General features: G+C 45.9%; 2 protein-coding genes and 1 long non-coding RNA gene across 5 annotated transcripts; all 3 read right to left on the reverse strand.

Moving 5' to 3' along the window:
- Positions 1-30,755: 30,755 nt before the first annotated feature.
- On the reverse strand, positions 30,756-39,625 carry LOC120915975. The gene is made up of 4 exons (XR_005743925.1): positions 39,485-39,625; positions 36,302-36,459; positions 33,500-33,535; positions 30,756-30,928 (listed from the first exon to the last, which is right to left on the reverse strand). It is a non-coding gene; the product is annotated as an uncharacterized LOC120915975 (long non-coding RNA).
- Positions 39,626-56,804: 17,179 nt separating this feature from the next.
- LOC120916285 (zinc metalloprotease ZmpB-like) lies at positions 56,805-85,786 on the reverse strand. Of its 2 annotated transcripts, XM_040327165.1 has the most exons (8): positions 85,578-85,786; positions 78,499-78,573; positions 74,446-75,704; positions 72,655-72,867; positions 70,513-70,578; positions 64,238-64,498; positions 58,638-58,823; positions 56,805-56,936 (listed from the first exon to the last, which is right to left on the reverse strand). In XM_040327165.1, the coding sequence occupies exons 2-8, from the start codon at positions 78,519-78,521 to the stop codon at positions 56,905-56,907; spliced, it is 2,040 nt and encodes a 679-aa protein (XP_040183099.1). In that variant the 5' UTR covers positions 78,522-78,573; positions 85,578-85,786; the 3' UTR covers positions 56,805-56,904. The 2 variants fall into 2 exon arrangements, with proteins under 2 accessions (XP_040183099.1, XP_040183100.1); XM_040327166.1 differs by lacking the exon at positions 78,499-78,573.
- A 14,829-nt stretch (positions 85,787-100,615) lies between these two features.
- Positions 100,616-171,127, reverse strand: LOC120916286 (serine-rich adhesin for platelets-like). 2 transcript variants are annotated; one of them, XM_040327168.1, is made up of 8 exons: positions 170,853-171,127; positions 129,343-129,402; positions 121,585-123,596; positions 117,793-120,789; positions 116,101-116,163; positions 107,246-107,551; positions 104,697-104,922; positions 100,616-100,980 (listed from the first exon to the last, which is right to left on the reverse strand). In XM_040327168.1, exons 1-8 carry the CDS (start codon positions 171,095-171,097, stop codon positions 100,839-100,841), a joined length of 6,051 nt encoding a protein of 2,016 aa, XP_040183102.1. In that variant the 5' UTR covers positions 171,098-171,127; the 3' UTR covers positions 100,616-100,838. The 2 variants fall into 2 exon arrangements, with proteins under 2 accessions (XP_040183102.1, XP_040183101.1); XM_040327167.1 differs by having other exon boundaries at positions 117,793-123,596.
- Positions 171,128-257,500: the final 86,373 nt, after the last annotated feature.

Consider the following 257,500-nt stretch of genomic DNA (forward strand, 5'->3'; position numbering starts at 1 on the left):
GTTACGGTGGAAGCCACCGGCCATAACCCTGGCCGGGAATGCCTGGGGGAGCACAATCCCGCCCTCTGCTTGTGATTGGAGAAATCATAAATCCCGCCTCTTGTGTTCAATCACTGTGCTGTGATTCGTTGGAGCACAAGCAGATTTTTGGGAAGGGGGGGGGGGGTGGTGTCCCTGAATGGTAGTTTGGGATTGTGGTCACCCTAGTCACAGGTCCCAGATGATTGCCCGGCCAATCATGGTGGAGCCACAGCTGGGCAACCACAGTGACAATGCAGACGCCGCGGAGAGGAGGGGGAGACGAGTGGGTCTTCCTTCCTCCGCATCGCTGGACCCTGGGACAGGCAAGTGTCCGATAAATAAAAATCAGCAACTGCAGTATTTGTAGCCGCTGGCTTTTAATACTTTCACTGCCCGTTTCCTATTGCGTATGCGCGAGTCTCGTGGCGCTGTATGAATGTGCGGCTGCTCTCCGGGATTACACACAGATCCCAGAAAGCAGCGCGCCCCATTCCCTAGAAGACAACGCAAGGATGAAGACCAGCCGCGGACTTGGAAGAGGCAGATTAGGAAGATCCACATAGTAACCGCAATTTCTGGTAAGTAAAAGAAAAAAAAGGAAATATAATTAAATTTTTTTTTGTATTTGTAGAATTTGTGTAATTTTTTTAAAACATTTTTTTAGGGGTGGACCTCCACTTTAAAGTATCGCCGTTTGTCTTCATTCCACGAGTGTGCGCAATTTTAAAGTGTGACAAGTTAGGTATTTATTTACTCGGCATAACATCATCTTTCATATTATACAAAAAACAAAAAGGGGTTATATATTTTGTGGGGTTTTTTATTTTTATTTTTGCATTAAAATTCTGGAAAGTACATTTTTTTTTCCTCCAAAAAAAATATGTTTGAAGAAACTGCTGCGCAAATACCGTGCGATATAAAAAAATTGCAACAATCGCCATTTTATTTTCTAGGATCTCTGCTAAAAAAAAAAAAAAAAAAAAACCTTGATAATGTTTGGGGGTTCCAAGTAATTTTCTAGTCCAGGAAATGTCTGGACTGGAAACTCATCCTTTAAAGCAACAACAAACCTGAGCTACATAGTAGAAAAAAAAATGCATAAGCTAAAAAATCTTGACATGAAGAATGATTAAAACTAAACTCCTGTCAGATTCAGAGATTATAGATATAGAGAGATCTCTCTCTCTCTCTCTCTCTCTCTCTCTCTCTCTCTCTCTCTCTCTCTCTCTCTCTCTCTCTCTCTCTCTCTCTCTCTATATATATATATATATATATATATATATCTATCTATCTCTCTCTATATATATATATATCTATCTATCTCTCTCTCTCTCTATATATATATATATATATATATCTATCTATCTCTCACTCTCTCTATATATATATATCTATCTCTCACTATATATATATATCTCTATCTCTCTCTCATTATAGATAGATAGATAGATAGATAGATAGATAGATATAGAGACAATATTCTACACACACACACACTATATGTATTTTAATTGTGAAAAATAGCATAAATACCTGGACTTGACTTGATTTCAGCTTCTTTATTCCCCAAGAAAAGAAAACAAGTGACAATGCAGATGTAAGAGCCAATCACACCCGACTGGAGCATGAAGGAAAAGAAAAAAGGAGAGTAATGTATCCAAGACCAGATCTATTTATCTAAAAAGACGTTACTAAGATACCAGTCTATTTTTAAACTAGCCCCGACAAGTTTTCGCTGGCACATCTGTAACCTACACATAATACACAATAAAATAAAACAATATTCACAGCAGCTTGTGAAAAACAAAAATACACAAACTCAGAGGCCAAAGAAAACAAAAAATATAAGTAAAAAAAAACCAAAAAAAACAAACAAACAAACACACACACACAATTACATATATATATATATATATATATATATAAAAAATGTAATAAAATAAATACAACTCGGCTGAATGTAATGTTAAAAATTTATTTTTGGGTGAACCCCCGCTTTAAGTAAATTTGTAAAAAAAAATTTTTATATATACATACACACTATATATATATATATATATATATATATAAATAGTGTGTGAGTGTGTGTGTGTGTGTGTGTGTGTGTGTGTGTGTGTGTGTGTGTGTGTTATATATATATATATATATATATATATATATATATATAAAAAAAAAATACAAATTTACTTAAAGCGGGGGTTCACCCAAAAATACATTTTTAACATTACATTCAGCCGAGTTGTCCCAATGACAATCGGCTGTTTTTCCCCCCCCGTGCATACCGTATTTTCACCGGGTATGTCGTCTGCGGCACTGGGCATTCCTATCTGATTGACAGGCTTCCGACCGTCGCATACAGCGCGTCACGAGTTGCCGAAAGAAGCCGAACTTCGGTGCGGCTCTATACGGCGCCTGCACACCGACGCTCGGCTTCTTTCGGCAACTCGTGACGCGTACTATGCGACGGTCGGAAGCCTGTCAATCAGATAGGAACCCCCAGTCCCGCAGAAGACATACCCGGAAGCGGCGGTGAAAATACGGTATGTACGGGGGAAAAAAAACAGCCGATTGTCATTAGGACAACTCGGCTGAATGTAATGTTAAAAAAAATGTTTTTGGGTGAACTCCCCCGCTTTAAATCCCCCAGAACATTATACATATATTTTTCCAAAAGCAGAGGCCTTGTAGAATAATTGTTTTCTTTATGTCCCACAATCTTTGCGCAGCAGTTTATCCAACTCTTTTTTTTTTTTTTAGGAAAAAAATATACTAAAATTATTATAATACAGGATTTATATAGCGCCAATAAATGGACAAATTGCTTTGGACTATTCACTTTAACCAACAACACACACACAAAATCTACAGATTTGTGTTTTGCAGGCAGGGTTCCCTATATCACTAATAATATTGATGCCCCACCCATGGGGAACCCTGCCCACAAAACTATAGATCGTGGGGGAGTGGTTTAAGTAAATAGCCCAAAGCAATTGGTTCATTTGTAGGTAGGCCACAGCTATCGGTTCATTTTTAATGTCCACCTCCCCTCTCAAGGAGCACCCAGACCTCATCGTTCCACTGGCGGAAGGAAAGTCCTGAGTAAGTTCAGAGTCACTCAGGTGGTGGCTGTACAGGACTTTGTTTTCTTTGCCCCCCACCCAAGTGACAGCCATGGGCCAATCACTACACCCCAGCCCAGTTAAATGACAGGGAGCAAAGCCCCTACTTCAGCTGGAAGTAACAGGTATTTTTTCTTAGTCCTTTTTTTGAGGAAAGAGTGCCGCAGGGAAGAGGAAGGAAAGGTTACTCGGGGGCGGGGCAATAGATGCCCTGTTGCTTAGTCCTGTATGGACAAAGCTCAGGTTTGCTTTAAAGAGCCACCGTCACCTTGTTCACCCCAGCAAAGTCAAACTTGGAGAACCATGGTCCCTTCACCAAGAGTCTTCCCTGGGTAAGCTCCAATGTTGGAGCTTACCTGGGTGGATGGTGTCACTGCCCTTCCCCCCCCCCCCCCCACATGTGACAGTCAGACCTTACACCTTGGGTTTAGCCAAATCCCCATTAGTTTAAGAGAACTCTAGCAGAGAGGGGAGGTAGCAAAAGGAGTGAAGAGGTCAGGGAAGACGTAGGCGTGCCCTTTTCCCTGGTCGTGTTGCTCGTGCACGACCACAAACAAATGCACGTACATTGGCGCTAGGTGGGATATATAAACAGCACGGTCAGTGCCGCTCTTATCCGCTCTTAATCATCTGTTCCTGTATCCGATTCTCTGTTGCTGACCTCTGCTGAACCTGACGCTGCCTGTACCGACCCCTGGCTTGCCTCTGGACTATTCTTCTGCCTTCTCCCCAGGATTATCTGCCTTGCTGTTATCGACCCTGTTCTGGCTCCTGACTATCCCGCTGTCTGTATCTTGATCTGCTCCAACGTAGGCAACCTGGACTGTCTGGCCTTGGCTTGCATACCTGAATCTGCACCCGCTGACCCGTGCCCGTCTCTGGCCTGGTCCTTCCACCTGTGTGCATTTATCCAGCCTCCTTTGCACATTGCAATGCACATCTGCACCCGCTGACCCGTGCCCGTCTCCGGCCTGGTCCTTCCACCTGTGTGCATTTATCCAGCCTCCTTTGCACATTGCAATGCACATCTGCACCCGCTGACCCGTGCCCGTCTCCGGCCTGGTCCTTCCACCTGTGTGCATTTATCCAGCCTCCTTTGCACATTGCAATGCACCCGCTGACCCATGCCCGTCTCCGGCCTGGTCCTTCCACCCGCGTGCGTCTATCCGTGTGCCCCAGTGCTCCGGTGATTCCCTGTTACATTACCAGGGCCCCTGAGCCAGCGCTGTAAGAGAGACCTACCTCTGCACGTCAGACTCCATCGCCTGGTACTTTACAGCAGATTGGCGAATATAACTTGCTGGGGATGGTTGAGGAGGTGGCAAAATTTGCTTTTTTTAAATTTTATTTTAAATAATCAATTGCAAAGATTCAGCATGACGGCCTGGCAACCGACATTTTCAGAATGAGAAACCAGCGATGACAGCCCTGATCTCTCTCCTGGGAAAACATTAAGTGAATGGAGTAAACCGCTATAATGACAGTATACAGCAACGCTGGGATCGTCTTTCCTTTCCCTGGGGCAGCCAGTGGCGGAGATCACAGATATTACGGCTCATTTTTCTTTAGGCGTGACATTTGGCGTGTGTCAGACAAGAATGCGGTCGTACGAGGATAATTACACTTTTACCACGTCTGCTGACACAACGATTAGGGCAGAACGCATTTCATTGAAGATTTCAAGAATCCCCTTCAATGGACTTCACACAGAATGCTACATGAGGAAGGCACCATGCATGCGTGGCAATAGTGGGGAGCGAGTCCTACAAAACAATGTTTCTCAACCAGGTGCCATGGGCACGGAACCTAGTTTGTCCTGGACCATCATCATGTGTTGCTATGGTGTGGGCGGGCTGGCAGCATCATAGAAACCAATGTTGCTCTATGGCAAGGATGCATGGCATCATTCATTGCTATAGTGATAGCAGCCAGCTTGCCTGCATCATGCCAACGCATGATTTTCATCCATTCCCATCCTACAAACACGTGGCCTGCTCCACCCCCCCCCCCCCCACACAGTGCTCCATCCCCGCCCTACACACACACACACACACACCCACGAGGTGCTCCATCCCCGCCCTACACACACACACACACACACACACACCCACGAGGTGCTCCATCCCCGCCCTACACACACACACACACACACGAGGTGCTCCATCCCCGCCCTACACACACGAGGTGCTCCATCCCCGCCCTACACACACCCACCCACGAGGTGCTCCATCCCCGCCCTACACACACCCACCCACGAGGTGCTCCATCCCCGCCCTACACACACCCACCCACGAGGTGCTCCATCCCCGCCCTACACACACCCACCCACGAGGTGCTCCATCCCCGCCCTACACACACCCACGAGGTGCTCCATCCCCGCCCTACACACACCCACGAGGTGCTCCATCCCCGCCCTACACACACCCACAAGGTGCTCCATCCCCGCCCTACACACACCCACAAGGTGCTCCATCCCCGCCCTACACACACCCACAAGGTGCTCCATCCCCGCCCTACACACACCCACAAGGTGCTCCATCCCCGCCCTACACACACCCACAAGGTGCTCCATCCCCGCCCTACACACACCCACAAGGTGCTCCATCCCCGCCCTACACACACCCACAAGGTGCTCCATCCCCGCCCTACACACACCCACAAGGTGCTCCATCCCCGCCCTACACACACCCACAAGGTGCTCCATCCCCGCCCTACACACACCCACAAGGTGCTCCATCCCCGCCCTACACACCCACACTCACGAGGTGCTCCATCCCCGCCCTACACACCCACACTCACGAGGTGCTCCATCCCCGCCCTACACACACCCACCCACGAGGTGCTCCATCCCCACCCTACACACTCACGAGGTGCTCCATCCCCGCCCTACACACCCACACTCACGAGGTGCTCCATCACTGCCCTACACACATACATATACACACACACACACACACACACACACACACACACACGAGGTGCTCCATCACTGCCCTACACACACACACACACACACACACACACACACACACACGAGGTGCTCCATCCCCGCCCTACACACCCACCCACCCACCCACGAGGTGCTCCATCCCCACCCTACACACACCCACGAGGTGCTCCATCCCCGCCCTACACACCCACACTCACGAGGTGCTCCATCACTGCCCTACACACACACACCCACCCACCCACGAGGTGCTCCATCCCCGCCCTACACACCCACCCACGAGGTTCTCCATCCCCGCCCTACACACCCACACTCACGAGGTGCTCCATCACTGCCCTACACACCCACCCACGAGGTGCTCCATCCCCGCCCTACACACCCACACAAGGTGCTCCATCCCTGCCCTACACACACGAGGTGCTCAATCCCCGCCACACACACACGAGGTGCTCCATCCCCGCCCTACACATAAGGTGCTCCATCCCCACACTACACACATACACAACGTCCACTGTCACTCTGCTAGGGTGACCACGTGTCCCGGATTGCCCGGGACAGTCCCGCATTTTGCCTGTCCCGGGCACCTTCATTCCAGGACAATACAGTGTCCCGGAATGAAACTGACACAGCCACCCCCCGGGCCAATCTGATGCCCCCAAAAAAGGCCGCCACATCACCGCTTTACTAACTGACAGTACTTGTCCTGGCCGGGAATACCTGGAGGAGCACAGTCCCCGCCCCCTGCTTGTGATTGGAGAAATCCCGCCTCTTGTGTCCAATCACTGTGCTGTGATTCGTTACAGCACAAGCTGATTTTTGGGAAGGGGGGTGTCCCTGAATGGTAGTTTGGAAATGTGGTCACCCTAGACTCTGCCCCCACCACACACAGAGACTGGTCCATTCCTCTTCCCTTAGTCTTATATCCTTGGGTGCCCATGACTTAGCCCTATAATCTATAGGGATATAACCTCCCTAATCTAACCTCAGACAAGTCCATTGTGGAGCTAAAAATCAAAAGCTTTATTAAACCCAAAAATATTATATATTGCAGCTTAGTCCGTATGTGTGGTGGCTGCATTCATTTTCCATTTTCAGCCTTCTTACACCTGTTTTCACCTAGTGAATTGGCCAGTAACACATCTGTATTAGAGCGCCCCCCAACTCTGGAGGAAAGAGCACAGTGGGCAGCAGCATTATCGGGGGGGGGGTGTTAGTGTATTTAAATCTGCTAGTACATCTAACAAATTGAAGACAAACTCCAGCCCACACATTTTTTAAGTTGCAGAAAACCTTGTTTACCTTTTGGGATAAAAAGGTTTTACATAAATAGATAAAAGCTGATCATTGTAAGCACTCCTGTCAAGTGGTAAATGGTTCAACTTCCTAAGTGCCATTTTCAGCTTGGTCCATTTAAAGAATTTGAAAAATAATAGACTTAATGGCAGGATCACCAGATGAAAATTAACAACAAAAAAAGTACGCAGTTACCACATCTGATGATTAGTAAGCTGCAATTTAATACCTTTTTGGTTTTGGCTTGAACACCGCTTTAATAAATGTATGTATTGTTACATATATATATATATATATATATATATATATATATATAACAATACATACATCTGTTGGCGCTATATAATAATAGTTATCATAACAGTATTTCTAGCTATCAGCTTGTGCTAGCGCTCTTCTATCACTAGGTGGAGCCAACGCTGCATATACAGTATTGTGAACAACAAGCAGTGGCGGTTCGTCCATAGAGGGCGCTGGGGCGCCGCCCCCTCTGGCTCTCGCCGCCACTGAGTCTAATAACATAGATTAATGCATTGCATGAATGTATGTTATTGTCCCGCTGTTCTATTCAGATGGCCGGACATGAGGCGCCGACCATCTGAATAACGGCTCTGATAGGCTTTCCGAGTACAGCCCTCGGGTCCCCGGAAGCTTATCCTCGGAACGCACGCGGGTGGGGGGGGTCCTTGGAACGCACGGGGGGGAGGGGTGCGTTCCTTGGATAAGACTGACAGGCGTCGCAGCCAATCTGATTGGCTGAAGCGTCATCGAGGGCGGGAGAAGACATCGAGGACGTGGATGGCTGACTCCAGTAAAGGTAAAAGTGCCGGGCGGGGGGGGGGGGCGCACAGTGACATCATGGGCACAGTGGGGACAACGGGCACAGTGGCGACAACAGGCACAGTGGCGACAACAGGCACAGTGGCGACAACAGGCACAGTGGCGACAACAGGCACAGTGGCGACAACAGGCACAGTGGCGACAACAGGCACAGTGGCGACAACAGGCACAGTGGCGACAACAGGCACAGTGGCGACAACAGGCACAGTGGCGACAACAGGCACAGTGGCGACAACAGGCACAGTGGCGACAACAGGCACAGTGGCGACAACAGGCACAGTGGCGACAACAGGCACAGTGGCGACAACAGGCACAGTGGCGACAACAGGCACAGTGGCTGCGTTTGACGGCATGGCACAGTGGCTGCGTTTGACGGCATGGCACAGTGGCTGCGTTTGACGGCATGGCACAGTGGCTGCGTTTGACGGCATGGCACAGTGGCTGCGTTTGACGGCATGGCACAGTGGCTGCGTTTGACGGCATGGCACAGTGGCTGCGTTTGACGGCATGGCACAGTGGCTGCGTTTGACGGCATGGCACAGTGGCTGCGTTTGACGGCATGGCACAGTGGCTGCGTTTGACGGCATGGCACAGTGGCTGCGTTTGACGGCATGGCACAGTGGCTGCGTTTGACGGCATGGCACAGTGGCTGCGTTTGACGGCATGGCACAGTGGCTGCGTTTGACGGCATGGCACAGTGACTGCATTTGACGGCATGGCACAGTGACTGCATTTGATGGCACAGTGGCTGCGTTTGATGGCATGGCACAGTAACTGCATTTGATGGCATGGCACAGTAACTGCATTTGATGGCATGGCACAGTGACTGCATTTGATGGCATGGCACAGTGGTGACAATTCATGGCACAGTGGTGACAATTCATGGCACAGTGGCTGCGTTTGATGGCATGGCACAGTGGCTGCATTTGATGGCATGGCACAGTGGTGACAATTCATGGCATAGTGGCTGCATTTGATGGGCACAGTGAGGCTGGAATTTTTTTTTTTTTCTGTTTGCTCAAAAAAAATTGAGCACCAGCCGCCACTGATGACAAGATAACATAATAAAACATGAAAAGGATAAACTGTAATTAACCACAGAGATCATCCACAGGACAACGCTGAAAGAAATAGCTTGAAGAAATAAGAAGTCAATGATTACAGGTTACACAACGTATTAGTGGAGGAGGAGGAGGAGGTGAGAACTTACTGAAAGTACAGCTAAAGGCAAAAAACTTGTTTTTTTTTTTTTTAAGTCCTGGATGGAGTAGGAGAGGGACTGGTCCAGTTTTTATTGCTGTCCCGTGTCCCTGTTAACCACTTAACCCCCGGTCCATATTGCTGCCCAAAGACCAGAGCACTTTTTGCGATTCGGCACTGCGCCGCTTTAACTGACAATTGCGCGGTCGTGCGACGTGGCTCCCAAACAAAATTGGCGTCCTTTTTTCCCCCCCACAAATAGAGCTTTCTTTTGGTGGTATTTGATCACCTCTGCGGTTTTTATTTTTTGCGCTATAAACAAAAAGAGCGACAATTTCGAAAAAAATAAATAATAATTTTTACTTTTTGCTATAATAAATATCCCCCAAAAATATATAAAAAAACTATTTTTTCCCCCTCAGTTTAGGCCGATACGTATTCTTCTTTTTTTTTTTTTTATTCTTTATTTTATATATGTTTTTTTTCCTTCCATATACAGAAAAATAAATACAGCTATTTCAATATCTTCTGTATTATAACATTAATTTATATCATCAACTAAAACATCTCATAATCTCTATTTTATATTGCTACAGCCTGTTCCGTTTCTTGATCACCCTAATGCCTTATGCTGGCAAAGACACTACCTCCTTTGTGGCCCTACACCCCCCCACTCGCACCACCGGAGGAGTATCTTATCCCAAAGGGAGTGATATTTTCCCCACATTGCTCAGCCCCTCAAAAAAAAAAAAAAAAAAAAAAAAAAAAATCGCAATAAGCGTTTATTGATTGGTTTGCGCAAAAGTTATAGCGTTTACAAAATAGGGGGTATTTTTATGGCATTTTCATTAATATTTTTTTTTTACTACTATTGGCGGCGATCAGCGTTTTTTTTTCGGTACTGCGACATTATGGCGGACACTTCGGACACTTTTGACACATTTTTGGGACCATTGGCATTTTTATAGCGATCAGTGCTATAAAAATGCATTGGATTACTGTAAAAATGCCACTGGCAGGGAAGGGGTTAACACTAGGGGGCGGGGAAGGGGTTAAGTATGTTCCCTGGGTGTGTTCTAACTGTAGAGGGGGAGTGGCCTCACTAGGGGAAATCACTGATCTTCTGTTCATACATTTTTTGAGCAGAGGATCAGCGTTTCCCCCCCTGACAGGACGGGGTGCTGTGTGTTTACACACACAGCTCCCATTCCCCGCTCTGTAACGAGCGATCGCGGGTGCCCGGCGGCGATCGAGCCCGTCGGGGGGCGCACACGCGCCCCTAGTGGCCGCTCAAAGAGCCGCCGTATAGCTACGGGCTCTCGCCCAGGAGAGTTGACCCGCCTCCGTATAATGACGGTGCGCGGTCGGCAAGTAGTTAAGGAGGCTCACCCTCTATTTTTTTCCAAAATTTTGGGTTGTCACCAGAATAGGATGAGAGTGGAAATCTTCCAATGGGGACACTAGGCCTGGGTGACAACCTCTCACTTTGGGAGGCATTTCTTTTCACTTCCTGTTGTGGCTAATGGACAGACAGGAAGTAAAAAAGGAAAATCTTCCCAAATGCAAAAAAAAAATAAAAAAAAAAAATAGAAGGAGAAGAAAGAAAAGAAACAAAAGGAAGCCGACAAGCAGTTCCAGCACTGAATGTACAGTTCATAGATGAAGACAAAGAAATGCCGCGCCCGGCTGCAGCCTCACAGGTGGAAAAACAAACAGTCACCTGTGGAATCAGGAAAACACGAGGTCTAAATTTTATACCAAAAAAGGAATTACTGGTCCAGGATCTAAAAATAGCCCTACTACATACTGGACAGGTGTGCTCATAAGTTTGCATACCCTGCCAGAATTGATGATTTCTTGGCCATTTTTCAGAGAATATGAATGAGAACACAACATCTTTTCTTTCACTCATTATTAGCGTTTGGCTGAAGCCATTTATTATCAATCACCCGTGTTTTACACTTTTTATATCATAATGGCAACAGAAACGACCCTGATCAAAAGTTTACATACCCCAGTTCTTAACCACTTCCAGACCGCTTTACGACTTTATACGGCGGCACTTTAAAGATACATATCTCGGTAACGGCAGCAGCTGCTGCCACAACCGAGGTATCTATCTTTACTGCCATCGGTTCTGGTAACGATAACGGCGGTCTCCGCGGCAGATGCGCCGTGAGATCGCCGTTATCGGTGGCGGGAGAGGCCCCCCCCCCCTCCCGCCGCTCTCCCGCGCCCTCCGCCGCTTACCGCCGCAGTCGGTAGCGGCGGAGGAGATCGCGACCGTTCGGCAGCTGAGCGGGGACGAGACTGAAGGAAAAATCTCCTTCGCCCGTCCCCCATAGCTCGGCTGGGCGGAAGTGACGTCAAAACGTCAGTCCCGCCCAGCCTCTTAAAGAAACATTTTTTTTTTTTTGTCATTTGAAAAAATGACATTTTCCAATTTTTTTTTTTTTTTTTTGCATTTTAGTCTAAATATAAGATCTGACGTCTTTTTGACCCCAGATCTCATATTTAAGAGGACCTGTCATGCTTTTTTCTATTACAAGGGATGTTTACATTCCTTGTAATAGGAATAAAAGTGATCATTTTTTTTTTTTCCAGTGTAAAAAATAATAAAATATATAAAAATAAATAAGAAAAAAAAAAAAAAAATTTAAAGCGCCCCGTCCCGACGAGCTCGTGCGCAGAAGCGAACGCATACGCGAGTAGCGCCCGCATATGAAAACGGTGTTCAAACGACACAAGTGAGGTATCGCCGCGATCGTTAGAGCGAGAGCAATAATTCTAGCCCTAGGCCTACTCTGTAACTCAAAAAATGCAACCTATAGAATTTTTTAAACGTCGCCTATCGAGATTTTTAAGGGTAAAAGTTTGACGCCATGCCACGAGCGGGCGCAATTTGTAAGCGTGACATGTTGGGTACCATTTTACTCGGCGTAACATTATCTTTCACAATATATAAAAAAATTGGGCCAAATGTATTGCTGTCTTATTTTTTAATTCAAAAAAGTGATTTTTTTTCCAAAAAAAGTGCGCTTGTAGGACCGCTGCGCAAATATGGTGTGACAAAAAGTATTGCAATGATCGCCATTTTATTCTCTAGGGTATTAGAAAAAAAATATATATAATGTTTGTGGGTTTTAAGTAATTTTCTAGCAAAAAAAAAATGTTTTAGTCTTGTAAACGCCAAATCTGAAAAACACCCAAAGTAGAGAAGTGGTTAAAGCGGATGTGCCATGAAAAAAAAAATATTAAAAGCCAGTAGCTACAAATACTGCAGCTGCTGACTTTTAATTTTAGGACACTTACCTGTCCTGGAGTCCAGCGCCGATCACAGCAGAGGACTAACGATCGCTCGTCACCCTGCTGCTCCCCCCGCCATCCACGCTGAGGGAACCAGGAAGTGAAGCGCTGCGGCTTCACTGCCCGGTTCCCTACGGCGCATGCGCGAGTCGCGCCGCGCCCGCCGATTGGCTCCCGCTGTGTCCTGGGAGCCGAGTGTTCCCAGCACACAACGGGGGGGGGTGACGGGATGTGACGGAATGCCCGTCTTTTGCCCGTGAATGCCGGGCCGGAAGTGGGTGCAAATACCTGTCTTTAGACAGGTATCTGCACCCCCCTCCCCCCTGAAAGGTGTCAAATGTGACGCCGGAGGGGGGGAGGGTTCCGATCAGCGGGAGTTCCACTTTAGGGTGGAGAACCGCTTTAAAGTGGAACTCCAACCGTTTAAAATGTTTTTATTTATTTTTTAGGAATACCATTTTTTTTTATATATATATATAATCTTGTTTATGTTATACTCCTTTTTTACGGGAGGATCGCCGCTAGGTTGCTGATTTCACAAAGTAAAATAACGTATATTTTTCCCTGCTGGCATTTTTCATATTGCTTGTGGGCATGTGAATCTCACAAGCGCAGTCTTCTGGTATATAATTCAACCCCCCCCCCCTAACGGGGCTAAAAAATATATTATATATATATAAAAATAAATAAAAAATAATAATAATAATAATAATAATAAATAAAAACATTATAGAATAAAAATAGATAAAAACAAAAACTACTGACACCAATCTCTACCCTTGTTGTGACACTGTCATTATATATTACACACACACACACATATATATCTGTTTGAGCTTTGGGGTGCACATCTATGGGTGGAGCTATTAGGGGGGGGGGGGGCAGGCACAACCTGATTGGCTAAAGTCAAGAAGATCTCCTGCAGTCTATAGCTCTTGCTGTCAGAAGAGTGGAGAGGGGGGTCTACGTCCCCCCCCCTCTAAATCAGACGAGAGGGGGGGTCTACGTCCCCCCCCCTCTAAATCAGACGAGAGGGGGGGTCTACGTCCCCCCCCCCTCTAAATCAGACGAGAGGGGGGGGTCTACGTCCCCCCCCTCTAAATCAGACGAGAGGGGGGGGTCTACGTCCCCCCCCTCTAAATCAGACGAGAGGGGGGGTCTACGTCCCCCCCCCTCTAAATCAGAGAGGGTCTACGTCCCCCCCCCCCCCTAAATCAGACGAGAGGGGGGTCTACGCCCCCCCCTCTAAATCAGACGAGAGGGGGGGTCTACGTCCCCCCCCCTCTAAATCAGACGAGAGGGGGGGTCTACGTCCCCCCCCCTCTAAATCAGACGAGAGGGGGGGTCTACGCCCCCCCCTCTAAATCAGACGAGAGGGGGGGTCTACGTCCCCCCCCCTCTAAATCAGACGAGAGGGGGGGTCTACGTCCCCCCCCCCTCTAAATCAGACGAGAGGGGGGGTCTACGTCCCCCCCCCCTAAATCAGACGAGAGGGGGGTCTACGCCCCCCCCCCTCTAAATCAGACGAGAGGGGGGGTCTACGTCCCCCCCCTCTAAATCAGACGAGAGGGGGGGTCTACGCCCCCCCCCCCCTAAATCAGACGAGAGGGGGGGTCTACGCCCCCCCCCTCTAAATCAGACGAGAGGGGGGGTCTACGTCCCCCCCCTAAATCAGACGAGAGGGGGGGTCTACGTCCCCCCCCCCTAAATCAGACGAGAGGGGGGTCTACGCCCCCCCCCCTCTAAATCAGACGAGAGGGGGGGCCTACGTCCCCCCCCTCTAAATCAGACGAGAGGGGGGTCTACGCCCCCCCCCCCTCTAAATCAGACGAGAGGGGGGGTCTACGTCCCCCCCCTCTAAATCAGACGAGAGGGGGGGTCTACGCCCCCCCCTCTAAATCAGACGAGAGGGGGGGTCTACGTCCCCCCCCCTCTAAATCAGACGAGAGGGGGGGTCTACGTCCCCCCCCCTCTAAATCAGACGAGAGGGGGGGTCTACGTCCCCCCCCTCTAAATCAGACGAGAGGGGGGGTCTACGTCCCCCCCCTCTAAATCAGACGAGAGGGGGGGTCTACGCCCCCCCCTCTAAATCAGACGAGAGGGGGGGTCTACGCCCCCCCCCTCTAAATCAGACGAGAGGGGGGTCTACGTCCCCCCCCCCCCTAAATCAGACGAGAGGGGGGTCTACGTCCCCCCCCCCTAAATCAGAGAGGGTCTACGTCCCCCCCCCCTAAATCAGACGAGAGGGGGGTCTACGCCCCCCCCCCCTAAATCAGACGAGAGGGGGGGTCTACGTCCCCCCCCCTCTAAATCAGACGAGAGGGGGGTCTACGTCCCCCCCCCCTAAATCAGAGAGGGTCTACGTCCCCCCCCCCTAAATCAGACGAGAGGGGGGTCTACGCCCCCCCCCTAAATCAGACGAGAGGGGGGGTCTACGTCCCCCCCCCCTCTAAATCAGACGAGAGGGGGGGTCTACGCCCCCCCCTCTAAATCAGACGAGAGGGGGGGTCTACGTCCCCCCCCCTCTAAATCAGACGAGAGGGGGGGTCTACGTCCCCCCCCTCTAAATCAGACGAGAGGGGGGGTCTACGTCCCCCCCCCTCTAAATCAGACGAGAGGGGGGTCTACGTCCCCCCCCCCTCTAAATCAGACGAGAGGGGGGGTCTACGTCCCCCCCCCTCTAAATCAGACGAGAGGGGGGGGTCTACGTCCCCCCCCCTCTAAATCAGACGAGAGGGGGGGTCTACGTCCCCCCCCCTCTAAATCAGACGAGAGGGGGGGTCTACGTCCCCCCCCCCTCTAAATCAGACGAGAGGGGGGGTCTACGTCCCCCCCCCTCTAAATCAGACGAGAGGGGGGGTCTACGTCCCCCCCCTCTAAATCAGACGAGAGGGGGGGTCTACGTCCCCCCCTCTAAATCAGACGAGAGGGGGGGTCTACGTCCCCCCCTCTAAATCAGACGAGAGGGGGGTCTACGTCCCCCCCCCCTAAATCAGACGAGAGGGGGGTCTACGTCCCCCCCCCCTAAATCAGACGAGAGGGGGGTCTACGCCCCCCCCCCCTAAATCAGACGAGAGGGGGGTCTACGCCCCCCCCCTAAATCAGACGAGAGGGGGGTCTACGCCCCCCCCCCCCTAAATCAGACGAGAGGGGGGTCTACGCCCCCCCCCTAAATCAGACGAGAGGGGGGTCTACGCCCCCCCCCCCTAAATCAGACGAGAGGGGGGTCTACGCCCCCCCCCTAAATCAGACGAGAGGGGGGTCTACGCCCCCCCCCTCTAAATCAGACGAGAGGGGGGGTCTACGCCCCCCCCCTAAATCAGACGAGAGGGGGGGTCTACGCCCCCCCCCTCTAAATCAGACGAGAGGGGGGGTCTACGCCCCCCCCTCTAAATCAGACGAGAGGGGGGTCTACGTCCCCCCCCCCCCTAAATCAGACGAGAGGGGGGTCTACGTCCCCCCCCCCTAAATCAGACGAGAGGGGGTCTACGCCCCCCCCCCCCCCCTAAATCAGACGAGAGGGGGTCTACGCCCCCCCCCTAAATCAGACGAGAGGGGGTCTACGCCCCCCCCCTAAATCAGACGAGAGGGGGTCTACGCCCCCCCCCCCTAAATCAGACGAGAGGGGGTCTACGCCCCCCCCCCCCTAAATCAGACGAGAGGGGGGTCTACCCCCCCCCCCCTAAATCAGACGAGAGGGGGTCTACGCCCCCCCCCTAAATCAGACGAGAGGGGGGGTCTACGCCCCCCCCCCCTAAATCAGACGAGAGGGGTCTACATCCCCCCTAAATCAGAGTGGAGGTGAGGGATCTGCATCCCCCCCAATCAGAGTGGAGGTGAGGGATCTGCATCCCCCCCAATCAGAGTGGAGGTGAGGGGTCTGTGTGCCGCTGTCTATAATAGAGAAGGGAGGAGGCGGCGCCCCTGATCAGTGTATATCCCCCATTGGATTCCGGGGCCCCTCTGACAAGGGCACGCCAAATTCTCTCCAGTATCCGACCTCCAATACCCCCCTACAGTGAGCTCCGGGCCCCCCGGTCTCGTAATGTCAGTCACCCCCGGTGCCAAGAATCAGCACTCACCTCCCCAGTGTGTCTCGTGTCTCCTCTCTCCTCACTCCTCACTATTATCCTAGTCAAGTGTGCGGTGATGTCAATAAGCAAGCCAGCCAATTGGTGTTAACTTCCTTAATATTATGCACGTGCCCCTCGCGTCACCTAGCAACCAGATGTCACATTCGGCTCTCTATCACAGATTGCTCCGGAAGTGACGTTCGTCGCCGCCATCTTGCTACACCCCACACCATTGCACAGTAATAATAGAGTAAGAAGGGGGCAAGCGGACATCTTGTTACACCCACCGGAGTTTTAGATTTCACAGTTATTTTCAACACAAAACGGAGCTTATATGCTTAAATACAATGGGGTAGATTCAGGTTCCCTTTGCGCACTCCTTACGTAGGCGCAGCGTCCCGTTTTTGCCCTGCGCCTCCGCAAATTATTTGCGCTACGCTTCATTCACGAAGCAGTAGCCACGTAATTTGCGTGGGCGCTCCTCAAAAATGCCCGGCGTAAGGGCGCGTAATTTAAATGATCCCGTAGGGGGCGTGGATCATTTAAATTAGGCGCTTTCCAGCGCCGAACGTAGTGCGCATGATCCGTCGGCAAACTTTCCCTACGTGCATTGCGGTAAATGACGTCGCAAGGACGTCATTTGCTTCAACGTGAACGTAAATTGCGTCCAGCGCCATTCACGATTCACTTACGCAAACGACGTAAAATTTAAACTTCGCGACGCGGGAACGACGGGTATACGTAGCATTGGCTGCCCCTGCTATTAGAAGGAGCAGCCTTACGCGAAACCCGACGTACGCAAATGACGTAAACTGCGTACGCAGGGCGCGCATAGGGTTGTGAATCGGCGTGAGTATGCAATTTGCATACTCTACGCTGACCACTACGGGAACGCCACCTAGCGGCCATCGTAAGAATGCAGCCTATGATACAACGGCATAAGAGCCTTATGCCACGCATATCTTAGGCTGCAGTCGGCGTAACGAGCTTTCTAAATACAGAAAAGTCGTTACGCCGGCGCAACTAAGCAATTGCGCTGCGTAACTATGGATACGCAGACGCAATTGCTTGCTGAATCTACCCCAGTGTCTGGAAATTCGACGGACTGTTTACGTGTTAAATCTTTAAAGCAGCAGCAAACCAGGCTGACCTTACATGGTTGCTAATGTGACAGAACACCTCTAATTTTCACATTTAACATGTAAACAGTCAGTCGGATTTACAAATAATGGGGCAGATCCACGAAAGAATTACACCGGCGTATCTCTTGATACGCCGCGTAATTTCAAATTTTGCGCGTCGTATCTTTGTTTTGTATCTACAAAACAAGATACGACGGCATCTCGGATGGATCCGACAGGCGTACGTCTTCGTACGCCGTCGGATCTTAGGTGCAATTTTTCGGCGGCCGCTAGGTGGCGTTTCCGTCGAATTCCACGTCGAGTATGCAAGATAGCTAGTTACGGCGATCCACAAACGTACGTCTGGCCGGCGCATTTTTTTACGTCATTTGCGTTCGTCTTTTTCCGGCGTATAGATAAACCTGCTTATATGAGGCGTACTCAATGTTAAGTATGGCCGTCGTTCCCGCCTCGCATTTTGAATTTTTTACGTCGTTTGCATAAGTCGTTCGCGAATAGGGATTTGCGTAGAATGACTTCACCGTCTTAAACATTGGCTTTTTCCAGTTTCATCTCCAGCATGCGCACTGGGAAACCCCCACGGACGGCGCATGCGCAATTCAAAAAAAACTTTGTTTACGTCGGGTCACGACGTATTTACATAAAACACACCCCCATCACAGAGATTTGAATGCCGCGCCATTACGCCGCCAAAGATACACTACGCCGCCGTAACTTACGGCGCAAATTCTTTGTGGATTCGAAAAAAAAGATAAGTTACTGCGGCGTAGTGTATCTTAGATACGCTACGCCCGGCAGGTTAATGCGCCGATGTACGTGGATCTGCCCCACTGTATTGAAACATATAAGCTACGTTTTGTGTTAAAAATAACTGTGAAATCCGGAGCAATCTGTGATGGGGAGCCGAATGTGACTACCGTTGTCTCGTCACATTCGGCTCTCTATCACAGATTGCTCCGGAAGTGACGTTTCGTCGCCGCCATCTTGCTACACCCCACACTCCCCCACAATCAGAGGTGTTCTGTCACATTAGCAAACATGTAAGGTCAGCAGGTTTGCTACTGCTTTTAAAATTTAACATCTAAACAGTCTGTATGAAGGCATCTCAGATAACTCAGATCCCCATGCTCTGGGTACAGGGCCGCCATCAGGAATTATGGGGGCCCCTTACACAGCTTCAGGCATGGGCCCCCTGGAGCAGAGAACCGGGGGGGGGGGGGTGCTGCCGCCTGAAATTGAGAAGCGGGGGGGCTGCCCCGCGAATTGAGAAGCGGGGGGGGGGCCTTTTACAAAAAAAAGAAGAAATAAAGAAAAATATTTATAAAAAAAAGGGGGGGGTAGCCATCCGGGGCCTTGGGGACCTCTGGGCCCTTTAATAAAAAGAAAAAAAAAGACAGAAAAAATATATTAAAAAAAAAATATATATATATATATATATATATATTTTTTTTTTTTTTTAAAAAGGGGGGTTGCCATCTGGGGCCCTGGGGACCTCTGGACCCTATATATATACAAATTATTATTATTTTTTTATAAAAATAAATTACAAAAAAAGGGCCATGCAGAAGAGCATGGCTGGGCACAAGCACGTACCTGTACGTCGCCTTTAAGAGCCCAGACCTGGTCCTGTGCTCCGTGACCGACCGCGCCCGTGGGACCCGATCGCCGCTGGTGTCCCGCGATCGGGTCACAGAGCTGAAGGACAGGGAGAGGTGAGAGTAAATAAACCGTTCACCGTTCTTCCTAGTGAGACTGTCACTGATCGTCTGTTCCCTGTCATAGGGAACGATGATCAGTAATGTCACACGCCAAGCCACGCCCCCCACACAGTAGTAATTACTCCCTAGGAAACACTTAACCCCTTCAGCACCCCCTACAGGTTAACCCCTTCACTGCCGGTGTCATTTTCACAGGAATCAGTGTATCTTTATAGCACTGTTTGCTGTAAAAATTACAATGGTCCCAAAATAGCGTCAAAAGTGTCCGATGTGTCTGCCATAATGTCGCAGTCACGATAGAAATCGCTGATCGCCGCCATAACTAGTAAAAAAAAAAAAAATAATAATAAAAATGACATAAAACGATCCCCTATTTTGTAGATGGTATAACTTTTGCGCAAACCAATCAATAAACACTTATTGCGATTTTTTTTTTTACCAAAAATATGTAGAAGAATACGTATTGGTCGTAGTTTCAAAACAGCTGGAGGGCCGAGTTTGCCCTCGCCTGGTCTAAACTGAGAAAAAAAAAATGTTATATATATTTTTTGGCGATATTTATTTTAGCAAAAAGTAAAAAATATTGAATTTTTTAAAAAAACGGTCGCTCTGTTTTTGTTTATAGCGCAAAAAATAAAACCGCAGAGGTGATCAAATACCACCAAAAGAAAGCTCTATTTGTGGGGAAAAAAGGACGTTAATTTTGTTGGGAGCCACGTCGCACGACCGCGCAATTGTCAGTTAAAGTGGCGCAGTGCCGAATCGCAAAAAGGGGCCTGGTCCTTTAGCTACAAAATGGTCCGCCTGAAGTGGAGTAGAAGAAAGTGTCTCTGGAAGCAGGACTGTTTCCCGTTATTCACACCTGAATCTGATATTTCTATCTCTATTTGAATCTCTACTAGGGTTGTCCCGATTCCGAGTATTTGCGGGAGTACTCGTACTCCCGCAAATACCCCTGATACCGAAATAGAATACTTACCCCCCCCCCCCGCCGACGCATCCCGCTGCTACGCCGCATCCCGCCGCATCCCCGCTTGGTTAATACGGGCGGGGAACATTACAGCTTTCATTTGAATAGCTGTAGTGTTTCCCGCCGCGTGGCGTATAGACACTCCCCCTTGCTCGGGTGAACTGTCCAATCCCGAGCAAGGGGGAGTGTCTATACGCAGCGTGGCGCGAAAGACTACAGCTATTCAAAAGAAAGCTGTAATGTTCCCCGCCCGTATTAACCAAGCGGCAGCACGGCGCGGCAGCATGTACGGTAAGGGGGACATGGCTGGATATGGGCGGGACATGGCTGCATATGGGGGGGACATGGCTGGATATGGGGGGGGGGGACATGGCTGCATATATGGGGGGACATGGCTGCATATGGGGGGGACATGGCTGCATATGGGAGGACATGGCTGCATATGGGGGGACATGGCTGGATATGGGGGGACATGGCTGCATATGGGGGGACATGGCTGGATATGGGGGGGACATGGCTGGATATGGGGGGACATGGCTGGATATGGGGGGGACATACATGGCTGGATATGGGGGGACATGGCTGCATATGGGGGGGACATGGCTGGATATGGGGGGGACATGGCTGGATATGGGGGGACATGGCTGGATATGGGGGGGACATGGCTGGATATGGGGGGGACATGGCTGGATATAGGGGGGACATGGCTGCATCTGTGGGGGGACATGGCTGGATATGGGGGGGACATGGCTGGATATGGGGGGACATGGCTGGATATAGGGGGGACATGGCTGCATCTGTGGGGGGACATGGCTGGATATGGGGGGGGGACATGGCTGGATATGGGGGGGACATGGCTGCATCTGTGGGGGGACATGGCTGCATCTGTGGGGGGACATGGCTGCATTTGGGGACACATTAAAAAAAAAGTATCGGTATTCGGTATCGGCGAGTACTTGAAAAAAAGTATCGGTACTTGTACTCGGTCCTAAAAAAAGTGGTATCGGGACAACCCTAATCTCTACTCTTCACCCAAGTTTTATTGTTTTTACCCGGCTGGGTAATAAAGAGAACATTCCGTTACTACAACTTTCACCAAACACCCCTAAGACGGCGGAGGAACACGAGGTAACGTGCCACCCAAAACAAACCAGCAGCTCCTTCAGGGGCATTCTGCAAGTCTGTCCCGGGCACCTTCACACTGAGACAATACAGTGTCCCGGAATGAAACTGACACAGGTCCCAGCATGAACCCCTCAGAGCTTAAGATGTGACACCCCCAACTAGTGAAGAACTACAAGTCCCAGCATAGATCTTTACTTGGGGGGGGTGCGACCTTCCCAAAGTTAAGGACTACAGGACCCAGCATGACCCCCGCCCCCCAAAAGAGCTGAAGATGTGAGACCCCCCCGCCCCCCAAATACTTAAGAACTACAAGTCACAGCATAGATCTGTGAAATCTATGGGGTCACACCCTTAGATCTCAGGGGTTCATGCTGGGAGTTTCAAATTTGGGGGGGGGGGGTCACATATTTAGATATCAGGGGTTCATGCTGGGACTGGTAGTCCTTTACTTTGGGGGGGGGGGGGGGTGTGACCTTCCCAAAGTTAAGGACTACAGGACCCAGCATGACCCCCCCCAAAAGAGCTGAAGATGTGAGGCCCCCCCGCCCCCCAAATAGTGAAGAACTACAAGTCCCAGCATAAACCTGTGAAATCTATGGGGTCACACCCTTAGATCTCAGGGGTTCATGCTGGGACATAGGCGTCCACTGAAATTTTTTCAGTGGGGGGGGCGCTTCCGCAGCGGCGATACACATTCAAACGCTAGCAGGGGTTAAAAGCGCCCCGCTAGCGGCCGAATAGCGCAGCTAAAACGATGGTAAAGCGGCACTTTTTAGCGGCGCTTTACCGATAACGCGTCCAGTTGGCAGTGTGAAATAGCTCTTGAGATAATTCAGCTTCACTCCATGCCCATATAAATATAGCCTAGAGAATGTACAGACCCCCCCTTCAGCACAGACCCCCCTCCTTCAGCACAGACCACTTCATTCAGCACAGACCCCCCATTCTGCACAGACTCCTCCATTCAGCACAGATGGACCCCCCCTTCAGCACAGCCCCCCCCATTCCGCACAGACCCCTCCATTCAGCGCAGACCCCCCTTCAGCACAGACGGACCTCCCCTCACCCCATCCCATTCAGTACCTCAGATCAGCCATCAGCACGGCCGGGTCACAGCAGGTTCCCTCCCCCTGTGTACACATAAACACTGGAGGGGGAGGCGGCTTCACTCTGCTCGCTGTGTCTGTGTGACATCCGACCCGGGACCACTCAGACAGCCCGCGGCCGCGATATTTTACAGGGGGGGGGGTCAATTGCCCCCCCTTGCCCTATGGAGCGGACGCCCATGTGCTGAGTGTTGAAGTCCTTCAAATTTGGGGGGGGGGGGTCACATCTTTAGATATTAGTAGTTCATGCTGGGACTTGTAGTCCTTCACTTTTGGGGGGACGTGACCCCCAAAAGTGAAGGACTATAGGTCCCACCATGAACCCCTCAGAGTTAAAGATGTGACCCCCCCCCCCCCAACCAGTGAGAACTACAGGTCCCAGGATGAACCAGTGTAACCTATGGGGGGTCACAAACAAAGGTATAAAAAAACGATCTTTTTTTAGGAAGGGGGGGCAGTTTGGAAATGTGGTCACCCTAGTAGTGAAAGCTTCTGTTCCTGTGATATGCGAATCTTCTGTATGCTCTGCGAGGCTCTCTGCAACCGGTGAGGATTCATCTCATTTCCTGGAAACGATTCACTTATAGGAACATGACACTTACATTGTTACTCTCTTCATTCTATGTTTATGTTTATGTTCTCTGCAGGAAATACATGGGTGTCATAATGGATATCTGGGTATGTATTATGATACACACTCACCGGACACACAACTGAATGCACGAGTGGGTAACCACTTGCCGACCGCCGCATACAGATAAACGTCTACAACATGGCACGGGCAGGCAAATGGGCGTACCTGTATGTCCCTTTTAAATTTGCCGCCCAGCAGGCGTGCGCTCGCGGGTCCCGGGAACTTGGGGCCCGATCCACAAAAACCCGGCGTAACTTAATTTTTCCCGTTTAACTTACACCGCCGCAAAATCTCTACCTAAGTGCCCGATTCCACAAAGCACTTACCTAGAAATTTTGAGCGGTGTAACTTAAATCCGTCCGGCGCAAGGCGTTCCTAATCTAATGGGGCGAGTCCCATTTAAATTAGGCGCGCTCCCGCGCCGGACGTACTGCGCATGCTCCCGACGCGATTTTCCCGACGTGCATTGCGCGAAATTATGTTACGCCGAGTTTTGTGAAAAAAAAGAGATGCGGCGGGAAAAAAATAATTTAAAAACAAATTTGACAGCGTCGCGGGAAAGAAGGGTCTACTTTTACATGGTGTACTAACTTTACACTTTGTAAAAGCAGCCCTAATTTTGCGACGGCAAACTAACACTTACGGAGAAAAAACGAAGCGTAAAAGATTCGTGGATCTCCGTAAGTGCTAATTTGCATACCCGACGCTGGATTTCGACGAGAAATGCCCCCAGCGGCGGATGCGGTACTGCATCCTAAGATCCGGCAGTGTAAGTCCCTTACACATGTCGGATCTTCTGCCTATCTATTGGAAAACTGATTCTGTGGATCAGTTCCATAGATAGAAACAGGGATACGACGGCGTAACAGTAGATACGGTGGCGTATCCCTTTTGTGGATCAGGCCCTTGATGTTCCCGGGAGGCCCACAATTGCGGTCGGCAAAGGCAGAACAGGGGGGTGCCTTTGTAAACAAGGAATTCCCCTGTTCTGCATAGTGACACGTCACTAATGACTGTTCCCCGTGATCGGGAACGGTGATCAGTGACGTGTCACGTGTAGCCACACCCCCCTAACAGTTAGAATCACTCCCTAGTACTGACTTAACCCCTTCAGCGCCACCTAGTGGCTAACCCCTTCACTGCCAGTGTCATTTTTACAGTAACCAGTGCATTTTTATAGCACTGATCGCTGTAAAAATGACAATGGTCCCAAAAATGGTGTCAAAAGTGTCCGATGTGTCCGCCATAATGTCGCAGTCACGATAAAAATCGCTGATCGCCGCCATTACTAGTAAAAAAATAATAATAATAAAAATGGCATAAAACTATCCCCTATTTTGTAGACGCTATTACCTTTTGCGCAAACCAATCAATAAACGCTTATTGCGATTTTTTTTTTTACCAAAAATATGTAGAAGAATACGTATCGGCCTAAACTGAGGGGAAAAAAAGTTTTTTTAAAAAAAATTGTGATATTCATTAAATAAAAAAGTAAAAAATATTGTGTTTTTTTTTTTTTAAATTGTCGCTCTTCTTTTGTTTAATAGCGCAAAAAATAAAAACCGCAGAGGTGAATAAAAAATATGTTTTTTATGTATTTTTTTGGACATATTTAGTATAGCAAAATGTAAAAAATATGGCATTTTTTTCAAAATTGTCGCTCTATTTTTGTTTATAGCGCAAAAACTTAAAACCGCAGAGGTGATCAAATACCACCAAAAGAAAGCTCTATATGTGGGGAAAAAAAGGCGCCAGAGGCGTTCAGAGCTGTTCGGAAATTCTCAGTTCCCGAGCCTTTCCAAATGCAGCTGAACGGTCTCTGAGTATTTTTGAGTCTCTCCAGCACCCCCCCCACCCCTGGCCACATGTGGTATTGCATGCCATAGAAGTCAATGTGGAACAAATTATTTTAGTTTCTATTGACTTCTATGGGAAAACTCGCTTTGATATGCGACTGCTTTGGATTATTTTTGTTTATAGCGCAAAAAATAAAAACCGCAGCGGTGATCAAATACCACCAAAAGAAAGCTCTATTTGTGGGGGAACAAGGACACCAATTTTATTTGGGAGCCACGTCGCACGACCGCGCAATTGTCATTTAAAGCGACGCAGTGCCGAATCGCAAAAAGGGGACTGGTGGTCTTTGGCCAGCGAAATGGTCCGGAGCTGAAGCGGTTAAAATATTTTTATTTTATTTTTTATTTTTTTACTGCTCTTGATTTTTTTCTGTATGGCAGATATATGTATGAAGAAATGTTTTTTTTTTCCCTATGGCTTCCTGTTTTACTGTATAACGTCATCGGGCCTACTCGGCGAAATATCTGCCAAGCCTCATCAATGACGCGGCGTGTTATGAAAGTCTTTTGTTTCTGTTTTTTATATGGATGATTAATATACTGAATTTACATAGAAAAAATGTTTTTTTTTAGGTACAGTATGTAGAATTTATTTGTGCTATTACAAGAATGTTATTTATGATTATCATAAAATCTGATGATACTTAGCGCCCTCTAATGGCCAAATTTCCTTTTTTCGATATTTATGTAAAAGCATTCTATTTAGATCAGAACCCCCCGGGGGAAATAGCTGAAGGAAACGTTTTTGGCAGGCATCTTCTTTTGGAAAACCCTCAACAAACAAGAAAAGACAAAGAAAGCCGTCGCCCGCCTGTTTTCACTCGCCTAAAACTTTGCTGCTGATAAACGTACAGCCAATTCCAGGAAGAAGGTTTAATACACAGATGAAACTTTTCTGGGATTTGTATTTTTCTTCATCCAGCCTTCCAGATGTCTCTTTAACCACTTCAGCCCCGGACCATTTTGCTGGTCAATGACCGGGCCACTTTTTGCGATTCGGCACTGCGTCACTTTAACCACTTAAGAGCCGGACCAAAATGCAGCTAAAGGACCCAGACAGTTTTTGTGATTCGGCACTGCGTCGCTTTAAGGAGCCATTCACACCTCAGCGTAGGTGATCTGCCGCGTATTGCGGCGACATCAAATAGGCGTTGTGTCCCGCGATTTGCGGCGACAAAACGCAACGTTTTAAACATTGTTTTTTGCTGGAGGGGTGATTTTTTACATGGTCGGCTATGCCCGAACACCGAAGCCGCCCGAAAAAAAGGGTCCGGGACTTCTTTTGAGCTTCAGGCGTCTCGGCGTTCGGCGTTCGGCGTGGAGATGTGAATCATCTCCATAGCCGACCATGTAAAATCACCCCTTCAGCGTATTAGGGGCGGCTGCGGCGTCGCGCTTCAGGCGTATATACGCCTAGGTGTGAATGCAGCCTTACTGACAATTGCGCGGTCGTGCGACAGGGCTCCCAAACAAAAATGGCGTCCTTTTTTCCCCACAAATAGAGCTTTCTCTTTTGGTGGTATTTGATCACCTCTGCGGTTTTTACTTTTTGCGCTATAAACAAAAATAGAGCGACAATTTTGAAAAAAATGCAATATTTGTAACTTTTTGCTATAATAAATATCCCCCAAAAATATATAAAAAAAATATTTTTCCTCAGTTTAGGCCGATACGTTTTCTCCTACCTATTTTTGGTTAAAAAAAAATGCAATAAGCGTTTATCGGTTGGTTTGCGCAAAATGTATAGTGTTTACATAATAGGGGATAGTTTTATTGCATTTTTATATAAAAATTTTTTTTACTACTAATGGCGGCAATCAGCGTTTTTTTTCGTGACTGCGACATTATGGCGGACACTTCAGACAATTTTGACACATTTTTGAGACCATTGTCATTTTCACAGCAAAAAATGCATTTAAAATGCAGTGGCCCATATTCAAGAAGCACTTGCGCCCGTGTAACCATAGGTTACGCAGCGCAAGTGCTTACTTGCTCCGGTGTAACGAGTGCTCCTGATTCAGGAACCTCGTTACACCGACTGCAGGCTAAAATCTGTGCGGCATAAGGCTCTTATGCCTCGCAGATTTTAGGCTGCATTCTTGCAGGGGCCGCCAGGGGGCGCTCCCATTGTGTATCAGCGTGTGGTATGCAAATTGCATACTACCACTGATTCACAAGCTTGCGTGGGCCCCGCGCAAGCCAGGTACGGAGTTTCCGTATGGCTACTTTTAGCGCAAGGCTGCCCCTTCTAATAGTAGGGGCAGCCAATGCTAAAGTATAGCCGGCCTTCCCGCGCCGTGAAATTTGAATTTCACGGCGTTTGCATAAGTGATTCGTGAATGGCGCTGGACACCATTCACGTTCACTTAGAAGCAAATGACGTCCTTGCGACGTCATTTGCCGCAATGCACGTCGGGAAAGTTTCCCGACGGAGCATGCGCTGTACGCTCGGCGTGGGAGCGCGTCTAATTTAAATGATTCCCGCCCCCGGCGGGATCATTTAACTTGCGCGCGCTTACGCCGGGCAAATTTGCCGGCGCGCCCTCGCAATTCACAGAGCTACTGCTCCGTGAATCGAGGGCAGCGCAAAATATTTGCGGGGGCGCAGGGCAAAATCGTTGCCCTGCTCCCCCGCAAATATTGCGCAATTCTACTTGAATCTGGGCCATTGTTTATTGTAAAAATGACAATTGCAGTTTGGGAGTTAACCACAGGGGGGCGATGAAGGAGTTATGTTTCACCTAGTGTGTGTTTACAACTGTAGGGGGTGTGGCTGTAGGTCTGACGTCATCGATTGTGTCCCCCTATAAAAGGGATCACTCGATCGATGCCGCCGCCGCCACAGTGAAGAGCGGGGAAGCTGTGTTTACACACGGCTCTCCCCGTTCTTCAGCTCCGGGGACCGATCGCTGGACTCCAGCGGCGATCGGGTCCGCCGGTCCCGGTCACGGGGCTTCGGACCGGGTCGCGGGCGCGCGCCTGCGACCCACGGCTGGGTACTAGCACAGGACGTACCTGTACGTGCTTGTGCCCAGCCGTGCCATTCTGCCGACGTAAATGTGCAGCAGGCGGTCCTTAAGTGGTTAACTGACAATTGCGCGGTCGTGCGACGTGGCTCCCAAACAACATTGGCGTCCTTTTTTCCCCACAAATAGAGATTTCTTTTGGTGGTATTTGATCACCTCTGTGTTTTTTATTTTTTGCGCTATAAACAAAAATAGAGCGACAATTTTGAAAAAAAAAATGTTTTACTTTTTGCTGTAATAATAGTCAGTTCCCACTATAAATCGCTGATCAATGCCATTTAGGTGGAACCTTGGATTCTGAGCATAATCCGTTCCAGGAGAATGCTTGTAATCCAAAGCACTTGCATATCAAAGCGAGTTTTCCCATAGAAGTCAATGGAAACGAAAATAATTTGTTCCACATTGACTTCTATGGCATGCAATACCGCATGTGGCCAGAGGTGGGGGGGGGGCGCTGGAGAGACTCAAAAATACTCAGAGACCGTTCGGCTGCATTTGGAAAGGCTCGGGAACTGAGTATTTCCGACCAGTTCTGAACGGCTCTGGCGCCTCCGCACCTCTGGCCATATGTGGTACTGCACACCACAGAGGCTTGAATGAGACAACACTCGCAAACCGAGTCAGGATTTAAAAAAAAAAAAAATGCTCATATTGCAAAACGCTCGTTAACTGCGTTACTTGCATTTTAAGGTTTTACTGTACTAGTAAAAAAAAAACAACAAAAAAAAAAAAACAACAAAAAAAAAACATAGGCCCGGATTCACAAAGAACTTACGCCGACGTATCTCGAGATACGCCGCGTAAGTGTAAATATGCGCCGTCGTATCCATGCGCCGTGCCCACAAACTGAGATACGCCTAAAAACAGACTTCATCCGACCGACGTAACTTGCCTACGCCGGCGTATCGTGGGCGACATATTTACGCTGAACGCATCTGGCGCTCCCATCGATTTCCTATTCAATCATGTAAATGAGGGAGATACGTTGATTCACGAACGTAGTTGCACCCGGCGCATCATATACGCGGTTTGCGTAAGTCGTACATCCGGTGTAAAGTTATTCCCCATATAGGAGGCGCAACTCATGCAAAGGTATGGACCAGGGAACACAGCCGTCATATTTTACGTCGTTAAGTTGTACGTGAATAGGGCTGGGCGTTAGTTACGTTCACGCCGTAGGCAGTGATCTGTCGTATCTTAGGGAGTAGTTCCGATGTGATTCTGAGCATGCGCACTGGGATACGTCCACGGCATGCACCGTTCGTTATTCGTATCTATCTGGCGCTCAGCCCATCATTTGCATTGGGTCACGCCTCATTTGCATGGCTCACGCCCACTTCCACTTACGACGACTTACGCCTAAGAAACCCAGCGCAGATTTGGCAGCACTGGCTTTGTGAATCCAGTGCTTGCCTCTCCGCGCTGCGTCGGCGTAGCGTAAAAAAGATACACAACGGGAATCCAGGCCATAGTTTGTAAACGCGATAGTTTTTGCGCAAACCAATCAATATATACATATCATGGGTCAGATCCACAGAAGAATTACGCCGGCGTATCTCTTGATACGCCGCGTAATTTCAAATTTTGTGCGTCGTATCTTTGTTTTGTATCTACAAAACAAGATACGACTGCATCTCGGCTATATCCGACAGGCGTACGTCTTAGTACGCCGTCGGATCTTAGGCGGAATTTTTCGGCGGCCGCTAGGTGGCGTTTCCGTCGAGTTCTGCGTCGAGTATGCAAATTAGCTACTTACGGCAATCCACGAACGTACGTCCGGCCGGCGCATTTTTTTACCTCGTTTGCGTTCGGCTTTTTCCGGCGTATAGTTAAACCTGCTATTATGAGGCGTACTCAATGTTAAGTATGGCCGTCGTTCCCGCCTCGCATTTTTAATTTTTTACGTTGTTTGCGTAAGTCGTTCGAAAATAGGGATTTGCGTAGAATGACGTCACCGTCGTAAGCATTGGCTTGTTGCGGGTTAATTTCGAGCATGCGCACTGGGATACCCCCCACGGACGGCGCATGCGCAGTTAAAAAAAAAACGTTGTTTACGTCGGGTCACGACGTATTTACATAAAACACGCCCCCATCACAGAGATTTGAATGCCGCCATTACGCCGTCAAAGATACACTACGCCGCCGTAACTTACGGAGCGAATTCTTTGAGAATTCGAAAAAAAATAAGTTACGGCGGCGTAGTGTATCTAGATACGCTGCGCCCGGCGGATTAATACGCGGAGGTACGTGGATCTGCCCCTATGGTTTTTTTTTTTTAAACAAAAAAATATGTATTGAATACATTAGATTTATTTTTTATTTTTATTGGATGTGTTTCATAGGAGAATGTACAAAATATTATGTGTTTTTTTGTTTATAGTTTATAGTTCCAATTGAGATAAATTTGCATAGACGTCATTTTCCGGTGACTTTTTCTCCTCTTTCATAGAGACGAGTTCGGTGGAGCTCTCTTGCCTATCCAGAGGTTTTCTTGGAAACCGGCTTGATGTGGGGATGAAGCCGGCGGCAGAATCGGTGAATATATCTGAAGACTGATAAAAAAAAGACAAACTCATTACCAATGTGACGAGTCAGCTGACCACACATGGTCCAATCTGATCTCTTATAGATCTATGTAATGGGAAGGTCTGCCTGATTGGATATACAGTGGAACCTCGGATTGCGAGTGTTATACCTGAAGGGTTCCACATGTACTGTCACTTTAAGGCTGGCTCCACCCAGAAGTGATGACAACACAGAGGATATAACAGCGAGTAACGAGGTTTTCGCAATACGAGCGATGTATTTAAAAAAAAATCCTGACTCGGTTTGCGAGTGTTGTCTCGCGAAATGAGCAGGATTCAGGCCACAGCGATGTGCAGTACCGCGTTTGACCTGAAGTGGGGGGGGGGGGCGCTGGAGCCATTCGGAAATGCTCAAAAAATCTCGAAAAAAATACTCTGTTCGCGGGCCTTTCCGAGGTTTTTCCGAGTTCAGCCGAGCTGTCCTCTGGCCTTTCTGAGTTATTTTGAGGCTCTCCGGCACCCCCCGCCTGCATGCCATTGAAGCCAATGCGGAACCAATTATTTTCGTTTCCATTGACTTCTATGGGGAAACTCGCTTTAACCACTAGTTGACCAGCCGCGGTGGCAGGTCGGCTCGGCTGCGCGAAACGACGTAATATTACATCATTTCGCATTTCAGCCATTAGGGGCGCGTGCTCGCCCCTGGTGCCGATGCGCATGCCCGGCGGGCGCGATCACCGCCGGGCACCCGTGATCGCTCGTTACAGAACGAGAACCGTGTGTAAACACACATCTCCCGGTCCAGTCAGGGGGAGAAATGACTGATCGCATGTTCATACAATGTATGAACAGCGATCTGTCATTTCCCCTAGTCAGTCCCACCCCCCCTACAGTTAGAACACACCCCGGGTGCACAGCGGGAAGGAAGGGTCAGTACTAGGAGCCAATCAGGCTGTGTTTCATGCACATGTGCTTACAGGCAACATGCTGACAGGAGAAAAAGCTAAAGCTAAAGTGTGCACAGATGATGGCCTACCCCAGTGTTAGGGGTGGGTAGGTGACACCACTGTATTCCATAACTTTAACAGAGGAATCCGTACCACCCTCCAGTCGGGCAGAGGTGTACATACCACAGAAGTGGATGGACCGTTTGCATATCCTTTGGCAGATCACATGTGTATTTTTCAACTTTGTAATTAGCTGTTTGTCTGGAGTTCAGCTTTTAGATTGTGAGCTCTAAAGACCAGGACCTTCTGATAACTTTTGTATTGAAATGTATTGCAGCTATACCGTGTCCCTTTATTTTGTGCTGTGCATGCTGTTGGTGCTATACAAATAATAATAAAATACAATATAAATAAACCAATACAGTATTAAATATAGCTAAATATTATTTTTCTAATTTCTTGAATTGTCCATGATAATGTTGTCATTATATTAGTTAGGGCCTGTTTACAGTTAGAACCCAATGGGGTAAACAAAGATGTTACTATACTGCTTATGTATGCTTTATTTGATCATTTGTATGACTATCGTCCATTACTTTGATTGAGATTAGTATGTAAATGTTTTACTGCTATACCTGATTGTTATATACCAGAACCAGCTGCCTTTAATTTTTCTGTTATTTGTATGGATTTCAATAAAAATTCTTAGCTAAATATTATTATTATTGTTATTATTATTTATAATTAATAGTATTAATGTGTGTATATCTATATCTATCTATCTATATATATATATATATATATATATGGGGTGGTCTGTCCTGGTTCAGGCGTTTGCTTTGTACCTTCTGGGAGTTCTTTGTGGTTAAGTGGCAGTGCGGTCTATGATGGCGATAAGATACTTCCTTATATATATGGCATATTTCTCTAATAAGCTATATGTATGTCTTAATAAAAAAAAAAAAAAAAAGTTTTATATCTGTTTTCCCTACATTATCACCTAAAAATATAATAATTATATATATATATATATATATATATATATATATATATATATAGATAGATAGATAATATAGATATAGATATAGATATAAAAAAATATTTATTTGTATTAATGTATACATTTATTTAATTATATATATATTAGTTATAAATATATAATCATTATTATTAGTGATAATATCAACGATAATAATATATTTATACGTAATAATTTTTTAAATATATATACTGTGTGTATATATGTAAATATATATGTATATATTAATACAAAAAAATTGAAATCATAAATTTATAAATAATAAATTAATTAATATATAATTGTATTAATGTATACATTTATTTAATTATATATATTAGTTATAAATATATATACTGTGTGTGTATGTATATATATATATATATATATATATATATATATATATATATATATATATATATATATATATATATATATAAATGTATATATTAATACAAAAAAGAATTGAAATATTAATAATATATTTATAATTAATACATTTATTAATATATAATATTCTTGAGGGTGGAGTTACACATAAACGTTTGTGATTATTTGCAATGCATAATGGGGTGTTCTGAATTTATAATTCCCTTTACATTGTGAATATTTAAGAAGGTAAAAAGGACTCACCTCTTCCAAACAATTTGTTCAGCTTTTCTTCTCCTTCTGTAGCAAATAGCAAAAAGAACAATTGTTACAGTTTTGTTGGCTAAAGAATACATCTGAAAATACAAGAAATAACCACAAGGGGGCTTCTAAAACTGCAAAAACAGAAAACTGTGGCCCCCTGGGCCACTTATGACCCATTGGTTGACCCTTCAACCTGGCCTTATGGTCTTGGATGCTAATGAACCTGGGCACAACCCTGCCACCAGCATGTGGCATTTATTTACTCCCACATACCACCAATACATGGGCATTTTTCTTACTCCCACTGATGTAGGGGTATCTTTATTCCCATGGCCACTGACCTAGGGGTACCTTTACTCCTACAACCACTAGAGTAGGGACATTTTTGCTCCCATGGCCACTGACCTAGGGGCACCTTTACTCCTACAACCACTAGAGTAAGGACATCTTTGCTCCCATGACCACTGACCTAGGGGTACCTTTACTCCTACAACCACTAGAGTAGGGACATCTTTGCTCCCATGGCCACTGACCTAGGGGTACCTTTACTCCTTCAACCACTAGAGTAGGGACATCTTTGCTCCCATGGCCACTGACCTAGGGGTACCTTTACTCCTACAACCACTAGAGTAGGGACATCTTTGCTCCCATGGCCACTGACCTAGGGGTACCTTTACTCCTACAACCACTAGAGTAGGGACATCTTTGCTCCCATGGCCACTGACCTAGGGGTACCTTTACTCCTACAACCACTAGAGTAGGGACATCTTTGCTCCCATGGCCACTGACCTAGGGGTACCTTTACTCCTACAACCACTAGAGTAAGGACATCTTTGCTCCTATGGCCACTGACCTAGGGCTACCTTTACTCCTACAACCACTAGAGTAAGGACATCATTGCTCCCATGACCACTGATATAGGGGCATCCTTACTCCCATAACTATTGGTCTAGGGGGCATCTTTATTCCTTAAAGAACTGTGGAAGGGGCAATATTACTCCCACAGCTATTGACGAACTGTTATCTTTACTTCCATAAGTTTACTCCCACAACCACTGGGATAGGGGCATCCTTACTCCCGTGACCATTGGTGTAGTAGGCATATTTGTTTCTAAGACCACAGAGGAAGGGGTAATTCTACTCCCATGACCACTGATGTAGGGGCATCGTTACTCCCGTGACCATTGGTGTAGTAGGCATATTTGTTTCTAAGACCACAGAGGAAGGGGCAATTCTACTCCCATGACCACTGATGTAGGGGCATCCTTACTCCCATGACCATTGGTGTAGAGGGCATCTTTATTCCTAAGACCACTGAGGAAGGGGCAGTTTTACTCCCAGGAACATCTTTACTTCCACAGCCTCTAATATAATGGCATATTTACTTCCATAAGGGTATGGTCACTCCCATGACCACTGGTGTACTGCAGTGGTACCTTTACTCCCGTAGCCACTGACATAGGGGGTTTCTTTACTCCCAAGGACACTGACATGAGGGAAGTCTTTACTTTCACGACTATTAGTGTAGGGGACATCTTTATTCCTAAGACCACTGAGGAAAGGGGCATCTTTTCTCCCATGACTACTGACGTAATGGCATCTTTGCTTCCATAAGGGCAACTTTACTCCCATGACCACCGACATAATGGGCATCTCTGCTCCTACGACTACTGTAGTAGTGGCATATTTAATCCCAAGACCAATGATCTTGAGGCATCTTTACTCCTACGACTACTGCTGTAGGGGTATCTTTATTCCCACGACCATTGGCATAAGAGGCATCTTTTTTTTATTTTTGTTCCTAAGACCACTGAGGAAGGGGCATCCCTACTCTCACAACTCCTGACATAGGGGCATATTTTATACTTACTGGGGCAGATTCAGGTACCGCTGCGCACTTCTTACGGAGGCGCAGCGTCCCGTTTTTGCCCTGCGCCCCCGCAAATTATTTGCGCTACGCTTCATTCACGAAGCAGTAGCCACGTAATTTGCGTGGGCGCTCCTCAAAAATGCCCGGCGTAAGGGCGCGTAATTTAAATGATCCCGTAGGGGGCGTGGATCATTTAAATTAGGCGCGTTTCCGCGCCGTACGTAGTGCGCATGCTCCGTCGGGAAGCTTTCCCGACGTGCATTGCGGCAAATGACGTCGCAAGGACGTCATTTGCTTCAAAGTGAACGTGAATGGCGTCCAGCGCCATTCACGATTCACTTACGCAAGCGACGTAAAACTTCGCGACGCGGGAACGACGGGTATATGTAGCATTGGCTGCCCCTGCTATTAGCAGGAGCAGCCTTACGCGAAACCCGACGTACGCAAACAACGTAAACTGCATAAGCAGGGCTCGCGTAGGGTAGTGAATCGGCGTTAGTATGCAATTTGCATACAATACGCTGACCACTACGGAAACGCCCCCTAGCGGCCAGCGTAAGAATGCAGCCTAGATATGCGGGCATAAGAGCCTTATGCTAGTCATATCTTAGGCTGCAGTCGGCGTATCGAGGTTCCTGAATCAGGAGCATTCGAAACGCCGGCGCAAGTAAGCAATTGCGCTGCGTAACTATGGTTACGCAGATGCAATTGCTTCTTGAATCTGGGCCACTGATTTTGAGGCATTTATTACTCCCACTAAACTCCAACACCAGGGCAATTAAGTTTACTCCTATTGGTCACAGTGTGGCCCCCAACAGTGAAATGATTCCCTTTCTTTAAGGTTTGAGGGCCCCCTGCTCTAAACCTATTAAAAGGTCGTTGCTCAAGGTTGGCCTTTAACGTACACTGTATGGAGCTGGGTCTTTTCTTACCTGGTCTTAATACAGCAGTATATGCATATAATTATTAGGGCAAATACCACCACAATAGGTAGAATCATAAGCAGCCATATTAGGGGATCCCCATAACATGGCACTGCTTCCATTGAGCTGTTGCTCTTGTTTTGGATCAAAGTTCTCATTCCAACGATCTGAAATAAACACAAAGAGAAAGACAGTGCATTATTCAGTCTACCCAAAGGTGATATGTCTGTGCTTGATGGATGCTGGAGGGCGTAGGCGTGCGCAGGTGGTGTGCCTGGGCACACCCTAATCACCCTGTGCCGATTCCCTCTACTGTCCGGGCTTCCCCCCTTCCGCAGTGCTGCTGGGTTCCCTCCTCTCTTTTCCCCTCGACTATTGTGAGGGATGGAGGGCCGGCAGTAAGGGCTAGTCAATATGTCATTTACCGGCCCCCTTCCTTTTCTAAATAGCAGAATGTAAAGGGGGCTGCGTAATGTAAAAGGGGTCTGTGTAATGTAGGTGGGGCTGTGGAATGCAGGGGGGCTGTGGAATGTGCAGGGGGGCTGTGGAATGTAGGGGGGGGGGCTGTGGAATGCAGGGGGGCTGTGGAATGTGCAGGGGGGCTGTGGAATGTGCAGGGGGGCTGTGGAATGCAGGGGGGCTAAGGAATGTGCAGGGGGGCTGTGTATAGGATTTTTGTCAGTACAGGTACATTTCTTCAGGCCCAGGCCTGTTTGTTTTTATCTTTGTGGGCTGGGAGTGGCTCAGTGTAGGCTGGTGACTCACAGATAGCATCATCTTTTGGTTACATCCCTTCTGCTTCTAGAGGATTCTAGAAGGAAGGAGGATAGAGAGAGAGGTGGAGCTGTCTGGGGTGTTCTAAAGAGCCCTGACCAATCCCCAAACTGGACTGGCAGGGGGCAGGCCTCCTTAAATACCTAGAGTCAGCCCAGCTGGGGAGGAGTTGTCGGGTGGAAGAAGCTGGAGATGGAGCGCTAGGTAGGGTGACCACATTTCCAGACTACCATTCAGGGACACCCCCCCTTCCCAAAAATCAGCTTGTGCTGTAACGAATCACAGCACAGTAATTGGACACAAGAGGCGGGATTTACGATTTCTCCAATCACAAGCAGGGGGCGGGATTGTGCTCCTCCAGGCAATCCTGGCCAGGACAAGTACTGTCAATGAGTAAAGCGGTGATGTGGCGGCCTTTTTTGGGGGCATCAGATCGGCTCTGGGTTTGGCTGTGCCATTTTTTTTCCGGGACACTGTATTGTCCTGGAATGAATGTGCCCGGGACAGACCTGCAAAATGTGGGACAATCTGGGGCAATCCGGGACACGTGGTCACCCTAGCACTAGGTTGTCGGGGGGCCTTCGAGGCACTCCCCAGTCTGGAGGGGTTACCTTGGGCCCATGGGCAAACCTTTCTTCAAACACTAGCAGGAGTTAAAAGTGCCCCGCTAGCGGCCGAATAGCGCAGCTAAAACTAAGCAGCACTTTTTAGTGGCGCTTTACCAATAACGTGGCCAGTTGGCAGTGTGAAATAGCTCTTGAGATAATTCAGCTTCACTCCATGCCCATATACTGTAAATATAGCCTAGAGAATGTACAGACCCCCCTTCAGCACAGACCCACCCCCTTCAGCACAGACCCCCCCCTTCAGCACAGACCCCCTCCCTTCAGCCCAGACCCTCCATTCTGCACAGACCCTCCATTCTGTACAGACCCCTACATTCAGGACAGATGGACCTCCCTTCAGCACAGCCCCCCCTATCTGCACAGACCCCTCCATTCAGCACAGACCCCCCCTTCAGCACAGATGGACCACCATTCAGTACAAACCCCCCCTTCAGCACAGACGGACCTCCCTTCCCCCCATCCCATTCAGTACCCCAGATCAGCCATCAGCTCGGCCGGGTCACAGCAGGTTCCCTCCCCCTGTGTACACATAAACACTGGAGGGGGAGGCCGCTTCACTCTGCTCGCTGTGTCTGTGTGACATCCGGCACGGGATTTTCCAGGGGGGGTCAATTGCCCCCCCCCGCCCTATGAAGCGGACGCCCATGCTTGGGCCTGTGGAGTTTGGGTGCAAGTCAGAGCCTTGATGAGTAACAAAGGAGGGTCTGAACAGGAGACACAGAGAGGAACCGAGAAGGACAGCGGGAGCTAGTGTTGCCGGACAAGTCTCCAGGAGGGATCCACCGGAGTGCAGCCAGGAGGGCTGATGAGTGAGAGGCACACTGGGAGTGTGCAGTCTGAGATGGATGTAGAGCCAGCAAGAGAGACTATGGCCCAGATTCACAGGGAGCATGGCGCACATTATGCCGCCGTAGAGCACACACTGTACGCTACGCCAATGCAGCGCAGAGAGGCAAGCATTGCATTCAGCAAGCCAGTGCTCCCAACGCTGCGCCAGCGTGGCGTGGGTTTCGAAGGCGCACGTCAGCGTAGGTGGAAGTGGGCGTGAACCCATGCAATTGATGGGCCGAGCGCCAGACAGGTACGTATCACAAACTGGGCATGCGCTGTGACGTGGACGCACCCCTATGCGCCTGCTCACAACAACGCCGGCAAAACTGCCTAAGCTACGTCGGATCACTGCGTACGCCATGAACATAACGTACGCCCAGCCAGACACAAGTCCAACGCACAATACGCCGGCTTGTGTTCCCTGGTGCAGACCTGTGCATGTCTGTTGCCGGGTTGCACCTCCTTTATGGGGAATAACTTTACGCCGGACGTACAACTTACGCGCATCTCACGTAGCATGCGCCGGGCACACGCACGTTCGTGAATCGTCGTATTTCCCTCATTTGCATGTTTGAATGGCTAATCAATGGGAGCAGCACCATGCGCCCAGCCTAAATGTGCGCCCACTCTACGCCGGCATAAGCAAGATACGTCGGCGGGGTGTAGCCTGTTTTTAGGCGCATATTAGTTTGTGGGTCTGGCGCACACATACCCCGGTGCACATTTGCACTTATGTCGGGGTAACTTGTTATACGTCGGCGTAAGTGCTTTGTGCATCTGGGCCTATGATGGCACTGATAGAGTGGCCGCACTGCCCGGTGAGTGTCTATGTCTTCCTCGGAGCAGATGTTGAGCTGTTTACCAAAGTATCCCATCAGGTTTCTCTCTTTCTATGGTCGATGGTCTATTATTTCTTCTTCCAGTTTTATGTCAATCTGGGAAAGTTCATAAAAATACTCACCGAATGTCTTCTCTACGGATCCCGATCAGACGTCTTTATCTCCAATAACCCGGAGACAACGAGCTCCTCGTCCAGCCCTGACCGACCTTCTAAACACGATCAATGGGGTTGGGCAGGTGAACAGTTTCTACAGCCCTTCATAGGGGAATATTTTATGAATAACACAGGAAGAGCGTTCAGCAATAAAACTTTATACTACTCACTGGCAAAACAAATCAAACAGGACACCAGCTTAGGGCAAGGAATAAAACGTCATAATCAACAACCGAACAAAAAAATATTGCTATGTGCATCCTATAACATTTTGTATGGTAAAATAGTCCAATTTGCATAATATGCATGTTATGGACTGGATAGGAGTTATGCTGCGTACACACGATAGGTTAGTCTGAAGGACCGTTTTCATCAGACCAAACCAATCGTGTGTGGGCCCCATCGGTTATTTATCCATAGGTTAGAAAAATAGGAACTTGTTTTAAAATTATCTGATGGATAAAAAACCTATAGAAAAAAACGATCGTCTGTGGGTACATCCATCGGTTAAAAATCCACGCAGGCTCAGAATCAAGTCGACGCATGCTTGGAAGCATTGAACTTCCGTTTTTTTCAGCACGTCGTTGTGTTTTACGTCACTGCGTTCTGACACGATCGTTTTTTTAACTGATGGTGTGTAGGCGCGACGGATCATCAGTCAGCTTCATCGGATAACTGATGGAAAAATCCATCAGACCGTTTTCATCAGACTAACCTATCATGTGTACAGGGCATAAGGAATGGTGTCCAGTGAGAGTTTGAGGAATTCAGGTTGACAGCAGGCTGTTGCTGAGTAGGGATGAGCCGAACACTCCCCGGGTTCGGTTCGCAGCAGAACATGCAAACAGGCAAAGAATTTGTTCGAACATGCGAACACCGTTAAAGTCTATGGGACACGAACATGAAAAATCAAAAATGCTAATTTTAAAGATGAATATGCAAGATAGGCCTTGTACACACGGGCAAACATGTACGATGAAAACGGTCCGCCGGACCGCTTTCAGCGTACATGTCTGCCGGAGATTTCTGTATGATGGCTGTACACACCATCATACAGAAATCCTTGCGTACGATGACGCGGTGACGTGCGCGGCCCTGCCAGTTCAATGCTTCCACGCATGCGTCAAAGTCATTCGACGCATGTGAGGGATGGCGGGCGCTCGGACATGTACGGTAGGTCTGTACAGACGATCGAACATGTCCGACGGACAGGATTCCAGTGGGCATGTTTCTAAACATGTTTAGAAATATTTGCCAGCTCGAAAAAGGCCCGGCGGGCAAATGTACGCTGGAATCCTGTCCGCTCGGCTGTACAGACGACTGAACATGTCTGCTGAAACTGGTCCGCAGACCTGTTTCAGCATACATGTTCGGTCATCTGTACGGGGCCTTATTGTCATAAAAAGTGTTTGGGGACCCTGGTCCTGCCCCAGGGGACATGTATCAATGCAATTTCTTTTTTTAAATGGCCGTTTTTTCGGGAGCAGTGATTTTAACCATGCTTAAAGTGAAACAATAAAGGTGAAAGATTCCTTTAAATTTCATACCTGGGGGGTGTCTATAGTATGCCTGTAAAGTGGCAAATTTTTCCCATGTTTAGACAAAATGACATTTCCAAAGGAAAAAAAGTAATTTAAAAATACACACAGCTATAATGAATTGTCGGGTCCCGGCAATACAGATAAAAGTAATTTTAAAAAACGGCATGGGTCACCCCCCCTCCCCCAAGTCCATTACCTTTGGATCTGGTATGAATATTAAGGGGAACCATGCACAAAAAAAATGGCATGGGGTTCCCCCCCAAATTCCATACCAGGCCCTTCAGGTCTAGTATGGATATTAAGCGGAACCCTGCACCAAAAAAAATGGCATGTGGTTCCCCCCAAAAATCCATACCAGATCCTTATCTGAGCACGCAACCTGGCAGGCCACAGGAAAAAAAGGGGGGGACGAGAGAGCGCCCCCCCCCCCCCTGAACCGTACCAGGCCACATGCCCTCAACATGGGGAGGATGTCCCCATGTTGATGGGGACAAGGGCCTCATCCCCACAACCCTTGCCTGGTGGTTGTGGGGGTCTGCGGACGGGGGGCTTATCGGAATCTAGAAGCCCCCCTTTAACAAAGGGGACTCCCAGATCCCGCCCCCTCTATGTGAACTGGTAACGGGGTACAATACCCCTACCATTTCATAAAAAAAGTGTCGAAAATTGTAAAAAAACACACAGACACAGCTTGGGACAAGTCCTTTATTAAAAAAGAAAAAAAAATCCAGTGATGTAATTCTTCTTCGACCCGTGATACGGAAAAACACACCGCCCGATCCTATTCCACCTCCATGGGAGGCGCTGGCCGAATGACGCTAGACCCGCCGTGACAGCTCTTAAATAGCTGAGGGTGGGGCCACTGGTGAAGTACGTGGGTGACCCCACCTCCTCTGACGCAACGGGGAAACGCCACGGGGTTACCCAGTGACATGTACAGGTGACCCTGTACCCCTCTGGGGTTTCCCGTGGTGCCAGAGGGGATGGGGTCACCCGTGACGCCACGGGAAACCGCCGGAAACCCTGTTGCGTCAGAGGGCCTGCCCTCAGCTACTTTAGAGCGATCACGGCAGGTCTAGAGTCATTCGGTGGGCAGAATCGGATCAGTTTGGCGTGTTTTTCCGTATCCCGAGTCGAACAGGGATTACATCGCTGGAATTTTTTTTTTAATAAAGGATTTGTCCCAAGCTGTGTCTGTGTGTTTTTTTTTACCATTTTTGACATTTTTTTGTGAAATCGTAGGGGTATTGTACCCCGTTACCAATTCACATTGGGGGGAAGGATCTAGGGGTCCCCTTTGTTAAAAGGGGCTTCCAGATTCTGATAAGCCCTCTGCCCGCAGACCCCCACAACCACTGGGCAAGTGTTGTGGAGATGAGGCCCTTGTTCCCATCAACATGGGGACATCCTCCCCATGTTGAGGGCATGTTGCCTGGTACGGTTCGGGGGGGGCGCCCTCTTGTCCCCCCCTCTTTTCCTGTGGCCTGCCAGGTTGCGTGCTCGGATAAGGATCTGGTATGGATTTTGAGGGGACCCCTACGCCATTTTTTTTTATTTGCCGCAGGATTCCGCTAAATTTGGGGGGACCCCCACACATTTGTTTTTTTAAATTTTGGTTGGGTTTTTTTTTTATTTAGCGCAGGGTTTCCCTTAATATTCATACCAGACCCAAAGGGCCTGATAATGGACTAGGGGGGGACCCATGGCGTTTTTTTCGATGACTTTTATCTGTATTGCCAGGACCTGACAATTCATTACAGCCGCGAGTAGTTTTGAATGACTTTTTTTCCTTTAGAAATTTAATTGTGTGCAGGGACTTTTCTAAAAGTGGGAAAAATGTGCTTCTTTACAGGCATACTATAGACACCCCTCAGGTACAAAATATAAAGGAATATTTCACTTTTATTGTTTCACTTTAAGCATTATTAAAATCACTGCTCCCGAAACAACTGAAATTGTTAAAACTTTTTTTTTGCATTGATACATGTCCCCTGGGGCAAGACTCGGGTCCCCAAACACTTTTTATGACAATAACTTGCATAATAACTTTTAAAATTAGCACTTTTGATTTCTCCCATAGACTTTTAACGGGTGTTCTGCGGCTTTTGAATTTGCCGCAAACACCCCAAATTGTTCGCTATTCGGCGAACAGGCGAACACCCGATGTTTGAGTCGAACTTACTTTCAACTCAAACATCGGGCTCATCGCTATTGCTGAGACTGTGATCTGAGACTTATCAGAAGTGTCAGTCTAAATACAAAAGTATCGTATTAATAGAAAAGAGTAAAAGTATAGTATAAAAACTCAAACTCTTGCCAGCTGTTTAATCAGAATGAGTCACGGTTTTACTTACTGGAAGAATGTGACAGAAGCCACAAAATTCTCAAAGATATTAATAAAAAATAAACAGCTCTGATTCTAAGAATTCTGATGTAAATGGGGCAGGGGGAAGCGCAGGAGCACTTAGACCCCCTCCCCCACCCTCCCCAGTATCCTGTACAAACAATAAAACACACTTATAGTTTTGAAGGTAATATGCTGCAAGTGGGAAAACCGGAAAAACTGACTTCTTAAAAAAAAAAAAAAAATCAATTAAAAACAACCCCCAGTCTCTATGAATGCTAATAGACACAGATTTTGACATAAACAAACCTGTCCTCTTTATACATTCACCGGCGACTTTATTTTTCTTTAACCACCGGGCCTATTTTTCAAATTTGGTTAAAGTTAAAATAATATTTTTTTGTTAGAAAATTACTTAAAACCACCAAACATTTTATATATTTTTTTTAGGCACCCCAGAAAATAAAATGGTGGTTGTTGCAATACTTTATGTCACATCGTATTTGCGCAGCTGTCCTACAAGTGCAATTTTTTTGGGAAAAAATACACTGGCCCAGATTCAAGAAGCACTTGCGCCCGCGTAACCATAGGTTGCGCGGCGCAAGTGCTTACTTGCTCCGGTGTAACGAGTGCTCCTGATTCAGGAACCTCGTTACACCGACTGCAGCCTAGGATCTGACAGACATAAGCCTCCTTATGCCTTCACATCCCAGGCTGCATTCTTGCGTTGGCCGCTAGGGGGCACGGCCATTGTGATCGGCGTATAGTATGCAAATTGCATACTACCACCGATTCACAAAAGTTGCGCGGGCCCTGCGCACGCAAGGTACGGAGTTTCCGTACGGCGACTTTAGCGCAAGGTTGCTCCTGCTATAGCAGGGGCAACCTATGCTAAAGTATAGCTGCGCTTCCCGCTCGTGAAATTTTAATTTCACGTCGTTTACGTAAGTGATTCGTGAATGGCGCTGGACGCCATTCACGTTCACTTAGAAGCAAATGACGTCCTTGCGACGTCATTTGCCGCAATGCACGTCGGGAAAGTTTCCCGACGGAGCATGCGCTGTTCGCTCGGCGCGGGAGCGCGCCTAATTTAAATGATTCCCGCCCCCGGCGGGATCATTTACATTAGGCAGCCTTACGCCCGGCTGTTTAGCATATCGCCCGCGCAATTTACGGAGCTACTGCTCTGTGAATCGCTGGGCAAATCGAAATATTTGCGTGGGCGCAGAGAAAAATATTTGCTCTTTGCCCACGCAAATATTGCTCCAATCTACCTGAATCTGGGCCACTCTTTTTATTGAAAAAATAAGACAACATTAAAGTTAGCTAATTTTTTTTGTTTAGTTTTGGTGAAAGATAATGTTACGCCAAGTAAATTGATACCCAACATGTCACGCTTCAAAGTTGCGCCCACTTGTGGAATGGCGACAAACGTTAACCATTACAAATCTCCATAGCCGATGTTTAACATTTTCTACAGGTTACCAGTTTTGAGTTACAGAGGAGGTCTTTTGTTAGAATTATTGCTCTCGCTCTAACGATCGCAGCGATACCTCACTAGTGTGGTTTGAACACCGTTTACATGTGTGGGCGTGACTTACGTATGCGTTTGCTTCTGCGCGTGAGGGGGAGGGGAGAGAGAGAACAGCCTGCACCAAGTCCTGGCTCTCTCCTCCTCTTCTTGCTGCTTCCAGCGCTGGGCTGACAGTAGTAGTGATGCCGCTGTGACTACTCCTGTCAGCCTTCTAGTAGAAGGAACTTATGGCACCCCCATCCCTACAATACACGTGTAAAAAATAAAAATAAAAGGTAAAATAAATAGGAAAAAAAAAAATGAAACGTGCCCCGTCCCACCAAGCTTGTGTGCAGAAGCGAACGCATAAGTGAGTAGCGCCCGCATATGAAAACGGTGTTCAAACACATGTGAGGTATCGCCGCGATCCTTAGAGCGAGAGCAATAATTCTAGCCCTAGACCTCCTCTGTAACTCAAAACGTGCAACCTGTAGAATTTTTTAAACTTCGCCTATGGAGATTTTTAAGGGTAAAAATGTGTAGCCATTCCACGAGCGGACGCAATTTTGAAGCGTGACATGTTGGGTATCAATTTACTCGGCGTAACTTTATCTTTCACATATAAAAAAAAAAAATTGGGCTAACTTTACTCTTGTCTTTTTTTTAACAAAAAAAGTGTTTTTTTTCCCCCCCAAAAAAGTGCGCTTGTAAGACCGTTGCACAAATATGGTGTGACATAAAGTATTGCAACGACAGCCATTTTATTCTCTAGGGCAGGGGTCTCCAAACTACGGCCCGCGGGCCACATCCGGCCCGCCAGGCCATTTCTTCTGGCCCGCAGCTTGAATCCTTAGTCCACCTGTTAGCTGTGGAACCTGCGCTGCATATTCGCCCCAGGCAATAAGCAGCGCAGGTCCCGCAATCCCTTCCGGCGTCTCACTGTGTTGTTGGCTGCTGGGACCACGGCATTCCAGCAGTCAATGAGGTGTAGTGCAGACCCGTAGCCGCCTCCCGCCTCGCTGTTAACCAGTAACGAGTGTGTAATACAAGCGGGGCGGGAGTCGGGAGGTGCAGCAGGTCTGCAAAGCCAGTGATGGAGACGTGCTGGAGTCTGGACACATGCAAGGAGGGGGGCTGATACACTTGTGTGGGGGTGCGTTGAATGGCTCTGATGGGGACACAAATGTGGGGGGCTGACTCTTATGGGGACACAAATGTGGGGGGGTTGATGACTCTGATGGGGACACACTGGGGGGGGGGGGGGGTTGTAGACTGATGGGGACACAAATTTTGGGGGGCTGATGACTCTGATAGGGACACAAATGTGGGGGGGGGGGGGCTGATGACTCTGATGGGGACATTAATGTGGGGGGGTGATGACTCTTATGGGGACACAAATATCTGTGGGGTCTGATGCGGACACAAATGTGGGGGTGCTGGTGGCTCTTATGGGGACACAAACATGTGAGGAGGGGGGCTGATAGCTCTAATGGTAACACAAATATGCGGAAGGGGAGGTGATGGCTCTGATGGGGACACAAATATGCAGGCGGGGGTGGGCTGTGATGGGGACACAAATGTGCAGGGAGACTCGGATGAATGATGGGGGGCTCTAATGGGGACACCAATTTGTGGGGATAGCCTGATGAGGGACACAGATGGATGGGGACACAGATGGATGGGGACACAGATGAATGGGGACACAGATGAATGGGGACACAGATGAATGGGGACACAGACTGATGGGGACACAGATGAATGGGGAGACTGATGGGGACACAGATGGACTGGGACACAGATGGACTGGGACACAGATGGACGGGGACACAGATGGACGGGGACACAGATGTATGGGGACACAGCTGATGGGGACACAGATGTATGGGGACACAGATGTATGGGGACACAGATGTATGGGGACACAGATGTATGGGGACACGGATGTATGGGGACACGGATGTATGGGGACACGGATGTATGAAGACACAGATGATGGGGACACAGATGTATGAGGACACATATACACATATGATGGGGACACAGATGTATGGTGACACGGATGTATGAGGACACGGATGTATGGGGACACAGATGTATGAGGACACAGATGTATGGGGACACAGATGTATGGGGACACGGATGTATGGGGACACGGATGTATGGGGACACGGATGTATGAGGACACGGATGTATGAGGACACGGATGTATGGGGACACGGATGTATGGGGACACGGATGTATGGGGACCCAGATGATGGGGACACGGATGTATGGGGACACGGATGTATGGGGACACGGATGTATGGGGACACGGATGTATGGGGACACGGATGTATGGGGACACGGATGTATGGGGACACGGATGTATGGGGACACGGATGTATGGGGACACGGATGTATGAGGACACGGATGTATGAGGACACGGATGTATGGGGACACGGATGTATGGGGACACGCATGTATGGGGACACGGATGTATGGGGACACGGATGTATGGGGACACGGATGTATGAGGACACAGATGATGGGGACACAGATGTATGAGGACACATATACACATATGATGGGGACACAGATGGATGGGGACACAGATGGATGGGGACACGGGTGTAAAGCCTCATGCACGCTGGAAGTTTAGCCCCGCTGCATGATGCTCCAGCGTTTAGGTGCCAGCAAAGAATATAGGAGCACCATCCAGTCCTGCTGTCAGCAGTAAGTCAAATTCTATTCTATTCTTCTTCTACTGTGGATTTATTTATAAATTATTTTTCCGGCCCGCGAATATGTGTAAAATATAGAATGTGGCCCTCGAAGTAAAAAGTTTGGAGACCCCTGCTCTAGGGTGTTAGATTTTTTTTTAAATGTTTGGGGGTTCTAAGTAATTTTCTAGCAAAAAAAAAATACTTTTTTTAACTTGTAAACAACAAAGCTCAGAAAGAGGCTCGGTCACTAATAGTATTGTGTAAACAAAATAATACACTTCAATTGACAATGTACTAAAATTTAAATTATGTAGCAATGCAATGATACTGCTACTAATACATAATGGATACAATTAGGGAAATATTTACCATGGCCCTGAAGTCTAAGGAAATATTTACATTGCAAACGTATATTAGTGGATTGGAAACCCTAACTTGAAAATATAAGCTTTTTGTATACAAAGACATGACATGTCATTGGGTAATATTGACATGCCCTATTGATCGATGTGAAGTAGGAATTTTAATGACAGTTATGTGCAAGATTTACACAGAGAAAACTCCATGTTACATTTGTTTGAGGCCTCGTTTTACACTGAGCCGCATTTTTACCACCTGCTTAACCACTTCAGCTCTGGAAAATTTACCCGTTCACGACCAGGCTATTTTTTTTGCTATGTGCTACTGCTAATTGCGCGGCTGTATGCAAACAAAATGTATATAATTTTTTAATTTCACACAAATAGAGCTTTTAATTTTCTGCAATATAAATAAAAAAAGGCTGAACATTTTGAAGATTTTTTTTTCTGCTATAAAATATATACAATAATAATATTAATAATAAAAAAAAAATCGAATTTCTTCATAAGTTTAGGCCAATATGTATTTTGCTATATGTGCCCATTATGAGGAGTTCCCACCATCACTGTGCTGAGTTCCCGGGTCTGTACACCTGCTGTGCCCATTATGAGGAGTTCCCACCATCCCTGTGCTGAGTTCCCGGGTCTGTACACCCGCTGTGCCCATTATGAGGAGTTCCCACCATCACTGTGCTGAGTTCCCGGGTCTGTACACCTGCTGTGCCCATTATGAGGAGTTCCCACCATCACTGTGCTGAGTTCCCGGGTCTGTACACCTGCTGTGCCCATTATGAGGGGTTTCCACCATCCCTGTGCCGAGTTTCTGGGTCTGAACACTTGCTGTGCCCATTATGAGGAGTTCCCACCATCCCAATGTAGAGTTCCCGGGCCTGTCCACCTGCTGTGCCCATTATGAGGGGTTCCCATCATCCCTGTGCTGAGTTCCCAGGTCTATACACCTGCTGTGCCCATTATGAGGGGTTCCCACCATCCCTGTGCTAAGTTCCCGGGTCTGCACACCCGCTGTGCCCATTATGAGGGGTTCCCATCATCCCTGTGCTGAGCTACCGGGTCTGCACACCTGCTGTGCCCATTATGAGGGGTTCCCACCATCCCTGGGCTGAGTTCCCGGGTCTGTACACCTGCTGTGCCCATTATGAGTGGTTCCCACCATCCCTGTGCTGAGTTCCCGGGTCTGTACACCTGCTGTGCCCATTATGAGGGGTTCCCACCATCCCTGTGCTGAGTTCCTGGGTCTGTACCCGCTGTGCCCATTATGAGGGTTCCCACCATCCCTGTGCTGAGTTCCCGGGTCTGTACACCCGCTGTGCCCATTATGAGGGGTTCCCGCCATCCCTGTGCTGAGTTCCCGGGTCTGTACACCCGCTGTGCCCATTATGAGGGGTTCCCACCATCCCTGTGCTGAGTTCCCGGGTCTGTACACCTGCTGTGCCCATTATGAGGGGTTCCCACCATCCCTGTGCTGAGTTCCCGGGTCTGTACACCTGCTGTGCCCATTATGAGGGGTTCCCACCATCCCTGTGCTGAGTTCCCGGGTCTGTACACCTGCTGTGCCCATTATGAGGGGTTTCCACCAACCCCTATCTTAATATGGCAAAGTTTTTGGGTATCCACTTTGATGCCATTTCCGTTTTTGACGCTGACGGCGTCTCCGGCGCACCTGTTTAGATGCTTTGTGTCACTTCCGGTGCACCGTTGTTGCGGCAGCGTCTTTTCCATTTTTTCCATGACGCGATTTACGTCACTTCCAGTGTGACCTTGCCATGCGGTTTGATGCGATTGAAGCGTCCGCTCCTCCTACTATTTGGTGCCAAACTAGGCGCTCAATGGGGGAGGTGGAGGGTGGTATTTAAACCCACTGGTAGAGGACTTCAGTGTGGGGCCCGGACGAGAGGGGGAAGGAGTGTACCACGGAACCGCCGCTTTAGGTAACAGACCTATTCATCTTCTTGGGTTATCTCTAATACTTTTCCAATTGGATTGGTGACTGAACAATTATCTCCTAGGTTTCAAGGGTCTTCGTTTGACCTTTTGGAGTTTGAGATAGTAGCAATTCCTTTGGATACGGGAGTGCCCATATACCTTGAATTCAATCAACATAATTCATTTGATCACAGGTAGATTTTTAGCTCCGCTTATGCCCTTTAATTAGAGATATATATTGGGGGGGGGGGCTGTTTGGTTTAATATTAACCACTTAAGGACCGCCTAACGGATACGAGTTGCGTCATTACAAAAGACATAACAATTCATATAATATTCTTTCACAATATTATATGAATTGTTATGTCTTTTGTAATGACACAACTTGTACCCTATTTATATTTCCCCACTTCCCCTTTTGATACATAAATAAATAAATACTTTTTTCACTAATTGCATCTAACTCGTCTAATTGAGCTGCCTAAAAACCCCACCCGGGAAATTTTCTGTTGTATATATCGGGGTGAGCAGCATATTCTCTCCACTTCATGTGTTTTGTCCCTTCTACCTTGGAGAAATGTATTGCCCTTTGCAGATATTTATTCCCCTTTGGAGAAATGTATTGCCCTTTGCAGATATTTATTCCCCTTTGGAGAAATGCATTGCCCTTTTCAGATATTTATTGCCCTTTGGAGAAATGTATTTCCCTGTGCAGATATTTATTACCCTTTGGAGAAATGTATTGCCCTTTGCAGATATTTATTGCCCTTTGGAGAAATGTATTGCCCTTTGCAGATATTTATTCCCCTTTGGAGAAATGTATTGCCCTTTGCAGATATTTATTCCCCTTTGGAGAAATGCATTGCCCTTTTCAGATATTTATTGCCCTTTGGAGAAATGTATTGCCCTTTGCAGATATTTATTCCCCTTTGGAGAAATGTATTGCCCTTTGCAGATATTTATTCCCCTTTGGAGAAATGTATTGCCCTTTGCAGATATTTATTCCCCTTTGGAGAATTGCATTGCCCTTTTCAGATATTTATTGCCCTTTGAAGAAATGTATTGCCCTTTGCAGATATTTATTCCCCTTTGGAGAAATGTATTGCCCTTTGCAGATATTTATTCCCCTTTGGAGAAATGCATTGCCCTTTTCAGATATTTATTGCCCTTTGGAGAAATGTATTGCCCTTTGCAGATATTTATTCCCCTTTGGAGAAATGTATTGCCCTTTGCAGATATTTATTCCCCTTTGGAGAAATGTATTGCCCTTTGCAGATATTTATTCCCCTTTGGAGAAATGTATTGCCCTTTGCAGATATTTATTCCCCTTTGGAGAAATGCATTGCCCTTTTCAGATATTTATTGCCCTTTGGAGAAATGTATTTCCCTGTGCAGATATTTATTCCCCTTTGGAGAAATGTATTGCCCTTTGCAGATATTTATTCCCCTTTGGAGAAATGCATTGCCCTTTTCAGATATTTATTGCCCTTTGGAGAAATGTATTGCCCTTTGCAGATATTTATTGCCCTTTGGAGAAATGTATTGCCCTTTGCAGATATTTATTGCCCTTTGGAGAAATGTATTGCCCTTTGCAGATATTTATTCCCCTTTGGAGAATTGCATTGCCCTTTTCAGATATTTATTGCCCTTTGAAGAAATGTATTGCCCTTTGCAGATATTTATTCCCCTTTGGAGAAATGTATTGCCCTTTGCAGATATTTATTCCCCTTTGGAGAAATGCATTGCCCTTTTCAGATATTTATTGCCCTTTGGAGAAATGTATTGCCCTTTGCAGATATTTATTCCCCTTTGGAGAAATGTATTGCCCTTTGCAGATATTTATTCCCCTTTGGAGAAATGTATTGCCCTTTGCAGATATTTATTCCCCTTTGGAGAAATGTATTGCCCTTTGCAGATATTTATTCCCCTTTGGAGAAATGCATTGCCCTTTTCAGATATTTATTGCCCTTTGGAGAAATGTATTGCCCTTTGCAGATATTTATTCCCCTTTGGAGAAATGTATTGCCCTTTGCAGATATTTATTCCCCTTTGGAGAAATGTATTGCCCTTTGCAGATATTTATTCCCCTTTGGAGAATTGCATTGCCCTTTTCAGATATTTATTGCCCTTTGAAGAAATGTATTGCCCTTTGCAGATATTTATTCCCCTTTGGAGAAATGTATTGCCCTTTGCAGATATTTATTCCCCTTTGGAGAAATGCATTGCCCTTTTCAGATATTTATTGCCCTTTGGAGAAATGTATTGCCCTTTGCAGATATTTATTCCCCTTTGGAGAAATGTATTGCCCTTTGCAGATATTTATTCCCCTTTGGAGAAATGTATTGCCCTTTGCAGATATTTATTCCCCTTTGGAGAAATGCATTGCCCTTTGCAGATATTTATTCCCCTTTGGAGAAATGTATTGCCCTTTTCAGATATTTATTGCCCTTTGGAGAAATGTATTGCCCTTTGCAGATATTTATTCCCCTTTGGAGAAATGTATTGCCCTTTTCAGATATTTATTGCCCTTTACAGATATGTATTGCCCTTTAGGCCACGTACACACCACCGGATCTCTCGTTTCCAGCGGAGATTCCTCCTCTGGATTTGGATCCGATGGCGTGTACACACCATCGGATCCAAATCCGTGCGGAATTCATCCGCGGTGACGTGTCGCGCTGTCGCCGCGACGATGACGCGGCGACGCGCGCGACGCTGGAAGGCAAGTACTTCCACGCATGCGTCGAATCATTACGACGCATGCGAGGGAGGGGAGCGGACGGATTGATCCGGTGAGTCTGTACAGATCACCGGATCAATCCGCTGGAGCCGATTCAAGCGGATAGATTTCTTAGCATGCTAAGAAATTTATATCCGCTTGAAATCGATCGGCCCGAGAAATCTCAGCGGATAAATATCCGCTAGGCCGTACAGACGACCGGATTTGTCTGCTGGAACTGATCCGCGGATCAATCCCAGCGGATAGATCCGGTCGTGTGTACGGGGCCTTAGAGAAATGTATTGCCCTTTGCAGATATGTATTGCCCTTTGGAGAAATGTATTGCCCTTTGCAGATATTTATTGCCCTTTGGAGAAATGTATTGCCCTTTGGAGAAATGTATTGCCCTTTGCAGATATGTATTGCCCTTTGGAGAAATGTATTGCCCTTTGCAGATATTTATTGCCCTTTGGAGAAATGTATTGCCCTTTGGAGAAATGTATTGCCCTTTGCAGATATTTATTGCCCTTTGCAGATATTTATTGCCCTTTGGAGAAATGTATTGCCCTTTGAAGAAACGTATTGCCATTTGGAGAAATGTATTGCCCTTTGGAGAAATGTATTGCCCTTTGGAGAAATGTATTGCCCTTTGGAGAAACGTATTGCCCTTTGCAGATATTTATTGCCCTTTGGAGAAATGTATTGCCCTTCGGAGAAATGTATTGCCCTTTGCAGATATTTATTGCCCTTTGCAGATATGTATTGCCCTTTGGAGAAATGTATTGCCCTTTGGAGAAATGTATTGCCCTTTGGAGAAATGTATTGCCCTTTGGAGAAACGTATTGCCCTTTGCAGATATTTATTGCCCTTTGGAGAAATGTATTGCCCTTCGGAGAAATGTATTGCCCTTTGCAGATATTTATTGCCCTTTGCAGATATGTATTGCCCTTTGGAGAAATGTATTGCCCTTTGCAGATATTTATTGCCCTTTGAAGAAATGTATTGCCCTTTGAAGAAATGTATTGCCCTTTGCAGATATTTATTGCCCTTTGGAGAAATGTATTAACCTTTGCAGATATTTATTGCCCTTTGGAGAAATGTATTGCCCTTTGGAGAAATGTATTGCCCTTTGCAGATATTTATTGCCCTTTGCAGATATTTATTGCCCTTTGAAGAAATGTATTGCCCTTTGCAGATATTTATTGCCCTTTGAAGAAATGTATTGCCCTTTGCAGATATTTATTGCCCTTTGAAGAAATGTATTGCCCTTTGAAGAAATGTATTGCCCTTTGCAGATATTTATTGCCCTTTGGAGAAATGTATTGCCCTTTGGAGAAATGTATTGCCCTTCAGAGAAATGTATTGCCCTTCGGAGAAATGTATTGCCCTTTGAAGAAATGTATTGTCCTTTGAAGAAATGTATTGCCCTTTGCAGATATTTATTGCCCTTTGGAGAAATGTATTGCCCTTTGGAGAAATGTATTGCCCTTCGGAGAAATGTATTGCCCTTCGGAGAAATGTATTGCCCTTTGGAGAAATGTATTGCCCTTTGGAGAAATGTATTGCCCTTTGAAGAAATGTATTGCCCTTTGCAGATATTTATTGCCCTTTGGAGAAATGTATTCCCCTTTGGAGAAATGTATTGCCCTGTGCAGATATTTATTCCCCTTTGAAGAAATGTATTGCCCTTTGCAGATATTTATTGCCCTTTGAAGAAATGTATTGCCCTTTGCAGATATTTATTGCCCTTTGAAGAAATGTATTGCCCTTTGCAGATATTTATTGCCCTTTGAAGAAATGTATTGCCCTTTGCAGATATTTATTGCCCTTTGAAGAAATGTATTGCCCTTTGAAGAAATGTATTGCCCTTTGCATATATTTATTGCCCTTTGGAGAAATGTATTGCCCTTTGGAGAAATGTATTGCCCTTCGGAGAAATGTATTGCCCTTCAGAGAAATGTATTGCCCTTTGAAGAAATGTATTGTCCTTTGAAGAAATGTATTGCCCTTTGCAGATATTTATTGCCCTTTGGAGAAATGTATTGCCCTTTGGAGAAATGTATTGCCCTTTGGAGAAATGTATTGCCCTTCGGAGAAATGTATTGCCCTTCGGAGAAATGTATTGCCCTTTGGAGAAATGTATTGCCCTTTGGAGAAATGTATTGCCCTTTGAAGAAATGTATTGCCCTTTGCAGATATTTATTGCCCTTTGGAGAAATGTATTCCCCTTTGGAGAAATGTATTGCCCTGTGCAGATATTTATTCCCCTTTGAAGAAATGTATTGCCCTTTGCAGATATTTATTGCCCTTTGAAGAAATGTATTGCCCTTTGCAGATATTTATTGCCCTTTGAAGAAATGTATTGCCCTTTGCAGATATTTATTGCCCTTTGAAGAAATGTATTGCCCTTTGCAGATATTTATTGCCCTTTGAAGAAATGTATTGCCCTTTGAAGAAATGTATTGCCCTTTGCAGATATTTATTGCCCTTTGGAGAAATGTATTGCCCTTTGGAGAAATGTATTGCCCTTTGGAGAAATGTATTCCCCTTTGGAGAAATGTATTGCCCTGTGCAGATATTTATTGCCCTTTGAAGAAATGTATTGCCCTTTGCAGATATTTATTGCCCTTTGAAGAAATGTATTGCCCTTTGCAGATATTTATTGCCCTTTGGAGAAATGTATTGCCCTTTGCAGATATTTATTGCCCTTTGAAGAAATGTATTGCCCTTTGAAGAAATGTATTGCCCTTTGCAGATATTTATTGCCCTTTGGAGAAATGTATTGCCCTTTGGAGAAATGTATTGCCCTTCGGAGAAATGTATTGCCCTTCGGAGAAATGTATTGCCCTTTGGAGAAATGTATTGCCCTTTGGAGAAATGTATTGCCCTTCGGAGAAATGTATTGCCCTTCGGAGAAATGTATTGCCCTTTGAAGAAATGTATTGCCCTTTGCAGATATTTATTGCCCTTTGGAGAAATGTATTCCCCTTTGGAGAAATGTATTGCCCTTTGGAGAAATGTATTGCCCTTTGCAGATATTTATTGCCCTTTGAAGAAATGTATTGCCCTTTGCAGATATTTATTCCCCTTTGAAGAAATGTATTGCCCTTTGCAGATATTTATTGCCCTTTGAAGAAATGTATTGCCCTTTGCAGATATTTATTGCCCTTTGCAGATATTTATTGCCCTTTGAAGAAATGTATTGCCCTTTGCAGATATTTATTGCCCTTTGAAGAAATGTATTTCCCTTTGCAGATATTTATTGCCCTTTGAAGAAATGTATTGCCCTTTGCAGATATTTATTGCCCTTCGGAGAAATGTATTGCCCTTTGGAGAAATGTATTGCCCTTCGGAGAAATGTATTGCCCTTCGGAGAAATGTATTGCCCTTTGGAGAAATGTATTGCCCTTTGGAGAAATGTATTGCCCTTTGAAGAAATGTATTGCCCTTTGCAGATATTTATTGCCCTTTGGAGAAATGTATTCCCCTTTGGAGAAATGTATTGCCCTTTGGAGAAATGTATTGCCCTTTGCAGATATTTATTCCCCTTTGAAGAAATGTATTGCCCTTTGCAGATATTTATTGCCCTTTGAAGAAATGTATTGCCCTTTGCAGATATTTATTGCCCTTTGGAGAAATGTATTGCCCTTTGGAGAAATGTATTGCCCTTCGGAGAAATGTATTGCCCTTCGGAGAAATGTATTGCCCTTCGGAGAAATGTATTCCCCTTTGGAGAAATGTATTGCCCTTCGGAGAAATGTATTCCCCTTTGCAGATATTTATTGCCCTTTGCAGATATTTATTGCCCTTTGAAGAAATGTATTGCCCTTTGCAGATATTTATTGCCCTTTGCAGATATTTATTGCCCTTTGGAGAAATGTATTGCCCTTTGGAGAAATGTATTGCCCTTCGGAGAAATGTATTGCCCTTTGGAGAAATGTATTGCCCTTCGGAGAAATGTATTTACCCTTCAGAGAAATGTATTGCCCTTTGGAGAAATGTATTTACCCTTCAGAGAAATGTATTGCCCTTTGCAGATATGTATTGCCCTTCGGAGAAATGTATTGCCCTTCAGAGAAATGTATTGCCCTTTGCAGATATGTATTGCCCTTTGGAGAAATGTATTGCCCTTTGAAGAAACGTATTGCCCTTTGGAGATATTTATTTTCCATTTGCATCGCTTTATTGAAAAGCAAAGTATTGTTTTAAACAGTCTCTTTCATTGCATTCAATTCATCCTCCTCCTCAGCAGTCGTATCCTCATTTAGGAGATCGGGGTGGATCTGGTCACCAAGTCTGTAAGATACAGAAATACAATGTTATAAATTACCAGAAGAAGCCAGATATACAGAACATAATCGCACACGGCTTAGGAGATATTTACAATAATGACGAGCACCGTTGTTAACGGCGCATGCTCAGGCACACTTTAGAAACGGCATTCGTGCCGTATCTATAGGAGGCAATGCCGTGATTGGCGACTCCCGCGTGCATGCGTGACATTATCGCGGCTTCGGCCAATCACAGCGCCGGAGCCGCGATACCCGGAAGTAACCCCCCCAGGAGAGATGTCGGCCGCCGGAACGGTGTACGGAGCGGTGGGCACTGATGATCTGGATTAATGGGCAGCACTGATAGGTGGCACTGATGAGCTGCACTGATAGGTGGCACTGATGAGCTGTACTAATAGGCAGCACTGATAAGTGGCATTGATAGGTGACATTGATGAGCTATAGTGATGGGCACTGACAGGTAGGACTGATAGATGGCACTGAGGAGCTGCACAGATAGGCAGAATTCATGGGCACTGATGGGGGGCACTGGTACTGATGAACTGCACTGATAGGCAGCCCTGATAGATGGCACCGATGAGCTTCACTGCTGGGCACTGATAGGAGGCACTGATGAGCTGCACTGATAGGCAGCTTTCATGGGCACTGATAGGGGGCACTAGCACTGATGAACTGCACTAATTGGCTGCACTGATGGGCTGCACTGCTGGGCACTGATAAGTGGCATTGATAGGTGGCATTGATGAGCTGCAGTGATGGGCACTGACAGGCAGCACTGATATGTGGCACTAAGGAGCTGTACTGATAGGCAGAATTCATGGACGCTGATAGGGGGCACTGTTACTGATATGTGGAACTGATTAACTGCACTGTTAGGCAGCACTGATAGGTGGCACCGACCGATGAGCTGCACTGCTGGGCACTGATGAGCTGCACTGATAGGCAGCACTGATAGGTGTCACTGATGAGCCCTTGCAGTGATGGGCACTGACACGTGGCACTGATGAACTGCACTGATGGGCAGCACTGATAGGTGACACTGATAAGCTGCACTGCTGGGCACTTATAGGTGGCACTGACTGATAAGCAGCACTGATATGTGACTGTCTGTGCTTTCTGAAGATAATCGGTGAGCAGAAGACTGCTGCCATCACTTTGCCCACTAATTAAACACTCCGAGACTTCTTCAGTGTAGGGGAGGATGGGGGTTCCCACTGTCTTGACTGAGATTTTTTTTTTTCCTGGGGGGGGGACGGTTCAGCAGGGTGGGGGGCGCAGAGGCGGTCATCTCCCTTTGCCCTGGGCTAAGGCGACTGCTGTATCCTGAGGGGGGGGGGGGGGGGGGTTGGGAAGGCTGCAACACTGGGCACGGCAGGCTTGGGCGGGGGGGGTGAGCCCACCCTCACTTTCTCCATTTGCAACTCGACTACCAATGTTTGCAAGGAGCGCTTAAAAACCGTTACAGCGCGCATGCGCCATTTTCAGCGCCGAACATCTGGAAGAGTGTCAGCAGTGGAGCAGTGATAAAGTTTCAAGGCTGCATGGTCACTCCTTCAAGGTCAGGGTATGAACTTTGGGACTTTTTTTTTTTGTACTCTCTTTTACCACGTTTGTTTAATTACTTAACATTAAAACTCGAATTTAATAAATAAATACATAAATAAAATAAAAAAACTTAAAAAAGGAATGTGTGTAACGTACTTACAACGGCAAGTAAAGACACACAGTATGCCCAGTGTCAGTATGATGACTGCAGTGACAATCGTAGAGAAATGAACCCCCGTTTCTGGCATTTTACTGGGCGTGGTGGGAAATGGGGTCACAGTGGTTGTTCTTGAATTGTTACCATAATATTTCTGCCAAATTGCCACTTGTTCATCAGACAGCTCCTCTGAAATATACATATCAGATATAAATGAATTAAGTTATTCATTAATTTAAAAATAATAATTAATGAAATACATACAAATGGGTGTATACAGGGGCGGACTGACAACTCATGGGGCCCCCGAGCATTAGGAGATTATGGGGCCCCCGGGCAATAGGAAATTATGGGCCCCCCGGGCCATAGGATATTATGGGACCCCCGGGCAATAGGAGATTATGGGACCCCCGGGCAATAGGAGATTATGGGACCCCCGGGCAATAGGAGATTATAGGGCCCCTGGGCAATAGGAGATTATGGGGCCCCCGGGCAATAGGAAATTATGGGGCCCCCGGGCAATAGGAGATTATGGGGCCCCCGGGCAATAGGAGATTATGGGGCCCCCGGGCAATAGGAGATTATGGGGCCCCCCATACAGTATACATACACAATATACACACACAGACACACAGCATACACACATTATACACACACATACAGTATACATACACAGTATACGCACAGTATACACACATACAGTATACACACACACACACACAGTATACACACACAGTATACAAACACAGTATACACACACAGACACACAGTATACACACACACACATACAGTATACATACACAGTATACATACACAGTATACACACACATACAGTATACACACACACACACACACACAGTATACACACACAGTATACAAACACAGTATACACACACAGACACACAGTATACACACATACACACATACAGTATACATACACAGTATACATACACAGTATACACACACATACAGTATACATACACAGTATACACACACAGACACACAGCATACACACACATACAGTATACATACACAGTATACACACAGTATACACACACAGTATACACACACATACAGTATACACACACACAGTATACACACACATACAGTATACATACACAGTATACACACACATACAGTATACATACACAGTATACACACACAGACACACAGCATACACACAGTATACAGTATACATACACAGTATACACACAGTATACACACACATACAGTATACACACACATACAGTATACATACACAATATACACACACAGACACACAGCATACACACACATACAGTATACATACACAGTATACACACAGTATACACACACACACGCACACACATTATACACACACATACAGTATACATACACAGTATACACACAGTATACACACATACAGTATACACACACATACAGTATACACACACACACAGTATACACACACAGTATACAAACACAGTATACACACACAGACACACAGTATACACACACACACATACAGTATACATACACAGTATACATACACAGTATACACACACATACAGTATACATACACAGTATACACACACAGACACACAGCATACACACACATACAGTATACATACACAGTATACACACAGTATACACACACAGTATACACACACATACAGTATACACACACACAGTATACACACACATACAGTATACATACACATACAGTATACACACACACACAGTATACACACACAGTATACAAACACAGTATACACACACAGACACACAGTATACACACACACACATACAGTATACATACACAGTATACATACACAGTATACACACACATACAGTATACATACACAGTATACACACACAGACACACAGCATACACACACATACAGTATACATACACAGTATACACACAGTATACACACACAGTATACACACACATACAGTATACACACACACAGTATACACACACATACAGTATACATACACAGTATACACACACATACAGTATACATACACAGTATACACACACATACAGTATACATACACAGTATACACACACAGACACACAGCATACACACAGCATACCTCCCAACAAACATGGATTCTGCGCGATTTTCCTGCACTGACTGCATATTCCCGCAGTCCCGCTAAATGGTTAAATTTCCCGCACTGAGAGGATCCTAAACCCCCCCCCCCCTTGGCTCAGTACTGCTGGAGGAGGTGGGTGGAGCTGAATGGGCAATACTGCTGGAGGAGGCGGGTGGAGCTGAATGGGCAATACTGCTGGAGGAGGCGGTGGAGCTGAATAACGCTCAACTCAACAACCTCGACCCCCCCCGGTCAACAACTTCGACCCCTCCCCGATCAACAACTGTCCCGCAGTGGACTTATTAAATGTTGGGAGGTATGCACACAGTATACACACACAAACAGTATACATACACTGTATACACACACAAACAGTATACATACACAGTATACACACACAAACAGTATACATACACTGTATACACACAGTATACACACAGTATACATACACACACATACACAGTATACACACAGTATACACACAGTATACATACACACACATACACAGTATACACACAGTATACACACAGTATACATACACACACATACACAGTATACACACAGACACACAGCATACACACATACAGTATACATACACAGTATACACACACATACAGTATACATACACAGTATACACACACATACAGTATACATACACAGTATACACACACAGGCACACAGTATACACACACATACAGTATACATACACAGTATACACACACATACAGTATACATACACAGTATACACACACATACAGTATACATACACAGTATACACACACAGGCACACAGTATACACACACATACAGTATACATACACAGTATACACACACATACAGTATACACACACAGACACACAGTATACACACACACACACACACACACACTGAAAAGGTACTGGAGAGGGGGGGCAGCTATAATCTTGGGATTTAAAAGAAAAACACAGATTTTTACATACTGTCCCTGGTTTTACTGAGGCTGGCAACCCTGATGGGGCCCCCTAGTGGCACGGGGCCCTCGGGCAGTGCCTGAATGGTCAGTCCGCCCCTGGGTGTATATACAGTACTTCATAGTCCCTAGAGGACTGTGATCTCTGTAGCAGATTGACTTAAACTGCTCATACACATAGCAATAAATCATCAATCACAGATGTGACCATTACCTTAAAAAAAAAAAAAAAAGTTTCGGCTCTAGAGATACTATACTTTAATGCAGAGGTACCTATGGTTACACAGGCGCAATTGCTTCTTGAATCTGGGCCACTGAGTCTGAAAAACAGGTGGTTAACCACTTAAAGTGGAGGTTCCCCCTAAAAAAATTTCTAACAATACATTGAGAAGACTGATTACACTGCGGGTAGGCTGGGTTTTTTTTTTTCTTTTCGTACATACCTCGATATCGCCGTTTCATCCCTCGGCTTCCGGGTATGATTCTTGCTGGACCTAGTTGATTGACGTTCCTCCGACCGGCGCATACTGCACGTCACGACTTTCCGACAGAAGCCGAACGTCATTGCGCAGGCGCCGTATAGAGTCGGCTCTATACGGCGCCTGCGCAGCGACGTTCGGCTTCTTTCGGAAAGTCGTGACGCCAAGTATGCGTCGGTCGGAGGAACGTCAATCAACTAAGACCGCCCAGCCCCACAAGAATCATACCCGGAAGCCGAGGGATGAAACGGAGATATTGAGGTATGTACGGGAAAAAAAAAAAACCCAGCCTACCCGCAGTGTAATCAGTCTTCTCAATGTATTGTTAGGATTTTTTTTTAGGGGGAACCTCCACTTTAAGGATCACCTCCTGCACATTTATGTCGGCAGAATGGCACGGCTGGGCACAGGCACGTACCTGTACGTTGCCTTTAGGAGCCCAGCCGTGGGCTGCGTGACCCGGTCCGAAGCTCCGTGACAGTGCCCGCTGGACCCACGGACCAGATTGCCGCCGGTGTCCCATGATCGGTCACAGGAGCTGGAGAACGGGGAGAGATGAGTGTAAACAAACCTTCCCCGTTCTTCACTGTGGCAGTGACACTGATCGTCTGTTCCCTGACATAGGGAATGACGATCAGTGACGTTACGCCTACAGCCACGCCCCCTACAGTAAGAATCACTCCCTTAGGGCACACATAACCCATTAGCGCCACCTAGTGGTTAACCCCTTCACTGCCGGTGTAATTTTCACAGTGCATTTTTAAGGCACTTTTCACTGTGAAAATGACAATGGTCCCAAAAATGTGTCAAAAGTGTCCGATGTGTGTCCGCCATAATGTCGGTTTTCACAAAAAAACAAAACGCTGATCGCCGCCATTAATAGTAAAAAAAAAAATTATTAATAAAAATGCCATAAAACTATCCCCTATTTTGTAAACGCTATAAATTTGGCGCAAACCAATCGATAAACGCTTATTGCGATTTTTTTTACCAAAAACAGGTAGAAGAATACGTATCGGCCTAAACTGAGGGAAAAAAACGTTTTTTTTATAGATTTTTTGGGGAAATTTATTATAGCAAGAAGTTAAAAATACTGGCCCAGATTCAAAGAGCAATTGCGCCTGCGTAACCATAGTTACGCAGCGCAATTGCTTACTTGCCCCGGCGTAACGAGTTCTCCTGATTCAGGAACCTCGTTACGCCGACTGCAGCCTAAGATATGCGCGGCATAAGGCTCTTATGCCACGCATATCTTAGGCTGCATTCTTGCGATGGCCGCTAGGTGGCGTTCCTGTTGTGCTCAGCGTATAGTATGCAAATTGCATACTAACGCCGATTCACAACGTTACGCGAGCCCTGCGTACGCAGTTTACGTTGTTTGCGTACGGCGGTTTTTCGCGTAATGTTACGTATACCAGTCGTTCCCGTGTCGCGAAATTTGAACTTTACGTACTTTGCGTAAGTGATTTGTGAATGGCGCTGGACGCCATTCACGTTCACTTTGAAGCAAATGACGTCCTTGCGACGTCATTTGCCGCAATGCACGTCGGGAAAGTTTCCAGACGGAGCATGCGCTCTACGATCGGCGCGGGAACGCGCATAATTTAAATGATTCCCGCCCCCTATGGGATCATTTAAATTGCGCGCGCTTACGCCGGGCATTTTGCCGGAGCGCACACGCAATTTACGGAGCAGAAAATTTGCGTGGGCGCAGGGCAAAAACGGTGCCCTGCGCCTACGTAAAAAAAAGCGCAGATGTTACTGAATCTACCCCATTGAATATTTTTCAAAATTGTCGCTCAATTTTGGTTTATAGCGCAAAAAATAAAAACCGCAGAGGTGATCAAATACCACCAAAAGAAAGCTCTATTTGTGCGAAAAAAAAGACGCCAATTTTGTTTGGGAGCCACGCCGCACGACCGCGCAATTGTCAGTTAAATCGAGTCAGTGCCGAATCGCAAAAAGGGGCAAGGTCCTTTACCTGAATAATGGTCCGGGTCTTAAGTGGTTAAAACAAAGATTGAATATATGTAATAAAAACTATATATAAAACAACTGTACTACACCATAAGACGTCACACAGGGTTTACATACCTTGATCTGATGAGTTAATGATAGTTCTGTTCTGTCCATACTCCATAATTAAGGCCTCTACGTTATTTGTTTTGTCGCAAAACTTCACATTGTAGTCATTGGTTATAAAACATAATGACCCCTTTGTGCAATTAATAAGCTTTGCATAAGAATTGTAGTTACAAATGTCCTCCGTACCCAATTTTATAGAAAAGTTTGATATTTTAGAGACTACAGATTCAAACGTACAACACTGGTAAGATTGGGGGGGAATTGTTGCACCTGCCAAATAAAAAAAAAAGTTTTCAAATTGCAGTTTTTAAGCCCCACTCCGGGTTATGCTTTCCTCCTCAAACAATCCCCTTGGCTATATTATGTATTATGCTTTTTTTTTTTATTTGTACTCACTTTTTCCAAGTCAACAGGCCAGACAAATGATGCTGCAGGGTCTTCTTAATCGTTATCACTTCTTTGGGCTGATGCATAGAGTGCTGCTGCCGTTATATTATCAGTGTCACTCTCTGCATCAATACACTATAAATTAAGTGCACCATGGTGATGCCCCCTCTGGAGGCGAGGCCATTATACTCATCGTTCATAGTACGTCCTCAATCTTCTCAATCTATGCCTCTGGGCAGAAGACTGAGGACATCTTGTGGTGACAAAAATAAGTAAACTCTGTGACGTCACCGCCCCATCAGGGTGCGGGCGGTGGTGTCACAAGGGGGTGGGGGTCTCTGGATGACATCACTGGATGGTCCCCCATGGCTATATAAATATTGGCACACACCTGAGATAATATTTACAGTGGGGGAAGAAGAACCGGCAGATGAAGAAGACAGTGGAGAGAGAAGAACCTGGAGGAAGAACCGGCAGATGAAGAAGACAGCGGAGAGAGAAGAACCTGGAGGAAGAACCGGCAGATGAAGAAGACAGCGGAGAGAGAAGAACCTGGAGGAAGAACCGGCAGATGAAGATTACAGTGGAGAGAGAAGAACCTGGAGGAAGAACCAGCAGACGAAGACAGCGGAGAGAAGAACCTGGAGGAAGAACCGGCAGATGAAGAAGACAGCGGAGAGAGAAGAACCTGGAGGAAGGACCGGCAGATGAAGAAGACAGTGGAGAGAGAAGAACCTGGAGGAAGAACAGGCAGATGAAGAAGACAGCGGAGAGAGAAAAACCTGGAGGAAGAACCAGCAGATGAAGGAGACAGCGGAGAGAGAAGAACCTGGAGGAAGAACCGGCAGATGAAGAAGACAGTGGAGAGAGAAGAACCTGGAGGAAGAACCTGCAGATGAAAAAGACATCAGAGAGAGAAGAACCTGGAGAAAGAACCGGCAGATGAAGAAGACATCGGAGAGAGAAGAACCTGGAGGTAGAACCGGCAGATGAAGAAGACAGCGGAGAGAGAAGAACCTGGAGGAAGAACCGGCAGATGAAGATTACAGTGGAGAGAGAAGAACCTGGAGGAAGAACCAGCAGATGAAGACAGCGGAGAGAAGAACCTGGAGGAAGAACCGGCAGATGAAGAAGACAGCAGAGAGAGAAGAACCTGGAGGAAGGACCGGCAGATGAAGAAGACAGCGGAGAGAGAAGAACCTGGAGGAAGGACTGGCAGATGAAGAAGACAGCGGAGAGAGAAGAACCTGGAGGAAGGACCGGCAGATGAAGAAGACAGTGGAGAGAGAAGAACCTGGAGGAAGAACAGGCAGATGAAGAAGACAGCGGAGAGAGAAAAACCTGGAGGAAGAACCAGCAGATGAAGAAGACAGCGGAGAGAGAAGGACCTGGAGGAAGAACCGGCAGATGAAGAAGACAGTGGAGAGAGAAGAACCTGGAGGAAGAACCTGCAGATGAAAAAGACATCAGAGAGAGAAGAACCTGGAGAAAGAACCGGCAGATGATGAAGACATCGGAGAGAGAAGAACCTGGAGGTAGAACCGGCAGATGAAGAAGACAGCGGAGAGAGAAGAACCTGGAGGAAGAACCGGCAGATGAAGACAACGGAGAGAGAAGAACATGGAGGAAGAACCGGCAGATGAAGAAGACAGCGGAGAGAGAAGAACCTGGAGGAAGAACCGGCAGATGAAGACGACAGCGGAGAGAGAATGAACCTGGAGGAAGAACCGGCAGATGAAGAAGACATCGGAGAGAGAAGAACCTGGAGGAAGAACCGGCAGATGAAGAAGACAGCGGAGAGAGAACAACCTGGAGGAAGAACCGGCAGATGAAGAAGACAGCGGAGAGAGTAGAACCTGGAGGAAGAACCGGCAGATGAAGAAGACAGCGGAGAGAGAAGAACCTGGAGGAAGAAGCGGCAGATGAAGAAGACATCGGAGAGAGAAGAACCTGGAGGAAGAACCGGCAGATGAAGAAGACAGCAGAGAGGGAAGAACCGGCAGATGAAGAAGACATCGAAGAGAGAAGAACCTGGAGGAAGAACCGGCAGATGAAGAAGACAGCGGAGAGAGAAGAACCTGGAGGAAGAAGCGGCAGATGAAGAAGACAGCGAAGAGAGAAGAACCTGGAGGAAGAATCGGCAGATGAAGAAGACAGCGGAGAGAGAAGAACCTGGAGGAAGAACCGGCAGATGAAGAAGACATCGGAGAGAGAAGAACCTGGAGGAAGAACCGGCAGATGAAGAAGACAGCGGAGAGAAAAGAACCTGGAGGAAGAATCGGCAGATGAAGAAGACAGCGGAGAGAGAAGAACCTGGAGGAAGAATCGGCAGATCAAGAAGACAGCGGAGAGAGAAGAACCTGGAGGAAGAACCAGCAGATCAAGAAGACAATGGAGAGAGAAGAACCTGGAGGAACAACCGGCAGATGAAGAAGACAGCGGAGAGAGAAGAACCTGGAGGAAGAACCAGCAGATGAAGAAGACATCGGAGAGAGAAGAACCTGGAGGAAGAACCAGCAGTGGAAGAAGACAGCGGAGAGAGAAGAACCTGGAGGAAGAACCGGCAGTTGAAGAAGACAGCGGAGAGAGAAGAACCTGGAGGAAGAACCGGCAGATGAAGAAGACATCGGGGAGAGAAGAACCTGGAGGAAGAACCGGCAGATGAAGAAGACATTGGAGAGAGAAGAACCTGGAGGTAGAACCGGCAGATGAAGAAGACATTGGAGAGAGAAGAACCTGGAGGAAGAACCGGCAGATGAAGAAGACAGCGGAGAGAGAAGAACCTGGAGGAAGAACCGGCAGATGAAGAAGACAGCGGAGAGATAAGAACCTGGAGGAAGAATCGGCAGATGAAGAAGACAGCGGAGAGAGAAGAACCTGGAGGAAGAATCGGCAGATGAAGAAGACAGCGGAGAGAGAAGAACCTGGAGGAAGAACCGGCAGATGAAGAAGACAGCGGAGAGAGAAGAACCTGGTGGAAGAACTGGCAGATGAAGAAGACATCGGAGAGAGAAGAACCTGGAGGAAGAACCGGCAGCGGAAGAAGACAGTGCAGTGAGAAGAACCAGAGGAAGAACGAGAGGAAGAAGACACCAGTGCAGCGAGAAGACTTGGAGAATGAAGACATCACTGGACGGAGAAGAAATCCGAAGCAGAAGAGATGCTGGAGCTGCTTTAATAAAGGACTTTGTCAAAAACCTATGTACTGGTTTTATTTATTTTTGACATTTTTTGGGGTGAATGGGTAGGGGTACAATGTACCCCATACTCATTTGCATAGGGTGGGGGACCAGGATCTGGGGGTCCCCTTGTTAAAGGTGGCTTCCAGATTCTGATAAGTCCCCCACCTGCAGACCCCCACAACCACCGCTCAGGGTTGTCGGGAAGAGGCCCTTGTCCCCATCAGCATGGGGACAAGGGGCTTTGGGGTAGGCCCCGAAGCACCCCCCCACACATGTTGAGGGCATGTAGCCTGGTATGGTCCAAGACTGTGGGGGGCGCTCGCTCATCCCCCAACTTCCTGACCTGCCGGGCTGCAAGCTCGGATAAGGGTCTAGTATGGATATTGGGGGGGAACCTATGCCGTTTTCTTTTCTCTTTTGGCGTGGGGGTTCCCCTTAAGATTCATACCAGACTTAGAAAACCTGGTATTGTAGGGGTTAAAGTCGGATCTCGTTCATTGAAGTTGGATGGAATTCGGACATAAAGCCGCAGGGCAAAGCCGGATCCACAGTTGTACGACTGTAGTGTCGTACCAGTGTGAACCCGGCCTCAATCCCGAAGACAAAGTGCTGCCGGGTACATCTCTGGAATAAAAATAAGTAATAAAACCAGAGCGCCCTTTCTTTTTTCAGTACCCGGGGGAACGCTTTTTAAAAATTGGGCTAAGAAATTTAGCTGCAGGGGAACATGATTTATTTGGGCTTTTAAAGCCAGTTAACATATTTGCGATTAAAAGGAGTCCAGTGCAGTTTTGTTCACCGGTTCAGGTGCCATTCATTCATCCTGATGTTCAACTTTGTACCCCCAGTAGTCCTAGATTAATACCATTCAATTCTTGTGGGTTCCGCCTATTTACATACCTGTTGCTGCGTTTACCATCGCCCATAGTTTTATCATCAGTAGTAACTCTATTTTCAAGTGTGTAGTGTGCTACCTACAGAGTGCAGGGTTAAGGAGTGTGCTACATATAGAGTGTGCAGAGTTGAGTAGGGTGCTACATATAGAGTGTGCAGAGTTGAGTAGTGTGCTACATACAGAGTGCAGGCTTGAGTAGTGTGCTACATACAAAGTGCAGGGTTGAGTAGTGTGCTACATACAGAGTGCAGGGCTGAGGAGTGTGCTACATACAAAGTTCAGGGTTGAGGAGTGTGCTACGTACCTGTTGCTGCATTTACCATCGCCCATATTTTTACCATTAGTAGTAACTCTATTTTCAAGTGTGTAGTGTGCTACATACAAAGGGCCAGATTCTCAAAAGAGTTACGCCGGTGTATCTACTGATACACCGGCGTAATTCGAATTTCCCGCCGGCGTATCATTGTTTTGCATTCGCAAAACAAGATACGCCGGAATTAGGCTAGGATCCGACTGGTGTAAGTCACTTACACCGTCGGATCCTAAATGCAATACAACGCTGACCTCTAGGTGGCGTTTACGTTCAGGTCTCATTTGACTATGCAAATGAGCCTGATACGCCGATCCCCGAACGAATTTGCGTTGCGTACTCGTCGCTTACGTCGTTTCCGTAAGCGTAAGGTTACCCCTGATATATGAGGGGTAACCTTACGCCAGTCCGCCGTATGCCATGTTAAGTATGGCGTCGGGGTCCGCGTTGGCTTTTTCCGTCGGTTACGTAGTTTTCCTAAGTCGTTCCTAAATACGACTTTACGTCAATGACGCTCATGTCGGCGTCATTGACGTTTTCCGTCGTGAGCTGGAGCATGCGCACTGGGCTATTTTTCAGCCCGGCGCATGCGCAGTTTAATCGGCGCGGGGGCGTGCTTAATTTGAATACTAGCCGCCCCCTTTGAATTACGCGGCCATACGCCGGGCCAATTACACTACGCCACCGCAAATTACGGAGCAAGTGCTTGGAGAATACGGCACTTGCTCCAGTAAGTTGCGGCGGTGTGGTGTAAATGGCTTACGCTACGCCGCCGCAGATTCTACGAGAATCTGGCCCAGAGTGCAGGGTTGAGTAGTGTGCTACCTACAGAGTGCAGGGTTAAAGGGTCACTAAAGGAATTTTTTTTTTTAGCTGAAATGACTGTTTACAGGGTATAGAGACATAATAGTTAACTGATTCCTTTTAAAAATGATTAAAAATAGATAAAAAACAATCATATAATGTACCTGCAGTTTAGTTTCATTTTTGCTGTTGTTTCCTGGTTCTCTGATGTACAGAGCCAGAGAGCCAATAGAGGGCAGTGATGGATTGTAAAACGAAACTGGATTGGTGCTGAGGGGTTTTAGACACACAGTAATCACACCTCATTGATTAGTCACCACAGTGAGAAATCTCCCAGTACTGTGGTGATCAGGAAACAGACAACCAGGAAGTTTCCAGAACAGAGAGGAATTACAGCAACATCAACGCAAAAACGAACAATGAGGACATGAAACCAGGACTGCAGTAAGGTAAAGGAAGCTATTTAGCTAAAAAAAAAAAAAATCCTTTAGTGACACTTTAAGGAGTGTGCTACATATACAGTGTGTAAAGTAGAATAGTGTGCTACATACAGAGTGCAGGGTAGAGTAGTGTGCTACATACAGAGTGCAGGGTAGAGTAGTGTGCTACATACAAAATGCAGGATTGAGAAGTGTGCTACATAGAGAGTGCAGGGCTGAGGAGTGTGCTACATACAGAGTTCAGGGATGAGGAGTGTGCTACGTACCTGTTGCTACGTTTACCATCACCCATATTTTTACCATCAGTAGTAACTCTATTTTCAAATGAAATCCTAAAAAGAAATGATTTGATTACATTCAAATTATATTAAAAAAATGTTGAACCAATTTAGTCCTTGCGAAGGAGGAGACTTCTATAAAAAAAATGTACCAAATGGAAAAGTCCAAGCGCAATGATTCATTTTCAATGCTCTAAGACGGGTGGGGGGGGGGGGTGTAGGGGGAACTCAATTTCCTTGCGGGCTGCATAAGCAGCGGGCTGCCCTCAAAGGGCCATGCAGGGTATAGGGCTGTGCTATGTACATAATGCAGTGTTTAGGGGGTGTGCTATGTACAGAGTGCAGTGTTTAGGGGTACATTACATGCAAAGTTCAGGAGTACGTGGCATGTAGAGTGCAGTATTGAGGAGTGTGCTACATACAGAGTGCAGAGTTGAGGAGTATGCTACATAAAGAGTGCAGGGTTGAGTAGTGTGCTACATACCGAGTAAGGGGTTGAGTAGTGTGCTACATACAGAGTGCAGGGTTAAGGAGTGGGCTACATACAAAGTTTAGAGTTGAGTAGCGTGCTACATACAGAGTGCAGTGTTGAGTAGTGTGCTACATACAGAGTGCAGGGTTGAGGAGTGTGCTACATACAGAGTGCAGGGTTGAGGAGTGTGCTACAGAGTGCAGAGTTGAGGAGTGTGCTACATACAGAGTGCAGGGTTTAATAGAATGCTACATACAGAGTGCAGGGTTGAGGAGTGTGCTACATACAGAGTGCAGGGTTTAATAGAATGCTACATACAGAGTGCAGTGTTGAGTAGCATGCTACATACAGAGTAAGTGGTTGAGTAGTGTGCTACATACAGAGTGCAGGGTTAAGGAGTGGGCTACATACAGAGTGCAAGGTTGAGGAGTGTGCTACATACAGCGTTCAGGGTTGAGGAGTGTGCTACAAAGTGCAGAGTTGAGGAGTGTGCTACATACAGAGTGCAGGGTTTAATAGAATGCTACATACAGAGTGCAGGGTTGAGGATTGTGCTACATACAGAGTGCAGGGTTGAGGATTGTGCTACATACAGAGTGCAGTGTTGAGTAGCATGCTACATACAGAGTAAGGGGTTGAGTAGTGTGCTACATACAGAGTGCAGGGTTAAGGAGTGGGCTACATACAGAGTGCAAGGTTGAGGAGTGTGCTACATACAGCGTTCAGGGTTGAGGAGTGTGCTACAAAGTGCAGAGTTGAGGAGTGTGTTACATACAGAGTGCAGGGTTTAATAGAATGCTACATACAGAGTGCAGGGTTGAGGATTGTGCTACATACAGAGTGCAGGATTGAATAGAATGCTACATACAGAGTGCAGGGTTGAGGATTGTGCTACATACATAGTGCAGGATTGAATAGAATGCTACATACAGAGTGCAGGGTTGAGGATTGTGCTACATACATAGTGCAGGATTGAATAGAATGCTACATACAGAGTGCAGGGTTGAGGAACGTGCTTCATACAGAGTGCAGGGTTGAATAGAATGCTACATACAGAGTGCAGGGTTGAGGAATGTGCTTCATACAGAGTGCAGGGTTGAGGAGTGTGCTACATACAGAGTGCAGGGTTGAGGAGTGTGCTACATACAGCGTTCAGGGTTGAGGAATGTGCTTCATACAGAGTGCAGGGCTGAGCCACCAAAAGGAAAGCTGTCCTTGTAAACACAGAGGCTTCCCGTGTTTACAAGTAACAGTTTTAAATGGGGAGCGGAGAGTGAGAGAAGGAGTGCAGTGTTTAGGGGTACATTACATGCAAAGTTCAGGAGTACGTGGCATGTAGAGTGCAGCATTGAGGAGTGTGCTACATACAGAGTGCAGAGTTGTGGAGTATGCTACATAAAGAGTGCAGGGTTGAGTAGCTGAAACAAGCCCTGGGTGTAAGGGTCCCATGAAATGGGCGGGGCCAGAATCGGCCTTGAATTTGACACGGGTTCTCTATGACATTCGGCACCACCTCCGTCACTGCCACCGTTATGGTTATTGTCGTGTTTGTTTCGCTTCTACCTCTCATCACATATCAATTACCAGCAATAAACAAGCTTGTTTTATGAAGGGAATTATCAAACACGGGGGCCTCTATTCTATAAAATATCACCTACCAAATGGAAAACATTTCCTTTTCACACTCGAGGTTCTAAGACATTCTTCCTCAACTCCGTCAGTGCCAACGCCATCGCCATGTATGTCTGGCATATACCCCTCTGGAGTTCTTGTACCTCCGATTCCACCTCCATCACTTCCATTGTCATCGCCATGTCTGTTCAGCCTGCGCCCCTCTGGAGATTTTACATCTCCGACTTTGGACTTTTCCTCTGTTAAATTAGAAATCAACGCATTTCAATCAACAGCAATAAACAAACGTGTTTTATAAATCGTTAACTATTTTTATTTTAAAATGTATGTCCAGCCTACGTTGCAGATAGAGAAAGGAGCTGTGTGTTAGTGGGCGTCCTGACTCTCCAGTAGTCCAAGGGAGGGGGCAAGCACGACACTCCACACCAGGGAGAAAGCCTCGCATTACTGTGTGGAGTTACAGACAGAAGAACAGGAAGTGAGGATTTCTCAGAAGAAATAAGGACATTTAAAAGCAAAATGGAAGGATGAGGTAAGTGAAGGAGGACTGCACTAAGGGAAAGGAAGATATTTAGGAAAAAAAAAATTGTACCTTTACAACCCCTTTAACCACTTAAGACCCGGACCTTTAGGCAGCTAAAGGACCCAGCCAGTTTTTGCGATTCAGCACTGCGTCGCTTCAACTGACAATTGCGCGGTCGTGCGACGTGGCTCCCGAACAAAATTGGCGTCCTTTTTCCCCCACAAATAGAGCTTTCTTTTGGTGGTATTTGATCACCTCTGCGGTTTTTATTTTTTGCGTTATAAACAAAAATAGAGCAACAATTTTGAAAAAAATGCAATATTTTTTACTTTTTGCTATAATAAATATCCCCCAAAAATATATATAAAAAATTTTTTTTCCTCAGTTTAGGCCGATACGTATTCTTCTACATATTTTTGGTAAAAAAAAATCGCAATAAGCGTTTATCGATTGGTTTGCGCAAAATTTATAGCGTTTATAAAAAAGGGGATAGTTTTATTGCATTTTTATTATTTTTTTTTTTTTTTTACTACTAATGGCGGCGATCAGCGATTTTTTTCGTGACCGCGACATTGTGGCGGACACATCGGACAATTTTGACACATTTTTGGGACCATTGTCATTTTCACAGCAAAAAATGCATTTAAAATGCACTGATTACTGTGAAAATGACAATTGCAGTTTGGGAGTTAACCACTAGGGGGCGCTGATGGGGTTAAGTGTGACCTCATGTGTGTTTCTAACTGTAGGGGGTGTGGCTGTAGGTGTGACATCATCGATTGTGATTCCCTATATAAGGGACCACACAATCAATGACAGCGCCACAGTGAAGAACGGGGAAGGTGTGTTTACACACAGCTCTCCCCTTTCTTCAGCTCCGGGGATCGATCGCAGGACTTCAGCGGCGATCGGGTCCGCGAATCCCGCGGCCGAGGCCATGGAGCTTCGGACCGGGCCGCGCGCCAGCGACCCACAGCTGGGCATTATACAATCACGTACAGGTACGTGATTGTGCCCAGCCGTGCCATTCTGCCGACGTATATCGGGGCTAGGTGGTCCTTAAGTGGTTAAAAGCCAGCTCTACCCAAAACGTATATACTTGATTTAAGTGGGAATTGCTGGGTTTGATCATTTTCAAGGTTATACTGATACCTCAGCATTAAAATGTACCCATTGTAATCTTGGAAGGCTTCAAAGAGGAATCACTCTCTCACAGATGTTCCACTGTTAAAACATAGGCCTTGCATAAAACACACTACTAATGTATTGTCGGCATGCAGGATGAATAACTCACCATATGAAGAACTCTTAAATTGAGTCTTTCTTTTCCTTTTTTTCAAGGCACAACTGGATTTCACGTTGGACAAAGCTTTTGTATCACTTATGCAAGTCTTGGGGACTTCCGATTTTGTATTGATCTTGGAAATTATATCTGCCAAAGCACATTGGATATTCTCTTCATTGGCTTTTGGGACTTCTTCGTCATTTACTGAGCACTCTTCGTTGGCCATGACCGTCAAAGGTTCGGCTGAGATTTCCTCCTTAACTTCTTGCATGGATTGGTCATTGTCCTCCTTCACTGGTTCACCACAGGCTTTCGGGAACGCTTCTTCATTGGCTTTTGGGACTTCTTTGTCCTTTACTGAGCACTCTTCGTTGGCCATGACCGTCAAACCTTCATTTGAGATATCCTCCTCAACTTCTTGCATGGATTGGTCGTTGTCCTCCTTCACTGGTTCACCACAGGCTTTCGGGAACGCTTCTTTATTGGCTTTTGGGACTTCTTCGTCATTTACTGAGCACTCTTCGTTGGCCATGACCGTCAAAGGTTCGGCTGAGATTTCCTCCTTAACCTCTTGCATGGAATTGCTGCTGTCCTCCTTCACTGGTTCACCACAGGCTTTCGGGAACTCTTCTTCATTTACTAAGCAACATTTATAGTCAGTGACTTTCACACCTTCATTTGAGATATCCTCCTCAACTTCTTGCATGGATTGGTTGTTGTCCTCCTCTACTGGTTCACCACAGCCTTTCGGGATCTTTTCTTCGTTGTAAGTGACTTTCAAAGATTCATTTGAGGTCTCCCTTTCAAATTCTTGCATGGAATTGCTGCTGTCGTCCTCCACTGGTTTATCATTGGCTTTCAGAATCTCTTCACCATTTACGGAGCGATCTGCATTGTCAGTGACTTCCGAACTTTCAATTGAGTTCTCCTTTTCAAGTGCTTGCATGGAATTGCTGCTCTCCTCCTCCACTGGTTCACCCACAAAGGCACCAAACTCATCGTCCTTTTCGGCAACAGTTGGCTCTCCAGCTACAACATCTACCGATTCCTTTGCAGGTTCTCCGATCTCATCAGCGATGTTGTCTATGTGAGGTCCTCCATCGCCTTCATTGCTGTTGCCTTCATCAGGTTCACCCACATCGGAGTCTTCGAATATTACTGCCTCTTCTCCCACATGGTTGATGTCTCCCTCCTCCCCAGTGTTCTTAAAAGTAAAGGCCTTCATATCCTTTGGGGTTTCCTCAAGTTTCTCAATTGTTTGAGAAAGGCTGGAATATAGAAGCAATCTATTGTTATTATCATCCACCACATCCATCATTATCTCATTATTTAGCTCAGAAAAATATAGTTAGCCCAACTCCGGGAAATCAGAAACTTCCCCCTTGGAGTGTGGCTGTGCCTGCACTGCATGGGTTTACTGTTCTTTTATCTCTAGCTCAGCTACCCTCTAAACTTAAAGGGGTTGTAAAGGTATTTTTTTTCTTAAATAACAAACATACCATACTTACCTCCACTGTGCAGTTCGTTTTGCACAGAGTGGCCCCGATCCTCCTGTTCTTGGGTCCCTTGGCGGCTGTCTTGGCTCCTCCCCGCAACAGCTAACCCCCTTCTGAGAAGCGCTCTCCCAAGGGGGGTTAGCTTGTGGGCGCACTCCCGTGATACATATCCGCCATAGCCACCGACTGTATCACTCGGCCCCACCCCCCCCCCGCGTGCCGCGTCATTGATTTGATTGACACCAGCCGGAGCCAATGGCTGCGCTGCTATCAATCTCCAATGAAGAGCCACCTCAAGCTGGGGCAAACCATTGCGGGATCGCACCCATGGAATTTCGTGGCTCAGGTAAGTAAAACGGGGGGGGTTGGGGGGCCCAAGGTGTTTTTTCACCTTAAAGCGGAGGTCCCAAGGAAAAAAATATTAAAAGCCAGCAGCTACAAATACTGCAGCTGCTGACTTTTAATAAATGGACACTTACCTGTCCAGGGTGCCCGCGATGTTGGCAGCCGAAGCCGAGCAATCGCTTGTCTCTCGGCTGCCCCCACCACCATCCTCGGTGAGGGAATCAGAAAGTGAAGTGTTGCGGTTTCACTGCCCGGTTCCCTACTGCGCATTAACACGAGTCTCGCCACGCGCCCTCACTGGTCCCCGCTGTCTCCTGGGACCAGTGTGTTTCCCAGAAGACAGCAGGGGGGGGTGACGCAAAGGGGCGTGACTCCCGCGGAAGTCTATTCCTGGAAGTGGGTGCAAATACCTGTATTATACAGGTATCTGCACCCCCTTCCCCCTGAAAGGTGCCAAATGTGACACCGGAGGGGGGAGGGTTATGAAAAGCGGAGGTTCACTTTTTGTGTGGACCTCTGCTTTAATGCATAGGATCCATTAAGGTGAAAAAACACAAAGCTTTACAACCCCTTTAAATGAGCAGTTAACCATTGAGGGTGTGTGTGCAGCCCCAATGCAAGGAGGAATTTTTTCAGTCTTTCCAAAGTTGAGATTTTGAGTATCTTGATAGGGCACCCCCTCTCCCCTTCTCTGATACTCACATCCCCCATGCTCCTATGTATATTTTAAATTGGTGTATGCCAGAGCTTACAATGGGTTAATGACATTCTACCCTCTTCAGGTGATAATATTTGGAACTGGCAATTAACCTCTTAAGCCAAAACTCTGCATTCTGGTAGGAAATGGAGAAGGTCACATGCTCCCCATAACAAGTAATAGGAACCTCTGAAGGCTCTGATGGATAAATGGAGCCATGCGGAAGGGCAGTGAAGGTATGTATTAGTTGGTGGAGGGCAGGGATGGACTGGCCATCGGGACTACAGGGAGTTTCCCGGTGGGCCAATGGCTCAGTGGGCCAGCTTCAGTGACAGCGGACCGCCGCCCCCCTCCACTCTTCTGTCTCTCTCTTCCCGCAGCGCTCACCTCCTCTCCCTCCCCGCAGCGTTCACCTGGGGGGAACAGAGAAGCAGGGGGAGAACCAGAGGAGCAGGGGGGACGACAGAGGAGCACAGGGGGGGAACAGAGGGCGCACAGGGGAGGGGACAGACAGCTGACTCAACGGCTATGGCCTGGGAGTTTCTCACTCCTGCCTAATCTTGTCCCATAAGGGGGGGGCACCGAACTGATTTTTTCCCCCGGATGAAATATTGTCTAGCTGCCCCACTGGTACTGCCGTAAAAGAGTAAGAGTACCAGTACCAGCCGCTCTACTCTAGTAAAGTAGAACGGCTAACGGCTAGTGAAGTAGGAGAGGGGGCTTGGGTGGCCATCGGAGTTGGCCGGCCGGGGGGGGGGGAGCGGGAGTTGTCCGGCCACCATGGGAGAGACCTGTCAAAGTGGGCCAGTCTGGATGAAGTCCAGGGCCAAATTTTTGTCCCAGTCCAGCCCTGGTGGAGGGGGGTTCCCTGAATGGGCTATCTTTGTCCAAGCACCTGCTTGATCTGGACATGTTAAATTTACAGTCCAGGACGGTATCCATCACCCTATAGTTAATGCCCTACAAGCCCTGAAGGATATGGAGTGTCGAACCCCTGAAACTCATTGGATTTGGTTGCAGACTAAAATCTTTTAGGCCCCTTTCCCATAGGTAGTCTGATTAAGTCTGTCAGTTTTTCAGGCGGACCTGATTGGAGGGGTCCATGACTACCTCTGGGTCCAATCCGGTCTGCCAAAAAAGAATTGGAAGGGATCTGTCCTTTTCCATTTAGCTCAGGGGTCTCAACCTATGGCCCACCAGCTGTTTGCGAAACTACAAGTCCCATGAGGCATCGCAAGGCTGACAGTTACAAGCATGACTCCCACAGGCAGAGTCATGATGGGACTTGTAGTTTCACAACAGCTGGAGGGCCGCCAGTTTGAGACCCTTGATTTAGATGGATCGTATCAGAGAGTAGTCTGGTGTAAATGGATAACGGAGTAGCGCATCAGGACAGAGTCTGCCTGCGTGAAAGGGGCCCTACAGACTGTATGCACGAGTGTGGGGCTCCCATCATTTTTTTCTGACTGTGCAAAGTGACGGAAAGGATTAATTGAAGGTTCAGTCGGGTTTCAAAGCCCATACCTGGTGCTGTTTTCACAGTCCATTCCAAGCAATCCCGTCTTCTTTTAATCAGCAAACTCTGTGATTGTTTTTGGTCTATTTAAAGAAAAATAAAAAATAAATGAAAATGAATTGGGAAATTATAATTTTCTTTCTCACCTCCTCAGTCATATAGATAATGTATTCATACTATATTTTTATATTTAAAATATATTATTATTTTTCATACAGGTTTCAGAGCTTTCCTGGAGATGATCCTTCTATTATTCAGAAGAATTCATTATCATGTTTTCTAAGGTCGGCCTGTTATCAGCGTAGGAGAGGAAATATGATGAAAGACGTCCTGTTTATACACGTTGTGGACTTTCCCCTTTTATTTCCCTTTTACTTCTTGACATTCTTTCCTGTTGAAGACCAGGCCCTTTTTTGTAACTTGTTTACAGGTTTAAACCAGTATTTTGTGCTAGACAATTACCCCCAAACACTATATACAGTATACAGTTGTGCTCATAAGTTTACAGAATTTATGATTTCTTGGCCATTTTTCGGAGACTATGAATGATAACATAAAAACTTTTATCTCACTCGTGGTTAGTGTTTGGCTGAAGCCATTTATTATCAATCAACTGTGTTTACTCTTTTTTTAAATCATACTCACAACAGAAACTACCCAAATGACCCTGATCAAAAGTTTACATACCCCCGTTTTTTAAAGCGGAGGTTCACCCTAAAAAACATCTATATGCCATTACATCCAGCATACTTCCGACATCTACAGTATGCTGTTTTTTTGGAGTAGGCCTTCCTATGCAGAGGTTATATGATTGACGTCTGGTGAAAAACTTCCCCTGGCGCATAAGGCGCGTCACAAGTTTTCCGTAAGTAGCCAAACTATATGGCGCCTGCACAGTCCACTCTACACGGCAGGCGCAGGCACCGTATAGCGCCATATAAAGCCGACTCGCAAGTCAGCCACTTGCTTTAACCAATGACAGGTGGACTTGGCCTTGTGTTTTGGATCATGGTCATGTTGGAATGTCCAAGTACGTCCCATGCGCAGCTTCCTGGCTGATGAATGGAAATGTTCCTCCAGTATTTATTGATAACATACTGCATTCATCTTGCCATCAATTTTTGACCAAATTTCCTGTGCCTTTGTAGCTCACACATCCAAAACATCAGCGATCCACCTCCGTGTTTCACAGTAGGGATGGTGGACCTTTCATCATAGGCCTTGTTGTCTCCTCTCCAAATGACCCTTATCAAAAGTTTACATACCCCAGTTCTTAATACCGTGTATTTCCCCCTTTAACATCAATGACAGCTTGAAGTCTTTTGTGGTATTTTTGGATGAGGCTCTTTATCTTCTCAGATGGTAAAGCTCCCCATTCCTCTTGGCAAAAAGCCTCCAGTTCCTGTAAATTCTTGGGCCGTCTCGCATGAACGGCACGTTTGAGATCTCCCCAGAGGGGCTCAATGATATTGGAGGTCAGGAGACTGAGATGGCCACTCCAGAACCTTCACTTTATTCTGCTGTAACCAATGACAGGTGGACTTGGCTTTGTGTTTTGTATCATTGTCATGTTGGAATGTCCAAGTACTTTCCAATGCGCAGCTTCCTGGCTGATGAATGGAAATGTTCCTCCAGTATTTATTGATAACATACGGCATTCATCTTGCCATCAATTTTGACCAAATTTCCTGGGCCTTCCACATCCCCAAAACATCAGTGATCCACCTCCGTGTTTCACAGTAGGGATGGTGGACCTTTTATCATAGGCCTTGTTGTCTCCTCTCCAAATGTAGTGTTTATGGTTGTGGCCAAAAAGCTACATTTTGGTCTCATCACTCCAAATGACTATTAGCTAGATTCACGTAGGGTGTCCTAACTTTGCGGCGGCGTAGCCTAAAGCGGGCAGGCATAAGGGCGCCTAATTCAAATTTGTCTGAGGGGGCGTGTTTTATGATAATGAGGCTTGACCCGACGTGATTGACGTTTTTCTCGAACTGCGCATGCGCCGGGCGCCTACATTTCCCAGTGTGCATTGTGGCTAAGTCCGCCGCACGGGCCTATTGATTTCGACGTAGACGTAAACGACGTAAATCCCTATTCACGGACAACTTACGCAAACGACATCAAATTTTCGAATTTCGAAGTGGGAACGGCGGCCATACTTTAACATTACTATTCCATCTATAAGATGGAATAACTTTAGGCCTGATAAAGCGTTACGTAAACGGCGTATCTGTACTGCGTCGGCCGGGCGTACGTTCGTGAATAGGCGTATCTAGTGATTTACATATTCTACGCCGACCGCAATCGAAGCGCCACCTAGCGGCCAGCCTAAATATTGCACCCTAAGATAGGACGGCGCAAGCCGTCCTATCTTAGATAGGTTTAAGTGTATCTCTGTTTGAGAATACACTTAAACTTAGGTGGGCGTAGATTCCGAGTTAGGTCGGCGTATCTACTGATACGCTGACCTAACTCTACCTGAATCTAGCTATCTGTACCCAGAAGGTTTGAGGCTTGTCTCTGTGCTGTTTGGCTTATTGTAAGCGGCATAGTTTGTGACATTTGTGTAGTAATGGTTTTCTTCTGGCGACTCGACCATGCAGCCAATGTTTCTTCAAGTGCCTCCTTATTGTACATCTTGGAACAGCCACACCACATGTTTTCAGAGAGTCCTGTATTTCACCTGTCCTGTTACTTGTGGGGTTTTCTTTGCATCCCGAACAATTTTCCTGGCAGTTGTGGCTGAAATTTTAGTTGGTCTACCTGACCGTGGTTTGGTTTCAACAGAACCCCTCATTTTCCACTTCTTGATTAGAGTCTGAACACTGCTGATTGGCATTCTAAATTCCTTGACTATCTTTTAATATCTCTTTCCTGTTTTATACAGTTCAACTTCCTTTTCCCGCAGATCCTTTGACGATTCTTTTGCTTTCCCCCATGACTCAGAATCCAGAAACATCAGTGCAGCACTGGATGAAAGATGGAAGGGTCTGTCAGGAGTTCAGAAACTCATTGACCTTTTATACACACACATTAATTACAAGCAAACATTTCACAGGTGAGGATGGTTACCTTTAATAGCCATTCAAACCCCTTTGTGTCAACTTGTGTACATGTTATCCAGCCAAAATCACCAGGGTGTGTAAACTTTTGGTCAGGGTCATTTGGGTAGTTTCTGCTGTGATTATGATTTAAAAAGTGTAAACACAGTTAGTTGATTGATAATAAATGGCTTCAGCTAAACACTAACCATGAGAGAAAGAAAAGTTTTTGTTATCATTCATATTCTCTGAAAAATGGCCAGGAAATCATAAATTCTGTCAGGTTATGTAAATTTATGAGCACTTAAACCTAGTTAGGTGGCGGAGGGAGAAATCCTTGGAATCAGTAATATTTTCGGGGGGGGGGGGGGGGGGGGGTATTTCCCCGTTGCCCCCCCCCCCCCCTGGATTCGCTCCTGGTCCAGGGGTGCTACGTGGCAACCACTGGAAAAATTTAACCTGGTCAGAGGTAGCCAAGTTCAAAGAGCATGATTGTACACCCAAGGGGGAGCATAATGTTACTGCTACTAGACCGGGCTTTGGACCCGACTTTGCCTTAAACTGAACTTGGCACATCCAGTGACGTTGCTATGGGGGTGACACCCGCCAGAGGTGTGACACCGGGACCGCCGCCCCCGCCACACATTGTACCAAATTGCTTCTGCTTGCAGAGCTGCAGTGAAGCGAGCAAGGTACCTGGTAACCTGGTCAGAGGTAGCCATGTTCAAAGAGCATTATGGTAGACCCAAGGTGGGGCATAAGGCTACTGCTACTACTAGACCGGGCTTTGGACCCAACTTTGCCTTGAACTGAACTTGGAACATCCTCAGTGTACCACCACTTGTACTCCTGCTTAGTAGATATCAGTGCTCTTAAGTTCCAGTCCATGGTGTTGGCACCCTGGCACTTGTGTCTTTATATTGCCCTTGTAGACCCTATTCAGGGGAGCTCAGATGGAAACTGTGCAAGAGGCCTCCCTCATTATCTCAGGCTCTGCATACAGGTACATGACTATGACTGGAAAAATGTAACCTGGTCAGAGGTAGTCAAGTTCAGAAGAGGATGATGGTAGACCCAAAGTAGGACATAATGATTTTGCAAGATTCCTAAAAGGACAAATCCATCCATTAAACTTGGGCTGGTGGCTGAGCGGTCCACTTTAACCAATAGATTCCAGCAGGATCCTTGTGAGGTCAATGACACAATATGGAATCTGCTGGACAGAAGAGCTCCAACCTCCAACTCAAAGGTAATTCTACAATGTATTTTATATAAAGAAAAAAAAACTGCTGCTTTGAAGGTCATCATAACTAGATTTCATATTTACAGTATTTGTAGTTTGCGGCTTCCAAGTCAAACCGCTCCTCACCGCTATCTCTAAATAACATCCTTTATTAAATGATAATTGTACCACAAAAATTTGATATGTGTGTTTTTGCTAATATTAATATATATCAGATGTCACGATTAGAGCCCTAAGTTTACTCAACCATGGTGTGAAATTGGCTAACATGAAAATCTCTGTGTTTTAAAATAATGAAACCCAATGAAGCGTAAATCCACAACCGCTCACAGCAGCCACTCACTGCCAAAAAATCACCGGATTCCTAAAATAATACAATTCAAAGAGCTATTAACTGCTTTGGCTGTACTATGCATATCCAGAGAGTGAAGGGCTTAAAATAATCTGAAGCCCTGAGCTCAGTGTTGCCAAAACGTCTGTATTTTTATGGACAGTCCGTAAAAACCGGCACTTTTTCCCCCCGTTCGTAAATGTCAGTGGTTGCGGGAATGTGCCAGTAAATATAGCCGAGATTGTTTCGGCTTGGAACTGTGCATGGAGATTGGAGGCTGCGGTGGCACCACAGAGGGGGATGGAGGCAGGGGACGATGGAGGTAGGGGGTGATTGGAGGCAGGGGGTGATGGTGGCTGCGGTGGCACCACAGAGGGGTATGGAGGCAGGGGGAGATTGGAATCAGAGGGTGTTAGTGGCAGGGGGTGATTGGAGGCAGGGGGCGATTGGAGGCAGGGGGTGTTGGTGGCACCGCAGAGGGTGGGGGATGGAGACAGGGCTTGTTGGTGGCACTGCAGAGGGGGATGAGGCAGGGGACGATGGAGGCAGGGGGTGATTGGAGGCAGGGGGCCTGGGGGACATTGGAGGCAGAGAGAGATTGGAGGCAGGGGTTGATTGGAGGCAGGGGGAGATTGGAGGCAGGGGGAGATTGGAGTCAGGGGGTGATTGGAGTCAGGGGGAGATTGGAGTCAGGGGGAGATTGGAGTCAGGGAGTGATTGGAGTCAGGGGGAGATTGGAGGCAGGGGAGATTGGAGTCAGGGGGAGATTGGAGTCAGGGGGAGATTGGAGGCAGGGGAGATTGGAGGCAGGGGAGATTGGAGGCAGGGGTTGATTGGAGGCAGGGGGAGATTGTGGCACCGCAGAGGGGAGTGAGGGCAGGGGGTGTTGGTGGCAGAGGGGGATGGAGGCAGGGGGTAATGTGACTAAATAATTTGCCCTTATTATATTGAAAATAACAAAAATATGTATTTTTACCTTAATATCTCCCTTAAATCACATTACTATTTGCCTAGCGTACTTTTTTGTAGCCTAAATACTGAAATTTGCGCCTAAAAATGTAATTCAGTAACTTTTGTGAAATGCCAGTTAAAACGTGGCTGTGCCAGTAAATTTTGGGTGTCGTGCCAGTAAATTTCAATCTGATAGGTTGACAATATTGCCTGAGCTTGGATTTGTTATTTTTTTCAGCCCTCCTGAAAACGTAATCCAGGTGGCTCTCACTTAGGTTGGGTGGTGTGACGCCCCCTTGTGGTTCCTGGGCTCTTCCCGAGACCAGATCAAATGATTGCAGGATCATTACCGTCCCTCTTACATCATGATCCCCATCAGAGCCATCAAAGTCCTTATCCCTTAAATCGGGTCCCCATCAGAACCCCCTTACATCAGAGTCCGTATCTCTTAAATCGGGTTCCCCATCAGAGCCTCACTTACATCAGAGTCCACATTAGGTGCCCTCCTTACATCAGAGTCCCCCTTACATCATGGTCTTCAATAGAGTTTCCTCTTACATAAGTGTCCCCATTAGAGTCCCTCTTACATCATGATCCCCATCAGAGTCCGTATCCCTTAAATCGGGTCCCTATTAGAGTCCACCTTAGGTGCCCTCCTAACATCAGAGTCCCCCCTTACATCATGGTCTTCAGTTTCCTCTTACATCATGGTCCCCACTAGAGTCCCTCTTACATCATGATCCCAAATCAGAGTCCCTCCTTACATAAATTTTGCCATCAGAACCCCCCTTAAATCAGAGTCTGCATCAGTGGAGACCAATTGATCTTGATCACCAGTCTGTGCACATCGGCTACTGGCCAGATAAAATCTTGTATTGGGCCAGATTTGGCTGTGGGTCATGGTTTGAAGGCCCTTGGACCAGGGGTGTCAAACTCAATTTCATGGTGGGCCACATCAGCATTATGATTTCCCTCAAAAGGGCCGGTTGTATCTGTAAGATTAGATGTCCAGCGAACCCCCCCCCCCCCCCCCCATTTACATAGATGTCAAGAGCCCCCCCCACCATCAGAAGTTGAGTCCCCCACTCTCCCTCACATCACAGTGTACACCCCTTTTCTTATGCTGCTGCTGGGAAGAAGCTGGATGTATTGCTTGAAAGCAGAAAGTACAGGGTCCGGAGTAGGATCAGAGGAGGGCTGGAGCTGCAGAAGAGGTACGAGGGCCACATGAAATGGCATGGAGGGCCGGATTCGGCCCACGGCCTTGTGTTTGACACTAGAGGAAGAATGCAGTGTATATGGGTGAAGTAGGAGATAGAGGAACAATCTTGCAACAAAGTAAAAAGTAAATGTTGTCATTTCTTGTAAACAAGCAACAAAGTAACAAAACAACCTCAAACCTAAATACATTTCATACAAATAGAAACAAAATCACCATCTGATAATAATAAAGGAAGTGAGTGTAATACACAGCAGGCAGAATGCCGGTTGAAGAGGTGCAGATTCAGCGATTATTACCTTGATTTCCAAGTGATCCAGTGGATCCCAGTGTAGCTCAACAGTTCCCGAGTCTGTCTGCTCCAACCTGGCACTTGTTTATATATTCTGATCCCGGTAAAAGTATCGATCTAGGAACAAACTATATGCCGTCTTACCAGGAGAAACTAAAATACACAGGCCACAACTTGGTTTCACTTTCTGTCTGATATTTTATTTTTAACTCCTACAGTGAGGAAGTGAGACATAAAGCGGAGCCCCCCCCCCCCCAGCAAAAAAATAAAAGTCAGCAGCTACAAATACTGCAGCTACTGACTTTTAATATCAGGACACTTACCTGTCCTGGAGTCCAGCGAAGTCACCACCGCAGACGATGTTTGCATCAGCTCTCAGGTGCTACCGCCGTCATTCGTAGTAAGGGAACCCGGCCTTTCGGCTTCACAGCTGGCTCCCTACTGCCATAGGCGTGCGCACAGGGTGTGCCAGGTGTGCCCAGGCACCTGGCACCCTTTACAGCACAGATTCCCCCTATTTCCCTGCCTCCCTTCTTCCCCCTGCAGTGCTACCAGCTTACCTCCTCTCCCGCCAGCCAGGGGCGGACTGACAACTCATGGGGCCCCCGGGCAATAGAAGATTATGGGGCCCCTGGGCTTACAGATGGCCACCACACCAGGAGGCAGTGCAGAGGCGGGGCAGCTAAAATCTCGGGATTTTCACATCAAAAGCATGTCGGTTTCGAACATATCAGGGACAGCTGTAAAAAAAAAAACCATACTGTCCCTGGTTTTACTGAGCCTGGCAACCCTGATGGGGCCCCCTAGTGGCATGGGGCCCTCGGGCGGTGCCCGAGTGACTCAATGGTCAGTCTGCCCCTGCCGCCAGCTGTTGCTGCAAGGATGTTTTAGGATAACTGGAGGAAGGGGCCGGTAAATATGTAATTGCACATCCCCTTACCTTTCTGAATGGCTGTGCTTTCTGAATGGCCTGGTGGCAGGGGAAGGAGGAGGGGAAGGGGGATGAACTCTGAATAGCCCAGGGGCAGATCCAGGGGGGCTACTACTGACCTCTGTACACTGCCCTACATACTACTGACCTCTGTACACTGCCCTACATACTACTGACCTCTGTACACTGACCTAGATACTACTGACCTCTGTACACTGCCCTACCTCTAGGATAACTTCTAAGGGTCTTTCACTGTGGCTTGTGCTAATTGACCCTGTAATTGTGTGAAGGAGTTCTGTGTTGATTGGTGATAATGTTGATTGTGTCTTCTGAGCTACAAGACGGCAAGTCTAGCCTAAGGCTGGGTTCACACTACTACACTACTTTGATCCTACTTTGCTCTGTGTTCAATGTTTCCCTATGAGAGCGTCTTGTAGCGTCCTACACAAGTCGGTCCAACTTTGAAAATGCTCCCTGTACTACTTTTGGTCCTACATTGATCCTACTTCAGGCCCATTGAATATCATTGAAGTCGGACCAAAGTAGTATCCTGTTCATGACAGTAGGATGGATGTAGGACCAATGTAGGATAAATGTAGGACCAATGTAGCAGAGCAAAGTAGGATGAAAGTAGTGTAGTAGTGTGAACCCAGCCTCAAGGTCATATCTCTGAGTCATCGGCTGCTGTAATGGATTAATTAATTAGCTCATGTTAATTAGGTCTGGTCACAGGTGTATTTTCAGAGTAATATGGGCAGGATATGTATGCACCTCCTCTTTTACTGTATATAAGCCTGTAGTCTTTCAATAAAGGTTGTTATTCCTGCTTGAACCTCAACACGGAGCTTCGTATTTGGGGGAGAATTATTCGTATTTGGGGTCTTATTTGGCTGGTTGGAGTGTTGGTAGCTGCCTTGTGTTCGGGAATGGAATATCTTAAATGACTTTAACCCCTTTCATACACAGGGTGTCGCTACAGTCTCCTCTCCCCATAGGTGTGCAGAGCCTATTGCATTAGAGTGTACACCCCAAACATACAGTACATGCATGTGTGTAAATATGTATAGGGCAGTAGGGCAATGTACGGTGTCAGTAGTGCAGAGGATGGTGTCAGTAGAGAAGTGAATGGTGTGAGTAGTTTTTTTTTATACTTTTTTTAAATTTTATTTTTTTAATATTTTTTTTTCAATTTTTTTTACAATACTTTTTTTATTATTATTTTTTTTTTTACAATTTTTCTGAGCCCCATTTGGGGAGCTCAGAAAAATCTCTTTTACGCTACCCCGGCGCAGCGCACAGAGGCAAGCACTGGATTCACAAAGCACTCGCTCCCACTCCCTCTTAAAGATACGCTGGGTTTCCTCGGCGTAAGCCAGCGTAGGTGGAAGTGGGCGTGAGCCATGCTAATGAGGCGTGACCCCATGCAAATGATGGGCCAAGCGTCATAGAAGTACTTAAAATGAACGGCGCATGCGCCGTACCGTGGCCGCATCCCAGTGCGCATGCTCAGAATCACGCCTAAGATACGTCGAATCACTGCCTACGACGTGAACATAACCTACGCCTAGTCATATTCACATACAACGTAAACGACAAAAGATACAACGGCTTGTGTTCCCTGGTCCATACCTTTGCATGAGTTGCGCCTCCTATATGGGGAATAACTTTACGCCGGACGTACGACTTACGCAAACCGCGTATATTATGCGCCGGGCGCAACTACGTTCGTGAATCGGCATATCTCCCTCATTTGCATATGTGCATAGAAAATCAATAGGAGCGGAAAATGCGCCCAGCGTAAATATGCGTCCACGATACGACGGCGTAGGCAAGTTACGTCGGTCGTAGGAAGCCTATTTTTAGGCGTATCTCAGATTGTGGGCACGGCGCACAGATACGACGGCGCATAGTTACACTTACGCGGCATATCTCGAGATACGTCGGCGTAAGTGCTTTGTGAATCCGGGACAGAATATCTGAGTCTCAGCATTTTTAATATTGATAAGGCCAATTAGTTTGCACCCTTCTAAGTAATTCCATGTGACCCTAACGACATCGATGTAATATTGCTATGCATACAAATCATACTTCTGTCTGTGTAATGAAGACATGACATTGTATGTTGTGATTGTCCCAGCCTATACAGTATATTATCAGTAGAAGTTAATAAAACGGATGTGGAATGTGGAATTTCCAAACCTAACATACCACTGAGGTCAATGAAAATCTGAACCTAAAAAAAGAAGTGAATCAGAATGTCAAATTGTGAAGAATGGTTTGGAAAGCTCCTGGCGGGTGTCCCAGAGGAGATCATGTGGCCAAGAAACAGCCTGAGACACTTCATTAAAATATTCTACTAGGGATACTAAAATGGAAGGATGGGACCTGGTGGGACTGGCAGCAGCAGCGGTGCGCCCGTAAAGGGCGCAGGAGCCCCCCTCCTTCCTGGCCTTACTCTAATTACCATCGATAGATTCATGCATTGCATGAATCTATCTATGGTCGCTGCTGACACCCCCTATTCAGGTGTCCGGCCCCTTTTCGGGCACCGGGCACCTGAATTACAGCGGCGGGGGTGTTTTTTTGGAAGCACCTGATTAGAGCCATGGGCTCTAATAGGCGCCCAAAAATGTGAGAAGCGGGCGCAACGCTGTGCGTTCCTTCTCACTCAGCTGTATGTTAGCAAAGCAAAGGAATTCACTTTGCTAACCATGAACCACCTCTCAGCCAATCAGGTGAACCAGGTCTGTGTTACCTGTCACCTGATTGGCTGAAATGACAGGCACTGTGATTGGACGCTTATCAGGCATCCAATCATAGCAGAGGAAGAGAGGAGGAGCGGGCGGGAGAAGACATCGGGGTGGAGGAAAAAATGGGGGACACTGCTCGCCACTTGCTGCCATCACTCGCTGCCTTCTTGAGACAAGGTAAGTGCCGGGCAGACGGCGGGCAGGCCGGGGGCACAGTAGCAGCACATGGAGCACAGTAGCAACATTTGGGGCACGGTGGCAGCACTTGGGGCACAGTGGCAGCACTTGGGGCACAGTGGCAGCATTTGGGGCACAGTGGCAACATTTGGGGCACAGTGGCAGCACTTGGGGCACGGTGGCAGCACTTGGGGCATGGTGGCAGCACTTGGGGCACAGTGGCAGCACTTGGGGCACGGTGGCAGCATTTGGGGCACGGTGGCAACATTTGGGGCACAGTGGCAGCACTTGGGGCACAGTGGCAGCACTTGGAGCACAGTGGCAACATTTGAGGCACGGTGGCAGCGTTTGATGGGCAAAGCGGCTGCGTTTGATGGGCACAGTGGCTGCGTTTGATGGGCACAGTGGCTGCGTTTGATGGGCAAAGTGGCTGCGTTTGATGGCACGGTGGCTGCGTTTATTGGCACGATGGCAGCGTTTGATAGGCACGGTGGCTGCGTTTGATGGGCACAGTGGCTGCGTTTGATGGGCACAGTGGCTGCGTTTGATGGGCACAGTGAGGCTGCAATTGATGTTTTTTTTTTCAGAATTTTTCAGTTTGTTTGCGCCCCTAAAAAAATTTAAGCACCAGCTGCCACTGACTGGCAGTCACACTAAGGGTGCTCAGGGACCAACAGAAGCAGATATAACTGGCAGAGGTAGTGTTTGGAGAAGCCATTAAATCCTTTCTCCTGAAAGCCTTTTGGGAATCCAAAATATGAAAAATAACACAGAAATTCAGATTGAGAAACACAAATTCATGAAACGCGGTCTGTATCTAGTGTTGTCCTAACTTTGGGACCAACTCTAACTTAGAATACAGGGACCGTATGGATGGCTCTATTAGACTATACGAGGGGGAACACGTTGAGGAACATCTGTAAAAATCTAAATTTAGTCATTTGTTCTTGAAGAACAACTTGTGACAATGTGTTAATAGAACCCAATAAAATGTGGGGTGACCTCTTAGAAGCCCACCGTGAGTTGTCCTGTAGTCCAAGGGAGGGGGCGAGCATGACACTCCACACCAGGGAGAAAGCCTCACATTACTGTGTGGAGTTACAGACAGAAGAACAGGAAGTGAGGATTTCTCAGAAGAAATAAGGACATTTAAAAGCAAAATGGAAGGATGAGGTAAGTGAAGGAGGACTGTACTAAGGGAAAGGAAGATATTTAGGGAAAAAGAATTGTACCTTTACAACCCCTTTAACTTTTTGACCATCTGGGTCAGTTTATATTTATATATTTAATTTTTATAAACAACTAATGGCAAGATGTGCCATCACCAATCTTTTATAGATTCACCTTATAATGGAAACTTGGTCCACCCTCCATTTGCCCCTGAGGTCTGTTTCGTCCACGTCGCCACAGCCCCCGGCCGGACATCCCCTGGTACCCTCTACTCACTGGGCTGCTGGGCCAGTTTTTGAGCTATAAGTAACAGGGCTATTTGCCCACAATATTCCTTTTTCTTTTTACCCCCCCTCTCCTTCCCTTGGGAGTCATCTATTTTGTATACGGTACTATTGGATCCCATTCACACAATGACGACTTTGGATCCGACTTCTAGGCGACTTGTAGGCAACTTGTACCCATTGATTTCAATGGAAGTCGCCTCAGAAGTCGGATCACTGTCTTAACAGAAGCAACAATACAGGAAGAGAACATACATTTCTCAGGCAAACCCCTCCCTCCCCCTCCCTCCCACAGAGCTGATTGTTGTTTGATTGGCCACTGGAAAGCCTCCTGTCCTGGAGGCGACTTGGAGTCGCCTTGTAAGTTGTCTCAGGTCGCGCGATGATTCATACTCAAGTCGTGTCCAAGTTGCCTTCCAAAGTCGCGCTGGAAGTCTTGTTGCCCCTGTATGAATGGAGTCTTAGGCCTCATACAGACGAGCGGATATCCGATGAAAACGGTCCGCCGGACCGTTTCCATCGGATATGTCCGCTGGCGGATTTTGATCTGATGGCTGTACACACCAAAACATCCGCGGTGACGTGGCCGCGCCGTCGCCGCGACGATGACGCGGCGACGTGCACGACCCTGGAAGGTAAATACTTCCACGCATGCGTCGAATCACTTTGATGCATGCGAGGGATGGGGATCGGGCGGACTTATCCGGTGAGTCTGTACAGACGACCGGATAAGTCCGAAGGACAGGATTCCAGCAGATAGATTTCTTAGCATGCTAAGAAATTTTTATCCGCTGGAAATCCGTCGGCTGGATTTTTATCAGCTGGAAAATGTCCGCTCGGGCCTACACACGACCGGATCTGTCCGCTGGAACTGATCCGCAGATAAATCCCAGCGGACAGATCCGGTCGTGTGTACAGGGCCTTACCCTGGCATATTCTTATTCTTTTAGACAATTGTCTTGCAGCGACTCCTGAGGAAGTGGACAGGGATTCACGAAAAGCGTTGAGTTATAGGATGCTAAGAATCTCTGGATTGTTCTATGTAATCATGCATTTCCATCTGCAAAACAACATTATGTATACGAATACCAAGAGGAGTCATTATGTAGTCATGTATCTCCATCTGCAAAAAACATCATCAATACCAAGTTTTTTTATGAATTTATATTATGTATTCTGTTCATTTATTATGGATTAGAACATTATTATTTAGTTTGGAATTTTAATTGTGTCTATAAACTGTGAATATGAAATCTGCTACCAGGCAACACATTTGTAATCATGTGTACTATTATGGTTTTGGAGTGATTTGCCTCATAGAAAGTCCCATGACCAATGTATTTTTTTTATTGTATATATATTTAGGGCTGCAGGCTCATTACTCATGGTGCTTGAGACCACACTAATTTATTTATATATGCTTCAAAAACATGTTGTCAGGATGGGCATACCTGCAGACAAGATGGCTCCTCCGGGTGGACTTCTGTGCATCTTTACAGGCTAATCCACTTTCCTTCTTGTGGACGTAAGAATCAGACATGCTCATGCGTACGTGAATAAGTGCTCACATGCACCGTGACAGATGTTGGCACCAAATAGTTTTTTAAACTGAGGCAGAGCTCAGGTTCAGTGCTGCTTTGTCTTCAGCCTTCCATGTGACCTGAGACCCTTTGTTCCTGTATCCTGACTTCAGCTGCTGTCCCGACTCCTAATGACTACTCCCTGAACTCCCTGCCTGTACTGACCGCGGCTTGCCTTCTGACCACTGCTTCTGCCTGCTCCTCTTGCTACTGCTCCACTGATCGAATCCTGACCCAGCTTGTACCCTGAATATGCTTTTGCCTGTGCCCCTGTACCGCATCTGTCTTGCCAGTGTATGACTCAGCCTGCCAAACTCTGCTATTCCTCCTGTTGTCACCAGGATCTGCCTGCCTTCCGGCTGTCTGCTTATCAATCCACCCGCCACATCCACCTCCCCCCGATCAGTCAGTCACCAGCCCAGCACTTACCTCATCCAGGTCACAGGCAGCACTTCCTTCAGGCAGCGGCTTCACTCTGCGTCTTCTCCTCCTCCCCATCTTCATGGCATTTCCCCCTGTGTCTCCTCCCTTCTTCTCCTTAGCATCCAATAGGATTGCTTCTCCTCTTGGTAAATCGGGTGACGGGTCTCAGGACCCGCTTCCTGATTGGCCGGGAGGAGAATCACGAAGACAATAGTGAATAATAATTTGCTATTGTCACATAAGTGGGTGGGCTCGGGGCGCAGAGGACCCTTTTTTAAAGCCAATTAGAGACTCAGACTCAGACTCTAATCATGTGCTTCTAAAAAAAATCCATGCGTCCAGTGACCTGCCTGTAGATTAGGGGCCGGGAAAATGGATTAGGGGCTGCCACTGTTATCCACTGTCTGCTACCAGTATATGTGCCTTACCTGTCTTCTATTTTCAGTACCGGCCTGTTTCAGTTTGCTGCCCCTCAGCTGCCACCCAGCCTGCCTGCTTCACTAAAGACCACTGGCGACTACCCCTACCTGGTTGGACACCTGCTTTGCCAGCAAGACTTTGCAGGCAATCGTGCCACTCTGCACTCCTGTGCTTTCTGTCCACACTACCAGGGGCCCCAAGTAGGAGGTGTAAAAGAGGCCTTTCTCATCATATCAGGCTCTGCTGCCATATACGTAAATAGAGCAGCCGCCACCTTGTGATTTAAAGGGAAACACACCAATAACAGCATATGTTGTTGCAATTCTGACCCTTATGCCGCGTACACACCATCACTTTATGTGATGAAAAAAAATGACGTTTTTAAAAACGTCACTTTAATTGACTGTGTGTGGGGGAAAACGTCGTTTTATGTCTTGTAAAAAACGACCAAAAAAAATTGAAGCATGCTTCAATTTTATGTGTTGTTTTTCAAAAGTGCACTTTTTACTTCACAGAAATTGACCGTGTGTAGCAAAAAACGTCGTTTTCTAAGACGTTTTTTCATCCACGCATGCCCAGAAGCTACTTATGAAGCGAGCTTCAATGGTAAAACGTGGTGGAACGTAACCTCACTTTGCAAGATCATTGTGAGAAAAACGATGGTGTGTAGGCAACTTCGTCTTTGAAAATTGAAGTTTCAAAACCGTAATTTTTTACTTCACAGAAAGTGTCGTTTTTTTTCATCACATAAAGTGATGGTGTGTACGCGGCATTAAGATTAATGTCTAAATCACTTGCTGCCACTCCCAGACAGGAATCGAATAGATTTTATAATATGGTAGCTCCCCACAAAGTAATTTCAATTTCAAATTACAGCATTCAGAGATTTAGCTTAACAATTTTTAAATATTTTTTTTTAATGCAAAGAATAGAGAAACAGTGCAGGAATTTTTTAACGGAAATACATAAAAAAAATAAAAAACAGACAAAAAGCAACAGTAAAACAAAAGGGATTGGATAATACTTAAGCAATGTTCACCCAGTCATTGTTTCTGTGCAAGTTTGCAGAGTAAGTCCAATCTGATCGGAGCCACCAACTCTCATAAATCATTCTAAGTATTGCTTCATAGTTTCAATGGTTAACGAGAGCTTTACAGTAATTGCCAAATGCAACAGCATTTTTTGTCCAATCAGAGGGACTCACAGATCTAATGACATCCGATCAAACAGGTGAGGGATTTGTTCTTCATCAGATATACTTATAATGCTAATATAATAATGCTAATAATAATCTGAGGCCCCGTACACACGTCCGAGGAACTCGACGTGCCAAACACATCGAGTTCCTCGTCGAGTTCAGTGTTGAAGCCGCCGATTTAAATGCGCAGGCGCCGTCCGCGGAATGTCCCGGCGTACATTGCTCCCACTGACGTCGCTAGGACGTCAGTGGTTGCGACGCTTACGTAAACGACGTCCGTCCGTATTCGAGAACGACTTACGCAAACGACGTTAAAATTTTTTAATTTGACGCGGGAACGTCGGCTATACTTAACATTGGCTGCACCTGATAAAAGAAAGGGTAAGTATACGACGGGAAACCGCTACGGAAACGACGTAAGAACACTGCGATGGGTCCGCGTACGTTCGTGAATTTGCGTATCTCGCTGATTTACATATTATTTATCGTAAATCAGCGGGAACGCCCCCGGCGCCATTTTTAAATTGAAAAAAAGATCCGACAGTGTAACACATTGTAACACTGTCGGATCTAGCCCTATCTATGCGTAACTGATTCTATGAATCAGGCGCATAGATAGGACCAGTGTAAGTCAGAGATACGACGGTGTATCTGTAGATAATACACCGTCGTATCTCTTTGTGAATCTGGCCCTTGGTGTTTAACTATCATCTTCCCACACGTCAGTGTAACCACTTTTTAGAAGGTAACCCCACCACTGCAGGACTTATGGAATATGGATAGAGTTTGGCTTTTGGTAGTTAAAAAAAAACAGACTCCGTCAGGATGTGTATTACTTAGCTGTTCTGACAGACTATTTATGATCTGGCCCTTTAGGACAGGGCTGCATTGAGAGACATATGAGGCTAATGGAGGATAAGACATATTGCATTGCTTCGACTTTGCAATGTTGTTAGCGGGGCTTTATGATGCTTTTGACTTTTGTTAAATGTTTTTAAAACATTTTCTGTCAAATGATTCAATTTAAGGGCTGTCTAGCACAGGCATAGAATTTAAATGTAATCAGTTTTGTCGCCGACTTGCGAAGAGAAATGGGCGTGTCACTGTGTTCAATACAACTTCCCCAGTAGCTCCACGCAATTTGGGGTTCATCAGACCTAATAAGGCCCCATATATATACAGTATATATTGTTTACTGGGAATGTAGGTTCCCGCTTGTGATTTTAAAAGAGTGATTCTCATTTGTTTCCGTGTGTCACATGCAGGGCTGGACTGGGACAAAAATTTGGCCCTGGACTTCTTTCAGACTGGCCCACTTTGACAGATCTCTCCCATGGCGGCCGGACTACTCCCACACCCCCCCCTGGCCACCCAAGACCCCTCTCCCTCTTCACTAGCCACTAGCCGTTCTACTTTATTAGAGTAGAATGGCTGGTACTGGTACTCTTATAGACAGTACCAGTGGGGAAGCTAGATATTATTTCACCCGGGGCAAAGAATCAGTTTGGTGCCCCCCACTGAAGCCGGCCCACTGAGCCATCGGCCCACCGGGAAACTCCCTGTAGTCCCAATGGCCAGTCCATCCCTGGTCACATGTAGGGCTTGAATGCGCTGCCCTATGTGCGTTTGTCGTGCCGAAGAAGCTCAGGGTCCAAATTTTGCTTTACCATGTTTATCGTGTGACAATCACATCAAGTTTGCACCATGTTTGGGTTGCCATTCAGGATGAATGACACTCAAACGTGCATTATGCATTTTGCTGAGATTTGGAATCATGGGCAGAATCATGCCAATTCTGTCTGCGATTCCTAATTGCCCAAATGAACGGGGCCTTATTGTCATAATGGGAACTGCAGCTCATCAATGCTATAAGGGTCTGCATCCAGGAGCTATTGTTTGCACCAGAGCTACTTCTTCTCTTCCCATACAAGTCTATGGGAATGCAAAAGAGGCTTCAAGTGGGTCAAATGCAGGTCAGAAAGAGCCAACTGTAGGTCAAATACACCGGCAATACAGTCTGAATGATTGCAGAAGGATCTCAGGCTGCAGCCCATCAACACTGGCCGCAAGGGAACATGGGCATTACCCATACAGGGCAAACCCACCCCCAAGATATCCTATATGATAGGGAAGATCTAGAAATGTGAATTTCTTTTAAGCAGTACCATAAAAATTTTTTTAGCTAGAATTCCTTCTAACGAAATGCAGTGTGCTTCCAGGTATGTACTGTAGGTTGGCCCAGGCACTCCATTTTGAAGTCTCCTAGCTGTATATCTGCAGTGAGAGCCTGTAATGCCTCTGAGCGTTAATCTCAAGGGGTTTGAAGTGAGATTCAATGATATCACATTTGTGCTGCTCACTGTTCTCCTTGCTGGAGGATCTGACATGAGGAAGCTAAGCCCTGCTTCTACCAAGATGGCCGCTTCCACAGTGCAGAACAAAGCATGATAAGTCAGCAACAGGGAGATCACAGGCAATAGTAGTGACTAGTCCCTTTGCCTCTAACTGTCTTTTTAGGGCACAGCTTCAAGGGTTTTGTTTATTTTAAAGTGTAAGTAAATCCATCGATTTAACAGTTACATTTCCAGCACTTGCCAGGAATGTACCGTAACTGTCACATTGGTGGTGCTCTCAAGCAAACTGTCAAACCATCCAATGGCTGGGGTCATAACTGATTGCATGTGCAGCATCATGGCAGTTGAAGACCAAACAGAGGGCAAGATGGCAGCTTCCTTGGCTGAATATAAAAAGGAGGGTTTACTTCCACTTTAAGGACTTCCTAAAGTGGTTATAAAGGCTCAAGTTTTTTTACCGTCATGCATTCTATGCATTAAGATTAAAAAAAAAAAAACTTCTGTGTGCTGCAGCCTCCCTAATACTTAACTGAGTCCCATCGCGATCCAGAAATGTGCACGAGAGCCTCGGCTCTCTGGAGACTTTACATCAGGGGTCTCAAACGGGCGGACCTCCAGCTGTTGCAAAACTACATGTCCCATCACTCTTCTGCCTGTGGGAGTCATGCTTTTAACTGTCAGCCTTGCAATGCCTCAAGGGACTTGTAGTTTCCCAACAGCTGGAGGGCCGTCGGTTTGCCACCCCTGCTTTACATCCTCATTGGTTGAGGTAGCGGCAGAAGCCAATGGCTCCCACTGCTGTTAATCACAGCCAGTGAGCCAATGAGGAGATAGAGGGGGTGGAGCCAAACCGCTGGTCTGAATGGACACGCAGAGTGGCGGCTTGGGAGTGAGCCCACTTGGGTGCTCCCATGGCAAACTGCTTGCTCTGGGGGCACTCGGCAGGAGGGAGGGGCCAGAAGTACTGGTGGTGGACCAAGGGAGGGGCTGCAGCCTGCTCCGTGTAAAACCATTACACAGAGCAGGTAAGTATAATATGTTTGCTATTTAAAAATAAAAATAAAATACTTTAATATCACTTTAAAACCCATTGACCAGTTCTCAGTAACAGACTAGGTCAGACACCCCTTCTGTATCTATGTAATACAAGCCTATCTATAGACACTTGTGTGGAGGGGTGTGGCTGTTACTCAGCTCTGCCAGCACAGAGCTGGAAGGGAACCGCAAGGGAAAAGCACAGCTTACCTTTAACGCACCTTTATACCGCTAAGGTTGTTTGGCCACGCCTTCACAATAGTATTTGATTTTCTTTTTAAGTGTCCTCTGAAAAGTTACGTTAAGATTCTCTTCCCAATTATTAATAAAGTTCTGATCAATGTCAAGAAGTAGCTTATAGAAAAGAAAGACAACGCATGTGTAAGTCACCCATAGACAGGCACTAACATGCCTCAAACGGAACAAAAAATATATTTTTTTTTGGAGGGGGAAGGGAGAGATTATCAATTTTTAGTGGTACCCACTACCACTTACGCAATCCTCATCCTCATCCCTTTCCCCCGGACCCCATTCTCCTGTAGCCCTCGGGAACACATCACTTGTCCCAGGATGCTGCAGGACCCATTTACAAACACAGCAAAGCTTACGCATGCACACTGGGGAGCTGGCTGTGGTCCCTCAGGAAGCCACATCCAGCGCCCATATCCAAGATGGCGGAATGAGGAACCAAAAGCGGTAAGAAGAACTGGTTTCGGGAAGACAGCACTGGTTTCCAGGTATCAGCACCGTATATACTCGAGTAAAAGCCGAGTTTTGCAGCACATTTTTTGGTGCTGAAAATGCCCCCCTTGGCTTATACTCTGAGGGCCAGATTCACAGAGAAGATACGATGGCGTTTCTCCTGATACGCCGTCGTATCTCCTGTCCTATCTTTACGGCTGATTCATAGAATCAGTTCCGCATAGTTAGCCCTAAAATCCGAACAGGTGTAATTGACTTACACTGTCAGATCTTAGGATGCAATACTTCGGCCGCCGCTGGGGGGAGTTTGCGTCGTATTCCAGCGTCGGGTATGCAAATGAGGATTTACGGCGATCCGCAAAGGTTTTTCCCGTCGTTACGTCGTCACTAGTAATTTTTTCCCGTCGCAAATTTACACCTGCTTTAACATGGCTCAACTTGAGTCGAGCCATGTTAAAGTATGGCCGTCGTTCCCGGGTCGAATTTCAATTTTTTTTTGTTTTCGCGTAAGACGTCCAGGAATACGAATGGACGCTACGCACGTGGCCGTTCTAAAAAATGACGTCACATCGCGCAAAGCACGGCGGGAATTTCAAAACTGAGCATGCGCAGTACGTCTGGCGCGGGAGCGCGCCTAATTTAAATGGTACACGCCCCATTTGAATTGGGCGGGCTTGCGCCGGACCTGTTTACGATACACCGCCGCAAGTTTGCAGGTAAGTGCTTTGTGGATCGGGGCACTTACACTGAAAACTTGCGGCGGTGTAACGTAAACGGGTTACGTTACACGGCCGCAATTCTACGTGAATCTGGCCCTGAGTCACCTTTTTGCGCCTGATCTCCCAGACTTTGGGGACCCGGTACCGGCCGGCCGTAGGTCCCCTGTAGCACACGTTTAGGCCCACTCTTCCTCTACAAGTGTGCAAAGTTTGTTGTCCGGGGGACCTACGGCCGGGGAGCACCGATTTTTCAAAGCCGGGCACCCCTTCCATAGACTCCCATGTTAAACGTAAGTCTAGTCATGTACACAGTGAGGCATGGGCACAGTGAGGCATGGACACAGTGAGGCACATCTGGACACCCTAGGCTTATACTCGAGTCAATAAGTTTTCCCATTTTTTTGTGGTAAAATTAGGTGCCTCGGCTTATATTCGGGTCGGCTTATACTCGAGTATATACGGTAAGTATCTGATTTTTAAAAGTCAGCAGCTACAGCATTTTAAACAGTATGGGGTAGATTCAGGTAGGGAGCGCGCATTTGTGTGCGGGCGTAGCGTATCCTATTTACGCTACGCCTCCGCAACTTAGACAGGCAAGTGCAGTATTCACAAAGCACTTGGTCCGTAAGTTGCGGCGGCGTAGCGTAAATAGGCCGGCGTAAGCCCGCCTAATTCAAATGTGGAAGATGTGGGTGTGTTTTATGTAAATCTATTGTGACCCCACGTAAATGACGCTTTTTCCGAACGGCGCATGCGCCGTCCGTGAAAGTATGCCAATGCGCATGCTCCAAATTAACCCGCAAAAAGCCAATGCTTTCGACGTGAACGTAAATTACGCCCAGCCCTATTCGCGAACGACTTACCCAAACGACGTAAACGGCGGAAAATTCGACGCTGGCCCGACGTCCATACTTAACATTGGCTGCGCCTCATATAGCAGGGGTAACTTTATGCCTTACGTAAACGGCGTATCTGTACTGCGACGGCCGGGCGTACGTTCGTGAATAGGCGTATCCAGCTGATTTACATATTCTAGGCGTAAATCAGCGTACACGCCCCTAGCGGCCAGCGTAAATATGCAGTTAAGATACGACGGCGTAGGAGACTTATGCCGGTCGTATCTTAGTCAAATCTATGCGTAACTGATTCTAAGAATCAGGCGCATTGATACGACGCCGCACACTCAGAGATACGACGCCGCACACTCAGAGATACGACGCTGCACACTCAGAGATACGACGGCGCACACTCAGAGATACAACGGCGTATCTCCTACCTGAATCTGGCCCTGAATCTGGCCCTATTTGTACGGTATTTGTAGCTGCTGACTCTTTAAAAATCAGATACTTACCAATACCTGGAAACCAGTGCGGTCTTCTCTTGGATTTGCCATCCAGGCCTTCTCAGATGTACGGTTTTAGGAGACTGAGGTCTTTTGCTCGACTTGGCTTTAGAAATGATATAATATAGAGATATGAAGAGTCTGAGAAGATTGTTCTCTGTGTCCCGTATTAGGAATTAGGTCTCAGCCTTCTGGTTCTTGAGTTGGGGGTTCCGATGTTCCATTAGAGAGAAGGCCTCGGTTGGTATCATCTCCATCTTGTTTGTTGACTTGTAATTCAATGCCATTAGATGTTGGGGACGGAGTTTTGGGTTTGTTCTTACATCTGAAACATAGAAAGTAATAAAGAACTATTTATATTAAAGACAATCTCTAACCAAAAGCACAATGCAGTGGAACCTTGGATTGCGAGTTACACGGTTAACGAGCGTTTCGCAATACGAGCGCTGTATTTAAAAAAATCCTAACTCGCTTTGCGAGTGTTGTCTGTTGTCTCCAAGCCAAAGCGGTGTGCAGTACCGCGTTTGGCCTGAGGTGGGAGGGCGCCGGAGCAGATCTGCGCCGTTCAGAAATGCTCGTAAAGACGCGGAAATACTCCTTTCCGAGGTTTGCTGAGGTCAGCCGAGATGTCCTCGGGCCTTTCCGTGTGTTTCCGAGGCTCTCCGGCGCCCCCTCCCCACCTCTGGTCACATGCGGTATTGCATACCATTGAAGTCAATGCGGAACAAATTGTCATTGTATAATGACGTCGGCGGGAACCCTCCCTCCGGGTGGACGTCATATGACGTCCTGAGCTTCCCAGGCGGCTAGGAGGCGTGCCGCATCGCGCGTGCCCGGGGACCGCGATGTCTGACGGGCACTCGCGATTGCCCACAATCACAGCAGGTCCGTGGATCTGTGTGTGTAAACACACAGATCCACATCCTGTCAGAGGAGACCAATGGTGTGTTCCCAGTACAGAGGAACAACGATTGGTCTCCTCCCCTTGTGAGTCCCCTCCCCCCTACACTTTTAGAATCACTCCCTAGGTAACACACTTAACACCTTAAGGACCCCTAGTGTTAACCCCTTCCCTGCCAGTCACATTTACACAGTAATCAGTGCATTTTTAATCGCATTTATACTAATATTTATACCACCAATTATACCGCATATATACGCATTTTATACTAATCGCTGTATAAATGTGAATGGTCCCAAAAAAGTGTCAAAAGTGTCCGATATGTCTGTCGCAATGTCACGGTCACAATAAAAATCGCATATCGCCGCCATTACTAGTAAAAAAAAAAAAAAATGCCATAAATCTATCCCTTATTTTGTAGACGCTATAACTTTTGCGCAAACCAATCAAACGCTTATTGTGTTTTTTTTTTACCAAAAATATGTAAAAGAATACATATCGGCCTAAACTGAGGAAAAATTTAAAATAAAATAAAAATTGTGATATTTATTAAATCAAAAAGTAAAAAATTATGGCCCATATTCTCTCTAAAAATCCGTGGGCTGCGCTTAAGGCACTTACACTCCGCTGTCCCAACTTACAGGAGCAGGTGTTGTATTCCCCAAACACTTGCTCCGTAAGTTGGGACGGCGGAGTGTAAATGCCCCAGCGTAGCCTGGCGGATCTCCAAGGGGGCGGCTTGTATTCAAATTAAGCGCGCCCCCGATTCTAATGAACTGCGCATGCGCCGGGCTTCAAAAAGCCCAGTGCGCATGCTCCAGTTCTCGGCGGAAAACGTCAATGACGCCGACGTGTGCGTCATTGACGTAAAGTCGTATTCAAGAACGACTTACGGAAACGACGTACCCGACGAAAAAATACGACGCGGACCCGACGCCATCCGTAACATGGCCTACGTGGGACTTGCGGAAACTTACTCCTCATATAGCAGGACTAAATTTCCGCTTACGCAAACGACGTTAGCGACGGTTACGCGACGCGAACTCGTTCGGGAATCGGCGTAGAAGGATCATTTGCATACGCAAATGAGTCCTTCACGTAAATGCCATCTAGCGGCGGCCGGCGTCATTACATTTAAGATCCGCCAGTGTAAGTGACTTACAGATGGCGGATCTTAAGTGTATCTATGCGAAAATGATTCTAAGAATCAGTCGCATAGATACACGGGCCAAAAAAGAGAGATACGATGGAGTATCCTGAGATACTCCATCGTAACTTCTATGAGAATATGGCCCCTTGTGTTTTTTTAAAAATTGTAGCTCTTCTTTTGTTTATAGCGCAAAAAATAAAAACCGCAGAGGTGATCAAATCCCACCAAAAGAAAGCTCTATTTATGGGGGGAAAAAACATAACAAATGTCATTTGGGTACAGTGTTGCACGACCGCGCAATTGTCATTCAAAGTGCGACAGCGCTGAAAACTAAAAATTGGTCTGGGAAGGAAGGGGGTGAAAATGCCCGGTATGGAAGTGGTAATGATACTTACTTCTGTGGGGCAGTATTGGGAGATGGGTAGGGGCGGAGACAAGCGGTGACTCAGAAGCGGGGAGTACCCGCACCTATTCTCTAAGAAAAAGAAATCCGGGACTTTATCACTGCAAGGCTTGGCCTTTGAACCCATGATGCTCTGAATGCAGTCAGGGCCGCCATCAGGGGGGTACAGGCAGTACACCTGTAAGGGGCCCGGATGGCAACCCCCTTTTTGTTTTTTATAAAAACATTTTTTTTTCTTTTGGTAAGGGGCCTGGAGATCCCCAGGGCCTCGGATGGCAACCCCCCCCCCCCCCCTTCTTTTTATAACATTTTTATTTTTTGTATTTCTTATTTTTTTGTAAGGGGCCCCGGATGGCAACCCCCCCCCCTCTTTTTATAACATTTTTATTTTTTTTATTTCTTATTTATTTGTAAGGGGCCCAGAGGTCTCCAGGGCCCCGGATGGCAACCCCCCCTTTTTTTTTTTTATAAAATCCCCAGGGAATCCCCCCGCTTCTCAACTTGCGGCATCCCCCGGTTTCTCAATCTCTCAATTAGCGGCGGGATCCCCCGTTTCTCAATTAGCGGCGGCAGCACCCACCCCCCCGGTTCTCTGCCCCAGGGGGCCCATGCCTAAAGCTGTGTAAGGGGCCCCAAAATTCCTGATGGTGGACCTGAATGCAGTTGCAGGCTTCAATGCAAACATTTTGTAAATGCCATTTTTTTTTTTTTTTTTTAGCAGTATTGGGGAATTTACTAAATATTATCATGCCTTTGATTGGATGTAACTACTACAGATTAGTTTCTTCTATATACATATAGGGGCAGATCCACAAAGATCTGCCCCGGCGCATCGTATCTGAGATACGCTACGCCGCCGTACCTTACCTGGCTTTGGTTCGAATCCATAAAGATTTTGCACCGTAAGTTACGGCGGCGTAGAGTATCTCAAGCGGCGTAACGGCACGGAATTCAAGTTGGGCGGGTAGGGGGCGTGTTTCATTTAAATGAAGCACGTCCCCGCGCCAAACTAACTGCGAATGCCCTGTCACTAAATTTCCCGCCGTGCATTGCGCGAAATGACGTCGCAATGACGTCATTGTTTAGACTTGGACGTAAATTACGTCCATCCCGCGATTCACTAACGACTTACGCAAACAAAACAAAAAATTTAAATTAAACGCGGGAACGACGGCCATACTTAACATAGCAAGTCTAACTATACGCCACAAAACAGCAGCTTTAACTATACGTCGGAAAAAGCCGTCTAGAGGCGACGTAAAAGAATGTGACGACCGCTCGTACGTTCGTGGATCGTCGGAAATAGCTATTTTGCCTTTTCGACGCGGAAAACGACAGGAACGCCACCCAGCCGAAGAATTGCATCTTAGATTCGAAGCCGTACGCCTGTCGGATCTAACCCAGATGCCGTCGTATCTTGTTTTGAGGATTCAAAACAAAGATACGACGCAGGAAATTTGAAAGTACGCCGGCGTATCAGTAGATACGCCGGCGTACTCGCTTTGTGGATCTGCCCCATAGAAAATATCTCCACACACACACACATATATATATTTCTGCTGTGGATCTGGTTTGACTTTAACCTACCTTTTGAGAAAGTAGTACCCAAGCAGCACCAAAACCAAGAGTGTAACTGCAATAATAGGCAATAGGCAAAAGATTCTTGACCGAGTGGGCCTGTCCAACGGCTCGCTGGTTGTTCCATTAGTAAAAAGCGGTGTCGGGGTTGCTGGTATGTAACTTCTACCTTGAGGACCATCACCACCTTCATACTGATGAACTTTGGCCATGACGTGTTCATGAGGAAACAGCTCTAGAGAAATCAACAGACATAGACATTAAGGTCAACGCTAAAAAAATTATTTTCAAAAACACTTAAGCTACTCAAGGACTGCATGTTCAAAGTTCCATTGTTACCCTAGAGCAGGGGTCTCCAAACTTTTCAAATAAAGGGCCAATTTATTGTCCTTTAGACTTTAGGAGGGTCGTATTGTGCCCAGCAGGGGCTGAAAAAATGTCCCGGGCTCGGCATCAGTGAGCAGAGGCGGCTCTAGGCTTTGTGAGGCCTTAGGCAAAACTTGGGGAAAAATAATTCAAGGACAAGAGCCTCTTCCCCACAACCCTGACCCTGGTTGTGGGGGTCTGCGGGCAGGGGGCTTATCGGAATCTGGAAGCCCCCTTTAACAAGGCGGACCCTGGATCCTGCTCTTTAATAACTAAGGGGCGGGGGCCACCCGGTGATGTCACATGGTGAACTCGCCCGGTTGTGACGTCATTGACTGAGGGCATGCTGGGTCATTGACATTGCAAGGGGGTGGTGTCTCCGATATTCACTGGTTGTTAGGGATGCTGGAGGCTCCTGAGTCAGGGCTCTTAACGCTGCCTGAGAACAGCAACGTTAAGGTCCCCTGTCGCCTAATTTGCTTAATTAAAGAGCCGCCTCTGCCAGTGAGAATAAATATGGCCTCAGGGTTGTTTTTCAATAAGAGGAGGGGTAGTGCCCCTATTAGTAGCAGGAATAGTATCCCATCATTGGTATTGGTGGAAGAAATAGTGCTCCATTGTTGGTATAAGTGGGACGAATAATGCCCCAAGGGCTGGCTAAAGGCTAGCAAAGGGCCACATCTGGCCCTCGGGCAGCAGTTTGGAGACTCCTGCCCTAGAGGGACGAGAGACCCTGAAGGTAGCACCACCAGGGGGGTAGGTGGTTCAGTGAATTGTGAAAGCTATCGGGCAAATGACAGCCCAGAGACTGTTGTTCCCGCCATTGGATTCCACTTAAAGCGGATTTCCACCCTAAAGTGGAACGTCCGCTCATCTGATTCCTCCCCCCCTCCGATGCCACAATTGGCACCTTTTCGGGGGGAGGGGAGACAGGATACCTTTGACAGGTATCCTTTCCCACTTCCGGGAGCCTCAGCCGCGGATATTGACGTCACGGCTCCCACCTCCTCCCTCCCCAGGCCGCGGGGCCAGTAGGATAGAGGAAGGAGGCTAGCGCATGTGCAGTAGGGTTCCCTGGCGTGAAGCAAAAAGGCTACACTGCCGGGTTCCCTTACTCGCAATGGTGGCGGCAGCACCCAACAGCTGATGGAAACATCCGCTACGGTGCCGACATCGCTGGACTCCAGGACAGGTAAGTGTCCCATTATTAAAAATCAGCAGCTGTAGTATCTGTAGCTGCTGCTGTTTTTTTATTTAAATTTTTTTTGGGCAGAACACCGATTTAATGCAGCTTCCTGTGATGGGGCGGCAACAATGCTGCACTGCTTCTGAATTCAGAGCAAAGTTGCCCATCTCCTGTAGGCAGGACAGGACAGGACAGGACAGGCAAACCAAGCAATTGCTTGGGGCCCCAGAGCTGGCCTGGGGCCCCCGATCTGGCATGCTGGGCCCCCCCTCCCTCGCAACTCGCTCGCTGCACGGGAGGAGGAAGGAGGATGAGGGAGGAGGAAGGAGGATGAGGGTGGAGGAAAAACTAAGAAGCCATTTTCGGTAGCGGCCGAACCCCCCCACCCCCGCTTCTGAACTTGAAAAGACTCGGATGTCATTTCCGACAGCAGCACATCCCCAAGCTTCTCAACCCCGCCCTGTCGTTGTCCATTTTGCTTGGGGCCCCCAAATTCCTTCAAATGGCCCTGCCTGTAGGCGGTGCCTGCTTCCACTACAGTTGCAGTGGCAACAATTGATGGGCACAGTGGCTGCATTTGATGGCACAGTCATGACAATTGATGGGCACAGTGGCTATGTTTGATGGGCACAGTGGCTGCAATTGATGGGCACAGTGGCTGCAATTGATGGGCACAGTGGCTGCAATTGATGGGCACAGTGGCGGCAATTAATGGGCACAGGAGCTGAGTTTGATGGGCACAGTGAGGCTGCAATTGTTTGTTTGTTTTTTCGTTTGTTTGCGCCCCCCAACAAAAATGTGCGCACATCTATGATTACCAGCTGGCTGGATTGAGCTACCAGGACACGCTAGCCCCAATCCAGCCTCAATTCCATCTGTCTATTTTATTTGAAGCCCTGAAGAAGGAGGAGCCCCTTTCCCCTGGAAGGTGTTGTTGTATCTGACGTACTGGCATGCATTTTCTTACAGTACATAACGAATCCCAGATTTGGTCCATATCTCTCACCTCCACGAACTGATGTAAGGTCCTTTCCATGGTAGACTGCGCCATATTCCAAAACCCAGCTCCAGATTTGCAGGTACGTGGTGAACATTTCCAGGCAGGTTGCATTGATGAAGAAGACTAAGGCATTGAATTTAGAACAGTTGTAAAAGTATGGCACAGCTGGGGCACGAAACATACATCCTGGATCCGTTCTGTGTTCCATGTTGATGATCAAAGTCTCATTAATGAGGGGATATCCATCTGTGCAGAACGTGTGCCGCCGCCATTGCGTCAATGGCAGTTCCGGGGTGGGTTGGATTGGGGTGGCTGTTGAGGAGCACAAATAACAAATCATGTTTAGTTATTTTATTAACCACCTCGATCCCCCCTTCACGCCCAGGATTTATTTTTTTTGCTATTCAACACTGTGCTACTTTAACCACTTCAATACGGGGTATTTTCACCCCCTTCCTGCTCAGACCAATTTTTTCGTTTTTAGCGCTGTCGCACTTTGAATGACAATTGCGCGGTCATGCAACACTATACCCAAATAAAATCTTTGGCCTAGATTCAGAAAGAGTTATGCCGGCGTATCAGTGATACGCCGCCACAACTCACACTTTGCGCCGGCCTATCTGTTTTTCTGTATGCAGAAAACAAGATAAGCCGGTTTGCAGCAAAGATCTGACAGGCGTAATTGTATTACACCGCCGGATCTTAAAGCGGGAGTTCACCCATTAATATATTTTTTTAAACAATCCCCTTAGCTTCCTGCTCGTTCGGTCTAGGGGAATCGGCTATTTGTTTTAAAATATGATCCGTACTTACCCGTTTTCGAGATGCATCTTCTCCGTCGCTTCCGGGTATGGGTCTTCGGGAGCGGGCGTTCCTTCTTGATTGACAGTCTTCCGAGAGGCTTCCGACGGTCGCATCCATCGCGTCACTCGTAGCCGAAAGAAGCCGAACGTCGGTGCGGCTCTATACTGCGCCTGCGCACCGACGTTCGGCTTCTTTCGGAAAATCGTGACGCGATGGATGCGACCGTCGGAAGCCTCTCGGAAGACTGTCAATCAAAATAGGAACGCCCAGTCCCGCAGCCCATACCCGGAAGCGGCGGAGAAGATGCATCTCGTAAACGGGTAAGTACAGCTCATATTTTAAAACAAATAGCCGATTCCCCTAGACAAAACGAGCATCAATCTATGGGGAAAAAGTATATTGTACCGGTGTACCTCCGCTTTAATTGCAATTTTAAAATGGCCGCTGGGGGCGTTCTCGCTGATTTACGCAGAGAATATGTAAATCAGCGAGATACTCCAATTCACGAAAGTACGCGGGCCCGACGCAGTCACTTAACGCCGTTTACGTAAAGGGTTTTCCCGGCGTAAAGATAAAGCTGCCCAAAGCAGGCGCATCCTATGTTAAGTATGGACGTCGTGACCGCGGAAAATTAGAAAATTTTTACGTTGTTTGCGTAACTCGTTCCGTGAATGGGGATTTACGTCGATTACGTTCCCGTCGAAAACACCGTCATAATTCTGAACATGAGTATTGGTATTTTTCCAAGGCCGGCGCATGCGCAGTACGTTCGGCGCGTGAACGCGCCTAATTTAAATAGGAGACGCCCCCTACCCGCCTATTTTGAATTAGGCCGCCCAATTTACGCTACGCCGCCGCAACTTAACACGCAAGTGCTTTGTGAATACAGCACTTGCGTGTTAAGTTGCGGCGGCTTAATGTAAATAAGAAAAGTTACGCCGCCGCAACTTTGCGTGTGGCTTTCTGAATCTGGCCCTTTATGTTTTTTTTACCCCCACAAATAGAGCTTTCTTTTGGTGGTATTTGATCACCTCTGCAGGTTTTTATTTTTTTGCGCTATAAACAAAAATAGAGCGACAATTTAGGAAAAAAAGCAATATTTTTAACTTTTTGATTTAATAAATATCATATTTTTCCTCAGTTTAGACCGATACGTATTCTTCTACATATTTATGGTAAAAAAAAATCTCAAAAAGCGTTTATTGATTGGTTTGCGCAAAAGTTATAGCGTCAACAAAATAGGGGATAGATTTATGGCATTTTTATTTATATTTATTTTTTTACTAGTAATGGAGGCGATCTGCGATTTTTTTTTATTGTGACCGTGACATTGCGACGGACACATCGGACACTTTTGACACAGTTTTGGAGACCATTCACATTTATACAGCGATTAGTGCTATAAAACTGCATTGATTACTGTACAATTGTCACTGGCAAGGGAAGGGGTTAACACTAGGGGGCGATCAAGGGGTTGAATGTGTGTCCTAGGGAGTGATTCTAACTACAGGGGGCAGGGACTCACAAGGGGAGGAGACCGATCGGTGTTCCTCTGCAGGGCCACCATCAGGGGGTACAGGCAGTACACCTGTAAGGGGCCCGGAGGTCCCTAGGGCCTCGGATGGTAACCCCCCTTTTTTTAAAAAAAATTACAATTTTTTTTTATTTTTTTTTGTTTTTATTAACCACTTGCCGACCGCGCACCGTCATTATACGTCCACAAGGTGGCTCTGCTGGGCGAGAGCACGTAATATGACGTCCTCTCTCCCAGCCGCCACTAGGGGCGCGCGCGCGCCGCCCGCTCGCCCCTGACTCCCGTGCGTGTGCCCGGCGGGTGCGATCGCCGCCGGGCACACGCGATCGCTCGTTACAGAGCGGGGACCGGGAGCTGTGTGTGTAAACACACAGCTCCCTGTCCTGTCAGCAGGGGAAATGCTGATCTTCTGTTCATACAATGTATGATGTATGAACCGAGGATCAGTGTTTCCCCTAGTGAGGCCACCCCCCCCCCCCCACAGTAAGAACACACCCAGGCATACTTAACCCCTTCCCCGCCCCCTAGTGTTAACCCCTTCCCTGCCAGTGACATTTTTACAGTAATCAGTGCATTTTTATAGCACTGATCGCTATAAAAATGCCAATGGTCCCAAAAATGTGTCAAAAGTGTCCGAAGTGTCCGCCATAATGTCGCAATACCGAAAAAAAAAAACGCTGATCGCCGCCATTACTAGTAAAAAAAATATAATAAAAATGACATAAAAATACCCCCTATTTTGTAAACGCTATAACTTTTGCGCAAACCAATCAATAAACGCTTATTGCGATTTTTTTTTACGAAAAATATGTAGAAGAAAACGTATCGGCCTAAACTGAGGAAAAAAAATGTTTTTTTATATATTTTTGGGGGATATTTATTATAGCAAAATGTAAAAAATATTCATTTTTTTCAAAATTGGCTCTCTATTTTTGTTTATAGCGCAAAAACTAAAAACCACAGAGGTGATCAAATACCACCAAAAGTAAGCTCTATTTGTGGGAAAAAAAGGACGCCAATTTTGTTTGGGAGCCATGTCGCACGACCGCGCAATTGTCTGTTAAAGCGACGCAGTGCCGAATCGCAAAAAGTACTCTGGTCTTTGGGCAGCAATATGGTCTGGGGGGTAAGTGGTTAAAGGGCCTAGAGGTCCGCATGCCCCCGGATGGCAACCATCCTTTTTTTTATATTTTTTATTAAAGGGCCCAGAGGTCCCCAGGGCTCCGGATTGGCAACCCCCCTTTTTTTTATTTTTATATATATATTTTTTGTTTGTTTTTATTAAAGGGCCCAGAGGTCCCCAGGGCCCCGGGTGGCAACCCCCCTTTTTTTTATATATATATTTTGTAAGGGGCTCAGAGATCCTCAGGGCAACCCCCCCAACCCCCCCCCCCCCCCCCGCTTCTCAATTTGAGGCGGCAGCTCCCCCCCCCCCCCCCCCCCGGTTCTCTGCTCCAGGGGGCCCATGCCTGAAGTTGTGTAAGGGGAACTGTACTGAGAACACACATTAGTCGCGCACCGGGAACCGGGCAATAAGAGATTATGGGGCCCCCAGGCGATAGGGGATTATAGATTCCCGGGAAATAGGAGATTATGGGGCCCCTGGGCAATAGGAGATCGTGGGTCCCAGGGCAATAGGAGATTATGGGCCCCTGGGAAATAGGAGATTATGGGCCCCCGGGAAATAGGAGATTATGGGCCCCCGGGAAATAGGAGATTATGGGGACTCCAGGCAATAGGAGATTATGGGCCCCCGGGAAATAGGAGATTATGGGGACTCCAGGCAATAGGAGATTATGGGGCCCCCGGGCAATAGGAGATTATGGGGCCCCCAGGCAATTGATTATGGGGCCACACAGTATACATACACACATACAGTATACATACACAGAATATACACACAGTATACACACACACACACTGAGAAGGTATTGGAGAGGCGGGGCAGCTATAATCTTGAGATTTTTAGCCCAAAAGGATCTCGGTAAGGGACATTTCAGGGACAGATGTAAAAAAAAACACTGATTTTGACATACTGTCCCTGGTTTTACTGAGGCTGGCAACCCTGATGGGGACCCCTAGTGGCATGGGGCCCTCGGGCAATGCCCGAATGGCCAGTCTGCCCCTGGTCACCCCCCCCCCCCCATAGTCTCTCAGAACAGGAGTCCATGCTAGGCAAGTGGATTTCTTTTTTACTGATCTGACCACTGCACATCATTGTGGAATCAGGCAGCTTTTGGTGTAAATTCAATAAATAAAAATGAAGGCTGATCTTTTAAAGTGGATCTAGCATCAGGTATATATATATATATATATATATATATATATATATATATATATATATATATTGACTTAATATATGCTAGGCAATGTATCAGTTTAGATGATAACATCGGGCCATATTACCGTAGATTTCCGGCGGGCGTCGCGTAAGCCATTTACTCTACGCCGCCCCAACCTACAGGAGCAAGTGCTGTATTCCCCAAACACTTGCTCCGTAGTTTGGGGCGGCGTAGTGTAATTGGCCCGGCGTATCCCCGCGTATTTCAAAGGGGGCGGCTTATATTTAAATTAAGCGCGCCCCCGTTTCGATCGAACTGCGCAAATGCGCCGGGCTAAAAATAGCCCAGTGCGCATGCTCCAGTTCTCGGCGGAAAAACGTCAATGACGCCGACGTGTGCGTCATTGACGTAAAGTCGTATTCAAGAACGACTTAGGGAAACGACGTACCCGACGAGAAAAGACGACGCGGACCCGACGCCATACTTAACATGGCATACGTGGGACTGGCGTAAGGTTACCCCTCGTATAGCAGGGGTAACCTTACGCTTACGCAAACGACGTTGGCGACGGTTACGCGACGCGATTTCCTTTCGGGAATCGGCGTATCAGGCTCATTTGCATAAACAAATGAGACCTGAACGTAAACGCCACCTAGCGGCCGGCGGCGAATTACATTTAGGATCCGACGGTGTAAGTGACTTACACTAGTCGGATCCTAGCCTAAATCCGGCGTATCTTGTTTTGTGAATACAAAACAATGATACGCCGGCGGGAATTTCGATTTACGCCGGTGTATCAGTAGATACACCGGCGTAACTTGTTTGAGAATCTGGCCCATCATCTCAGCCTCGGCAATGTCAGTAGATCTCCAGGATGACAAAGGTGGCTTTTCTATAGAATACAGTGGCTGTGGTGTAATGTGTGTGTTGTGACTTGTCAGTAATTTATTTGTGTAGACTTGTAATTAGCCAGGGCGGGTTATTTGCTTGGGGCAGGTTTTTAATTAATTAATTACTCATTTGTATGAAATTAAGAGCTTGTGGGTACAACAAATTAATAATCAGAATCAGGAAGGGTGGTTTTGGCACAAGACAGTGAGCACCAGATGGCATGAATCAGCCCTGGTAGCAAAGTTGAATGTACTGTAATACCTTGAACTAAGAGCATAATTTGTTCCAGAAGCGTGCTTGTAATCCAAAGCACTTGTATATCAAAGCGAGTTTCCCCATAGGAAGTAATCGAAACTCAGATGATTCGTTCCACAACCACTGCTGGTCTATGCAGTACTGTATGTGGCCAGAGGTGCAGGGTGCTGGTGTATGCAGTACTGTATGTGGCCAGAGGTTTCCAGGGGCGCTGGTCTATGCAGTACTGTATGTGGCCAGAGGTGCGAGCGCTGGTGTATGCAGTACTGTATGTGGCCAGAGGTGCGGGGTGCTGGTATATGCAGTACTGTATGTGGCCAGAGGTGTGGGGGGCGCTGGTGTATGCAGTACTGTATGTGGCCAGAGGTGCGGGGCGCTGGTGTATGCAGTACTGCATGTGGCCAGAGGTGGGGGGCGCTGGTGTATGCAGTACTGTATGTGGCTAGAGGTGTGGGGGGCGCTGGTATATGCAGTACTGTATGTGGCCAGAGGTGAGGGGGCACTGGTGTATGCAGTACTGTATGTGGCCAGAGGTGCAGGGCGCTGGTGTATGCAGTACTGTATGTGGCCAGAGGTGTGGGGGTGCCTGTGTATACAGTACTGTATGTGGCCAGAGGTGGGGGGCGCTGGTGTATGCAGTACTGTATGTGGCTAGAGGTGTGGGGGGCGCTGGTATATGCAGTACTGTATGTGGCCAGAGGTGTGGGGGTGCCTGTGCATACAGTACTGTATGTGGCCAGAGGTGTGGGGGTGCCTGTGTATACAGTACTGTATGTGGCCAGAGGTGTGGGGGTGCCTGTGTATACAGTACTGTATGTGGCCAGAGGTGCAAGGCACTGGTATATGCAGTACTGTATGTGGTCAGAGGTGGGGGGCGCTGGTATATGCAGTACTGCATGTGGCCAGAGGTGGGGAGCGCTGGTGTATGCAGTACTGTATGTGGCCAGAGGTGTGGGGGAGCTGGTGTATGCAGTACTGCATGTGGCCAGAGGTGGGGGGCGCTGGTGTATGCAGTACTGTATGTGGCCAGAGGTGTGGGGGCGCCTGTGTATGCAGTACTGTATGTGGCCAGAGGAGCAGGGGCGCCTGTGTATGCAGTACTGCATGTGGCCAGAGGTGCGAGCGCTGGTGTATGCAGTATTGTATGTGGCCAGAGGTGGGGGGCGCTGGTGTATGCAGTACTGTATGTGGCCAGAGGTGGGGGGCGCTGGTGTATGCAGTACTGCATGTGGCCAGAGGTGGGGGGCGCAGGTGTATGCAGTACTGTATGTGGCCAGAGGTGCAGGGCGCTGGTGTATGCAGTACTGTATGTGGCCAGAGGTGCAGGGCGCTGGTATATGCAGTACTGTATGTGACCAGAGGTGCGAGCGCTGGTGTATGCAGTACTGTATGTGGCCAGAGGTGTGGGGGCGCCTGTGTATACAGAACTGTATGTGGCCAGAGGTGCGGGGGCGCTGGTGTATGCAGTACTGTATGTGGCCAGAGGTGGGGGGCGCTGGTGTATGCAGTACTGTATGTGGCCAGAGGAGCGGGGCGCTGGTGTATGCAGTACTGTATGTGGCCAGAGGTGTGGGGGCGCGCTGGTGTATGCAGTACTGCATGTGGCCAGAGGTGGGGGCGCTGGTGTATGCAGTACTGTATGTGGCCAGAGGTGCAGGGCGCTGGTGTATGCAGTACTGTATGTGGCCAGAGGTGGTGGGGCGCTGGTGTATGCAGTACTGTATGTGGCCAGAGGTGGTGGGGCGCTGGTATATGCAGTACTGTATGTGGCCAGAGGTGCGGGGCGCTGATGTATGCAGTACTGTATGTGGCCAGAGGTGGGGGGGCGCTGGTATATGCAGTACTGTATGTGGCCAGAGGAGCAGGGTGCCTGTGTATGTAGCACTGCATGTGGCCAGAGGTGCGAGCGCTGGTGTATGCAGTATTGTATGTGGCCAGAGGTGGCGGGCGCTGGTGTATGCAGTACTGCATGTGGCCAGAGGTGGGGGGCGCAGGTGTATGCAGTACTGTATGTGGCCAGAGGTGGGGGGCGCTGGTGTATGCAGTACTGCATGTGGCCAGAGGTGGGGGGCGCAGGTGTATGCAGTACTGTATGTGGCCAGAGGTGCGGGGGCGCTGGTGTATGCAGTACTGTATGTGGCCGGAGGTGTGGGGGCGCTGGTGTATGCAGTATTGTATGTGGCCAGAGGTGGGGGGCGCTGGTGTATGCAGTACTGCATGTGGCCAGAGGTGGGGGGCGCAGGTGTATGCAGTACTGTATGTGGCCAGAGGTGGGGGGCGCTGGTGTATGCAGTACTGCATGTGGCCAGAGGTGGGGGTGCTGGTGTATGCAGTACTGTATGTGGCCAGAGGAGCAGAGGCGCCTGTGTATGCAGTACTGCATGTGGCCAGAGGTGTGGGGGCGCTGGTGTATGCAGTACTGTATGTGGCCAGAGGTGCGGGGGCGCTGGTTTATGCAGTACTGTATGTGGTCAGAGGTGCAGGGCGCTGGTGTATGCAGTACTGTATGTGGCCAGAGGTGGGGGGCGCTGGTGTATGCAGTACTGTATGTGGCCGGAGGTGTGGGGGCGCTGGTGTATGCAGTACTGTATGTGGCCAGAGGTGCGGGGGCGCTGGTTTATGCAGTACTGTATGTGGTCAGAGGTGCGGGGGCGCTGGTGTATGCAGTACTGTATGTGGTCAGAGGTGCGGGGGCGCTGGTGTATGCAGTACTGCATGTGGCCAGAGATGCGGGGGCGCTGGAGACACTCTGAGACACTCGGAAACTTTTGGCACTTTCTAGTGCTCCAATGCCCGCTATGTCTGCCCCACCCAGCTTTGAGTGTCTCAGAGGGTCTCAGCGAACCTCTGGCCACATACGGGAATACATACACCAACGGCTTGAGTCCTACTCGTCTTGCGAGATAGCGCTTGCAAATCAAGTCAGGATTTAAATACAAATATAACTCGTCTTGCGAAACGCTCGTATACCACGTTACTCGCAAACCGAGGTATCACCGGATTGGGATATTTATCCTGTTTAATATAAATGTTACAAAATGTTTGGCTTTCTTCCAACAAAACATAATCTATACAATGCAACTGATGTTACTTACCGCCTACTGGTATCACGCAATGGTGACACAGCCATAATAAAACCAACAACTTCACCACGGCAGCTGTCAAAGAAAGGAATAAAATAAGAGTAAAAAGAATTACAAATCGAGCCGACTGGTGGGATTTATTTAGACTCTAACAATGATTGTAATGGCGCCATACAACCTTCCATTTTATAATACGATTGTTGGGCGATTCGGTCAAAGAGATCAAATTGGCAAGTGATCGACTTCCCATAACTTCCCTTCTGAATAGTTTTATACTCGATTTACACTCAAGACCACTTTATTAGGTACACCTTTCTAGTAGCGGGTTGGACCCCTTTTGCCTTCATTCTTGGTGGAATAGATACAACAAGGGATTGGAAACGTTCCTCAGAGATTTTGCTCCATAGTGACAGTGAATACAGTCGTAGCTTGATTGATCCGATTATGAGATTACATGGTGGAAACAGGGATGTGATTCATAATAAGTTATGATGGCATCTTCCAACTATCGATCAAAATCAGCCCCCTCCCCCCCGCCTTCTGCATCATATTAATCAAATGGGTTGTTGACTATAGATTGCTTATTCCTATCAGGAAAGCAGGGATGGACTGGCCATTGGGACTACAGGGAGTTTCCCGGTGGGCCAATGACTCAGTGGGCCACTTCATTGACAGCGGACCGCCGCCCCCCCTCCGCTTCTCTGTCTCTCCCTTCCCGCAGCGCTCACCTCCTCTCCCTCCCCGCAGCGCTCAACTGGGGGAAACAGAGAAGCAGGGGGAGGACCAGAGGAGCAGGGGGGACGACAGAGGAGCATGGGGGAGGGGACAGACAGCTGACTCAACAGCTATGGCCTGGGAGTTTCTCACTTCTGCCCAATCTTGTCCCATGGGGGGGGGGGCACCAAACTGATTCTTTCCCCCGGGTGAAATAATGTCTAGCTTTCCCACTGGTACTGCCTATAAGAGGACCAGTACCAGCCATTCTACTCTAATAAAGTAGAACGTCTAGTGGCTAGTGAAGGCGGAGAGGGGGCTTGGGTGGCCGGGGGAGATGCGGGAGTTGTCCGGCCCTCATGGGAGAGACCTGTCAAAGTGGGCCAGTCTGGATGAAGTTCAGGGCCAAATTTAGTTACACTTCCGCCATCTTGCTAACGATACTCTAACTGCATTAAAAAGTGGATTATGAAAGTCTGGAACTTGGTAGGCCATTTACTAATCCTTACCCCCAATAGAGCCAGTCTCGGATTGGCGGTGCTCGAAATGTGCAATAAACTCAAAAATATATTTCCAAAAGTTGGCAAGGTGTGGACAGAAGTGTGTCCACAATCGTTCCAACAAAGGTGGGGATTGGTTGGGGAAAAATCGCTACTTGCCTTTGAGGTTATTGAAGTATTTCAGTAATTAAGGGTAGCCATGCCTATCTTTATTGGTGATTAAGAACTGCGGTAAGCTTTTGGCTTAGAAGATAAAAGTAATGGTAACAGTAATATAGCTAATAAATGTTGTGCAGGAACACAATCAGGAAACTGGGCTCCTCTATGACTTCCTGTATAGGCATCTGGCAACTTGCAAAAAACAGGCTTGCTTTTGACATAAAGAGACAACCTTGCCAAACATGGCAGGAAGGAGACTCACTTTGATGCTCATTTACAATATTTTCAAGAAACAAATTCATTGAACTGGAATTGGTATTTTTAGACTTACCCCAACTGCCTTTGAGCTTTTCGGATATCATAAGTCTGATGCTCTCCATTGACTGGTTCATTCTTGTTACAATTTCTTTCTCCTTATAACTGTTAACTTTAAAGGACCTAGCATCATCTTCGGGGGTGTATGCTATGGGGGTTCTCTTTTCTCGATTAGTCTCATTGAAAGCCTTTTCTCCACGTTTAGGCTGAAGGACTCTTTTTGATTTGTCTTGGATGTTTGATTTTGGGTTTCGGACAAGTTTTTGTGACTTTTGTCTTCTGACTTTTATTTTGAGTTTTCGATGACTCTGTCTTGTAGCATCATTAGTATTTTGTGACTTGCTGCTTTTTCTGGATTTAAGCACACTTGCTGGCACCATATGCAAAGTGCCACTGCTTGGAAAGCGATTGAATTGGTTGCCCACAAAAGGAGAGTTGTCCAGGGTTTGAGTTTCAGAGGCTTTGAAATCCACTTCATTGCCTAAGAAGGTATCAATGTTGGTATTGTTGATTTTAGAAACTTGGTATTCAGGCTCACTGTCTGAGGAGATTCCAGAAGGCAGTTCAAGGTCGGTAAAGGTCTTGTCTTCTACAAGACTTTCTGAGTCTCTAACAACAGGTTTTTGTTCTTCTATGGTATCTTCATGGAGTTCACTGTCCTCAATAGCATTTGCATAAGACTTACTAAAGGAAGAACTCTTATTAGGTCTAGTGACCAATGGGCAATTGGATGCCATCTTGTCACCCATGGAAGTAGGGTTTAATAGCTCTTGGTTTGATTGGATTTTTATTTCACGCCCATGGTTGTTCTTTTTGTCCAGTTCAGTGTCCAAAGAAGAACTGGTGTTAGCTCTTCTGTCTTCATTGGTACTGTTGTCTAGTCTACCAACTACAGCATCACTAACATTTTCTGAGTCGTCATATGATGTATGCTTTGAGTAATCAATGTGTTTCGTTTTCGTAATATCAAGACCAGCATTGAGCTCACATTGTTCTTCTTTAGTTTTGAAACCTCTTGGCCCCTCTTTGTCTTGAGACCCATAGGAAATGTTTTTGTCATTGGTTTCGGCCAATTCCTTTTCTTCTTGTTCAGTTTTCAAAGATATTGGCACCATTTCACCTTGGGATTCAAAGGAAAGGTTTTCATTCTTATTGTTATAATTTTCAGATGTGAGTGACATTAGGGCCTTGTCTTTGGGATGGAATTCTCGGCCTCTAACATCAGGTTTTTGTCTTTTCCAGGAGGTTTCATGCAGTTCACTGTCTACAGTAACATTGGGGTAAGGCTGTTTAGATTGAGTGTTTAACGAAGAACTGGTGTCTGTCTTGTCAACCAAGGAGGTGCAGATTTTTAACGTCTGGCTTGAGGAGGTATCCATTCCACATTCACAGTTGCCACCACTTTCCACCTCCTTGATGTTATCTTGGATGCTTGTATTGGCACTGTTTTCTAACCTGGAACCTACAGTGTAATTCTCATGCAGTCCAGTCCAGTTAATTGAATTGCCATTCGATCCCTGGCTTGAGAAAGCAGCACTTTCCTTTTCAATAACTATGGAGTCATGGTCAGTGCTAAGTACATTTTGTTCTTCAGGTTTGGAAGCTCTTGAGATGTTGATTTCATCTTGGTTTGACCAGATACCTACATCAGGCTCATAGGTTGTTTTGTCCAGTTCTGTGTCCTCTTCAAAAATGGGGTTATCTCTACTTCTTGCACAGTTGTCGAACTTACTATTTACAGCGTCATGATTGATAAACCCAGAATGAGTGGGGTTGTCATCTTCATGGCTTGAGGTAGCGATGTATTTATTTTCATTGACTTTAGCATTTTGGCTAACAAAGAGGCCATTTTGTTCTTTATCAGCTTCGGAAATTGTTGGCCTGTTGTTTTCATCTTGGAACTCATGGGAATATTTTTTGCCCTTGGTTTTATTCATTCCAAAAGTGCCTAATACGGAGGAGTTGTCTGCTACATTGTTTACTAACCCTGTAACACCAGTTTTTTGTCTTTCTAAGGAATCTTCATACAGTCCACTGTCTACAGTAACATTGGGGTACGGCTGTTTAGATCTAGTGCTTAATGAAGAACTGGTGTCTGTCTTGTCAACCATGGAGGTGCAGATTTTTAACGTCTGGCTTGAGGAGGTATCCATTCCACGTTCACAGTTGCCACCACTTTCCACCTCCTTGATGTTATCTTGGATGCTTGTATTGGCACTGTTGTCTAACCTGGAACCTACAGTGTAATTATCATCCAGTCCAGTCCAGTTAATTAAATTGCCATTCGATCCTTGGCTTGAGGAAGCAGCACTTTCCTTTTCAATAACTATGGAGTCAAGGTCAGTGCTAAGTACATTTTGTTCTTCAGTTTTGGAAGCTCTTGAGATGTTGATTTCATCTTGGCTTGACCAGATACCTATATCACGCTCACAGGTTGTGTTGTCCAGTAGTTCTGTGTCCTCCTCAGAAATGGGGTTACCTCTACTTCCTGCACTGGCACAGTTGTCTAACTTACTATTTACAGCGTCATAATCGATAAACCCAGAATTAGTGGGGTTGTCATCTTCATGGCTTGAGGTAGCGATGTATTTATTTTCAATGACTTCAGCATTTTGGCTAACAAAGAGGCCATTTTGTTCTTCATCAGCTTCGGAAATTGTTGACCCGTTGTTGTCATCTTGGGACTCATGGGAATATTTTTTGGTTTTATCCATTCCAAAAGTGCCTAATACTGAGGAGTTGTCTGCTACGTTGTTTTCTAACCCTGTAACATCAGGTTTTTGTCTTTCTAAGGTATCCTCATGCAGTCCACTGTCTATAGTAACATTGAGGTAAGGCTGTTTAGATTGAGTGTTTAACCAAGAACTGGTGTCTGTCTTGTCAACCATGGAGGTACAGCTTTTTAGCACCTGGCTTGAGGAGGTATCCATTCCACGTTCACATTTGCCACCACTTTCCACCTCCTTGATGTTATCTTGGCTGCTTGTATTGGCACTGTTGTCTAACATGACACCTACAGTGTAATTATCATCCAGTCCAGTCCAGTTAATTGAATTGCCATTAGATCCTTGGCTTGAGGAAGCAGCACTTTCCTTTTCAATAACTATGGAGTCACAGTCAGTGCTAAGTACATTTTGTTCTTGAGTTTTGGAAGCTCTTGAGATGTTGTTTTCAGCTTGGTTTGAACAGATACCTATATCACGCTCACAGGTTGTGTTGTCCAGTTCTGTGTCCTCCTCAGAGATGGGGTTAACTCTACTTCCTGCACTGGCACAGTTGTCTAACTTACTATTTACAGTGTCATAATCAATAAACCCAGAATTAGTGGGGTTGTCATCTTCATGGCTTGAGGTAGCAATGTATTTATTTTCATTGACTTCAGCATTTTGGCTAACCAAAAGGGTATTTTGTTCTTCATCAGCTTTGGAATTTGTTGGCCCGTTGTTTTCATCTTGGGACTCATGGGAATATTTTTTGCCCTTGGTTTTATCCATTCCAAAAGTGCCTAATACGGAGGAGTTGTCTGCTACATTGTTTTCTAACTCCGTAACATCAGGTTTTTGTCTTTCTAAGGTATCCTCATGCAGTCCACTGTCTACAGTAACATTGAGGTAAGGCTGTTTAGATTGAGTGTTTAACGAAGAACTGGAGTCTGTCTTGTCAACAATGGAGGTACAGCTTTTTAGCACCTGGCTTGAGGAGGTATCCATTCCACATTCACATTTGCCACCACTTTCCACCTCCTTGGCCTCTGCAGAACTGAGGTTATCTTGGCTGCTTGTATTGGCATTGTTGTCTAACCTGACACCTACAGTGTAATTATCATCCAGTCCAGTCCAGTTAATTAAATTACCATTCGATCCTTGGCTTGAGGAAGCAGCACTTTCCTTTTCAAGAACTATGGAGTCATGGTTAGTGCTAAGTACATTTTGTTCTTCAGTTTTGGAAGCTCTTGAGATGTTGTTTTCAGCTTGGCTTGAACAGATACCTACATCACGCTCACAGGTTGTGTTGTCCAGTTTTGTGTCCTCCTCAGAAATGGGGTTACCTCCACTTCTTGCACAGTTGTCTAACTTACTATTTACAGCGTCATAATCAATAAACCCAGAAGTAGTGGGGTTGTCATCTTCATGGCTTGAGGTAGCGATGTATTTATTTTCGATGACTTCGGCATTTTGGCTAACAAAGAGGCCATTTTGTTCTTCATCAGCTTTGGAAATTGTTGGAATGTTGTTTTCATCTTGGGACTCTTGGGAATATTTTTTGCCCTTGGTTTTATCAATTCCAAAAGTGCCTAATACGGAGGAGTTGTCTGTAACATTGTTTTCTAACCCTGTAACACCAGTTTTTAGTCTTTCTAAGGAATCTTCATACAGTCCACTGTCTACAGTAACATTGGGGTACGGCTGTTTAGATCTAGTGCTTAATGAAGAACTGGTGTCTGTCTTGTCAACCATGATGGTACAGATTTTTAGCATCTGGCTTGAGGAGGTAGTAATTGAATTGCCATTCGATCCTTGGCTTGAGGAAGTAGCTCTTTCCTTTTCAAGAACTATGGAGTCATGGTAAGTGCTAAGTACATTTTGTTCTTCAGTTTTGGAAGCTCTTGAGATGTTGATTTCATCTTGGCTTGAAAAGATACCTATATCACGCTCATAGGTTGTTTTGTCCATTTCTGTGTCTTCCTCAGAAATGGGGTTACCTCTACTTCCTGCACTGGCATAGTTGTCTAACCTACTAATTACAACATTTTGTTCTTCATCCGCTTTTGAAATTGTTGGCCCGTTGTTTTCATCTTGGGAATATTTTTTGCCCTTGCTTTTATCCATTCCAAAAGTGCCTAATACGGAGGAGTTGTCTGCTACATTGTTTTCTAACCCTAAGGTATCCACATGCGGTCCACTGTCTACAGTAACATTGGCATGAGGCCAGCTGCTAAAGGGGGAACTGTCCTTAAGTCCTGCGTCCAACATGAAATCATTGCGTATCTTGTCACCCATAGAGGTATGGCTTTTTAGCATCTGGCTTGAGGGGTTCCCACTGGCATTGCTGTTATCATTGTCTAGTCCAGTTATCTCTGGAGAGAAGTTGTTACCTTCACTGCATGCATTGGCACTCTCATCTAGTCTACTGCCTACAGTGTCATTATCATCCAGTGCAAAGTTGGTTGAATTCTCATCTGATTCGGCAGTTGAATAATCAGTGTATATATCTTCTACGATATCAGCTTCATTCATTTGAGAGCCTTCAACAGGGTCTGGTCTTTCAATGGTATCTTCATTGGGTTCACTGTCTATTCTAACATTGGTGGGAGGCTGGATGCATAAGTGGGAACTGTTCTCAGATATAGTGTCCAACGAGGGACTATTGTCCATCTTGCCATAGATGAAGCTATGGTTTTCTAGGCTTGAGAAGACATTTGCGTCTTGTCTATAATTGTTATCACTGTTGGGTTCTTTGCCCTCTGCAGAGCTGATGTTACATTGGCTACTTGTATTGGCACTATTGTCTAACATGCCACCTACAGTATCAATAGTAACCACTGCAACAGAGTTGTCATTTAATCCTTTGTTCATGAAAGTAAGGTCATTCCTTTCTTCGACAGAGTAGACCGTGTTTTCTTCTCTAGTTTGTGAAGCTCTTGATCTGTCGCTTTCCTCTTGGGGCTTAGAGAGGCTCTTGGAGCTTAGTCTCATTGTTTCATCCATTATGGGCACATCATTAGTTTTACAAAACTTTATGGTGTGGTTATCATCCCGAGGTTTGTTCACGAACATTACCCTTTGGGACTCCTCACTGCTAAAAGGCAATTGGTCAAACCTGCAATAATGTAAAAATATAAAATGTAACTATAAACAGTGTACAGAATTTCTTAGATTAAAGAATAAATCTGTTGTTGTCTGAATTACACACATTATTCAACTCTGACACAAAATATTTTCATAACTTTTGAGGAGATAGCATCGAAATCACAGGTGTCAAACACAAGGCCAGCGGGCCGATTCCGGCCCTCCAGGCCCTTTCATGTAGCCCTTACACCCAGAGCTTTTTTAGCAGTAAACAAGGCCGTTCTGTCATTTCGATTTAGTTTTAGTCTTATGCCGCGTGCACACGATCGTAAATTCCGAAAAGTTCGAAGTGAGCTTTTGGTCGGAAATTCCGACTGTGTGTAGGCTCCATTGGACTTTTCCTGTCAGAACTTCCGTCAATGAAAAATTTGAGAGCTGGTTCTTAAATTTTACGACAAGAAAAGTTCTTGTAGGAAATTCCGATCGTTTGGAAGCAATTCCGACGCACCAAAAACCACGCATGCTCGGAATCAAGTGACGCATGCTCGGATCATTGAACTTAATTTTTCTCGGCTCAACGTAGTGTTGTACGTCAACACGTTCTTGACGGTCGGAATTTTGTTTGACCGTGTGTATGCAAGACAAGTTTGAGCCAAAATTCTGTCGGGAAAAAATCCACGGTAATCTTGTCGAAATTTTCGACCGTATGTACCCGGCATTAGTCTTAGGAGTAAAATGGCATTTTCATTTTAGTCCCATTTTAGTCTTCTGCAAGTGTTTAAGTTTTATAGGTGGATTCAGATAAGTTTACGCCGGTGTATCAGTAGATATGCCGTCGTAACTCTGAATCTACACCGTTGCAAATTTAAGCGTATTCTTGAAACCAGATACGCTTAAATTATGCTAAGATACGAGCGGTGTAAGTCTCCTACGCCATCATATCTTAGGGTGCAATATTTACGCTGGCCGCTAGGTGACGCTTCCATTGAGTTTGGCGTGGAATATGCAAATGACTAGATACGCCGATTCAGAAACGTACGTGCGCCCGTCGCAATTAGTTACGCCGTTTACATTAGAGATACGCCGGCGTAAAGATAAAGCTGCTCCCTAGGTGGCGCAGCCCATGCAAGGTATGGACGTCGGAACAGGCCTATCTTTTTACGTCGTTTGCGTAAATCGTACGCGAATCGGGCTGGACGTAATTTACGTTCACGTCGGAACGGCATAATTTGGAGCAATGCACACTGGGATATGTCTACGTAAAAAACGTCAATCACGTCGGGTCACGAGTAATTTACATAAAACACTCCCACCTCATCCTCATTTGAATTAGGCGCGCTTACGCCAGACCATTTACGCTACGCCACAACTCAGGAGGCAAATGCTTTGCGAATACAGCACTTGCCTCTCTGACTTACGGAGGCATAGCGTATATGCGATACGCTACGCCGCCTCAAAAGTGAGCCACCCTACCTGAATCCAGCTATTAGTCTTATTTAGTCGACTAAATCTTCAGTACATTTTAGTTGACTAAAATCGTTTACGAGTATTCAGACTGTTTCTGAACAGCTCCGAACGGCTCAGAGTGTCACTGCCACCCCTGTACCTCTGGCCAAATGCGGTACTGCACACCGCAGAGGCTTAAATCCTGCTTGTCTTGAGAAACAACACTCGCAAACCGAGTCAGGATTAAAAAAAAAAAAAATAATTGCTCAGATTGCGAAACGCTCGTAAACAGCGTTACTCGCAATCCGAGGTTCCACTGTATACAAACACCCTTGCCCTTTATTATGGACAAATGTTTTAAAGGATGCTTGCTACACTGGAGTTATGGCAGGCATATTCACGCAGATAAAGTGGTCATTGGCTGACCGGGAAAAGACAACGTAGTCTACTTCATCACCACTCTGGATAAGCAGGGAAAGAGTTTAACCCTGCCCCATCCCCAGTTCTACTGGTGAGAGGTTACAGCGACTGTCCGGATTCCTTATTTTTTTTCTCTCACTTTGCCAACTTATGGAAGAGTTTTTTTTTTTCTTAAGAACTGTGGGGGATGTAGCTAGTTAGTGCTAGATTTCCGGAAAACGCCGGAGTCAAGATTCCCTGCTCGGGTTTAGCACTTAGAACTGAGGACTTTGGCATGTTGTTTTTCTGCCACTAGGTGGCGGAAGTTTGTTCAAACAAAACTAGATTCTTTTGTTTGCACTTAGATACTCACAGCTAGTAATATGTATATAGAGAAAGAGAGGCTCATCTCTTCGGAAGTGAGGCTTTGCTTCTCATTGTATAGAGAGATATTTTCTACTGTTATCTATGCCTATTTATTTTTTATTTTTTTTGTTTTTCAGATATGATTGGATCTTCTATCAAGCCATCCGAGAATGGGTGGGTTAGATAGAGAGATAGGAGTGTTGGGAGGAATATTGATGTGATGCTATTGTATGTGTAACAGGTTAAATGTATGTCTTCTTGTATTGTGTACCCTTCCCCATCCAAGTTTTTGGGACTCAGGTACTGACTCTCAGGACTGAGAGTCTAAAAAAAAATTCTCGACGATGAGGACATCTAGCTGGATTCAGGTACGGCGGCGTATTAGTGAGTCCGCGTAGCGTACGTATTTACGCTACGCCGCCGTAAGTCAGAGAGGCAAGTGCTGTATTCACAAAGCAGTTGCCTCCTAAGTTACGGCACCGTAGCGTAAATGGGCCGGCCTAAGCGCGTCTAATTCAAATGTGGAACAGGGGGGCGTGTTTTATGTTAATGACTGGTGACCCGACGTGATTGATGTTTTCAACGAATGGCGCATGCGCCGTCCGTGGACATATCCCAGTGTGCATTGCTCCAAAGTACGCCGCAAGGACGTATTGGTTTCGACGTGAACGTAAATTACGCCCAGCCCCATTCACGGACGACTTACGCAAACGACGTAAAATTTTCAAATTTCGACGCGGGAACGACGGCCATACTTAACATTGGCTAGGCCAGCTATTTGTTCGACTAACTTTACGCCGGAAAAAGCCTTACGCAAATGACGTAAAAAAATGCGCCGGGCGCACGTACGTTTCTGAATCGGCGCATCTAGCTCATTTGCATATTCGACGCCGAACTCAACGGAAGCGCCACCTAGCGGCCAGCGTAAATATGCACCCTAAGATACGACGGCGTAGGAGACTTACGCCGCTCGTATCTTAGCCTAATTTAAGCGTATCTGGTTTCCAGAATACGCTTAAATTTACGACGGCGTAGATTCAGAGTTACGACGGCGTATCTACTGATACGCCGGCGTAACTGTCTCTGAATCCAGCTAATCGTCTTTTTGTGGTGGGGGATTGTGTATCGCCTTGCTCCCATTGAGAGGGCGCTATGTGTTAAAGCGGATCTCCACTCTAAAGTGGAGTCCCGCTGATCGGCACCCTCCCCCCTCCGGTGTCACATTTGACACCTTTCAGGGGGGAGGGGGGTGCAGATACCTGTCTACAGACAGGTATCTGCACCCACTTCCGGCCCTACGATACGGGCAAAGGACGGGTTTTTTCTCCGCTTCCCGTCCGTCCCCCATTGTATGCTGGGAACACTCGGCTCCCAGCACACAGCGGGAGCCAATCGGCGGGCGCAGCGCATGCGCCGTAGGGAACCGGGCAGTGAAGCCGGAGCGCTTCACTTCACTTCCTGGTTCCCTCACCGTGGATGGAGGGGGGAGCAGCAGGGTGACGAGCGATCGGCTCGTCATCTGCTGCGATCACCGCTGGACTCCAGGACAGGTAAGTGTCCTAATATTAAAAGTCAGCAGCTGCAGTATTTGTAGCTGCTGGCTTTTAATATATTTTTTTAGTGGCACATCCGCTTTAAATTATAGTTGTCTGAGCAATAGTTTGGCTCAGAAGGATTATGCTAAATTGATAGTTCTGTTCCAGTTCAGCTGGGTTGCATGATTTTCCCCTTGACGCTGGGTGTCGCTGCCACCGCAGGTCAAGGTTGGGAAGGCGACAGGCTGGATGCATTGGGTATCTCTTTCCCAGAAGCAGCCCAGGGGGAGTGGTGAACTGGGTGTGCATTCTGGGAGAGGGTACTTAAGGAACGGACGCTGTTTTGGCGGGGTCTTCCAATCCTGACCTGATGACCCTCCTGGCCTCAGGTGATGTGTGAGCTGTTTATGGTCTCGGGACCGGCCAGCCCGAGGCTCCATAACTGAGAGTAGGCCCGGAGGTTGATGGGGCCTACTAGTCCAGGGATGGTCCTTCACTGTCTCGCCTACGCCAAGGGAGCTGAACCATTGGGATTCAATTTAAGGACTTATCCTGTCAGTTTTACCTCACTGTGCTGCCGGGTTGGCTGAAAGATTCTTGGCACCGCGAGTCGTGTACTCTATCGACAAACTTATCGAGTCTGTGGCAGACTCTAGCGAGCTTCGCACCAGCTTCTAGGCCGGTGAGAGTAGGCCTATCTGGTGGTTGCTGGAATCCAGCGTGGAGCCGAGTTAATCCTCTCAATCTAAGTTTTTACCCGTGATCCGCAAAGCAAAGGTACCTGAGTCTCCCCATCCCTCTACCCCCTCTGTTGGAGAACTTTGTTCAATAAAAACCTTGAAAGAGACTTTGTGTTTGGTGCAGACATTTCTTATGGACAACTCTTCAAGGAAAGTACCCTGAGATGAGCGTATGGAACAGTAAGGTAACGGCAGGCCCAAATCTAAACCAGCAGCTCCTTCGGGGTTAGTGCTACACATGCTTATATATTAGGAGAAGAAAAAATAATTAAGATGGACTACCAGACCACTCAAATTGTTGGACCCTTGGAGAAAATAACCATATTACATCTCCCTCACCCCCAACAAGATTATAGTCTTCCCCTCTACTCCCCCTCTTCCACTTCCGCAAGAGTGTAGGACACATCACAAATGGAAAAAAAAATTGGGAAAAAAAAAGACTAACGCAATCAGGAATATAGGCACTTGTACATACCGACAGCACCTTGTTCATCTTGAATCTAGACCTGGTTTACATCTTACAGCCGACCCATGTATATAAAGTGGTACCTCGGATTGCGAGTAACGCGGTTTACCAGCGTTTTCACAATACGAGCGCTGTATTTTGAAAAATCCGAACTCGGTTTGCGAGTGTCGTCTCGCAAAACGAGCAGGATTCAGGCCAAAGCGGCGTGCAGTACCGCGTTTGGCCTGAGGTGGGGGGGGGGGGGCGCCAGAGCCAAACAGCACCATTCGTAAATGGACGGAAAGGCCCAAGGATAGTTCGGCTGACCTTGGCAAACCTCAGAAAGGCTCGGGAACGGAGTCTTCCTGAGGTTTGCTGAGGTCAGCCGAACTGTCCGCGGGCCTTTCCGGCCATTTCCGAGGCCCCCTGGCGCCCCCTGCCTCGGGCCGCATGCGGTATTGCATGCCATTGAAGTCAATGCGGAACAAATTATTTTCGTTTCCATTGACTTCTATGGGGAAACTCACTTTGATATGCGAGTGCTTTGGATTACGAGCATTCTCCTGGAACGGATTATGCTTGTAATCCGAGGTTTAACTGTATATGTCTTATTTCAGAGGATTCCCGGAACAATTTCCAAAGGAAAACAAATTTGACAACATTTTTCATAGGTGTCCTTTATAATGTGGTCCAAATCCATAACCCGCTCAATCAGAGGTGGAGAGCGCTGTAGTTGTTCAATAATTAAATGAATCCTCAAAAATAAAACTTGCCTAAGACTTGTGCACACACGGTATACACATACATACATGCTAACAATCACGAGTGGCTTGTCCTTGACCTTACCCTGGAGTCTCCGAATCGCATGGAGGTCGCATGGTCTCTTCTTTCACCGTATTCCCAAATCTGTTGTAAAAGAAATCCAAACATTAGAACACTGCAGAACAAATACTGCTGTCAAGTTGTTTTTAGACAGAACTACTGAACTGTTGCCATATGTTTGGAGTCTGAGGGTTGACGCCCAACAGTAGGATATCGCCAAGAACGTAGACGTCACAGGCAGAGTCATTTACAAGAAACTGAAATATGAGGCCTGTCATTGCTGACCTCCCCCGAAAATCATCACCGCCTGCAGCTTTAACCAGTTGAAGACCAGACATCGTCTGGCACATCGTCTGGCACATCGTCTGGCACATCGTCTGGCACGTTTTGTTTACATGTGAAAATCTTTTTTTCTTTTTTTTTGCTCGCAAATTAGTTTGCGCACCCAAACATTATGTACACTGGCCCGGATTCAGAGAGCAATTGCGCCTGCGTAACCATAGTTACGCAGCGCAATTGCTTACTTGCGCCGGCCTAACGAATGCTCCTGATTCAGGAACCTCGTTACGCCGACTGCAGCCTAAGATATGCGCGGTATAAGGCTCTTATGCCCGCATATCTTAGGCTGCATTCTTGCGATGGCCGCTAGGTGGCGTTCCCGTTGTGCTCAGCGTAGAGTATGCAAATTGCATACTAACGCCGATTCACAACGTTACGCGAGCCCTGCGTACGTATACCCGTCGTTCCCGCGTCGCGAAATTTGAACTTTACGTAGTTTGCGTAAGTGAATCGTGAATGGCGCTGGACACCATTCACGTTCACTTTGAAGCAAATGACGTCCTTGCGACGTCATTTGCCGCAATGCACGTCGGGAAAGTTTCCCGACGGAGCATGCGCTCTACGATCGGCGCGGGAACGCGCCTAATTTAAATGATTCCCGCGCCCTACGGGATCATTTAAATTGCGCGCGCTTACGCCGGGCATTTTGCCGGAGCGCCCACGCAATTTACGGTGCTACTGCTCCGTGAATCGCGGGTAGCGCAGAAAATTTGCGGGGGCGCAGGGCAAAAACGTTGCCCTGCGCCTCCGTAAAAACTGCGCAAAGGTACCTGAATCTGCCCCACTTTGTTTAAAGCGGTTGTAAACCCGCATATACTTTTTTATTTTTTCTTGCACCTGCAAGGCAAAAGCCATAATGAGCTAGTATGCACCGCATATTAGCTCATTATGAAATACTTACCTCGGAACGAGGTAGGGAACTTACCTGGTCCACGCCGAGCGTGTCTTCCGGGTATCGCCGCTCCAGCGCTGTGATTGGATGGAACGGCGATGACATCACTCCCGCGCGTGCGCGCGGGAGATTTCCTTTCCGGCATGGGTCGGCGGGGCCGGCCCTTCAGCCAAAGATCCCCCCTGCGCATGCGCCGCTGCAATCAGCGGCGCATTGCGAGTGGGGAATATCTCCTAAACCGTACAGGTTTAGGAGATATTCTTTATACCTACAGGTAAGCCTTGTTATAGGCTTACCTGTAGGCAAAAGTGAAAAAAGTGGGTTTACAACCACTTTAAGCAGAGGCCCTAGAGAATAAATTGGTGTAAAGTACAAAGCCATATATTAGCTTGTCATGTATACAATCCATAAAGAGAACGAAGTAACATAGTAATATGAGAGGTACATCGGTCATGAATGTACAATAAAGCAAATTGAAGGTTGATTTGTTAGGGTTTTGCACTTTTTTTATATTTAACTGTATTTGCGCAGCGGTTTTTGAAACACAGTTTATGGGGGGGGGGGGGATACACTTTTTAACCACTTAAAGGGGTTGTAAAGGTACAATTTATTCCCTAAATATCTCTAAATCCTCACTTCCTGTTCTTCTGTCTGTAACTCCACACAGTAATGCAAGGCTTTCTCCCTGGTGTGGAGTGTCGTGCCCGCCCCCTCCCTTGGACCACAGGAGAGTCAGGACCCTCTCTACGTTGCAGATAGAGAAAGGAGCTGTGTGTTAGAGGGCGTCCTGACTCTCTGGTAGTCCAAGGGAGGGGGCGAGCACGACACTCCACACCAGGGAGAAAGCCTTGCATTACTGTGTGGAGTTACAGACAGAAGAACAGGAAGTGAGGATTTCTCAGAAGAAATAAGGACATTTAAAAGCAAAATGGAAGGATGAGGTAAGTGAAGGAGGACTGCACTAAGGGAAAGGAAGCTATTTAGGGGGGGGAAATGTACCTTTAAAACCCCTTTAAGGACCGAGCCTCTTTCTGAGATTTATTGTTTACAAGTAAAAAAAACACTTTTTTTTTTTGCTAGAAAATTACTTAGAACCCCCAAAACATTATAAAAAAATTCTAACACTCTAGATAATAAAATGGCGGTCGTTGCAATACTTTATGTCACACCGTATTTGCACAGCGGTCGTACAAGCGCACTTTTTTTTGGAAAAAAACATTTTTTTATTATTAAAAAATAAGACAACAGTAAAGTTAGCCAATTTGTTTTATATCGTGAAAGATAATGTTACGCCGAGTAAATTGATACCCAACATGTCACGATTCAAAGTTGCGCCCGCTCGTGGAATGGCGACAAACTTTTACCCTTAGAAATCTCCATAGGTGACGTTTAAAAAATTATACAGGTTGCATGATTTGTGTTACAGAGGAGTTCTAGGGCTAGAATTATTGCTCTCGCTCTACCGATCGTGGCGATACCTCACATGTATGGTTTGAACACCGTTTTCATATGTGGGCGCTACTCATGTATGCGTTTAAAAAAATAGTCATATTTATCTTACCTTTTATTTTTGAACTGTTCTTTTTGAAAAAACATTTTTCCGCTTTTATTCCTATTACAAGGAATGTAAACATCCCTTGTAATAGAAAAGAGCATGACAGGTCCTCTTATACATGAGATCTGGGGGTCAAAAAGACGTCACATCTCATATTTACACTAAATTGCAATAAAAAAAAAGGCCCTTTAAGAGCTATGGGCGGAAGCTATGGGCACATTGGGCAGAAGCTAGCTGCTGCCATAACAGAGATATCCCTCTTCAAACAGCCGACGGATATCAGCGTGCGGCGCTCCGGAAGTGGTTACAATACATAACCCAATTTTTGTTTGTAAAATATAAAAGATGATGTCATGCCGAGTAAATACAAACCAAACATGTTGCGCTTTAACTACTTGCCGACCTGCCGCCGTCGTTTTACGGCGGCAGGTCGGCTCCCCTGCGCGAGAGCCCGTAGCTCTACGTCGGCTCTCTCGCAGGCCACTAGGGGCGCCCGACTCTCGTGTGCGTGCCCGGCGGGCGCGATCGCCGCCGGGCACCCGCGATTGCTCGTTACAGAGCGAGAACCGGGAGCTGTATGTGTAAACCGAAAAAAAAATCGCTGATCGCCGCCATTACTAGTAAAAAAAAATATTAATGAAAATGCCATAAAACTACCCCCTATTTTGTAAACGCTATAACTTTTGCGCAAACCAATCAATAAACGCTTATTGCGATTTTTTTTTTTACGAAAAATAGGTAGAAGAATACGTATCGGCCTAAACTGAGGAAAAAAAACATTTTTTGTATATATTTTTGGGGGATATTTATTATAGCAAAAAGTAAAAAATATTATTTTTTTCAAAATTGTCGCTCTATTTTTGTTTATAGCGCAAAAAATAAAAACCGCGAAAGTGATCAAATACCACCAAAAGAAAGCTCTGTTTGTGGGAAAAAAGGACGCTAATTTTGTTTGGGAGCCACGTCGCACGACCGCGCAATTGTCAGTTAAAGCGACACAGTCCTAAATCGCAAAAAGTGCTCTGGTCTTTGACCAGCAATATGGTCCGGGGGTTAAGTGGTTAAAATTGCGCACGCTCGCACAACTGCGACAAACAACGTACATTTTACTATCCACGGGCAACGCTTTAAAAGCCTTTACAGGTCACCACTTTAGATTTACAGGGGATGTCTAGTTCTAGAATGACTGCCCATGATCTGACGTTTGCAGTGATATCTCACATGTGTGGGACGATCGCGGTTTGCGTGTGTTCAGGACCGACGCACGCATTCGCCTTTGCGTGCTAGCGGATGGGGGGGGGGGCTTTACATTTTATTTTTTATTATTCATTTATATTCTTTATTTTTATTATTCATTTATATTCTTTTTTTTATTATTCATTTATATTCTTTATTTTTATTTTTCATTTATATTCTTTGGGCTAGATTCAGCAAGGATTTACGCCGGCGTATCTATAGATACGCCGCGTAAATTCAAAGCTGCGCCGGCGTATCTTCTTTCTGTATTCAGAAAGCAAGATACGCCAAAATTAGGCTAAGATCCGACTGGCGTAAGTCTCTTACGCCGTCGTATCTTAGGGTGCATATTTACGCTGGCCGCTAGGTGGCGCTTCCGTCGTTTTCGGCGTAGAATATGCAAATGACCTAGGTACGCCTATTCACAAACGTACGTGCGCCCGGTGGAATTTTTTACATAGTTTTCGTAGGGCTTTTCCGGCGTAACGTTGCTCCTGTTTCTATGAGGCGTACGCAATGTTAAGTATGGACATCGTTCCCGCGTCGAATTTAGAATTTTTTACGTCGTTGGCGTAAGTCGTTCGCGAATAGGGCTGGACGTAATTTACGTTCATGTTGAAAGCAATGTGCGGCGGAATTTCGAGCATGCGCACTGGGATTCTTTCACGAACGGCGCGTGCGCCGTTCGTAAAAAATGTAAAATGCGCGGGGTCAACAATAATTTAAATAAAACACGCCCACATCATCCCCATTTGAATTAGGCGGGCTTACGCCGGCCCACATACGTTACGCCACCGTAACTTAGGGCGCAAGTTCTTTCAGAATACGGAACTTGCGCCCTAATTTACGGCGGCGTAACGCCCACATAAGAGTACGCTGGGCTACCTGAATCTAGCCCTTTATTTTTATTTTTCATTTATATTCTTTATTTTTATTTTTACACTGTTGCTTTAATTTATTTTATTTTTTTTATGATCCCTTTTATTGCTGTCACAAGGAATGTTAACAGCAATAGGCGCGTGACAGTGACAGGTATTGTTATGGAGTGATCTGCGGTTTATAAGACACCAAATCTCTCCTCTGCCCTTGAAAGTATTTAAATAGCCAAGATCAGTGGCCTAGATTCAAGAAGCAATTGCGTCTGCGTAACCATAGTTACGCAGCGCAATTGCTTACTTGCGCCGGCGTTACGAATGCTCCCGATTCAGAAACCTCGATACGCCGACGGCAGCCTAAGATATGACTAGCATAAGGCTCTTATGCCGTCATATCGTAGGCTGCATTCTTACGTTGGCCGCTAGGGGGCGTTCCCGTTGTGGTCAGCGTATAGTATGCAAATTGCATACTAACGCCGATTCACAACGTTACGCGAGCCCTGCGTACGCAGTTTACGTAGTTTCCGTCCGTCGGGTTTCACGTAAGGCTGCCCCTTCTAATAGCAGGGGCAGCCAATGTTACGTATACCTGTCGTTCCCGCGTCGCAAAGTTAAAATTTTACGTTGTTTGCGTAAGTGAATCGTGAATGGCGCTGGACGCCATTCACGTTCACTTTGAAGCAAATGACGTCCTTGCGACGTCATTTGCCGCAATGCACGTCGGGAAAGTTTCCCGACGGAGCATGCGCCCTACGCTCGGCACGGGAACGCGCCTAATTTAAATGATTCCCGCCCCCCTACGGGATCATTTAAATTGCGCGCGCTTACGCCGGGCATTTTGCCGGAGCGCCCACGCAATTTACGGAGCTACTGCTCCGTGAATCAAGGGTAGCGCAGATAATTTGCGGGGGCGCAGGGCAAAAACTGCGCAAAGCTACCTGGATCTACCCCAGTGTTTTTGAATACTTTAAAAAAAATTTAAACTGGTGCCTTTAACCACTTAAGGACCGGGCCTATTTTTCAAACTTGTTGTTTCACAAGTTTAAAATTATTTTTTCTTGTGCTAGAAAATTACTTAGAACCCCCAAACATTATAAAATAAAATGTTCAGACACCCTAGAGAATAAAATAGCGGTCGTTGCAATACTTTATGTCACACCGTATTTGCGCAGCGGTCTTAAGGCCTGTACACACGATCGGATTTTCCGGGAATTGTGTGATGGCAGGCTGTTGTCGAAAAATCCGACCGTTTGTACGCTCCATCGGAACAATTGTTGTCGGAAATTTCCGCCAACACACGTGGAATAGCATTCTTTAAATCGTGCGTTGTCGGATTATCCGATCGTGTGTACAGAAGTCCGTTGGGAAAAAATCCAAAGTACAAACACGCATGCTCGGAAGCAATGCTCACCATAACCCAAAATTAGCAGGAGTTGCCCAAAGGGTGGCGAATAAATCGCTTCCCTAACGCTGACCTGCCTCTCAGCCAATCAGGTGCACCGGGTCTGGTTACCTATCACCTGATTGGCTGAAGCGACAGGCACTGTGAGGTGTCCAATCATAGCAGAAGAGGACAGTAAAAGACTCGGAGTGTGGAGGACAGCGCTGACCCGAGACAGGTAAGTGCCGGGTGGGGGGCAAACTGGCGGCAATTGATGGGGCACACTGGTGGAAATTTATGGGTACAGTAGCTGCGTTTGATGGGCCCAGTGGCAGCATTTAATGGGCACAGTGGTTGTGTTTGTTGGCACGGTGGCTGTGTTTCATGGGCACAGTGGCGGCAATTGATGGGCACAGTAGCTGCGTTTGATGGCACAGTGGCAGCAATTTATGGGTACAGTGGCTGCTTTTGATGGGCACAGTGGTTGCGTTTGATGGGCACAGTAGCAGCAATTAATGGGCACAGTGGCTGCGTTTGATGGGCACAGTGGCTGCGTTTGATGGGCACAGTAGCAGCAATTAATGGGCACAGTGGCTGCGTTTTATGGGCACAGTGGCTGCTTTTGATGGGCACAGTGGTTGCGTTTGATGGGCACAGTGGCTGCATTGGATGGGCACAGTGGCTGTGTTTGATGGGCACAGTGGCTGCGTTTGATGGGCACAGTGGCTGCGTTTGATGGGCACAGTAGCAGCAATTAATGGGCACAGTGGCTGCGTTTTATGGGCACAGTGGCTGCTTTTGATGGGCACAGTGGTTGCGTTTGATGGGCACAGTGGCTGCATTGGATGGGCACAGTGGCTGTGTTTGATGGGCACAGTGGCTGCGTTTGATGGGCACAGTGGCTGCGTTTGATGGGCACAGTAGCTACGTTTGATGGGCACAGTGGCTGCATTTAATGGGCACAGTGGCGGCAATTGATGGGAACAGTAGCTGCGTTTAATGGCACAGTGGCGGCAATTGATGGGCACAGTGGCTGCGTTTGATGGGCACAGTGGCTGCGTTTGATGGGCACAGTGGGTGTGTTTAATGGGCACAGTGGTGACAATTGATGGGCACAGTAGCTGTGTTTGATGGGCACAGTGGCTGCATTTGATGGGCACAGTGGCTGCATTTGATGGGCACAGTGAGGCTGCAACTGGTAGACTAGTACTTTACTTTAATATCTACAGCTGAACCTGGGTCCACTACTGGCAAAGCAAAGAGAGAAATGTGACAGCTGGTGCAAACTCCCCCTATCAGTGATAGGGAGAGCTAACCTAATTAAAATGGTCTGGGCTCCACAACTCCTATACATCTTCCATAATTCACCGATATGGATATCGAACAAATGGTTTAAAAGAATTGATTCCCAGATGAGGGAGTTGATATGGAAGAAAAAGGTAGCCAGGGTTAGTTTAACCACTCTACAATATGGAAAAGATAGGGGGGGATTGGCGGCATCTCACCCCAAAACGTACTTTTTAGCCTCTCAGATGCAACAGCTGGCAGGATGGGGACGGGAAGAAAGAGAGGATCCGAATAGAAATATGGTAATCGGGACTGCTCCCTCATTAAAGGCAGCCTCCCATCTTGAGATGGGCTTGCCCAGTATGCCACAGGCAGCACCCACAGGAACCCTCCTCAGAAAGGTATGGGGGGAGCTACGGAAGACTTTGGGGACAGAGGGGGTGTTACCATTCACTCCAATATGGAACAATCCTAGATATGCAGAGCTACAGGATCTAGTAGGCTTTACTTCCTGGAAAAAGAGGGGAATCTGTTTTTTTCACAGCTGTATGAAGGTGAGGTACTGAAAACTTACGTGTGTAGAGAATACCAATTAGCCCCACGGGGCTTCTATCAGTATCTCTCCAGCTCCGGCACGCTCTACAGAAACAACAACAAACACGATCACTGGTGGTGACTTCACTGTCACCTTTGATGATGGCGGTTCTGCAAGCAGAAGCTCGGAGAGGACTGATAACAAAAATATACGAGGGACTGTTGGCAACAATTCAAAGTTATGCCTCCCTTAGAAGTGGGTGGAAGACATTGACATACCTCTCAACCGTCCCGGATTTCGGAGGGCTGTCACGCGATTCGCGATAAATCCCGCTCAACAGCTCTGATCCACAGAATCCCCCCCCCCCCCGCTCAAGAACTCTGATGTACGGAATTCCTCCCCCCGCTCAACAACTTTGATCTGCGGAAACCCCCCCCCCTGCTCAACAACTGTGATCCGCGCCCCCCCTCCGCAACTCTGATCCACGGAATCCCCCTCCCGCTCAAGAACTTTGATCCGCGAAACCCCCCCCCCGCTAGACAACTCTGGTCCACGGAACCCCCCCCCCCCGCTCAACAACTTCGTTGGGTGGTATGCTCATTTGTCCCTCATTCTAAAGTTGAAAAGTTGGGAGGTATGCATTGGGGAGATAGACGGAGACCAGTGGGAGAGGCCGCTTGAATCTGTCCCGGTGGTATCTGTCTCTGCGTCGCACAAATTGTCGCAACTCTTTTTCCTACACAGGCCTTACAGAACTATGTGCCCAAAGTGTAAAGTTCAGCAGGGGGATTTCATACACTTGATTTGGAGATGCCCAAAGCTTCACAGGTACTGGGAGGAAGTATCACAGTATATCACTAGAGTGGCACAGGTACCAGTCCCATTGGATCCCCTAGTATACTTGTTAGGGACCATTGATCCTAGAGAGTATACAAAAGGAAAGTACTATATGGTAACTAGTGTTGCTCACGAATATTCGTATTGCGAATATTCGGCTCGAATATGGCATATTCGAGTATTCGCGATATATTTCGAATTTCGCGGTAAATATTCGCGATTCCGAATATTCACATTTTTTCAATTTTATTTTTAAAACAGATCACATCCTATCGACGTCTAAAAGCATTGCTGGTATGATTAGAGACCCTGGGCCGAGTAGCTAAGCTGAGGCGATCCTTTTATGTTGCCGAATATAAAAAAAAAAAAAATTGCGAATTTTCGTTAATGCGAATGCGAAAATGATTGCAAATTTTCGATAACTGTGGTAGGAGAACTCTGATTGTCTCTGATGCAAAAGGGGGGGGCTTTGTGTATGTGTATGTTATGAATATTTGTATGTTTGATATTATTTTTTTTTGTAAGAAGGAAAAAATTGCGCATACCTTAAAAAAAGGGGAGAATACAGCAGCAACTCAAAAATGTTATACAACATAAATTAATACAAGACAGAAAATGGAGTCGCTCTACAAGAATAAAAAATATGTCTAGTGACAAGACATGTGGGCAAATTATAAAATAAGCAAACGCAAATAACTTGTGAAATACACAGTGAAACAAATATATAAAGAAATATAGTCCCAATAATAGAAAAATAATCTTTCATAAAAATGTCTTTGATATGTGAAGTGAAAAAAAGTCCAAAGCATGCAGCATGAACGTGTTCAATCTTCAAGGTGTTTGATTGACAAATGGCTGTGACAGATGGATAGAGTAAAGAATCACCACCAATGCAAAACACTTTTTATTTACTATTGTAAAATATCACGAATATTCTGAGCCAATCAGAGTGCTCCTTCCGCATTTGCCGAATATTCGCAATTATTTTGTATTGTAAAATATCAAGAATATTCTGAGCCAATCAGAGTGCTCCTTCCGCATTTGCCGAATATTCGCAATTATTTTGTATTGTAAAATATCAAGAATATTCTGAGCCAATCAGAGTGCTCCTTCCGCATTTGCCGAATATTCGCAATTATTTTGTATTGTAAAATATCACGAATATTCTGAGCCAATCAGAGTGCTCCTTCCGCATTTGCCGAATATTCGCAATTATTTTGTATTGTAAAATATCACGAATATTCTGAGCCAATCAGAGTGCTCCTAGCGCTGTTGTCGAAATTTCGCCATCAATATCGCATTCGCATTTTGCGAAATTTCGATAAAATATCACGAATATTCTGAGCCAATCAGAGTGCTCCTACCGCAGTTATCGAAATTTCGCAATTATTTTCGCATTCGCAATAACGAAAATTCGCAATCATTTCATTTCGATAAAATATCACGAATATTCGAATTTAGCGAATATATCTCGAATATTCGACTATATATTCGAGATATATCGCAAAATCGAATATGGCGTATTCTGCTCAACACTAATGGTAACAAGACTGTTGTATTTGGCAAGAAAACTCATTGCACGTTATTGGATGGCCCCGGGGGCCCCCACAGGGAAGCAATGGATTGCATATGTTAACTCCCTGTTGGGCAGAGAACACCTGGCCTACAAACGAAGGAAAGCAGAGGGTAAATTTGAGGAGATTTGGTATTCCTGGTTGAGAGATGCGAGTGTCGCACTACCAAAACTGGTGATGGATAGATTCTCTTAGGTAGATTCACAAAGAGTTAGGTCGGCTTATCAGTAGATAAGCCGACCTAACTCTGAATCTACGCCGGCGTTTGTTTAAGTGTATGCTCAAACAGAGATACGCTTAAACAAAGCTAAGATAGGCCGGCTTGCGCCGTTCTATCTTAGCTTGCAAAGTTTCTGATGGCTGCTAGATTCCATTGCGGCCGGCGTAGATTATGTAAATGAGGGGATACGCCGATTCACGAACGTATGCCAGGCCTACGCCGTCGAATTGTGTCGTTTCCGTAAGGCCTTAGGCGGCCTAAAGTTATTCCACCTAGGAGGTGGAATAACAATGTTAAAGTATGGCCGCCGTTCCCGCCGCGAGGTTCAAATTTTTTACGTTGTTTGCGTAAGTCGTCCACGAATCGGGAGTTACGTCGTTTACGTCCGCGTCGAAATCAATAGGCCCGTACGGCCTACTTAGCCGCAATGCGCACTGGGAAATGTAGGTGCCCGGCGCATGCGCAGTGTCAAAAAACGTCAAAAAACTTGAGGTCAAGCCTCATTTCCATACAACACGCCCCCCTCCAAGCAATTTGAATTAGGCGCCCTTACGCCCGCTCGTTTTAGGCTACACCGCCGTAGATTAGCAGGTAAGTAGATTGTGAATCACTACTGGCCTAACTAATTTACGGCGGTGTAGCCTAAAAAGGCTAGGCTAGGCCGCCCTAAAGTTAGGCCAATGTGTGTGAATCTACCTATCTATGTAGAGTGCAGAGGACAGGGGGTGGGATATAAAAATATAGAGACGTACATTGGAATATTATAGGAATGTAAAAATGTTGTATAATGTATGTCAATTGAAATGCAACGGATGCCGATTAGGCATATTTATGTATGAAATAAGAAAATAAAAAAATAAAAATAAAAAAAAGACTAGTACTTTACAGCTTTGAACTTTTAACATAATCTAACAGGAACATCTGGTTTTCCCCACACCACATGTATGTGTCAGCAGTTCCGTTTCACTTGAACTGAAAACTTGCAACAAAAAGAGAAGTTTTACTTTCCGGGTTGAGAAGCAGACGATCACTCCGGAGACCCAAAAGTAAGTAACTGAACATATGCCAAGAAAGGGATTGGTAGATCAAGGAGAGCAATAAAAAGGGAACTTGTGGCATCGGACACGTGGGGGGATGTCAATGCTGACGTAAAGGTGGCAAGTCTAGATCTGTCGTCCACATTCTGGCATCACTGCCAGGAGAGTTACTGCCCTGGACGATCCAGGATGAGAGTTCAGAGGTTTTTTTTTTAGACTTCACTGGCTAGCTGCTTGTTGGCAGGTCAGTGACTCACTAGGTGGTAAAGCGGGGAACAGAATAACAGACCTGGAGTCTGCGCCTTTGAATAACCAGATCGCAGTGACAGCTGTTTCTAGGGTTGCCACCTGTCCAGGATTCACCCGGACAGTCCGGGTTTTGAATCATGTGTCTGTGTTTCAGTCCACCTGAAATCCGGACACATTATGAAGACAGGAATGTGGCTTGGAACAAGGCTTGACAGGAGGGTAAGGGGGCACTATGTGCACAGCATTACTATTCTCTTTGGAGTGCCCTAAGGTGTCCGAGGTCTGTTACAATTAGGGTTGTCCCGATACCACTTTTTTAGGACTGAGTACAAGTACCGATACTTTTTTTCATGTACTCACCAAATACCGAATACCGATACTTTTTTTTAAATGTGTCCCCAAATGCAGCCATGTCCCCCACAGATGCAGCCATGTCCCCTCACAGATGCAGCCATGTCCCCCCATATCCAGCCATGTCCCCCCCCATATATCCAGCCATGTCCCCCCACAGATGCAGCCATGTCCCCCCATATGCAGCCATGTCCCCCCACATATATCCAGCCATGTCCCCCCACATATTGCAGCCATGTCCCCCCCACATATATCCAGCCATGTCCCCCATACCTAGTAGATGATGATGATGCCGCCGCTGCTGCCACGTTAATCAGCGCGCATTACAGGCAGCTTTCGTTTGAATAGTTGTAATCCCCGCCGTGTTGTGTATAGACACTCCCCCTTTCTCGGGATTGGACAGATCCGTCCAATCCCGAGCAAGGGGGACTGTCTATACACGGCGCGGCAGGGATTACAACTATTCAAACGAAAGCTGCCTGTAATGTTCCCCGCATGCTGATTAACGCGGCAGCGGCGGCGGCGGGGGGGGGGGGCAAGTATTCTATTCAGGCATCGGGGGCATTTGCGGGAGTACAAGTACTCCCGCAAATACTCGGTATCGGTCCCGATACCGATATCGGTATCGGGACAACCCTAGTTACAATCCTACAGTCTATACTAAATCCAAATTTTTTACTGTGTGTCGCTAAAGTGTTCTGGTTTGGCTTGAAGAAAAAGTGGAAGCCCTACTTCTTTCAGACAAGCACTAATGCTTGCCGTCCTCTGTGGTGGATCGCATTATAGCAGAAGTTGGAAGGCAGTTACTGTCAGTCACACCCTTTAGGGCCTTTGCACATTCTATGTTATAAGTTCCTGTATTATAATAAAGGGAAGGGGAAATGTGGGACTTTAATATGAGACGCATACCATCAAGCATCATCATCCCTCACCCTTTATTGAAAGAAAAAAGTTGGGACTTTATATGAGGCATAAGATAGAAACCATAGCCGTGCGCACAGGGTGTCCCGGGTGTGCCTGGGCACACCCTGATCACCCCATGTGAATTAGCATTATCCGGGGGCAGCACCAGGTGGGTGGTTGGCAGAGGCGGCTCTAGGCTTTGTGAGGCCTTAGGCAAAACTTGACACGGGGGCCCCACTCGCGCCCATGATGGGGAAAATAATTCAAGGACAAGAAACTCTTCCCCACAACCCTGGCCTGGAGGTTATGGGGGTCTGTGGGAAGGGGGTTTATCGGAATCTCAAAGCCCCTTTTAACAAGGCGGCCCCAAGATCCTGTTCTTTAATAACAAAGGCTCGGGGGCCACCCGGTGATGTCACCTGGCGAACCCTCCCCCTTGTGACGACATTGACTGAGGGCATGCTGGGTCATTGACGCCACAAGGGGTGGTGTCCCCGATATTCACTGGTTGTTAGGGACGCTGGCGGCCCCCGCTCCTGAGTCAGGGCTCTAAGGCTGCATTCACACCTAGGCGTAGGCGATTTGCAGCGTTTTTTACCGCGATTTTGTACAGGTCATTGCCATCAATGTAAAACGCCCAAGCCGCCCGATTCGCGCGTCAAAAAAAGGGTTCCGGGACTTGTTTGAAATTCAGGCATTCGGCATTCTTTCGTCGTTCGCCGTTTTGCGTTGGAGATGTGAACCATCTCCATAGAGAATAATGTTATTTTTCCCCTCTAGCATCTTTGAGCGTCGCGCTTCAGGCCACAAAACGCTCAGGTGTGAATGCAGCCTTAACGCTGCCTGAGCACAGTTTATCCCTCAAAACGAAGGTAATGCATTGAGTAAGTTAGGCTGCCGCGAGGCCCACACTGTGAGTGTGAGGCCTTAGGCGACCGCCTAGTTAAAGAGCCGCCTCTGGTGGTTGGGGGGGATGCCGGTGGCCATTGTAAATGCCCCCATTATAGTAAAGGCTAGGTTCAACCTTAGGAACACATTACATTCGTATTTAGGGTGCAGCGTAATATGCTCCCAATCAACTGTCTCCCACCACCAGAGCCTCTTCCCTGTGACAGCGGGTGGCCTTCATGTGTGTTTGAGGTTTGGGGTGCACACGCCTATGATAGAAACTTAGTAGAAATGATATTAACACATGTATTTAGTATAAACCTATGTCATGTATTATGCATATGTGAACACATTTTACACATGTAAAATTCATAAAATATTACAATTGATATATTATACACATCAATAATTAAGCAACGCGTAACAGTAACAAGTATTCATATATACAGTATACATAAATGGATAAGCGGTACATAGCAGTGACTGGTATTCAAACAGATACATGGGTGGAAAAACAGCACATTGCAGTAACCAGTGGGCAAGGTAACAATGCTCCATATAGTAAAATTAGTAAAAATACTGAAAAAATATAATCTGGATGGAAGTACTAAACATGGCAGCATCCTAGTGCCCAATGTGTTTCGTGGGCAAAGCCACTTCATCACGCTGTAACAGACAGAAAAGCGCGAATCGTCTTTTACTAACACTGAATCAGCTAAAGCAGGCCAAAGGGTGGCGTCATCCACATGGAACTTCCCCTTTATAGTGCCGTCGTAGGCGTTGTACGTCACCGCGCTTTGCTAGAGCATTTTGTAAAAACGTTGGTGAGTGGGCAACGTCGTTTTAATGATGAAGTTGGAAAAACTTTGTTTTTTCTACATGCCGAAAAACTTTGTTTTTTTTCATGCTGAAAAATGTTCGTGTGTACGCGGCATTAGTCTCGTGGTTGTTACTCTACTGCAGTCAACATTTGACAGCAGAATCAGTGGCTTTGCGTGAACACCCATTGCAGCACCTAAATGTCCCTCTGCCATGGCTGGTGTCTGGTGACAGAAAGATATTCTCCTCACTGTGCTGCTTCTACTTTTGTTGCCCAGTCACAGATTGGGGGCTAGTCCAAGATGACCTGGGCTCTGAGGAAGTAGATTAAAAATGTATGTTTAGTTTTCCTTCTTTTCTCTGAGGACAACTCTTTAATCCGAGCTAAAAAATATATTTAACATTGCCTTAAAGCGGAGTTCCGGCCACAATTTCACTTTTTAAATATAAATACCCCTGTAATACACAAGCTTAATGTATTCTAGTAAAGTTAGTCTGTAAACTAAGGTCCGTTTTGTTAGGTTGTTACAGCATTTAGACACTTAATAACATAGAAATTGACTGGTGCCATCTTAAGTGTGGGCATCATGAAGCCAGACTGTATGACTTCCTGGATTTCAGCCTTGCAGATCTCGCACATGCTCAGTGCTGCACAAGCAGTGTAATAGGTTTCAGATCAGGTTTCAGCACCTGTACTGTCCAAGTCACATGATTCTTCGAGACTGGGGAGTGCACAGACTCCTGGAAAGTTACACCCACTACATTCCCAGGAGTCTGTGCGGTGTAGGTTAGGAAGCTTAAGCACCTAGGTGCAGGAAGTGGGAAGATTAACTATTCTGCCTAGCAACAACACTTTGAAGGCATCTAAAAAAAAAAAAAAATCTTAAAGGACTAATGACATTTTTTTTAAACTACTGATGTAATGTTATATTTATGGGTGGAACTCCACTTTAATGTGTGTCTTTTTTATCTGCTTGGAGTTCGGCTTTAGCATATATCTTTGGACTATTAAAACATGCCATATTGACTGAACGGCCCTTTCAGTATATTTTCAGGGCTCTCAGTCTGTCATGCAAATAAAGAGCAAATAAAGAGCGTTCACAGTCTCATGGTTGTTACTCTACTGCAGTCAACATTTGACAGCAGAATCAGTGGCTTTGCGTGAACACCCATTGCAGCGCCTAAATGTCCCTCTGCCATGGCTGGTGTCTGGTGACAGGAAGATATTCTCCTCACTGTGCTGCTTCTACTTTTGTTGCCCAGTCACAGATTGGGGGCTAGTCCAAGACGACCTGGGCTCTGAGGAAGTAGATTAAAAATGTATGTTTAGTTTTCCTTCTTTAGTCCGAGTTAAAAATATATTTAACATTGCCTTAATGTGTGTCTTTTTTATCTGCTTGGAGTTCGGCTTTAGTGTATATCTTTGGACTATTTAAACATGGACATCGGAGAACTGGAGAAAGTGCAGAGAAGGGCAACCAAACTGATAAGAGGCATGGAGGAGCTCAGCTATGAGGAAAGATTAGAGGAACTGAATTTATTCACTCTTGAGAAGAGGAGAATTAGGGGGGATATGATCAACATGTACAAATATATAAGAGGTCCATACAGTGGACTTGGTGTTGAGTTATTCACTTTACGGTCATCACTGAGGACAAGGGGGCACTCTTTACGTCTAGAGGAAAAGAGATTTCACCTCCAAATACGGAAAGGTTTTTTCACAGTAAGAGCTGTGAAAATGTGGAACAGACTCCCTCCAGAGGTGGTTCTGGCCAGCTCAGTAGATTGCTTTAAGAAAGGCCTGGATACTTTCCTAAATGTACATAAAATAACTGAGTACTAAGATTTGTAGGTAAAGTTGATCCAGGGTAAATCCGATTGCCTCTCGGGGGATCAGGAAGGAATTTTTTCCCCTGCTGTAGCAAATTGGATCATGCTCTGCTGGGGTATTTTGCCTTCCTCTGGATCAACTGTGGGTATGGAGTTGGGTGTATGGGATTGTACTGTGTTTTTTATTTTGTTTGTTTATTTTTTGTGGTTGAACTGGATGGACTTGTGTCTTTTTTCAACCTGACTAACTATGTAACTATGTAACTATGTAACTATGTAACTATGCCATGTTGACTGAACCGCCCTTTCAGTTTATGTTCAGGGATCTCAGTCTGAGAGCAAATAAAGAGCAAATAAAGAGCAAATAAAGAGCAAATAAAGAGCAAATAAAGAGCAAATAAAGAGCAAATAAAGAGCGTTCACAGTCTCATGGTTGTTACTCTGGTGCAGTCAACATTTGACAGCAGAATTAGTGGCTCTGCTTGAACACCCATTGCAGCACCTAAATATCCCTCTGCCATGGCTGGTGTCTGTCTGATTACTAAATTCACTATTTGCAATTGGAGGAAGAAGAGTGTATTTCACTTCTTATACTATTGATGTGTCAACATATAGAGGTAGAACTAGTTCCGTGTAACAAAACCAAGGAAAGGAGAAGTTAACGAACGTCTGTGTTCAGAGTCACGGGATCACAGAGGAGTGCAAACGTAAGTAGTAAATGGGAAATGTACTAAGGAATAGATCTGTAGATGAAGGTGAATTCAGTGGGTCCAAGAAATGAGTAATACAAGGGAACTTGGGAGGAGTGCTACGTGGGAGATGTCAATGCTGACGTATACAGTGAATAAGTCTAGATCTGTCGTTTTCATGCTGGCTTCACTGCTGCGCTGGAGAATGCAGGATTAGAGTTCAGGGTTGTTTAGACTTCACTGGCTGGTTGCTTGTTTGTAAAGTTTAAGATCAGGATGACAGACCTGGAGTCTAAGTAACCGTATTGCAGTGGCAGCTGCCATATGGCTCTTTCAGCTAGACACTAATGCTTACAGCCCTCCACAGTGGATCACTTTTCAGAGGGTGGCATAGCCATAGGTGTGCGCAGCCTATTGTATTAGGGTGTGCACCCCAAATGTATAAAAACATGGATGGTGTTAGTAGAGCAGTGGACGGTGTCAGTAGTTTTTTATTTTTATTATTTGACTTTTTTTACTCTTTTTTTTTTTTTTTTTTTAGGAGCATTTGGCACCCAGGGCGGATCCTATATCTGGCACCCCCCGACTTTAAAATGTAAAAACACTCACGAGAATTTGTTATGTTTTCAAAAATGTTTATTGCACAAATTTCACAGCCCCCCATCACAGTGCCCCATGCAGTCTGCCCCCCCCCCCTCTAATCACAGTGCCCCCTTCTACTCTCTGCCTCCCCCGCACAGTCCTAACTTCAGCATAAACCTGATAGCTAATACTATTAGCAATGTGTTTAATTTTAAGTAAGAGATTGCAGACATACTACAGGAGATGGTCAGAGACTGCAGACTTGATACAAGACTTGGTCAGAGACTACAGACATGGTACAAGACTTAGTCAGAGACTGCAGACATGATACAAGAGATGGTCAGAGACTGCAGACATGATACAAGAGATGGTTAGAGACTGCAGAAATACTACAAGATATTGTCAGAGACTGCGGACATGATACTTGAGATGGTCAGATACTGCAGACATGGTACAAGAGATGGTCAGAGACTGCGGACATGATACAGGAGATGGTCAGAGACTGCGGATATGATACAGGAGATGGTCAGAGACTGCAGACATGATACAAGAGATGGTCAGAGACTGCAGACATGATACAAGAGATATTCAGAGACTGCATACATGACACAAGAGATGGTCAGAGACTGCAGACATGATACAGGAGATGGTTAGAGACTGCAGACATGATACAAGAGATGGTCAGAGACTGCAGACATGATACAGTAGATGGTCAGAGACTGCAGACATGGTACAGGAGATGGTCAGAGACTGCAGACATGGTACAAGAGATGATCAGAGACTGCAGACATGATACAAGAGATAGTCAGAGACTTCATAAATACTACAAGAGATGGTCAAAGACTGCTGACGCTTGATGCATGGACCTTTATACTAAGCCGCCTCCAGTTTCAGAAATTACAGTACCCCAGCATTTTGCAGTTGACCATTTGTGGTTACCTGGGGACCGACTATCCGTCCTATTTGAATATGGCGTGTTTCTGACAGGCGGCCTTGTGACCTCTTTTGGCTTTTGCTTTGTTTCTGCGTTGGTTCCATCTTTTACGTGAGGTTTTCACCAACACACCCGAACATGAGGCCACGCTCCATTGGTTTCAATCTTTGAGCTACAGACAGCAGCAATCTCATTATCATTTTGACATCAGATATACATTGTGCTTCAGTAAGGAATGCCCCTGAGGAAGGGGTAATATCCTGAAACGCGTCGGTCCAAACCCTCATTCTGGAGACACCATCTATGTCAATTTACAACCATTGCAACTGTTTTTGTTTGATATTGCTTTTATCAAATAGTCAAGTGTAATGTTGTCCACATTATTGACTTTTTATATCACTGAATAAATTATATTTCTACTTATTGGTTTCATACCTACATTTGGTTGCCTGTAAAATCCCAATCCTCTATTTTCTGTTAAACAGATGGCAAACCTCTTCGCATTTCATGGTGGGAACTGCACATTACATGGTGGGCACAGCACATAACATGGTGGGAACTGCACATTACATGGTGGGCACAGCACATAACATGGTGGGAACTGCACATTACATGGTGGGCACAGCACATAACATGGTGGGAACTGCACATTACATGGTGGGCACAGCACATAACATGGTGGGAACTGCACATTACATGGTGGGAACTGCACATTACATGGTGGGCACAGCACATAACATGGTGGGAACTGCACATTACATGGTGGGCACAGCACATAACATGTTGGGAACTGCACATTACATGGTGGGCACAGCACATAACATGGTGGGAACTGCACATTACATGGTGGGCACAGCACATAACATGGTGGGAACTGCACATAACATGGTGGGAACTGCACATTACATGGTGGGCATGGCTCAGCACATTACATGGTGGGCACACCACTCCACATTAAATGGTGGTCACAGCACATTACACATAGGGCACACTACTCTGCATTTCATGGTGGGCACTGTACAGCACAGCACATTACATATGGGAACACCACATGACATGGTGGGCACAGTACATCACATGGTGGGAACTGCACATTACATGGTGGGCATGGCGCAGCCTATTACATGGTGGGCACAGCACTCCACATTAAATGGTGGTCACAGCACATTACACAGAGGGCACACTACTCTGCATTTTATGGTGGGCACTGTACCGCACAGCACATGACATGGTGGACACACCACTCTGCATTTCATGGTGGGCACAGCACATCGCAAGGTGGGCACTGTACATTACAGCACATTACATATGGGAACACCACATGATATGGTGGGCACAGTACATATCATGGTGGGAAATGCACATTACATGGTGGGCATGGCGCAGCCCATTTCATGGTGGGCACAGCACTCCACAATAAATGGTGGTCACAGCACATTACACAGAGGGCACACTACTCTGCATTTCATGGTGGGCTCTGTACAGCACAGCACATGACATGGTGGACACACCACTCTGCATTTCATGGTGGGCACAGCACATCACAAGGTGGGCACTGTACATTACAGCACATTACATATGGGAACACCACATGATATGGTGGGCACAGTACATATCATGGTGGGAAATGCACATTACATGGTGGGCATGGCGGAACCCATTACATGGTGCGCACAGCACTCCACATTAAATGGTGGTCACAGCACATTACACAGAGGGCACACTACTCTGCATTTCATGGTGGGCACTGTACAGCACAGCACATGACATGGTGGACACACCACTCTGCATTTCATGGTGGGCACAACACATTACACGGTGGGCACTATACATTACAGCACATTACATATGGGAACACCACATGACATGGTGGGCACAGTACATCACATGGTGGGCACTGCCCTGCAGATGACATGGGGGGGACAAGCAGTTCAATCATTGCACCCCCAAAGTTCAGTTTCTGCACAACCGCCCCTGTTTATTGACTTCATCTTAGCAGTATGGTAGATCTTCTTCCTCCTGAGTCCTTCCGAATAGGAGGACATCAGCGCGTTGTCCCCAGACAGCTGCCTAAAGCTCCTGGAGACTGAGGATCTGTGTGTGTAGATCATGTGATAGGAGCCAGGCAGCAGCACTGACAGGACTCATCTGCAGAAGCTGAGACCTATCTTGTAAAGTTTGAGGAAGATCACAGTGGGACCCTCTTCTGTTGAGAACACCCCCCAATGTGTGGCACCCGGGGCGGACCAAGCCCCCCTCCCCCCCTTTGGTACACCACTGGCCCCATTGGTGGGGTTTAGTGAAATATCAGCAAGGGAAATCCACACTGCACAGGGTGATCAGGGTGTGCCTGGTACATCCCTTATGCATGCCTATGGGCATAGCAGCAGATGACAGGCATTCAGGAAGACACCAGGAAGTCTTGGAGGGAGGACACATGGCCTTATGGTCAGTTTCTCCACCTCCCATGGGCATACCTTCAGGGGAACCCCACCTAGTACCTGGGTGGACCTTGTCTTGGCAGGTACCCTGAAGAATTGGGTCCCCCTGGTTTGGGCTGGATGGATCACAAGGGAGGGGAGGGGAATTAGGGCCAGGGTCCTTTCTCTTTGGAGGAGGACTATGTGTACACCCTGTGCACTTTTTTGAAAAAAACAATAGTCCAAATATAAAAGATAAACAAATATTGCAAGAAAAGACAATTTCACTGATGTTTTAGGACATGAGGGGTCCTGTTTTCAAGGTGATAGACCCTTAAAGTGGTTGTAAACTTCTGGGGGGGGGGGGACAACCCTGCAAGACAAAGGCATAATGAGCTAGTATGCATAGCATACTAGCACATTATAAATTACTTTCCTTACATCGAAGCCCCCGCAGCTGTCCTCGTCCCCCCCTCCGGCAGCGACAACTCTCCCGGGGGTTACTTCCAGGTATTGCGGCTCCGGCGCTGTGATTGGCCGGAGATACGATGACGTCACTCCCGCGCATGAGCACGGGAACCGCCGGTAACGGCACACGGACTGTAGCCACGGCACATATGTGCCGTTGCTTCAGTGTGCCCCAGTGCGCATGCGCCGATGACATTGCCACATGCAGGGGACAGGGGATATCTCCTAAACTGAACAGGTTTAGGAGATGTCCGGGGTAGCTACAAGTAGGTCTTATTATAGGCTTACCTGTAGCATAAAGTGGTTGTGAAGGGTTTACAACCACTTCCCGACCGCCGCATGTAGATATACGTCGGCAAAATGGCACGGACAGGCACATCAACGTACCTGGACATGCCTGCCTAGACGTGGGTCGGGACACCCCTCCCCCCCCGCTACATGCGGCGGTCGGATACCCGCGGGGAGCGATCCGGGACGACGGCGCGGCTATTCGTTTATAGCCGCTCCATCGCGATCGCTCCCCGGAGCTGAAGAACGGGGAGAGCCGTATGTAAACACGGCTTCCCCGTGCTTCACTGTGGCGGCGCATCGATCGAGTGATCCCTTTTATAGGGAGACTCGATCGATGACGTCATTCCTACAGCCACACCCCCCTACAGTTGTAAACACACACTAGGTGAACCCCAACTCCTACAGCGCCCCCTGTGGTTAACTCCCAAACTGCAACTGTCATTTTCACAATAAACAATGCAATTTAAATGCATTTTTTGCTGTGAAAATGACAATGGTCCCAAAAATGTGTCAAAATTGTCCGAAGTGTCCGCCATAATGTCGCAGTCACGAAAAAAATCTCTGATCGCCGCCATTAGTAGTAAAAGGAAAAAAAAAAAAAACTATCCCCTATTTTGTAAACGCTATAAATTTTGCGCAAACCAATCGATAAACGCTTATTGCGATTTTTTTTTACCAAAAATAGGTAGAAGAATACGTATCGGCCTAAACTGAGGAAAAAAAAAAATTTTATATATGTTTTTGGGGGATATTTATTACAGCAAAAAGTAAAAAATATTGCATTTTTTTCAAAATTGTCGCTCTATTTTTGTTCATAGCGCAAAAAATAAAAACCGCAGAGGTGATCAAATACCGCCAAAAGAAAGCTCCATTTGTGGGGAAAAAAGGACGCCAATTTTGTTTGGGAGCCACGTCGCACGACCGCGCAGTTGTCTGTTAAAGCGACGCAGTGCCGAATTGTAAAGACCCCTTGGGTCATTTAGCAGCATATTGGTCCGGTCCTTAAGTGGTTAAGGGTACTTAAACCTGCATGCTAAAAAAAATAAAATCCTGAACTCTGATCTTTTTGCCAGTGCAGGTTATAGAAGAAAAAGAACGCTGCGATTTCTCAAGCAGTAAAAATGATCTGACAGTTATTTCGTGACGAAGTAAGGAAATTGTGCAAATTCTTTTTACCGCTCCAACAGGGTGTGGGTTAACCATTAGAATGTAGTCATGCCGGCCTTAAAGTCATATTAACCACTGATACTACAGCGCTATTGTGGTGAATACAAAGGAAAAACAACAACAAGGATAACCAAATGATTAAAGCTGCATACATAAAAATAGTGTACTAATCTAATAAAATTGTGATGTGATGTAACGATGCGCTAAAATCAACCCTAGATGCCGTACAGTGATAAAAAGTGAATAATAAATAGGTAGGCCCGGATTCACGTAGCACTTACGCCGACGTATCTCGAGATCCGCCGTGTAAGTGTAAATGTGCGCCGTCGTATCTGTGCGCCATGCCCACAGAACTAGATACGCCTGAAAATAGGCTTCCTACGACCTACGTAAGTTTCCTACGCCGTCGTATCGTGGGCACATATTTACGCTGGCCGCAAGGGGCGCTCCCATTGATTTACGATTCGAATATGCAAATGAGTGAGATACGCCGATTCACGAACGTACTTGCGCCCGGCGCATTAAGATACGCGGTTTACGTAAGGCTTACGTCCGGCGTATAGTTATTCCCCATCTATGAGACGCAACTCATACAAAGGTATGGACCAGGGAACAGCCGTCGTATTTTACGTCGTTTACGTAGTAGTACTTGAATAGTGATGGGGGTAGGTTACGTTCACGTCGTAGGCAGTGATTCGACGTATCTTAACCACTTAAGCCCCGGACAAATATGCTGCTAAAGACCCAAGGGGTTTTTACAGTTCGGGACTGCGTCGCTTTAACAGACAATTGCGCGGTCGAGCGACGTGGCTCCCAAACAAAATTGGCGTCCTTTTTCCCCCACAAATAGAGCTTTCTTTTGGTGGTATTTGATCACCTCTGCGGTTTTTATTTTTTGCGCTATAAACAAAAATAGAGCAACAATTTTGAAAAAAATTCTATATTTTTTACTTTTTGCTGTAATAAATATCCCCAAAAATATATATATATATAAAAAAAAATTCCCTCAGTTTAGGCCGATACGTATTCTTCTACCTATTTTTGGTAAAAAAAAATCGCAGTAAGCGTTTATCGATTGGTCTGCGCAAAATGTATAGCGTTTACAAAATAGGGGATCGTTTTATTGCATTTTTATTAATTATTTTTTTTTACTACTAATGGCGGTGATCAGCGATTTTTTTCATGACTGCAACATTATGGCGGACACTTCGGACACTTTTGACACATTTTTGGGACCATCGTCATTTTCACAGCCAAAAAAATAGTTTATTGTGAAAATGACAATTGCAGTTTGGGAGTTAACCACAGGGGGGCGCTGAATGGGGTTAAGTGTGACCTCATGTGTGTTTCTAACTGTAGGGGGCGGGGCTGGACGTGTGACGTCATTGATCGTGTTTCCCTATAACAGGGAACACACGCTCAATGACGGCGCCACAGTGAAGAACGGGGAAGGTGTGTTTACACACAGCTCTCCCCGTTCTTCAGATCGCGGGACTCCAGCGGCGATCGGTTCCGCGGGTCCCGCGGTCACGGAGCTTCGGACCGGGTCGCGGGCGCGCGCCCCCGACCCACGGCTGGGCACTTAAAGAGGACGTACCAGTACGTGCTTGTGCCCAGCCGTGCCATTCTGCCGACGTATATGTGCAGGAGGCGGTCCTTAAGCGGTTAAACATTTTGTATGTCATTTCTTGTCCTTGATGTTATGTCCAATGACCCCTTCGTTTTTCCTCAAAAAGGAGCGTGCTGCAGATATAAACTCAGTCACTTGTGTCACATGGCTACCCATGATTAAGTCACGTGACGTCTGATGTAACGCCTAGGGGGAGGAGCCGAGAGCCGCGATCGAAGGTGTCGTTTCTATTTGGCGCTTCATATTGCGCAATGAGGTCTTGTCTTGTCGTTTATTTCTTCCATATGAGCCGTCGTTTTGGTTAAGGATGTGTCGTATGCAAGTGGTTGGGTGGAAGGAATTCAGTATCACAGGAGATTGCCATCACTTCCTGCCCAGTTTAGATGAATGGACTATGATTTGCAAATTAATCACTTGCCTACTGCCCAGGCCAATCTTCAGCTTTCAGCCTTGTCACACTTTGAATGACAATTGCGCGGTCATGCAACACTACACATATGAAATTTATTATAATTTTTTTTCACACATGTAGCTAGCTCCCAGGCCTCCTTCGGTCTAATGAGAACCTCCAGGGCCAGAGATGACTGACATACTTCTGTATGTGATGGGTTGTGAGGCATTGTGGGTGCAAGGTGGATAAAGTCATTGGGCGCCAGACACTTCCTGAATGCCAAAGAGATTTGTATTTCTCTTAACAAACTTTTTTTGGGGGAAAGAGGGTTAGGGCCAGGACACCCTTGGGTAGTTGCAAGTTCAATCGGCAGACTCCGAGACTTCAATAGGAGGACAGCCATGCAGGGAAAGGCATCCTGCAAGACGCCACATCTGCATGTGCAGGAATGCTGTCTCCTATGGCAACAGTCTTTAACAGTTCCTAACACAAAATGTAACAGTTCTTTCACTTCTACTACAATCTCTCCTTGTAGTTCTTTAGCACACTGAGCTCCCCGTCTCTCACTAGACCCTCTGATTCACTGACACTGAATCCCTTGAGCTCCTCCAATCTTCACGCCCAGGGCCTCCTTTAATATTGATTGGACCCTGGGCAAAAAAAATCTTGCCCCCCCCCCCCCCATGCAATTTTGCTCTCCACCTCCTCTGAGACATACAATAAATATCAGCTAGATTTATAATCAGTTTACTGAATCAGATCAGGCAGTGATTGCGTTTGGTTGCTAGAGGTTACAGCATATCATTACCACTTACTGACTGGTTGCTAGAGGTTACAGCACACATTACGGCTCACTGATTGGTTGCTAGAGGTTACAGCACATGATTTCTTCTTGTTGCTTGGTTGCTAGAGATTACTGTACAGTAATACTGCTCAACGATTGGTTGCTAGAGGTTACAGCACATCATCTCCTCACTGCAGAGGGGCATGGTATACATATGAATGTCGCCTTTATTTACATATGAATGCCGCCGGCCTCAGCTATTTACATACGAATGCTCCCATTATTTACATATGAATGACAGTTATTCACATGTAAACAAAGGGTCTGCAGGTAAGTTATCTGAACACAAAAATAGGGCAGAATTAGTAGCAGCACTTCACACTGAGATATCAGGACACAGCACAGGACTAAAACTTCAAGGGAATTTAAACTGGGATAGTTGGTAAGTATGAGGCAGCTGCTTTGGGCCCCACAACAATGACAGGGCCCAGGGCAGCTTCCCCTTTTGCCCTGCCTTAAAGACTGCCCTGTTCATGGTGGTATCTTCCTCAAGTGTCAACCCCCCATCTCTGCTGGGTCCCTAGCATGACACTCCCACCACTATGATGGACTGTAGACAAGATACACTTGTCTTTGTCCTCCTCACCTGGTTGCCGCCACACACTCCTGACACCATCTGACACCAAATACCTTTATGTTGGTCTCATCAGACCACAGGACGTGGTTCCAGGAATCCATGTCCTTAGTCTGCTTGTCTTCAGAAAACTGTTTGCGGGATTTCTTGTGCCTCATCTTCAGAAGAGGCTTCCTTCTGGGACGACAGCCATGCAGACCAATTTGATGCAGTGTGCAGCGTATGGTCTGAGCACTGACAGGCTGACCCCCCCCCCCACCCCTTTAACCTCTGCAGCACTCATACGTCTATTTCCCAAAGACAACTTCTGGATATGACGCTGAGCACGTGACCCCAACCTCTTTGGTGGACCATGGCGAGGCGGGGGGAGGGGAACCCGTCCTGTTATACCGCTGTATGGTCTTGGCCTCCGTGCTGCAGATCAGTTTCAGGATCTTGGCAATGCATGTTAGCTGCACTCTATAATAAAGAAAGGGGGTGATTGTCATCTGGTTGTTTCTGTTGGCAGCAGGTTTGCTGTTTCTGTGACATGACGGGATCTTGCAGAATAAATGTATTGCTATTATAAGTGTAGAAACTAAAAGAAGCCACACAGGGTGTTGCAACTATCATGTAATCACATACGCCATATTCCAATCACATATATATTTCAGTACTAATTGTTTACTTCTAAATGCACAAAGTCTGCTGAAGACGTGTGAAGGAAAACAACTCCAGGTTGGTGCATTATATAGTTTACATTGATAGATATATAGAACTTTGATCTCTATAGTTGTTGCTGATCCGGCTACAATGTAGCAATTGAAGCTCCGCAGGTGCTGATGAGCTTTGTTTAAATGTGACATCTACACGGCAAGAAATCTGTAAGACCACACATGTTCCCCACTTCAGACCTTATCTGTCATCTGATTGTATGAGGCGTGGTCTGTAACGATGGAGGGGGGTGATCTGTACAGAGGGAGGGGGGTCTGTACTGATGGAGGGGGGTCTATACAGAGGGGGGGTCTGTACTGAGGGGGAGGGAAGCTGTACTGAGGGAGGGGAAATCTGTACTGATGGAGGGGGGTTTCTGTACTTATAGAGGGGGGTCTGTACTGAAGGAGGGGGGTCTATACCAAGGGGGAGATCTGTATTGAGAGGGAGGGAAGCTGTACTGAGGGAGGGGAAATCTATACTGTGGGAGGGGGGTTTCTGTACTTATGGAGGGGGGTCTGTACTGATGGAGGGGGGTCTGTACTGATAGAGGGGGGTCTATACAGAGGGGGAGGTCTGTACTGAGGGGGAGGGGAATTGTACTGAGGGAGAGGAAATCTGTACTGATGGAGGGGGGTTTCTGTACTTATGGAGGGGGGTCTGTACTGATGGAGGGGGGTCTGTACTGATGGAGGGGGGTCTGTACTGATGGAGGGGGGGTCTGTATGGAGGGGGAGGTCTGTACTGATGAAGGGGGGGGGTCTGTACAGAGGGAGGGGGGTCTATACTGAGGGAGAGGTCTGTACTGAGGGAAGGGGGGTCTATACTGATAGAGGGGGAAAGCTGTACTGAGGGAGGGGCAATCTGTACTGAAGGAGGGGGGACTGTACTGATGGAAGGGGGTTCCTGTACTGAGGGAGGGGAGTTTCTGTACTGAGAGAGGGGGGGGGGGTCTGTACAGAGGGAGGGGGTCTGTACTGATGGAGGGGGGTCTGTACTGATGGAGGGGGGTCTGTACTGATGGAGGGGGGGGGTCTGTACTGATGGAGGAGGGTCTAAACCACATAAGGCTGCCATTGCTGACCTTGTTCTGAAAAGGTAATGAATTTCCTGCACAACATTCAGTAGAAGAAATCAGTAATGGCAGCGTCCATGCCAACTGCCTGCTGTTTTTTCCCCCTTTTTAACATTTAGAAAAGGGGGGGGGGACATATAAGCAATATCACGGTCTCAAAAAAAAACAAAACTATTTTGGGTGCCATGCAATGATTACCATACCATGTTCAAATTATCAGTCACCTAGCTGCCACCCCACAGCATAGAAGGTTCCCCTGCCACAGTATGCATGAGCACTGGAAGACACTTCCCAGACCTTAATTTATATTTTAACAAAGAAAATGGGGCAATCATTTACCATGTGTATGTTGGAGTTTATCATACAAGTGAAAGCTGGGCTGAAGATCTTGCTCAGGAAGAACAGATTTCTGATCTTTACTGCTGAGAAATCTAGTAGTCTGCAGGCGTTCTTCACGGCTGCTCAAAATAAGTCATCTAAACACTGATCACCTCTGCTGGATGTGACTCACCGATAACATGGAGAAGGCTGCAATAACGATATCTAGTTGGTACCATGCACAGGACCTCATCTTCACATGGCAGTACAGGATCCTGTGTCTCCGTGCGCCCCCACCTCCCCGCCTGCGCCGGCCGGTAATTGAGGCCGCGGCTTTGCGGCCTTCTGTAGGCCTAAGCTTCCGTCTGTGAAAGCCGCAAAGCCGTGGCCTCAATTACTGATGGGCGCGGAGGGGGAGGTGGGGGGCACACGGAGACACAGGATCCTGTGTTTCCGTGCACCCCCACCTCCCCCTCCGGCGGGCCCGTGCCGGCCGGTAATTGAGGCCGCGGCTTTGCGGCCTTCTGTAGGCCTAAGCCTCCCTGGGCGCCAGGTCACAATTTCTTGTTGCAATTGCGACTTGGCGCCCGGAATTTTGTCGAGCCCTGGGCTAGAGAGCGTGATGGGGGAAAAAAAAAAGAAAGAAAATATGATAGAGAGAGATAAAAGGGAAAGAAAGTGTTACATCTTAAAATGTACCAGAAGGGGTTTTAAGTGTAAGAGTGGAAGTAGGGTTGCCACCTGTCTGGGACAGTTCGGGTTTGGAATCATATGTCCAGGTTTCAGACTGCCTGAAACCCGGACACATTTTTCAGACCAGCTCCTCTTCCCCCCCGCCCCTACCCCTCTGTGTCTGCCCCCACTCCAATCTCTGGCGCCAGGAAAGTGGGGGCCAGAAATTTAAATTCCAGCAGCCTCAGATACATCTGGATGAGAGGTGCTGACTGCCAAGGGGTGAGTGAGCTCACCATCCATCCCTGTCTGTGACTATCTCCCCCCCCCCTTTCTCTCTTCTGCCTCTGAGTGAGTATACTAAGGTAAATCAGGGTTCTCAGAGCACCCCTAACATCAGAGTTCCCCTTTACACCAGAGGCCACAGTGTCCCCCCCTACATTAGAGTCCTCTCCGTACATCAGAGTTCTCAGTGTTCTTCCTTAGATCAGGGTTCCCAGAGCATCCCTTATGTCAGAGTTCTCCCTTACATCAGAGTCTGCAAGGTCCCCATCTTATAGTATAAGGGGAACTCTGTGAGTTCTGATGTAAAAGGGAACTTTGTGGATTCAGATGTAAAAGGGGAACTCTGCGGATTCAGATGTGAAAGGGGAACTCTGCAGATTCAGATGTGAAAGGGGATCTCTGCAGAATTCAGATGTAAAAGGGGAACTCTGTGGATTCAGATGTGAAAGGGGAACTCTGCGGATTCAGATGTGAAAGGGGAACTCTGCGGATTCAGATGTAAAATGGGAACTCTGCGGATTCAGATGTAAAAGGGGAACTCTGCGGATTCAGATGTAAAAGGGGAACTCTGTGGATTCCGATGTAAAAGGGGAACTCTGTGGATTCAGATGTAAAAGGGGAACTCTGTGGATTCAGATGTAAAGGGGGAACTCTGTGGATTCAGATGTCAAGGGGGAACTCTGTGGATTCAGATGCAAAAGGGGAACTCTGTGGATTCAGATGTAAAATGGGAACTCTGTGGATTCAGATGTAAAAGGGGAACTCTGTGGATTCCGATGTAAAAGGGGAACTCTGTGGATTCCGATGTAAAAGGGGAACTCTGTGGACTCTGATGTAAAAGGGGACTCTTGTTATTAACTTCATATGATTAGAAATGTTATTTAATAGCAAAATATTTGTATAGTTTATATACTATAAAAAAAAATTGCTGTGTGACGCTAAAGTGTTCGGGTTTGACTTGAAGAGAAGGTGGCAACCCTAAGTGGAGGGGACTCAGGGAGCGTGAAATGTCCGTGGGTTAGGGGCGCAAATTACTTGTCTTGCCTTGGGTGCTGACAACCCAAGCTACGAAAATCATTTTACTGTTAGGGGTCCCCACAAATTTTTTCTAGGGGTCACGGTACTAGAAAGTTCGAGAACCACTGCCCTAGGGGATGTCCCAAAAAAGAACTCCAAGGTCAGGGACATTTGGACCGAATCTGCGGATACGGTTGCTTCTGTCACCGCGCTCTCCTAACAAAAATCTCGGAATTCTTTTCTGGTTCTGGATATGGAACTTTTCGGAGTGCTGGGGGACCAAGTCCTTCCACCTTTTTCTAATCTGTACCTTCGGTGATACATGTTTGTTTGCCCTTGGGCACTGGTTGCCATGCTATTGTGTTTTGTACTATAATAGGGTGTTGTTGTTTTTTTCCTAAGCCTAGGTATGCCCAATAGGCTTTGTTTTTGTATAACTACAAGTTTTGAATTCAATAAAAAATTATTTACAAAAAAAAAAATGAAACACCTACAGATTTTGAAAGGAGCTGCAGAAAATATTCCACAGACACAGGATGCTTAGTAAGAGGTGACAAACGACTTTCTGAGAAATAAAGTCACATAAAGTTTATTACCGCAATTTAAACACCCAGAACAGAAGGTAAATTATTTTGTGCATTATATAGCTTTACATTGGTAGGATTATAGAACTCTCAGATCTCCACAGCTAAAATGATGAGCTTTTATTTTTTTTATTTTTTTTATGTAACATCTGCATGGTGGGAAATCTGTAAGACCACAAATGTTCCCCACGTCAGATCTTTTCTTTCATCTGTCAGACTGTATGCAGCACAAGGCTTCGGCATGGTGGGCTGTGGATCTTTAATCTACAGGTGTAACCACTGCTGTGGTTTTGCTTTATAGGTAAGAATAAAAAACTGTATTTTTAATGCAATGGATGTGAGTTTAGGAGGAAAAAAAACTTGGCCCCTGATGTCCCCTGTGTGGGGCCCACACCGAAACTTCAGTATATGCAATGCTACAGAGCATAGATATGGACAACTGCAGAGTTACTGGAGGGAGGGGGTCAAGGTCTAGAGACTATGGACATGACTTGGGGCCCAGCTTGACAATTGTATGTCCATCGGGTATCATGCTATAACTACCACGTGGGTGCTGAAATGTACAGGGGTGGTGGGGACTGGGCACCTACTACAGAAGACTTTCAGAGGCAAGATTGATAATTATGTCCCCTTTTTATATTCCCTTTGTGCATAAAAACATTTTTTTTTTTTTTTTTTTTTTAAATCAAAGAAGTTTTTATTGCTCATAAAACATACATAGAAAAAAAACAGTATGACACGACAGCAGTAGCATATACAGTACACTTTGCACAAACCTCTCCATCCAACATCTAGCACATATTTAGCAATTACCGATGGCATGCCCTCCAATCCCGCCTCCCCATAACTGGCAAGTCTAGTTACTGCCCAACAGTCTCCCCTGTACTAGTTCCATAGGGCTCAAGCCAGGTGTGGCCAGCCACGCGTCCCACAGCCTGTCAAATTTGCCCGCGTTCCCTCTGTGTTGAAAAATATATTTCTCCATAACAAGCATCTTGCCCATGTGTGTCAACCAAAATTTAAGTGTGGGGGGAGCCTCTAGTTTCCATTTCAGGAGAATGGCCCTCCCGGCCTGGAACAGTGCTCTGTTAAAAGCCAGTCGAGTCAGCTCCTCCGTGATTACTCCCTCCAGTACTCCAAGCAGACAATGTATCGGCTCCAGGGGGACAGAGACCTGGAACACAGAATTAAGTGTTTCCAGGACCCCGCTCCAGAACCTATGGAGCTTGGGGCAGCGCCACAGCAGATGAATCAGATCACCAGACATTACCTTACATCTGTTACACATTGGGTCGGTGACCCCACCCATCTTAAAGAGTTTCACCGGGGTAAAGTGGACCCTCAATAAAATATATAACTGGGATACCTTCTGTGCTACATTAAGCGAGCAGCTGTTGACCGCCAGCAGCGCTTCCTCCCACATGTCTCCTGTCATCGGGCCCACGTCTGCCTCCCACTGGTCTGCCACCTTCATGGGGTGCCCCTCTAAGAATTTGTCCAGCAACATGTTGTAGCATTGCGAAATAACACCTTTAGTCTCAGATGCGGCCCTCAAGACGCGGAATATCGGAGTGGGGGACTGAGCCCACTCCACCGCGTCCCCCTGGGCTCTAATTGCATGTTGCAGTTGTAAGTAGAAAAAGAACATGGATTGGGGGAGTGCAAACCTGGACCGGAGGGTATCAAACGGGAGCAGCGCGCCACCTCGGAATATCTGTTTGAGAAGCGTTATGCCTTGAAGGCACCACCTTGGGCCCTGATCTAGTTTGGCCAGTTCGGGGTACGAATTGTTCCCCCAAATCGGGCTGAATTCAGTGAATCCTGTGACCCCCTGAAGCTGCCTCGCCTTATTCCACACCTTCTGGGTAAGCGCGAAGGTGGGCATTTTCTTATTAGGTTTTTGAAACTGTTGGGCCTCAAGTCCCTCTGGTATCGACGTAGCCCCCGAGCCAAGCAACAAAAGCCTAGCCGAGGAGCCAGCCGGAGCCGGGGACATGGCACCGATTAGGTGCTGTAGCTGTGCTGCTAAATAGTAAATCCATGGGTTAGGAAGGGCCAGCCCCCCGCCCTCCTTGGGGCGCTGCAGTTGTTCCAGTTTTATCCTGGGGGTTTTAACATGCCAAAGCAGTTGCCTAAAAAGCGAATTGACCACTCTAAACGTTTTGAGGGTAATGACTACTGGGGAATTGTGGAGCAGGTACAGTAACTGCGGCATCAGAATCATCTTGATGAGGTTGGTCTTACCCGCTAGGGACATTTTCAGCCTATTCCATATATGGATTTTGTCTCTAAACCGAGTCAGCAAGGGAAAGACATTCAGGCTACAGTAGTCAGTCACCCTAGGGGAGACATATACCCCCAAGTACTTAAAGGTGGTCACCACGGGAACAGGGCATGTGAGACCAACGTCGGACGGGGGAGACCCGTCCAGAAACATTAGGGCTGACTTAGTCCAGTTGATGGTGAGGCCCGAAAAATGGCCAAACCTCTCCACAAGGGACATCACCCGGCTCAAGGATTCCTCCGCATCCTCCAAAAACAGGAGCATGTCGTCTGCGTAAAGCATGATTTTTTCGTGCATGTCTCCGTAGCGGAAGCCCCTGACTGCAGGGCAATCCCGCACCAGGGCCGCCAGTGGCTCAATTGCCAGAGCAAAGAGCAGGGGGGACAGGGGACATCCCTGCCTGGTCCCCCTGCCCAGAGCAAAGGGCTGGGACATCCTGTCTGATAAACGCATGGTCGCTTGTGGTGCTTCATATAGTAGTCTCACCCACCTAAGAAAGTTGGGTCCAAAGCCGAACCTGGTCAATACAGCCCACAGATACCGCCAGCCGACACTGTCGAAAGCCTTATTGCCATCAAGTGACAACAGTGCCCGGTGGCCGGCGGAATCCGACGGAGTCTGCATGTTAAGGTATAGGCGCCTGAGATTGGTCGCCGTGGAACTGCGAGGCATAAACCCTGCCTGGTCGGGATGGATTATGGATAGGATGACCTTGTTTACTCTCATGGCTAGCGCTTTTGCAAGGATTTTAACATCGCTTTGCAGCAGGGAGATGGGCCTGTAAGAGCCTGGATCGAGGGGGTCCTTGCCTGGTTTCAACAATAGGATAATATTGGCCCTTGTCATAGATATAGGAAGTTTCCCCAGATCAAATGAGGCATTGAATGCTCTCAGTAACCTGGGGAGGATTTCCCCCCCGTACTGGGTGTATACCTCCATGGGGAGCATAAAAACATTTGATGGAAGGTATAATTCCATCGAATCTGCCCCTTTTTTTATTTTATTTTTATTTATAAAAAAATATATATATTTTTTTATTTATACATTTTTTTATTGTTATTATTTTTATGTTTACATGTTTTTATATTTTTATTTTTATTTTTTTTATTTTAATTTATACATATTTATTTATTTTCTTAAATCTATATATGCTTTTGTATTGTTTTTTTTTTTTTATTCCTTTATTTAAGAAAAAGTTGCATTGCACAGACATATGCAAGACTTGTACATGATAATGTTACATAGGTATATGCAATGCTACAGAGCATAGATATGGACAACTGCAGAGTTACTGGAGGGAGGGGGTCAAGGTCTAGAGACTATGGACATGACTTGGGGCCCAGCTTGACAATTGTATGTCCATCGTGTATCATACCATAACTACCACGTGGGTGCTGAAATGTACAGGGGTGGTGGGGACTGGGGACCTACTACATAAGACTGTCAGAGGCAGGACTGATAATTATGTCCCCTTTTTATATTCCCTTTGTGCATAAAAAAACATTTGACAGAAGGTATAATTCCATCAAAATTGCCTTTTTTTTTTTATTTATTTTTATTTATACATTTTCTTCTTCTTATTTTTTTTATTTATACATGTTTTTATATTTTTTTTTAATTGTTTTTTGTTATTTATTTTTTTATTTATACATATTTATTTATTTTCTTAAATCTATATATGCTTTCGTTTTTTTGTTTGTTTTTTATTTCTTTTATTCAACAAAATGTTGCATTGTCCAGACATATGCAAGAACTTGTACATGATAATGTTACAGAGGTAGTCAAAAATCGGTGATAAATGTATAATTTTTTAAAATTTTCTTTTATTTGCTTATTTTTTTATTTATACATGCTTTTGTATTTTATACATTCTTTTATATATATATATATATATATATATATATATATATATATATATATATATATATATATATATATATATTTTTTTAATTATACATGATTTTGTATTATTATTATTGCCATACCATAACAGCCATGCAGGTGCTGTAATTCTTATATATATATATATATATATATATATATATATATATATATATATATATATATATATATATATATATATATATATATACAGTATATATAAATAATATAAATATATATATATATATATATCTATATATATATATATACAGTATATATAAATAATATAAATATATATATATATATATATATCTATATATATATATATACAGTATATATAAATATATATATATATATATATATATATATATATATATATATATATATATATATATATATATATACACACACATATATATTAATTATACATGATTTTGTATTATTATTATTATTATTATTATTATTATTATTATTATTATTGCCATACCATAACAGCCATGCAGGTGCTGTAATGACCCATGATTGACATGTTTTACAACATCAGTGGAATATGTCACTTACACACCAATCATACCAAATTCCAATTAATTGTGCCTCAATAAAAGCAGTAGTAAACTCTTTCAAAGATACAAGATTTAAACAATATTCAAATGTAAATATCAATTAACAATAAAATGGGCACCAAGAGAGACAGGACTGATAATTATGTCCCCTTTTTATATTCCCTTTGTGCATAAAAACATTTGACGGAAGGTATAATTCCATCGAATCTGCCCCCTTTTTTATTTATACATTTTTTTATTATTATTTTTTATTTATACATTTTTTTATTATTATTTTTTATTATTATTTTTTATTTATACATTTTTTTTATTATGTTTTAAAATTTATATATGTTTTTATATTTTTTTTATATTGTTTTTTTTTTTTTTTTAATTTATACATATTTATTTATTTTCTTAAATCTATACATAACTTTGTATTGTTTTTTTTATTCCTTTATTTAACAAAAAGTTGCATTGTACAGGCATATGCAAGACATGATAATGTTACAGAGGTAGTCAAAAATTGGTGATAAATGTATAGTTTATTTTATTTGCTTATTTTTTATTTATACATGCTTTTATATTTTATACATTCTTTTATATATAAATATATAAAATAATACAAAATTATATATATATATATAATTTTGTATTATTATTATCATTATTATTATTATTATTGCCATACCATAACAGCCATGCAGGTGCTGTAATGACCCATGATTGACATGATTTGCAACATCAGTGGAATATGTCACTTACACACCAATCATACCAAATTCCAATTAATTGTGCCTCAATAAAAGCAGTAGTAAACTCTTTCAAAGATACAAGATTTAAACAATATTCATTTTTTATTTTCTTTTATTTTTTTATTTATACATGCTTTTGTATTTTAGGCATTCTTTTATATATGTATATAAATTAATTATACATGATTTTGTACTATTATTATTTATTTTTTATTTTTGTGCTTTTGTATTTTATACATTCTGTGATGGGCACAGTGGCTGCATATGATGAGCACAGTGGCTGCATATGATGGGCACAGTGGCTGCATATGATGGGCACAATAGCTGCATATGATGGGCACAGTGGCTGCATATGATGGGCACAGTGGCTGCATATGATGGGCACAGTGGCTGCATATGAGGAGCACAGTGGCTGCATATGATGGGCACAGTGGCTGCATATAATAGGCACAGTGGCTGCATATGATGGGCACAGTGGCTGTATATGATGGGCACAGAGGCTGCATTTTATGGGCACAGTGGCTGCATTTTATGGGCACAGTGGCTGCATATGATGGGCACAGTGGTTGCATATGATGAGCAGTGGCTGCATATGATGGGCACAGTGGCTGCATATGATGAGCACAGTGGCTGCGTATGATGGGCACAGTGGCTGCATATGATGGGCACAGTGGCTGCATTTTTTAGGCACAGCGGCTGCATATGAGGAGCACAGTGGCTGCATTTTATGGCACAGCGAGTCTGCAATTGATATTTTTTTTTCTGAATTTTTCAGTTTCTTTGTGGCCCGCCCCCAAAATAATTTGCACCAGCTGCCCCTGCCCGCCACCCTATCACAGTCACACTATAAGTCACTGATCACCACCATTACAGTATAGCATCTATAGTTGTGTAAATGCCAGTGTATATCCCATAGTTTGTAGGCACTATAACATTCACACCAACCAATCAATATACACTTATTAGGATAATAATAATAATAATAATAATGGCCCAAATTTTACCTACCCTAGTATCGCTCCTTCCCTACCAACGCTGCTGCTGGAGTCACTCTGCTGGACCTATACCCTTATGTTAGAGATCACTCCGCCTGGCACAGGAAACAAGTGCTCAGATAGTCCTAGAATGCACATCAGTGGACGGCGGAGAAGTATATTCGAAGAAAGAAAGTTAAAAGCCTAACCCCCCCCCCCCCCCCCCCCCCTGCTGTTAAACATGCAATAGATAAATATACAGTGTAAAAAAAAAATGTTTGTCTTCAAAGTGGTCATGTGATCAACGCAGCACCCTCCGCTGTGAGTGACAGGCTCGCGACGGCTGGCGGAAGGAGAAGGAGGACCCCTCCCCCCTTTGTCACAGCGGAGGGAGCCGGGTGTTCATGCCACCGCTTGTAAAAAAAAAAAAAAAAGACTTGTACTAATACGTATTGCAAAGAGTACGCAGCACGTATATCGGCAGTGGGGAGGGCGGGGTGTTGGCTGAAAGCTTAAAACATTCTTAATTTTAGCCTTTTCTTCCACTTTAAAACTGCCGCCCCCCCCCCACCCCCCCGCATTAAACACAGTCCACTATTACACCGTTTTCGTTTTCAGGCTGAACTTCCCCATTAACCCCTTGTCTGCCAAAGTACATTTATAAACATCCTGCTATTTCAGGGGTTAATGCTGCCCTAGCTGTGACCATGCAGTGCCGGATTACCGAAGTGCTCATCGCCATCTAGTGGCAGACGTGCACACTGCTTCGTTCAATGTTATCCCACTAGAGGGAGCGCCTGAGAAACCTCCTCCAGAAACCTGCGAGGGTGGCCCCCCCCCCCCCCCCCCACCAAAGGTTTCCACTGCTTTCTGATGAAAGAGATCAGATGGCTCTAGAGCCGCCCCCGCCCGGCTTCGAAAATGTGCCCTCCTGCCCAGTGGTGAATTTTGGTTTTGTGCTGCACTAAGCAAGACTAAAAACTGGCACCCCACCCCAGACATGTTAAAATTTCCGCGCGCCCCTTGCAACGGCGACACATGGCGTAAATTTTACTATCCATAGGCGACGCTTTATAAGCCTTTACAGGTTACCACTTTAGATTTACAGAGGAGGTCTGGTGCTAGAATGACTGCCCATCATCGGACGTTCGCAGCGACACTTCACATGTGTGGAACGGCCGCTGTTTGCATCTGTGAGGGGTCGACACACGCGTTCGCCTTTGCATGCAAGCATGGCAGGACGTGGGCACTTAGGGCCAGATTCACGTAGAGCGGGCGCACCCCAATTTTTCCGATTTAGTGCCCGATCCACAAAGCACTTACCTGGAAATTTGCGGCGGTGTATCGTAAACAGGTCCGGCGCAAGGCGGCCCAATTCAAATGGGGCGGATACCATTTAAATTAGGCGCGCTCCCGCGCCGGACGTACTGCGCATGCTCCCGTCGCAAATTTCCCGACGTGCTTTGTGCGAAATTACGACGCGCCGACGTTTTGTGAATCGCGACGTGAAAAAAGATTTACGTCGGGAAAAATAAAAGATTTACATAAAAAATTCAAAAGCGACGCGGGAAAGACGGACATACTTTAACATGGTGGAGTACTTTTACACCATGTTAAAGGTGCCCTATCTTTGCGACGGAAATCTAACACTTGCGACGCCGTAACGACGGGAAAAATCTTCGTGGATCGCCGCAACTCCTAATTTGCATACCCGACGCTGGTTTACGACGCGAACTCCCCCCAGCGGCGGCCGCGGTACTGCATCCTAAGATCCGACAGTGTAAAACAATTACACCTGTCGGATCTTCTGGCTATCTATGCGTAACTGATTCTATGAATCAGCCGCATAGATAGAAACAGAGATACGACGGCGTATCAGGAGAAACGCCGTAGTATCTCTTTGGTGAATCTGGCCCACAAATTTTTTTTTTTTTTTTAATTATTACACTGTTGCTTTAATTTTGTTTATTTTTTTATCGCTTTTATTGCTGTCACAAGGAATGTAAACATCCCTATTGACAGCAATCGGCAGTGACAGGTCCCCTTTATGGAGAGATCTGGGGGTCTATAAGACCCCAAATCCCTCCTCTGCCCTTAAAAGTATTTAAAACATCAAGATCTGTGTTTTTGAATGTTTTTGATTTTTCAAAACTGGCGGCGCTGATGGCTCCTGAGTAAACCGGAAGTGATGTCATGTTATTGCTTCCAATTTACTGTTACGAACAGCCGAGCAAAGCCGATCCCTTGGCTGACCAGCCAGCCGACAGGTGCGGCGGCTGGTCACTCAGGTTTCCCAGTGGGGCAGGGGAGCCGCGGATGGCAACAGGAGGGGACATCCCCTCTCTCTACTTGTAATAGCAATTGAGCGGCTAGTAAGCCACTCCGATTGCTTTTAGAGCCCGCTCTAAAAATTGATACTGGGGTGATGCCTGCAGTACAAACACCGCCCCCCCTTAAAAATGCTGACTCAGGCAAATGCCTTGTTTGCATTGTGGTAAATACGCCCCTGATCCTGCTGGTGTCACCAGCGGTGGTTTTTGGGCTACTTCATTCCCCCGGGGAGCCCAAGGCTTTAGTAAACTGCCAGAACCCGGAGCTCTGAGAGTAGGAGATTTGTTCCATGACCCCACCCCTCCCCCCTACGACTAATGAACCCATAAGCATGTATTATGTCACTTCCGAGGTCACAGTTGTCGTTACCTGGCCACCGAAGCTGTGGATGAAGCTAATGAAGCATGATCTGTGCTTTATTAGCTGCAGTGGAGACACGGGGGGGTTCTAAGAATGTCTCCTTAAAGAGTGCCTGTCACTTGCATTATACGTACATAGGGGGTGAATTAGTCCCCTTGTGATCTTAATAAATGTTAAAATAAAACAAATGTATTATCATAATGTAAGTAAAAAAACGCTCAGTGTAGGTCTCAATAAATTACGTCTAACTTGCGGTATCACCACAACTGTCAGAGTGAGAGCAAAAATCAGAGTGCCCCTTATATCAGGTGTACCGGAACGTAAAGCATTCCGACACAGAAGCACCTACCGGCCCACAGGGGAGAGTAAACCTGCAGGATCCCGATGGGTCACAAAAGCCAAAATCAAGAAAAAACAGGAACGTGACCTCAAATTCATTGCAGGAAAGTTCAAAACTAATCTTAGAAAGTATTATTTTTACTGAAAGAGTAGTTGATGCTTGGAATAAACTTCCAGCAGAGGTAGTGAGCCAATCAACAGTAAGTGGCCCTCAAACATGCATGGGACAAACATGGATCTATACGCCATGTTAAAAAAAAAAAAAAAACAATAAAAAAAATACAAAAAGTGTATAATAAATAAAGAACAACAAATACAGAAAACAAAAGAACAAACAGAAAAAAAAATACAACACATGTATAAAAAACAAAACAAAAAATTTAAATACAACACATGTATAAAAAACAAAACAAAAAATAAAATATAAACACATGTATAAAAACAAAAGTACAATGAGAATTCATACCATTACAAATCATTCCAATCAGAAACATCCTATAGACGCACAAATGTGAAGGATAACCAAGGTGTTAGAGAAAAAGTCACGCAACAACAACAAAAATAATAAAAACACCAACTCCTATGCACTCCACAGAGCTGCACTCCAGGGATCTCATGTCGCCTACCTTAGCCGTAGCGGCTTCTTACTGTCCCCTCTGGGCTCCCAGGCCTCTGCAAGGTCGGGTGCGGCGTCGTTGCTGCTGATCTCTGGTCGCTCAGGGCGGTGTGTCCGTAGAACTTTGATGTGAGCTCCGTTCTCTGCGCTCTCCCCTCCCCTCTGGCCTATACAAAGCTCTCCTTTCCGTCTGCTGAGCCTCTCTAGTCTACACGGAAGTTGCACAACTCCACAGCCCCAAGCAAACCTGTTCATTCAATGGCAAGAAGAAACCTGCACACTCCTATAAGGCAGATGCAGCGTTCACCTAATATTCAATACAGTACTATAAAATATAAAAACAAAAATAATTTTGTGCCGAGGAAGATTTTTTTTTTTTTAAGTGTATTTTGTGTGTGTACTTGAGAGAGAGGAGCCGGACTGCAGGAGTTGGGAGTAGGCAGGCCTCCCCCAGAGGCAATCTGCCATCTTTCTCCATGCCCCGGGTGGCAATGGCGGGTGTGTGAGGGGGTCCTCCCACACAGCCCGCCCTACCTGCTCCGCTTTGAAGCCCAACGGGGCAGAGGGACTCCCTATAAGGGAGTGAGAGGATTTGCCCGCTCAACCAGCCCCGTTAGTCCTTTGCCTCTCTTTTTAGAGACTGCATGGTCAAAGTGCGTGCATGTTAACCCAATTTAGAGTGCGAGTGTAAGTGTGGTGGTTTTTGTGGGAGGGGGTGGGCGTACTAAGCGCAGGCTTACCTCGCATAGCACACCCACCGGGAGCCGGGCTGAGACCACCAAACTCTGAGACCGGGATCCGAACCCCTAGCTGCAGAGGTGAACGGCTTGTCAGCGCAGTGCCAATCGCGTTGAGCCACCGCAGCTCCTTTTTGCCGGGGAAGATTTTAACACATAAAAGCGGCCTACACTAAAATGTGTGATGCCAAATAAGTGCATAAAAAAATTAAATAGTGTGGCAGTAACTTAACCACTTGCTTACTGGGCACTTAAACCCCCCCTTTCGTGCCCAGGCCAATTTTCAGCTTTGTGCGCTGTTGCACTTTGAATGACAATTGCGCGGTCATGCAACACTGTACCCAAATACATTTTTATTTTATTTTTTCCCCACAAATAGAGCTTTCTTTTGGTGGTATTTGATTACCTCTGAGGTTTTTATTTTGTGTTAACAAAAATGTAAATACAGAATTAAAAAAATATATATATATATTTTTCATATTTTGTTATAAAATTTTGCAAACTGGTAATTTTTCTCCTTCATTGATGTACGCTGATGAGGCTGCACTGATGGGCTGCACTGATGGTCTGTACTGATGGGCACCGATAAGGCGGCACTGGTGGGCACTGAGTGGTGACACTGAGAGGTGGCACTGATGGGTGGCACTGAAGGGCATTGATAGGTGGCACTGGTGGGCACTGAGAAGTGGCACTGATAGGTGGCACTGATAGCTGGCAGTGATGGGCACTGATGGGTGTCAGTAATGGGCACTGATGGGCAGCACTGCTAGGTGGCACTGATGAGGCACTGATTGGCACCACTGGTGGGCATTGATAGTTGGCACTTGTGGGCATTGATAGGTGGCACTCATGGGCATTGATAGGTGGCACTGGTGTGCACTGTTGGCTGCCCAATGACTGGGCCATTTTTGTGCGATTCGGCACTGCGTCGCTTTAACGCGGTCGTGCGACTTGCTCCCAAACAAAATCGACATCTTTCCCCCCCCACAAATAGAGCTTTCTTTTGGTGGTATTTGATCACCTCTGCGTTTTTTTGCATTTTTTGCACTTTAAACAAAAAAAGAGTGACAATTTTGAAAAAAAAAAGCAATATTTTTAAACTTTTTTGCTATAATAAATATCCCCAAAAATATATATCTTGTTTTTCCCTCAGTTTAGGCCGATACATATTCTTCTACATATTTTTGGTAAAAAAAAATCGCAATAAGCGTTTATTGATTGGTTTGCGCAAAAGTTATAGGCCCGGATTCACATACATCGGCGCATATTTATGCCGGCGTAGCGTATCTTTTTTAGGCTACGCCGGCGTAGCGCAGAGAGGCAAGCACAGGATTCACAAAGCACTCGCCCCCACTCGCTGTTAAAGATACGGCTGGGTTTCCTCGGCGTAAGCCAGCGTAGGAGGTTGTGGGCGTGAGCAATGCTAATGAGGCGTGACCCCATGCAAATGATGGGCCAAGCGTCATAGAAGTACTTAAAATGAACGGTGCATGCACCGTCCCGTGGACACCTTCCAGTGCGCATGCTCAGAATCACGTCGGAAATACTCCCTAAGATACGATGGATCACTGCCTGCGACGTGAACGAAACCTACGCCCATCAATATTCACGTACAACGTAAACGACGTAAAATACGACGGCTGTTCCCTGGTCCATACCTTTGCATGAGTGGCGCCTAATAGATGGGGAATAACTATATGCCGGACGTAAGCCTTACGCAAACCGTGTATATTATGCGCCGGGCGCAACTACGTTTGTGAATCGACGTATCTCCCTCATTTGCATATTTGCAATGAGGCGGCCAGCGTAAATATGCGCCCACGATACGCCGGCGTAGGAAAGTTACGTCGGTCGGATGAAGCCTATTTTCAGGCGTATCTAGTTCTGTGGGCACGGCGCACAGATACGACGGCGAATAGTTACACTTGCGCGGCGTATCTCGAGATACGTTGGCATAAGTGCTACGTGAATCCGGGCCATAGCGTCTACAAAAGAGGGGATAGATTTATGCCATTTTTATTATTATTTTTTTTTACTAGTAATGGCAGCGATTTTTATCGTGACTGCGACATAAATAAATGTAACCATTACCACACCTCTGCTAGTGTGAGTGACGCTTTACTAAATGAGCAGAAACTATTCACTTAGCAAACAAAATAAGTGAAGCAAATGAATGCCCAATGATAAAAAAAAAAAATTACTTTTTTCTACAACATGATTGCATGAACATTTCCAATTTCCATTTTCTTATTTCCAAAACAAACAGTTATTTCCAATTAAATAATTTCCCCAGGATTATAGAGATAATAATGTTTGGGTTTGTTTAACAATATTGACTCACTGTAACAATTCTGACTCAGTCACTGTAACAATATTGACTCACTGTAACAATTCTGACTCAATCACTGTAACAATATTGACTCACTGTAACAATTCTGACTCAATCACTGACTTTTTTATATATTTTTTGGATATTTATTATAGCAAAAATTAAAACAAAATATATATTTTTTTTTCAAAGTTGTCGGTCTTTTTTTGTTTATAGCCCAAAAAATAAAAACCACAGAGGTGATCAAATACCACCAAAAGAAAGCTCTATTTGTGGGAAAAAAACGTACATAAATGTTGTTTGGGTACAACATCGCACCACCGCGCAATTGTCAGTTAAAGCGGCGCAGAGCAAAAAATGGCCTGGTCATTAAGTGGTTCAAGTAGTTGTCCTGTCATCTGTTTAAAATGCAAAGTCAGCAGCTACAATAACTGTAGCTGCTAACTTTTACCAAAAGGACAGTCATCTGCCCCAGGATCCAATGATGTTATCAGCCGGCCGGTTTCTACATTCGGGTCCCTGTCGCCGGCATACAAACTGTGGGCAGCCAGCTATGACGGCTTGTGACTTCGCAGCCGGCTGTTATTGCGCATGCGATTTGATTGGTCCCGCAGCTTTCCGGGTCCTGTGGCATGTCCCAGAAGGTTATGGGGAAGAAGAGGGGTCCAAAATTCCTCTGCAGATAAACAGGTATATTTGTGTATCACCCGAGACCAATCACTTTGTAGGGTATATGGAAGGGTTGTCCACCACTTTACCCAGTTCCCGACTGGCTCACGAACTTATACTGCGGTACAATGGCACTGCTGCGCAAAACCCCTGTACGGGTCAAGAGACGCCAGAGGGCACACGCGGCATGGTGGGGGACCCGATGCGTGTGGCCACCAACCATGCGTAATCACGTGCACAAGAGCCAGCACGAGGATTTGTGTGTGTAAACACACAAATCCCTGTTCTGTCCGGGGAGAGGAGACATATAATGTGTTTCTACTAATTAGGAACATAGATATGTCTCCTCCCCTAGTCAGTCCTATCCCCATACAGTTAGAACACACCCAGGGAACACACTTAACACACTTTGATCACCCCCTTGTGTTAACTCCTTCCTTGCCAGTGACATGTATACAGTAATCGGTGCATTTTTATAGCACTGATCGTTGTATAAATGTTGATGGTCCCAAAAATGTGTCAAAACTATCTGATCTGTCCATCGCAATGTCGCAGTACTGCTGAAAATCGCAGATTACCAACATTACTAGTAAGAAAATCCAATAAAATTGGCATAAATCTTTTCCATAGTTTGTAGACGCTATGGGCCAGATTCTCGTAGATCGGCGTATCCTTGCGCGGGCGTGACGTATCCGATTTACGTTACGCCTCCGCAACTTAGACGGGCAAGTGCTGTATTCTCAAAGCACTTGCTTTGTAAGTTGCGGCGGCGTGGCGTAAATAGGCCGGCGTAAGCCCGCCTAATTCAAATTTGGATCAGGGGGGCGTGTTTTATGTAAATAACGTGTGACCCGACGTGATTGACGTTTTTCACGAACGGTGCATGCGCCGTCCGTGGAATATCCCAGTGTGCATTGCTCCAAAGTACGCCGCAAGGACGTATTGGTTTCGACGTGAACGTAAATGACGTCCAGCCCCCACAACGTAAAATATTCTAAATTCGACGCAGGAACGACGTCCATACTTAACATTGGTACGCCGCATGTACACCACCATATAGCAGGGGTAACTTTACGCCGGGAAAAGCCTAACGTAAACGGTGTATCTGTACTGCGTCGGCCAGGCGTACGTTCGTGAATTCGCGTATCTAGCTGATTTACATATTTCTAGGCGTAAATCAGCGTACATGCCCCTAGCGGCCAGCGTAAATATGCAGTTAAGATCCGATGGCGTAACAGACTTACGCCGGTCGGATCTATAAGAAATCTATGCGTAACTGATTCTATGAATCAGGCGCATAGATACGACCGGCCGGACTCAGAGATACGACGGCGTATCTCTTTTGAGAATCTGGCCCTATAACTTTTGCGTAAACCAATCAATAACGCTTATTGCAATTTTTTTTTACCAAAAATATGTAGAAGAATACGTATCGGCTTAAACTGAAGAAGAAATTTGTTTTTGTTTTTAATCGGGGGATATTTATTATAGCAAAAAGTAAAAAATATATATTTTTTTCCAAATGTACGCTTTTTCTTTTGTTTATAGCGCAAAAAATAAAAACCGCAGGTGTGATCAAATACCACCAAAAGAAAGCTCTATTTGTGGGGAAAAAAGGACGCCAATTTTGTTTGGGAGCCATGTCGCACGACCGCGCAATTGTCAGTTAAAGCAACGCATCGCCGAATCGCAAAAAAGTGCTCTGGTCTTTGGCCAGCCGGGGCTTAAGTGGTTAAAGCGACACAGTGGCAAATTGTAAAAAGCGCTCTGGTTAGGAAGGGGGTAAAATCTTCCAGGGCTGAAGTGGTTAAGGTAAAGTTCTCCTTTAACCACTTGCCGACCGCCGCATGTATATATACGTCCACAGAATGGCACGTACAGGCATATGGGCGTACATGTACGTCCCTGCCTTTCCGCGGGTCGGGGGTCCGATCGGGACCCCCCCCGCTACATGCGGCGGTCGGATACCCGCGGGGAGCGATACGGGACGAGGGCGCGGCTATTTGTTTCTAACCGCCCCCTCGCGATCGCTCCCCGGAGCTGAAGAACGGGGAGAGCAGTATGTAAACACGTGCTTCACTGTGGCGGCTGCATCGATCGAGTGATCCCTTTTATAGGGAGACTCGATCGATGACGTCAGACCTACAGCCACACCCCCCTACAGTTGTAAACACACACTAGGTGAACCCTAACTCCTACAGCGCCCCCCTGTGGTTAACTCCCAAACTGCAACTGTCATTTTCACAATAAACAATGCAATTTAAATGCATTTTTTGCTGTGAAAATGACAATGGTCCCAAAAATGTGTCAAAATTGGCCGAAGTGTCCGCCATAATGTCGCAGTCACGAAAAAAAATCGCTGATCGCCGCCGTTAGTAGTAAAAAAAATAAAAAAAAATAAAACTATCCCCTATTTTGTAAACACTATAAATTTTGCGCAAACCAATCGATAAACGCTTATTGTGATTTTTTTTACCAAAAATAGGTAGAAGAATACGTATCGGCCTAAACTGAGGAAATTTTTTTTTTATATATGTTTTTGGGGGATATTTATTATAGCAAAAAGTAAAAAATATTGAATTTTTTTCAAAATTGTCGCTTTATTTTTGTTTATAGCTCAAAAAGTAAAAACCGCCGAGGTGATCAAATACCACTAAAAGAAAGCTCTATTTGTGGGAAAAAAAGTACGCCAATTTGGTTTGGGAGCCACGTCGCACGACCGCGCAATCGTCAGTTAAAGCGACGCATCGCCGAATCGCAAAAAAGTGCTCTGGTCTTTGTCCAGCTGGGGTTTAAGTGGTTAAAGCGACGCAGTGGCAAATTGCAAAAAGCGCTCTGGTTAGGAAGGGGGTAAAATCTTCCGGGGGCTGAAGTGGTTAAGGTAAAGTTCTCCTGTAAGAGGTTATTTCCAGAACACTCGTGCTGCTCCCAGTATAGTTTATATGTTTATGTGTGTGTATCATCCTTCACTCTCTGACTCTCTGACTGTTTCCTGTTTGGGATTCGAGTAAATAAACCCCATATATAGTCTCATTCCTCAACATCCTCATGCAGAACATTTTCTTCACTTTCCCGGAGAGACACTGGAGCTACACGAGCCTCCCAAACCCCCTCCGAATAGTCACTGATGTCCGTCCTGTCGGGTAATTATTAGTGGGAATGCTTTAATAAGCATTCCCAGTATTGATATTCGTTTTTTATTATTATACATACTCTCTATACTTTATACTTGACCATGGGCACAAATATTACTTGGGCACAATATTGGGCACAAATATTACTTCTCTCAGCTTCACAATTCCTACGTCTATTTCTTTCTCACATCTGTCTTCCCAGAAATCACACAGCGTTCCACCACTTATCTAAGCATTGTCATTTTTATATATTTATTTAGCGTATGGTCATACGAATCCATCCGCATTTTTGCTGACCGGGGAATTATTTAGAAACGTAGAAGGGTGACAACAGAGAAAAGACCAAGTGGTCCATCAAGTCTGCCCCGTTTTTGGATCTATGTTTGTCCCAGGCATGTTTGAATCCACTTGCGGTTGTTTGACGCACTTACCACCTCTGCTGGAAGTCTATGCCAAGCATCAACTACTCTTTGGCCCCATACACACGGGAGGATTTATCCGCGGATACGGTCCAGCGGACCGTTTCCGCGGATAAATCCTCTCGAGGATTTCCGCGGATTTCTATGCGATGGAGTGTACTCACCATCGCATTGAAATCCGCGCCGAAATCCTCTGGCGATGACGTGTCGCGCCGTCGCCGCGATTATGACGCGGCGACGTGCGCGACGCTGTTATATAAGGAATTCCACGCATGCGTCGAATCATTACGACGCATGCGGGGGATCCCTTCGGACGGATGGATCCGGTGAGTCTGTACAGACCAGCGGATCCATCCGTTGGGATGGATTCCAGCAGATAGATTTGTTTAGCATGTCAGCAAATATTCGATCTGCTAGAATCCATCCCAGGGGAGATATATCCGCGGAAACAGATCCGCTGGAGTGTACACACCATAGGATCTATCCGCAGAAACCCATTCGCTGGGATTTATCTGCGGATGGATTCTATCGTGTGTATGGGGCCTAAGGGTAATATAATGCTATCTAAGATCAGTGTTGAACTTTCCTTCTGCTAGTTTGAGGTCAAGTCCCCCTGTTCTTGATCTTGACTCCATATTGGAAATACTGGGGCAGATTCAGGTACAATTGCGCGTTTTTTGTGCGGAGGCGCAGGGCAACGTTTTTGCCCTGCGCCCCCGCAAATTTACTGCGCTGCCCTTGATTCACGGAGCAGTAGCTCCGTAAATTGCGTGGGCGCGCCGGCAAAATGCCCGGCGCAAGCGCGCGCAATTTAAACGATCCCGTAGGGGGCGGGAATCATTTAAATTAGGCGCGTTCCCGCGCCGATCGTAGAGCGCAATGCTCCGTCGGGAAACTTTCCCGACGTGCATTGCGGCAAATGACGTCGCAAGGACGTCATTTGCTTCAAAGTGAACGTGAATGGCGTCCAGCGCCATTCACGGATCACTTACTCAAACTACGTAAAGTTCAAATTTCGCGACGCGGGAACGACGGGTATACGTAACGTTGGCTGCCCCTGCTATTAGCAGGGGCAGCCTTACGCGAAAGACGCCGTACGGAAACGACGTAAACTGCGTACGCAGGGCTCGCGCAACGTTGTGAATCGGCGTTAGTATGCAATTTGCATACTATACGCTGAGCACAACGGGAACGCCACCTAGCGGCCATCGCAAGAATGCAGCCTAAGATATGAGGGCATAAGAGCCTTATGCCGCGCATATCTTAGGCTGCAGTCGGCGTAACGAGGTTCCAGAATCAGGAGCACTCGTTACGCCGGGGGAAGTAAGCAATTGCGCTGTGTAACTATGGTTACACAGGCGCAATTGCTTCTTGAATCCACCCCACTGTCCTCCTGAACCTATTTTAAACCCTTGATTTAAACGTTTCGATCGTGTCTCCCTTTCCCTTCTTTCCTCCAAACTGTACATCATAGGCGTGCGCAAGGTGTGTGCCAGGTGTGCCTGGGCACACCCTAATCCTGGGGTTGGCAACCTGTCAATAGTGGGCAGGTGCTGGGTAAACCGCAATCCTTAATTGCCGACCCCAGAACCTAGACACTAGAGGTGGCGGGGGGTGGAATTTAGTGGAACCGAGTATTTTCCTCCTGCAGCAGCTGAAAGTAGGCATCTCCCTCTCTCCCTTTTGTTAATATTCAGCTGCCACAGGAGTTTAATATAGGGGATTGGTACTAATATAAATATATGCCACCCCTTCTTTCCCTGTTCCTCTTCCCTTTGTTGCCCGGGTCCCCCATGTGCTCCCCCTTTCCCCCCATTGTTTCAGGATGGAGAGCGCGGAAGAGACCGGTAATGTCAAAGGCATATGTGTTGGAGCTCTGCGGTGCACACCCTAATGCGATAGGCTGCGCACACCTATGCTGTACATATTAAAGGGGGCGTAAAGGTAATTTTTCCCCCTAAATATCTTCCTTTCCCTTAGTGCAGTCCTCCTTCACTTACCTCATCCTTCCATTTTGCTTTTAAATGTCCTTATTTCTTCTGAGAAATCCTCACTTCCTGTTCTTCTGTCTGTAACTCCACACAGTAATGCGAGGCTTTCTCCCTGGTGTGGAGTGTCGTGCTCGCCCCCTCCCTTGGACTACAGGAGAGTCAGGACGCCCACTAACACACAGCTCCTTTCTCTATCTGCAACGTAGAGAGCTTCCTGACTCTCCCGTAGGCCAAGGGAGGGGGGCGAGCATCATGGGAAATGTAGTTCCAAAACATCCTGGGTGCCAAGGTTCGCCATCACTGGCATAGAAGAACAAAAGAGAAACATTTATAAAATGGATACAATTTTTTTTAACTGCTTGCTGACCACCGCCCGCCACGAGCTCAGTGACTCCAACCGCGGGTCCAACCGCATTCCCCGCGATCATCTTACAGCAAGGAAGAACGGGGAAATGCTGATGTAAACAAGGCATTTCCCCAGTCTTCCTAGTGACAGTACACTGATCACAGCTCCCTGTAATCGGAAGCGGTGATCACTGTCATGTCACACACAGCCCATCCCCCTACATTTAAAAGCACTCCCTAGGACACACTTAACCCTTCATTGCCACCTAGTGGTTAACCCCTTCCCTGCCAGTGTCATTTACACAGTAATCAGTGCATATTTATAGCACTGATCGCTGTAACAATGACAATGGTCCCAAAAATGTGTCAAAAGTGTCTGATGTGTCCGCCGCAATATCACAGTCACGATAAAAATCGCTGATCGCCGCCATTACTAGTAAAAAAAATATTAATTAAAAATGCCATAAAACTATCCCCTATTTTGTAGACGCTATGGCCCGGATTCTCGTAGCACTTACGCTGGCGTATCAATGTGCGCCGTCGTATCTATGCGCCTGACTCTGAAAGCAAGATACGCCTGTAAATAGGCTTCATCCGACCGACGTAAGTTTCCTACGCCGTCGTATCGTGGGCGCATATTTACGCTGGCCGCAAGGGGCGCTCCCATTGATTTACGATTCGAATATGCAAATGAGTGAGATACGCCGATTCACGAACGAACTTGCGCCCGGGGGAATTAATATACGCGGTTTACGTAAGTCGTACGTCCGGGCGTAAAGTTAAGCCTCATAAAGCAGGTGTAAGTCATGCAAAGGTATGGACCAGGGAACAGCCGTCGTATTTTACGTCGTTTACGTAGCAGTACGTGAATAGGGCTGGGCGTAGGTTACGTTCACGTCGTAGGCAGTGATTTGACATATCTTAGGCGTTCGTTCCGACGTGATTCTGAGCATGCACACTGGGAAGCGTCCACGGGACGGCGCATGCGCCGTTCACTCGGCCCATCATTTCCATGGGTTACGGTTCATTTAAATGGATCACGCCCACTTCCACCTACTTTGAATTAGGCCGACTTACGCCGAAGATTTTACGTTACGCCGGTGCAACGTTGGGAGCAAGTGCTTTGTGAATACTCTTCTTGCCTCTCTGTGTTACATCGGGCGTTGCGCATATGAGATGCGCTAGCCGGCAGAAATATGCGCCGATGTATCTGAATCCGGCCCTATAACTTTTGCGCAAACCAATCAATAACCGCTTATTGCGATTTTTTTTTACCAAAAATATGTAGAAGAATACGTATCGGCCTAAACTGAGGAAATTTTTGTTTTTTATATATATATTTGGGGGATATTTATTACAGCAAAAAGTAAAAAATATATATTTTTTTTCAAAATTGTCGCTCTATTTTTGTTTATAGCGCAAAAAAATAAAAACCGCAGAGGCGATCAAATACCACCAAAAGAAAGCTCTATTTGTGGGGAAAAAAGACGCCAATTTTGTTTGGGAGCACGACCGCGCAATTGTCAGTAAAAGCGACGCAGTGCCAAATCGCAAAAAAAGTGCTCTGGTCTTTGGTCAGCGAAATGTTCCGGGGCTTAAGTGGTTAACACAAAGTTAAAAGAGAGCAATAGTAGTGGCATGTGAACATGTAAGTCATAAACATAATACATAACATAGGGGGTATAATGCTGATATGTACCAGGACTGCCGTGATGGGAAAACCAAGGTGGATGTTCACGGACCAAAGCTGACGCGTTTCAGAATACCTTCTTTCTTCAGGGGGTGTATATACTGATACAGCATGTTACTTTTATAATAAAAGGTACAAAGAATAAATAGATCGCACAAGATCTGATCGTGTGTAATCGGCTTAAGGCACAGGAAATGCACTTTTAACCACTACAGATCCGCGCTATAGACAAAAGACGTCTGCAGCGCGGACCTGAAGTGCCGAGTGGACGTCTTTAGACATTCTATTGTTTACACGGCGCAATAGGCGCAATAGGTTACACGGCGCAATTGCTTACTTGCGCCGGTGTAACGAATGCTCCTGATTCAGGAACCTCGTTACACCGACTGCAGCCTAAAATCTGCGCGGCAAAAGGCTCTTATGCCACGCAGATTTTAGGCTGCATTCTTGCGGGGGCCGCTAGGGGGCGCTCCCATTGTGATCAGCGTGTAGTATGCAAATTGCATACTACCACTGATTCACAAACTTGCGCGGGCCCTGCGCAAGCCAGGTACGGCGTTTCCGTATGGCAACTTTAGCGCAAGGCTGCCCCTTCTAATAGTAGGGGCAGCCAATGCTAAAGTATAGCTGCCGCTCCTGCGACGTGAAATTTGAATTTCACGTCGTTTGCGTAAGTGATTCGTGAATGGCGCTGGACGCCATTCACGTTCACTTTGAAGCAAATGACGTTCTTGCGACGTCATTTGCCGCAATGCACGTCGGGAAAGTTTCCCGACGGAGCATGCGCTGTACGCTCGGCGCGGGAGCGCGCCTAATTTAAATGATTCCCGCCCCCGACGGGATCATTTACATTGCGCGCGCTTACGCCGGGCAATTTTGCCGGCGCGCCCTCGCAATTTACGGAGCTACTGCTCCGTGAATCGAGGGCAGTGCAAAATATTTGCGGGGGCGCAGGGCAAAATCGTTGCCCTGCTCCCCCGCAAATATCGCGCAAATGTACCTGAATCTGGGCCAGTGTGTTTTTTTTCAAAATTTTCTGTCTTTTTCTGTTTATAGCGCAAAAAATAAAAATCGCAGAGATGATCAAATACCACCAAAAGAAAGCTCTATTTGTGGGGAAAAAATGATAAAAATATAATTTTGGTACAGTGTTGTATGACCGCGCAATTGTCATTCAAAATGCATCAGCGCTGAAAGCTGAAAATTGGTCTGGGCACGAAGGGGGTTTAAGTGCCCAGTAATGAAGTGGTTAAGAGAAATTTGAGACCAAAGATAGATTTTTTTTAGCTCAGACACACTTAACATTTCTAGATGTTCCCCCTAACAAATCTTTAATTTTGAGTTCCGGTCCACTTTGCCCCAATATATAAATGGTTAAGGGGAAAATACCTTTACAATAGGCAGTGTCCTTAGGAACCAGCAAATCCTCTGTTACAACTGGTGATTGGAAATTCCCTAGTGACGCTTCCCTTCTTGCCTGCTCGGTGTTGTAAATTCCAATTATAGCTGAATTCTTGAAGTCTTGTCCCCGGCACTCCCCGGTCTATTGACTCAGTGATGATAACTAAGTACAGGCATACCCCACTTTTAAGTACACAATGGGGGTTATTTACTATCGCTGGAAAATGCTAAACCAGGGTCACTTCTGCATAGAAACACATGAGCTTCTAACCCCAGCTTGTTTAACCACTTCCATACCAGGCACTTACGCACCTTCCCACCCAAGCCAATTTTCAGCTTTCAGCACTGTCGCACTTTGAATGACAATTGCGCGGTCGTGCTACACTGTGCCCAAAGAAAACTGACGTCCTTTTTTCCCCACAAATAGAGATTTCTTTTGGTGGTATTTGATCACCTCTGTGATTTTTTTTTGCGCAACAACTAAAAAAATACTGAAAATTTTGAAAAAGAATTACGTTTTTATTTTTTTCTGTTAATTTTTATGTAAGTAAGTTTTCTCTTTCAATTACAGGCACTGATATGGCGGCATTGATGGACATCAATGAGGTAGTACTGATGGGCACAGATGAGGTGGCACTGATTGGCGGCGCTGGTATGCGGCACTGATGGGCACTCATAGGCGGCACTGATGGGCACTCATGGGCGGCACTGATGGGCACTCATGGGCGGCACTGATGGGCACTCATGGGCGGCAGTGATGGGCACTCATGGGCGGCACAGATGGGCACTCATGGGCGGCACTTATGGGTGGCACTGATGGATACTTATGGGTGGCACAGATGAGCACTGATAGGAGGGCACTGGGCATGGATGGGCACTGTGGGGTGGCACTGATGGACACTGTGGGGTGGCACTGATGGACACTGTGGGGCAGCACTGATTTATCCATGTTGCCAGTCAGTGCCCATTTGTGGGCACTGATTGTTTTTTTTTTTATTTTTTACTGCTTTATTTTTTTTTGCCCCCTTTTTTTTTTTTACCTTCCCTGGTGGTCCAGTGTGGCGATCCGAGGGGGGGCTGCGCTGATAAACAACCAGCGCGAACCCCCCCTGTCAGGAGAGCCGCCGATCGGCTCTCCTCTACTCGCGTCTGTCAGACGCGAGTGAGGAAGAGCCATCAACGGCTCCTCCTGTTTACATCGTGATCAGCCGTGATTGGACACGGCTGATCACGTGGTAAAGAGCCTCCGCCGGAGGCTCTTTACCGAGATCGGAGATGCAGGGTGTCAGACTGACACCCCACAACACCGATCGCCGCGCTGCGCGCCCCCACGAGCGCGCGCGGCATGAAATCCTGCAGGACGTCCATGGACGTCCAGTCAGGATTTCAGAACCACTTCCCGGACGTAAATCCCCTATGGACTGGGCGGGAAGGGGTTAATTAAATCTGGTAAAAAAACCTGGAAGCTCATTGGTTTCCATGCAGAAGTGACCCTGATTTTGCATTTTCCAGCGATAGTAAATAACCCCCATTGTGTATTTAAATGTGGGGTATGCCTGTAATGACAAAGTGAATGCTCATTCATCTTAACCACTTCAGCCCCGGACCATTATGCAGGTACAGGACCTGGCCCCTTTTTTGCGATTCGGCACTGCTTCGCTTTAACTAACAATTACGCGGTCGTGCGACGTGGCTCCCAAACAAAGTTGGCGTCCTTTTTTTTCCCCACAAATAGAGCTTTCTTTTGGTGGTATTTGATCACCTCTGCGGTTTTTATTTTTTGCGCTACAAACAAAAATAGAGCGACAATTTTGAAAAAAATATTTTGTACTTTTTGCTATAATAAATATCCCCCAAAATATATATATATATATATATATATATAAAAAAAATGTTTTCCTCAGTTTAGGCCGATACGTATTCTTCTACATATGATTGGTAAAAAAAAAATCGCAATAAGCGTTTATTGATTGGTTTGCGCAAAAGTTATAGCGTTCACAAAATAGGGGATAGTTTTATGGCATTTTTATTCATTTTTTATTTTTACTAGTAATGGCGGCGATCAGCGTTTTTTTTCGTGACTGCGACATTATGGCGGACACTTTGGACACTTTTGACTAATTTTTGGGACCATTCTCATTTTTACAGCGACCAGTGCTACAAAAATGCATTGATTATTGTGAAAATGACACTGGCAGTGAAGGGGTTAACCACTAGGTGGCGCTGTAGGGGTTAAGTGTTCCCTGCCTTGTGTTTCTAACTGTAGGGGGGGTGGGCTCTGTGTCACATGACACTGATCTCCGCTCCGAGTACACGGAGCCGAGATCAGTGTCATTCTCACAAGGCAGAGCAAGGAGATGCTTGTTTACACAAGCATCCCCCCGCTCTATACGATTGCGGGGATCCCCGCTGCGGTCCGACTTACGGGAAAGGCGGCAGGGTCGCGAGCACGCCGCCGACGGCGCTTTAGCGACCACACAGCAGGCATTCAAAGGGCCATGTACAGGTACGTGATAATGCCTGTCCGTGCCATTCTGCCGACGTATGTATGGCGTGGGCGGTCCTTAAGTGGTTAAAATGGGGCAGGAGGCCCGGTAAGAGCGGTGGAAGGCGGCGGGAGGGGGGATGTCCCCTGCCACCCCTCCAAAGTAACAACCGAGCGGCTTTTAGCCACATCGGTTGTTATCCCTGGAAAGCCAACCGCCTGCCCGCTCTAAAAGAACAGTACCGGGATGATGCATGCAGCTGCGGGCATCATGCCGGTATATCCCGCTAAAGCCGAGGCCGCGTATATGTGAACGCTCGGCGAGAAGGGGTTAAACCCACAAGTGTTTTTTTTTTTTACCACTACTATTCCCTTTGTATTGGCTTTTTAAATGTGCAAATGCAGAAAATTACAATTTACAATTGGATGAAAGGTTTAGCAAATGAAAACACTTGAGGGACAAATGAGGGACAGAGGGACATTGCTCCAAATCAGGGACAGTCCCTCAAAATCAGGGACAGTTGGGAAGTATGAGCAGGGCAGCCATCACAAATTTTGGGGCCCCTTACACAGCAGGGCCCCCTGGAGCAGAGAACCGGGGGGGGGGGGTGCTGAAGAAAAAAATACATGTGTAATCTCTTCTCTCCTGGCGGGGGGCCTGGGGACCATCGGGCCCCTTACAAATGTAATGCAAACATTTTTAATTAAAAAAAAATGTGAGGGGGCCGGCCGGACATGTAAAGGGCCCTGGGGACAATTGGGCCCCTTACAGGTGTAATGCAAAAAAAAAAAAAATGGTAGGGGGGCCAGTCAGGCCTGTAAGGGGCCCTGGGGACCATCGAGCCCCTTACAGGTGTAATGCAGAAAAAAAAACACGAGAGGTCCAGCCGGGCCCCTGGGGACCATCGAGCCCCTTACAGGTGTAATGCAGAAAAAAAAACAAGAGGGGACCATCGTGCCCCTTACAGGTGTAATGCCTGTACCCCCCCTGATGGCGGCCCTGGGTATAAGTATGGCTCAAAGTTGAAGGATCCTAGGGTAAAGTTGGTGGCCGCACTTATCAAAGGAGCCTTTAGGTGGCAGTGTGGTTCAAACAAATGTGTGCGACTAACACCTGAGGCTTAAGGAAGAAGGTGTCCTGGTCCGATGAATGAGGTTTTCATTTAGTTACAAAATTGCGGCGCTTGGTATGAACTGATATTTCACCAGCAACAATCATAAATCAAAGTGTCATATCAAAGCTACAAAGTGAATATAAATAGCGCTGTGAATGACTCATACTGTAACTACTGTTCTATATAAGAAAGTAGCAATATTGAGACGTCTGTGTACATGATACAAATCACTGAAACCACTAATAGTCCCCCATCATTGGTGTCGGTGGGAGGAATAGTGCCCCATCATCGGTATCAGGGGGGGAAGTCCCCCATCATTGGTGTCAGTGGGAGGAATAGTGCCCCACCCTTGCTACTAGTGCGGGGGGGGGGGGGATAATGCCCCATCATTGGGGTCACCGGGGGGGGGAATAGTGTCCCATCATTGGTATCAGTGGGAGGAATAGTGCCCCATCATTGGTGTCAGTGGGAGGAATAGTGCCTCATCATGGGTGTCAGTGGGAGGAATAGTGCCTCATCATTGGTGTCAGTGGGAGGAATAGTGCCTCATCATGGGTGTCAGTGGGAGGAATAGTGCCCCATCATTGCTGTTAGTGGGGGGAATAGTGCCCCATCTTTGGGGTCACTTGCAAGAAGAGAGCCCCATCATTTGTGTCAGAGGAAGGAATAGTACCCCAATGTTGGTGTCAGTGGGAGAATTAGTGCCCCATTGTTGGTGTCAGTTTGAGGAATAGTCTCCATCGTTAGCATCAGTGGGAGGAATAGTGCCACATCATTGGTGTCAGTGGGACCAGTATAAATCCTAACACATTACCCAGTCCATACCAGTATAGATCCCAACACATTACCCAGTCCATACCAGTATAGATCCCAACACATTACCCAGTACATACCAGTTGTTGCTTTTTGATATTAATATTTGTTATTATATTAATTATTATTATATTGTATATTTAATATTTCGCATATATGATATATGGTTAAAAATAAGAGAGTTCTGTGACTAGAGTGAAAAGCTTTAACATAACACACATTTATTTAGAGAAAAGATATTAGCTATCTAACATACTGCATACATTTACAGTTTTAAAGTAAGGGAAATAAAAGTTAGTTTCAAATACAAGATAAGCACATCACACTAAAAGTATTAAGAAAACAAATTATGACAAAGTATATAAGTGCAGGGGAGAAGATAGATTCTGATGTTACCTTGACATCCCGGGCCCGGGAAGTTCTCATCATCTCTCTCTAATTCTATTGATGAGACCCCCTGACTTTATAATCCTGATGTCACTTCTGATTGGCTGAAATAGCCTTTTCCAAATATGGGCAACTTCCTTCTATCTTTAGGGATGAATAGGCTTGAAGTTTAAACTAATTACCTCTAGCTAGTTAGACCTCCTGTCTATTCATGAAAGAGTACAGTCGTTTCCAGGTGACACCATAAAGTGCAAACCTTTCCCACTGTGATTTCTTCCTGACTTGCTTTGTATGTCAAAAGATGTAGTAGACTGGTCGTCTCCGGCCACCTTCATACAAAGCAATCATGCATATCAAATACAGAGAGTGCTAAATAGATATATGCAATCCCTAACTGTCAGCCTATTTAAAGTATCTATCAGAACTTCTCCCCCACCACACATATACTGTTATCGTAATATATATTTATACCTATGTACAATAATGGCGATTAGACATTAACAATTCACCCAGGGCAACAGATGACCCCTTGTGGCCAGTTGAGACAGATGAGACTAGGCCACACTTTAAGTGAGTAATTGTTTATGTCTGATATCCATTAGAATGTTAAGTTTCTCCCTCTGCCATTATTTTTAGAAGTCAGCCAAGATATATCACCATGCCCGTCATAAAAATCAATACCCCACATTGCAATATGAGAAAACCTTTTCATCCCATTTCCCTCCAGGTCCTAGTGGTGACTAAGCTAAAATCCCCATCATGTAAAAGTTCATTTAACCTTTCCTCGGTTTTCACCATATCATTACTAATTTGATTGTGGAGGTTTACTGACAAAGTATACATTTTTACATCAACATGGGGTATGTATGTGCTAGGATCTGGGACCTCAGGGGTCCTCTCAATGATGTCAACACTGGTATGGGGTTTCTATAGTTTGCCCAATAGTACTGTACTCATGTGGAATGAAGCAAAAATTTGGATAGGGTATTTGGACACGACTGACCCCCATAGAGGAATGTCTGGTGATTGGTAACGACACAGTACAGTCCATCCATGTGGTAGGTGACCCTTGTGCTTGGTGTTCTCCATTTTGACCACTTCACTGGGCAGTTAGCCTCCATTTCACGTGGAATGGTTTCTTGAGGTGGTTGGCGTGGACTTTCCAGTTGGGGGTCCCTTGCTACGTTGGCTGTGGGATCCGGGTCATTGTTTAGACCACAGACTGGGGTGTCAGTTTCAAACACATCACAACGGCATACGTATCTATTGTCTTTGACAGTGCAGCAGGCAGTGTGCGGTGCTTTCCATCGCCCTTGAACTTGAATGAGCATTTCGGGGAGGTGCAGCCTTTCCTTGTACACGTCATTCTCGAGGTATCCGAGGGAGTGTATGGACGCCATTGTGTTAAAAGTAGTCCTCTTGTGGATGGAACACGGCAGCGACATTGTGAAGGATATGTACATTAGGTCACGGTAGGTGCACAGTGACTGGCTTTTCTTGCAAGAAAATGGCCCTCTATTTGGGTGTGGTGTCACTATCCCTATGCTTCAAATTGTGGAAACTGGCAAAGGTTTGCACGTGTCTCCAAAATGTACATTCATTCCACCACTAGTATTAGTGTGAGTACAATACCATTGTGTAAGATCTGTGTCTTTTAAGATAAAATTTCCATACGCGGTGCATATCACCTCTTGGCCCATACCATCCTCTCTAGCTTTATGTTATAAACCGTAAAAAAAATAAAATAACAAAACCTTTCCTCCCCTGCAAGCCCCTCAACACCCTGCAGAACTGGTTTCAGCACTTGCCGAACCTTTTTCCTATTCACCATTTCCGATATGCCGGCGAATCGCTGTCAAATCGGCTTGGTTCCCAATTGACATGTCAGTTTCACAAAGTTATGGGTTGGATGCTAGTATGCTGTCCGTGCCCTTTACCTTTCTGGATCTGAAAATTCCCCTGTGGTTCTGCCAATGGATCCTGAGTTTGCTTGCCTGGGAGGTAATGAAAATCTACTAGCAAGGAAGAGTAAAACAAAGATACATTTGTCCGGGCACATGAGCCGAATTCGGCCATGTTCCACTGGGACAAATTAAGTACCACCTGCACATGAATAAACTTAACGTTATTAAACAATATTCCAGGGATTGAGTTTTCCGTTAGGCTACTTGGTGGTTCCTCTTGCAGTGTTGGGCATTCCAAGGAGGTTGGTTTGTAATAGGGGATTGCAGCTGTATTTTTGGACAAAGTTGTAGGAGTAGGGGTGTTAGTCTTTGGGGACACCTGCAAGGTAATTTTCCCTGGGACGTACTGAAGAGTGGATGCATGAGTGTTGCTGGACAAGAGGATGGAGATAACGAAAGAATATTTCCACTCTCCGGCATCCCTCAACCGTGTCTCTTGAATCAATAAACAATAAAGATCTGTTGTGAAAGCTCATGGCTCTGTTCTGGTAGTCCGTGATCTTCCCAGCAACGCCATTCATCCAAACTAGATGATTATCAATGGGACTCCACCATTAAACTTGCTTCCCTACAGTCCCTACAATGGCCACAGGCATTAAGACGGATTCCCCCTCTAGACAGTAGACCGGATTCTGGTCAACGATCACGCTGATGAGCGGTCCAGTCTTCTCTCTCTTGGTATGTCCGATCAGAGCAGGATCACAATCCACATCGACTTCATGGCTCTAAAAGGGAAGAAAGCAAAACATTTTAGTTGCAGAATTTTGTGAAGGCACAAACAATGGGGCACAAAACTGAGCCCAGTAAATTCAAAGGAATTTCCCAGATCTCCCCCCCTTGTGCTCCTTGTTTGGCCAAGCAATCTGCTACGTCATTTTGTTCCCAGTATGGGGCAGTGCCTATATGACCTTTTACTTTGCACCCCCATGTTTTGACTGGCAACTTTTGCACCAATGTTACAATATATTTCACCAGGAATACGTGTTTACGTGGAGACCCATCTGAGGACATGTACTGGTGGGTGTGCCAGAAGGGCAGAAATTCTGTAAGAGCCTTACAGACCCACGCAGAATCTGTGTATAAAACAATTTCTTGATCCCCTTTCATCATTTCTAGGGCATGCGCAATCGCAGCAATCTCAGTGAATTTTGCTGATTTGACTTGACATGACCGAAAGATTGATGTTTGGGTCTTTGCATGCGGATCGATAATGTATATTCCCAATCCTGCATGTGGGGAACCCTCCACGTAAAAACATGATCCATCTGTGAAAATTGGGACTGCCTTTTCCGGGACCTTTTCATTTGCTGACAAAGGTCTAGAGAAATGTTGTGCCGCTGATTGTGGGGTGATAGCACATTCATGTGGTGTTCCTTGGAAAAGGAGGCCATGGGCAATAGTGGAACGAATATTTGTTTGTTTGACTTTAATGCCTTGATTTTGGAGCAACAGAGCCCAATGGGCCTGTCTGGCATTGAATACATTGCCATCTTCCACTCTGTCTGTGAGTAGAAACTTAGTGGGCATGTGCAGAATGACTGTGTTAAGTCCTATGATGTATGTGTAGTATTTAACTGCCCACAACGTGTCAAGAAGGTGTTTTTCACATAGAGAGTGCTTCCTTTCCACAGGAAATAATGCTTTAGAAACATATAATATGGGTCTTTGTTGCCCATGGATTTCCTGTGCCAGAACAGCTGACAGGGCTGTCTCTGATATGGCAGTCTCAATGTGAAAGGGCAGTTGGTACTCTGGGTTGGCTAATACTGGCGCTTGTGCTAAAGCTTCTTTAAGCTTCTGCACTGGATTGGTGTGTTGCTCCTTTTTCCCCCAAACATACAGTGGTGCGGACTTATGCGCCCCATCAGGGATGATATCCCACAAATAATTTACCACTCCTCGGAAAGATCTGAGAGTGGGCATACTCACTGTTAGAGGGAATTGTAGGATGATTTTTACCTTCTCCATGGCTATCTTACTACCGTTTGCTGCCACTGTAATCCCCAGAAAAGACACAGATTTCTGCGACAATTGTGCGTTAATGGGGTTACACGTCTGTCCCGTTTTTCCTAGGATTCGTCGGAGTTCCTCCAATAGCCGCAAATGCTTTTCTTTGTCGCATGTGGCTATAAGCAAATTGTCATTGTACTGAAAAAGATTCTTAGTAGCAGAAAAATCAGTTAAAATATCTCTCATGGTTACATGTGAAGTACTGTGTTCATGAGATCTAATTTTGCTAATGACATCAGCCATACTCATAATGATTTTTACCGGTTGAATGGGGTATACATTGGAAATCATCTCATTCCCTTCACTATCAAACCCTAAAAATGTTTGATTTCCTTCATTGGAAGATAGGATCTGGGGAGTACCCATGCTGGGGAGCTTGTCCTTCTCTTCATTTCTGGATAGCTGGTCCCCATGGTCTGGTGAGTCCATGACAATGGGACCTTCTCGATTTTCCTGTGGCTTTGCGATTTCTCCCATCGCCACAGGCAAAGTCGAACTAGGATCCATATCTTCCTCAATTTCAAAGGCACAGGTATTACTATGTTCTCGTATGCTAGCCACAGCCTGTCCTTTAAATTTTTCTTTGTTAGGTTCATGTAACTGATCTTGCAACACTTTGTATGCAATAGTTACATGGTCCAGTTGTGTTTCAACTTTAATTAGCATGCTTTTGTATTGTACCAGTTCTTTTTGGGCCAATTGGTACTTTTTTAAATTTTCCTCCTGTGAGGCATTAAGTATTTGATTAAGGGTAGATAAGGATTGTACTTGGCTTTTTAAAGCTGTATTCTCCTTTTCTCTTTCAGAAATTGTAATATTTTTATTACAGACTATACCTTCCAATTTCTTTATTTTAGTATGCATAGACATGCAAGCCGCATACATGCCTGCTAAGGCTAGATTTTTAAGTTTTTTGTTATTTTTGGTTGCTTTTGCTTGTTCTTCCAATACTTTAGTATCACAGGCAAAATCCTTGTTCTCATGTTTATGCGTAAACGTTGCTACAACACTTTCTAGCCAGGAATCCATTACGAACAGCTAGTATGCACAATTTGTGAGCTGAATTGAATTAATTGTGACCTTCTACTATAAAGTCATTTACAGTAAAGGAGAAAAAGGCCAAGAGAAAAACAACCAAATAACCCAAAAATACAGTTTAAAAAAAAAAATATTTTCAGCTGTCCCTAACACAGTCTTTTTTATTTTATTTTTTTATTTTTTTAGATTAGAGTGGAAACCTAATTATCCTTAACAAAGCATTGTGCCTATCTTGTCTGAATAGTAGACAAAGGAAACAATAGAAGCCCCCAAGGATCAATTAGGATGAACACCTCTAAGCTATCAATAGCAAAGGTAAATAACTGAGTGTTTACACTGTGTAACACTCAATTCAGTAAAAACTGAACTAATCCAAAAAAAATAAACCAAAAATGCAAGATATCACTTTCAGTATTAAACATCCACTGTTTTGTACTGAACTAACAATAATGAGAATGTTACTACTTGTAAAATTTCCTCATAATAAAAAAAAGTCAAATAAAACTACATAAAATTAGAACCAACTCTTTTGTAGATTTGATTTCAATGTTAGTGGACATATAATTCAACTACCAAAAACTCATTGAACTTTTTGAACATCAAAGTCTAGTCAGCTTTTTCTTTTTTTTCAGTGTCTTTCTGCAGACAACAGAAAATAAGCACGTTTTTTTTTTTGTATATATAAAACAAAAAACAATCCATAAAAATAAAAGCTAAACTAATACAAAAAAAAAACAAGAACTAAAAAAAATCTTAACAGCAAAAATTGTGTAATTTGCAAAAAAAAACAATAAACATTTATTTTTTTTCCACAAAAACCAATTGACAACCCTTTCAGTGTGTCAATATACATGATATTTAAACAAAAATGTGTGATCCCATCCTTATCTCTCCCCAATACATTGACCGGTTATAATGGTACATCCGAGATTTTTTTATCAATTATGATTTTGGGATATTAATGAAACACAAAAAAAAATAAAAAAAAAAATAAAAATAAAAAAAAAATCAAATAACCTTAGAAAATATTAACATATATTTTCCCTAGCTAGGATAGGATAAACTGACTCAGTTTGAACTCCTACTAACCTTAAAAAAAATAACTTGTGGGTAAGCTGACTCAGCTTGAATCCCTTAGTTAAAAAAAAAACTTGGTGTATTATCTCTCCTAATACCCACTAAAAAAACAAAAATATTTTACTTATCTTTTCCTTAGATATTTGTTATTATTAAATACTTTCAGTCTTGTTCACAACGTCGTGGTCGCCATTGTTGCTTTTTTGATATTAATATTTGTTATTATATTAATTATTATTATATTGTATATTTAATATTTCGCATATATGATATATGGTTAAAAATAAGAGAGTTCTGTGACTAGAGTGAAAAGCTTTAACATAACACACATTTATTTAGAGAAAAGATATTAGCTATCTAACATACTGCATACATTTACAGTTTTAAAGTAAGGGAAATAAAAGTTAGTTTCAAATACAAGATAAGCACATCACACTAAAAGTATTAAGAAAACAAATTATGACAAAGTATATAAGTGCAGGGGAGAAGATAGATTCTGATGTTACCTTGACATCCCGGGCCCGGGAAGTTCTCATCATCTCTCTCTAATTCTATTGATGAGACCCCCTGACTTTATAATCCTGATGTCACTTCTGATTGGCTGAAATAGCCTTTTCCAAATATGGGCAACTTCCTTCTATCTTTAGGGATGAATAGGCTTGAAGTTTAAACTAATTACCTCTAGCTAGTTAGACCTCCTGTCTATTCATGAAAGAGTACAGTCGTTTCCAGGTGACACCATAAAGTGCAAACCTTTCCCACTGTGATTTCTTCCTGACTTGCTTTGTATGTCAAAAGATGTAGTAGACTGGTCGTCTCCGGCCACCTTCATACAAAGCAATCATGCATATCAAATACAGAGAGTGCTAAATAGATATATGCAATCCCTAACTGTCAGCCTATTTAAAGTATCTATCAGAACTTCTCCCCCACCACACATATACTGTTATCGTAATATATATTTATACCTATGTACAATAATGGCGATTAGACATTAACAATTCACCCAGGGCAACAGATGACCCCTTGTGGCCAGTTGAGACAGATGAGACTAGGCCACACTTTAAGTGAGTAATTGTTTATGTCTGATATCCATTAGAATGTTAAGTTTCTCCCTCTGCCATTATTTTTAGAAGTCAGCCAAGATATATCACCATGCCCGTCATAAAAATCAATACCCCACATTGCAATATGAGAAAACCTTTTCATCCCATTTCCCTCCAGGTCCTAGTGGTGACTAAGCTAAAATCCCCATCATGTAAAAGTTCATTTAACCTTTCCTCGGTTTTCACCATATCATTACTAATTTGATTGTGGAGGTTTACTGACAAAGTATACATTTTTACATCAACATGGGGTATGTATGTGCTAGGATCTGGGACCTCAGGGGTCCTCTCAATGATGTCAACACTGGTATGGGGTTTCTATAGTTTGCCCAATAGTACTGTACTCATGTGGAATGAAGCAAAAATTTGGATAGGGTATTTGGACACGACTGACCCCCATAGAGGAATGTCTGGTGATTGGTAACGACACAGTACAGTCCATCCATGTGGTAGGTGACCCTTGTGCTTGGTGTTCTCCATTTTGACCACTTCACTGGGCAGTTAGCCTCCATTTCACGTGGAATGGTTTCTTGAGGTGGTTGGCGTGGACTTTCCAGTTGGGGGTCCCTTGCTACGTTGGCTGTGGGATCCGGGTCATTGTTTAGACCACAGACTGGGGTGTCAGTTTCAAACACATCACAACGGCATACGTATCTATTGTCTTTGACAGTGCAGCAGGCAGTGTGCGGTGCTTTCCATCGCCCTTGAACTTGAATGAGCATTTCGGGGAGGTGCAGCCTTTCCTTGTACACGTCATTCTCGAGGTATCCGAGGGAGTGTATGGACGCCATTGTGTTAAAAGTAGTCCTCTTGTGGATGGAACACGGCAGCGACATTGTGAAGGATATGTACATTAGGTCACGGTAGGTGCACAGTGACTGGCTTTTCTTGCAAGAAAATGGCCCTCTATTTGGGTGTGGTGTCACTATCCCTATGCTTCAAATTGTGGAAACTGGCAAAGGTTTGCACGTGTCTCCAAAATGTACATTCATTCCACCACTAGTATTAGTGTGAGTACAATACCATTGTGTAAGATCTGTGTCTTTTAAGATAAAATTTCCATACGCGGTGCATATCACCTCTTGGCCCATACCATCCTCTCTAGCTTTATGTTATAAACCGTAAAAAAAATAAAATAACAAAACCTTTCCTCCCCTGCAAGCCCCTCAACACCCTGCAGAACTGGTTTCAGCACTTGCCGAACCTTTTTCCTATTCACCATTTCCGATATGCCGGCGAATCGCTGTCAAATCGGCTTGGTTCCCAATTGACATGTCAGTTTCACAAAGTTATGGGTTGGATGCTAGTATGCTGTCCGTGCCCTTTACCTTTCTGGATCTGAAAATTCCCCTGTGGTTCTGCCAATGGATCCTGAGTTTGCTTGCCTGGGAGGTAATGAAAATCTACTAGCAAGGAAGAGTAAAACAAAGATACATTTGTCCGGGCACATGAGCCGAATTCGGCCATGTTCCACTGGGACAAATTAAGTACCACCTGCACATGAATAAACTTAACGTTATTAAACAATATTCCAGGGATTGAGTTTTCCGTTAGGCTACTTGGTGGTTCCTCTTGCAGTGTTGGGCATTCCAAGGAGGTTGGTTTGTAATAGGGGATTGCAGCTGTATTTTTGGACAAAGTTGTAGGAGTAGGGGTGTTAGTCTTTGGGGACACCTGCAAGGTAATTTTCCCTGGGACGTACTGAAGAGTGGATGCATGAGTGTTGCTGGACAAGAGGATGGAGATAACGAAAGAATATTTCCACTCTCCGGCATCCCTCAACCGTGTCTCTTGAATCAATAAACAATAAAGATCTGTTGTGAAAGCTCATGGCTCTGTTCTGGTAGTCCGTGATCTTCCCAGCAACGCCATTCATCCAAACTAGATGATTATCAATGGGACTCCACCATTAAACTTGCTTCCCTACAGTCCCTACAATGGCCACAGGCATTAAGACGGATTCCCCCTCTAGACAGTAGACCGGATTCTGGTCAACGATCACGCTGATGAGCGGTCCAGTCTTCTCTCTCTTGGTATGTCCGATCAGAGCAGGATCACAATCCACATCGACTTCATGGCTCTAAAAGGGAAGAAAGCAAAACATTTTAGTTGCAGAATTTTGTGAAGGCACAAACAATGGGGCACAAAACTGAGCCCAGTAAATTCAAAGGAATTTCCCAGATCTCCCCCCCTTGTGCTCCTTGTTTGGCCAAGCAATCTGCTACGTCATTTTGTTCCCAGTATGGGGCAGTGCCTATATGACCTTTTACTTTGCACCCCCATGTTTTGACTGGCAACTTTTGCACCAATGTTACAATATATTTCACCAGGAATACGTGTTTACGTGGAGACCCATCTGAGGACATGTACTGGTGGGTGTGCCAGAAGGGCAGAAATTCTGTAAGAGCCTTACAGACCCACGCAGAATCTGTGTATAAAACAATTTCTTGATCCCCTTTCATCATTTCTAGGGCATGCGCAATCGCAGCAATCTCAGTGAATTTTGCTGATTTGACTTGACATGACCGAAAGATTGATGTTTGGGTCTTTGCATGCGGATCGATAATGTATATTCCCAATCCTGCATGTGGGGAACCCTCCACGTAAAAACATGATCCATCTGTGAAAATTGGGACTGCCTTTTCCGGGACCTTTTCATTTGCTGACAAAGGTCTAGAGAAATGTTGTGCCGCTGATTGTGGGGTGATAGCACATTCATGTGGTGTTCCTTGGAAAAGGAGGCCATGGGCAATAGTGGAACGAATATTTGTTTGTTTGACTTTAATGCCTTGATTTTGGAGCAACAGAGCCCAATGGGCCTGTCTGGCATTGAATACATTGCCATCTTCCACTCTGTCTGTGAGTAGAAACTTAGTGGGCATGTGCAGAATGACTGTGTTAAGTCCTATGATGTATGTGTAGTATTTAACTGCCCACAACGTGTCAAGAAGGTGTTTTTCACATAGAGAGTGCTTCCTTTCCACAGGAAATAATGCTTTAGAAACATATAATATGGGTCTTTGTTGCCCATGGATTTCCTGTGCCAGAACAGCTGACAGGGCTGTCTCTGATATGGCAGTCTCAATGTGAAAGGGCAGTTGGTACTCTGGGTTGGCTAATACTGGCGCTTGTGCTAAAGCTTCTTTAAGCTTCTGCACTGGATTGGTGTGTTGCTCCTTTTTCCCCCAAACATACAGTGGTGCGGACTTATGCGCCCCATCAGGGATGATATCCCACAAATAATTTACCACTCCTCGGAAAGATCTGAGAGTGGGCATACTCACTGTTAGAGGGAATTGTAGGATGATTTTTACCTTCTCCATGGCTATCTTACTACCGTTTGCTGCCACTGTAATCCCCAGAAAAGACACAGATTTCTGCGACAATTGTGCGTTAATGGGGTTACACGTCTGTCCCGTTTTTCCTAGGATTCGTCGGAGTTCCTCCAATAGCCGCAAATGCTTTTCTTTGTCGCATGTGGCTATAAGCAAATTGTCATTGTACTGAAAAAGATTCTTAGTAGCAGAAAAATCAGTTAAAATATCTCTCATGGTTACATGTGAAGTACTGTGTTCATGAGATCTAATTTTGCTAATGACATCAGCCATACTCATAATGATTTTTACCGGTTGAATGGGGTATACATTGGAAATCATCTCATTCCCTTCACTATCAAACCCTAAAAATGTTTGATTTCCTTCATTGGAAGATAGGATCTGGGGAGTACCCATGCTGGGGAGCTTGTCCTTCTCTTCATTTCTGGATAGCTGGTCCCCATGGTCTGGTGAGTCCATGACAATGGGACCTTCTCGATTTTCCTGTGGCTTTGCGATTTCTCCCATCGCCACAGGCAAAGTCGAACTAGGATCCATATCTTCCTCAATTTCAAAGGCACAGGTATTACTATGTTCTCGTATGCTAGCCACAGCCTGTCCTTTAAATTTTTCTTTGTTAGGTTCATGTAACTGATCTTGCAACACTTTGTATGCAATAGTTACATGGTCCAGTTGTGTTTCAACTTTAATTAGCATGCTTTTGTATTGTACCAGTTCTTTTTGGGCCAATTGGTACTTTTTTAAATTTTCCTCCTGTGAGGCATTAAGTATTTGATTAAGGGTAGATAAGGATTGTACTTGGCTTTTTAAAGCTGTATTCTCCTTTTCTCTTTCAGAAATTGTAATATTTTTATTACAGACTATACCTTCCAATTTCTTTATTTTAGTATGCATAGACATGCAAGCCGCATACATGCCTGCTAAGGCTAGATTTTTAAGTTTTTTGTTATTTTTGGTTGCTTTTGCTTGTTCTTCCAATACTTTAGTATCACAGGCAAAATCCTTGTTCTCATGTTTATGCGTAAACGTTGCTACAACACTTTCTAGCCAGGAATCCATTACGAACAGCTAGTATGCACAATTTGTGAGCTGAATTGAATTAATTGTGACCTTCTACTATAAAGTCATTTACAGTAAAGGAGAAAAAGGCCAAGAGAAAAACAACCAAATAACCCAAAAATACAGTTTAAAAAAAAAAATATTTTCAGCTGTCCCTAACACAGTCTTTTTTATTTTATTTTTTTATTTTTTTAGATTAGAGTGGAAACCTAATTATCCTTAACAAAGCATTGTGCCTATCTTGTCTGAATAGTAGACAAAGGAAACAATAGAAGCCCCCAAGGATCAATTAGGATGAACACCTCTAAGCTATCAATAGCAAAGGTAAATAACTGAGTGTTTACACTGTGTAACACTCAATTCAGTAAAAACTGAACTAATCCAAAAAAAATAAACCAAAAATGCAAGATATCACTTTCAGTATTAAACATCCACTGTTTTGTACTGAACTAACAATAATGAGAATGTTACTACTTGTAAAATTTCCTCATAATAAAAAAAAGTCAAATAAAACTACATAAAATTAGAACCAACTCTTTTGTAGATTTGATTTCAATGTTAGTGGACATATAATTCAACTACCAAAAACTCATTGAACTTTTTGAACATCAAAGTCTAGTCAGCTTTTTCTTTTTTTTCAGTGTCTTTCTGCAGACAACAGAAAATAAGCACGTTTTTTTTTTGTATATATAAAACAAAAAACAATCCATAAAAATAAAAGCTAAACTAATACAAAAAAAAAACAAGAACTAAAAAAAATCTTAACAGCAAAAATTGTGTAATTTGCAAAAAAAAACAATAAACATTTATTTTTTTTCCACAAAAACCAATTGACAACCCTTTCAGTGTGTCAATATACATGATATTTAAACAAAAATGTGTGATCCCATCCTTATCTCTCCCCAATACATTGACCGGTTATAATGGTACATCCGAGATTTTTTTATCAATTATGATTTTGGGATATTAATGAAACACAAAAAAAAATAAAAAAAAAAATAAAAATAAAAAAAAAATCAAATAACCTTAGAAAATATTAACATATATTTTCCCTAGCTAGGATAGGATAAACTGACTCAGTTTGAACTCCTACTAACCTTAAAAAAAATAACTTGTGGGTAAGCTGACTCAGCTTGAATCCCTTAGTTAAAAAAAAAACTTGGTGTATTATCTCTCCTAATACCCACTAAAAAAACAAAAATATTTTACTTATCTTTTCCTTAGATATTTGTTATTATTAAATACTTTCAGTCTTGTTCACAACGTCGTGGTCGCCATTGTTGCTTTTTTGATATTAATATTTGTTATTATATTAATTATTATTATATTGTATATTTAATATTTCGCATATATGATATATGGTTAAAAATAAGAGAGTTCTGTGACTAGAGTGAAAAGCTTTAACATAACACACATTTATTTAGAGAAAAGATATTAGCTATCTAACATACTGCATACATTTACAGTTTTAAAGTAAGGGAAATAAAAGTTAGTTTCAAATACAAGATAAGCACATCACACTAAAAGTATTAAGAAAACAAATTATGACAAAGTATATAAGTGCAGGGGAGAAGATAGATTCTGATGTTACCTTGACATCCCGGGCCCGGGAAGTTCTCATCATCTCTCTCTAATTCTATTGATGAGACCCCCTGACTTTATAATCCTGATGTCACTTCTGATTGGCTGAAATAGCCTTTTCCAAATATGGGCAACTTCCTTCTATCTTTAGGGATGAATAGGCTTGAAGTTTAAACTAATTACCTCTAGCTAGTTAGACCTCCTGTCTATTCATGAAAGAGTACAGTCGTTTCCAGGTGACACCATAAAGTGCAAACCTTTCCCACTGTGATTTCTTCCTGACTTGCTTTGTATGTCAAAAGATGTAGTAGACTGGTCGTCTCCGGCCACCTTCATACAAAGCAATCATGCATATCAAATACAGAGAGTGCTAAATAGATATATGCAATCCCTAACTGTCAGCCTATTTAAAGTATCTATCAGAACTTCTCCCCCACCACACATATACTGTTATCGTAATATATATTTATACCTATGTACAATAATGGCGATTAGACATTAACAATTCACCCAGGGCAACACAGTATAGATCCCAACACATTACCCAGTCCATACCAGTATAGATCCCAACACATTACCCAGTCCATACCAGTATAGATCCCAACACATTACCCAGTCCATACCAGTATAGATCCCAACACATTACCCAGTCCATACCAGTATAGATCCCAACACATTACCCAGTCCATACCAGTACAGATCCCAACACATTACCCAGTCCATACCAGTATAGATCCCAACACATTACCCAGTCCATACCAGTATAGATCCCAACACATTACCCAGTCCATACCAGTGTAGATCCCAACACATTACCCAGTCCATACCAGTGTAGATCCCAACACATTACCCAGTCCATACCAGTATAGATCCCAACACATTACCCAGTCCATACCAGTATAGATCCCAACACATTACCCAGTCCATACCAGTATAGATCCCAACACATTACCCAGTCCATACCAATATAGATCCTAACACATTACCCAGTCCATACCAGTATAGATCCCAACACATTACCCAGTCCATACCAGTATAGATCCCAACACATTACCCAGTCCATACCAGTGTAGATCCCAACACATTACCCAGTCCATACCAGTGTAGATCCCAACACATTACCCAGTCCATACCAGTATAGATCCCAACACATTACCCAGTCCATACCAGTATAGATCCCAACACATTACCCCAACCATATCAGTATAGATCCCAACACATTACCCAGTCCATACCAGTATAGATCCCAACACATTACCCAGTCCATATCCATACCTCCCAACACATTACCCAGTCCATACCAGTATAGATCCCAACACATTGCCCGGTCCATATCAGTATAGATCCCAACACATTACCCAGTCCATACCAGTATAGATCCCAACACATTACCCCAACCATATCAGTATAGATCCCAACACATTACCCAGTCCATACCAGTATAGATCCCAACACATTACCCAGTCCATACCAGTATAGATCCCAACACATTACCCAGTCCATACCAGTATAGATCCCAACACATTACCCAGTCCATACCAGTATAGATCCCAACACATTGCCCGGTCCATATCAGTATAGATCCCAACACATTACCCAGTCCATACCAGTATAGATCCCAACACATTACCCAGTCCATACCAGTATAGATCCCAACACATTACCCAGTCCATACCAGTATAGATCCCAACACATTACCCGGTCCATATCAGTATAGATCCCAACACATTACCCGGTCCATACCTGTATAGATCCCAACACATTACCCAGTCCATACCAGTATAGATCCCAACACATTACCCAGTCCATACCAGTATAGATCCCAACACATTACCCAGTCCATACCAGTATAGATCCCAACACATTACCCGGTCCATATCAGTATAGATCCCAACACATTACCCGGTCCATACCTGTATAGATCCCAACACATTACCCAGTCCATACCAGTATAGATCCCAACACATTACCCCGTCCATACCCATATAGATCCCAACACATTACCCAGTCCATACCAGTATAGATCCCAACACATTACCCAGTCCATACCAGTATAGATCCCAACACATTACCCCGTCCATATCAGTATAGATCCCAACACATTACCCCGTCCATACCTGTATAGATCCCAACACATTACCCAGTCCATACCAGTATAGATCCCAACACATTACCCCGTCCATACCCATATAGATCCCAACACATTACCCAGTCCATACCAGTATAGATCCCAACACATTACCCAGTCCATACCAGTATAGATCCCAACACATTACCCCGTCCATATCAGTATAGATCCCAACACATTACCCAGTCCATACCAGTGTAGATATCCAGCATGAGATTTTTGCCCATTGAGATCTGATATGTTTTCAAAGTTTTAAAAATGGGTGACTTACCAGATAAATGTGAAGCTGATTTTTTTCATCGGTGATGGCCCATTTATTTCTTCTTGGCTCACCAGATATTTGAGCCTCACAAAGGAAAAGTTCTTAATGTGCCTAACAGGGTGTCATCATATCAGGTTTAAATCCCAGAATGTCTGTCTAAGGACTCTGTTGTGCCACCAGAAACTGAGTTTTGCCATACAAACTCCGTCACCATCATCAATGGAAAGGAGAGTCTCACTATAGTATCATTAACATTTTATTACAGTTAAAAATAAATACATATAAACACTTGTCATTTGAAATTGAAGGCATCTGACGTCATGGCCACTCAAGCTCCGCCCTGTGCGTTTCCATCTGTGGGACGTCATCAAGGGCTGGGGACACTGAGGTTGATTTACTAAAGGAATCCAGGTTGTTCACTTAGCAAGGGAATTTTCCCTTAGTTTAGTGAATGATGTGACTTTCATCACCCAATCACGTGCCAACAAGAATTTTCACTGCATTCACTAAACTAAGGGACCGACCTGTTTTAAAGTTTCCTGTAAAAAAAAAAATGGCACACTGCACTGCTGGGATTTGTAGTCCTCTGTAACTGCTGGTATTCTGCATTGCGTTTTATATAATGTATTGCTGGGATTTGTTGTTCCTCTATAGCTGCTGGTATTCTCCATTGCGCTGTATAATGTATTATTGCTGGGATTTTTAGTTCCTCTATAACTGGTGTGCGCATGTGCGTGCCATGTGGGGGGGGGGCGTCAAAATGCACCTACGCCTCAGTTGGAAAAAATCCTTGCACCGGCCTTGGCCACTTGTTTACTTCCCTAATCTCCCGGTGCCTTTCAAGGTGTGGCTCAAGGTACCGGTAGTATTTCTGAGAATACTACCTTGGAGGTCCTATTCCTCAATTTAGCTCCTAGGTCCCTAAAATCATTTTGTAGGACATGCCATCTTCCTCCAACTTTGACGGCGGTCTGCCTATGTAAACAAGGCAGATCGTCATTCCGTTAGTAAGGAAGAAAGAGATCTTGCGTTTCTGCTAAGTAGAAACACAGATCTATGGGCCATATTCTCAAAGAATTACGCCGGCGTATCAGCAGATACGCCGACGTAAGTCCGATCCTATGTTTAAGTGTATTCTCAAACTGAGATACACTTAAACATGCCTAGTATACGACGGCCAGCGCCGTTGTATCTTAGGCTGCAATATCTACGCTGACCGCTAGGTGGCGTTTCCTTTGCGGTCAGCGTAGAATATGCAAATGACTAGTCACGCCGATTCTCTAACGTACGCTTGCCCGTCGTAGTGATTTTACGTCGTTTCCGTAAGCGATACGCGGCGTAAAGATAAACATGCCCCCTGGGTGGCGTACTCAATGTTAAGTATGGCCGTCGTTCCCGCGTCGAAATTTGAAAATTTAACGTCGTTTGCGTAAGTCGTCCGTGAATGGCGCTGGACGCCATTTACGTTACCGTCAAAACAAATGACGTCCCTGAGACGTCATTTAGCGCAATGCACGTCGGGTAATTTACCCGACGGAGCTTGCGCATTACGATCGGCGCGGGAGCGCGCCTAATTTAAATGATCCACGCCCCCTACCAGGATCATTTGAATTAGGAGTGCTTGCGCGGGTGGACTTTACGCTACGCCGCCGCAAGTTTACAGGTAAGTGGTTTGGGAATCAGGCACTTGGTTAAACTTGCGGCGGAGTAACGTAAAGGACATACGTTACGCCGCCGGAGATCTATAAGAATATGGCCCAGTGTCTTCCTTCAGTTACACCATCCCCAACACAGTAAGAAATCACTCCCTAAGGAACATATTTAACCCTTTGATCGCCACCGATGTTAACCCCTTCTCAGCCAGTGTCATTAGTCCAGTGACAGTGCATATTTTTAGCACCGATCACTGTATTAGCGTCACCGGTCCCCAAAAGGTGTCAAAAGTGTCAAAAAAGAAGAATAAATGTATTAAAAAAGAGTCCATAAATCTATCCCATAGATTGTAAACACTATAAGGCCTCGTACACACGACCGTTTTCCTCGACAGAATCCATCAAGAAACTTGGTGGCAGAGCTTTTTTAGCTGAGGAGAACGGTCGTGTGTACATTTTTACAGAGGCACAGGGCAGCGTTTTTTCCCTGCGCCCCCGCAAATTTACTGCGCTACCCGCGATTCACGGAGCAGTAGCTCCGTAAATTGCGGGGGCGCTGTGTAAACTTGCCCTGCGTAAGGGCGCCTAATGTAAATGATCCCGTAGGGGACGGGAATCATTTAAATTAGGCGCGCTCCCGCGCCGAGCGTAGAGCGCATGCTCCGTCGGGAAACTTTCCCGACGTGCATTGCGGCAAATGACGTCGCAAGGACGTCATTTGCTTCAGAGTGAACGTGAATGGCGTCCAGCGCCATTCACAAATCACTTACGCAAACGACGTAACATTCAAATTTGGCGACGCGGGAACGACGAGTATTCTTTAGCATTGGCTGCCCCTACTATTAGAAGGGGCAGCCTTACGCTAAACACGCCGTACGGAAACAACGTAACTTGCGTACGCAGGGCTCGCACAACATTGTGAATCGGTGTTAGTATGCAATTTGCATACTATACACTGAGCACAATGGGAGCGCCCCCTAGCGGCCATCGCAAGAATGCAGTCTAAAATATGCGTGGCATAAGAGCCTTATGCCACGCAGATTTTAGGCTGCAGTTGGCGTTACGATGTTCCTGAATCAGGAGCATTCGTAACGCCGGCGCAAGTCAGCAATTGCGCTGCGTAACTATGGTTACGCAGGCGCAATTGCTCTCTGAATCCGGGCCAGTGTGTACGCAAAGCAAGCTTGTCGAGTTTCTCTTCAAGCCTGACAAGGAACTCGTGGATGTTTCATTTACGACGAGTCCCTCGGTCGTGTGTACGAGGCCTAACTTTTGCGCAAACTAATCAATATACCCTTATTGCGATTTTATTTATTTTTTTACCAAAAATATGTAGTAGAATACATACAGTATTTGCCTAAATTGATGAAGAAATTTGCGTTTTTTTTTTTTTTAATTGGATGTTTTATAAAAAAAATATTGCTTTTCTTTTCAAAATTATTCCTTTTTCATTTGTTTATAGCGCAAAAAATAAAAAAACGCAGAGGTGATGAAATTCCACCAAAAGAAAGCTCTGTTTGTGGGGAAAAAAGGGACGTCAATTTTTTTTGTGTACAACGTCGCACGACCGCGCAATTGTCAGTTTAAGCGACGCAGTGCCATTTTGTAAAAAAATGGCTTGGTTATGAAGGGGGGTAAATCTTCCAGAGCTGAAGTGGTTAACCGGTTAACGCCCGCCGCATGTACATGTACGTCCACAGAATGGCACGTACAGGCATATGGGCGTACATGTACGTCCTTGCCTTTCCGCGGGTCGGGGGGTTCGATCGGGACCCCCCCTTCCCGGTACATGCGGCGGTCGGTAAGCCTCGGGGAGCGATCCGGGACGACGGCGCGGCTATTCGTTTATAGCCGCCCCGTCGCGATCGCTCCCCGGAGCTGAAGAACGGGGAGAGCCGTATGTAAACACGGCTTCCCCGTGCTTCACTGTGGCGGCGTATCGATCGAGTGATCCCTTTTATAGGGAGACTCGATCGATGACGTCACACCTACAGCCACACCCCCCTACAGTTGTAAACACACACTAGGTGAACCCTAACTCCTACAGCGCCCCTGTGATTAACTCCCAAACTGCAACTGTCATTTTCACAATAAACAATGCAATTTAAATGCATTTTTTGCTGTGAAAATGACAATGGTCCCAAAAATTTGTCAAAATTGTCCGAAGTGTCCGCCATAATTTTGCAGTCACGAAAAAATCGCTGATCGCCGCCATTAGTAGTAAAAATAATTAATAAAAATGCAATAAAACTATCCCCTATTTTGTAAACGCTATAAATTTTGCGCAAACCAATCGATAAACGCTTATTGCGATTTTTTTTACCAAAAATAGGTAGAAGAATACGTATCGGCCTAAACTGAGAAAATATGTTTTTTTTTATATATGTTTTTGGGGGATATTTATTATAGCAAAAAGTAAAAAATATTGCATTTTTTCAAAATTGTCGCTCTATTTCTGTTTATAGCGCAAAAAATAAAACCCACAGGGGTGATCAAATACCATTAAAAGAAAGCTCTATTTGTGGGGAAAAAAAGGACGCCAATTTTGTTTGGGAGCCACGTCGCACGACCGCGCAATTGTCTGTTAAAGCGGCGCAGTGCCGAATCGCAAAACCTGGCCTGGGCATTTAGCAACAAAATGGTTAAATAAACAATACCAGGATCATGGCAGGAGCTGCAGCCACGGTCTTTGTAGAACTACTTGCTGTCCAGGATGTTTATATACATACGCTGGACGGCAAGAGATTAACCACTTAAGACCCGGACCTTTAGGCAGCTAAAGGACCCGGGCCACTTTTTGCGATTCGGCACTGCGTCGCTTTAACTGACAATTGCGCGGTCGTGCGACGTGGCTCCCGAACAAAATTGGCGTCCTTTTTTTCCCACAAATAGAGCTTTCTTTTGGTGGTATTTGATCACCTCTGCGGTTTTTATTTTTTGCGCTATAACTAAAAATAAAGCGACAATTTAATTTGAAATTAAAAAAAAAAGTTGCTCGCAAGCCAAAAAGCTCTCAAACCAAGTTACTCTTATACCGAGGTTCTACTGTACCATTATTGCTTACCAAATCTAAGAAAATATATACCTATGAGTGCGTTTTCAAGTAAACAACTTCCAGTCCAGCATTAAAATTGTAAAAAATAGCTAGTGAAAGGGTGAAACGTTGGATGTTTGGAAGTCTGAGTCCATGGGATCCATACTGATGTCTGGTCCCGGTAATACGCCATTGCTAAGAGTCCCGTTTGTACCATTTTGTGTTTTGCTGGTTGGCTGAGCCGTGTCCTCGCTGTTCAGTGACTCCCATTGCCCATCATCGGGGTCCTGCTCTGTTTCTCTGCAATAATATTCACCTCTCTCGCTCCTGCAAGGAAAATGATATATATATTGTCACCTGTAATAAAGCACAAGTCTTAAAACTTTCTAAAAAAGGGCCAGTTTACTGTCCTTTAGACATTTTGGGGGCAGGACTGTGGTCAGTGGGAGTAGAAAATGCCCTGGAATATGATTGATGTCATTGGGAGGAATAGTGCCCCATCATTGGTGTCATTGTGAGGAATAGTGCCCCATGGTTGGTGTCATCATTGGGAGGAAAAGCGCCCCATAAATTGGCGTCATTGGGAAGAATAGTGAATGAATGAATGACTTGTATAGCGCTGCACATGCGAACTGAATCGCCTCTAGGCGCTTTTCCTACCAGTATCAGCTTGGCTGGTGCGGTCATTTTACCCGGTAGGATCACGACACGCTAGGGACACACAGTCATACACACAGATATACATATATATACTGGGCCAATTTTGGACAAGATCCAATTTACCTACCAGCATGCCCCATCATTGGTGTCATTGTGAGAAATAGTGCCCCATCATTGGTGTCATTGGAAGGAAAAGTGCACCATTGTTCGTAAGAAAGATACCCCATGGTTGGTGTCAGTGGGAGGAATAGTGCCCCATAAATTGGCATCATTGGGAGGAATAGTGCCCCATCATTGGGAGAAATAGTGTTCCATTATTGCTGTCATTGGAAGGAATAGTATCTCATTGTTGGTGTCATTGGAAGGAATAGTACTTCATTGTTATAGTGCCCCATCATTGGTGTCATTTGGAGGAATAGTGCCCCATCGTAGGCGTCATTGGAAGGAATTGTGCCCCATGGTTGGTGCCATTCGTGGGAGGAATTACACCCCAGCACTGGTGTCATTGGGAGGAATAGTGCCCCATTGTTGGTGTCATTGGGAGGAATAGAGCCCCCGTCATTGCTCTCAGTGGTAGAAATTGTGCCCCAGTGTTGGTGTCAGTGGAAGGAATAGTGTTCCATTAAAAAGAGTGGTACTACTGCGCTACCAAATAAAACTAATATAAGAAAAAAACAACAAAAATAAACAAATAATAAAAGCTGCGTATCAAGTGGGTGAACAAAACCAAAAAATATAAAATGAATAAGAGATAGCGCTAATATCAACTAGTGCTGATTATATACAGTAATTGTGAGTGATATTATTCAAATTCAGTGAATAGTATAAGTAAGAAACAACAACACTTATGAAATATACACTCTATCTAATGGTGTAACACAGTGAGTTCATAATGGGTTAAAGAAACTGAACCCATAAGCAGCCCTATAGCCACTCAGCTGATGTCTCCTTCCCACTGCTTCTCATTAGATAGACAACGACCTTCTCAAGCAATTCAGTCAGAAACACTCCAATGTATATGTAAGAGAGAAAAAAAAAAGAGAGGACAAGCCTCATAGTACAATATTGTATGGCAAGAAGGGTGGACAAGAGACTACACCGACGGTGTATACACTCACACATCCGCCGATAAACACAGGCTCAGAGTCAAAAGTTGCCGCTCAGTGTGATGGTCTCCTCACTAGGATCGTAGTCCCGTCACATAGGCTCCTCCCCCACGCGTAACGCCACTCGTCACGTGGCTTAGTCATGGGTCTCCATGACTAAGCCACGTGACGAGTGGCGTTACGCGTGGGGGAGGAGCCTATGTGACGGGACTACGATCCTAGTGAGGAGACCATCACACTGAGCGGCAACTTTTGACTCTGAGCCTGTGTTTATCGGCGGATGTGTGAGTGTATACACCGTCGGTGTAGTCTCTTGTCCACCCTTCTTGCCATACAATATTGTACTATGAGGCTTGTCCTCTCTTTTTTTTTTCTCTCTTACATATACATTGGAGTGTTTCTGACTGAATTGCTTGAGAAGGTCGTTGTCTATCTAATGAGAAGCAGTGGGAAGGAGACATCAGCTGAGTGGCTATAGGGCTGCTTATGGGTTCAGTTTCTTTAACCCATTATGAACTCACTGTGTTACACCATTAGATAGAGTGTATATTTCATAAGTGTTGTTGTTTCTTACTTATACTATTCACTGAATTTGAATAATATCACTCACAATTACTGTATATAATCAGCACTAGTTGATATTAGCGCTATCTCTTATTTATTTTAATAGTGTTCCATTGTTGGTGGCATTGGCAATGATTGTGCCCAATGGGCAGTGGAAAGAATCATTCCCCATCGTTGGTGTCAGTGGATGGACTTGTGCCCCAAGGGATGGATAAAAGAAAGCAAAAGCCTGAATCCGGCCCCCGGGCCGTAGTTTTGAGATCATAAAGAATCCAAAACAGAAAAAAAAAATAGACTGGAATAAAATTAAAGTGAACCTGTCATGAGAGAAACAGGGCCCCCCCCATGATCTGGCTGTCATACTCTTCTGGACGTCCTATCTTAGGTTGCAATATTTCGGATGGCCGCTAGGTGGCGCTTCCATTGCGGTCGGCGTAGAATATGCAAATTAGTAGATACGCCGATTCACGAACGTACGCCCGGCCGACGCAGTACTTTTACGCCGTTTACGTAAGAGATAGGCCGCGTAAAAGTTAGAGCTAGGCCCTAGTTGGAATAGTAATGTTAAGTATGGCCGCCGTTCCCGCGTCGAAATTCGAATTTTTTACGTCGTTTGCGTAAGTCGTCCGTGAATCGGGATTTACGTCGTTTACGTCCACGTCGAAATCAATAGGCCCGTGCGACATACTTAGCCGCAATGCACACTGGAAAATGTAGGCGCCCGGCGCATGTGCAGTTAAAAAAAAGACATCAAAAACGTAAGGTCAAGCTCCATTAACATAAAACACGCCCCCTTACACACATTTGAATTAGGCGCCCTTACGCCCGCCCGCTTTAGGCTACGCCGCCGTAACTTAGCAGGCAAGTACATTGTGAATCATGTACTTGCCTAGCTAACTTACGGCGGCGTAGCCTAAACACGCTAAGCTACGCCGCCCCAAGTTTAGGCAAATCTACCTGAATCTACCTAATAGTCACTATCCCAAGACACGGATGCAGCTGGTGAAATCAGAACTGTTTATCTGCCTGCTGGTTCTGGTTCAATCATCCCATATAGTATTGGATCAGCATGACAGCCAGAGAGTTAGCATTTTTAAAAAGTTGAGATCAGTAATAGCAGAGTAAGTGTTAAGTTTGCTGTAGGAAACCAGGATTGTGACTTACCTCTTCTTCATCCAAAACATTGCCGGTGGAATTAGTATTAGTATTAGAATTAGAATTAGTATCCAGTATAAGTTTTGATCTGAATCCGGTAAATCTTCAGCTGCCTTGGGTATTGGATTTGATAGATTTTGCTTTACCATATAAATAGTATCGTTCAATGCCTCTTCAAGGATGTCAAAGGAGCCTAGAAAAAAATAAGTCAAAATAATATTTATATTGAGAACGTAATAATAAATAAGTTATTACACATTTTGGCCCGGATTCACAGACAGAGGCGCATATTTATGCCGCCGTAGTGTATCTCTTTTAGCGCAGAGAGGCAAGCACTGAATTCACAAAGCCAGTGCTGCCAAATCTGCTCTGGGTTTCTCAGGCGTAAACCGGCGTAGGTGGAAGTGGGCGTGAGCCATGCAAATGATGGGCTGAGTCCCAGACAGATACGTATAATGAACGGCACATGCGCAGTCCTGTGGAAGCATCCCAGTGCGCATGCTCATAATCACGTCGGAACTACTCCCTAAGATACGCCGGATCACTGCCTACGGCGTGAACGTAACCTACGCCTAGTCATATTCACGTACTACGTAAACGACGTAAAATATGACGGCTCTGTTCCCTGGTCCATACCTTTGCATGAGTTGCGCCTCCTATATGGGGAATAACTTTACGCCGGATGTACGACTTACGCAAACCGCGTATATTATGCGCCGGGCGCAAGTACGTTCGTGAATCAGCGTATCTCCCTCATTTGCATATGTGCATAGAAAATCTATGGGAGCGGGGGGCGTGGCTTGCACGCGGACACGATGGACGCCTGAGCAGACAGCTCTGACTTGAATCGGGGGAATCAGCAGCAAAACGATCGATATACCGATCATCCAGACGCCAAAACTATATACCCTGAGCGGGGGGACCACACCCGATGCAGTCCCGCAAGCGGAACAAAGAAAATCGCCCTAAAAAGCTTACTGACACATCTGTTATGTCAGCCACAGCAGAGGATCAGCTTCAAAATGGCCCCCGCAGCTCTGAGGTAAATTCAACCTCCTCATACACTGATCTCCCAGATGAGAATCTGGACTCCTGGGACTCTGAAAATCACAAAGTGAACGTGGAGATCTCTCCTTTACACAGTCCATCTTCTCAGAGCCCGGCTAAAGCTAAGGCCCCGTACACACGACCGAGTTTCTCAACAGAATTCAGCCAGAAACTCGGTCTGAGCCGTATTCTGCCGAGAAACCCGGCCGTGTGTACACTTTGGGCCGAGGAAGCCAACGAGGATCTCGGCGAGGAAATAGAGAACATGTTCTCTATTTCCTCGTTGTTCAATGGGAAATTTCAGCTCGCCGAGATCCTCGGCGGCTTCACAAGGAACTCGACGGGCAAAACTATGTGTTTTGCCCGTCGAGTTCCTCGGACGTGTGTACGGGGCGTAAGATGAGATATGATTATACTGACCAGGCCTCAGTCAGTGACATGGCGTTGCTATGCCAAAATCAAGTAGGCCTCAAAATGGTGTCGCCTATTGCCAACTATCCTACTTCAGGACAACCGGTCCTTGACACAACCATGAAGGACATGCTTCTGTCTCTTCAATCTTCCCTCATAGTGAATATTTCAACTATGTTTAATAGCTTTTGGTGAGAGAGTTTATCATATGGAAAATAAAATGGAAGAACAAGCTCATACTGTGAATGACTTGGTGGATGCGTATAGAGAGCAAATGGAAGATGCAGATTGGATGCGCGCAAAAATCGCAGATTTGGAGGATCGATCAAGAAGAGAAAATCTTAAACTGAGGGGGGTACACGAATCGATCACTCAGGCAGAATTACAAAAATTTGCGGGTGACGTGATAGCGACTTTACTGCCAGACATATCCCCTATTGAAAGAATGATAGATCACATACATCGCATCCCTAAGGCCTCGTACACACGTCCGAGGAACTCGACGTGTCAAACACATCGAGTTCCTCGTCGAGTTCAGTGTGGAAGCCGCCGAGGATCTCGGCGGGCCGACTTTCCTCATTGAACAACGAGGAAATAGAGAACATGTTCTCTATTTGGCCCGACGAGTTCCTCGTCGGCTTCCTCGCTGAAAAGTGTACACACGACCGAGTTTCTCGGCAGAATCCAGCTCCGACCGAGTTTCTGGCTGAATTCTGCCGACAAAACTCGGTCGTGTGTACGGGGCCTTAGCCTAAACACCTAGAAGCATCCATCCCACGTGACGTTCTTATGAAGATCCATTTTTTTCCCACTAAAGAGAAGTTAATGGCTAAAGCTAGATCACAACCGGAGCTTCCTGCACCTTATAATGAGATCCGTTTATACGCAGTCACAATACACTTTAAATTTGAGGAGACAGCTAAAATCTACCACAAAAGCCTTAACCACTTAAGGACCGGACCAATATGCTGGCTAAAGACCAAAGGGGTTTTTACAGTTCGGGACTGCGTCGCTTTAACAGACAATTGCGCGGTTGTGCGACGTGGCTCCCAAACAAAATTGGCGTCCTTTTTTCCCCACAAATAGAGCTTTCTTTTGGTGATATTTGATCACCTCTGCGGTTTTTATTTTTTGCGCTATAAACAAAAATAGAGCGACAATTTTGAAAAAAATTCTAAATATCCCCCAAAAACATATATAAAAAAAAAAAAATTCCTCAGTTTAGGCCGATACGTATTCTTCTACATATTTTTGGTAAAAAAAATCGCAATAATCGTTTATCGGTTGGTTTGCGCAAAATTTATAGCATTTACAAAATAGGGGATAGTTTTTTTGCATTTTTTTTTTTTTTTACTAGTAATGGTGGCGATCAGCGATTTTTTTCATGACTGCGACATTATGGCGGACACTTCGGACAATTTTGACACATTTTTGGGACCATTGTCATTTTCACAGCAAAAAATGCATTTAAATTGCATTGTTTATTGTGAAAATGACAGTTGCAGCTTGGGAGTTAAACACAAGGGGCGCTGTAACATTTAGGGATCACTGTGTATGTGTTTACTACTGTAGGGGGGTGTGGCTGTAGGAATGACGTCATCGATCGAGTCTCCCCTATAAACGGGATCACCCGATCGATGCGCCGCCACAGTGAAGCACGGGGAAGCCGTGTTTACACACGGCTCTCCCCGTTCTTCAGCTCCGGGGAGCGATCGCGACGGAGCGGCTATAAACAAATAGCCGCGCCGTCGTCCCGGATCGCTCCCCGAGCGGACCCGACCTCCGCATGTAACGGGGGGGGGTCCCGATCGGACCCCCCACCCACGTCTAGCAGAGGACGTACAGGTACGTGATTGTGCCTGTCCGTGCCATTCTGCTGACGTAAATGTACATGAGGAGGTCGGGAAGTGGTTAAACAACCATAAAATTCCGTACAGGTGAAGACATCCGGCCACACTGCTGAAAATCTATAATGGGACTACCACCACCATCTCTAAACCTTTGGACAGACTACGACTACTCCACTCATGGGGCATCATCCCTGAAATTTCTGCTGAAGAAAGAAAGGCTTTGGAAGGAGGCCGCCTAGGGAAAGGAAAACACACAGGATATCGTAACCCCTCTGCAAAATGACACAATGGAAATTTATTTATTATACCTGTTATTTTACATTGCAACAATATCCCCTGGATACTAGTCTTGCACCCTTTTACTGTTTGAACATTACCCACCATTTCTGTCGGTTTGATTTTTACACCCAACATTTGTTTTTGTTTTTTTTTTTCACTGCATATGTTATTGCATTGCTCATCGTCCCACGGATGTGGGAAGTATTTTTTTTTTTTTCTGGTAAACATAAGTTGCTATAGGAAAGCAACATTTTTTAGTTTGTTTTGCTTTAAGCAACTTTTTGCTACATATTTTGTCTTTGTTTTTGTTTTTCCTTTCCCTTCCTTATTTATTTTCTCTTTATATGCAGAGGTGATATTATATAAGTAAATATTTTCTTCATAAACCTCCAATCTCCAGAGTTTACCAACATATAATTACCTTTTTCTCTACAACTTCTTTTCTTGGAAGTGAGTATTTTCTCATCTTACAATACAAGTTATTCAATTAAGCCTTGAAATGTCTATTAATTTTCTAACGTTAAATGTAAAAGGGTTAAACCACCCGGCCAAAAGAACTTCACTGTGGAAAACTGCTATCTCCCACAACAGTGATGTACTTTGCGTACAAGAGTCGCACTTTATTCATGGAGCAGCTCCTCAATGTTGTCATAAATCTTTTCCACACATTTTTAAGGCTGACTTTTCCAAAAAACAAAGGGGAGTCTTCATTACTCTATCTTTTCAGCTACTGGGCCATATTCTCATACTTTCTGCGGCGGCATCGCGTATGCTATTTACACTACCCTGCCGCAACTTACTGGAGCAAGTGCCGTATTCCTCAAGCACTTGCTCCGCAGTTTGCGGAGGCGTAGTGTAAAAGGCCCGGCGTATCCCGGCGTATTTCAAAGGGGGCGGCTTATATTTAAATTAAGCGCGCCCCCGTTTCGAACGAACTGCGCATGCGCCGGGCTAAAAATAGCCCAGTGCGCATGCTCCAGACCGGCGCGGCGCGTATTTCCGTATTCCCGTACGGCTTACGCAATCGACGTAAAATGTAAAAATTTGACGCGGGAAAGACGGCCATACTTTACACAGCAGTACGCCTGCTGTGTAAAAGTAGGGCTGGTTTACAAAAGTGTAACTAAGCGACGGGAAACTAACGTAGCGGCGACGTAGCGAACGCGAAAAAGCTTTGAGGATCGACGTAACTCCTCATTAGCATACCCAACGCGTAATTTCGACGATGAATGCCCCCAGCGGCGGTCGCGGTACTGCATCTTAAGATCCGGCAGTGTAAAACTATTACACCTGCCGGATCTTCTGTCTATCTCTTGGAAACTGATTCTGTGGATCAGTTCCAAAGATAGAAACAGGGATACGACGGCGTATCCCTTTTGAGGATCTGGCCCTCTCTACCTTATTTAAACAGTATTGTATATACTCAACTTCCTAACTAGCATTGTATATGTGCAATCGAAGATGTATGCTATTTCACCTCTTGTATACTGTAAAACATTGTTATTTTACTTGCTACTATTGTAAAATTTTGAATAATCCAATAAAAATATATTGAAATAAAAAAAAGAAAATCTATGGGAGCGGCAAATGCGCCCAGCGTAAATATGCGCCCACGATACGACGGCGTAGGCAAGTTACGTCGGTCGTAGGAAGACTATTTTTAGGCGTATCTCAGATTGTGGGCACGGCGCATAGATACGACGGCGCATAGTTAGACTTACGCGGCGTATCTCGAGATATGTCGGCGTAAGTGCTTTGTGAATCCGGGCCCATATGTCAAAAATGGGCTTAGGCATGAAAGGGCATATATATAGTATTAACCCTTTCATGCCCAAGCCTATATATATATATATATATATATATACAGTATATATATATATATATATATATATACAGTATATATATATATATATATATATATATATATATATATATATATATATATATATATATATATATATATAGGGCTAGATTCAGATAGCCCGCCGTAACTTTGTGCGGGCGTAGTGTATCTCAGATACGCTACGCCGCCGTAACTTAGTGAGGCAGGTTCTGTATTCACAAAGAACCTGCGCCCTAAGTTAAGGCAGCGTAGCGTATGTAGTCCGCTGTAAGCCCGCGGAATTGAAATTATCCATGTAGTGGGCGTGTTGTATGGAAATGAAGGCTGACCCCATGTTATTGACGTTTTTGACTAACGGCGCATGCGCCGTCCGTGAACGTAACCCAGTGCGTATGCTCCAAATTAACCCGCAAATAGCTAATGCTTTCGACGTGAACGTAAATTACGCAAAGCCCTATTCGCGAACGACTTACACAAACGACGGAAAATTTGACGCAGGCCCAACGTCCATACTTAACATAGGATACGCCTCATATAGCAGGGGTAACTTTACGCCGGAAAAAGCCAAACGTAAACGACGTAAAAAAAATGCGCCAGGTGGACGTACGTTTCTGAATCGGCGTATCTACCTAATTTGCATATCCCTCGCGTAAATCGACGGAAGCGCCACCTAGTGGCCAGCGTAAATATGCAACTAAGATACGACGGCGTAAGAGACTTACGCCAGTCGAATCTTAGCCAAATTACGGTGTTTCTTGTTTTCTGAATACAGAAAAAAGATACGCCGGAGCAACCTAGAAGTTACGCGGCGTATCAATAGATACGCCAGCGTAACTTCTTTATGAATCTACCCCATTAATATATATATATATATATATATATATATATATATATATATATATATATATATATATATATATATTAACAGTCCTAGGCCCTGCCACAGTGTCAGAGAGTTCACACTAATGCAAAGTGTAGACCATTTATACACATTTTGGTAATTAAGACTAAAAATTTCAGTTATTAGATCTTTTAACCTTTGCCCGTAATGCCCAAAGCTTTCCTCCCATAGAAGACAAATGTTATATATATATATATAATAATAATATAATATAATATGGGCCGGATTAAGAGACAATGCGCTAGGATGCGCCGCCATATCTATGCTCCTGATTCACAGTACAAGATAAGCTTACGCCGGCCTATTTACGTTACACTGGCGTAAATATGGGAGCAAGTGCTTTGTGAATACTCAGCTTGCCTCTCAATATTACGTTGGCGTAGCGCATATGAGATGCACTACGCCAGCTCAAAGATGCGTCGATGTACCTGAATCTGGCCCTATATATATATATATATATATATATATATATATATATATATATAAATTATTTTTTCTAGTAATGGCGGCGATCAGCGATTTTTTGTTTTGTGACTACGACATTATGGCGGACACATCGGACACTTTTGACACTATTTTGGGACCATTGTAATTTTTACAGCGATCAGTGCTATAAAAATGCACTGATTACTGTGAACATGACAGTGGCAGTGAAGGGGTTAACCAGAAGGGGGGGGCTGTAGGGGCTAGGTGTACCCTAAGGGAGTGTTCTTACTGTGGTGGGGCGTGTGACGTCACTGATCGTTGTTCCCTATGACAGGGAACAGACGATCAGTGACAGACTCACTAGGAAGCACGGGGAGAAGTATGTTTACACTCACCTCCGTGACCCGATCGCGGGACACCGGCGGCGATCGGGTCCGCTGTTCCCGCGGGGACGATCACAGAGAAGAGGACGACTCACGGCTCGGAACTTAAAGTGGACGTACACGTACGCCCTTGTGCCCAGCCGAGCCGTTTTGCTGACGTATATCTGCGTGCGGCGGTCCTCAAGCGGTTAAGGTTCAGTTGGGACTTATTTCACGCCATGAACTATTTCTTGCATTAGGTCTGATTACTTACCTTTATATTGGAGAGGAATTTCCCCATTGCATTCTATGTAATAGATTGCATCCGTAGCTTCTGTGATGAGGGTCAGGGAATTGTTTGACTGCAGGAAGACCACAGACTGGTTGTCTTTGCAGGTGGTATTGCGGGGTGAAGAAGTTGCTGGAATGTCACACAGGATCTTCGTGCCTCTTCTTATCGCCAGCTCCCGGCCATACAACCCATTCGGTACAAAAGCCTGCAGAACAATCCACTTCTTAGCAGGTTGTGAAAGTGCTGAAAGACAAAAAAAAAAACATGAGCCAATAATGACGGATACAGGTCCGGGGCGGACTGACAACTCATGGGGCCCCCGGGCAATAGGAGATTATGGGCCCCCGGACAATAGGAGATTATGGGGCCCCCGGACAATAGGAGATTATGGGGCCCCCAGGCAATAGGAGATTATGGGGCCCCCGGGCAATAGGAGATTATGGGGCATCATCTCTATATACACTGTATGGAGAGGGGGGGACGACGACTCTGACACAAAGGGTATCTCTCCGGACTGGAATGTAGGGGGGCCTCTGATGTGAGGGGGTCTCTGGTTACCCCAGAATCCAGAGATCCCACTTACATTAGTGTCCTCCTTTACCCCAGAGTCTGCAGAGTTCCCCCTTAAAGCAGTCTGCCAGACAATAAGTGTTTCTAGACAGGGGTCAGGTCAGCCATTGCAGCCCTGTAACAGAGCCTTTTACTTTATATGACCAGCCCCCCCCCTCTCCAGTATGTGTGAGCATTTCCCCACCTCCAAGGGGCTACAAATTCCAGCATAGTAGGCTGTGCTGTTATTTCTCTGCTGCTCCCCAGTGCCCCCCACCAGGGATGGACTGGCCATCTGGACAACAGGGAGTTTCCCGGTAGGCCGATGGCTCATTGGGCCGGCTTCAGTGACAGCAGACCGTCGCCCCCTCCGCTCCTCTGTCTCCCCTTCCCCGCAGCACTCACCTCCTCTCCCTCCCCGCAGCGTTCACCTTCTCTCCCTCCCCGCAGCATTCACCTTCTCTCCCTCCCCGCAGCGTTCACCTCCTCTCCCTCCCCGCAGCGTTCACCTCCCCTCCCTCCCCGCAGCGTTCACCTCCTCTCCCTCCCCGCAGCGTTCACCTCCTCTCCCTCCCCGCAGCGTTCACCTCCTCTCCCTTCCCGCAGCGTTCACCTCCTCTCCCTTCCCGCAGCGTTCACCTCCTCTCCCTCCCCACAGCGTTCACCTCCTCTCCCTCCCCGCAGCGTTCACCTCCTCTCCCTTCCCGCAGCGTTCACATCCTCTCCCTTCCCGCAGCGTTCACCTTCTCTTCCTCCCCGCAGCGTTCACCTCCTCTCCCTCCCCGCAGCGTTCACCTCCTCTCCCTTCCCGCAGCGTTCACCTCCTCTCCCTTCCCGCAGCGTTCACCTCCTCTCCCTCCCCACAGCGTTCACCTCCTCTCCCTCCCCGCAGCGTTCACCTCCTCTCCCTTCCCGCAGCGTTCACCTCCTCTCCCTCCCCGCAGCGTTCACCTCCTATAATCTTGGAATTTTTAGACCAAGGGGATGTCGGTAAAGGACATTTCAGGGACAGATGTAAAAAAAACACACAGATTTTGACATACTGTCCCTGGTTTTACTGAGGCTGGCAACCCTGATAGGGCCCCCTAGTGGCATGGGACCCTCAGGCAGTGGACGAGAGCCAAAATGGTCAGTCCGCCCCTGGTACAGGTATAACTATAGTGAAAAACTTTTGGTACCTTCTAATTCACATCGCCATACCCAAACCATCCGCCCTGGGCTCTCCATCGCCGGAGATTCCCAGAAGCTAGATAGGATGGGAAAAATCTGATGGAGGTGGCTCATGTACAGTTCTTAGATGGAGGTGGAGTAGGCTTCCCTAAATAAATGAGTTTTCAGGGATTGCCTAAAGGCGGACAGGGTAGGAGCCAACTACACATGCCGGGGATAGGGAGTTCCAGAGGATGGGAGAGGCTCTGGAGAAGTCCTAGAGGCGAGCGTGGGAGGAGGAGACAAGAGAACTAGAGAGAAAGGAGGTCTTTGGAGGAGCGGAGAGGACAATTTGGGCGATGATGTTGGCGAGGAAGCTGGGGGGTGATGTTGTGAATGGCCTTGTGTGTTGTGGTTAGCATTTTGAATTTTATACAGTGGGGTAGGGGAAGCCAGTGAAGGGATTGGCAGAGAGGAGCAGCAGTCACGGATCGGTTAATAAGGTGTATTGGTCTAGCAGCATTCATAATAGACTGAAGGGGGATAGCCTGTGTAAGACTCCATACACACTATTAGATTTTCTGCCGATTTTGGTCATCAGATTTACCAAAACCATATCATAAGAGGTCAAACCTTAATGCCTCGTACACACGACTGGGATTCTCAACGGGAAAAGATCCGTTGGAAATCCTGGGGGGAAAACCGAGAACCTGCCCCCGTACACACGAGAGGTTTTCCGGTCGGGAAAACTCAGATGAGAGTTTTGGTCGGGAATCCCGACCGTGTGTATGCTCCATCGCAGTTTTTCCCCACAGGAAAACTGCCAGGGAAACGTCCGCCAGGAATCCCGGTGGGAAAAAAGAGAGCAGGTGCTCTTTTTTTTATCTGGCGTTTTTTGTGGAGTTTTCCTGTCGGAAAAACTATGAGGAGCATACACATGGCCGGTATTCCCAGCCAATAGCTCTCCTCGCAGTTTTCCCGTCGGGAAACCCAGTCGTGTGTACGAGGCATAAGAGTTTGAATTTGTATGCAATCAGGCAGGCCCTTGTACTATATGGTTTTGGTAAATCTGAAGACAAAAATCTGCAGGAAATCTAATAGTGTGTATGGGGTCTAAAAGGTAGGCCAGTGAGAAGAGAGTTGCAGTCGTCAAGGCAGGAAATACCCAAGGAGTGAATAAGTTGCTTTGTGGTGTCGTTAGTCAGGAAGGGTCGAATTCTGGAAATGTTGCAGAGGTTAAGATGGCAAGGTGCAGCCAGGGAATGGACGTGGGGGCTGAAGGAGAAGTCTGGAGGCTTGTTTGACAGCGGAGTTCTCTGGCTGGAAAAACAAGAACGAGTGGGCACACCCGGGAACCCCAACGATCCCCTTCTCTCGTGGCTGTGGCTCTGATCAGTCTTAGCTGTCTCACATAGCCGAGCAGCGTAAAGCTCCCTCCCCCTCCTCCTTTATGTCTACACAGGGGAAGGGGACCCGACCAGTGCTGTGCATGTCCCGCGCTGATCATCTGAGGTACATGGGTTTGAAGGGGAGGGTCTGCACTGTAGGGGGGTCTGTATTGTAGGGGGGACTGTATTGTAGGGGGTCTGCACTGTAGGGGGGGTCTGTATTGTAGGGGGGTCTGTATTGTAGGGGGGTCTGCATTGTAGAGGGGTCTGCACTGTAGGGGGGTCTACATTGTAGGGGGGTCTACATTGTAGGGGGGTCTACATTGTAGGGGGGTCTGCACTTTAGGGAGGTCTGTATTGTAGGGGGACTGCACTGTAGGGAGGTCTGTATTGTAGGGGGTTTGTATTGTAGGGGGGTCTGTATTGTAGGGGGGGTCTGTATTGTAGGGGGGGTCTGTATTGTAGGGGGGGTCTGCATTGTAGAGGGGTCTGCACTGTAGGGGTGTCTGCACTGTAGGGTGGTCTGCATTGTAGGGGGGGTCTGCATTGTAGGGGGGGTCTTCATTGTAGGGGGGTCTGCACTGTATGGGGGTCTGTATTGTAGGGGGTACACACTGTAGGGGGGTCTGCACTGTAGGGGGTCTGTACTGTAGGGGGGTCTGTATTGTAGGGGGGTCTGTATTGTAGGGGTTTCCGTTTTGAAAAGAGTCTGCACTGTAGGGGTGTCTGCACTGTAGGGGGGTCTATATTGTAGGGGGGTCTGCACTGTAGGGGGGACAGTATTGTAGGGGGGGTATGCACTGTAGGGGGGTCTGTATTGTAGGGGGTCTGCACTGTAGGGGGGTCTGTACTGAATAGGGGTCTGCACTGTAGGGTTGGTCTGCACTCTAGGGGGTCTGTGTAACATGCAGGGGGTCCATAACTGTTAGGGGATTGTTTGTGTAACATACAGAGGTCCAGTGATGCAGGGTGCTGTGTAATGTAAAAGAGTCCAGAGGTACAGTTGTGGAGAGGGGGTACACAGTAGTGACAAAGAGATATTGAAGGATGCAGGGGTCACAGTGGGGTGTTTTAAATTTTAAGGTGGGGGTGTGCCAGATATAGTATCCCCCCCCCCCCCCTGGGTGCCAAATTCTCTAGGTACACCCCTGCCCCTCTTTCTTCCGGGGCCATGGACTTCGGCTCTGTGACTGTCCGGAGTCGCATGACGTCACTCCCGTGCATGCGCACGGCTTGTCAGTCACGTCACTTGCTAGTGAAGAAACAGCGCGGAGGGACGTTTCTTCACAGTGCATGTGCCAATGACGTTGCCGCAAGCGTATATGGTAAATATCTCCTGAACCGTGCAGGTTTAGGAGATATTTACAGTTCCTACAGATAAGCCTTATTATAAGTCTACCTGTAGGTACTAATGGTGTAACTAGGCTTAAAACCACTTTAAGACAGGATGGAGGTACAGATGCCAGAACTGAGGGAGAGGAGGAGAAGTACGGCAGCACTGCAGGTGGAGGAACAAGACGATCCGTATCTGCAATAAGGCAGTACAGCTGGTCCTCCTGTTCAGCAGGTGTCCGGCTCCCCCCTTTTGAATGAATAGGACATGGGCCAGTACAGGAGGGAAGGATGTATTGCTTTATTATCATCGGCCCCGGCGCACAGGGTTATTAGGGCCGGCACACCCCATGTGTACGCCTATGATCTGTAGCTTGAGTTAAACGTGATACCACTATAAATCAAAGTACCTCCCCCTCCCGCCGGTACATTATATTCTGACAGCAGCACCCACCGCTGTCAGAATACACTGATCACTGGCCGCAGCTTCCGATCGACAGAAAATTTCCCAACGCGTACTTTTGAAAGAAGTTGATTTTACCGACTTCTGTCCAGTGGGAAAGAGGACATTCACCGATCAAAGTTTTCCCTGCTGGATCTCAGTCACGCCTCTAACACACGACTGAGTTTCTCAGCAAAAACCAGCAAGCTGGTCTCGTGTACACTTTTCGACGAGGAAACTGTTGAGGATCTCGTCGAGCCAAAAAGAGAGCATGTTCTCTTTTTCCTCGACGGGAATGGAGAAAATTGTCTCGCCGAGTTCCTCGACAGCCTAACAAGGAACTCGACGAGCAAAACGATGTGTTTCGCCCGTCGAGGTTCCTCGGCCGTGTGTACGAGGCTTCAGTGTATGGCCAGCCTAGCTATGTACAAATAAAAACATGAGAAGCTGCTTTTATATAAGAATATACACTTACCAAGTGCTGCCAGGAACAGGAACAGAACAAAATCCATCTTACTGATTTGATGTAACCTGCAAACGCAAGACGAATAGAAATAAAATAAATAGTCACACACTTATTTTTACATGTTATGATATACTAGCTGAATACCCGGCGTTGCCCGGTCTTCCTATCTTAACCTTTTGGGGAGGAAAATCATAGTAATATAAATATACCCATCTTTTATATAAGGGTGTAGGTAAGGGTTCATGTAACTGTCATATATTTTTATTTGGCATATAAGTAATATGTGTACCAGGTATTATTGAAATATCTCCAGGCGTACAGAAGTTATGTGGGAACATACATTTCCCATTGATTTGCATGGGACTTTAAAGAAAAACCCCGACCCTCACAAATGGGGGTAGTTAAGGGATAAATTAACTATCCTATAGTTTAAGTGGACATATAAGTAACATGTGACCAAGTGTTATGGAAATATCTACAGCCGTTTGGAAGTTATGCAGTAACATGTATTTCCCATAGAGTTGAATGGGACTTTAAAGAAAAACCCCGACCATGGCAAATGGGGGTGGGTAAGGGTTAAACCACCTATCCTATGTTTGTGGCTGACATATAAGTAACATGTGTGCCAAGTTTCATGTTAATATCTTTAGCCGTTTGGACGTGATGCTGGAACATACATACATACATACATACATACACACACATGTTGAGTTTTATATATATAGAAGATACTGTATATATATTATGGCCCGGATTAACGTATATCGGCGCATCTTTATGCCGGCGTAGCGCATCTCATATGCGCTACGCCAACGTAACTCAGAGAGGCAAGCACAGTATTCACAAAGCACTTGCTCCCAACTTTGCGCCGGCGTAACGTAACTTGGCCGACGTAAGCCCGCCTAATTCAAAGTAGGAAGGTAGTGGGCGTGATAAATTTAAAGTAACCGTGACCCCATGCAAATGAAGGGCCGAACGAACGGCGCATGCATGCTCAGAATCACGTGGAATTTACGCCCTAAGATACGCCCGCTCAATGCCTACGACGTGAACGTAACCTACGCCCAGCCCCATTCACGTACGACTTACGTAAACGACGTAAAATACGACGGCTGTTCCGTCGTCCACACCTTTGCATGGGTTGCGCCTCCCTAGAGGTGTTTTATCTTTACGCCGGACATACGCCTTACTTAAACGGCGTAGCTTACTGCGACGGGCGCAAGTACGTTCGTGAATCGGCGTATCTAGGTCATTTGCATATTCGACGCGTAAATCAACAGAAGCGCCCCTAGCGGCCAGCGTAAATATGCACCCAAGATACGACGGTGTAAGGAGACTTACGTCGGTCGTATCCAGCCAAAATTCAGGCGTATCTTAGATGCTGAATACGGCGCAGAGATACGACGGCGCATCCTAGAACTTACGCGGAGTATCAACAGATACAGTACAGACTAAAAGTTTGGACACACCTTCTCATTCAAAGAGTTTTCTTTATTTTCATGACTATGAAAATTGTAGATTCACACTGAAGGCATGAAAACTATGAAGTAACACATGTGGAATTATACATAACAAAAAAGTGTGAAACAAGTGAAAATATATTTCATATTCTAGGTTCTTCCACCTTTTGCAGCAGACACATCTCTAGAACTGGTAAGAGGAGACTGTGTGGATCAGGCCTTCATGGTAGAATATCTGCTAGGAAACCACTGCTAAAGAAAGGCAACAAGCACAAGAGACTTGTTTGGGATAAAGAACACAAGGGATGGACATTAGACCAGTGGAAATCTGTGCTTTGGTCTGATGAGTCCAAACTTGAGATCTTTGGTTCCAACCCCCGTGTCTTTGTGCGACGCAGAAAAGGTGAACAGATGGGGCCGGATTCACATACCTGTGCGTATCTGTCCGGCCGGTGTAACGTATTTCCGATACGTTACGCCGCTCTAACTTTGGGCGCGAGTTCTTTATTCAGAAAGAACTTGCGCCCTTAGTTACGGCGGCGTAACGTATGTGTTGCGGCGTAAGGCCACGTAATTCAAATGGGGATGTAGGGGGCGTGTTTTATTTAAATTTGGCTTGACCCTGCGTATTTGACGTTTTTTTTTGAACGCCGCATGCCACGTTCGTGAAAACATCCCAGTGCGCATGCTCGAAAATCCGCCGCAAAACGTCATTGCTTTCGACGTGAACGTAAATTACGTCCAGCCGTATTCGCGAACGACTTACGCAAACGACGTAAAATTTCAAAACTCGGCGTGGGAACGACGGCCATACTTAAAGGATCACTAAACAAAAAAATGTTTTGGGCTAAATAGCTTGCTTTACCTTATAGCAGTCTTGATTTCATGTCCTCATTGTCCGTTTTTGCTTTGAAGCAGCTGTAATCCTTTGCTGAAATCCTCACTTCCTGGTTCTCTGGCTCCATAGTAAATTTCTCATGGGAGCTTCTGAGGCCCCGTACACACGACCAGTTTCCTCGGCAGAATTCAGCTTCCGACCGAGTTTCTGGCTGAATTCTGCCGAGAAACCCGGCCGTGTGTACAATTTCGCCGAGGAAGCCGACGAGGAGCTCGACGAGGAAATAGAGAACATGTTCTCTATTTCCTCGTTGTTCTATGGGAGCTCTCGGCCCGCCAAGCTCCTCGGCGGCTTCAGGGCTGAACTGGCCGAGGAACTCGATGTGTTTGGCACGTCGAGTTCCTCGGCCGTGTGTACGGGGCCTCACTGTGGTCTAAGCTGTGTGTCTAAAACTCCTCAGAACCAATCAGATTCATTTTAAAAACAAAACACTGCCCTGGATATGTTTGTTTTTGTTCTGTGTGTCTCTTTACTTCACATAAACATGAAATCAGTTTTAAAGCGGAAGTGAAACTAGAGGCACATTATGTGATAGAATTTAATCTATTTCTCATCATTTTTAAAAGGGAACCAGTTAACGTTTATGTCTCTATACCCTGTAAACAGTCATTTCAGCAAAAAAAATGTTTTCCTTTAGTGACCCTTTAACATTAGCTACGCCTCATATAGCAGGGGTAACTATACGCCGGAAAAAGCCCAACGCAAACGACGTAAAAAAAAAGCGCCGGGCGGTCGTTCATTTCTGAATCTGCGTAAATACTCATTTGCATATTCCTTGCGTAAAAATACGGAAGCGCCACCTAGCGGCCAGCCTGAAGTTGCAGCCTAAGATCCGACGGTGTAAGTCACTTACACCTGTCGGATCTTAGGGATATCTATGCGTAACTGATTCTATGAATCAGTCGCATAGATACGACCGGCCGGACTCAGAGATACGACGGCGTATCAGAAGATACGCCGTCGTATCTCTTTCTGAATCCGGTCCACGGACTCTACATGCTTGGTTCCCACTGTGAAGCATGGCGGAGGAGGTGTGATGGTGTGGGGGGGCTTTGCTGGTGACACTGTTGGGGGTTTATTCAAAATTGAAGGCATACTGAACCAGCATGGCTACCACAGCATCTTGCAGCGGCATGCGATTCCATCCATCAGGACAATGACCCCAAACACACCCCCAGGCTGTGTAAGGGCTATTTGACCAAGAAGGAGAGTGATGGGGTGCTGCGCCAGGTGACTACCTCTTGAAGCTCATCAAGAGAATGCCAAGAGCGTGCCAAGCAGTAATCAAAGCAAAAGGTGGCTACTTTGAAGAACCTAGAATATGAAATATATTTTCAGTTGTTTCACACTTTTTTGTTATGTATAATTTCCACATGTGTTACTTCATAGTTTTCATGCCTTCAGTGTGAATCTACAATTTTCATAGTCATGAAAATAAAGAAAACTCTTTGAATGAGAAGGTGTGTCCAAACTTTTGGTCTGTACAGTACGTCGGCGTAAGTTCTCTCTGAATCTGGCCCTATCTATCTATCTATCTATCTATCTATCTATCTATCTATCTATCTATCTATCTATCTATCTATCTATCTATCTATCTATCTATCTATCTATCTACCTATCTCTCTATTTATATCTCTCTATACCAGGGATGCCCAACCTTTTGAAGAGCAAGGGACACTTAAGTGACTTGGGGCCATATTCCCGTAGATTTCGGGCGGGCGGCGCGTAAGCCATTTACACTCCGCCGCCCCAACCTACAGGAGCAAGTGCTGTATTCCCCAAACACTTGCTCCGTAGTTTGGGGCGGCGTAGTTTAATTGGCCCGGCGTATCCCCGCGTAACTCCAAGGGGGCGGCTTGTATTTAAATTAAGCGCGCCCCCGTTTCGAGCGAACTGCGCATGCGCCGGGCTAAAAATAGCCCAGTGCGCATGCTCCAGTTCTCGGCGGAAAACGTCAATGACGCACACGTCGTCGTATTCAAGAACGACTTAGTAAAACGACGTACCCGACGGGAAAAGACGACGCGGACCCGACGCCATACTTAACATGGCGTACGTGGGACTGGCGTAAGGTTACCCCTCATATAGCAGGGGTAACCTTACGCTTACGCAAACGGCGTCAGCGACGGTTACGCGACGCGATCTCGTTCGGGAATCGGCGTATCAGGCTCATTTGCATAAACAAATGAGACCTGAACGTAAACGCCACCTAGCGGCCTGCGGCGAATTACATTTAGGATCCGACAGTGTAAGTGACTTACACTAGTCGAATCCTAGCCTAAATCCGGCGTATCTTGTTTTGTGAATACAAAAAAAATGATACGCCGGCGGGAAATTCAATCTACGCCAGTGTATCAGTAGATACACCGGCGTAACTTGTTTGAGAATATGGCCCTTGGTAACCAGTCACAGGCCACAATGAGTGAAGCTGGTAGATAGCAGCCCACTCGGCTCTATAGAGCCCACTCTACTCTCAGCACACCAAACTCGCAGGTAATAGAAGTCTATGGCTCAGTGCAGGTGCTCTTCTCTGCAAGTGTGTATCAGTTTGAAAGCAGCCCAGTAACCCCTGCAGAACAGATATGCCCATATAAACACATACTGGGCCGGATTCAGATAGGTTAGCGGATCTTTAGATCCATGTAACCTATCTGATTTACGATCCGCCGCCGCAAGTTTTTAGTTTTTGAGGCGAGTGCTTAATTCAGAAAGCACCTCAAAACTTGCGGCGGCGTATCGTAACTCCCCCAACGGAATTCAAATTCCGCGACTAGGGGGAGTGTAATATTTAAATCAGGCGCGTCCCCGCGCCGATCCAACAGCGCATGCGCCGTCCGGAAATGTTCCCAGCATGCATTGCTCCAAATGACGTCGCAAGGACGTCATTGGTTTCGACGTTAATGTAAATTAGGTCCGCCCGTATTCGCGAACGACTTACGCAAACGACGTAAAAAATTCAAAACGTGGCGCGGGAACGACGGCCATACTTAACATAGGATACGCCGCACTTACCCCTGCTATAGCAGGGGTAACTTTCCGCCGGAAAAAGCCGAACGCAAACGACGTAAAAAAAAAAAGCGCCGGGCGGTCGTTCGTTTCTGAATCGGTGTAAATGCTCATTTGCATACGGAAAGCGCCACCTAGCGGCCGGCCTGGAATTGCAGCCTAAGATCCGACGGTGTAAGTCAATTACACCTGTCGGATCTTAGGGATATCTATGCGTAACCTGATTCTATGAATCAGTCGCATCGATACGACCGGCCGGCCTTAGAGATACGATGGTGTATCTCCTATCTGAATCTGGCCCACTGATTTTAGTAATAAAAACGTATGTTTAATAACAGTATTCTGGTGGTTGGGCACACCTGCTCTATACTAGGGATGAGCTTCGTATTCGAGTCAAACTAATTGTATTGTATGTTCGATCGTTCATCGAAATACGAACAAAACGGGTCGTTCGCGCCAAATTCAAGTTACGTTTCACAGACCATAATTCACTGCGGCATCGCTGGCTGATGATTGGCACTATGACCCGCATGCTTGGCCAATCACAGCGCGCAAAAAACGGAGAGCCATAATTGTGTGATTTGTGTGTTGTCTCTCCTTGGTCTTATGTGATTTCTATGGTTTTTGTACTGTTTTGGTTTTATGGTGTTATATTGTTGTTTTATTAGTTGATTTTAACTGTGGTACATATTTTATATTGTTATTATGTTAATTTATGCCTGTAACACTCGGTCTTGTTGTGAATTGTTAAGGTCTGGAAGCGTTTCGATACCTTCGGGTGATTCTACGCTATACAAGCAATAAGTAATAACAATAACAATAATTGGTCAAAGCCAGGGTGGCTATGGCCAATTATGGCTCAGGGGGTTTAGTACACGCCCCACACTATAAAAGACCGCCTGCAGGGCGGCCTTGTGTAGTGTGTTGTGGCAGTTAACAGAGAGACAGAGAGAGAGAGAGTGTAATTTTTTGTAGGTAGATAGAGCAGGCAGGCTAGTCAGTTAATGTTACAGTATGTAGAGGATATATATAGATCCCAGGTGTTGTACATATATTTATACACTGTATAGTTTAGCTAGATCAGTTCTTCCTAATTTACTGGCAGGCAGGTGATTGTACTATTTAACCACTTAACCCCCGGACCTTTAGGCAGCTAAAGGACCCGGCCAGTTTTTGCGATTCAGCACTGCGTCTCTTTAACTGACAATTGCGCAGTCGTGCGATGTGGCTCCCAAACAAAATAGGCGTCCTTTTTTTCCCACAAATAGAGCTTTCTTTTGGTGGTATTTGATCACCTCTGCGGTTTTTATTTTTTGCGCTATAAACAAAAATAGAGCGACAATTTTGAAAAAAAATCAATATTTTTTACTTTTTTCTATAATAAATATCCCCCAAAAATATATAAAGCATTATTTTTTTTCCTCAGTTTAGGTCGATACGGATTCTTCTACCTATTTTTGGTAAAAAAAAAATCGCAATAAGCGTTTATCGATTGGTTTGCGCAAAATTTGTAGTGTTTACAAAAAAGGGGATAGTTTTATTGCATTTTTATAAAAAATATTTTTTTTACTACTAATGCCGGCGATCAGCAATTTTTTTCGTGACTGCGACATTATGGCGGACACATCGGACAATTTTGACACATTTTTGGGACCATTGTCATGTTCACAGCAAAAAATGCATTTAAAATGCATTGTTTATTGTGAAAATTACAGTTGCAGTTTGGGAGTTAACCACAAGGGGGCGCTGAAGGGGTTATGTGTGCCCTTATGTGTGTTTACAACTGTAGGGGGGTGTGGCTGTAGGTCTGACGTCATTGGTTGTGATTCCCTATAAAAGGGAACACACGATCGATGACGGCGCCACAGTGAAGAACGGGGAAGCTGTGTTTACACACAGCTCTCCCCGTTCTTCAGCTCCGGGGACCGATCGCAGGGACTCCAGCGGCGATCAGGTCCGCGAGTCCCACGGTCACAGAGCTTCGGACCGGGTCGCGTGCATGCGTGACCCCACAGCTGGGCTTAAAGAGCCACGTGGATGTGCCCAGCCGTGCCATTCTGCCGACGTATATCGTCGGTAGGGGTTCCTTAAGTGGTTAAAGACGTTATCACAGGCATACTATAGAAACCCAGCAGGTACAATATTTAAAGGAATTTTTAATTTTTTTAATTTAACCACTTCCTTACTGGGCACTTAAACCCCTTCCTGACCAGAGGACTTTTTGCGATTCGGCACTGCGTCGCTTTAACTGACAATTGCGCGGTCGTGCGACGTGGCTCCCAAACAAAATTAACGTCCTTTTTTCCCCACAAATAGAGCTTTCTTTTGGTGGTATTTGATCACCTCTGCGGTTTTTATTTTTTGCGCTATAAACAAAAATAGAGCGACAATTTTGAAAAAAAATAAAATATTTTTACTTTGTTGCTATAATAAATAGCTCAATTTTTTTTTTTACGTTTTTTTTTTTATCCTCAGTCTAGGCCGATACGTATTCTACATATTTTTAGTAAAAAAAAAAAAAAAAAAATCGCAATAAGCGACTGGTTTGCGCAAAAGTTATAGCGCCTACAAAATAAGGGACAGAATTATTTTTTTTTTTTTTATTTTTTTTTACTAGAAATGGCGGCGATCTGCGATTTTTATTGGGACTGCGACGTTATGGCGGACACATCGGACACTTTTGACACATTTTTGGCGCCATTCACATTTATACTGCAAACAGTGCTATAAATATGCACTAATTACTGTATAAATTTTTTTTTTTACTAGAAATGGCGGCGATCTGCGATTTTTATTGGGACTGCGACGTTATGGCGGACACATCGGACACTTTTGACACATTTTTGGCGCCATTCACATTTATACTGCAATCAGTGCTATAAATATGCACTAATTACTGTATAAATGCTTTTTTTTTACTAGAAATGGCGGCGATCTGCGATTTTTATTGGGACTGCGACGTTATGGCGGACACATCGGACACATTTTTGGCGCCATTCACATTTATACTGCAATCAGTGCTATAAATATGCACTAATTACTGTATAAATGCTTTTTTTTTACTAGAAATGGCGGCGATCTGCGATTTTTATTGGGACTGCGACGTTATGGCGGACACATCGGACACTTTTGACACATTTTTGGCGCCATTCACATTTATACTGCAATCAGTGCTATAAATATGCACTAATTACTGTATAAATGTTACTGGCAGGGAAGGGGTTAAATGTGTAGCCTAATTAGTGTTCTAACTGTGGGGGAAGGGGGGTGACTGGGGGGGGTGACCGATCTGTGTCTCTATGTACAAGAGACACAGATCCGTCTCCTCTCTCCCCTGACAGCACCGCTGTCTGCGAGAGCCGGGAATGAGAGATGATCTCATATGTAAACATATGAGATCATCTCTCATTGGCCGCACAGATCGCCTAGGAAACGGCCGCTCCGATTGGCCGTTCACGGCGATCTGTGACTGGCTGTGTCCAAGGGACACGGCCAGCACAGCAGTTCCCCGCTGCGCGCTCGGGAGCGCGCGCGGGGAACGCGAAAAGGGGAGGCCGTAAAAAGACGGCCTGTTAGGGATTGGGAGCCGCGCTGAGGCTGTACAAAGTCGTACGGCCGTCAGCAAGTGGTTAAGCATCATTAAAATCACTACTGTTTTTTTTTTTTTATTCCATTGATACATGTTCCCTGGGGCAAGACCTGGGTTCTCAAATACTTTTTTACGACAATAACTTGCATATTAGGCTTTAAAATGAGCACTTTTGAATTCGAACGTTCGAGTCCCATAGACGTCAATGGGGTTCTAAATGTTCGCGCGAACGGTCGGTCCGTTCGAAGGTTCTGGTGCGAACCGAACAGGGGGGGGGGGGGTGTTCGGCTCATCCATACTCTATACAGTATATATATATATTTCTCTCCCCCCTCTCTCTCTCTATATATTTATATATATATATATATATATAATGTCTCTCTCTCTCTCTCTATATATATTTCTCTCTCTCCCTCTATATATATATATATATTTCTCTCTCTCTCTCTATGTCTCTCTATTTCTCTTTCTATGTCTCTCTCTCTCTCTATGTCCCTCTCTCTCTGTCTCTCTATTTCTCTCTCTGTCTCTCTCTCTATATATATATATATATATATATATATATATATTTCTCTTTCTATGTCCCTCTCTCTCTATATTTCTCTCTCTCTCTCAAATATATATATATATATATATATATATATATATATATTTCTCTCTATGTCTCTCTCTCTATAGATATATATATGTCTCTCTCTCTCTATATATATATATATATATATGTATATGTATAAAGAGAGAGAGAGAGAAAGATATATATTTATATATATATATATATATATATATATATATATATATATATATATATATATATATATATATATATATATATATATATAGAGAGAGAGAGAGAGAGAGAGAGAGAGAGAGAGAGAGACAGAGGGGGAGAGAGAAAAAAAAATATATATATAGAGAGAGAGAGAGAGAGAGAGAGAGAGAGAGAGAGAGAGAGAGAGAGAGACAGAGAGAGAAAGAATAGAGAGAGAGAGGAAAAAATATATATATATATATATATATTTTTTTTTTTTCTCTATTCTTTCTCTCTCTCTCTCTTTTTCTTTAGCTCTCTCTCGCCCTCTCTCTTTTTCTGTCTCTCTCTATATATATTGCTCTCTCTCTCTTTCTTTGTTTATCTCTCTCTCTCTTTATCTCATTTCTCTCTCTCTCTTTATCTCATTTCTCTCTCTCTCTCTCCCTATATATTTCTCTCTCTATGTCTCTCTATTTCTCTTTCTATATCCCCCACTCTCTCTCTCTCTCTCTCTCTCTCTCTCTCTCTCTCTCTCTCTCTCTCTCTCTCTCTCTCTATATATATATATATATATATGTATATATATATGTATATATATAGAGAGAGGGAGAAAGAGAGAAAGAGAGAGAGAGGGGGGGACATAGAAAGAGAAATAGAGAGACATAGAGAGAGAAATATATAGGGGGAGAGAGAAATATATATATATATAGAGAGAGAGGGAGAGAGAGAATAGAGAGACAGATATATATATATATATTTCTCTGTCTCTCTATTCTTTCTATCTCTCTCTCTCTCTCTATTCTTTCTCTCTCTCTCTCTCTCTCTCTCTCTCTCTCTCTTTCTCTCTCTCTCTCTATATATATATATTGCTCTCTCTCTCTTTCTTTGTTTATCTCTCTCTCTCTCTCTCTCTCTCTCTCTTTATCTCATTTATCTCTCCCCACACACACTGTATATTGCTGATTTGAAGTAACCTGCAAATATAATATAAATACAATAAATAGTCGCACTTTTTTTTTCCCGATGAAACAAAAATAGCAACAATTGTATCCCTAAAGTATCAATCCGACCATAATAAAGAAAAGTTCTGCATGACGTTTGATGTGACACTGACCAGACCACTGACCATGCTCGCTCCCTCTGATGGCCTTGCTGACTTTATAATATTCCCCCAATATTCCCCATACTTAAATCTTTCCAAAATGTACAGAAAGAGACTCCTCCGAGCAGCCATAGCTGCATGGAGTGTGCATCGTCCTATACATACGATCCTTCCCATAGCTTCACATCTATAGAGAGATCACATAGGAGAGTAACAGATATAAAGTCACCTGTGGGGAGATGATCCGGAGAGATGGAGGAGGGGAGGCCGGGGAGTCCTCAGCTCGGAGCGGACCGGTGTGGTCGGGGAACGGAGGGACTCGAGGAATGACTCCCGAGGGGGGGGGGGGGGTGACAGGAGTACCGGTCCCGGAGGGGGGCTGACACACTCTCTGGCGGTGAGCCGCGCGACCAGAGTATCCAACTATCTCACTTCAACCGGCGTGAACGAGTGCGCGCCGGGTGAGTGACGGCTTTCCCCCTCCCATCTACTGTACGGCTGCCTGCGCATCCATTTGTGGGAGGTTTGATCATTCTGCAGAGGGAAACACACGTACTGTAACATTCCAATACAACACAACATCCCACACCATCCGTTCCCCAATGCTTCACTCTGACTTATCACACAGTGTGTGAAGCATTGAGGAACGGATGTTGTGGGTCCCGTTGTATTGGAATGTCACGTGTGTTTCTCTCTGTAGTAAAAATTGTCTGTGGTGATCTAACCGCTCCCACAACCAGTGGCGGCTCGTGCTCCAAAATTTTTGGGGGGCGCAAACGAAAAACAAAAAAACAAACAAAAAAAAATTGCAGCCTCACTGTGCCCATCAAACGCAGTCACTGTGCCATCAATTGTCACCACTGTGCCATGCCATCAAACGCAGCCACTGTGCCATCAATTGTCACCACTGTGCCATGCCATCAAACGCAGCCACTGTGCCATCAATTCACACCACTGTGCCATACCATCAAACGCAGTCACTGTGCCATCAATTGTCACCACTGTGCCATACCATCAAACGCAGTCACTGTGCCATCAATTGTCACCACTGTGCCATGCCATCAAACGCAGCCACTGTGCCATCAATTGTCACCACTGTGCCATGCCATCAAACGCAGCCACTGTGCCATCAATTGTCACCACTGTGCCATGCCATCAAACGCAGCCACTGTGCCATCAATTATCACCACTGTGCCATGCCATCAAACGCAGCCACTGTGCCATCAATTGTCACCACTGTGCCATGCCATCAAACGCAGCCACTGTGCCATGCCATCAATTGTCACCACTGTGCCATGCCATCAAACGCAGCCACTGTGCCATCAGTTGTCACCACTGTGCCATGCCATCAAACGCAGCCACTGTGCCATCAATTATCACCACTGTGCCATGCCATCAAACGCAGCCACTGTGCCATCAATTGTCACCACTGTGCCATGCCATCAAACGCAGCCACTGTGCCATGCCATCAAATGTCACCACTGTGCCATGCCATCAAACGCAGCCACTGTGCCATCAGTTGTCACCACTGTGCCATGCCATCAAACGCAGCCACTGTGCCATGCCATCAATTGTCACCACTGTGCCATGCCATCAAACGCAGCCACTGTGCCATCAGTTGTCACCACTGTGCCATGCCATCAAACGCAGCCACTGTGCCATCAATTGTCACCACTGTGCCATGCCATCAAACGCAGCCACTGTGCCATCAATTGTCACCACTGTGCCATGCCATCAAACGCAGCCACTGTGCCATCAATTGTCACCACTGTGCCATGCCATCAAACGCAGCCACTGTGCCATCAATTATCACCACTGTGCCATGCCATCAAACGCAGCCACTGTGCCATCAATTGTCACCACTGTGCCATGCCATCAAACGCAGCCACTGTGCCATGCCATCAATTGTCACCACTGTGCCATGCCATCAAACGCAGCCACTGTGCCATCAGTTGTCACCACTGTGCCATGCCATCAAACGCAGCCACTGTGCTATGCCATCAATTGTCACCACTGTGCCATGCCATCAAACACAGCCACTGTGCCATCAATTGTCACCACTGTGCCATGCCATCAAACGCAGCCACTGTGCCATCAATTGTCACCACTGTGCCATGCCATCAAACGCAGCCACTGTGCCATCAATTGTCACCACTGTGCCATGCCATAAAACGCAGCCACTGTGCCATCAATTGTCACCACTGTGCCATGCCATCAAACGCAGCCACTGTGCCATCAATTGTCACCACTGTGCCATGCCATCAAACGCAGCCACTGTGCCATGCCATCAATTGTCACCACTGTGCCATGCCATCAAACGCAGCCACTGTGCCATCAGTTGTCACCACTGTGCCATGCCATCAAACGCAGCCACTGTGCCATGCCATCAATTGTCACCACTGTGCCATGCCATCAAACGCAGCTACTGTGCCATCAATTGTCACCACTGTGCCATGCCATCAAACGCAGCCACTGTGCCATCAATTGTCACCACTGTGCCATGCCATCAAACGCAGCCACTGTGCCATCAATTATCACCACTGTGCCATGCCATCAAACGCAGCCACTGTGCCATCAATTGTCACCACTGTGCCATGCCATCAAACGCAGCCACTGTGCCATGCCATCAATTGTCACCACTGTGCCATGCCATCAAACGCAGCCACTGTGCCATCAGTTGTCACCACTGTGCCATGCCATCAAACGCAGCCACTGTGCCATGCCATCAATTGTCACCACTGTGCCATGCCATCAAACGCAGCTACTGTGCCATCAGTTGTCACCACTGTGCCATGCCATCAAACGCAGCCACTGTGCCATCAATTGTCACCACTGTGCCATGCCATCAAACGCAGCCACTGTGCCATCAATTGTCACCACTGTGCCATGCCATCAAACGCAGCCACTGTGCCATCAATTATCACCACTGTGCCATGCCATCAAACGCAGCCACTGTGCCATCAATTGTCACCACTGTGCCATGCCATCAAACGCAGCCACTGTGCCATCAATTATCACCACTGTGCCATGCCATCAAACGCAGCCACTGTGCCATCAATTCTCACCACTGTGCCATGCCATCAAACGCAGCCACTGTGCCATGCCATCAATTGTCACCACTGTGCCATGCCATCAAACGCAGCCACTGTGCCATCAGTTGTCACCACTGTGCCATGCCATCAAACGCAGCCACTGTGCCATGCCATCAATTCTCACCACTGTGCCATGCCATCAAACGCAGCCACTGTGCCATCAGTTGTCACCACTGTGCCATGCCATCAAACGCAGCCACTGTGCCATCAATTGTCACCACTGTGCCATGCCATCAAACGCAGCCACTGTGCCATCAATTGTCACCACTGTGCCATGCCATCAAACGCAGCCACTGTGCCATCAATTATCACCACTGTGCCATGCCATCAAACGCAGCCACTGTGCCATCAATTGTCACCACTGTGCCATGCCATCAAACGCAGCCACTGTGCCATGCCATCAATTGTCACCACTGTGCCATGCCATCAAACGCAGCCACTGTGCCATCAGTTGTCACCACTGTGCCATGCCATCAAACGCAGCCACTGTGCTATGCCATCAATTGTCACCACTGTGCCATGCCATCAAACGCAGCCACTGTGCCATCAATTGTCACCACTGTGCCATGCCATCAAACGCAGCCACTGTGCCATCAATTGTCACCACTGTGCCATGCCATCAAACGCAGCCACTGTGCCATCAATTGTCACCACTGTGCCATGCCATCAAACGCAGCCACTGTGCCATCAATTATCACCACTGTGCCATGCCATCAAACGCAGCCACTGTGCCATCAATTGTCACCACTGTGCCATGCCATCAAACGCAGCCACTGTGCCATGCCATCAATTGTCACCACTGTGCCATGCCATCAAACGCAGCCACTGTGCCATCAGTTGTCACCACTGTGCCATGCCATCAAACGCAGCCACTGTGCCATGCCATCAATTGTCACCACTGTGCCATGCCATCAAACGCAGCCACTGTGCCATCAATTGTCACCACTGTGCCATGCCATCAAACGCAGCCACTGTGCCATCAATTGTCACCACTGTGCCATGCCATCAAACGCAGCCACTGTGCCATGCCATCAATTGTCACCACTGTGCCATGCCATCAAACGCAGCCACTGTGCCATCAGTTTTCACCACTGTGCCATGCCATCAAACGCAGCCACTGTGCCATGCCATCAATTGTCACCACTGTGCCATGCCATCAAACGCAGCTACTGTGCCATCAGTTGTCACCACTGTGCCATGCCATCAAACGCAGCCACTGTGCCATCAATTGTCACCACTGTGCCATGCCATCAAACGCAGCCACTGTGCCATCAATTGTCACCACTGTGCCATGCCATCAAACGCAGCCACTGTGCCATCAATTATCACCACTGTGCCATGCCATCAAACGCAGCCACTGTGCCATCAATTGTCACCACTGTGCCATGCCATCAAACGCAGCCACTGTGCCATCAATTATCACCACTGTGCCATGCCATCAAACGCAGCCACTGTGCCATCAATTATCACCACTGTGCCATGCCATCAAACGCAGCCACTGTGCCATGCCATCAATTCTCACCACTGTGCCATGCCATCAAACGCAGCCACTGTGCCATCAGTTGTCACCACTGTGCCATGCCATCAAACGCAGCCACTGTGCCATGCCATCAATTGTCACCACTGTGCCATGCCATCAAACGCAGCCACTGTGCCATCAATTGTCACCACTGTGCCATGCCATCAAACGCAGCCACTGTGCCATCAATTGTCACCACTGTGCCATGCCATCAAACGCAGCCACTGTGCCATCAATTGTCACCACTGTGCCATGCCATCAAATGCAGCCACTGTGCCATCAATTGTCACCACTGTGCCATGCCATCAAACGCAGCCACTGTGCCATCAATTGTCACCACTGTGCCATGCCATCAAACGCAGCCACTGTGCCATCAATTGTCACCACTGTGCCATGCCATCAAACGCAGCCACTGTGCCATGCCATCAATTGTCACCACTGTGCCATGCCATCAAACGCAGCCACTGTGCCATCAGTTGTCACCACTGTGCCATGCCATCAAACGCAGCCACTGTGCCATGCCATCAATTGTCACCACTGTGCCATGCCATCAAACGCAGCCACTGTGCCATCAATTGTCACCACTGTGCCATGCCATCAAACGCAGCCACTGTGCCATCAATTGTCACCACTGTGCCATGCCATCAAACGCAGCCACTGTGCCATCAATTATCACCACTGTGCCATGCCATCAAACGCAGCCACTGTGCCATCAATTGTCACCACTGTGCCATGCCATCAAACGCAGCCACTGTGCCATGCCATCAATTGTCACCACTGTGCCATGCCATCAAACGCAGCCACTGTGCCATCAGTTGTCACCACTGTGCCATGCCATCAAACGCAGCCACTGTGCTATGCCATCAATTGTCACCACTGTGCCATGCCATCAAACGCAGCCACTGTGCCATCAATTGTCACCACTGTGCCATGCCATCAAACGCAGCCACTGTGCCATCAATTGTCACCACTGTGCCATGCCATCAAACGCAGCCACTGTGCCATCAATTGTCACCACTGTGCCATGCCATCAAACGCAGCCACTGTGCCATCAATTATCACCACTGTGCCATGCCATCAAACGCAGCCACTGTGCCATCAATTGTCACCACTGTGCCATGCCATCAAACGCAGCCACTGTGCCATGCCATCAATTGTCACCACTGTGCCATGCCATCAAACGCAGCCACTGTGCCATCAGTTGTCACCACTGTGCCATGCCATCAAACGCAGCCACTGTGCCATGCCATCAATTGTCACCACTGTGCCATGCCATCAAACGCAGCCACTGTGCCATCAATTGTCACCACTGTGCCATGCCATCAAACGCAGCCACTGTGCCATCAATTGTCACCACTGTGCCATGCCATCAAACGCAGCCACTGTGCCATCAATTATCACCACTGTGCCATGCCATCAAACGCAGCCACTGTGCCATCAATTGTCACCACTGTGCCATGCCATCAAACGCAGCCACTGTGCCATGCCATCAATTGTCACCACTGTGCCATGCCATCAAACGCAGCCACTGTGCCATCAGTTGTCACCACTGTGCCATGCCATCAAACGCAGCCACTGTGCCACGCCATCAATTGTCACCACTGTGCCATGCCATCAAACGCAGCTACTGTGCCATCAGTTGTCACCACTGTGCCATGCCATCAAACGCAGCCACTGTGCCATCAATTGTCACCACTGTGCCATGCCATCAAACGCAGCCACTGTGCCATCAATTGTCACCACTGTGCCATGCCATCAAACGCAGCCACTGTGCCATCAATTATCACCACTGTGCCATGCCATCAAACGCAGCCACTGTGCCATCAATTGTCACCACTGTGCCATGCCATCAAACGCAGCCACTGTGCCATCAATTATCACCACTGTGCCATGCCATCAAACGCAGCCACTGTGCCATCAATTCTCACCACTGTGCCATGCCATCAAACGCAGCCACTGTGCCATGCCATCAATTGTCACCACTGTGCCATGCCATCAAACGCAGCCACTGTGCCATCAGTTGTCACCACTGTGCCATGCCATCAAACGCAGCCACTGTGCTATGCCATCAATTGTCACCACTGTGCCATGCCATCAAACGCAGCCACTGTGCCATCAATTGTCACCACTGTGCCATGCCATCAAACGCAGCCACTGTGCCATCAATTGTCACCACTGTGCCATGCCATCAAACGCAGCCACTGTGCCATCAATTGTCACCACTGTGCCATGCCATCAAACGCAGCCACTGTGCCATCAATTATCACCACTGTGCCATGCCATCAAACGCAGCCACTGTGCCATCAATTGTCACCACTGTGCCATGCCATCAAACGCAGCCACTGTGCCATGCCATCAATTGTCACCACTGTGCCATGCCATCAAACGCAGCCACTGTGCCATCAGTTGTCACCACTGTGCCATGCCATCAAACGCAGCCACTGTGCCATGCCATCAATTGTCACCACTGTGCCATGCCATCAAACGCAGCCACTGTGCCATCAATTGTCACCACTGTGCCATGCCATCAAACGCAGCCACTGTGCCATCAATTGTCACCACTGTGCCATGCCATCAAACGCAGCCACTGTGCCATCAATTATCACCACTGTGCCATGCCATCAAACGCAGCCACTGTGCCATCAATTGTCACCACTGTGCCATGCCATCAAACGCAGCCACTGTGCCATGCCATCAATTGTCACCACTGTGCCATGCCATCAAACGCAGCCACTGTGCCATCAGTTTTCACCACTGTGCCATGCCATCAAACGCAGCCACTGTGCCATGCCATCAATTGTCACCACTGTGCCATGCCATCAAACGCAGCTACTGTGCCATCAGTTGTCACCACTGTGCCATGCCATCAAACGCAGCCACTGTGCCATCAATTGTCACCACTGTGCCATGCCATCAAACGCAGCCACTGTGCCATCAATTGTCACCACTGTGCCATGCCATCAAACGCAGCCACTGTGCCATCAATTATCACCACTGTGCCATGCCATCAAACGCAGCCACTGTGCCATCAATTGTCACCACTGTGCCATGCCATCAAACGCAGCCACTGTGCCATCAATTATCACCACTGTGCCATGCCATCAAACGCAGCCACTGTGCCATCAATTGTCACCACTGTGCCATGCCATCAAACGCAGCCACTGTGCCATCAATTATCACCACTGTGCCATGCCATCAAATGCAGCCACTGTGCCATCAATTGTCACCACTGTGCCATGCCATCAAACGCAGCCACTGTGCCATCAATTGTCACCACTGTGCCATGCCATCAAACGCAGCCACTGTGCCATCAATTGTCACCACTGTGCCATGCCATCAAACGCAGCCACTGTGCCATGCCATCAATTGTCACCACTGTGCCATGCCATCAAACGCAGCCACTGTGCCATCAGTTGTCACCACTGTGCCATGCCATCAAACGCAGCCACTGTGCCATGCCATCAATTGTCACCACTGTGCCATGCCATCAAACGCAGCCACTGTGCCATCAATTGTCACCACTGTGCCATGCCATCAAACGCAGCCACTGTGCCATCAATTGTCACCACTGTGCCATGCCATCAAACGCAGCCACTGTGCCATCAATTATCACCACTGTGCCATGCCATCAAACGCAGCCACTGTGCCATCAATTGTCACCACTGTGCCATGCCATCAAACGCAGCCACTGTGCCATGCCATCAATTGTCACCACTGTGCCATGCCATCAAACGCAGCCACTGTGCCATCAGTTGTCACCACTGTGCCATGCCATCAAACGCAGCCACTGTGCCATGCCATCAATTGTCACCACTGTGCCATGCCATCAAACGCAGCCACTGTGCCATCAGTTGTCACCACTGTGCCATGCCATCAAACGCAGCCACTGTGCCATCAATTGTCACCACTGTGCCATGCCATCAAACGCAGCCACTGTGCCATCAATTGTCACCACTGTGCCATGCCATCAAACGCAGCCACTGTGCCATGCCATCAATTGTCACCACTGTGCCATGCCATCAAACGCAGCCACTGTGCCATCAGTTGTCACCACTGTGCCATGCCATCAAACGCAGCCACTGTGCCATGCCATCAATTGTCACCACTGTGCCTTGCCATCAAACGCAGCCACTGTGCCATGCCATCAATTGTCACCACTGTGCCATGCCATCAAACGCAGCCACTGTGCCATCAGTTGTCACCACTGTGCCATGCCATCAAACGCAGCCACTGTGCCATCAATTGTCACCACTGTGCCATGCCATCAAACGCAGCCACTGTGCCATGCCATCAATTGTCACCACTGTGCCATGCCATCAAACGCAGCCACTGTGCCATCAGTTGTCACCACTGTGCCATGCCATCAAACGCAGCCACTGTGCCATGCCATCAATTGTCACCACTGTGCCATGCCATCAAACGCAGCCACTGTGCCATGCCATCAATTGTCACCACTGTGCCATGCCATCAAACGCAGCCACTGTGCCATGCCATCAAACACAGCCACTGTGCCCATCAATTGTCACCACTGTGCCCTTTAATTGTCGCCACTGTGCCCTTTAATTGTCGCCACTGCGCCCTTTAATTGTCACCACTGTGCCAATTGATGCCACTGTGCTCTTTAATTGTCGCCACCGTGCCCATTGTCACCACTGTGCCAATTGATGCCACTGTCACCACTGTGCCCATTGTCACCACTGTGCCATGCCATCAAACGCAGCCACTGTGCCATGCCATCAAACTCAGCCACTGTGCCATCAATTGTCACCTCTGTGCCATGCCATCAAACGCAGTCACTGTGCCATGCCATCAATTGTCACCACTGTGCCATGCCATCAAACGCAGCCACTGTGCCATGCCATCAAACACAGCCACTGTGCCATGCCATCAAACTCAGCCACTGTGCCATCAATTGTCACCACTGTGCCATGCCATCAAACGCAGTCACTGTGCCATGCCATCAAACGCAGCCACTGTGCCATCAATTGTCACCACTGTGCCATGCCATCAAACGCAGCCACTGTGCCATGCCATCAATTGTCACCACTGTGCCATGCCATCAAACGCAGCCACTGTGCCATCAGTTGTCACCACTGTGCCATACCATCAAACGCAGCCACTGTGCCATGCCATCAAACTCAGCCACTGTGCCATCAGTTGTCACCACTGTGCCATGCCATCAAACGCAGCCACTGTGCCATGCCATCAAACTCAGCCACTGTGCCATCAATTGTCACCACTGTGCCATGCCATCAAACGCAGCCACTGTGCCATCAGTTGTCACCACTGTGCCATACCATCAAATGCAGCCACTGTGCCATGCCATCAAACACAGCCACTGTGCCCATCAATTGTCACCACTGTGCCCTTTAATTGTCGCCACTGTGCCCTTTAATTGTCGCCACTGTGCCATGTCATCAAACGCAGCCACTGTGCCATGCCATCAATTGTCACCACTGTGCCAATTGTCGCCACTGTGCCCTTTAATTGTCGCCACTGTGCCTTTAATTGTCACCACTGTGCCCTTTAATTGTCGCCACCGTGCCCATTGTCGCCACTGTGCCAATTGATGCCACTGTCACCACTGTGCCCATTGTCACCACTGTGCCATGCCATCAAACGCAGTCACTGTGCCATGCCATCAAACGCAGCCACTGTGCCATCAATTGTCACCACTGTGCCATGCCATCAAACGCAGCCACTGTGCCATGCCATCAAACACAGCCACTGTGCCCATCAATTGTCACCACTGTGCCAATTGTCGCCACTGTGCCCTTTAATTGTCGCCACTGTGTCCTTTAATTCTTCTTAAATCTTCTTCTTCATCTTCTTCTAGTGAATGGGGCGCGCTGCTGTCTGGAAACTGTGTGTAATCCCAGAGAACAGCCGCCCATTCACAAGTCGGCACGAGACTCACCCATGCACAGTAGGAATGGCGGCGCCAGGGGCGGACTGACCATTAAGTCACTCGGGCACTGCCCGAGGGCCCCATGCCACTAGGGGGCCCCATCAGGGTTGCCAGGCTCAGTAAAACCAGGGACAGAATGTAAAAATCAGTGTTTTTTTTACATCTGTCCCTGATATGTCCGAAACTGACATGCTTTTGATGTGAAAATCCTGAGATTTTAGCTCCCCCGCCTCTGCACTGCCTCCTGGTGTGGTGGCTATCTGTAAGCCCAGGGGGCCCCATAATCTTTTATTGCCCGGGGGCCCCATGGGTTGTCAGTCCGCCCCTGGGCGGCGCAGGACCTGCACCGATCGAGGGATCGGCATGGGGAGGGGGGGCATTAGCGCGGGCAAGTAGGACAGGTAAGTGTCCTTATTAAAAGTCAGCAGCTACACTGTTAGTAGCTGCTGACTTTAAAAAAAAAAAAATTTGCGGGTGGAATCCTGCTTTAATGTAAAATTTGTCTGACGCAATGTCGCAATCTCGCTAAAAATCACTGAACGCCGCCATTACTGGTAAAAACAATAAATAAAAAGTCTATAAATCTATACCATAGTTTGTAGACACTATATATATTGGGGTAGATCCTCGTACAATGGCGCATTAATGCGCCGGGCGTAGCGTATCTAAGATACACTACGCCGCTGTAACTTACTTTGTTTTGCTTTGAATCCTCAACGAATTTGCGCCGTAAGTTACGGCGGCGTAGTGTATCTCTTGCGGCGTAAGGGCGCAGAATTCAAATGGATGTAATTGGGGCGTGTTTTATGTAAATACGTTGTGACCCAACGTAAACAAAGTTTTTTTTTTAACTGCGCATGCGCCGTCCGTGGGGGTATCCCAGTGCGCATGCTCGAAATTTAACCGGAACCAGGCAATGCTTACGACGGTGACGTCATTCTACGCAAATGACTTACGCAAACGACGTAAAAAAATCTATAATTGTACGCGGGAACGACGGCCATACTTAACATTGAGTACGCCACCATATAGCAGCTTTAACTGTACGCCGGAAAAAGCCGAACGAAAACAACGTAAAAAAATGCGCCAGCCGGACGTGCGTTCGTGGATCGCCGTAAATAGCTAATTTGCATACTCGACGCGGATTTCGACAGAAATGCCACCTAGCGGCCGCCGTAAAATTGCATCTAAGGTCCGATGACGTACTAAGACGTACGCCTGTCGGATCGATCCCAGATGCCGTCGTATATTGTTTTGTGGATACAAAACAAGATACGACGCGGGAAATTTAAAATTACGCCGGCGTATCAAGAGATACGCCGGCGTAATGCTTTTGTGGATCTGCCCCTTTATGTCTATTGAGATTTTTTTAACCAAAAACATGTAGCAGAATACATTTTGGCCTAAATTGATGAAGAAATTCGATTTTTTTTATTGCATATGTTTTATAGCAGAAAGTAAAAAATATAGTTTTGCTTTTTTTTCCAAATTTTCGTTCTTTTTTGGTTGTTTATAGCAGAATAAATAAAAACCGCAGATGTGATCAAATACCAATAAAAGAAAGCTCTAATTGTGGGGAAAAAAGGACGTAAATTTTATTTGGGTACAACATCGCATGACCAAGTAATTGCAAAAAATGGCCTGGTCAGGAAGGGGGCAAATCCTTCCGGAGCTGAAGTGTTTAAACTATAACAGGAATGAGCAATGCCATCCTTCTGGTGAAAAGGTGTGTGAATAAATAACACATAATGACCGAAAGGAATAAAACACATCATGGCTAGGAATGAGAGTTTTAATTTCTTCCAGATTTTCGTAAAAAAAGTGATGGCCCTTTATTAGCCTATTTATTTTATTTATTTATTTTTCTTTTTTTTACAGAAAACGAAAAACAAAACAAAAAAACAGAAAGTAAAGTAAAAGCAAAATACAAAAAAACAAACAAATAATGATTAAATACAGTAAAACCTTGATTTGAGAGTAACTTGGTTTAAGAGCGTCAAGCAAAATGTTTTAATACATTTTGCCTTGATATACAAGCGATGTCTTGATATAAGAGTAGCGTCATGTCCCCACTGAGTATAAAAGAGAAGAGAGAGAGTGTAGTAATATGGTTAGATTTAATGAAGGGACAACATTTAGCAAATTATTGCTACACTTAGAGGCGCCTCTCTTCTCTTTTATACTCTGTAAAAAAAAAAAAAAATGCTTTGATATACAAGTGCTTTGGATTACAAGCATGTTTCTGGAACGACAGAACAGCTATTACCTTTTGTATCAATTGACCCTCCCTTATTAGATTGTAAGCTCTAATGAGCAGGGCCCTCTGGCTCCTCTTGTACCAAATTGTAATGTAACTGTAATGTCTGCCTTTATTTTGTTAAGCGCTGCGCAAACTGTTGGCGCTATATAAAACCTGTATTATAATAATAATAATAATATTTTTTTCCCCACAAATAGAGCTTTCTTTTGGTGGTATTTGATCACCTCTTTAGTTTTTAGTTTTTGTTAAAAAAATTAAAATACTGAATTAAAAAAAATTTTTTTTTTTTATATTTTGTTATAAAATTTTGCAAAGGGGTAATTCTTCTCCTTTATTGATGTACGCTGATGAGGCTGCTCTGATGGGCACTGATGGGCTGTACTGATAGGCACCGATGGGCTGCACTGATGGGCACCGATTAGGCGGCACTGGTGGGCACTGATTGGTGGCACTGGTGGGCACTGATAGGCGGCACTGGTGGACACTGATTGTTGGAACTGGTGGGCACTGATAGGTGGCACTGGTGGGCACTGAGAGGTGGCACTGATGGGCATTGATAGGTGGCACTGGTGGGCACTGAGAAGTGGCACTGATCGGTGGCATTGCTAGGTGGCACTGATAGCTGACAGTGATGGGCACTGATAGGTGGCAGTGATGGGCACTGATGGGAGGCAGTAATGGGCATTGATGGGTGGCAGTAATGGGCACTGATAGGCAGCACTGCTAGGTGGCACTGATGAGGTACTGATTGGCACCACTGGTGGGCATTGATAGGTGGCACTTGTGGGCATTGATAGGTGGCGCTGGTGGGCACTGTGGGCACTTGCAGGTGGCACTGGCAGGAGGTACTGACTAGACAGAGGAGGCGGATGTGCCTCCTTCCTCTTCGGGACCGATGTCCCTTGCACATAAGCCGGTGATCGGCTTTTTTTTTCTCCTCGCGCTGTCAGCGTAAGGAGAAAAAAAAACGATTACCGGCTTTTGTTTACATCACGTGATCAGCTGTCATTGGCTGACAGCTGATCACGTGGTAAGGGGCCGGGACTGGCCCCTTACTCGGATCTGTGATCACCTGAGTCTGAGTGACTTGGGTGATCAGGGCGTGCGGGGAGCGCGAAGGGGAGGACGTCTATTGGCGTCCTCCCGGCATTTGGGGTCCACTCTGTAGCCGTCATTCGCCTATAGCGCGGGCGCCAAGTGGTTAAGATATTTTCACAAATTTTGAGTTTTCACAAAAAATTGAAGTTTTTGCTGCAAAATCAGTTTTGCCGAAGTCACGCCACTCATCTCTAATCATGGCGAGTAAACCATCCTGTATATGTGTGATGTCGTTGTATATTTAGCTGTTTGCCCAGAGTTCGGTTTTAAATACCAAAATACGTATTTTACATTATGATCATAATTGTATCTTGTGTTTGTATTTCAGGATCTTCATATCTCTTCTGGCAATGCAAATACTCTGAGAAGATGACAGCACGGTGTAGCCCGACATCAATCCCACATATCGTTCTGAAAGCCATATATACCCATCTGAAGAGACCCATGTGATGCCAGGACCATTACATCTGACAGATGGACCCCCTCTTGGACTGATGACCGCACGAAACACGTTGATTATGAACATATATAACCCTATACTCGGCTTAATAAATAATTGTACACACCTGTTATAAAGCAATGGTAGACTCTCCTAGCGCATCCCGTAACTCCCATGGATTAAATGAAAGAAGTGCGCCTCCTGTGATGATTGAGTCACAGGAACATCTTTCTCTTAAAATGAACTTTTTTTGCTGTTGGGCATTTTGACATTTTTGGAGCTTCTGAATTTTCTGGATAATCGGCACTTTGTTTTTGCATCCTGTAGTAACAGTGAGTAATGTACTCCTTTTTATTTTATGTTATTTTGATACACCATATGGTTAAAGGGGTTGTAAAGGTATGTTTTTTTTATTTTCTAAACAGGTTCCTTTAACCACTTAAGCCCCGGACCAATATGAGGCCTAAAGACCCAAGGTGTTTTTACAGTTCGGGACTGCGTCGCTTTAACAAACAATTGTGCGGTCGTGCGCCGTGGCTCCCAAATAAAATTGGCGTCCTTTTTTCCCCACAAATAGAGCTTTCTTTTGGTGGTATTTGATCACATCTGCGGTTTTTAGTTTTTGCGCTATAAACAAAAATAGAGCGACAATTTTGAAAAAAATGCAATATTTTTTACTTTTTGCTATAATAAATATCCCCCAAAAAACATATATAATTTTTTTTTCCCTCAGTTTAGGCCGATACGTATTCTTCTACCTATTTTTGGTAAAAAAAAATCGCAATAATCGTTTATCGGTTGGTTTGCGCAAAATTTATAGCGTTTACAAAATAGGGGATAGTTTTATTGCATTTTTATTTTTTTAATTTTTTTTACTACTAATGGCGGAGATTTACACACAGCTCTCCCCGTTCTTCAGCTCCCGGGGACCGATCGCCGCACTCGAGCGGCGATCGGGTCCGCGGGACCCGCGGTCCCGGAGCTTCGGACTGGGTCCCGGGAGCGCGCCCGCGACCCATGGCTGGTACAAGTACAGGACGTATATATACGTTGATGTACCCAGCCGTGCCATTCTGCCGACGTATATGTGCAGGAGGCGGTCCTTAAGTGGTTAAGCTCGTGCATTGTTGGTTGACTTACCTTTTCCTTCCATTTCCCTTCTAAATGTTTTTTTTATCTTTGTCTGAATTTCTCACATCCTGTTTCTCCTCAGTAAGCTTGCCCCCATCAGCCGAGCCATTCTGGCTGGGGGGGTTAGTCAACATGCTTGTCCCCTCCCTTGGGACTACATCCCTGTGGGGAGACACTTCCGAAGCCACGGTCCGTAGCTCCGTGACCGCATCCGCGGACCCGATCGCCGTCGGTGTCCCGCGATCGGTCACAGGAGCTGCAGAACGGGGAGAGGTGAGTGTAAACAAACCTTCTTCTTTCTTCTATGTGGCAGTGTCACTGATCGTCTGTTCCCTGTTATAGGAAACGACGATCAGTGACGTCACACCTACAGCCACGCCCCCCTACAGTAAGAATCACTCCCTTAGGGCACACTTAACCCCAGGGGCGGACTGACAACTCATGGGGCCCCCGGGAAATAGAAGATTATGGGGCCCCTGGGCTTACAGATGGCCACCACGCCAGGAGGCAATGCAGAGGCGGGGCAGCTAAAATCTCGGGATTTTCACATCAAAAGCATGTCGGTTTCGGACATATCAGGGACAGGTGTAAAAAAAACACAGATTTTTACATACATCCCTGGTTTTAATGAGCCTGGCAACCCTGATGGGGCCCCCTAGTGGCATGGGGCCCTCGGGCAGTGCCCGAGTGACTCAATGGTCAGTCCACCCCTGCTTAACCATTTAGTGCCCCTTAGTGGTTAACCCGCTGCCATTGTCATTTTCACAGTAATCAGTGCGTTTTTATAGCATTTATCGCTGAGAAAATGCCAATGGTCCCAAAAATGTGTCAAAATTGTTCGATGTGTCCGCCATAATGTCGAAGTCACAAAAAAAATCGCTGATCGCCACCATTACTAGTAAAAAAAAAAAAATTATTAATAAAAATGCCATACAACTATCCCCATTTTGTAAACGCTATAAATTTTGCACAAACCAATCGATAAACGCTTATTGCGATTTTTTTATACCAAAAATAGGTAGAAGAATACGTATCGGCCTAAACTGAGGAAAAAATACGTTTTTTTATATCTTTTTTTTGGGGATATTTATTATAGCAAAAAGAAAAAAATATTGTTTTTTTTTCAAAATTGTCGCTCTATTTTTGTTTAAAGCGCAGAGGTGATCAAATACCACCAAAAGAAAGCTCTATTTGTGGGGAAAAAAATGACGTCAATTTTATTTGGGAGCCACGTTGCATGACCGTGCAATTGTCAGTTAAAGCACCGCAGTGCAGAATCGCAAAAAGGGGCAAGGTCCTTAACCTGCATAATGGTCCGGGTCTTAAGTGGTTAAAGGTTGATGGACACCTGACCATCACATCGATATGAGTGGGGTGAACATGTCATACCCGCGGTTTATTTGGAAGGCAAGAACGCGGTGACGCCAGCGCGTACAACGTGCACGTGCTTGTCACATTCGATGCCGTCGCCGCCATCTTGCTTCAACCTACCTATGCCGTGGAAACTACCGCTCAAGGTTCAAAGCCATTTCGAGCATGCGCAGGTTTCCACGGCGACAGGTAAGTACACACACTCTCGGGTTTCTCGTCGGGAAACAGGCCGACAAGAATCTCGACGAGAAAAAAGAGAGCAGGTTCTCTATTTTTCTCGTCGAGATTCTGGCCAGATTTCCAGATGAGAAACCTGAAAGCCTCGTACACTACGCTCGGTTTGCTCGGCAAACTGAAAACTGAGCGTGTGTACGAGGCTTCAGTCCCAAATCAATATTATAAATACGTTTTTCAATTTTTAGATGCTCTAAGACAGTGGTTCTCAATCTCGGTCCTCAAGTACCCCCAACAGTCCTAGGAATAAACAAAGGCCCAGATTCAAAAAGCAATTGCGCCTGCGTAACCATAGTTATGCAGCGCAATTGCTTACTTGCCCTGGCGTAACGACTTCTCCTGATTCAGAGAGCTTGTTGCGCCGACTGCAGCCTAAGATATGCGTGGCATAAGGCTCTTATGCCCGCATATCTTAGGCTGCATTCTTACGCAGGCCGCTAGGTGGCGTTCCCGTTGTGGTCAGCGTATAGTATGCAAATTGCATACTAACGCCGATTCACAACGGTACGCGAGCCCTGCGTACGCAGTTCACGTAGTTTGCGTACGTCGTGTTTCGCGTAAGGCTGCACATTCTAAAAGCAGGGGCAGCCAATGCTAAGGATACCCGTCGTTCCCGCGTCGCGAGGTTTAAATTTTAGGTCGTTTGCGTAAGTGAATCGTGAATGGCGCTGGACGCCATTCACGTTCACTTTGAAGCAAATGACGTCCTTGCGACGTCATTTGCCGCAATGCACGTCGGGAAAGTTTCCCGACGGAGCAGGCGCCCTACGCTCGGCGCGGGAACGTGCCAAATTTAAAAGATTCCCGCCCCCTACGGGATCATTTAATTTGCGCGCGCTTACGCCGGGCATTTTGCCGGAGCGCCCACGCAATTTGCGAAGCTACTGCTCCGTGAATCGCGGGTAGCGCAGAAAATTTGCGGGGGCGCAGGGCAAAAACGGTGCCCTGCGCCTACGTAAAAAATGCACAAATGTTACTGAATCTACCCCAAAGGCTTCACCTACTTGCCTTTTTGTGGGGGGAGTAGTATCTTGTAGCAGTGGTTCTCAACCTCGGTCCTCAAGTACCCCTAACAGGCCACGTTTTGGAAATTTCTCTTAGATAAAAATAGCTGTCCAAAATACAAAGCCATTGACTCTGATTTAAAGCACCTGTGCATGATAAAGGAAAACCTGAAAACATGGCCTGTTGGGGGTACCTGAGGACTGAGAACCTCTGTCTTTATAGCATCCACAAATTGAAAAACGTATTTATAATATTGATTTGGGCCTGAGATGTGTTTAGCACAAAATGGTGATTACTGCAGGAAAAATTATATTTTGATGGGAGGAAAAATTACGTTTGAGATGGCCAATATAATAAATAAAAATAAATAATAAGTAACCAAAATAATAGGGACAAAAGATGTTCCATTGAAGAAGAACCACTAGATGGCGCCTGTCATTTAGGAGCCGCCATTTTATGAAAAATGTATAAATAGAAGCAGCTTAGAGAAGAGGACGAAGCTCTATTTTTGAGTGAAACATGTCGGGGGATTTTGGGTTCACAGGATTGGTTTGGGAAAAAACGCCTTTGAGATGGCATAGATAATAAATAAAAATGAATAATAAAGAAACAAAATGCAGTAAAACCTTGGTTTGCGAGCAAAAATTTGTTACGGAAACATGCTTGTAATCCAAAGCACTTGTATATCAAAGCATTTTTTTTACAGGGTATAAAAGAGAAGAGAGGAGCCTCTAAGTGTAGCAATAAGTTGCTAAATGTTGTACCTTCATAAAATGTAACCATATTGCTACACTTAGAGGCGCCTCTCTTCTCTTTTATACCCAGTGGTGACATGACGCTACTCTTATATCAAGACATCGCTTGTATATCAAGGCAAAATTCATTAAAACATTTTGCTTGTCTTGCAAAGCGCTCTCAAACCAAGGTTTTACTGTAATAGGGACAAAATATGTTCCATTAAAGAACCACTAGATGGTGCCGGTCTTTTAGGAGCGGCCATTTTAAGAAATATTTATAAATAGAAGCAGCTTAGAGAAGAGTCGCCATTTCCCATGTGGGGTTTATAACACTTTATTCTTTGAGTACTTATGATTTATTTGTTGCACTCTGGACGAAGCTCTATTTTTGAGTGAAACATGTCGGGGGATTTTGGGTTCACAGCATTGGTTTTGGTGCACGATCACTACAACATGGGGATATATTTGGTGGGGAGGGGTTTTGATCAGTCTGGCTGATCTCCTAGACCAGGGATAGGACAGTTTTTGGGTCCAGTTAGAATAGAAAGATTAGGGACACTTTTCCAGGAGGGCCTTTGAATAGGGAGGAAAGTTAGTGGCAGGCAATTCTGAGACCTTCCCAACATACTCCTTCTGGTTGCTGCAGTGCAGATGGAGGTAACCAGACTGAGAGGAATGCTTTGGATATACCCTCCCCTATAAGTGATAACACACACACCCAACAAATCTATTTAACAAAGTCCTAATAATCTTTAGGCATCGTCCCTAGGTCTTTTGGTGTGTGGGCATGTGCACCTTGTTTGGATTGACCATACAGTATAGATAAGTGGGCTGGACAGGTTTCCATATACTATCAGTCGTATAGCTAGGTGTGATGATCAAATGTCCACAAATAGATAGGTGTGATGGCCAGCTTTTCACATAATATCGGTCATATAGGTAGGTGCAGCCGATTGCATTAGGGTGTGCACCCCAAAGCTCAAACACACATGCTTGTGTGTGTGTGTATATATATATATATATATATATATATATATATATATATATATATATATATATATATATATATATATATATATATATATATATATATATATATATATATATATATATATATATAATCAGTATGGCAAAGAACAGTGGCCCAGATTCAAGAAGCAATTGCGCCTGTGTAACCATAGGTTACGCAGCGCAATTGCTTACTTGCTCCGGCATAGCGAATGCTCCTGATTCAGGAACATTGTAACGCCGACTGCAGCCTAAAATCTGCGTGGCATAAGGCTCTTATGCCACGCAGATTTTAGGCTGCATTCTTGCGTTGACCGCTAGGGGGCGCTCCCATTGTGATCAGCGTATAGTATGCAAATTGCATACTAACACCGATTCACAATTGTTGCGCGGGCCCTGCGTACGCAAGTTACTTCGTTTCCGTACGGCGTGTTTAGCGTAAGGCTGCCCCTTCTAATAGTAGGGGCAGCCAATGCTAAAGGATACCCGTCGTTCCCGCGTCGCCAAATTTGAATTTCACGTTGTTTGTGTAAGTGATTCGTGAATGGCGCTGGACGCCATTCACGTTCACTTGGAAGCAAATGACGTCCTTGCGACGTCATTTGCCGCAGTTTCCCGACGGAGCATGCGCTCTACGCTCGGCGCGGGAGCGCGCCTAATTTAAATGATTCCCGCCCCCTACGGGATCATTTACATTAGGCGCCCTTACGCAGGGCAATTTTAAAGAGCGCACACGCAATTTACGGAGCTACTGCTCCGTGAATCGCGCGTAGCGCAGATAATTTGCGGGGGTGCAGGGCAAAAACGCTGCCCTGTGCCTCCGTAAAAAAGGGGCAAATCTCTTTAAAACCGGGCCAGTGTTACTAGAGCAGTGGACAATGTCAGTAGGGCAGAGATTGGTGTCAGTAGTTCATTTTTATTATTATTATTATTATTATTATTTTTTATTCTTACTTACCATTTTATTTTTTTTATTATTTTTTACAATATTTTTTTTTACAATCATCTTTTATTATTTATTTTATAATGTTTTTACAATTGATTATGAACAATGGGGGGGCTTTGGTGAAATAGCCATTATTTCATTGCTTTTACGCTATGACATATTGCAGACATGCCGATATATACATTGTACATATATTTACTGTATAAATATACTATATATATAATCACTATGGCAGTGGACAATGTCAGTAGGGCAGAGGATGGGGACAGTAGTTTATTTTTAATTTTTGTTTTTATTATTCTTACTTACCATTTTACAATTTATTAGGACAATGAGGGGGTTATGGCGAAATAGCCATTATTTCATTACCTTACGCTATGACATATTGCAGACATGCAGATATATACACTGTGTATATATATATATATATATATATATATATATATATATATATATATATATATATATATATATATATATTTACTGTATAAATATACTCAATATATATAATCAGTATGGCAGTGGGCAATGTCCTTAGGGCAGAGGATGGGGTCAGTAGTTTATTTTTATATATATTTTTTTATTATTCTTACTTACCATTTTATTTTATTTATTTTTTACAATATTTTTTTTTACAATTTTATTTTTTTGCAATAATTTTTTATATTTGTTCTTACAATTTATTAGGACAATGGGGGGCTTTGCTGAAATATCAGGGATCTATACAGAAGTTTTTTTTTTTCTTTCTCTTTTATTGTTTAAACTAGATGGACTTTTTTTTCAACCTGACTAACTATGTAACCCCTGATGTCTCACTTTTCAGACAGAGAAAGAGACTTAGGACAGAGATTCCCCAGTCCCTATGTGTTCACACCTATGCGATCCGATTCATGTCCGAACTGACAGCAGCAAATGGGGGTGTCATTAACAATGTATTGACACTCCCCAGCAGTTCGCATTAGACATGTGCACACTGAAATATTTTGTTTTGGAATTTCGGTTTCGTCCGAAAAATAAAATGATTTAGTTACTCCCGAAATTCGTTTTTATTTATTTAGTTTCGTTAAAAAATGCATTCGTCCGAAAATCCAAATTAAGGTTAAATCTGTCAATTGAAGGCT

This window comes from Rana temporaria, chromosome 10, assembly GCF_905171775.1.
Source record: "Rana temporaria chromosome 10, aRanTem1.1, whole genome shotgun sequence".
Classification (NCBI taxonomy): domain Eukaryota; kingdom Metazoa; phylum Chordata; class Amphibia; order Anura; family Ranidae; genus Rana; species Rana temporaria.

What these genes read in the sequence shown, in the direction of transcription:
- LOC120916285 (XM_040327165.1), bottom strand. Translation starts at nt 78,521, where the DNA reads ATGGACTGTGAAAACAGCACCAG. An exon ending in GACTGTGAAAACAGCACCAG is followed by an intron (nt 75,705 to 78,498) that starts GTATGGGCTTTG and finishes TCTATATTCCAG; the next exon opens with CCTTTCTCAAACAATTGAGA. An exon ending in GATGGTAAACGTAGCAACAG is followed by an intron (nt 64,499 to 70,512) that starts GTACGTAGCACA and finishes TTTATTTGGCAG; the next exon opens with GTGCAACAATTCCCCCCCAA.
- LOC120916286 (XM_040327167.1), bottom strand. Translation starts at nt 171,097, where the DNA reads ATGAACAGGTTTGCTTGGGGCTGTGGAGTTGTGCAACTTCCGTGTAGA. An exon ending in AAGAAGCCGCTACGGCTAAG is followed by an intron (nt 129,403 to 170,852) that starts GTAGGCGACATG and finishes CTTTTACAACAG; the next exon opens with ATTTGGGAATACGGTGAAAG. An exon ending in TTGCGTGATACCAGTAGGCG is followed by an intron (nt 107,552 to 116,100) that starts GTAAGTAACATC and finishes GCTCCTCAACAG; the next exon opens with CCACCCCAATCCAACCCACC.